This window comes from Corvus cornix, chromosome 4, assembly GCF_000738735.6.
Source record: "Corvus cornix cornix isolate S_Up_H32 chromosome 4, ASM73873v5, whole genome shotgun sequence".
NCBI classification, from domain to species: Eukaryota; Metazoa; Chordata; class Aves; order Passeriformes; family Corvidae; genus Corvus; species Corvus cornix.
The window spans coordinates 57212089-57456291 of NC_046334.1; the positions used below are offsets into that span (position 1 = coordinate 57212089).

Consider the following 244203-nt stretch of genomic DNA (forward strand, 5'->3'; position numbering starts at 1 on the left):
TCATAGCAGTTTCTCACAGTTCATTGTAGCAGTTAAGTAGTTAAAAAGGAAAGCCTTTCCTTAAATACTTTGAAAGTAACGTCGGAGAAACATGCTCACCATGAAATATTTTTGACCTCTCCTGTGTTCTTACTGTTCTTTTTTAGTCTTATGTTCAGAATTTCTCTGAAAAGTTCAGTCACAAAGTCTGCTTTAACAAAAACCATAGAAATAGAAGTATCAGATTTTACTGTAACCAAGAGATCAAGGTTATCAGTAAATAGCCCTGTGGATTTCTAACACAGGCAGACTCAGGAATGTAGAAAGGTGATCTCTCTCTCTCCCTTTCCCTCTGTCTCTTCTGTCTTTGCCTTTTGTTTTTTGGTTTCTGTTTTGGTTTATTTTTTTTGTTTGTTTTGGGGGTGTTTGTTTGTTTGTTTTTTGTTGGTTTTTTTTTGTTTTGTTTTGTTTTGTTTCGGTTTGGTTTTTGGGTTTTTTGTGGGTTTTTTGTTGGCTGGTTTGGTTTTTTATCAGGAGTTTTTTTAAGTATTTATATTCATGCAAAGAGAAGTTAAAGATTTCCTTAGGGCAAGGGGTAAAAAAGTGCTTAATAGGAGATACTTTTCAAAAGCATAGAAGCACCCTGTACATACTGTAGGTGCCCACTGGGCATTTATTCTGCTCAGTTCTTAGGGAAATAAATATGCAACTCCTTCCCACACTACAGTTGTGCATTGGAAAGGCTGGTTGCCACAACAGCAGGAGTAGTCATACTGCCTCACTTGAGGCACAAATTCTCAAGAGTCAAATCCATATTTAATAAAGACAGGCAGCTCCAATGAGAAAAATCAGTACATCTGCTTTAGATTCACATTCCAGATCACCTTAGAGAGAAATATCTTTTACTCTTCTTTCCTTTACTATGAAAAAAAAACCTAAACAGAGTACAGTTATCTCACAAAGTGCATAAGCATAAGAAGCATATACTCTTTCCTCCTCTTAGATCAAGACTGAAGATTTTCAGTAACTGCATATGAATTTCTGGAGATCTTCTCATAGCTCTAGAGATCTGATTTTCAGGAGTAAGCAGTACTTACAGCTGCCACATGAGATGTCCACACAAAGATATCTGTTCCCTCTGGAACCAGAAGCTGCAAAGCCCCTTCAATGGACTTCATCAGTATTACCTTTAGAAACTGCTCCCTTTGCATAAGTTATTAAACATTTTCCATACCAGGGACTGGAACCCACAGGCTAAAGAGCTATTCATATCTCACACTGTCTGTTTTAATGAACATGAAAACATTGTGTGCAAAACTATGAAGTACCACACAGGAGAGACTTGAGAAATCACACTGTTGATATACTGTAGCCCAACTACACTCTTACATGAGAAAGCACACTCAAACTCACTTCCTGTTTACACTTACTTTCTCAAATTACTGGAGATGCTAAATGGGAGTAACCAATATGATCTCTGTTAACTGGAGTTGAATTTTTTGTTTGTTTTTCTTAGAAGTTTATCTAACAAAATACTACATTTTGGCAAATATAACATTTGATACAAAAAGAAATCCCAATCTCTTTATTTAGATGCGTAGCAGCATATACCACAGAGTGTAAGTGTGGTTTTTTGAGTCATGACCACTCAAATAAATAGAAATTATCTGATTTGAATCAAATTATTTCACAGAAAATCTTCACACCGTGTTTAATTACCTGTACAAAATAATTTCATTATATATTCTTTATATAAAGAAATATTACTATAATATATGAAGAAATTAAGACATATTGAAGCAAATTAAATTATGTTTGAACTGAAATTTAGAATAAATTACTATTTAAATTAAAATATAACTGCCTATTAAGTAAAACCTTATTAAATATGAAAAAAACCCACAGAGTGAAAGGATGTTTTCTACTCATTCCAAACTGAACTCACACTGAAAGAAGAAAAGAGAGCTCAGATTTTTATCTGTAGTGTTTATACATTGCTAAGGAAACCACATACAACAAGCTACACGAACATTTCCAAGATCAAGTTTATGATTATACAAATACATATAAATATATTTACAGAGCATTCTAAAATGCTTCTTTTTGCATTAATCTAATCCAGTGGATTGCTTGAATTTACAACAAAAAAATCCATTCATTCTGGAACCACACTAAAAAAATAACATTTCACAGGCCTTTTCTTTCACATTTCTAGTTTAAAAATCTTTTGCTATGTATCTCAATTCTTCAAGTGTTAGTTGACCCTACTGGAGAGGGAAAAGGAGGCACATGGAGAGTTAATCTGTTTTCCATCTGAGCCACAAGTGACTGCATAATTAGTTACACCCATGCTTTCGCTTGTGCATGTGCTTGGAAACAACTGGCTCTCCTATTTCACCAGTGAAAGGCTTCCACATTAATTTATAATGCGAACAAGTATGTGTGAGAGTGAAAGAGTGTGTGAGAGTATGATCAGTCATTTCTCCATGCTAGATTTGTTACACATGCAATAGTGAGTAGATATTTGCTATTTGTTATCCTTTCTTTTAATGTGTATGCTTTACATTAAAACACATTTTAGGTTCTTTGATTCCTTTTGTTTTATGTTGCAGATTGCAATTTTTTAAGTTTAGGTTAGCAACAGGAAAAAAAAGCCATTCAGAAATCTACTCAGGCTGTCATTTTTTGCCAAACATTTTCTTTTGTGATGCTAAGTTGTTCATAACAGCAAGCCAAAGACAGAACCAAGCTTAGTCAACTACTGAAAACAGCAGTTTAATAATATTTTGAAGATGCAATTTCCTAAGTTAGTTGCACAATGGCTTTGAAGCAGTTGCTGTCTTGAAACAGTTTCTTTGAAATAAGTGCAAAATGTCATACCTGGGAAAGTCACAAGCACAAAAGGACCAAGATATTCCAGGGAAGAAGCAAACAATAAATATTCTTTAGGTTCCTGCCATACAATAGTTGTTGATTTTTTTATAGTTATTTCTTACTCTGTAAATGTCAGCTCTTTGGAAAGAACTGCAACTACCACAATAGAGCTAGACCTGTCATGGAGTACCATTATCAATTCTGAATAAACAACAACTGCTAAGCAAACTAAGCATGAACTCCCTCTCCACAGTTATATCAATCAAACTGACAGCACATAGGTATGAGAAATTCTGCCTCTCTGTCTGCAAGGAAAGGGAACAGGTACTAATTTCCAAGGATCCCTATACCTGATTTTTATCAGCAGCAATGGAATATTTAAATGGATATTCTTTGTTACTCAAAAGTTGCAAATTGTCACTGATCCCTGTAACCGACTTTCAGCAACTGATGACAATGCTTTAGAGAGAAAGATGATACAATATGTTTTTAGTTACTACCATGCCACTTTTGCTTTTCTTTTCTTCTTAAAAGCAAATTGCAGTGTGTGGGAACTTCTGTCTTCTCCTTGTTCATTTCCTTTCTAATATCCTTTCATGTATTTCCATAAAACACTTGAAATCACATTCACTTTTTCTCTTTTACTTATTTATATTTTAAATTTATTTATTAAAAGTAAAATATAATTTATTATTACTTGATAATCTGCTCTGGGTTCATATATTAATCATTTTTCCCTGAACCAATTTACTTTCTCTTTTGGCATTCCATGTTCTGATACTACTGTTTCATTAAAAGACTTGGCTCCAACAAAATGTAGAAACTCTTCTCCTTTCCATTTCCCAGTGGGTGACCTTGGTATGATCTGATGTCATCAGTGGGTATTAGACATTACAGTCCTAACCATCCAACTCTTTCACCTTCTCAAGGCTTGAGGCTCTTCACTAAACATCAGAGTATCATCCCTGGACTCAGGCCCCTTAAAGATAAGCATGGTATTTCTGTAATGGAGAAGCTATGGTTGCACTTCTATCTTACGGAGTTCCCACCATAGCACATCTATGTTGTGCCAGTACAGCTGTTTATAGAGAGAGCTATTCACTGAGTCAAAAAAAATGAATTAATCCATGCATCTATCTATTAGTCTATATTTATACAGAGAAAGAGAGATACCCATGCATATACACACACTGATATGATGTAGAGAGGCAGATCCTCCTTAAAAGAGCATTGTTTCCAAGGCAAACATCACTACATCTTAAATCATTTAGGATGTCAATCATAACATTCACACAACCAGTCCTGTGGAGTTTTTGAAGCACAGTGTGGCACACACCTGTTCCAAATTTCAGCTGAAGTTTAGAGTCTCAGAACAATATGTCTGGAAATACGGTTCTATATGTCACCTTATCTGATAAATACTTCTTGGATAAATTAGACCTACTCCCATCCTTATTGAGCCAATATATATTCAAAAATAATTCTACTGGGAAAGGGCTAATCTTGCAAACTTCTACAGGCTTTTGCAGCTGAGAATCCCATTGGAATCAATGGGAGTATTCATAGTAAAATTAAATGCATGCAAAAAGTGCTTTACTACAGAAAAATGGCATTCCAAAGTAGATTTAAACCATTTTGCTTAATTCATGAACCCAGTGCTGTGGTTAAACTGTTTCTGTGATTTTCCTAGTAACTGTGTGGACAGACAAGGCCTCTATTTTGTAACTTTTGATGTGCAGAACTCAGCCTCTGCACAATGGGGAAGCTTTCTGCAAGCATGAGGTCCAGCTGCCCACTACAGTTTTCATGAGCTAGTCATGATATTCTGTTGTATTCGATTACACAGCCCTGGCTCAGCCAAACTCATTTCTGTCAATATTAAACACCCAAAGAGATCCAGAGAAATTTTATGCATTTCAGCAGACAAATCACTGTGCCTCATGGAAGCCTCTTCCTACAAGAAAAGCTGTGATTCCCAAGCAAAACTATTATGGTTAATGCCACTTAGCTATTTCTTAATTTTCTTTTTAAGACTACATTGAAGAGAAAAAAATAATTGCCTTTCAGATATGTTGATTTACTCAAGGAATATTTTACAGGTCTCTCCACTATCGGCACATGCAGAACTATTTTGTCAGCCTGTATATTGACAATTGAAGTCTCACACCAACAGCACTAAGTCACAAATTTGAAATAATGTTCTTTATAATTTTTAACCTTTGAAAAGTATGTTTTCAGAAAGCTTTCTTTTAAGTGAAGTGACAGAAATAAAAAACATTCCAGTGGCAGTTTCATTCCACTTTTAAGGGAAAAACGTTTTAGGAAGCAGCATGCTGTCTGCAGGATGCAGCATGCCAAGGTCAGTCATCTCGGAGCCTGCTCCCGCCCTGGTCTGAGGAGGCCCCAGGAGAACTCTTTGCCACTGGTAGGGCCTACACTGGTAGGAGAGACTGCTCCTGGCTGCTCCTGCATGGATGTGAGGAGCACCTTGGAGAAGTGGCTGGTCAGACTGCACATGTAATAATCTGGAGATTCATAAATCAGCTGTAAATCAAATGCCTCAGGGACAAGTCATGGTGCTGAGAAGAATTTCCTCTGCCACAGGAATAAGATTCAGAGGAAATACTAGATTTCAGGGGTTGGCTTCTTCCTGCAAGGTAGCTTAGCCAGGTTCCACCAGTTTTAATCAAAATGTCCTTAGCAGCAGCAGCAGCGTTATTTCCAGTTGAAGGCAGATGGTTAGTTTGCACATGGATGGCTGCTGAGGCTGAAGTCTAGCACTGGAAGCCTGAAGTCCCTGCGCAGGCACACACACACACACACACACACAAAACATACAGAGGTCCAGAGATTTTACGTAAGCAGTGTTGACCAAGAAATACTTTGCAGGACATAAGGAAATTAACTTAACACTCTTTGCATATCTTTCCAAATAATTGCTTAATTTGCACTACATAGTATACTTAAAAAGGACAAAATACCCCTCATTAAAAGCTGGCCTCAGCTTTGCAGAGATTTTGTCTTCTGCTGTTCCCCACTCATGTCTTCCAGTTATTCCAACGAATTTAAAGTGGTGAAGTTGTATTTAATGTGCAATAATAGTAATGTATATATTTTTCTTATCCATTTGTGTTATGAAAGTTCAAAAAATAATCAAATGGAAGGTCTTCATTTTTGTTGCCATTCTCTATTTCTCTTACAGTTTATACTGGAAAAGAATAGAATACAAAAATCTAAATAAAAAATACTCAAGATAACAAAAATTTTTGCTTCATTAATATTCTGAATTTCTCTTTCCACAGCTGCAACCAGAATTCTTAATCCCAGAGAGCTATTTCAGTACAAAGTGCAGTAATTAGCTCATAAATTATCAGAAACACATCCATGCCCAGTGTTTTAGCCTTTAAAATAACAGGGAAGAAGTGAGGTTTTTAAATACCATTTTTGCAAGCCTGCTGAGAAAGGGTTTTTTGCTTATTTTTAAGGGCAAAATTCCCTTACTCTGTGGCTTGTCTGTTTATGCTATTTTTAAAAGTTCAGGGGAATGGTAATGTGTGGAATAACCTTACTAGAAAAGCTATTTCACTAAAATGCATATTTAAATTTGATCTGTTTACTATCTTTTACTCCCCTTCAATTGAAACCAGACAGTCAACCCGGGTCTGCTGTAATTTGAATTAAAAACAATTTATAATAACTTTTCTATATATTGAAACATAATTTGCATGAGACATGCACATAAAATATGTTAAAAACAAAGCTCTGGCATCGAGAAAACAACTAGAAATTGCAGAATTAGATTAATCTGAAAAAAAATCATTTCACCTCCCTTTTCAATAGGCATTAATAGAGAGTTTAAGTACTTGATAATATATTATTCCTCCCTAGTCCTTCCTCAGCACGCCACACTGTGAGGACCAGAAGAGTGTGTTGTTCTGTCTCTTCTCCCCAGACTGTTCCAGCCCCCAGTCCCACATGGGCAGCTAATTGATTCTCAGGCTTGCTCTCATTTCAGGCTCTTCTTCCAGTGTCATTAAGCTCCTTGCTCTCATCACCTTTCCCATCAGATCTTTTGTCTCAAACAAATAAAAATCCAGGAGCTATCCTGAACTGCTTGACAGTGGAGTGAGACAGAAAGCTCCCAATTCCAGTGTCTGGACTCAGCTGATCATTCCAGATCATTGCTTGAGCCAGTTTTGCAGTTGGACCAGATTTGGCACAGATCTACTTTTTCCATTCATATTTCATTTCCTTTGAGATCTGTTCATTTCAATTTGTTCAAGAAACTGAGTTAAAATGCAGAAGTTTGAAATGTAATAGGAAGGTATAAATTTATGAACTACACTATGTGCACGGTTGCTACTGAAAACTACTATAGTTGTTTTCATTACATCATTTCATTCATTTTATCTTCAGACTGCAAAAGGAAACACAATTCCTATCATTTAAGAAGTCATGCAGAGTATTTAGATTTCTTTCCACACCTCAAGTCTGACTTTGATGCCTAAAATCAGAGAATTACGTTTGTTCCTACATCCATTTCAACAACAACACTTTGGGCACTGAAATATTTTGAGAATTATTTTTCTGGGATTGTTTAGCAAATCATTCCTCATGTACTTTGTAAGAGATTCTCAGTTAAATAAACTATTAAAAAATAGTCTACACAGTAAAAGAACAGTAAACACAGTTCCCAAAAGAGCCAAGCATAATGTAAAATAATAAATAAATATAGCATTATAAACTTAGATATCTAAGACTATTTTGGCTCTTACTGATCTGTGATTTCCTTTTACATCTTTTAGAAATGCTGAAACAGTTTGAATTACTTTTTTTCAAGCTCAGATTGTGAACCCTCCTTAAGAGCATGCTGCAATATTTTCTTAGTTATTTCACAAAGCTATCATCTTCTGAGTTTCATTCTTCAATTCACATATTGCCACATGGCCTTATTTCTTTGTGACGACATTACAATTATTCATGTTTTTAAAATGACTGATTTCTCATAAAATCTTCTGATATTTACCTCCTAAATGGCTTTTCTTAAATTCAACCTATTTAGCAGAAATTACTCTGAAAAATATGTAGACTTAAATAAAGCCTAGTTCACCGTTATTTCCTACGATGTACATTCATAATTGGCCACACAGCATCACTCTGACAGGAAAACTTTAAAAGCCATGTAGTACAGACCAGAGACAGGTAGAGAAGGAAGAGGATATGCTCTTTATTCTTCCAAGCTGCACCACAATATTCATAGCAACCACAGCATGCCTGCTGATTCCACAGCCCTTTCACAAAAGAACATAAGCAGAGGCAATGCAGAAGATGTTATGCATTGAACTGCCCTACTATTTACTAGTTCAAATTAGATGTTTTGATGGTTAAAATTACATAGCATATAGACCTCTTCCACAAGTTAGCATATGACCCTGATTGCTCACTGATTATCATAATACCCCTTTATCCTCAAAGCTATCTCTATTCCAGAAAGCTTCCATCTATTCAAGAACACCTAATTTTACATAATATTTATTATCCCAAGCTTCCATTGACATCACTGCAGAGGTGGAACTTTGTTTTAGCATTTCAAAGTGTGTAAGAGCATAAATTTTTCCCCTACTCCAAGAACCAAGAACCTAGTTCTACATACATATGGGATGATATTAACTATATCTCAGCAAGTAGAAACTGTATTATATGACCATTTTTAAGGTTAAATATATTCAAGTTGTATTTGTAGAGTGCTGAAAACCTATGAAGTCACTTTAATACAGAGATGCATCGTCATTCCAGCAATGCATGAGCCTCAAGGAACGGAAGCATATGCACAGTCTTTAAGTCCATAGGAAGTCCCATTGAATTTCTGAGAAAAAAAGGCTTCTGAAATCCAAGTTGCTATAATGAAGCCTGTCACAGCTAGACACCCTGTAGAAACAGGACCTGGCACAGCCGTTCCTCCCATTCCCATTTATCACACGGCTTTTCATTTCAGGCAGTGTGCATGAAATGGAGCCCAGTGCTCCAGTGACAGGTAAACCTCATGTCCTCTCTCAGTCGTCACAATCTTGTGCAAAAGCCCCAGCACACGCATGTGTTCTACAGTGACTCTCTGACCTTAGCATAGAAATAGAGAGATAAATAGACCCTAGACACAAATACCATTAAAAGAAAAGACGAAAAGGCAATTATCTTATGCTGACGATGAATTAAACTGCTAACTTGCTCTCCTGTGTTAACTGTGGAAAACTATTACCAGTTTTGACTTTTCCCATCTGTTCTACCGAAGCTTGCCGAAAGGCTGATATTCTGACAGCAATCTGAAGCACAGTTTTGCCAACTGTTTCTTTTTGAAAGTCCATGTTCCATATGTTCTTATTATGCTTCTTTTTATTGCTGTGAAAGTACACAACTAACTAGGAAGGAAAAAAGTTTATTTTCCACAATTATATTAATTTTTTTTTTAAAAAGTTTATAGAAGAGATCATTCAAATACTCTTCTCTCTTTTCCATGAGATACATCCTTGTGCTATCATAGTGTATATTCCTGTCACTTATAATGACTGCCTGTTAAACTTAACATACCTTATGTTTGATATATATCACAGACAGTCTCTACAAAAAAATTCAGTTACTTAGAACAGGTATTCAGAAGAACAGGAGCACAGGGTGAGAGTTCATCTTCTCTTTCAAATAAGAGCTCTAAATATGTGTTGACTGTCAAAATTTAAGAAGTATATCTATTGCTTACACAGGGAAAGTATTTCTACCAGTATTCCTAAAAGAGCAGTTGGTCTTTATCACATGAGTATAAAAAGCAAAAAATCTTGAATTCCGACCTCATGATAACCATGCAATCTTATATAATAGAAAGAATGATCATAAAACCTATGCAGCAGTTGACACATTAGTACTGATTTTACATCCTCTGAGTTCTCATTAACATGAGGCAAATCTCTGTCATCTACATCAGAATAAACCTGAAGCAACCGAATAAATCACCAGAGGAAACCACAGGAGTTTCATATCCATTTACAACAGTCTGATTGACTTGAAATCCAAAAGAAGACGGTAATCAAAAATAAAGCTGTTGGAAGAGTGTTACATGATGCTGATGATACCAGGTGCAGGCCAAGCTTTATCACTAAAGGAAAGACCGTGGAATTGGTATGTTACATTTGCTCACCTGATTGGTTAAGAAACAAAGTTTTGCAGCTCACAACTCCTTCTTTAAGTCTGAAATAGGAGTATCAGCCTTCAAAACTGAGAATCACAGAATTATCTTGGTGAGCAGGGACTCTGATTATCATTTAATACAACATCCTTCTTCAAGCAGAACTACAGTCAGTACTTGATCGAGTGGGCCTGGTGTAGCTACCACAAGGCTTGGTGTAGGCAAATCTCAACTATATCCAGAGATGGAGGTCCCATAACTGGTCTGGTAAACATGTTCCAGTCCTTCATCTCTCTGCTAGTGAGAACTTCATAATGTCGCATATACATTGTCCTTGCTACATAATCTGTCCTACCAAGAAGAACCTGGCCCTGTCATCTTCACATCTACCCTTGAAATAGTTGTAAGCAGGAGTTAGATGGGCCCTTATTCTCCTTTCCACCAGAGTAACAAGCCCAGGTCCTTCAGCCTCTCTTTGGAGATGCTCTGCAGGTACCAGAGCATCTTGCTAGCCCAGATGGATCCTCTCCTATTTCTTTATGCATGTTTTGAATGTCAGGGCCTCAAATTGAATGAAATTTTCCTGAGTGACCTTGCCAGCAACAAGTAAAGGGGATAGAGATTTTTTGGACTGGGGCCCATCTCCTCAAAATTCAGCCCAGTGCACAGCACGATTTATTCCCAGCAAGAGCATGTTGTTTGCTCCTTCAGCCTGACGCACCACCTGTAACATCCCAGCTCTATTCTGCAGATCTCGCAGCCAGTCACTTCCCAGTCTGCACAGGGTAATTCTGCACAGTGAAAAATAACTTCCCACTTTTCCATGTTGAACCTTGCAAGATTTCTCCAGGCATAATCCTCAGATTTATTCAAGTGTCTCCAGACTAAGGTGTTGCTACTCTCAGTCAGCTGCTTTCCCACTAATGACGTGCTGAGGGTACACTCTGTGTCACCATTCATAACATTGCTGAAGGTCACTGAACAATATGAGTCCGATATCAAGCCCAGGGTATTACAGTCATTACTGGCTGCACACCAGATCTCAAACCATGGATTATTGCACTTCAGACCTGTTGGTCCAGCTAATATTCTTCTAACAATCCCATTATCCAGACCATACTTCTCAGCTTACAAAGAAAAATGCCGTGGGACATGGTGTCCAAAACCTCATGAAAGTCAAGATCTATCACATTCACCACTGTCCTCTCATGCAAAGAACCAGTCATATCAATACAGAAGGCAATCAGCTTGGTCAAGTATAATATGCCCTGGCAAATCTGTGTTGAGTTTCTTGATAATGCCTTTGCCCTTCACTTGGGACTGAATTCCAATAGCTGCATGACTTTCCCAAGGAATGATTTTTTTGGGGCCTCAGAATTGCTCTAACATAATAATAACATGATCACCTTGACCAATTAGGTTATTGACCTATTCCAGCCAGTAGTCTTATCATTTCTCTGCTTGAAAATACGACCCTTTGCTTCACAGGTACCAATCCGATAAATTTTTCTCTCAGATGGTCTAATTATTTAATGGAATTACTAAATGCAATTATTCTCCTACTATATTTAGCTTGAAGAGTTTTGCTTCAAATTCAGACTTGGAAGAAAGATTTACATGAGTAATAAAGCCTCTTACAGGAGTATCAAGTGGGTCTAATAAAGACATATAATTGTTTTATAAAATTAATGTTATTTATTTTATTATTACAAGTAAAAATATAATACTATTAATATATAAATACAAAGAAGCACTAATTCACAGTTTGAAGCTAAGAGAATTAGTTTCCAGACTGTTAACAAGTCTTTATGCTGTTATAAATAGGCAGTCAAACTCTGTTATCATTATAATTATTGCGTCAATAATATTTCATTTATTTGTAAGAAAATAGCATTTGGAGTTGCAAGCATTACCGTCTTCTTTTATACTAGTAACTGAAAGCTCTCAGAGAAACTACCCGTGTTTATTTCCATTCGAAGCCTATTGTTTTCTGAGGCTTTGGTGCAAGACAGAATGACCACCTTCAAAGCGAGTTACCAGGTTTGCTTAAACTGCTCTAAACCTCTGGCCCCATCTTGCCTCCCTGTTTGGGTGCACTGTTTGGGCTGTGATGGTTCTGGCATTAACCAGTTCAGCTGATTCGTCCAAATGAAAACAGTTTGCTGTTAAGATCAGCTTCCAGTCAGATCAAAAAAAAAAACAAAAAAACCAAAACAAAACAAAAACTAAAAAACAAGCACCTCCTGAAGGCAATGCCAAGGAAAAAGTAGGCAGGTGTGTCCACACTCATCTTGGGAGTAATACAGGCTTAGAAGTCATCTCTAACACGTCTGTCAAGATATTTGTGAAAATATTCTCTTAACAATAAGCTTGAAATTGATCTCACAGATTACTCCGTTTATGCTAATGGAAATCTGCAAAGTTGAAAATGGCTTTCCTGAGGGGAAAGATATAAGCAGTGTCAATAGCCTTCATTTGTACTTCTTTACATTTTCTTAATTTTGATTAATTCAGCGTGGCTGACTTGTTTCTCACTTCCATTTACCCATTCTGACATGTGTTACCCGAACTGCACACAAAACTCACAAAATTGTAGACAGAGGAAATCAGAAGCTCAGAAAACAAGGGTTTCAAGATTAAAATATGTAACACACATATGTAACCTGGAACTGTAGATGAGCTGAAGGGCACTGTCTTAAACCAGCTAATCAATTTCTTTTATGATTGGCAATAATCCTGATTATGATCTGATTAACAGCCAATTTCATGATGAGCACATTATTCGAATTTATAGTCATTTGTTAGTAATGTGGGCTATCAGAAAGCTTTGCTCTTAATTATGCTGATGCTTTAATTGTATAGTTCTACAATGCTGATTGGAATTGTCAGTTTGTGAATGTGATTATTGCACATTAGCACTAAGTGTATAGTAATGTTCTTCTAGTACGATATGAATGTGTTCTCCCTCTTCATTCTACTGTATTTAATTATTGTCAGTATATTCTTTATTAGAAGCAGATGGGCTGTTCAATAAAAGCATCCTTATACTGTGTCCCTGTTGGAACCCTGAGTTCTGAGAATTTCAATCTTTCAGTGCTGACAGACAATGATCTTCAAAAGCACACTGCATTTGACCTGAAGCCTTGGGAAAGGCGTCCCAAATTGTGTGATAACACTGAGATTGTTGCTGTGTAATTAAAAAGAAATTTGTTATGTCACTGGGTGGAATATGTAGAGATGTAGAAAAATTAGGTTTATGGGATTTAGTAACGACGGAGGATTTGGGGTGTGGATTAGTTCTTCTTTTTCCTCCTTCTTCTTCACTAATCTGGTGGTTTTGGTATTGGTTCAAAAAACCCACAATGCAGATCATAAATGAATAGTTACTGGTTTATAAGTAATAATAAATTAGTTGGCATTCCATAATTGGACAGTTTGGACTTTAAAAGGCCTTGGAAGTTAGAACTCAGGGCCATTTTCACCTTGTTAACTCAGAGGCACATTCTGTGCAGCTATATTATAGATAAGAAATAATAAACATTTGAGTCCGAAGATAAACTCCATGTCTCCTGTGTTTCAATCTGAACTCTGAGTAAAAGAACTCACGAAACAGAGGCAAAGAAGAAAAGAAATTAAACGGAGAATATTAATATGTCCCTGCACCTATCGCAGCCATCCAAACTACAACGAGTCAGGATTGCATTGTTGAGGCTCTGCACAAAGCTACTGATTTAAATCCAATGTAACCTAGCTGGTGACGGTGGGGGAATTCTGGATTTGCAAGAATGTTCCAAGAACTGAAGAGCGAACAAGAAATCATGTTATTGATGCACTTACTGGTATATGTTCAGCAGACTAAAAGTTAAACAGTAACTACAGTAAGACCCTCTGCTCCAGTCTAACATTATAATATCAATGTTTTTCTGGAGTCAATTTCATCTGACCTTACTTTCAAAACATGTCTTTAACCTGTGCATTTAAGTTCATTGACTCCTTATCTGTACTGTGCTGAAATGGAAGACTGTTCAGATAGTTCCTGTGACTGCTGGGTGACATTGCTCATACCAGCCACTACAAATACTTGCTAGCACTATCCCTTGCCAGTGCTACAGTGCCGGTTGCATTTTACTTTAAAAAAAGTTTGGTACATAAGGAACCCAAACTAACTACTGAGAGTACTTAATTTATTAACAAATCCCAGGTAGATGTTTCCCTCAAACAGGAAAGACAAGCCATCATGACTGAAGTATAACTAGAAGACTGGCTTTCTCCGTCTCATGTTTGCACCTTCTACATATTAATATAACCGTGTGACAGCTCGACTTGTGAAACCTACAGAAGTGGCCTCTGAGATGCCACAAGGAACCTGCCCACCAGCGCTGTTGAATCATTTCTACTTAAAATCCTGGTCCAAGGCTCAGAATAAAAAGGATGTGAAACAATGCTCTTAATTATGTTAAAGATCCGATAAATCCTGTTAAAGAGAGAAAATAGTTTCCAACTGCTCTTCTTCCAAAGACCTTTCTTGCAGAAAGTCATGGAGAAAACATGATAACACATACTGGTTTTTTGACAGCTTCAGCATTATGGGGTGCTTCACTCTCTGAAAGCACTGGGTTTTATCTCCAGGAGCAGTTTTACCCACTTTCATCAGCCCCAGATGGCAGGTAGCCACATTCCTATGCTAGTACAAATATTTCAGCAGAATTTAATCTTTCCCAAACACATTAAGTTGCTTTTCATAAATAACCGATCAGCTCAGTGTGTGCTTATGCTGTTGGATGCAGAAAGCCATGGGCTGGCCCCACACCCGCACTCCAAATTGTCTGGAAGCAAGCCACCACCTGTCCAAAAGCCATTTAGCTACATTAATGCAGGACTATGCCTGAGCTAATAACCTGCTGAGAGCCTCGGTATCGGTACAATTACGTTTTCACAGCAGCTTGTTTTTCTTTTAGTAAAATATCAGATGACACAGGCTGATGATTTCATTACTTACTTCAGAACCGAAGTAGAGTTTAATATGTATAGGGAGAGTTTATCCCAAACAGAAGCTTAAATAGTGAAAATAAATCTTCTTCAAAGTAGTAATAATGGATTCAGCAGCTATGTGGTAAACAGAATTAAGGATTTCATTCCACAAGTCTTTTATTTGTCTTTAAGCTGACAAACAACATAATTTTGCTGTTCACAATAACAAACCTTAATTGACAGACTTCTTCCTAGTATTTTATTGCAAAAAATTAATGTTTGCATTTAATATCATACTGTCATTATCTTGTTTCCTCCACAGTCAGAAGAGTTGTCTGCTTTCTGCAGGTGCAGAGGACCAGCTAAATACACAGCAGCCCCCCTTATCCTTCCTATCAGCATATACAATGATCACTAGTTATTATGCATAATTACATGGTTGCATGTATTAAATGTTGTTATATTGCATGACAGCATGTTTTAACAGTTAGGAACTTACATCTCAAAACTTAGTTATTTTAGTCACATTTTGAAAAGCCGCATCTTTTTCCCAGAACAAAATACGTTTTTAGCACAAGTTACTTCGCTAATGAACTATATGAAAACATAATTAAATAAGTGCAGACAAAAGCATGGTTTTCTTTTCTTTTTTTTTTCCTGTGTGTTACCATCTGGTTCACTGGTAACCTAGAAACAAGATTTATCAGCAGCTAGCTACCTGAAGGCTTGGGAGGAGCTGAGGAGGGAAAGGAAGGTTAGCACTTGGTATTTGTTTTAACACAGTATGTTATAGGTTCAGCAGAGCTAGTACTTCAAAGCTGTATACAAAAGCAGAAATTCAAAAGAGCATAAACAGAATTGTATTTCACTAAAATTACCAACTCAATATTGATTTTAAAAGGGATTACTATTCTGAGACCCAAGCAGTACAAAACTTGAGATGCAACTTGATTTCTCCATCTATATAAATTGGAAGGTTGCTTCCCACATTTATTTGCTGATACCAGGAAATTCTGAGTTAAGACTGCACTAAAAACAAAATCAAATACTTCAAAATGTGTAAGCATCTAGACAAGACATCCTAAAAATTAAAACTAAGAAAACTGAACCATTGAACTAAGAGGGTTTTTAATCTATTAATTATCCCAGAATTTCATCCATCATTTGAAGTTGAAGGCTCTTCCTTTGTTTTAATCATTGTGTCCCAGGCCATGGATCTCTGATGAGGGAGAGAGCAGTAAGACACTGTCAAGCTTCATTATAGCACAAGCTCTACAACCATCTCCTAATCACATTGGTGTTTATTATACTATACTATTTAGGGATATTAGGGTAAAATAACCCAATTAGAGTTTCCTGCATGGATTCTGAAAAATCCAGCTTATTACAATAGGTACTACCAAGGGACTTTTCAGAACAAGATGAGAGAAACTATAGGAAAGGCAACCACTGAAAATTACAGCTTTGGACAGTATTTCTGTTTAATATAATGAGATACCTTTGCATGTTCTTACATGCTAACATTTCATTTTAAGCTAAGTATTTCCAAATATAGCAACACACATTTAAAACTAAAATAATCTGTCTTGCACACATATATTAGCTATTGATTAAAAGCACATTTGTCCTTTTCTTTTTTCTTTTTTTTAATGTTCCTGGCCTTGGAACAGATTGTACAGGTTCAGATAAGATTATGTTACAATGCAACTGTAAACTGACATCTTAAAAAATGGGAACACTTCCAGGTTACTCACAGTTAATATAACCAAGAGTTCAAATGTTTTCCTTTAAATTGAGAAAAGTATCAAATTATATGCCAGTTATCTACAAATATTTATACAAGATTAACTGTTCCATTTTGTATTTCAGTAAGCAAAAACTACAAAGGACCAACTGCTGAAAATGTCTCTCAGAATACAGAGCAAAGTGGGTTGTAGAAGACCATTTACAAGAGCCTCTAGTGACATGACAAGGGGAAATGGCTTCAAACTGAAAGACGATAGGTTTTGATTAGATATTAGGTAGAACTTCTTTACTGTGAGGATGGTAGGGCCCTGGAACTGATTGTCCAGAGAAGCTGTGGAAGCCCCATCCCTGGAAGTGTTCAAGTTGGAACGTAGCTCTGAGCAACCCGGTCTTGTGAAAGGTGTTCTTGCCCACATCAGGAGGGTTGGAACGAGATGATTTTTAAGGTCCCTTCCAATCCAAACCATTCTATGACTGTATGACTCTAAGAGTTTGTAAACCTTGAAACTGTAGTGAGTTCCCCAAATAGACAAGAATCATCTATTATAAAGTGAATATTAAGGCAAGTTAAAAGTAAAATCAAACCCTGAAAACTAATCTATATTGAGTTCCTTGACATACATATTTACATATATGTATTTTTACATTACATTATATATAATTTACATTATATATATTTTTATAGATGTACAGAAATACAAGAAATCTTGAATTTGCTCATTTAAGTTATTTCAATACAATTATGTTTGGTAGCTGGCATTAGGTATTCATTTAAACTTCATTTAAACTTGGCATACACATGTTAAATACCAGAATTCTGCTCCCAGTTATGTTACCAACTTGCTGCTAAAAGCAAAGAAATCTTTTAGTTGATCCCTTAGATTATCTGTCTCAAATACATTTTAATTTCTTATGGGTTTTCTTTCAAAAATTTTCATGAGTTCTCAGTATAAATGCTCAACAAAAGTGAATTCTTGTTCAATGTATTCACAAACATGTAAAATAAGTGTACTGTTCTTTTACTACAAACTTACTCAGCATGAAGTGGACTGTAAGATTTTCATCTATCTCACCAGAAATCTAAGGAAATAAATTGTGACTGCCATGACCAGTCCTGTAATGAAAAAACAGACCTTGAAGTTCAAGCAGTAAGCCAAACTTATTGAAACTGTGAGAGTCAACTATTAAATACATACATACATAAACACACACACACACACACACATATATATATAGAAAACACAATTACAAAGGATGACTGTTCACACATTTTTTTAAATGGGAGATGAAATCCTGTGGTAATGGCATACTCATTCACCTCAGAAATTTGTTTGCAGGAATGTTTCAAATCTAGAAAATTTCTTTTTAAATAAGTTCTCCTTCTAAACATAAAGACAACCATAAATATCTAAATGAAAGGATCTAAAATGTGGGTTCAGCTGTGTGTTCAAATATTTTGCAAATTTTAAAATGTAGTAATTTGGAATTCATCTTCATGTTGTAATTTTTTAATTACAAAAAATTTTCATCCCATTTCAGAGAGAACTGTGAAGCACCTTTCATTTGCATTTGGGCTTTCACTACCAGCAAAGACATTGCTGGTCAAGGGAAACATATCTCAGTCACTATCAAGAGTGTGTGTTACAGCTAACTCTTTGGAAAAGCTGATATGTAGCTTATTTCAGTTACCTCATCTAATCACTGAAATACTCAGAAAGAACCTTATTAATTGTAGAAAACAGCAACAAAGTTGGTAAAGTTTTCCTAAATATACCAAGTTGTATCAGAATTTTAACTTCTTATAGTTCACAGTAATTTTAACAGTTCAGACTTCAAATCACAAAACACATACTCTGGACATGATGTGAAAGTGTTAGATGTTTTGGAAACACTAATCAGCTAAGAACTGCAAATTTTCTGCGCAACAAGACAATCTTTGCTAGTTAAAGACATTCAGATAGTTTTTCAGATATCGAATCACAGGAAAGTTTTTGATCAAAAATAAGCATGCCCATATATATGAGCTCTAAATAATTTCATATCTAGAAAAGAATCTAGTTTTCTGTATTTTTGCTAATTTCTGTTGTTTCCTCACAATTCTTTTGCTCTTTTTTCCTCACTTAGTTTGAGTGGATGATTCATTGCAAAGGGCATGAGCTATTCATACTTCTGCTGCATGCTAGTATGCATCAACATATTGTAATTTATTTGTCATTTTAAAATAGCCATGTTTTTGCAAGTTGAATTTTTTGGTTTTCAGGGATTTTTTTCTATACAAGTAGATCACAAAAATGTGAGCATTGGACACTGAACATTTCAAAATTGAAACTGTGTTGCCATGACACAGGAAAGAAAAAAAAGGTTTTTGTTTCTATTCTTGGATCTTAAAAGCATAAAAATGCACTGGCTTGAAGAAGCCAAACTTTTTGGAAAAGGAAGTGTTTAGAGAAAGACTGGAAAAAAATTAGGATACAGGGAACATTACAAAAAAAAATTAACTGTTATCTTTCCAGCTTACATTGGCATATGCAGATCAAACAATTGCAATAAATATGAATGAAAGAGTTTGCAGATCTTCATCTATCTACTTCAGTTCTATTACATGTAGGATTGAAAATGTTTGATCACCCATGGATTTCTTTTTAAATGGATTATGCTTAGAATTTCTATGTAGGGATGTGGAAAGTTCAAAAACCATATACAAACCTTTTACAACCAGTTCCACAATTCTTTCTGGACGCTTTTACAGAAAAATAGATAAATTATATATATATATATAAAATAGCTATACAAACACATGTGAAATACATATAACAATAAAAAATAGCATCTCATAGTTCAGTTTAAAAAAGGCATCTCATAGTTTAGTTTGAACCCATTACTTGTTGCCTGCCCATGGTGGCTGACCTGAAAACAGAAAGCCCAAAGTCAAGCCACAGACCTCGCCTTCCCATGGAGCTGCTCTATGAATGCCAGTTCCATTAGGCAGCTGTAGGGTCAGGGGAAAATGTGTGGTTTTGGAAACACAGTATGTCAGTGTTTCCAAAACATTTTCCTGGAATTTTTTTCTGAAGAAATTTTTCTTAAAAAAATGGATTTGTTCCAATTTGAAACTAAGCCAAATTAAAAAGAAAAACATCTACAAATCTGTGAACTGTGAAGCCAGCTATTCAGCCAGTCCTAGTGCTGTGGCAAGCTGCTTTTTCCCAAATATTCTGGTGACACCATGGTCTGATTCCTATTCTTTTTCCTTTGAGTCTTCCTGTTTCATTCAACAAGACTTTCCCTCCTCTCTTGAAGTTTTGTATTAGGGAGTTTTCTACTCCCTTAACCACTCCCTGCTGCCCTTATTCTTTGTTGATGTCACGTATTTTGTAAATTAACCTCAACTTCCCTGGGCAGAAGAGGACTGCAAGATCAGTAGTGAGGATTGCTTTATTTTTATGCCATCTTTTCCCTGCTGAGAAAAGCAGCCCACACCACTTTAACTGAAGTGTCACAGAAGCCCTTACTCACTTGTCATAAAGTTTATTACTATTACACAGGATTTTGTGCTCTCAGCATTTCACAGGGTTTTTTTTTTAATCCCTATGCCTCCCTGAGGAAACACTGAGTCACAATGACAATAGTAATGTGGTGGATGTTTTAGATACGACAGTATATCTGACTTCAGAATTGTCAATAAACCTTCTCAAACTTTGCAAATCCTGCAAAAAATAATAATAAATGCTAATACTGTTATTTTCCAATCTGCTGAAAGTAATTTTTCCTGAAACATTTATATTCATACTTAAGTCCAAGATTTTATCCTGAAATGAAATCACCAGAACAATGCTGCAGCCTGAGATGGGTGTGCAACTATGACAAACTGAAATAGAATAAAGGCAAAGAGATGTTTCTGTCTAGGCAGACAGCCAAGAAAGATTGTGGAATTATTGAGCCTCACTGCCATCTGAATTCACACAGATAGGAATTTTTTTTCTATTTCAAGTATATTACAGGGGTGGTTTTTAGTGACAGGTAGGTACATAATTTTCTTCTATTGCTTTCAAAACTCCAGTTCACTTTTCTGTCTCTATTTCAAGCAAAAAGCTACAGAATACAGAGTGGAGGGCATCTGAAAATAACATTCTCAGGAGCAGACAACGCTGGGCACTGTTAAACATGATATATGCCCTTAGACTGACGAATTTTAGCTTGTGGACAGGCAAGGACATTCCAATGTGAAATTACCAGTTGAAAATGACAGTACATGTGATTTAAGACAGCATTTTATATATTTTATTGTACTTCATAATGCAGTCAACTAAAAACCATCATTCAGCTTTCAGCTAAAAGTCACATTGCCCAAAACACTAGAAATCTGCAACAGATGTTAAGTTTCTGCCCATGTCTTGTTCCGCTGGCTGCAATTCCTGTAGTCAGATGGCTCTCTTTCAACTCCATTCATATGTTCCAGCAGGTCATACTTTGTGAAGCCTCTAACAACTAATTAAAGTTTTATTTCAGATCCCTAATAGCTCAATGAATAATTTAGGGAGAAAAGAAAACATTTTCTGGGAAAGCATTAGCATAAGATTCAGTGAAGCTGTATCACTCCTTCTGGCCATACTCAATTTTAGGAAGATGAAAGAAGAGAAAACACAGTATAACTTGCTGTCATACAGGCAGTTGCAGTGTCAGTTTTGTGTCTTGGAACACTTCTAAATAGCTTTTCTGCTAAAGAAATAATCAATTAGTATTGAGGCACATCTGTAGCACAACAAGATGTTCTGCTTGGAACTGGATCAAAATTACATTTTGCAAATGTTATCTGATTCCTACATTACTTTCATTTGAATCTACAATTAAAAAACTTACAAACTTCAATTCCAAATTCCAATGGATGAGTAATATCAAGTTAGAAAAATTTTGAAATAATAATCTCCAGAGGGAATCTTAGACTTCCAAACTTGCTTACTTTAACTTATGTATCCTTAATATCTCTGGGTTAAAGAAACTTTGTATTGATGTCTGATTGTCAGGAAATTGTTTGGATTTTTTTTTCCTGAGGGCAAAACCTATTTAAGCATTCTAAACTGCACCTGACAGTGGACAATAGAAAAAAAAAAAAAAAAACTGTTATATGAACTGAAAAACCAACAGAGAGAAAAAGCGAATAAGAAACAGACACAGGTAGTTATTAGCTGGAAAAAGTGCACAAAAAATCTGTCTGAAATGGCCTCTAAGTTATTGTAATATAGAAGTCTAAAATTGATAACCACAACAGAAATCTATAAGCAGCTGGTTAAAATTCAAAACTGAATTGTATTAGCCAAGCCATTTTTCAGTCTTCAAAAAAGTCGGAGAGATGCTCTCAACCCAAACCACTCATCTACAGTTGCAGTAGAAAATCTCTGGTCTTCTGTCCTGTTGTACCAGTAATAATAAAGGGGATAGCACTTGATAAGAAGATGAATATCCATACTTAAAGAAACCATCCACGAGTCCCCAGTCATTCCTATGGAGAAAAGTTCTTTTAGACTTGACTGTGCCTGGCAGCACTCTGCTGTGTTTTGGACAGTGCTGGAAGTTAAGACAGCGAGCTCATCTCATTGTGGTGTATTGAACAGGCTGGCCTTGCAGAATTTCTAGTCTCAAGGTAAGTCTCCTGTAAAACTAAATTTGCTGATCTTAGAGGCCTCATATAAAAAAGGACTTTACCTGTCTGCAAGTTATCTACCATATATTTGGGTACATGGAAGGAATAAGTTCATAATGTACTCCAAATTGTATAAACAACTGAAGTTTTTTGTGTTTGAGGGTTTTTTAAACAGATTCCAAAATGTGTTTCTTCTCCTGCTTTGCTTCCAAAATTCTAGTTTCCTGGATCCATTTTCTTCTGGGCAAAGGAACCAGACTATTGGACCTAGCAATTCCTTAGATCACCACATAATCTGGAATGCACAACGTCCTACTGAGGATTATGCAGGAGATATTAATTACACAGGTCTTAAACTAATTTCTGGATACTTTTTTTCTTTATGGACTGAAGATTTCTGCCATTATTTATGATTATTTGGCATTGCTGCTGGAAAGAAATGGGATGTTGGCAGATCCTGTATATAAACAGATGTTTCCAGCACAATGGCACTTGAAATCCTGATTTACTCAAGAGAATAATCAATTCTTAAAGCAGCTTCCTTGCGAATAAAAAGTCCCCAGAGTTTAAGATTCATATGTCACAACCATTTGGAATTTTAATGTGACACAATAAAGAAACTAAAGCAAATTAAGACAAGCATGGTATTCACAACACAGTTTCTATGTATATATTAAGAAATTCCCAAACAACTAATTGAATAAACTTGATGTAGGTGGTCAGTATACTGAGGTTCATTTCAGTAATAACATTGCAAAACATGGTGCAAGGAACAGTTTTTAAATTCTGTATAAAAAGCTGAACTTTGTTAATCCAAACTGAGCCAGATTTTTTTCCAAGAACATTATCAAAATGTGCTTCTTTCAAAACCTTGCTGACCTTAGAAAGTGTTTAGAAAGCTTCTGGATACTGTCCATTTTAAAAGTAATTTTTTCCTTGCAGTTCCTGAAGAATAGTCTGACTTCATATTTCTGCAGGTGCCTTTGATATGAAGATCAGAAAGGCATCAGGAGCAAGGTGTTTGACTGACATAATACAAACATAAATCTAAAGCACACATCCTGTGACTTGATAGATTTGCTTTAAATTTCTTTGTTTAAATAAAACACAAACAACAACAACAACAACAACTGAAATCTTTTAACAAAGTCATCATCAAATTTCCCAGCTTTTATTAGGAAATGAACAAAACCAGGAACACTTGGTAGTTTCTGCTTCAGTAGCAGTTAATTATAACTGCATCTTTGCTGAAGCATTCCAAGCAAGAAGCAATATTCTATAGATATTTTTGGCCCTTACCCTCAGCAGTTTAGAGAATGTTCAGAACTTGCTGAAAATTTCTTAAGTAGGAATCCTAACTTAATTGTTGTTGTAAATAACACAGATATTTCTTTGGCACAAGTAGTGTGAACCAATCCATGTACCTTTGAACTATATGAAGTGTTGTTTGACATACGCAAAATTTAAAATATCAACAATAAAACTGCTTATGTAAAAGACAACTTTCTTATTCATAGTCTTCACATTTTTTTTGTAACCAGTGTACCTGAGAAGCACTCATAATAAGGGCAAATAATAATGATTTCTGCTGGTTGGTTCTTGACTTCCGATTATTACCTCATTTAGGCAGAAGATAGAGGTCAACAAAAACCTACACACAATGTCAGCCATGGAAATTTTTCCACCTTTACCATGACAGCCCAGGCTTTGGATAATGGCTTCTTCTGGTTTGTCTCTCAATAAACAAAAAGCCATTCCATCTGCCTGATGGCTCTAAGCATATACAGCAGCTTCTCAAAGGTCTCTGACTAAAGCCACGATGAAGTCATTTTGTTTAGAAATATTAGTTTATGTGGCAAACAAGACTTGAATGTTTAGATCTTCTGTATGCCAGAAAACTTAAAAGTAGTGTTGGTGTGTACTTAAAGTTCAGTAGGCACTCCCAATAATTCTATCTGCAAACACTAATCTGCTGGGGCCAGTGCCTTCATTCTAATTAGCTTAATTCACTGCAAGATATTTTATTATATTCATTTTTAGTATGTCCCTATCGCTCTATGATTCTGTAATTCTATGGTTTTTACGTTCCCATGAAATACAGTTTCACTTGCAACAGTCCCCTGAGGTAACTAGCTACAGAAAGAGGTAATATGATCATACAATGGTGTGGATTGGAAGGGACATTAAGGATACTGTAGTTCCAACTCACCTGCCAGGGGCAGGGACACCTTCCACTAGATCAGATTGTTCAAAACCCCATCCACCTGGCCTTGAACAGTTCCAGTAATGGGGAATCCACAACTTCTCTGAGCAACCTGTACCAGCATCTCACCACCCCACAGTAAAGAATTTCTTTACAAATTCTAATCTAAACCTATCCTCTGTCTCTTTAGAGCCCTAGTCACAACAGGCCCTAGTAAAAAGCCCTTTTCCAGCCATATTGGAGGCCCCCTTTAAGATACTGGAAGGCTGTCATAAGGCCTCACCAGAGCCTTCTCATCTCCAGGCTCATCTCCAACTCCCTCAGCCTGTCTTCATGGGAAAGGAGCTCCATCCCTCTGATCACCTTCACGGCCCTTCTCTGGACTCACCAACAAAGGTGTTAAATAGTGCCAATCCCAATAGCAAACCCAGAGGAACGCCACTTGTCACTGGGCTCTATTTGGACATTGAGCCATTGACCACAATTCTTTTGGGTGCAAACATCCAGCCAATTCCTTATCCAGAGAGAGGTCCATCCATCAAATCCATGTCTCTCTGGTTTAGAGAGAAGGAGGCCTTTTAGAACAGTGTCAAATGCTTTGCACAAGTCCAGTAGATTACATCAGTCTCTCTTCTCTTATCCAGCAATGCTGTAAGATCATCGTAGAAGGCCACCAAATTTGTCAGGCACAATTTGCCTTCAGTGAAGCCATGTTGACCATCACCAATCACTTCTTTCTTTTCCATGTGCCATGGAAATAAGCCATGATATAAATTGGAGATTTTTTTTTCCATTACTGCAGTCAAGTTCCAAGGACATAATGCACAATAGGTAGTATACAGTGGTCCTTTCTCAAGAAAACACTTTAATTATAGGTTGCTGGCAGAGATCCAAAGGAAAGCTGGCTATCATTACTGGCTGGAGGTTTTCATCTAGTTAAATTCATAAAAGCAATGCAAGGCAGACAAAGCAAAGTAATTACCATTATCAGAAAAAAATATTACAATACTAGAGCCAGTCTTCACTCTCCACAAGAGATGTGCTCTTTTATTAAGACAACAGTCTTGACTTCTGTGTATTCACACAGATAGGCTAGAGCATGCATGAATGCTTAGAAATCTTTTCTTTCTTGGCAAACAATGCTTAGTAGGGCAAACATCATATGTTTGATGTCTCTCATTAACCATAAATTTGAAGAAAGCACCTGCCTTTTAGCACAATGCCTCTGTGAGTATTATCTATATGCACCTAAGTATCTCATCTGCATGATATTGATAAAGGGATCTTCATCTGTTGATTCTTAATGAAGCAACTATTTAATCTGGTACCATAGGAAATAAATTGCATGACTGCTATAACCAAGTCTCCACTATTATTGTGAAATAATAGTAATGCACACACACAAACACATTCAAATAGTGTTATATGCAACAAATATTAGCAAAAAAAAAAAAACCCTTGGGAATTTTAATTTCATGCAAGTAACATAATTCTCCTCCCTACCCAAACAATACACTGCATTAAATCTCCTGTTCCCTGTGATGGTAACTGGTGAGAAAAGAGCTTATTACATGAAAGCTTTCGTGCCACTTAATAAGTGTGCCTCCAGAGCTGTAGAGAGACACTTCACTGGCTGTGGAAGGACTTCCCCCCCACAGTAACTTTATCATCTTGTATAAGCCTTTAAAGGCACCTCTCAGAACATTGTCCTACAGATGGTGACTACTGCACTCCCAGCACAGTCCCACTTGAAATGCCCTGACAGAGGTACTGATGCACAGACAGTCCCTCTCTTCCAAGTAACACAATCCTGCCCAGGTGCAAAATGCCACAGAATTCTCACTGGTAGCAATTATGGTTTACAAAGAAAGGAGATAAAGACTCTTCTACCAGGACTGGGTGGTTTGGACTGCTCTGCGCAATTCTCTTTTGTTTGGCCCTTGCAAACACCATGGAATTGCACTGGTATGTTTTGCTTTCTGAAATAGGGTGTGTTTTACACTGAAATTCAGGACAGAAGAAAAGTTTTAGCTAATAAGAAAAATGGTGGGGCTTATCCCTTACACTTCTCAATTAGGTATTTCATTCAGCCCCTGGAGAGATTTTTCCCAGATTAATTTTGTTGACAAAAAAAAAAAAAAAAAAAAAAAAGGCAAGTGAATTGCAAAATGCTTCCAACACCTCACAAATTTAGCTTTTCACACTGCTGACCTCAGCCACCACTAATTACAATTGCAAATTTTCCAGTATTGTTTTATAACCTCTTAAAGAAACAAGTTTCCTGTCTTTCAGAGAAGAGGCAAAGCAATTTAGTACAAAGAACACAGCACTAGCCAACCATTCCTGACAGGAAATGAAAACTCTGCAACTCCTTTTTAAAAACAAAAATTCAAAGTTTTATTTCATGAAAATTTGGTGAATTTTTCTTGTCTGATTTCTATATTGCTTTATGGCTGTATTATTTCTCTTGATGCTTATTTCAGATTTTTTGGAAACTGATTTTCTGATGTTTACATAGAAGTCTGATAGTTATTTGAAACACCATGTTTCATTCCCTTTTATATCAGTATTTTGTAATTCTTTAGTAGAATACAAAGACGGGCTTGTTTTCATTCTTTTTCAGAATTATGGACCTTGGAGAATCCTTAGCATTACCAGGCATCTTTATTAATTAATTTTCAAGGCAATGTGAATCATTCTTTTCTGTGAGTTCATGAATTATGTATTTTATTGCATACTATGCTCAGTCATGTGATTATTAATATCTCTCACAGGTTCTTAATCATTCAAGGTTGTCTTTTTTCCTACACAGATGAATAATTTCCTCTACTCTATCCAAAGGCTTTGTTCTTCCCTGCAGTAGTTTGAAGTGTTCAATACTCCCTTGGGCCTGAAGACAGAGGCAGCCATGCAGCCAGATGCTCAGCACCTCCTGAGGCTACTAAGGTCCTTTGGGTTCCTGAGGTCCTCCTGTTCTGACTGTCATTGATGCCAGTTGTCAGGGAAATGCTGAGTGCTTCCAAGGAAGTGCACGGCAATTTGCAGAATTGGGCCCAAATACCCAAAGGGTTGGGTGTTTGCGTTACATCTCTTTGACTAAGTACCAGAGATGTCCCTCCTGGCCCTCACAGATACTGGCAGCACCAAGTGCTGTATAAGAAACAGCCAAAGCCAATTACCAGTTTTGAAGCCCACCTTCTTTTTCAGCTGTCAGTTGGGGTGGCAGTGGGAAGCAGAAGTTCCCTTTGCTGTTTGCATATGTTCAGCAATAAGACAAAATCTTCTCTCTCCTGAGGCCCTGGGAACGTCTGGGGCAATTCTGCAGTAGGGACAGAGCCTCCCCACCCTTCTCCAGGACCTGCAATACATTGCTTCTGATCTTACTCTCACCTTGCCCACCCACCACCCAGGCATTTTTTCCATTCACTGCATGCCAAATTACAACCACGAGCTTCATTTATCTTCACGTTACTGAAATCTTTGCTGATCCAGCAAGCTTTGGGGCACAGCCCTAATAGGCCAATGAATGCAAAGGAAAATATCTTTTTAAGACATTGTGTCTAATGCAGTAAAATTTAACTGAGTATGAGTGTATCACCTTTATTAGAATGAAAGACTTCAGACAAGACCCAGGGTATCGGAGGAAAAGTGCCATTTTTTTGCTGTTTGTGTCTCACAATAGCAGTAACAGATCATTTTTCTGGGAATTTTTTAGAAGCAGGAGTCACTAAAAAAAATGATCCCTTTCCACATTTTGAGGCCCCACTTAAAGCCCAGAGTAGCAGCATATTTTGCTTACTGGGAGTATATCCCTATAGATATAAATTATGTTTATATTATGGAACTTAAAGGGAAATTTCTGAGAATTTCAAAGAAACTTCATGCAACCAGGAAAATAAAAACCAGTATGGCAAAGGAATTAATGGCTGATTACCAGAGAGGAGTAGAATGTGAGAGCTCTGGGGTTTTTCCCCGGATTTAAAGATTTTGAAAGTATTCCTTCCTTCAAAAACAATCAATAGTAAGAAAAAAATAATTTCTGGAAAAATTCTATTTTTCACATTTATTAAAAATCATCCATATATGCAATGTTTATTTTGTATCAAATTTTACACCCCACATCACTCCTAACGTCTAGATTTGAGTACAGGTGTCTCACATTATTAATTTGTTAATCCTCATGAAGGGCAGTTTAAGACTCCCACACTTGTTTGACTTCAGCAAAATGACATTTTCTGACAAACAGAAAATATATCAACTAGTTCTATTAATCAGTGCAGTGTAGGACAAATTGAAATGAACACTTTATTTATAAATTTTGCTGAGTATTAAAGGAACTGCAGAAAAATAAAAAAAAATGGAAACTAAAATGGGGCATTCTGCATAGTGGGAAGAAGGGTGAGGTGATCCACATTTCTCCCAGAGAGGGAAGATGATGTCCTTCTGCAAAAAGAAGTTCCAAAGGCATTGCTATACATCCTTAAGCCACAGACTTCTTGTGCTAAATACAGCCTTAATAAACTGACTGATCAAACCAGAGCATATAGCTGGATCATTTTCTGCAGTATGAGTTTTGCCCTGTAACAGTAGCAACGTCTGTGGATACTGGAATATACATAAATTTCATACTGATATTGACATGTTTTCCCAAGCTCTTGAACAAAAATCTGTGCTGGGAACCACAGGACATTTCTAAAAATATCAAAATACTAGCATTTGGAGACCTAATTTCTGCAAGGAGGATAAATCATCCTTCCTAAAAGATTACCAACAAGCATGGATGTTACACAAAAAGTTACAAACTATGTGTGATGTGTGGATGCTGTTGCACTCTGGCAGAAACAGCCAGTACAAGACAGAGTGAAATGATGGCACAGTGTCACAACAGTGTGTCCTGATCCAGCCTCTGGCCTCCTGGGTCACCTCTGTGCCTGGTAATTGTTCTGCAGAAAGCCAAATCTCCACCAAAATTATAGGATCCCCATGTTATTCAGGCTCTATTTGACACAGCAGTGGTGGACTGAGGAACTCAGTATTTTAGCATTCCAGTCCAGCTGGACTGCTGGAATGAAATATTGACTTAGCCAGCTAACAGGCCATTACAGGGAGTGCCCCAGGCTTTTGCCTGTCCAGAATGGGTTTTGATAGCTACAGCTCTGTCTCTCATTTTGTTTCTGTCCATTGCTTGATCAAGGGCCTTTAAAGCTAAGTCTCTGTCTATGTTATCAGTTTATGAAATGGGCGGGTTAGTTAGGAAATTCATTACAGGCACTGCTATTAAGTGGTTTACCTCTGCTTGAGTTTCTGTATTCTGTTTAGTGTGTGCTTCCATTTATTCCATTAAATGTACTCTACAGAGCCCTGTGCGATGGCCACATGGTAAAAATACAGCTCCCATTTACAAAATAAGATGTCATTAAAAAGTAATAAATATAAATCTTTCAAGGGAAAAGGAACTGGTGTCTTCATGATATAGTGCAAGTCTGGTAGCCAAAACACCCCTGCACTCAAGAGACTTACTTTGAAAAAGGCTAATAGGAGAAAAGGTAACCTCACCCCAAAACTGAGCAAAGGGTTCACTTGGAAGAAGTTGGTTTGCTTCTTCCACCTTGACAGCCTCCATTCAAACTCACATTCCAATAGCTCTGAGTGGGATGTCTGCCCAAGTTCTGATGCAATAAACATGTTTTGCTCCTACGTGAACTGATATCGTGCACTTCACTGATTGTTCAAATAACTTCAAGGAGTTTTGCATATTTCTGTTTTAATGAGAAGTGCAGTAATTTTAGAGCTATCTTCCTCTTAATGGAGGCAAACCACTTGTTAATGTCATGTATGGCATCATCTGCAAATAGCATACTGCTGAACTAAAAGGCGGTAATGTGTTAGACCAGTGGCCAAAGAACCAGTCTCCATGGCAACTCTATATTAAGTTTCCCTGCTACAACAGTTGTGAAGACCATTCAATCACAACTCATTTCAGCTGAATTCTTTTATATTTCTAAATGACTCTCATAAATATTTCCACTTCCGACATTTTGTCTTAGTTTTAGGAGAAAAGAAAAACATAGGAAAATGAAAGGCCAAATGAAAGGCTGACTTCGGAAAGGTTAATATGAGCCCATTTTACATCCCGTGTCTAAATAAAATATAAAAATAAAACATAAAAATATGGATAAAGATAAAGATAGATAAAGATAAAAGAAATTAAAAATTAGTGCAGATATGTGTAAAATTTTAGATACAGCACCTATCCACAGAGCCCTGTCAGAGTCCATCAGCTATTCCCATTAAGATTTTATCAGATTGGTTATTCGTCTCTGAACTTTCACCAGGTATCTGGAGGCAAGTTCTTCTTAACTAGCAAAAATACTTTTTTCTCTTATCACTGAGTGTCCATACCCACCTGTGGACAGCAGATTTCTTATCATACAAAAGCAGAGCTCTGTCTCATGTTGCACAGTGCCTAGCAGGGGTCAGCAGCTGTAACAGCAAAGGGAATAGAAAAAGTGGAAAACACCTGGTTCCAACTACCTTCTGCACAATGCCCCTTTCTATTAAGAGCTTCTCCTAAAAGCTTTTCAAGTCCATTTGTAACTGGATATCCAAACACATGGCTTTTTCCCATTCATGGGCTGACCAGAGCTCTTTGCTGGTCAGTTTTAGAAGTAGTTTGACTGATGTGAATAGCCAGTACTTGATTCTTGTCTGAATTACTGCAACAAATAAGCAAAGAAAGAAATTGTGTATTCCTGAGAAACTTCCACCTGATGCAAGTGCAACTGCCCACCAGCTGAGGCACCATGAGAATATCACAGCATGGCTCCAATCTCTGCACTGATTCCCCACTAAAAATAGGCAAGTGCGTGGTGCCATCCCAGTTAATTGGGCTCTGTCACAGGACTGACCTTTAGAATCTGAGATCACCTCTCTGTCCATGACTCTTGCTTTCTGTAGCTGCTTCTTCCCACTGGAAGCACAAGTCAGTGGTTGACAGGCACAAAATTGCCACAATGAGGACAAGATTTTTTCAAATACTAGGTAAGATTTTGGACATAATTTCTAAAGAAAATTAAAGCAGCCACAGGACCTCAACTGCTTGCAGAAATAATAATGCCTGCTACATTTCCCAATTAAAAAAAAATAACTGATCACTGTCTGTGGAAACAGAAATATAGAGAGAGAAAAAAAATTAATCCTGAATATTCCCTAATTGGCTCAAACATACAGGCCTTTGTAAGAGAGCCTACACAGTCATTAATACATGTGTACACTATAATAATCTGCAAAATTTCTGTTGTCATTTCAATCATCTCTGTTTCTCAATGTCAGGATCACATGAGTCCAAAGCTTCAGAGCAACAGCTGAAGTGGAATTTATTTTCCATAACTTATGGAAATAACTTACTTATTTCCTATACTACTAAAAATGCTAAACCAACATACTTTTACATTTTGTGGAGTAGATCTCCCACCCCTTCTTACAGAGGTACACACTGCTAATAATTAACACAACTATTGATGAAATTCTGGGTTACTGTAGCAGATTTATTCCTGAGATCAAAGTCTTATATTAATTTAAAATGGCAATCAAGTTAGAACAAAAGATCCAAAAGTTTTAAATCTATTCTAACTTCTAGTTTGCTTATAAAACATACAGGCAGGAAAAAGTTTGTGGTTTCAGGTTTCCATTAAAATACTTAGCACATATCCATTTGTGCTTATTAAAAAAACCACATACTTTAATCTGACCATCTCTGAAAGACATAGGTGGGATCTTTTTAGCTTCCAGGCCACATTTACTTATTTTAATGAATTGATACTACGAAAAGCAGCAACAATAAAATCCTGAAACCACATCAAGCATCATATGAAATTAAAATTTGAGCTTGTGTCTGCTTATCATTACTAATCTACCAGTCATTATAGGTATTTCTCCTTAATCCTTCTTTCCTGTAATATCTTGAGGTTTGACTGCAATATGGGGGCAAAGTCATTTAAAAACATGAGACACCAAATGAATGTCTACAGGTAAAATGTCTTACAGCAATGAAGTGTCCATTTATTTTAAAAGCAGCAGGGTTTAATGGAACATTACTGAAGCTTTTAATCATTCCTCAAGATATTTCAGGCCTTTTCTCCTGGGAGCCTTATCTGCAGGGATTCCAGAGCTAAACTGCAGGCATACTGCTATTTCAGAAAGGGTTGAGGTAGTTCATGCTTAAATTAAATTGCAGAACCCTCACAGCAATAAACTACAGTTACAAAAAAAAAAAAAAAAAACAAAAACCAGCACTTTACATAAAAGCCTTTGTCTTTAACCACTTTCAGTAGAAGATGGGAGGTTTAATCACAGTAAGTTAAGGCATGGCCAAACCCCAATTCCACTGGAGTTAAAATGGCTTTAGAGGGATCAAAATTTTGCCATGAGCATCAGACCAACACATTGCAGTAAAGCTCTTTACCTCCACATCTCTGTGTTTTATAGACATTCCTCCCAATAAGCAGAATTTATTAACCTAGATCTAGCAGCTCAGTAAGTATGCTGCTGCTTTGCTTTTGAATCAGAATTGAATTATGTTCTCAGAAAACAGTCCCACAAAAGACAGTGTTTGCAAAAGCTTAATTAAACATATCCATGGTCTACTTTGTATTTGAGGTGCAGGTACATAAAATAAGCAAAAGCACCTCCTTTTTTCTACTTAGCCGCTCCTGGGAAGCAGCACCTTTGCTAAGAAAGCAAACTGGGCCTATGCTAGTTAGGTCATCTAAAGTCCAGATGGTTTCCCAGTCACAGGAACACAATTACATGTGCTAATAAATTGCAAATAAAAACTAAAAAATGTCCTTGGCATACTACTTCTTTGCCAGCTAACAATTTCCCAAATAGTTCCTCAGCACAGTTCAAGAGGCAGAGCTTTCCCAGAGCCATTCCCAGGTGGCACCATAGAGCCATTTAAGCTACAGGGATGCAGGCTTTCCCTCTCCCCTTGGCCACTGTATGTAGGGCTCTTTTCAACTATGCTTCATTTGCTAATATGGGTGTGGCCTTTGAGACTACTCAAAAGCAGATTGCCATGACAGGTCATTGCTCTGAACCAGCCCAGTCTTTCTGCCGATTATGCAGTGCCAGGTCTCCTGGGGGACTCTTCTTACTTGCTTTGAGCACAAGACTCTTCAGAAGACCAGGTCCAAGCAGGTCCCCTTTAGCTCTTGTCCAGGGTCCCTGGGCTCCCCAGGACCTCACATTCCCATGGACTCTAACCAGAGGGAAGTCCAGTCTTTCATGAGAATAGCCTGGAGCCAGGTCATTGTGCTTACAGGAGGGCCCACAGCCATACAGATGTACCGTATTCTTCCTTACCATGATTCACTGCTACCCTGTCCCTCTTACCTCTACTATATAATTCCAGAGTTCCTCTTAATTGGCAAACTCAGCCACACCTGGTTTTCTATAAATGAAAACATACAGTAAAAGAGCACTGTAGCACAAATTATTATGTTCAGAGCATTGTACTTTTGCATAAAGCAAGGTCAGTATCTCTACTTGTAGCTAGATTATATAAGATCTTTCATCATTATTTCCACCTTTTTAAAATATTACTACAGATGTCTCTTAGGGGTCAACAGTTAGCACACCACAAGCTGAGTATTCCGTAAGCAGTTTCAAATAAAAGTCCTTTCTCCTGTGATACAGGTGACTAGTTAATCAGTTGAAGTCAGCACATCCAGAATATTTACTAAGCTTAATGAAGAGTGATTTTTAGGAAGTATATTTTAATCACTAGATGGCTCCTAATGTAATTTGCTACAAAGCTGGTAAATATAATTACACAAACAACTATGATGTGAATTAATACATAATAAAATTCACAAATGCTATTTGGATTTGAACATTACAATATATTTCAAACACAGGGAAATTACCTAAACTAAGTAAAACACTGTATTTTTGCAGCTTCATTTTTATATCAATCCCTCTCATCTCCCCCTAAAGCCTTCTATAATTTAAAAATGCACTTTGTGATTAGAACACTGTAAATTACAGGTCTTAGATGGTAAAAACAGATCTTCAAAATGCCCCTGTAATTCTTCAGATCATACGCATTATCATTTTATTTTCTGGATGGGTCCAAAATAAATACCAATTTAAAGATTATTTTTCAAAATCCCAAATTAAGAAAGCAATACATAACATCTTATGCGTATGACTGCATGTATACATATGCATACACATAGATTCATACTCACACAAGATTTTTTAAAGCTATCTAAATACCTGAGCTGACAAAACCGTGAGTAAGCAGGTCCTATAAGATCTTAGGGCACTGAAGATGCAGAGTATTTTCAGCTGCAGGGGAAGTCAGTGGAGGAGGGAATTTGCACATTTCAGAGGAGAATGTGAACACTTCAAAGACTATTGCAGTCGAGAAAAATGAAGATTCACACCCTTTTTTGTTCATAGGGCACTTCAAATATTAGAAAGGAACAGAGAAAACTGAAAATGTTTTTAGATGTTTTGGGGGAGCTTTTAAGACCCTGAGAAATGCTCGGGTTGTGTGTTTAACAGCAGGTTGTAAATAGCACATGGTAAATACCATGATGAATGTGAGCAGTTGCAGTGAGTGTTTTTTGGTAAAGAAACACTTAAGAGCACATCTCATCTAAACTCACTAGAGAGTGAGAGTCAGAAGTTAGGTGGATGTGGGGTTGCCTAATGCAGAAGCGACCCACCAGCTTCCTCAGAGCGCCTGGTGTCCAAGGGGTTGCAGCCGTGTCTGAACTCCATGAGACCTTCTGCCTCCCAGGGGAGTTACTTTTTTGGGCATACCATCAAGATTCCATGGTTAAACAGATTCCAAGGCTAAAGTGGGCTGCATTGAAGCACAGGCCAAGTAAAGACATTGCATTATTTACATGATCAATGTCGACCAATAGAGATTTTATTACATAAAATTTAATGTATAGATCCTCTAGCTTTTTCCAGCATGTGAACAATCCTCTACAATTTACTGAAATTAGGATCTTCATTCTGCTCAAAATCTTCCTTATTTTAACAACCCAGTGTTTATAGAAGAGATTGACAGTAACCTAGACTGAGTAGTCCACTCTATTTTCTACATCGGTATATGCACATAGACATTCACAGTTCAGACAACAATAGGTAACAGATCTAAATGACCTTAATTTTACAGCTTGTGCTGGTCCAGGGACCAATTTAATTTAACTTTATGTGTTCCTCCCACAAGCATTCTTACTTTGAATTCACTATTCCTCTTTTCAGTTTTGTTTAACCACTAAATAAAAATCACCAAAAAACGAATGAGTATTATTCATCCAAAAGACTTTTTCCATACAAAGATAATTTAATTAAATTAGATCTTAATTCAGTTAATTAATATGCAAACTATGCTCAGACAGCCCTAAAAAGTATTTGTTCCATAGTCTGGGCATCCATTTAAAAGCATATCATAAATCATTTCATTCTGCTTGTCTTCTAGCAGTAATAATTACAAAACCAGAGCACATTTTTCTAGCTGCTATTAATACTCTCCAGGAAAAGTAAGAATGATTATCCCCATTTTGCAGGTGGGGAAACCTATTTCCCATTTCACTAATGATCTCCTTTCTCTTTGCACTTCATTAAGTCATTCACAGAAGTATAAAGGGAATCTAAAAGAGTGTCATGATAGTATTTGTAGCAAGTGCAGTTTTTCATCGTTTTGCCCTGGGCTGACAGGCTTCAGTGAAGTGTTGGATCAGCTTTGGGAACTGAAATACTGAGGTTTATTAAGGCACATCTACATGTGACTAAATACTACTCATGTAGAAACCTTCCACTGAGTAAAACCGTAGGGAGAAGTCCTTATTAACTGAGGTCTCGTGAATGACAAGCAATGAAATGTCAGCTATTTAATTCATAAGATTTCAGAAAGTAAATGAATGAGAAAAGCAACTTATTTTATTCTGCAGAATGTTTTAGATAACAGATCAGATAGAGAAAATGAAGTGCTTAGTTGATTGCCCTCTTATTCAACGTAAAAGATCTCTCCTGGATTCAGAACATGCACAGATATGCATCAATTCCAGGAAATATTATCTTCAAATGGTGTCTGAATCACAAGATAAATTCACCAATTGAACTTTCTAATTATTTGATCTCCTTTAAGCAACTGAATTGCTATCAAAGCTGTTGTAACCACAGCTAGTTTCTGTGTTATTACTTTGAATGACAGCTGTAAAAATGTCACAGTGATCTTGAAAACAGGACTAATGTGGAAGCACTGTGGAAGATAAAAACACTGAAACACAGAGACTGTTTTGGATGGGTCTGTTGCAGAAACATTCGTGCCTCTATATTGCTTTTTACAACTGGGGTGTGTGTGTGTGTGTGTGTGATATTAGATTTTACTTCAAGCCTCTCTTACTCTGACGTCCATCAAGATGCAGCTGAAGAGTCAAGTGTTGTGCAGAAAAGGGGTGACTTCAGTTTCAGGGGAGTGTGTTAAGGAATACACTCCAGCCTACAGGAAAGGAGGGCAGCACCTCGACATTACAACTCCTGCCAAACTGCCTTTGGCTCTGCCCAGCTTCCACTCTGCTCCCACATCTGGAATTCTCAAAATCTGTTCCTCAGACCTCTCCAGCAATCCCCCCATTTATCCTACAGGTTTTTAAAACAAGATTGCAGAAAAAAGGTACTTATAATACTCTGGTTTAGAATTACATTCTGTATCATTTTTCCCAGTTTTAGGCATGCTGTGTCAAGACTAGAAGATAAACTATTTGGGGCAGAGACTGTATTTATGGGTTTTTTTGTACAGTATTTTGCACACTTAGGACACTTTATGCCAAACTCATGAAAGGTGTGTTGTTAACATAGACCACTGATATGATACAGTGGTAGAATAACTTCTTATGAAAGAAACATCCACTTGTTGGGGGATTTTTTAATTTCATAAAGATCAAGTTTTGAGAAGTCACATTTCATATTCTAAACATGGAGAAATTTGAAAAAGAAAATTATTTTAAAATGTTTTTATGACACAATATGGAATCCCAGATTTAATTGAATGCATTTTTGACTTTTTTCCCATTCTAAATATTCTGAAATTGTATACAAATGGTTTTGACAATATTTTGCATTCCTGTAGACTTCTCAACTTCTACCAGAAAAAATTATTCTATAGCCAACATTACAAAAGCTCCATAGTGGGGACAGTAAGACTAATTGATTTCATGTTAGTTCATATAGTGACAACTAACTGCTCTCAGAAAACAGAATGTGTTCCATAAAGTCACAATGTAATACAAAGAATGCATTGGCAACAGGAATAAATGCATCTACCTGTGTGTTTAGTTTCTTGCTGTTGTTTCTACAATCATGTGGTGCAGGTACAGTTGCAAATGTATATATTGATGAGCATAATTAGTAAAATGCATCCTAGTTTGTAAAAATCTCAAACAAATACTGACAGTTTAAATCCAGCTGTTACAGCATGAATTACCTTTCTAGAGCACTTCTCTGAAGAGATTTATAATCCATTTTAATTGTAATTGTAAGATTAGCATTTACTGCTTGATTCTATGTATCTGAACTTTAGTTTCATCATCTCTTAAGAATTAGAATGATAAATGTTTTACAAAAAAGAAATAATGCATGTATTGGGCAGCACTTTATTACTCTGCCACTTCACTCAAGAAGAGTTTAATGCTTCTCTAAGCACCACAAGAAAAATTTCCACATATATTCCATACAGGGCCTCATAAATGGAAGTGAGAGAGCCCGCTTGTACCTGCCATCTGTTCTGCAAGTCAAAATCCTCTTAGTGGACGGAGATACTATCTTCTCTCTTAACCCATAAGGATCTCACTGTGTCCAATTAGTCTGTCTGGAATTACTCAGAAGAAACCTCAGTTCCCAAGGTCAGTCCTGCTTGCGATACATCACTGTCACCTCCCCAAGGAAGAAAATTTGGGAGTCACAGAAAAAATTTTTGCATGAGGGAAGTGGGAAGAGTTAAAAAACAGAGAGAAAGAGAGAGAAATTCAGACTGGGAGTAAGATGAGCAAGGGTTAGGTATGGGGGAACCAGTGAGCATAAAAATGGATTGTGACAGACAAAATAGAAGAAAGAAAAATAAAAAAGTAGGAGAAAAATTGTATTTAGAAAGGGAAAAGATAATGCATTTAGTTGTAAAATTACATTAAAAATAAGAAAGAAGAGAAGACATATTTTCTGTCATTTTCCATGTATTCTGTACTCTCTTTAATTCTATTAGTCAAACATGTAGCCAAACTTCTAGTTGCTGAAAAAAAATTACCTTCCAGTCTCAGTTAATTCACATTTTTAATTTTTTATTTTACATTTGGTTAGGAAGCTGGCAAAAAAAAAATAGATTATCACTAATATACTAAAAAATTCTGCTTTGAAACATTTTCCTTCAGATCATAATCAATTTTCTGCAAAATACATTAAAAATACAGATTAAAAAATATATTCATTTCTAGATAGGAAGGAAATAAAAGTAGTTTTATATTTTAATTAGCTCTTAATTTTAGTATATAATACTTATCATTGCTATTCAATACTTAATCCCTGCATTTAGTGATTCAGTAAATTATTTTCAAATCAACTCAAGTCTCTGAGGATTTGCATGCGGACATCACCCTTTTCCCATTTTATTTTTCTTCACCTTTCACCCATTCTGTCTGCAACTCAAAGGTAAACAGAATTAGGCATTTTCATGCCTTCCACAGTTTTCCACAAGACAGTACAAAAATGGTTATGTCCTTTTGCTGCTGCTAAGAACTAAGAGATCCAAAAGAATATTCTGTTGTTTGTTTGGGGTTTTTTTAGTTTGGGAGTTCACATCTCTTTCCAAGGCACTTCATGCTCATATCAGCTGCAAACATTCAGTAGCACAAGATGTATGAAGCCCTTAGGGACTATTTAGAAACTTACTTATTAACTCTGTGATGATTTAAGGGCACATTATAACCAAGGTAACCTAGTTCTAGTTATTTATTCATATAAATCCTAATCATGTTTGAATTGTACTGAGCAAAATGTCTTAATTAAACTTCTGACAGTTAGTTCCATGGGCTAATTTTATGCCACACAATAAATAGCTATTTTCTATCAGGCTTATTTTTATAGTTTTTTTTATTGTCACTGAATATGTTCCTTTCTTTGTTCTGTAACAATGCTATGCTCTGCACAGAAATACTAATCCATACTGTTATATAAATCCAGTAATTTGTGGTCTCTAATTGGGATATTTATGTCACTATGGGCAGCTTCATAAATAAATGCTTCATCATCCTTACAGTATTTTCTGCTAAGCTCCTGGAAGTGTTATGTGTGGAAGTACTTTTATCTTTATTTACAACAGCAGAACCAAGTTTATGCCCTCACCATGTCAATCCATGTCAGGAAGCTGAACATATTTGCAACCATTCTCTGGCAGTGGAGACTTGTAGACCAAAACAGTTTATGCTTCTATTTTTTAACAGAGGTCCCATAAAAGCTGATTTTTAGAAATGGTCCTCTGCCTGTACTTGCTCCCAAGCCAAACCTCAGAGCTGTTTAGGAAGATGCCAGTTAGCCCAAAACAAAAAAAAAGAGAAGACTTGAACGCTACCATGAGTTAAATGATACTTTTTTGGCCCTGGCCTGTCTGAAGTTTGCTCATACACGATTAGGTGAAGAGAATAGCTTCTGATCTTCACCTAAACAGAAGAACATGATTTTATCCAAGACTACCAATGCAAGAAAGGTAAAATGAGAGAACAAAGGATGAAAAGCAGTCTGTTGCTGTTGTTAAGAAAAGGTCTGTCTTTCCCTTGAGACAAGGGGCATGAGCCCTGCAAGAAAAAAAACTGCAGCTGGATATAATTGCTAAAATGGGTGCAATCAAGACAATTGGCTGAGAAACAAGGAGAATGGGAGGATGTTATTCCTTTATCCCTGGTTTAAAAGCATCCCAGTATAGGAGGGCTGAGTGGTTGAAGGGAGAGTAGCTACTTCCTTCAGAAGATCCTTAAGCGCTTTGGCTGGAGTCACATCAAGTTCCTTGCTTTTGCTGAGGTTAACAGAGCAGAGCTGAGTTTCTCCATTCCTCTTTTTTGCTGGAAAGATAAATTTTTCAATTATAAACATCAAAAGCTCTATTATTTGGTGAGCTGGCTAGTGGGAAGCAACGCCAGCCTATACCACAAGGTTTTTAACTCATAATAATTACAGACTTCCTTGGTTTTGTTCAGGTCTTGGCTAAAAGTAAATTCAAGTTAAGGGTACCCCTTTCCTGTTTTCTTAAAAGCAAGGGCAAAATATAGCTTAGGTGAATCAGTAGTTAGACTGAAATCTGGGCCTAGTACCCTAGTCACTGGGCTATTGATGTTGTGTCAATGCATATATATTAAATCATACATATTCTAATCATTTGCTGCCTCTAAAGGAAAAGTCTGAGTCTATTTTGATATGTTACATGGAAAAAATTGATATGTTACAGGTAATACTCAGAATAAAACTGAATCCTCTCTTATTCCTTTGTCATAAAGATCAAACATTACTCTCATAGATTAGATGCCGACCTTATAAATGACAGAAATGATGGGCAGAACCTAACACAACAAAGGGAAAACAATGTCAGTAAGAACTGGAGAAGGAGTTAATTAAGTTAACTTAGCAAGAACATTGAGAACCCTGCTACTAAGCTGTCAATGATCAGTCATGTCATGATCACAGGACACTCTAGGGAGAAAGGCAACCTCAAAGCCATTTGGTCAATAGGAAGTCACCGACTAATTTCAGTCATTTATGGATCACAACTTTAAGTAACTAGGGACTCAAGAACTTGATCCAAGTGTTGGCTGTTTGTATCTCAGTTGAAAATATCCCAAATCTCATTCAATGTGGTGCATTGAAAACATGGAATCCAGACCAAATTCAACTGCACAGGGCCAGATTAATTACAGCTCCAATGAAAAGAAAATAGATCTTTCTATTTTGTACAGGAGCACTGAGTAGTAGGATAGCTATGGACTTCATCTAAAAGATATGTGCTATTAAAAGGTTCAATATAAGCATAAGACATATTCTTTCCTATTCTGCTCTTGAGTTTTATTCTGAATCTCGCATGCAAAAGAAATAAGCAACTTCTCAAAAGCATATGGATAATTTCAATGAACCAATCAATGATCCAAAAAAAAGGCACTCCTGCCTAATGGTATGTGGGCACTACGTAGTCACACAAAGTCACAAAGAATGAAAATACCTTCCAATTACTTTTTCTTTACATTTGAGATATATTTCATTTGGGCTTTCAAAACTAATAAGGCAGTATAGCCTATGCTGCACAAGTGGGACTTGGCAATATGCTATATTGCCATCTGGTTTTGTTTATCATGTATTTTAACTATTAAACATTTATTGAAGACCTTATTGGTTAAGCCATTCCTCAATAATTGCAGTTATTATTTATTAATCATAATACATCTACATAATTAGTTAGGGGCTCCTTCTGGTATCCTTATGCACACTGAGTAATAATTTACTCCATGATCTACCCCAATAAAACAAACCACAAATCTGGCTAGCACTCATCACAAATTTGGGAAGCAAAACTTGTTTTCCTGTGGCATTTTCGCGGTGTGTATTAAGTTAAATGGACGCATGCATGCACATGTGCATGTGTGTCTTCCAGTTATCCAAAGATTTGAGTGGTATTCTGCTTGATAATTTCAGTTTAGAGGTGTGTATGTTGCCAATTTTTCTGATAATAAATTGGCAGGAAAGGCATGTCAAGATCTATCACTGCTAGGGATTTGATCTGTGTTATTAACTCACATTCTAAAAGACAGGTGATGTTTTGTTTCTTAAGATACTTTATCTGATATCTTGTTCAATACCAACCTCTACCTTTGATTATTTTGTAATAACCAAAGTTTAAGATTCACATCATTCTTTTTCAGAGAGAAAGGTAAAATTTTGTATAATTTGAAGATCCGAACATTGGACAACTGTCTATATCTAATCATCGTAAACTGGAGAGCAAAGCCTTCCATTAAGATACATCTTAATTAGTTTCAAGGAAACTTTTATTGAGCCTCTCAATAAAGAAATCAGGTATGTCACCAAAAAACTGTATCAAGCAGTTTGACTTCATATTATCAGAAGCTGAGTAGTCTTCAAAGGTGGTTTGGTCCAGTATATATGAGCCAATGAAAGTAAAGGTAATAATGTATGCATTCAGAAGGAAGGGAGCTTGACATTGCACAAATAATCAAGGCAGAGATTATTCTGAGAAAACAATATGCCACACAAGCAAGAGTTCTTGACAAACAAGATATCCGGTCTCTGCTTGCCATTTGTGAATAAGGAAGACATGTCGCAGTCCTTCCTAATGAGGCTGATCCAGACAAGACATTAAATAACTCATTTTGTTACCTCAGGTTGGCAAAACTGTAAGGGCCACAACATTTCAACATGTTTATTGCATATTGGGTTTGTGTCGTCACATATAGATGAGAACCTCTGGCATTAGAAAAAGGCAAAAGTAAGTTTGTTTTCTACTTACTTTCAGTTCTCAATGACGAAAATGATGCAAAGGGTCTTTTTTTCATAATAAACTGATTTCGTTGGGTTTTGCATTGGCTCTGCAATTCCCATCTCAACAGAGCTTAAAAATTCCACCAAGACAATATTTTAAAGGGATAAATACGTAGTTGAGATAGATTAATTTGATTTGTACACATCATTAATATCTATGTGGCCAGAGAATCAGGAAGAGATGTAAACACAAAATTGAGCCTGGAGGAGGCTTTCAGTACTCTCTAGGAAGAGCAGTAGGTGGAGTTTTGTGTATCTTTGGAATTCTGACCCTTGACCAAGGTTTCTTAGGTGGAAATGAATTTAGCAGAAGCATGCTGGAATTATAATAAGCAGATTTGAATAATAGCTTGCCCTTTAAAATGTCTTTTTGTTTCCAGAGATAAAATTAGTTTTGCCTTAATTTTTTTGTATTTCACTTCATCATTATTCAAAAGGACTGTGTGTGCTGTATTAAGACTACAAGATAGACTTTCCTGTTGTGATTAACACAGATGGCAAAAACAAAAATAAACAATTCTCAAGGGCTGTAAGCACACAAAGGATATTTTAGCTCATTTTCACTAGAGTAGGAAATCTTAATCACAAGCACAAGAAATTTTGCCTCAACAGAGCAGAATACTCCAGTACTCAAGATCAATTTTTGGCAGCTAATTAAAAAATATAGCATAAAACTACTACAGCACAACAGAATAAAAATTACCTCTCTTTGACTCCCAGTCAATTCTGACGCATTTCTATTGTACAAATTTCTTTAAGTTTGTTCTCTTCATTAAGACATCTAATCATGCAAATATTGTAAAGACTTTTGGAATGAAAAACTCTGCAGCAACAGTGTGAACAACTTCATACTCTTTTTCAAGCTCTACCTAAGTTTTCTACACTTTGAGCCTTTTATTTTAGTATCTACTAGCTATAACAAAGAATCTGTCAGTTAAGAACAGCAAATACAAAATTCAACTTTGAAATTCCATTTCAAAATGGTACAAAATGGTATCTCACAATTTAATGACTACACACAAGTTTAGTAGCTGTTGAACATCTCTATGGACAAGATTTATGCAGTATCATCGTCTCAATAATCTCACATGCTTGGCCAATGCACTATAATTTTCAGTCAAGCATGCTGGCTAGCATTATAGGTAATGCAGTTGGAAGTTACTAAATTATATTTTATTTAGTTGAAAAGGGCACAAGAATGGAACTGTTCAATTCCAGTTCCAAGGATTTTTAGTAAGCCACAAAGGATGAGGCTGTTTTTTTAGTGTTTCATGCTCAGTATTTCAATTTTGCAGCACATGCAAGAAGAGTGTCCCATTGCTAAGGTTAACAGTTTGGATTAGATATCCCTAGTCTTGCATCCTGATCATCTCTAGGTTCACAACATAGCAGTACTCTTTGAACTAGACTGATTTTGTTTAACCTCAGATGCTGCAAAGTATCCAATCTGTATCAGATATCAAGATTCCTTCCCAACAGTGCAAAAAAAGTTGTGCATCTCCAGAGTCAAATTTATTTTGTCCTAAAAGAGGTTTCTAAGAGACAAGGCAGTGGTACTGACTCTGTACTCCTGAAGCCTGCAGTGATACCAGCTGACTGCAAATGGAGCTGAAAGTTTAGGATTTTGCTGAGCTTTGAATAGCCTGCATAAGATAAAATAGATTTATCTATGTTAAGTGGCCAAGCCACTAGACAAGGTGGGCTCTCCTAGTGGCTCTCCAGCAGCCTGGCGTGTATGAGCTGTCAGAGAACAAAAGCATGGCCTGCTCTCATGGGCCCAGTGGCGGTGACTTCAGCGTGGACTAGCACCTCAGAGAGGATTCTTCTCTGACCACTTGCACAGCCCGGGCTGCTTTCCCCACTACCAGTGCCCACCAAATCTAGTTCTTGAAGGCAGCTTGTACAGGTGTTCCTGAGCTCCAGTTATGTTAGCAACAGCAGTGCAGAAGGCAGTGTGAGTACTAAAGACACTTAGGGACCTATGTCTTTGTGCTTTATTTCTTCACCTCACAAAAGGAGAGTAGGACTCCCCTTGTTTAATGCATGTTCTGAATATGAAAATGTAAAAAAAAATTACAGATTAGGAAATGCAGTAATTACAGTAATAGCATAATGGTAATAAAGCTCAAAAAATCAATTTATTACAAAAATCCATTTAATCAAAACATTTATTACAACATTTTTATATAGAGACTTTTCAAGAAAACAAGATTTTTTTCCCATTCTTCAGCCTGTTTGTACAAAATTAAATAAAGCTGTCTAAAATATAAATTACAAAAGGAAAATTTACTCTGACAAGGTGTTTATTTCTCATATATATGTGGTATTTGCTACAAATATTTGTTTTAATCATATTTTTTGTCTGAAGTTTTTTTAACAGTATTTAGAGCATTAGAAATGTCATGACCATTTAATTTCTACAGAAGAAGGAAAAAGAGCGATACTGCAGCTAGCTTTGGTTTTGTAGCTAGAATTCAAAACTATGGGATGTTTTGGCATTCTATTACATGAGAAATTGTTGAAATCATGTAATTAAAGACTATTGTAATGCGTCTACACCAGAGAGCAAAGGACACTGAACATGGACATTTCCTGGCTTTCAGTACACAATACAGCAACAGGACAGTTCAACAGGGAGCATAACATTTTTTGCATTTAATGGAGTATCTAAAATTCAAGTCAGCAGTAGCTTCTTCCTAATTGCCTTGTTCCCAGTTGTCATCAGATGTTAAGCTAAAGACAGAATGATGTGTAACAGAAATGTGCTGCTGCAATAAGAAGGAACATGAATTGTCCTTTGCCATAACTCAGTAAGTCAGAGCCAACCATGAAGTACTTGTCTGTGCCATACTCTATCCAGGCCTGTCTCAGCAGAGTAAGAACTGCAGGAACTTTCCAAAACAATGCTGTTTGTTTGTTTGTTTGTTTGAGGTTTTTTTGTTTTCGTTTCAGATGGAAGAGAAGGAGAAAAGTTCAGGCTATTCCTGAAGTGTCATTTCCTGGCTTGTTTCCAACTCAGAGTGGTGCTTTTTACTTGGAGTGGCAGCCAAAGCATCCCAACAGATAGAGGATCAATAAGCTAATGTGACTGCAAATATAAGTTCTAAAATTTTAAAATCCACATTTCTAAACAGCCTTGGGGTAGCCTCATGTTCAAATCAATTGACTCTTTGGCAATTATTTTTAAAACTATGACCCTGTTTATAGGAAAATATAAGTCAATTCAATAGAAGAAAGATCTTCTTTTGAACATTTTTATTCCTGGAAAATGAATGTGAGTTATTCAGGAAAATAAATAGAACTCTGATTCAGAAAGACTAGCAGAAAACAAAGGAATGATTCCTTAATGTATTATTAAAAACTTCATGTAAAGGGTTTGCCTATAATATTTAAAATAAAATTTACCAGTAGGAAAAAATATCTCTTTCAAAAATGGCTGCTTTATGTGCTGAGGGAACAAGAGAGGAACTGCATTTTAGAAGAGAATCTGAGCTGTGATCTGAAAGTCCCAGTCGTATCCTCTCCTTATAGTTGATTAATGCGAAATCTTATCTCTGAATGCACTTTATTTTAGGACAAGCAGTTTATTTATGAAGAGCTCATAGCTCTTCATAAATATTAGTACATGCTCTTCTGTTCTTCTCCTGGATAATGTAAAACTGAATCTGAGCAATTAAAGGTGTTTTCTAGAGCTGTAATAACTTCATTTTAATATCATTGCATTTTCTCTTACCTCAGTTGTTTCTAAGCTTTTACTAATTCAAACTGAATGTTCTTGACATGACATTTCCCCTGATATATACCTGTTTGTTAGAGGCACCTGGTCAATTATTTAATTGACATAAGTTGTATTTTTACTTAATAGGAAAGAACATCTCTGCGCTCTACTGTCATGTTACATCAATTAACACATCTGAGAATTGGGAGTGATTTTCTCAGTTCTGCAAATGTTTTTTCGTATTTCATTCTGCTTTTGAAAAGCATAATAAGTTCTGTAGGAAACACTAAAAAAATAGGAATGTTTGTAATGTTTTGTGAGTGTGGGCACACATGTATGTACAGAAACTTAGTCCAAATTTGAAACACTAATTCTGGGGTGAAGCCTATTAAAATCACTGCTAGTTTATGCATTTTTTCAATCTTTTTGTAACCAGTCCTATGTAATTCATTCTGTTACAAAGTTGTGAGGTCTACGGAAAGAGTCATCTTTTGTTTCTGTGTAGATATGTTGCTGGTATTTTTTATCTCAAGATGTAAAAGGGTTACATCAGAATCTCCCAAACTGTAAATGATCATCCTGCTGTTCAGACTTTGTAATAAATACTGCTGGCTCTCCACTGAGAGTGTAAGCTAAACTGAAGAAGGTCTCCATGGGGCACAGTTGAGAACACTAAGGATATCTGACTCAATAAACAGCTGGTTGATTTAACAAAAGGTTTCATGAGATCAGAATGACAAATTAATTTGGACTAAGTGAAAAGACATGCTTTTAATTTTTTACCTAGAAGAGAATGGCTTGGCTTGGAAGGGACCTTAAACATTACCTAGTTCCAACCCCTCCACCAAGAGCAGGGACACCTTCCACCATACCAGGTTGCTCAAACCTTGAACAATTCCAAGGATGGGGCATCCACAGCTCCTCTAGGCAACTTGTACCAGTGCCTCACCACCCTCACAGTAAAGAATTTCCACCTAATATCTAACCTAAATCTACCCTCTTTTAGTTTAAAAACATTCCCCTTGTTGTACCAATATTTGCCCATGTAAAAGGTTGCTTTCTCTCTTTAATAAGCCCCCCTAACATTCTGAAAGGTGGCAGTGAAATCTCCCTGGAGCCTTTCTTCTCCAGGCTGAACACCCCAGCTCTCTCAGCCTGTCTCCATAGAACAAGAAGATCAGAGACTCTAGCCTTCTGATCATCTTTGTGGCCCTTTACCTTAAAATAAAGCATAGGAACCTTATCTTTTCATTATCTTTACTTTAAATGTACAGAACCCTTACACAGATTTTGCCTTTCAAAACTCTACAAAATTTTACAGGTTTCAGGGAGAAGAGCAGGATTACATTGGAGCCCAAAGTCTCTACCACCACTGAGTATATTGTGTGAACATTTTTCTTTCCATGCAATTTCTTAGAAAACAAATACAGCATTAGGAGGCAGAAGGAAAACAACTCAGTCCCAAAATCTATTGTTCTCTTCTGATAAATTTTGCCTGACAGTTTGGTATAGAAATATGAAAGATGTTGCAATTCCATATGTTTAAATTCAGAAATGGATCTTAAAGCAGAAAAACATTTTTATATTAAAACCAAGCAACATTACCTTTTCACCCTGTCTGCCCTTTTTCCCAGTAAAGGAAAAGGATGTTTCAAGGTAGGTTCAGCTTAAAATAATATTCATTCCTCGCAAATATCAGGAGAAATTTTTTTACAGTTCTGCTCCACTGTGTATATGAGTGTGTTTTTGCACTTGTGGTTTTTATCTAAACACGACTATTGTACACATAATTTTCTTACATCCTATATGAACCACAAATTGAAAAACTGGTCTCAAATAAATCACTAGTGAAAAGTGCTGTGGTATGAAATTCAATAAGGAGCACTTCTTCTTTTCTTAAACCTGCAGGCCAGAGGTAAAAACAAGAAAGAGGGAAAAAAACCCAACCAACTACAAAGTGAATAGCACTCACAGGACTCACAGAGATGAGAATAAATGAAAACAAAATAGCATAGGCTGCATTTTATCAATACGTCTCGGCACATGGAAAGTGACACAGCTATTTACAGCAAGCAGTCCTTTTCTGGTTTCCACCAGGTTTTACGACCAAAAATTATATTGCATAATCAAAAGTGTAGAACTGTCACAAAGCGTGAGTCCAGACCTCAGAAACAAAGTACACTGCTAGTTTACATTTTGGCTAGGCCAAAGGAGGTTTTTTAAGCCTTTTCCATAATTGCAGATAAGAATCAAGCCCTACTTTCTAGAACTTCATACTGTTCCACCTCTACCACCTTTCTGCCATTACATTAGGTTTTCCCAGACCACTGGCATCCAGGGAGAATCTAGAAAAACTCAGAGGCAGCACCATCTCCCTTGTGTGCCCAGTTTGCCACTGTACATGTGGGAGAGTCCTCTCCATCTGTAACCAGTTCTCCAGTCATTTAAGAAACACAATTAAAACAGAGATGGCTGGGCAGAAGAGAAAAAGGGTCTATTTTAAGCTTTCATGTATACTTTTGAATTCACATTAGGCCTACTGGGCACAATCCTCCTCCTTCTGCAGCACTGCTGCACAGCTCTACTTTGCAGGGAAGGAATGTCAAAAGCAGAAAGACTCAAACAGCAATTTCTACAGCAATCTCTCCCTAATATCCCATCACCAAAAAAAGAGAAAGCCTATGGAAGGCTAAGTGATTCTGTTTCAATCAATTATAACCCTCTGAAATGGCAACTCGCAGGCAGCCAGTATAGTAGGTGGTCCTCAGGGAGTAACAGAGGCAAAAGAAAAGGCACCCAAGTGAATGTTTAATTCTTTCTTCATCTTTTCTGATATCCAAATGGACCACAAAGAATCTGGAATCTCAGATGTGTTCAACTTAGAGACAGATAAAATCACTTTTCCACTGCAAAAAAAATAATCAAATAAAATTGTAAACACTCACGGAGCAAAGAACCACTGTTGTTTATTCAGAGGCTTATGGAATAACATCAATATCTTGCTCAGACTTAAGGACCCCCTGCATTCCTCCCTCAGAAACATTAGCAAGAGAAGAAAAGACAATGATTTTTATAGACAAGAGCTAGAATATTCCTGGCAATTACAGTAAAATTACAGTAAAAGTGGGCAAATTTAGTTCAAGTGCACAATGTAATTGTATGTTTGCATTGATGATAAATGACATTATTCTGTTTTTAATGTATAATCAGTTTATATTTAGGTTGTGGGTAGAGAGGAAGTGCAACCTTTTTGTAATGTCCTTTATTGAATACATTCATTGAAAAAGCCCAGCCCAGATTCTGGCAGCCCTCTTAAAGGTCAGTACAATTATTTTTAAAACAATCACTATATTTATTGTTAGCACCGCTGAACTGAGAACCAGATTGGATCTCTCACTGCTCAGTATCTCAGACTGTGCCTCCTCAAAGAAAAAGAGATGATCTTTGCACAAAAAGAAAGGCTGGTGCGTGGGGGAGCCAAGTCTGAACGAAGCCTTGCTCTACAGTCTTGAGGATTAACACCACCTCCTCTACCCTATCAGGCAGGGTAGCAGTCCATTTGAAAGTAGTAATAGCCTGCAGGCTATTGCTATGAACTGCACGTTTCAAATACAGATTTCAAAGCTCTTTACAAAGGATTACCATTATCTGAATTTTACATACAGGAAACAAAAACATTTGGGAAGGAGATACTCTCCGAGGATGAGAACAGGAGAAGAAATGTCACCTCCTTAGTTATCATCCATACATTTTCTGTTAGGCTAGCAACTTGAAAGCTGCTGGAAGCCCACTGAAAAAAAAAAAGTCTTTGAATGTTTTTAGTAAACAGGCAGTTTCCAGCACATTCCAGTGCTGCAGATAGAAAATTATGGGCTGAGTTTAGCAAACTTGTATTAATTTACATAAGTGAATTCAGCTGTTTTACACAAAAGCTAGAGTGCTGATTAGTCGTAAAATTTCTTTATATACAGTTTCTCTATAAAAAAGAAAAATTCTCCCCCAAAACCTACCTGTTCTAAAGAGGAAGATACTGAAATCAGAAAATCATCTTTATAAGAAGTGTCTGGAGTACACATTAGGAGAGAAGGTGTCCTCTACAGAAACTTCAAGGAAATAAACACCTGTTTAGAGATTAACTTTAGGTCTAACCTGAGGAAGGAAGAAAGCTAACTATGAACATAACTTTCTCTAGGAAAAAATCCTGACAAAAAAATCCAGTTTTGTGCTGGTGAGGTAATGCTTTAGGTGATCTCATAAGTATCACCTCTAGCATCTGCACTTCTGAGAATTTCCAAGGAAACCTGTCCTCCAGTAGTTCAAATAGGCCACAGGAGCCAAGAGGAAGCTGAGTGTTTTCTTAATTTTTTTTTTTTTAATGGAGAGAGCAAGATATCTTATTCTTCATTAATTTTTCCCACCTATTTAAATTTTTCTATTTATAGAGAACAGCTTTACACTTTAATGACAAAGCCAAAATTAGGATGCAATACATATTTTTGCACATCCCTTTAGCATCAAAGCATGTGAAGAGTAGTGCTATATGTTTCACTCCCTTTCCTTTTTATATTTTGCCTGCAAATAAAAGGGTGTTTGTGACATTACAGTTGCCATAATGGAAAATGACAGCACAGAGGCGGGAATGTCATTGTATTACCATGGCAATAGACAAATAGTGCTTATTACTGGTAGTTTTAGGGTTTCACGCAAGTATTGGAAGCACTTTTTAGTTCTTTCTTCTTATGTAAACATATTTTAGTGATTTTTGGCTGGCTTCATCCTTGCTGGCTCAGTCAGGTGCAAATTACATGGCAGTTCTGTGGGCCAGGAAGGTCTCCTGCTCCACTGAGAAATAAATCACCTTGTGATGACAGATTTCATTTCCACTGCCACCCCTTCCCTCAGTCATGGCATGGAATGGTATCTTTATTTTCAGTCCAAGGAGCATACATTCATGTATCCCCACTCCTGAGCCATTCAGGTTTCTGAAAGCTTAAATCAGAGGTGAACTTACTCCCTTTACTTACCACATTTGACAGAATTAAAACCAATGCTGTAACTTTTACTAAGTAATATTTGGACTAAGTTTTAATTGACATACTGTCCAAATCAAGACAGATGCTTATTTAACACACTGGCATCTTAAATAAATGCTTGAATTTCTGAATTGCCTATACTTACATTGATCGCACTTAAATGATTTTCTTAAGTGAAATGTAAATTATCCTATAATTACAATTGTAATTGAGGATTTATTATAAGAATTAGAATAATGTAAGAGCATTGGAAAAAAATGATCCTACTGTAAGGCAGTTAAATTAATTACAAGGCCAAACAGTGCTGTGATTTGACTTAGATTCTGTAGCTAATATCCTATTAATATTAATTTCTCTTTAAGAAATGTTCCTGTTTTATTTTCACCAAAGCCAGTAAGGTTAATTGTTGGGCATTTAACACCCCCTAAAGTAAGTTCTAGTTTTAAAGGTTCACTGGAATAAATTAAGCAATTAAGTACCACACAGCCACTCACTCACTTCCCCCACCCTTGTGGGGAGGAGAATCAGAAAGAAAAGGTAAACCTTATGGATTAAGATAAGAGCAATTTAATAATTGAAACAAAATGTTGTTGTTGATGATGGTGATGATATGCCAATAATATTATAATTAGTAAGACTGTAATTATAAAAAGAGGGAGAGAGAGCAACAGACTCCAAGAGAAACAAGTGCTACACAACACAGTTGCCCACCACTCACTGACCCAGTCTGCCCTTGAAAAGCAATCAGCCTCTTCCAGCCAACTCACCCAGTTTATATACTGTGTGTGATGCTCTGTGGTGTGGAATATCCCTCTGGCCAGTTTGGGACATCCTGTCCTGGGTACACTCTGTGCCAGCTTTCTGTGCAGCTCCTCAGTAGCAGAGCATGAGACACTGAAAAACCCTTGACTCAGGGTAAACACTTCTTAGCAACAACCAAAACATCACTGTGTTAGCAACATTATTCTCATAATAAATCCAAAAAATGCAGCACTGTAGCAGCTACTGAGAAAAGGCAGCCCAGGGCAGGCTCTTAAGGTAAATTTTGCCTGCATGTATGAAATCCCAAGGAAAGGAATATCAAGTACAGCATGAGTCGTGATAGAAACATCTAATCATAGAGTTGAAAGAAGTCTCAGACATTTAGAAAGTGTCTATGATCTCAGCCAGAATCAATTATCTTTCACACCTGACCAGTTTGTCCAGCCTGCTCTTAAAGTCTTCTAGTGATAAAGATTCACACCCTTCCATTCTAGTATTTCACAGCTTTGGCAAATTCATTCTAATACCCCACCTGAACCTCTCTTGCTTGAGATTCATCTCGTTTCTGCCACCATGGGGACAGAGCACAGAAAAGGCCTTCCTTGCAGCAGCCTCATACATGTAGAAGTTTGTTACCACATCACTCCATAGTGCTTTCAACAGGCTAAACATCCCCATGTTATTATTGACTCTTCCCTCACGTGTTGCACTCGTATGCACTTTAATGCATCTCGGTCTCGGTAGGGGGGGTGGAGGGGTAGGGGGCTGGGGAGGCAGAGGTGCTGCTGCTGAGTGCCTTCTATAATATGCCAGAAGCTACCCTACTGTCCAATAGAGCCAGTGCCATCAGGCTCTAAGATAGATGTGCTGCCAGCCAAGGCTGAGCACATCAGCAGTGAGGGCAGTGCCTCTAGGATAAGGAGGTGTGGGAAACAACAGCACAGCTGCAGTGGAGAAAGGAGAGAGAACATGTGAGAGCAAGAGCCCTGCAGACACCAAGGTCAGTGCAGAAGGACGGAGGGGAGGAGATGGCCCAGGCGCCCAAGCTGAGATTCCTCTGCAGCCCATGGTGAAGCAGCTGTACCCCTGCAGCACCTGCTACCTGAGGAGGACTTGCTCTGGCAAGCAGGTGGATATATCTGAATGGTGCTGCACTGGGAAATACAGAAAGCCTCTCCCCACCATGGGAAGCCTGTGCTGGAACATGATCCTGGCAGGACCTGTGGACACATGGAGAAAGAATCCCATGCTGGAGCAGGTTTGCTGGCCGGACTTGTGAGCCCATGGGGGATCCACACTGATCCAATAGTAAAGGACAACATTCCATAGAAAGATCCTATACTACTGCGGCTCATAAAGAGCTGCAGCCCATAGGAAGGTCCCACAGTGGAAAAGTTCAAAGAGGACTGTCTCATGTGGATGGGAACCCACGGGGGTTCCAGGGGAAGAAATGGAGGAGGAAGGACCAGCAGAGACAATGTTTGATAAAGTGACTGCAACCCCTGTTCAAATCACTGGGATGAGGCAGAGAAATCCAAAGCAAGGTTAATCCCTGGAAGAATGGAGGGGTGAGAGGAAGGTGTTTTAAGATCTGGTTTTATTTCTCATTATCCTTCTCTGATTTTATTAGTGAGAAATTTGATTAATTTCACCAAGCTGAGTCTGTTCTGCCCTTTACAGTAATTGGTCTACCTGTCTTCCCATGAACCTTTCGTATTTCTGATCCTTGTTCATCTAAGAAGGGGAGTGATAGAGCAGCTTGGAGGGAACCTAATGTCCAGCCAGGGTCAACCCACCACATCCCTCAACAACATCTTACAAACTCTGAATTCATTGTTCTTTCAAATATTTTGCCTCTCTCTTGAAAAACATATGCCCCAAACTGGGTTCAATATGATGCCCTACTAGTTGGCTAGATTAAACTTTTACTAAGATTTTTTTAGTTAATATGAACAATCACTCTTAGAAGATTTTCTGTCTCTTCATCACTAGAGTCTTCCTCTTCTTTTCTTTGGATTTAATGAGTAAATAGCTGTCAGTATTCCAGTGTGATATCTGGTTAACATCTGAAAATACACCAATGATGCAGCATGTTCTCAGTGCAAGCTGTGAGATGAGTGTTAAAACTGAAATTTGCATAATAGGCCTAGAGATCTTGACCTGCATAAAGGGGTAACTATGGGATAACAAAATTAATTATATCAGAAGAGTAGTAAGTTTATCAAGATCAAGTAACAAATTAAAAATCAAGTTCCATATAGAAGAGAACCTGTAGATGGATGTACTCACAGATGATGGGTAACACACTAGTAACTAGTTTTTCATAGTAATGAGGCTAAAAGCCTTGAAACCACCAACTAAAAGTAAATATCCTAACATTCAGTGAAGTAGTGATCAAAATAAGGAATTAGAAATGTTCTCAATATGAACAAAAGTTCAATCACAAGTGAATGAACTACCTTTGTGGCAATGGAGATTGAAACTTCCTATAGGTCCTTGCCATTTACCAAGATGCTGATCCATTTCCCCCCTTCCCACAATAAAGGCCTTAAATAACACACCTGTTCATCATTTGCTTTGGGGTTTTTTTCCCTCCCTGAAATAAATACCTGCTGATTTTGCTTAGTTTTGAGGAAAAAATTATAAAATAAATATTTATTACAAGAACATTATTTCTCTGGTGAGAGACAGAATACTCCATCTCAAAACCCCACTCAGGGCAACTAGTCTGAAAAGAAATTATATATTTAATTCCAATAAGCCACTTAATAAATCTAAATTTCAAATAAAATATTGATTGGCTTCTGTGAAAACAGATTTTGAGATGTTCAGGGGAGTCTTCCTCAAAGAACAACAGTTTTAAGCTCCTTTCAAACTCTCAAGGATGTAACACATTGCATACACTCAAAAGTAATAGCGGTTTTACCTGAGAGTTGAGAGCTTGGTGATTTCTCACAGGTCCTTTGTCCATCATCATTATTGTCTTTCACTCCCACACACTGGGAAACCTTGTGGTCACACAGTCCCTGGCTATTGATGCCAGAGAGGTTTTCCCACCTTCAGCTCTGAGTCCTACCAGGTGCATGTTGCAGCTCTGAGAATTTTCCTTTCTGGGAATATTTTAAAGCAATTGCTTCAATAAGCACTATCTCTCATCAGCTGCTAAAAGGTTTCCACTCTGCCCTCTGCAGCATATTTACCCCTATGGAAAGGGACAACCGGAGTCAGTATTAAGTGCAGCTTTGCCTCCGGACTCCCAAGGGTGGCACATGAGACCATGCAGAGTTTTGGGAATTCACTTTCCAAAGACTGCTGACAAGTTAATGGTAGCCCTAAAAGGGGGAACTTGCACAAATTTTTTACTTCTGAAGTCATGGACATGAGTATTCAGATGTGAAATGTGTGCTGCTCTTCCCTAATAACCAGTGGTCATGCTCAGCTGCAGCAGTTTGATTTCTGCTGGAGGTAGGGATTAATCTCTGAATAAATTAGAACTCTGCGTTTTGACACAATGCCAAGAATGATGGGTCCTATCTCTGGCTTCAATGCAGTGCCTTTGTCTTACAGCTGCTACTTCAGGCACTGAAGCTGCTTTCACTGACTGGTAATTTGTCTAGAGCAAGATACTCCAAGATGTACAAGGACTTAGAATGACCCTTGAAGGATTCCAAGGCAGGAATAGCGAATCCTTCTCCACCTCTCTGTTGGAAGTCACACTCCCTCAGGTCTGAGAATTATGCTCCTTTTGTTTATTAAGAGAGAACAGTTTGTTTGACAGAGAGACCTCACTTACTTCACTGACACCTAACACTATGGATATTTTGTAGATCGTCATTGTGGGGAAGTATCAGAAAAATGGTTAAAAGGGAATTGGCAGCTGGGAGGATACCACAAGACATTAGAAACAGTATTTATTAGTTCTCAGCAGCTCATTTTCTTCAGGGCCAGGAGAGTGAAAAGTCTCTGTAATTACTAACTACAAATGCTTACATTATCCAGGGAATTGCAAATTCCCTTTAATTGTTGATAGCAGTTTAGATACTTGAGGTAGAGGAAGTAAAAGATAGAGGGAATATGATCAGTCATTACAGCCAGCTCTCACTCTCCCATCCTAAGGGAAAACAAGCTGCTGTGAACACAGGGGCAGTACAGGGATAGTTTAGCTAAAAGCTAAAAACTTTCAAAATGTTGAAAATAAAGTAGCATTTGGTACCAATCTCATTTGAAAAATTATAAAATAGCACCACAGGTTCCTACAGAGCAGATTATAATTCATCTGTGTATAAGCAAGTGGTTTGGTCCACTGAATAAGTATGCAAGTTCACCAGGAAAAATTTCATGTTTGCAATGAATTTACCTTTCTTGAAAATCCCCTTAGCATACACAATTTGGTCATATATCTGCCATTTGCTTTCTTCTCCTTGTGAACTCTCAAGCAAACAAAATCCCGGCTCTGAACTAGTAACACATCTTGAATGCCTTAGAAACACAAAACCTCATAACTACTGAAACAAAATGTTCTTCTTCTGGAAGATATCCTATGCTTAGGAAAGACTATTACATTTTACACATACAAAACAAACCAAAAAACCTTTGAGTGTGGAAAAGCTAGGAATTAAAATATTTAAAAAGCAAAAGGGATTCTGGAATTCTGCTTTACAAATGAGTGGAATTTCTAAAGAATACATAAAGTAATAAAATAGTTCAAACACTGATAATCTCTTATTTCTCTGGAATATAAATTACGAGCAGAATTCCCATCTGGTTAAGGTAGCAAACATGGGGGTGGAGAGAAACACTAATTATACATTGGCTCAGTAAACTAATTCATGTGGGACTGCATCACATGAATAGATGAAATAAATATTAGTATTTTAAATGATGGAAGAACTAGTAAACATGTAATCATTTTAAACCAATCTCTGGGATAGGTAGCCTGGATTTGTAAATGCTACAGTAAAAATGAGACTTTAAAAGAGATGAGACCTGACCAAAATGCATATACCTGATGGGTTTTTTCAAACAGCAATTAAACTGACTGTAAAATCATCAGAAAAACAGTGTAAACATCAACTGCCAACAGCAACTCCTAGGAACTTTCTGAAAAAGTGAAGCAGTAAGTATTCTGGGGGGAAAAGGATAGTTTAGTTATATAGAAAGACAAGCCAATAGAATTGAGGTGTTTGATTATGCCAAGATGGAAATAACTTTGACATTAAATAATGACAATAAGAAATTCTGCTCCGCATCTTTAACAGGTATAAATCCTACAGCTCTAGCAAATTTGGGAGTTGATCGTGGCTAGGTAGATCAACGTTAGGGATACAAAGTTCAAAATTTGTTTTTGGAAAAAAGTAGAGTCTGACTTATACCCCTCTTTTCACACTGAACATTATTTTGTTCTTCAGAGAGTTCTCACAATTCCACCAAATTACTTACAAAACCAAATAATATTCAATGAGCTGAAACAGCAACATTTAGAAGAAATTAGCAATTTTAAGCAAACCTGATAGTGGAATCTCAGCTTTTGTGCCCATACACAGAGCTGCTGCTCCTCTCTATTCCTGAGGTCTAAAGAATGTGCTATATATACTGTATATAATTCAAAAGCTGTTAACATTATTTTCACCTAGAAAGACAAACACATGTTTCTGATAAAATTTTTTATAAATGCCCTCTTTTACTAAATTAAATCAGAGCATATTGTCATAAACAGGTACTTTTAGGATAGGCAAGATGCATTACTATGAAAAACTCTTTTTGTGTAATAGCTATGTGTTTAATTTATAGAATTTGACATCTGAGAGTGGTTTTAGTAATTTATTTCAGGGTGTACTTGTGTAAAATGCAAGTGATCCCACCAGGATATGTAGGTTAGCACTGAGAATATCAGCCAGACTTGGTATTCAAAGTGAAGTTTGTTTTCTCCTTCACAACTGTATCTGTGTGACACTGCATAAATAACACACAGGTAGTTTTTGAGAGCCCCACAGAGAGGTTTTGTGATAATCTTCCAAATTTGATTATAGATTCAATGTTTGTGTAATTTATGGTTTAGCTAGAATGGCTTTTAGAAAGACCTCACATCCTGATTTTGAAACTATGGGTAATGGAGAATACATGATTTTTTTATTAGATGATTCCACAGTCAGTTACCTTCACCTTAAGAAAAATAAATCTATATTTAAATAGGGACTGAACTTCAGACTTTGAAATAAGTGGTTCCATTGCTTTGGGCTTCCTTTTGATCTGCTTTATTATTGTTCACTTAGGCAGGATTGAACCAACATGTTGCTGCAAGAGAAATTCATCCTGAGAAATTCTTCCATCTCCCACACAGTCCCTTTTCTCCCCAAGAAAGTATCTCTTGTGCAGGTACTTGCAAAGGACTAGTTTGAACCCCACTGCTATCTCATCCGAGGCAAGGGCAAGGCAGGGGGCAGATTTTGCCCACATAGGACTTAGAGTATCTGCTGTGTCTTACCAGTGGCAAAAAGTACCATGAGTTACCTCTCTCCACCCTCCTAACTGAAGGGACAGCGGCATGTGGCACACAGAGGAGTGACACACCATTGCACCATCAGTACCCACAGGGATTTGGAGAGGAACATTCCTGCATCAAGGGTTGTCTCCGTGTCCAGGCACATTGTGGAGGTAGGGAAAGGAGCATGTGTTATATAGGCTGGTGTGAGATATGAAGGAGAAGGAGGGAGATGGGCTTCCTCCACAGAGCCAACTTCAACAGAGCCAGTGCCATGCGCCTGGTGCTGCTGTCGCCATGTCAGACACTGAAATGTTATGGTTAATTGCTTAAACAATGTTATGAAGGACCTTTTGCCCATGATGGCAAAACTGTATAAAGAAGCTGCAACCACCAAAACTCATCCCTCCCTGAAGATGCCTCCTGAGTAGAGCTTTGGTCTGTGGGAAAAGGGAACCTGAGATAAAGGGGACACTATTGTTAATTATCTCAAGTCTAGGGAGAAATAAACAAGGCTGATGGAGAAGAATGAATGTATCCACAAGCCAAACCCAACAGCTGTCCTGAAAATCAGCTCTGGTTCGGGGGGGGGGGGGGGATAGCCCATAGGCTCATCTGCTGAGACCAGGTTTGCACAGACTCCCCCCCACCAACCACGGGGGAAGGAGGAGAGTTTTGGGTGTGTGGAATTTTGAGTTTGGGTATACCTCTGCTCAGAGGCAGCAAACACCCATCCTCCATTACACAAACTGGCTCAGCTGTAAAACCCCCACCCCCAAAAGGCCACATTCACAGGACATTCATGTGAGGAGCAGCTGAGGGAGTGTCATAAACTATCAAAGACCCCCAAAGCACTCCCCAGACTCATACGTGAAACCTTGAACCAGAACACTGCATGTGATGCAAAGTGATGCAACAGATGCAGAGACTGTCGCAAGAGACTGTGTCAAACTTGCCCCCACTCCAAGGGAGGTACCTCGGTGTTCCCACCTGGTTTAAACATATATTAATGAGACTCTGTGGTTTTTGGGGGACCCTCACCACCAAGAAGATCAGATGGAGAGGATCAATGGGATGCCATTGGGATCCACGGAGTGGTGATATTTTCTACATAATCTATGTCTGTCACTCTCTTTCTCTCCCCCCACGTCTTTTCTCTTTCTTTCTCTTTCTCTCTCTGTCTCTCTCTCTCTCTCATTTACTGTTAAATAAAACCCATACTACTGACTTTGTCATATGGTCTCATTTGCACCTTAATTCAGGCAGAGGCGTCACTCTAAAAATATTAATAAGCAGGTCATAAAACCATGTCAGTCAGCAGAGAGGGCCCAAACTCATTTCCATCACAGCCCTTCTGGGAAGGGAGACTTCCTTTACCAACTCTGCACAGTGTCTATTACAGGTAACAATTGTAGCGCTGTGTCACCCAAAATGAAGGAAAGGTACTGGTGCTGACTTGCAAGTGGAATAAGTTTTTACCATTGTTTTCATGGCTTACTGTGATTGAAATTCCTACTCAGTGTTTTTCCTGGCAATTTCCAATGTGTTTATTTAGGGAAAAACATTTAGATAGCTTAAATGGGTAGGAATCCTCCCACTCTAATACTTTCAATGATTTACTTTCCTAGCTAGATCTTCTTCCCTTTATTGCTCAGGTAAATTTCAAACAGCAGTTTTGGCCTATGTACAGCAGATAATGCATGTTGACTCCACTTCTAACAAATTAATGATGCATCTTTGGTAAGACACCATTTTCTGAATATTCATTTTCTCAGAGGGATTGGATTCTTTCTGCTGACTTCAGCAGCCTTTGTTCAAAACCACCAGCTACCATTATTATCATCTAATAAACATGCAGTCGGGAAGCGAGGGTTTGACCAATTCTAACAGAATTCTGTCAACACCCAACCGACTGAAAGAAACTCACAGAGATGTGTGGGATGACAAAACATTTTAAATGTTATTAATTTGTGACCTTTGAATGTCTGCTGCCAATGAAGGAAAACAGCATGTCTAAATGGGTGGAGGGAGGGAGAGCTTCACAAATGATAACTAACTTAGTGAACTAAATCCTAAACAGTATTATAATTCTGTAATAGATCTGAAACGGAGAAAAAAAAAAGTGTAAAATCTTCTTAATGAGCATTTAAACACAGAGTCCCCAAAGCAGAAACTGAATCGACATGGGCAAGTCTCAGTGAGCCAAATCGTACTGACACCTTGCTGTCTCCTAAATTGAGGTGATGAGCTGTCTGCCCCCAGGAGAACAGCGAACCATGAGCTGATGAAAGTGGGGAGATATACCAGATACAACTATGCCATGTTCTAATCTCTTCTGCTGAGTATCTCAGCTCCATACCCCTTGGATTTGCAGAGGCATCTCTAATTCACAGCCAGTTCAAATGCTGCCCTTAATGCTTCTTTTGCCTTTGATTTTCAGGAGTTTATAGTAGTTCATACAGGTATGATAAGTTATTTACTTAAGTGAAGAGGTATTTAGGTGCTTTGCAACATAGATACAAGCTTTAAAGAATTTTCCAAAGCACTTTCACAGGTAATTGGCAATGTCTGCTATAAAGCATGAAGATTTTCATTATCTTGAGACCTATACATTCATTTAAAAATCTGGACTATATGCTTGCTGAGGTCAGTAAACACCGAGCTCTGTTTGAGGAATTAAGTCTCAAGTGGGCTGTGGGTTTTTTGTAGTTGCAACAATATGAGGGAACTGGATGCAATACTGAAATAGAGATGCTAATGAACCTCCTGGTAATATATTTTTTCGGCCAGCTGGCCAGTTAGACTCATTTCCAGTTGTTCTGCATATTCACTAACTTTTCAAAAATTATACAAACAGGACATATTTTGAAAATAAAGACATCTACTCACCACAGTACCCTTATTCCCAGAAACCTCCTTGCAGCCTAGCACATCATTGGGCTCCAGAGCAATTGTAAGTGGGAACCCCACCCAGGCATAAATAAGTCTGAATCGTCTTCAGAGGATAAGGTTAAAACTCAGTTCATGCCCATTCCCCAGGGACTGGTGCTGCAAAGGCTGTCTCCTAGAATAGAGGAGACAGTGAAATAATTCAGGGAATTGGAACCATTAGTTACTAAACCACTGATCCAAAACCCTATGAAGATTCAGCAGAATGAAAGAATTAATAACTTTATCCTGAAAGCTCATTTTGATCACAGTTGTTTACAAAAGCAAACCTTCAAAGGCAAATATTGGACTATTTTACTTTTTTTTGATCCTTTATAAAAACAATTTGTGATTTTGATTTGTATTTCAAATGCTCAAAAATGCTCATTATGAAAATAAATATAGCTCAGCAGGATCTTCGCACAATATGCTGATTACAATTCTATGGTATTTATTTAAGACTGAGAGAAATGTCCCTGGCATATTGCCAGTATCTTTCAGTAGTGCCTACAGTCAGTACAGAGTCTGCATAACTGCAGAGGTTAAAAAAGCTAAATTTGGGTACATTTACTTGCTGCTTTAATTATTGAGGAGAAGACAGTTGGTCACTTGTGGCTGATAACATTCCTACTGTTAAAAGCCCTTTTACCTCACACAGTAATGAGAGACTTAGCTGTCCATATAAATAATTATCTCTATACAATGCTAGGGTTTTTACATATGCCAAATTTTGCATCAACTTTAATTAAAAACAAGTAACTATAATACCAATACAGAGTGCCTATGCAAAGAAGATAAATTACAAATTATTGATAATTAAATAGTAAATGTAGAGGTACTTGAATATATTTATATTTATTGTTAACAATAATCTGAAATAAAAAGAGATGTATGACAACTCAGACCTATTATTTCATTAAAATTGTGTTCTTATAAGTTCCATCTTTCATTAAATTATTTGTATAAAAGCTTATAAATCGATACGACAATATTTAAGTTTTTTAGCGCTTGATCAGTAAATAATGAATATTTATTTTGGTACCTTCTTGCATTCTTTTTGTTCTGACTGATACAGTACATTTCTTGTGGCAAGTAACTGAAATTTTTCATTATTATTTACAGTTCTCTATTCTATCAGTAATCTGTTAATTGAAGAGTTTATGCATATGCATGGCTAATGTGTTGTGGCAGATCATCACCTCCCTATTTTTTAATTTTTGTTACTCATCTCTGATGTGGAGAGACTTGTAGAGTTTTACTGGGAAAAATAAATAATTTAAATATGTGAAAATCTGGTTTTAATAGTATATACATTTTGACAATATTTTTATTTTTAATAGTCATAAAATAATCTCGGAGTTTACCTGTGTGAGATTTAAGAGGTAATCCAGATTTCAGAATGTCATGCTACAAGTTAAAGTGTAATAATTGATGTGAATCTGATTTTCAGAAATGTCGGGTCCCAAATCATATCAGTTCAGGTTAATAAGAGCAGAAAAGCCATTGCTTTTCAGAAAAAAAAATCAATCTATTATGCAGATGTGCATTTTTAAATAAGCACCCATAAAAACCTCATAAAAGCTCAAGAACAAAAAAGAAATTGAACTAATTCTGTTAGCTAATTTGAAGCATGGACTTTCATTGGTGCTAATAGCAGAAAAAAGATTTTAGCATCAAACAGCACCAGGTCTTTTCTTATTTATTTTAAATAACACCCTTATTAATAGCTGTCATGTTGCGAGTGAAATGAGTGAATGTTTGTATATGCATCTGTGTAACAATGTGCAATAATAAAGATGTAATGCTTCTGTATGTTCTCACACGCACTAAGTAAATCTCATGATCTTTGTTTGAAAGGCAGCATGGTTTCTAACAGCTTTGCTTTTGAATCTGCATAGACACTTTCCTTTTCTTCATTTCTCTCTCTCTCTCCGATGAAGGACATGAGGGCATGTATATTGCTGACAGGAAAACTTTGTTTAATGAAAATAAATCAAGCTAAAGATTCTAGGAGAAGGATACCTCAACACTGAAATTATATGCATTTGCTTTCTGAACTGGAGTGTAGAAAAGACATGGATCAAGAGATTTTTGTGTGGAAAGATTATGTTAGCCCAGGGAACAACAGTCTCATGACACTGCTGAGCCACGGTGTAAAGAGGAAATGTAATTTAAACAAGTGAGAGAATGTGTATATTACTCAATGACTTACTACCATCATTCTCATTTCTTAACCTTTAAAGGGAAACACCTATTTGTTGTAGGACAAAAGAATGGTCGTGGTATAAGAGAATATGACATAACACACAGTAAACTATGGTTTATGTTACAGAAAATTCTTCCCGCGCATGAATATGCACATGTACAAAATCTGTCATTATTAATTTTGGTTTTTTAGTTGAAAATAATGAAAAATCATAACAAAGCCAAAATGTTTCCAAAAACCCAAAAGGTTTTAAATGAATGTTTCACACAAGAGAAGAAATCTTTCTGACTTTGTAAGTGATATTACATGACCACATAAAGGGTAATTGCAGACACCGTTTATTCAGCATTCTATTTTGTCATCATTGTGGGAGTTTTGCTCTGTAATTCTTAGGGTTCATCCCACTTCTAAGCAGCCATCTTCACGGCTCAATTCCACATTGCTGCAGGGAACACTCTATCCCAGGCCAGCAACCTACAAGAAGAGGAACCAGAAAATGTGTCAGTTCAGCTCAACAGCATTCAGCAAAGAGAATTCCTTAAAATTTTCCCATGGCAGCTCAGACCACTTTAAAATTTTTGCATGCTGAATTATCTTATATAGAGAAATCTATTCATGAGTTGTGTGAGCTCTCTTACAGGAAAATCCCATGAGCAGATGTAGCCAAAGGAGGGGTTGCTCACCCCCAAAAAGCAGCCAGGGCCTCCAAACTCCCCACAGTCTGAGCAGAAATGCATACATAGAAGCCAGATGGATCTAAGCATGGTGTCAGAACAGACCAAGCTTTGAAAAGAATCCAAGGGAAAGTTATTACACTATTTTCTTGGAGTATTAGAGATAACATCTTATGGAGAGATGCTGCAGAAAATGGTTTGACTGTCCCTCAGCTTTCTCTTTTCATTTTGTTAGGTTTTATTAACACTATCGCTAGCTCATCTTGTGAGGAATTCAAAGCAAATAGCTGTTATAAAAATAATAAATAGACAAAGGTCATTAACCTGAAACTTTTGACATCAACAGACCTACTTGTACATGTGAGTATTGGGCACCACAGAGTATTAACTAAATAATATTTAAACTATCATCAATATGTCACCTTAAAGCAAGAATCTATGTTACTGAATACTACTTATTTTTCGTCATAAATCTTTTTCTCAATCTCCACATTATCCTATAATGACCTCTTTGAACTTCTTTCAGCACCATCTGGTACCAGAAAAGTAAAAAAGAAATCATATATCGATTCTTTTTCAAATTTTCATGTGCAGCAAATACTTTCCCTTGGTACTGGTATCTGTGTTACAGTCCACAGATAGGACTTGTTCATGTTCAGGTCCTGTTCAAAAAGGAGAAAGCCTATTAGCTGGTGAATTTATGGATGTATTTGAATATTTACTGGTAGCAAACAAACAGCTATTTACTGAAATTTAGGCAATATTTTAAATCACCAATTTAACTACGTACTATTCTAGAATACTAGCCAGAAAACTATACCCATCCTCCTAAAACTAAAAACACTCCTAGTCCTCCTAAGACTGAAAATATCGTGTAAATAATATTTGCCAGTACAGTAACCTACCAATTTTGCCACCTTTCAATTACTGGTTTTACTTGTTTCACAACATGGAAATGCTTGGCTTCCCAGCAGGTTGTATTACTCAGAATAAGAAAAGATCAGAGAACATGACCTGAGCAACTTGCTTGCCTAAAGGTTGATCTTGTTCCCACTGAATGTCTTCACTAACTGCCAGGGACGAAGGATGACTTTATTTGACTTCATTTGACTTTATTGTTCCTTTTAAATCTGGAGAGAGAACTCGGTAATTCCAGATATATCCACCATTCCTAAGTCAGCCTTTTGTTCCAGTGTGCATCACAGCTACCTCATACACCACAGAAATTACTGAAGTTCTCTACTGGAATCAAACACAATCAAGAACAAAGGCTGTTTTCAAAGTGACATGTTTAAAAAATAGCATTTTCAGTGTAATTAATAGAGCTGTGAATTACCATCATTATTTCCTTCCTCAGACCAAATTATACCCTGAAATAAATATATGCTGTTTCCAGTGAATTCCATAAACAACTTACATTTACAAACATGCACACATTATTTAGTGTTTTAGTAAAGCATTCTTGTGCCCTTCTTTATGTCAGAGCCTGATCTTACACCTAAATTCCAAGAGACACAGTTTTGCCAAATTATTGTATCTCTCCAAGACACTTAGTAGAAGACTAACAATAAAAATACCACTTCAGCTTTTCTCCTCATTCTGTTAATCTAGACATTTCAAAATTAACACAGAATGGGAAAATAAAAAAATTTTTAAAAATTTTTAAAAACCTCAAACAGTGGAAAACAGTCAGCTAAAACAGGCAAGCGGAAATTATGTTTAAAGGAAAAAAAGGTTTAAAAGGTTTAAAACCACTATGTCTTCTTTTATTCCTTTCTCTCTTACCTCAGTACTCACCCCCAAGTATAAGTGTGATCTACAGAGATCCGTATTTACGCATTTAAAATGTGGAAGACACAAGTTCTCTCTCTTAGCTGTTGTAACACAGTAGAACCAAGCATCAATATCTCATGACTTTGGGTCGTGTTGTATCCATGAACACAAAAGGACTATGTGCAGGAAGGAAGTACCACTATCTCCCTTGGGAAATCTGAGGGCACAATTTTGTTTTGCAGCTCTGTGGACTCTATCTGAACTGGCAATCCTGGAGTGAGCAGTCCCACTCCCAAAACACCTGCCTGTCTTCAGGGGTATGTTCCTAAAAATTTTCTGGGATCTTGGCTGTGCAGCCTCGTGACGGAGCCAACAAAAATAAGGTATGGTTTTGCAGGGCAGTGTTCTGCTGCATGAGCTGAAGCCAACTGGCCCTGCAGCTGCATAACTGCAATTTCCAGTCAAGGGGAAGGGGCCAAAGACAGGCACAGGAGAGGAACTGCTGCTTTCAGAGCCCATCCCTTTTGATGTGAAACCTATGATAAGATATGAGTTACCAGGGTGTGACATAGTGGCAGTACCCAAAGCTGGGACAGGTCTGGCTCTCCAGCCTTCTGACCTAAGTGCTGGGAGAAGAAACAACAACATATGTAGTTGTGAGAGGGCGAGAGAAGCAGACCAAGTCATCTGCATTTTAGGTACCTTGGTCATTTGCTGAGTGGGAATGTGCTTATGTTTAAATGCTTCCCTGAGCTGCAACCTTAATGAACTTCAAAGAAGAAAGGTAATGCTGGGAAAGGAAGTTGAGAGCAAGATGCAGAAAGAAATTATGATGTTGGCAGAATAAAAAAAAAAAAAAAAAAAAGAAAAAAGCCTTTCTATCCTTGATCTTCCTCCACAGGGGAAAAGAGGGAATAAACAATCCACATTTCCTGATTTATTGCCAGTCATTGACTTGGCTGTTAACATTTACCATTTACAACCTTGTGCTGGGGTGGCTGTTGTGCCCAAACTTTTCAGAGCAGAAAATGGAGAGTAGGACTGACACAAGTATGGTTTCCTCTTTCTTTTTCTCTCCCTTTCCCCAAACACCCAAACACCAGCACGCACATCAAGGACAATTCAACCTGTACTGTTCACAGAATTACCATTCCCACTATATTTTGCTGTTTTAATTATCTGCTTTGTTTTCCTGTCTCTGATTCTCCTCCTCACCAGATCAAGTATATTGTCATGTACTACTTGCAATTGCTGGAACACAAAACACTAGCATACATTTCACAAAATTATATATTTACAGTAAATGTCCCAGCTTTTTAGCATGGGTGACAATGGTGTACTTTAGCTACAATCGAGACCATCAACAGATTGTACTGCAATCTGTCACACATTCTCAGGAGGAAGAAATTGGCAACTCACTACACTGAAGAACAGTAATCAAGCATCTGGAATATTACAGTACAAGTAGATTTTATATGATCTCACTAGTTGAAGCAATTTGTAATAATGACTTTTTAAAAATGAGCTTGCCAACAAGACTCTGCAACAAGCTTAGGCTCCTATTGTCACCAGAATACTTAATGCATGTGACTCTCTGATCAACAGTATGTCTCATCTATTTTACTAACTTTTACTAATGACACTGTCCTAAATTATTTGTACCTGAAATAGATGCATTTTAATGGAAAAAAATAAAAACCAAAACTAACTCTTGGTGTTAATCAAAAGTAATACCCTGTTTTTATGGATGCCTAATGCTTGGGAAGAACTTTAAGAATGCACAGTAAGCAAAACATTTGTGTCATTTTCTGCACCGTTGGCAAGTAAAACTTAATAACTGCTTTCTCTCATGCGAGGAAAATGATATATTGAACAATCTGAAAAAAATAGTAAGGCTGTCAAAAAGTAATCCAAAGGGGGAAAAAAATATCCTCTGGTCTCTATCACTCTGAGCTTGGACCAATACAACAGTTCCATTTGTTCAAAGGAAACCAATAAGACAAGAAGGAAACAAACTCTGAATATGATGTTTAATTCTTGAAAGCACAAGTTATTAGTGTTCTGAAGTGAAACACTCAATATAGGAGCATATGCTGACAGGAATCCCAGTCAATAAAACTGCTAAGAAACTTCTAACATATCTGTCAATCACTCACACACGAAAAAGAAATAACCAACTGTCTTGGTTTTAAAGACAGGTGTCTGCCAAGCAAGGCAGGAGTCTCCCTTGAAATGGAAGAAAAAAAAATTGCAACCCCCTTCCCTCTGAATTACTATAATTTTGAAATTAAGGGGCTTTCAGGCATATGAGGATATATATGAGCAACAGGGATAACAGTTCTTTACTATTATATATCTATATGTGTATAACCCGTCAAACAAACAACAATAACTGTGGCAGTAACAGCAAACAATCACAAACCCAGTCCCAGCCTTCTCGGCTGTCGGGCCCTTTCCCCTCGGGTGCAGTTCCGCTCGCAGCCGGCAGGGGCGCTGGCGGCTCCCGGTGAGCAGGGCAGGTGCGATGGTTCCCCCGCGGCCTGCAGGGGGCGCTCCGGAGCGAGCTCGGGAGCACGCGGCACCGGTGCCCCAGGGATCCCGGGAAGGGATGGAACAAAGGCTTCACAAGCCCTGGGACAGCCGATCCCGGACTCTCGGGAACAGCAGGCTGGAATGGCAGGCTGGAACAGGCAGGGAGGAGCACAAATCCCGGGTGGCAGACGCGATGTATCGAACTCCGGAGCTGCAGTGGGAACCCCCGGAGGTCTGGGCAGGCAGGGCGTGCAGGGCTACAGAGTAGTGAAGGCTCCAAGCAACGGCAAGGCAGGGCGGCTGCAGCCCAACTCCCAGCGGGGTGGGGACTGCGGGCTTGGGAATCCTGGGGTTTCTCCGGTAGAAGGAAGGAAGGCAGCCGAAAAAGCAGAAGTCTTCAGTACTGACAAATTCCTTCCAGCCTCCCTCTCCGTCCAAAAGCCGGGGACTCACAGCTCACAAGCCCAGGTGAAAAAGAGTAGCCAGATGGACCCCTCCCTCTGTGGCCCGGTCTTTTGTTTTTCTTAAGCACCCAGTAATTTGTCCCCCTGGCAACATGTATGGGGAAAATTCTTTAACAGAAAAAGAAAACAGAAGGGAAACTCCTAAAACCCCAACACCAACTTAAAGAGAATTCCATGATTTTCTTTCAAGACAAATGTTTTAAATTCAAAAGTACCCTATAAAACGATTTTAAAATTAGTTATGTGCAATTACATTTTTTCAAACAAACTTAAAATTATTCCTACCTTCTAATTCTGAAAATATGTATCCAAAATGGAGGCTTGAAACTGAAATTTTGGGGCAGTCCTTATGAAGGATATAGTTTATGATCAAGGTAGAGGGTTAAGAAATAAGTCACTTCAAACCAGCAATACTTATTAAATATATAGTAAAATGAATTAAATTTATTTATTAATAACTAGATTAATCAATAAATTGAATTATTTATTGCTAAGATTTAAACCAGAATAGCAAAGCACAGCCTTGCAGAGCCTTAAAGTCATTGTCTGACCCAGTTCTCACAAGCAATTGCACCTGCGCAGGCAGAGGACTGGGAACAGCAGAGGGCATGAGCTAAACAAAGGAATCAGAGCAGTCATTCACTGTTCTTGCTCCTCATCTTCCTTCTTATTCCTCTTTTTGAGATCAAATCAACTTCTTCAGAGAGTCAAGCTAGTCCTAAACATGAAGACCCATGTGGAGCCACATTATGCACAGGAGTAGAGAGCTACTATATCTCTCCTTCCCTCTTTTCCAACAAGTGAACTAAAGTTTCCCATCATTTCTGTTGATCATACCAGGCTGAAGGGAAAGCCTTACTCAGGGATGCTGATTTCCTTGTGTCCTTACTTGGGAGTGGCAAACCTGGCAGCAGACATAAACACACATACTCACTACCGGATTACAGGCCTTTGGTGTATCTCAGGGTCAAGAAAAACACTGTCTATAAAAGAATCTTCACTTGACTGATGACTAACTCATTCACAGCTCAGTGTTGTAGGAACCTAGGAAAGCAGATGTGCCTCTGACCAGGAGCCTGCCTTACACCCAGCACCTACCCTCATACTATATCTCCTGAATTCTGCAGATGCTGTCACATCCATCTCACAGAATCTGTTGATCCCTCTCAAAAAGTCACTGGATCAGTCTCATCAAAAATTAGAGCTACAGGAACACTTCTGAAATCCTCGCTTGCTTTTCTTGGCATTGTCCTAGTGCTGATGAGGGCCTACTAAAGACAGATGCAGCTTAAGAAGCACCATAGTTTTCAAGGAAACCCACCACTGTCTCACTTGAGTTTAGCCTAGCTCGACCCTATTGCACAGCTAAGCTTTGCCAGATCCTCTCTTACTGGCAGATGACCCCAAAAAGGAAGTGGAAACCCTAAAAGCCTTATGAATTATCAGGCTGAAGGAAGAAAGACTTCAGTCATAACATTGCGTGTAAGGGAAGAACAGAGCCTTAAAGGTGATGTGATGTACAGGAATGACACAAAAACTCTTTTGTGTTCACACACACCTAGAGAAGGATCTTTCCAGAATATCTGGAGTTATCTGGAGTACAATCTCCTGTGAAATAGGGTTAAATTTACTTTTAGTTCTTGTTTTGAACAAGGATAACATCCTGGAGCAAAAGTAGCAATGCTTAGACCTTTCAGTTTAAGCCTTGTTTTTGCATATTAACCTTGGCAGACAGCCTGACTAAGCTGCAGGTACCTTCCTTCTGAACTTTCCTCCTTGTGTTTGCTGAGTACCTGCTTACTTGCTGTTCTGTTTAAAAGTGTGTCACAGAGTTGACACTCAGAACACCCACCACTTATTCTGACTTTGAGATCTCACTGCCTGCAGACCTTCAGGGTACTTTGTGGAAGCTGAGGGAGGAGGGAAAGGTGAAGCAACTGCACATGGATTACGTTTGTGGAGACACAGAACAGTTATGCTGATGGAGAAAAGAGGGTCACCACAGCACATCTGTGGAGTCAAACTGTGCCTAAGGGCTTCAAAGTGGCTGGGTATGGCTCCCAATAGGAACACAGACAGTGTGGATGACTTGGCAAATTCCAGGGGAAGTGATGAAAGTGCCTTGGGCATCAGTGCCTGATGTGAACACTACAGAGAATGTTGGCCCCAGGAAGAGGAATGAGGCACTGAACTCCTGGCAGGGAACAATTGCTTTAACATCAAAACATCAAGTACTGCAGTAGCTCATTTCTTTGTTGTTACAGTCTGGAAGGCTCTACATGGGTAATCCCTGCTCTGCTCCCTGGCCAAGGAGGAAGCCCACAACATATGACCTCAGATAGATGCTTCTTCCCTGCTGTAAGGAAACATGGAAAACTATCTGTCAGGTTAGGACATCCACAGAGCCATAGCTAATCCCAATACACATGTAAAAGAGCCTGACAGCTCCCTAAAAGAAAGAACTTCATAGAAAGAGCCTGAATAGCTGCTTGTGGAGCAGAAACTCATAGAATACATTAAGATACCACCTCTCTATGCTAAAGCATGACTGATAGGGGAGTGTCAGTAATGATGTATACAGGCAAATGCGCTGATTTTGTGCTGCTGTTCTGCTTTTGAAGCATGCACAACCATAACCAGCTATTTGCATTTATTCAAAGGGGCCTAAACAAAGACCACAAATATAGAATTGGAAGATCAAACATGGACCAAAAAAAAGAAAAAAAGGGGGGAAATCTTGAGCTGAGAGGTAAAAAAAGTCATATGTAGAGTTATTTCAGTATTGAGAGCAGTACTAGAAGAGTTAGACCCATCCTATTTTGAGAATGGGAGCAGAAAACAGACAAAAAAGCTGCTGAGAGATGATGCAGTATGAGGATCTTCACATACAAGAAGGAATGAGCATCTAGGGTTCTCTCCTTTGAGAGAAGGAGAAGAGGAGGAAAAGTAAAGACAGCTGGAGCTTAAAGAGTGTGAGAAAAGAAAGAGGGGAAAAATTCCTGAGCCAGCTTTCTGATTATAATATTAATTCTGTGCTTCCTATGGTCTTGAACAGATTTTAGTGGGCTGAAACGTTGATTCTGATTTAACAAAGCAAATACTTCCTGATGGGGTTTTCTGATGTCATTAGAAATTGGGTCACCAAAACTTACCATGTACTTTTAAAAACCAAGTCTGCATATACATTTTTATGTATTTTATGATATTTTATAATAGATTAAAATGAATGTTGTTCAATTTTATTTGGAGGAGATCTCATTGCTATTAATGAGTTTCCATTGCTCAGTGTATTGGAACCAACTTAAAATATTTTATCATACTTCAAAAATTACATAAATATTTCCTAAACCATTTCATTAGTGGTTAGAGGAAAAAAAAATTAATTCATTTGAGTTTACAGTTAGTTCCTTAATACTCTTTCAGTAAATGACCTCTAAAATATTTTCCATATACAATTTATTTCTTCACTATCTAAAATTTGACTGCTGTATAGTGTTTGTTATTAATATTCACAAAGAAGGAGGAAGCTACTTTTTTAAGGTAGAAGTTAGTAAAGTGTGAATATGACTCAGCCCTATGAATGTGTTTGTTCTTTGAGTCTTTATGGGGGGACTGGAAAATCTGACAGAATATTGCTTAAGAAATTGACCAAGGAGTTCTAATTTTTGGTCATTTTATCATATATTCCTTCCTTCAAGAGCAAAACCAAAAGCTGAATTGTTAACATTTCTCACATTATTTTACAAAATTATTTTTGAAAAGTGAGCAAAATGTAGATATTATAACAGTTTTTTCCATTATGTGTGAGAGTACAGCAAAGTAGTAATAAAAGCTCTTTATTTACACCACAGCTCAAGAGTCCTGTTTACATAGGACATTTTCATCCCGTTCCATTTTTAACAGTTGCAAATATAATGCTGATTTTGCAGCTGATACAGCAAAGGACAAGCCATGTTCAGTACCATGTCAGCTAGCTGTACTTAAACTCATTGAGAAAACAGCTTCAGTTTGAGGTTATATGATTACTACCAGAACTTGTCCTTTGCTACACTGCCTGAAAAATCCCACCAAGATCTGTTAGCTAACTTGAGCATTAAAAATTGTATTTAAGGATGATAATATTTGCACTCCTTCAAGCTGTGTTTCTTTTACTCAAATAGGACTTACTTCACCAGAATGATTCAGTGAGTTTCAAAACTGAAGCATTTTCTCATATTTTATTAAGAACTTTGGTATAGTAAGATACCATCACAACTCTCTGAGATGTGAACTCGGGTTGTTTTCACTTAAAATAAATTCCTTCACTTAGCTACATTAATTCTCTGTATTAATTAAGAATCAAAAAAATAGAGCTACCTTACTGTTCCGGTTATATTTCATTGCCAATTCCTCCCTCTCTTCTGATTCCCATCCACATCACTGAATGCACAGTGAGGCACCCAGGTCTAAGTCTTAGTGCTCTGCAAGTCCTCCTGGCCTTTCACTTTTGCTCTGCCTTCATCTGTCACCCTAATATATTATCCTGGGGAATCTGAGCCAAAATGTGTTCTCAGACACAGGAAGGTAAACCTGAAGGCACTGTGCTGTGAGAGCTGGCTCACATTTTTGTTGTCCTCAGCTGCCCTGTGTCAGCTGGACACCACCCTGGAAGCAGTCAGGGGCTGGGGTCCTGCAGGGCAGGAACTGCCAGTGACTCGAAGGGACAGTCGATCACGATCAAAGCACCCAGATAACCTAATTAGTAACTCTATGAGTCACAACAGAACTGCTTCAGGATGCCAGAGCAGCAGTGGGATCCATTTAGCTGCTGTAATGCCTAAAACACTTAAATGATGTAATAACTTACCCTCGGTCTTTCTGCTACTAAACTCTGGCTCCTTCCTAAGAATAAAAGAACACAGCAAGTGTCGGCAGCAGTGGCTCCAAAACACTTTAATAACAGACCACTGCCTAAGCAGTTTTAAGGATATTTCTTATATGCTTCTTTTATTCTCTGTTGGAAACACTATAGACACTAAATGCATAGCCAGTGGTTGCATTAATGGTCTGCAGAAAACACAGGCAACCTATACTAAATCCTACTAGAAACATGATAACAAAGTGAAGCTTTCCAAGAAACAAAATATATTAATTAGGAGGTCCCAAAATTCAACTGATAACGAAAACATTCTGCCTTATTTACAGATACTAGAACACAAACAATATGTGTATAAATAGTTGTAGTTCTGTCCTTGTTGTAAAAAGAATCTTTAAAAGTAGAAATTGTAACCTTTCAGTTATCTATATTTCATCTGAAAATGCCTATTCATTTGAATTGGGAAAGAACTGACCTTGGAAAACCTGTAAAATGACATGAAAAGAGTTCAGAAAATATCAAAATGTTTCATCATGGTGCTTGGAAATTTTACAGTTACTTTTCCTGAACTAAAAATAAGTTTAGATAATAACAAAACAAAATGTTTTAAAAAACCCACAATCAAATAGAGAAGAAATATTTGAAGATACTAAATAAAGCATTTCAATTGACTTCAGATTACTATTTTCCTCATTTTTGGTTGTGAAGAGTCTTTGAGATTTTCATATTGCATTCCCTTCTTGAATAAAATACATTTCACACTCCAAAAATTGCACCAAAAAAAATCCTTTCTACTCTAAATGAAAATCAGTACTTTGGGGAAAACCTTGTAGCTCTGTCTCCTTGGGCTGATGAAGGACTACCAAAACACTATAGGAAGCTCCATTGTACTGCAGTGTTCAGAACAGTTCAGCTTTCCCTGGCTCCCATTGTTCTGCCTTCACCCTGTAAAGCTCTCCAGTTTATTTGTTTAAGATTACTTTAGGAAAGCAATTATCAATAATACTATTTTTATGCTTCAAGTATTCTTCAGTCAACAGAGGTTACAATAACTTTTTTTTTTTTTAACACAGATGCTGAGCAAAAGGCCTGACCTTGCTGCTTCACAGCTCTGGAAACAATTGATCTGCTAGTTCTTTCTGAAAGGATGCAGCTTGCTGAAGTAAATGCAATATCACAAGGCTTAGAAGTACAAAGGACTCGTACATACACCATCTGTGTGAGTACTTCAGTGGACCCCAGCCTTCTGATGATTAATGTATTTATCTTGTGAACATGTTAATGAAGATGCTAAGTAAGGATAAGTATTACATGATGCAAAACAACAGGCTCACAGAGATAAAAATACATCCATCAATGCATATGGGAAACTGGAAGCTGGCTTGAATCCACTTTGTGAAGTTAAAACATAATAAAATGTATAATAAACACATCATTTACAGTAATTATTAATCTTAGAAAGATCACTAGAAGTGGGACTGAGGAAGAGTTTTCTTGTATCAGAGAGTCAAGAGCCACTGAAATATTTGTTCATATGGAGTGGTTTTTTCTGGGATGATCTGGAAAGGTTATTTAACAAACATCCTGCTAGTGCAGTGACAATGGCCACAGTGTCTCCTGATCTCTTCCTGTGGAAAATTTTAGCTAAGACTTTTATTACAGAGCTTATGTTTTTAATGGGATGCAGAAATATTTCATGGCCCATGAGATGTATAAAGAGTGTGTGGCACAGATGATACTCTGGAACCTTTAAACTTGGCATGATTGCTGAGAATTACAAATAATTAGATCTGGCGATGCAGGAGACTATTTCCAGACCTATATTCCTGTGCACTTTCTCTTTTGTTCTGTACCTTCTCGTATCTCTTACTTTTGTGGAAGAGGTGACTCCTCATACAGTGCTCAGTTTTAGGGCTAAAGCATTCATCAGTGAAGGAGGTCTTCTTTACTACTATCAGAGCTGCTGCTTCTTTTTTTTCTTCTTCCTGCAGTCCACAGGGACAGATTTCACAGCCGTGGAAATTGAATCAGTAGGAGTTGATTCAGGACATTCGAATTTGATTCTCCAAAATGTTGAACAGGCTAGCCCTTATCCAGCAATTTATATAAATAACTGCTTAACTGCAAACATATTAATAATTACAGACTTCAAAGAAAGCTTTACTTTGCATATGAATATAAACTATGGTTAATTTACTTCCGTGAGAGCTACATAATCCAGTGAGAGTATGCTTTTTGCATGATAAAAGCCTGTAGCACTCATTCAAGTACTAATCTATAAATCTTTAGTTGATCATGGCAAGCCAATCACCAATCTGGCAGATTAATGGAAAGAAAGAAAAATTATTTACTTAAACAATTAAATCTCAGCCTCGGAATTCAAGACCTACTGGATTTCCTATATCTTGAACTCTATTAAATTATGTCTTCTGTTTTTTTCAGATTTTCGGTCTGCCAGAAATGAAAAAAAAAATCCATTCAAAATAGCATGTATATAAATGTAACATGTATATGTATATATACAGGCATAAATATGCTGTATATATAAATATATACACATGTTCTATATACATATATAACATGTATATAAATGTGTGAAGCATATTTACCTGCTACATATGTACCCGTTTCACTTAATTCTTGGCAAAATAGGAAGTTACTGGTACAAATGTATTTTAACAACTCATTTCTGATTATTTTTCATTTTGTAATGTCTTCCCTAAATACAGATGGGAACTGATAGTTTGCTTTCCAGTACAGTATAATTTGGGAAGGTTTTTGTATAGAATATGCAAGTGTAAGGAAAAATATGCTGAAGTCCCAGGTAAGCCTTTGGTGATGTAGGACTTCTTCCAGGGAACACAATCTCTTCCATCCATCGAATGAAAAAAATATGTGCTACCTCTACACAAAGAAAGCTTCTGCTTCATCCTAGAGAGAACACCCTGCCAGAGAGGTTTCATCTCTTTTGACCCCTTAATCCAAATTTGTGTGAACTTCATGCTTTGCAGTTTATTTGAAAGTGAAGGAAATACACTAGAGTGCTGATCGGAAACTAGTGAAATGTGTATATGCATGGCTAGAGCAAATGTTATCAATGTCATGCAGGATATTTGGTTTGGTGTGTTCCCAAAGACTTGTATTATCATGTTAAGTTTCTAGTCTAAACAGTATTATTAGATTCCTTAAAGATGGAAATTGCTTCTTACCTATGAAATAGCTTTGCAAATAATTCATGTCATCCTCAAGAGAACTACTTTTGACAGAAATATGTGGAATTTGTAACTGCAAGTTTCATGTTACAATTGGATCAATTGTAACACAAAATATCTAAGGGAAATATAAGTGTAAGTATATACCATAAAAATTATAACGCTTTTAAAGGGGAAAATCTTCTGCACAAATTTATGTAATCCTTGAGAATAGAGCAATCCACCCTTTCTAAGTGAACTGACAGCAACAACTGTTTCAGAAATCTCCGCTTGCAAATGATTTTTGATGAAGAAAATACGTCTCATAATATAGACACTCAATAGTTTGGTATTAAATGTTTCTTAAAATGTAACAGTAAAAACATCTAATATAATACATTTTTTTTTTTTTAATTTCAAGTCAAATCCTTCAAAAGTCAATACCTTGAAAGTCCTTCACACTAAGCTGATTTCCGAAGAATCCTGAAACAGTCACATTCTTAGTCATGTGTACACAAAGGCCATTATTTCTGCAGACATGAATACATAGCAACAAATTAAAACAACCAACTGTCATGTGTCAGGTGGAAAATTGCTTCCTGGGAATTTTCTTCTAAATAGTATAAAAGCTTTGAACAGAATTACTAACCTCAGAAAACACCACTGTCTTTAATTACATTCTCTCACCTTCTCTGTTAAGCTCCACATAATTTTTTTTCTCTTTCTCCTCCTACTTGTCTTTTACAGAAATTACATATCTCTTCACACCTTTGCCTACTCATTTTTACCACAAACACAGTTTTTAATAAAATTAGTCATTAAGTACTATATTACAGATCCAAAGAAATAATCACCTTTACCACTTCTTAAGACACAGTTGTGTGCTGGTCTCTCATCATTATGCCCACCTTGACCTGATTATTCTTAGACTTTTTCCACTGATAAACTCCATAAGTTAACTAATTTTCAGTAGATTTTAACAATCCTCTTAACAAAAATATGTATCAGAAATTGTTTAGTTCCACCTTCTCTGACTTTAGACAATTAATTCAGATTAGTTTAGACACCGAAGATGAAGCGCTCTGAATAATTCTTTGAGCAATGATTTTCCTAATTGTCTCAGGTCCATGTGGTGAGGGGTTACAGGCACATGCTTGCAGTTGTATAGCAAACCAGGACTTAGTGTTTGGAGCCAAAAAACTTTTTTTGTCTCTGTTTTATGAATCTGAAGTTGTCAGAAAACATTTTTCCTAAATGGCAGAGAGTAAATTAATATCTTCTAACTTTCCCATCCCAGAATCATAGAGAAACATTTAGTAACATCCTTCATTCCCTGAGTTCTGCAGCTACTGTTTTGTAAAATGTATCAGATGATGTCCTCAACATAAAGTTTTTTAATTTTTCTCCACAGCTTCAATGCAGGATCAAGTCAGTCTTTTCAAGGATATTCATGGATTCTTTCAATCTTTTACCTCCACCTTGTAATGTGTGGAACCCCACCCACATAAATACTTACTGAAGTGATGAGACCACTAATTAGATAGCCTGACATACAGTTCACATTCCCATATGAGCCTTGGGCAACATTACAATTACTGTGAACTCAGAGCTGAATCTGGCAGTATTTCAAGGTGGAACACACAAGTTTGTCTGCACTGAATCTCCAGAAACTGAACAATTAATAATAATGATTGTATATATTATCTGTAGCAGAGCAACGTCTTCTTGTTCAGTCATCTGAAAACACCACAGAAGCTAAGAGCCACCCTACTGTATTCTATTATTTCCTGCTTGCCCTCCCTCATTGGAAATTATCAAGGCTTTAGGCCCATGTGGGGAATCCTTCAGAGATCCATACCCTGAGTAACCGTTCCTGCAGCTGAGAATCCCTTGCAGCAAGAAGGGAAATCACTGGGAGCCCAACACTACCCTGCCCTACCCTGCTCAAGCCTATAACATCCCTTTGTCTCTCAAGACCTGCACAAAGTCTCAGTGCCAGCTTCTCCACAGTATCCTCCAACATGGAAATGTTATAAAAAGCCAATATGGAGCATGCAGTCAATTGAAATAAAGTAAGGATGTATCTTCTATTACACCTACTGATACAGTTGAAAAAAAACCCCAAGCTTTAAAAAACACAGATTGATTTTTAATTAAAACTGAGATTCTGTGTTTATTATAAATCTATGCAAACATTATTTCCTGTAACCTGATAAAGGGTTTGCCTTTATGAGCATGGATCTCACATCAATTTGCTCCTAACATTCAACATTTGGAAAATTTGAGTCATTCATCTTTCAATATTTGAACTGTCCACTGTTGATTTTTTTTAATTTGTCTGCACTTGCACATATATGATATCTATAAATATAAAAGTCATACTTCATGTAGTTCACATTTTCTACTACGGAATTCTAAGCAAATAACCTTAATTACTTTCTGGGCATGTCTTAAACTAGCATAGTGATTTTTCCAAAAACTTCTCACAATATTAGACAATGACCAGCTAACAGGAATAACTGGGAGCAGCTTTAATTTGAAGAGCAATTTTTCTAATGTACTTGTTTTTAAAAGATTTCAGTTAATTAAGGCAGGTAGTTGTTTTTAACACATTTCAGTTAATTAAGGCAGAGGACGATAGCTGTGAAGTTGTGATTATGAAATGTGAGATGTTCTGCACTATCAAATTAAAAATAAAATACAATTTCTATGTTTTATGTAATATTTCAAAGAATAAGGTAACTATTTTTTTTTTACTGATATAAACCTGAAAATCTAATATTGCAATTGTGGAAGATTGAGCTTCTGCTAAAGTAAAAAAAAAAAAAAACATGTTTGTGATCTGAATGTAAAATCTGTGGAACGAGAGTTACCCTAAAATAGTAATTGAAACTTGCCAAGGAAAGTCACCTAAACCAAAATAAGTTTTATGAAAGCTAGAAAATATACTTATTTTATGGAGAACACAAATTATTGCAAGGAATGAACATGGAAGCGGACAAGCAGACACTTCAAATGAGTCTTCAAGGGCTGTACTAAAGCTATTCCATCAAAACAATACAAACATAATCACCATCCAATACTTGGAAGAATACATAACACAGTAAAGGCAAAGAGAAGAAAATCCCTTAGCTCAAAGATTGCTTCACAGGCACAAGGCACAGAACTGCAGCAGAAAATACAAAGATCCTTGTTCCAAAACATGTGTTTGTTCTCGATCGCTGTCTTGGCAGTGTGGTGCCAAAAGCAGTTATGGCACTTTCGAAAAAAAAGTCTTGTGCTTTAAAATATATATTGATATCACTTAGGGTTATAAAAATATAGTCCAGGTTAACAAAAAATGTGAACTTAAGCTGAGAGAAAATAAATTGAAAAATATGTAATTTGCAGCACTACTGCAGGAGCAAGTATCTATTAGTATATATTTAAATGAACATGCCTACTGAAGGAAAAGGAGGCTTAAAACAACTGTGGAAGAGTTTGAGGTGACTTTCTAGGTGGATATTTTTCTCATCAGATTATAGAATATAGGTAATGGAGACCAGACTTTCACCTTATTCCAAGGGAAAGGATGAGTATTGGAAGAGATTCATCACTTTGGGAATCAAAGAACAAATAATGCCCTGTTTATGTTGAATATAAAATATGCAAATCTGGGATATTTTCTGGTAATTCAGAGAGGATTTTTGAGAGAAGACTAAGGTTAATTTTTCCTAATGTAAGAAATACACTTCATATAAGCCTGTAGCCACCCTTCAAAAAATACCATGTACACCTGTGTATGTTCAATTCACCTCTTAGGTGACTCTTACACTGCTATTCCCATTACATTCCATAGTCAACATGCTGAAATTTCAAGAGATGCACACGTGTGTGCATGCATGTATGTTTCATCATACTGATGTTATTAAGATCCTTACAAGAAGTATTTTCATGCATGAAAGTGAAAGAAAAGCATAGCCAAATGATCTGAACATCTCTAAAAAGAACAGAAATAGTTGGCCTAAACTTATAAATATGTAAATGTTAGGGTCAAAACTTACAGAGCAAAAAAGCACAAGACTGAAACTATCATCTATATTCACCATTTGTAGGTTTAAGTCTCTTTACATCCTGCCTAAAGTCTCAGTTCGCTGATGAACATTTTTCCATACAGTACACCTGAATGGGAGCATTCCTTGAATAGTTCCAGCTAATCAAGCAATCCAGATTTCTCTAAATGACAACCAAACCTTCAGGATTATTTACATTTCCATCTGCACAATTTATCATCTCTGATTTCATATTTGCTTCCTCACATCATTGTTGAAATGCTGAAAAAACATTCTGATAAAAATCTGAGCAGTACCTCCCTAGGAAACCCACCATGTGATGATGATTCACCATTGGTAAGCACCTGGTATCTGTCAGGCCTCTTTGAAATTATCTGTTTCCTTTAAGTCACATTAAAGATGATAAATCATATTCTTATTTTTCAATTGTTTTATCAGATAGCACTTGTCACATTATTTCACTTGGTTTTGTTTTCAGGATAACTGGAACATCTTTTATCCTTTTGAATTACTGGTAAAAATGGGGTTGGTTTTCAACTCTGTGGAACTTCCCTGGTATTCAAATGCTTAATAAGTTTAACACTAGCAGACCAGATATCTTAGCCAGCTCTTTTCGAACTCTATAATCCAGTTATTGACATCAGCAGTGGTATCAGCTCTTTTTCTATGAGCAGGCTAGAAAGTTCTTCTTTGTTCATGTGAAACTCCTGTACATCAGCCTTTCCAAACAGGGGATAGGAACAGTTGTTGTACATTTCCTGAGACATTATCTTCATTTTAGCTCTCTCCAACTTCATAATGGCCATCCCATTAGTAGAATCTCCTTTGTTCCCAATGTAATTTTAAAAACCCTAAATTTCTATTAGCCTTTTTACTGGCAGACATGGCTTTTCTGCAATTCCTATTTTAGTAAGGATTTTCTATGCTCTAGATTGAAGCTCATTTTTCTCTCCTCTTTGCTTTTCTTGGATTTCACAGACTGTTTCTCTATTTCCATTATCTTCATTGCATCGCTGATAAAGGGTAAGCTTCTAAGAAAGTTAGTTTCTTACCTGATTGTCTCTTACCTATCCCCTTAAAAAAAAAAAAAAAAAAAAAAAAGTTCAACTCTCAGTCTCTCTCCAGATAAAAAGAAGCTGAACAACTGGCCAAAAAAAGCTGACTGGAAAGCAGCAAGCCGGGTGCTTCCTCGCTCCCCTGCCGCAGCTGAAGAAAAAGTCGCTATCTCTGTGTGACCTTGAACAAGCTGCAAACTGCTTTGAAAAAGTTTTGCTCTGTTTTTTCCTTCCCCCTCTCAGGCTCAGTTTAAAGGCATAGAAAGGCACAAAAATTAATTTCTGGGCATAGGGCAGCGATATGGGATACACATCATAAAGTCATCCCAAGACACTGATACAGAATCATAACTTTGAAGGTTTTCTGATAATTCTCTAGATTTAATCAAAATCCTTACTTTCTAAGAATTCTCTCTTTAAAGAAGCCAAATTATTAAACTTCCAGTACAGTTGAATTTATCCACCATAATAACCTTCAAAAGATTGTTGTTCTGTGGTGAATTCATGCTACTGCGTTTAATTTTAAAACCTCCAACAGTACTTAGAGTTTCTTGCTCCACATATTCTCTTAAATTTGCTTTAACAATTAACTATAGTTTTTCCCCTACACACTTTATAGTCAGATGTTTTCTATTTGTATTAAATGGTCTTTAATAGATTCCCTTTTGTGCCTGTATTTGTTAGTGCTTACATGGAGTTCTCTATACTGTGCTAAGGTACAACAGTGGCTTATGTGAATTGAGGCAGTAATTCAAGTGGAAAGCAGAAGAAAAGAGGTTGTGTGCTGAACCCACTAGAAATTCTCAAAAGTGTCTATTACTGAATGTTCTGTTGTGATACCACAGCTTTCAGACATGGGCGACTAACATTCAGCATCGGAATAAAGAATGTAAAATAATTCACACAGCAACGAGATTATTTTCTTGGAGGCACTGATCAGTAACAGAGGGGTTTTATTTTTTCAGGTGCCTAAATATGGTTTATATTTATTTAAAAAAATAATATATTAAAAATTGTAAGCAGGCATTATTGAGACATTCACTTCAAGACTCTAAAATTTGACATAGACTTGTAAATATTTCATGTTGTTTTCCAAGGGAAAATTAAAATTCATCACATTGATGGACTGAAAATCCCACATCATCCCACATGTTGTCCCACATCCTTCTCAAAAGCATTGACTTTGGCAGGTTTTGACCTCAGCTCTAATGATTTTTGTTCCTTAATGGAGGGAGAATTTACTTTCATGGAGTGCTGAAGAAATTTTAAGTGGAAAAGTATCTGTACTGAGAAAAGAGGTAAACATGGTTTTGGTTGGGTAATGCCCCTTCCTTACATCTGTGGGGTGGAGGTAGTTGTTCCATATTTTAAAATACATTTTCAGTACAGTTGAGGAAGCTTTATCACAGCTTGCATCCATCCAATGGTTGTTATTAATTTTAAATACTACTTTAGTAGCAAAATTTGTGCAGAATAGTAACTCACAAGAACTATGTTCCTTCTTAGCCAGAGAAAAGCAAGAAAAAAATTGTGGCGTCACTTCACAGACTGTAAAATTAATTAAAAACAAGTATAAGGAGACTCAGACACCCTATTTAAAGATCTTCAACAAAAACAGAATATACTGATGTTCATTACAATTTTACTTCTCATTCCTATTTTTAAGGCATCTTTCTGAGAGCTCATACCAAGGTAAGAGCTTGTTCATCCTTTGCAGGAGAGTACAGACTATTTATTCTTTCTTCACCTTTTGGCCTGTGCCAAAAATTATAATCTCATGGAACTTCAATTATTATTTTTCTTTTAATAAAAGTTGACATTGTGCACAGTTTTCTTCTTCCTTGTTTAATAAAAACTGAATGACCTAATAGAAGGTATGGTGAAGGCCCCATGCATACTTGTTTTCACCTGCTTGAGTCCAGCTATCAATTAGATCTCAAAGAAACAGCACGACTTTGGCAAGTGTAACACACAATTAAACTGTATGATCTTGTTTAATGCTTCTCTGCTCTTGCAGACTCATATTTTATTTCAATTAGTTATTTAGATTTATAAATAAATGGCATGTCTTCTCCTCTCACACCAGGCGATCAGATAAACAAAATTTAATCTTAATTGTGCTGTGCTTTCCTCTGTCTGCAAACTCTTTTAAACATTCCCATTCCAAATTCTATTGCTATGAGGATGTGGGTAACAAGAAAAATTGGTTTTGTTGTCATATTTTTTAGACATTTTTTCAGCATTTGATTATAGGTCCTTGCAAGTATAAGAAAGATTGCAGCTATTGAAAAAAAGGATGACTTCATGCTGAGAATCACCAAAAATTATAAACGTCTGTACTTCACATTTTAAAAATTATTATACAAATTCTACTTATGTCACTTGATGTCAAAGAAGGGTGAAATCCATGTTGTGGTTTAGTAAAATATGGTTAAAATGTCAATTAACTGCGAGATACAAACTCATAAAAAAACAGACTTCTATGGTTCCCCTGTTCATGGAACTACTTATTTAAGCACACAGTCAACTAACATTTACACAGATTTTGAATTATTATTGCTCTTGATACAGAATTTGCTTGCTTGCTTGCCTGCCTTATCTCAGAAACAACAAAACAGAGATATACTTATCCCAGGAAAACTCATCCAGAAACAATTCAACTTTTTTTATGTGTTACAGAGGCCAAGGCTGTAAACTCAGCAGCCCTAATTTGCTCCTGGAGAATAATCTCAGTGCCTCAGGATTGCATTTTGAAGCACCCCAGTTCCAGAAGAGCTTTAGATGGGCACAACAGCGTGTGAATGGCAGGATGTGATCAGGTTTAAGCCCAGCACCCAAGTTACCCAGGGGTATGATCAAAAGCCATCCAATGTACCTGGAAAAGCCAATGCTGACCTTTGGAGTTTAACAAGATTTATAGAGCCCTAAGTATGTTCCAAGTAACTATGAAACGATTTTCCTTGTCAGCCAGATTTACAATATTCATAACATTGAGATTTTTACACTAGCCTAGAGCTTCCCAGCCACATTTTTCCAGAATAATCCAGAGCTGACAATGGCCAAAACGCAAAAAAAAGCAAAGTCCATTACTATGTTTGTTGCTAAATACATATATTAAAGTTACAATGGTGATGCATATTTGTCAAAACGATCCACTATTTATTTTTATTCTGTATTTATAATGAAGCAGAAGGAGATGTTACATCCCATATGATGTTAAGGATGCAGTAAAATTTACCATCTGTTGACAAAGATGTGAAGGAGCATTTGCTAAAATTAATTATTGCAGTTAAAGCTGAACATCTTATGTCCAAGATCCCCACAGTAAATAGCTGAGAAGCTCACTGGAATAATCTAGGGTTATTCTAAGGACTAGGATACTCTTCTAATGTCAGACATGGGTAAGCTAAAGGGTGAATCAGGGATTGCAGGCTGCCAATAACCCCTGTGGCACAGAAGGGCTCCCATGCCCATCTCTACAACAGCTCCCATTTTCAGGAACGTGTGAGCAGGGGTTTGCAGTATGGACTGTCCCCCAAAGCATTGTGAATGGACTTGTGATGAGAACAATCGGAGGGAAAGTGATCTGAATGAGGGGTTGGAGTCACTTTAGCCCATGGTAAATCCTCACCAGACAATTTTAAAAAGAACTGGAGAACAGTAATGCTGTTCTGGAATTCATGTAGTATTTATCAAAAGTCATGCTTCGCGGATTCAGTGAGTCCCTTAATTACATTAGGAAAAAATCCCTTCCTTTTCTCAGCAACACAGAGCTGAGAGATGCATTCAGAAGGAGAGCTTTTTTTTAGGACTTAGGATATTGGTCAACAGAGAAGTTTACCTAGAGAGGTCAACAGGACAGGTCAATCAGCTTTCTTTGCTGATGTACAGCCCACTTTCTTACCAAGTATGAATGATGTATTCAGCACACAGGATTATATCTCTACCACTAGATTTGGAAAGTGTAAACTTCTGCTGCTGTTTGCAACAGATCAGCCAGGACAACCAACATGCCACTGTTCAGTCTCCCGACGTTTGGAATGATTTTCACTAACTGAAGTATTTGGATTATAGGGGAGATAAGTATGTGACATAACAGCCTTTGACACACTGAAAGCCACACTAGTTGATTAAATGGAATTCTTTGGCAAGCAGATCTGCTGAAAACTCTGACTTGCATATTTCCTACTTAAAGGAACAGACACAGACTTGACCCAGCTGGGATGGATTCCTGGGCTCAGATGAAGGATGAGTGTTCTTGGAACAAATTTCACAGACCACTAGATCATAACAGCAGATATTCAAGAGAAAATCTAATTCAACAGAGAAGCTTTATTCTGTACAGTAGGCATATTAAGAAGAATTCATCTGCCTAAAAATAGGTAAAAATTTTAGATGCTATAGAAGTTGGATTTATCCACAATTGACTGGCTGGTAGACTCATCATGTTCTGTAGTTGCAGCCAGAAGCAATAGAGAATTTAAAATAAAAAATGTGTTTGGACACATGAATATCAATAGTTATCTAAAGTCCTTTTAATAGTCATAAACTGTTTAAGCTTTTAAATCTTCCTGGGTTTTGTCAGGAAAGAGATGGGATTTTCCGTATGCTAGAAATAGAAAAGGTGTAAACATCCTCAACATCAGTTTTTATTTCCCTTAGTTTGGAGCTTCATATTGAAAATCAAAAGGCTAAATTCAGAAGATGAAATCCATGCATAGAAAAACTACAATGGGCTGCCTAAATTAAGTCAATTACCTGGGGAATAGGCCTGGTTTAAAATATTGAGATAAATCAATCAGACATCAAAGGACATGGAATTCAGCTGGACTGATACAGTCAAAACAAGAAATCAAACATTTTTGGGGGGTTCTTGGCATGGATTTATTTCTGTTCATCGAGCCAAAATTGCCATGAAAATGTGGTGATGCCATACTAATAGGCTGAATTAGATCAAAAGACAGCAATGCCTTTCTTTTCAAGGATATAATGTGTCCCTACAAGTAATCATTCTCCCCTGTTCCTGAAAGCTGAGAGCACTGAGTTAGTCACAAGGCAACAAAAGGAATCCTCTAGCAGTAAGTTATGATCCCTCTGTTTTTCTGATCAGCTACTCTAACAAATTGCCCTGAGAAATACAACTACTACATATGACAGAGCAAAAGCACAGTAGGATAAACACTGAGTGCGAGAGAACTGGAAGGTTTACTTAACATTGGTCATAATCAGTAACAAAACTGAAGCCCAGCTTGCAGGTCCTGTCATGCTGCTGCAGGAGACATAGAGTATAACAGTGTAGGGGGTCAATAAAGAAGGAAGACATAAGGAAGCCCATTTATCTGTGTCTGTATCTGTATCTGTATCTGTATCTGTACCTGTACCTGCATCTGTATCTTGTTTCTTCCCTTCCACTTACAGGGAAGAGCACAGGTAAGTAAGTCAAGCCTGACAAGTCATCAAGCAGACCATTAGCCACTTTTCCACAGCTTTGTCTGCTGTTTGTGAGCAGGTAGGGAAAGGGCACTTTATTTCCCCTTGTGCTTCCATTCCTCATATCTCTCCCTCTCAGATTTGCTGCATAGCAAAGGAGGTTTTCTACCTCTCTGGAGCTCTCAAAGGAGACTTCCTTCCTTCTTTGGTATATTTGAATTCTGGAGGAGAGAATTGTCCCTACTTTTAATTTTCTTTCTCCACTTTCTGCTCTCTGCCTTTAATGTTTCTTCCATCAAGATCCGTGGGCTTTTTGGGGTTTCCTTGAGGTTGCTGTAGTGCTTCCAGCCCAAAGACCAAGAAATATCTTTGTAATCTGTGCCTCATACTTGCATAAATAACCTGCCAATGCAAACAGGGTGATCCTGTTGATTCAAATGGTCCATATTAGCATATCATATATAATACAAATAGACCTAGCATAAAATCATTTGTCCTAGCCACTATATACATTAGCATATTAGCATTCTTTTTTTCTTTTTTTTTAATTTTCTGAAAACAAAGTATTTGTCAAAGCAAAAATAACATTCATCAAAATTGTGATTATGGAAAATAGTTTCGCACCTGATACGATCAACTTTTCTATTAAAATATTAATTAGGAAATGACAGCAGTAAAATTTCAGGTATGTTTTTAATACTTAATTTATACATTTCACATCCCCTAAATCATAGTTTACTTTGTAAATATTTGCTAATCTAACAAAACATGTACTACCAGCCTGGTCATAACTCATGCAGATAGCAAAGAGGACTTCGTGCCATTTTATGATATGACTTCTCCATTTAATTAACTCCTTTAAACTATTAATATCAGACTTTTTTCCCCTAGCTCTTGTGTTTTTGCTTGTGTAGCTAAAAAGCTCTGTGTACCATTTAGCCAGCACAGGTTGGCTTCCTCCCTCTCTCATAGCAACAAAATCCTGGCTACCTCTGAAGTGGGTATGTTAAATGGGAGGGATTTCACATCATCTTGTCTCTCTAGCTCACATGCACAAAATGTCACAGTTCTGCTCAGAAGGTGTTTTTCAGCAACCATTTTGTGTGTGATATTAATTAATTTGCTATTGATGACCACATCTATGCAGTAACAAAAATATATCAATAACATAACTAGTCTGTTTCACGATGTATGTTATAAAAAGACATTCTTTTCCTAATTTTTAAATTTTCAGCCATGCTTAAAGAGCATGAACATTTACAAATCTACTTGCTATTCTTGTTTAACTAAGAAATCCACATTCTTCTCCAGATGCTTCACTTAGAAAAATCCTTGTGGCTAGCAATCTCTTGCACCAATACATTAAGCATTTATCTTGAACATTGTAGCCAATTTTTTCTGACAGAATTTATACTTTTTGCTAACACAGGGTTCAATCCTGGTCCAGTCCTGTAACCCTGATTCAAATGACTTCATGGGAATAATAACACTAATTTCAGCAAATCTATTTGCATTTGTGTTGTTTAATATCCTGTCAGCTTGCCAAATCAGACCATCAGCAAAGATAGACAAATGTATTCAGCCATAGGCAACTTTCATGTCCCTGTTTCTAAATAAACGAGCTTCTCCTGCAGTATAAACAGCACTTACTTTTCTCAAAACTTTAAAGGAATGAACATGGTCAAGATTAATCTCTTTATTATGACATCTGCTATTTTTTCATTATCCATTACTAAATTTTCTTGCATGCCCTACAATTAGAGAATGCTGTGTTGCTTAGTTCAGCAGTAAAAAGGATTGTTTCTACAAGACACAAATGAAATATCTCCGGACCAGTTTAATGATCTTCTGAGCTCCTTTGACTTCTAATGAAGCACCATTACTTAGCAATCATAGAGCATTTGCTAGCCCTCAGTAGCTCTTACTCCATGAGACTATTTATGACAGCAGAACTGAGAGTGAATATAAGCATCTGCAGAGTGACAGCTTTGACAAGAGGTTCTGTGAAGAGTATTGCTAACACAACACGTTACTATACAGAGCAAAGCCAGGCAATGTGGTGCACTGCTGACCAAGCTGCAATGTTAATAATAAAAGAATAATTGAAGTTAGGGTGATTTTTGACCTAATGGTAAAAGGAGAAACTAAGTACATTACCAGTTTGGTGTAGTAATAATGCCTAAATCCATTTACCCCCATTTACACTCATCTACATTACTGCAGTGATTTTTCTCTCCTTTTATCTAAGTCAAAATTCTGCTTTGATAGTGGAAGGGAAATATGAGAAACAGAAGGTCTATGGCAGCTGAAGACAAAAGGAAAGATCAGGACCTTCAGTGTGACTGCAGTGTGCATTGCCTGCATTTTCCTTTCCATCTCCTTGGACAAATAAGAGTGCTTCTAGTCTAGGTTACCATAGTTTCTGGTTTCCTTAGTAACCCTTTTGAGAGCATTCATGTGTTTGTGTCAGTAGGCAAAAGTGTGAGAGGGTCTAAAATGGAGTAACAACCTCTCAAATTTGGAGTGAAAAAATTCCATATTTTCTCCTCAACCAACAAAAGAAAACAAAACTTAAACCAAGTAAAGTCTCACTGGAAATCAAGAAAAATAACTATGACCGGGTATGATTTAAATAATGATGTGATGAAAGGATGAGTTTTTTCTCAAGTCAGAAGGATCTCCAGGGTAAACCTGGAATTTGAACAGACGAAATGCAGTTACTGTTCTTGGGATAGGAATTTGGAGTTATGAATTGTCACTTGCAAGGGTGCTTCCTTTCTAGAGTTTTGTTGCACGGTAGTTACAAAGAAAGCAGTTTCCCATTTGAGGCATAATGTTAGCAAACCAAAACAAGGCCAGTAAGACTTATGTGTTAGTATCTTTGTGTAAGTATAATGGAAATGCTGTAATAAGAATATAACCAGTAATATTTAGTACAGCATTTCCTTCATGCACCCTTCATGCAAGAGACACTAAATAGCAAAATAATGTGCTTTATGAGCTAATGGCTTGATCTTGCTTTTTTTCTTAATCTGAAATGTTTGATATGGTACTCAAATACTTGAGATTTTAGATTTGTATTTAAAAATAGAAATTTATTTATGTTTAAAGAAGACTACTTTTTACTAGTAACCCTCAGTGATCTTTATTATTGTACATCTGTCCAGAAACTTTTCAGTAGATTTGTTCTATTACTCTTGCTCTTGAAGAGCCCTTCTGTGTTTGGAAGCTGTGCAGATACTGAAGTAAGGCAGGTCTTAGCTAAGCAGGATAAATAATGGATAATGAATACAAGAAAACAGATTTTTACTGTGAGGGTGGTTGAACAGTGGAACAGGTTTCCCAGAGAGGCTGCAGGTTTTCCATCCTTGGAGATATTCAAAACCAAACTGGCCTCAGAGGGGGGCAACCTGCTCTGAGGAAGTGAGTTGCATCAGATCTCCCGAAGTCCTTTCCAATTTCTGCTCTTCTGTGACTCCAAGATTCTGTGAAGTGTGCAATGACTGGAAAACTACCTAAATGCATATTACAGAGAGATCTAGAAAAGTCTGTGGTTCATGTAAGGAAGCACATGTTGTTTCACAAATTCAATACTTTTCTAAGATAATTTACAGTATTTGAGAGCTTAAAGTATAAGTGACTTTGAGGATATAGAAAAAGAAAAAGAAAAAGAAAAAGAAAAAGAAAAAGAAAATAGAAAACGAGAAAAAAAGAAAAGAAAAAGAAAAAGAAAAAGAAAAAGAAAAAGAAAAAGAAAAAGAAAAAAAAAAAGAAAAAGAAAAAGAGAAAACGAGAAAAAAAAAGAAAAAGAAAAAGAAAAAGAAAAAGACAAAAAGAATAAGAAAAAGAAAAAGAAAAAGAAAAAGAAAAAGAAAAAGAAAAAGAAAAAGAAAAAGAAAAAGAAAAAGAAAAAAAGAAAAAAGAAAAAGAAAAAGAAAAAGAAAAAGAAAAAGAAAAAGAAAAAGAAAAAGAAAAAGAAAAAGAAAAAAGAAAAAGAGAAGACGAGAAAAAAAGAAAAAGAAAAAGAGAAAACAAGAAAAAAAAGAAAAAGAGAAAACGAAAAAGAAAAAGAAAAAGAAAAAGAAAGAAAAAGAAAAAGAAAAAGAAAAAGAAAAAGAAAAAGAAAAAAAAAAAAAAGAAAAAGAAAAAGAGAAAAAGAAAAAGAAAAAGAAAAAAAAAGAAAAAGAAAAAGAAAAAGAAAAAGAGAAAAAGAAAAGAAAAGAAAAAGAAAAAGAAAAGAAAAAGAAAAAGAAAAAGAAAAAGAAAGAAAAAGAAAAAGAAAAAGAAAAAGAAAAAGAAAAAGAAAAAGAAAAAGAAAAAGAAAAAGAAAAAGAAAGAGGGAGAGAAAGGAAGAAAGGAAGAAAGGAAGAAAGGAAGAGAGGAAGGAAGGGAGGGAGGAAGGAAGGAAGGATGGAAGGAAGGGATGGAGGGAGGGAGTAACTATGGCACTGCTATTAAGTAGGTCGAATGTCCCAAAAACAAGTTTGGTAATTATAGGATTTTGCATCATATGGATTTGGGAAATTTAGCAAAATTTGAAGCTAGAGTTGGAAGGATTTCATTTGTACATGAAAGAAAGGTACAGCTCTTGTCACATACAAATGGGAGAAAGATAGAAACCAAGTACATAGATGAAAGTGATATGGAAAAAGGAATGCTGTTAGAAAGAGAAGAGCATAAACATTTATCTTTTTTTTGTTCATATTTTCCATTCTTGTCCCTAAACTGTCATTCCCTTGTGCCATCGATGGCTTGCTGTGTTTTTGAAGGCAGTTATGGCAATGCTGCTGATAATGCTTTTCTAATTTTTTGCTTCTGTGCCAATGTTTTTTAACTTATAGTAACAGATTGCAAAATACATGTGTTGATATTTGTCTTACTGATTTTCTAAAACAAAAATAAAAAGAATTACATAGGTCAGCAGTGAATGGTTTCGTTTTTTTCTATGAGTTTCTTTAGTTTGAAAGGAAACTGAAGTTCTCATATATTGTATGTGAAAGAAGCATCACTAACAGCCTTGTGCTATATACAATACGTTACATATACATCTTTAATCAGATAACCAGTTTCAGTGGGTGGCTCCTAATGAGCTAATTGCTACACTTCAGAGGTGATTTATTGATTAGCTTTCCATTAATTATCAGTAGGAGCTCTGCCCTTTGGTAGACATTGGCCAGTTTATTTTCTATGTTGGCCAGTTTATTGTCCTTAAACTATCTCTGATCCAACCTTTGTTCAGTGTTTCATTTCCTTGGATCTAGCAGAATATTTACTTCAGCACAAAGAGGAGAATCAGAACAGTAATGTTTTGTGCCTGTTTTGTACCTATTATTCCCATCACGAAACAGTCAGGACCTTTTCCTTCAGATAAATACCACTAAAAACACACAGAATTACAGAGCACCAAACCTTGGTAAAATCAGTGGGAATCTTTGTATTTAATTTCATAAACTTCAGATTCTGAATAGCTCTGGCTTTATATTAGAGTCAAAAACATCTCTCTCTTCTAAGAGGCTGAAGGGACTCCCTAGTGACTTCTAATGCTGTTTTTGAAAATTAGAAAATGGTCAAGAGGAGACTGCATAATAACAAAGAAGCAATTGAAAATACCATTGCCACACTTTACTACTTAGTTGCTGACCACAAAATTTAAGATTCAGCTCAACTGAAAAAAAAACCCAAACCCCAAAGCAAAAAATCTACAGGGAGTACTGTAGCTTGTATGTGTCCAGATTTCTGGTAGAATTTCCCTCCTCACACTTAAAAAAGTATGGACTGTAGGGAATACTTATAATTTGGGCATCATTCTTGGTTTGCAGACTGAAAATGCTCATGTATTAAGTAGAATTCTTTCAAGATAAAATAGTAGTACAACACATTAGTGCTACAATTAAGACTAATATTTTTAGGAAGATACATATCATTGCATATTAATAAATTTTCTTCTTGGTGAAGTGGGTGCCTTCCAGATGTTGATGTTTAATATTCAATAAGAAGAAGCAAACAACTGTTACTCTTTTCTTTCATCTACTCATTCCTTCTTTTACTACTTCATTTAAGCCATATGAAAAAAAAAATTATGAGCATTCTTATTATAGACAAAAAAATGACTGAAGTTCAATTCACTTGTTAGCAACTAGCTGTCAAAAATAAGTCTCTTCTAACCCAGCAGCATGCATAAATATGATAGTAAGAAGTCATGAATTGGATCACATACTCATTACAATGCTATATATTGTACTTATCACAAGCACAAAATCATGTATTAAGTACCCAGTGCAGTATGTTATTAAAACACCTTTCTTATATAGTAAGGTTATAGTTGAAGCTTTTTTCTTAAAATTCATTTCCATAAAATCTGCAATCAGATGTCTCAGAGGATTAGCAGATCGATGCCTATACTTGCAGTTTCAGGTATGTGGTCCGAATGTCAAAATGTTGTAGTTATCACATTGTTTCCAACTGATAGTGTTTAATAGCTCACATAATCCAGGTCACACTTCACTTTCTTGCAGCAAGTGATGTGTACCCCCACTCCAATAAAAAGAGACATTAATGGGCACACTGGGTGACAACCTCAACATAAGGCTGGAGTGACAGAGGCTTAAATGATTTCTGAATGTACAGGGTGCTACCCTAAAACAGAGCTTGGGTAAAATGATATAGGAGACTTATCATTAACGCTGCCTGGTATTGAAACTTAACCACAAAGATATTACACTGCAATGAAAAAGAGATTAGGAGATAGAGGGTTTTTATATGTGATTGCTACTTTTAACAGTTATTCTTGAGTGCTAGGTACTAGTACAGGGATAATCTTCAAGTATGGAATTAAAACAGCAAGGCTGTATGATACTGCTTTCAGCAGAGGCTGTCTGGAAAGATTGTTGGAGAACCAGTCAAAAAGGTGTCTCATTCTGATTAGACTACTTTTTTCTAGTAACTTTGTACTTTGTTCAGGTTCAGAGGCAAAGAAAGAAATTAATGTTCCTTATTTTGACCCCCAGTAACCCACTGGCTTTGTGTACTTTTCTTTTAGAATGAGAAGCACTGAATTTCTAAGGTACTATTAAATAGATGCATTGTCAGTAATGCTATGAAAACCCCTACTCTTATACAGTTAATTAGTCTTGTTACATTAATTGAAAACCATTCAGAACTCAGCAGTGAATGGAGGGCGCTCTGGGAAAGCAGCCAAGCGGGGTTTCAGAAGGTGACACACAATGGACGTGCCTCTCCACAGCCCGCAGCAGGCAGGGGACAGAGCCTGCACCGGGCACTGAATCCGGCTGCGCTCCTATTCCAAAGTGCTGCTGAGGAGCCACGTATTTATTTCAAGTAATCACATTTAGCAGTGGTTATAATAATGAAAAAGGTGGAAAGGGAAAGCCTTTTAAAGACTTTCAGCAATTAAGAAGCAAGGAAGGTATCTTCTTGACCATACTGAGTCATTGATACTGACTAATTGCTCTTCAGGAAATTGCTGTGCCATCTTGCACATTTGCAATCCTCAGAACACAGTTTTGTCTGTTTGGGTTTTGGGGTTTTTTTCTGTTATTCCTGGTTTTGTTCTTTGATAAACAGAATGTTAATAATGATAAATCATAAATAAAAAAGGTAGATCAAATACTCTGTTTACCCGTAGAAATGGAACTCTGCAGTGCCTTATGATGGATTTCTCTTACTGAAAGGCAAAAACATAGAAAAACAGAAAATTAGGAATTATATGTACACTTGTTCTAGTTTCTGGAAAACTGAATTACAGTGCAATTGTCTTCAGGAAAATAAATGTTTTTGTAGTGGGTTACCCTTGGCCGTAGACCAAACTTCCACCCAGCAGCTCTGACACTCCCCTTTCAACAGGCCAGGGAGTGAAAATAAGACAGAAATATTCCTGTTCTAGCAGAAAGGAAGATTGCTTAATAGTTGCATCGTGGGTAAAAAGGACTTGACTTGGGAAAAATTAATTTATTTTAATACCAATTAAAATAGATTTGGGTAGAGAAACAAAGACAAAAATTGAAACAACCACCCCATCTTTCTTAAACATGTTTCTCTAGAGGCTCCCTATTCGTGGCTAAGGGACTCAGCTGTGCTCTGCTATGAGCCTGTTGGAGATGGATGGGGTGGGCTGTGTCCTCCTCACCGAGGCACTTCATCAAGCAAACCCAACAGAGCATTTGGTTCAGAAACAAGGCTAAATTTAATTATGAAAGAACAGTGTTCTTCATAAGGAAAGGCTCTTGTGTGACCTTTGGAGGAAATAACAAAATGTTCTTGGTCTGTTCAGCCTGGAGGAGGAGACTGAGGGGAGACCTCATTAGAGTTACAACTTCCTTGTGAGGGGAAGAGGAGGGGCAGGCACTGATCTCATTGCTCTGGTAACAGGACCCAAGGGGTTGGCATGGAGCTGAGTCAGGGGAGGTTTAAGTAGGCAATTCTTCACCCAGAGGGCAGTTGGGCATGGAAAAGGCTCCCCAGGAAAGTGGTCACAGCACAAAACCTGACAAGACTTCAAAAATGTTTGGACAATGCACATGGTGTGATCCTTAGAGCTGTCCTGTGCAGGGCTGAGTTTGATGATCCTTGTGGGTCCCTTCCAACACAGGATAGACCATGATTCTATGATTTATAAAGATTTGTATGAAATTTTTTATATTCTTGTGATATAAACTGATCCGAATTAAATCCAATTGTAGATTGAAAGTGAGCAGTAGGATTTGATTTTCTGACAAATAAATGGCTCTTCAAAACGGCAGATCATTTGCTTTCTGGAGTGTGTTGACAAACTGATGGAAAAGATTCAATTCTTTCAGGAAATAATGTTGTGAAACAGAGAAAGGTGTTGATAGTCTTATAGAAAAGATATACACCTGAAGGCTCTCTTCTTTCTATCATACTGTGGTTGGACCAGTAAAGGTATCTTTATTAAAAATACTGCCTTTTAAAATCACTGCAGAGTTCATTCCCATGTCCTGAATACCATCAGGTTTGTAAGATATTTTAATCAGGACTGTCATTAAATGCTGTAATTCATAGCTGTAGTATTTTTTTTTCTGTTTTCCTCTCCTTTTTCCTCCCATATGTATATTGTAAATTACCCTCATTCCAGATACTTTATTAGAGCCATCCTTATTCAGCCATGTGCATTGTCTTTGACTTTTTCCTACTGTGACATTTTTTTCTTTTTTAACTACAGATCATTTTGTGACCTGAGCTTTTTTTTCAATAATATAAAAATAAAACAGGATCAGGGCATGCATTTTTCAAAAATTGATGCTTGAATTATTAAATACATCTCTATTCCCATATGCAGTGACAGTCAAGTAGAAAATGGAAGCTGTCTATAATTTAATCATAGTACATACAATAATAATTAGTTGTCATTAGGACCCTGATTTTCATTGTGATGTACAAATAGAGAAATGCTGAAGTCACAAAAGTGAGGTGTTGTGTGACTTGCAGTGCAGGACTGGGTAATTTTTTGTGGAAAGCTGCACTTTCTAATTATTTCTAATGTTTATTTCTGGTGATGTTATGTCATTCTAAACTTTTAATTGCACACAGTGAATACATGACACTAACAGGTCTTACAACTTAAAGAATCCATAGCTTACAAATAATTTATTTTTAATGCAAATCATAATAGTGGGCATATTCTAGGAAAGGAATCAGAGACCATGTTCTTTCTAAGTGATTCCTGTTTAAATTGTGCGTTCATGCTACTATTTTGAAATTAAATGCCACAGTCTCAGCTTTCTAATGATAGAAATTTGTTGATTATTACAGATCTTTAAACAGCGCTCAGGCACATATTGAAACAGATTGATAATGCCAACTGGGTACAAAGTGGGAATGTTAAATTCTGCTGCCAGTTTCAGATGCTTTGAAACACTTCAGGAGTAGAGTTCTGGTGGCTCCAGCATGAAGACTGTGCTAAGCACTGTACACATATATAACAAAAGGTGCCTATCTCTGCCAGCTTACATCCAGCGCAGAAAAAGAGTCATGTTGACCAGATCAATACTCAAGTGACACAGGGCAAAGATCATAAATACAATGATATGAAGATATGAAAAATTCAAAGTCCAATTATTATGGCTGTGCAACTGGCAGGAAAGATGTCTGTAGTCTGTTGAAGGACAAGTGAAAGTCTGCTTGTGGCAGTGTGTGGATACAGCCTGGAAAATGCTGGAAATAGATTTCAAACATATATAGCTTGTACTGAACATGTGGTGCTACTAATGACTACATTTTGTGTACATGTTTTGCATGTTAACAAATTAATTAACCAATTTTAAAGGCACATGGTAAAAATGATAGCCTATAGGGTTTTGTTTAAGGAACTGATTAGACATCTGTGAAGGAGAGGTGCAAGCTCGATTCGAGCTGCTGGACAACAGACACTCTGATGATGGTGATGATTAAGCACTCAATGCTTTTCAGTGGCTGTACAGCCCTAATTAAGAAACCCAGGAGGTGACCCAGGAGCTGCTTCAGTCTGTCTTTGTGGCTGGGCAATGTCGAGCAAATCTGGTTCCTATGAAAGTTAGGATTCAAGGCAGACATTGGGACAGTGAGAAGTACCTTCTGTAAGAGTCCGTGAGCCCCGTAGCACCTGGCAGGTCAGGGTACTCAGCCACCCACCACCAAACACATGGAATCTCCATAAGAAAAACCTTAATGTTCTATATTGCACGCTTGGGGCATTGGAGCCTTTATTTTTCATGGTTTTCACAATCAACAGAGTGCCCAAACCCGCACATTGCAAAAGGCCACTAGTTCCCAAAGAATTTAAGAGGTACTGCTTTTCAGGCTAGCAGAGTTTATCCTCTCAGTTGAAGAACTCTATTCAAGACTATCTGAAAAAACTATGAAAAAACCCTGTCAGATTCAAGACCCCACTGCTGGTGTACAAATCACATGACACTGCTTGCACAGGAGCTTAATTGCTGACAATCTCACAGCCATTTTGTCACAAATCCCAAACTTTCAGTACAAAAGGATTTTGTACGGCCTTAGCTCATGAAATGAGACTTGCAGCTTTCATGTAATGGAAATAATGATTCCAGGGTGTCACAGTTGCAAGCATATTCTTGAATGCATGACTTGGCCACACCTTGTGGGTTTAGAAACCAAAACATAGACCAGTTATCCACAGACCTGCCTACCCTAGTGCCAATGTCATGCACCTGACCACCATTTTCTCTCCCTTACTAGATAAAACTTTTGTGTGAGTTCTTCATAGCACCTTGATCCAGCCCTAAAATAAGGAATTCCTTACTGGTCAGACTAAACCCACCAAGTCCAGTGTCTAGAAGGAACCAGCACATTCCACTCATGTCTGCTACAAGATAGGATTTTGTCCAAAGTAAAGCAGAGATATGATTCCATGCCTACTCCTTTTTTATTTAACAGATTTCCACAGTATTCATCTACTAAATTATAGATTTAAGCCATGCTACCACAAATTTTTTTTAAAGTTACAATTTTTTGAATTTCTTTCTTTCTTCTTTTATACTTGTAAGGGCCATTTAATGTTTTTGGTAACACAGAACTTTTGAACTACCTTTAGTAACAGCATCAATAAAAACTTGAGCTCTGCACCACCCCAGGCTTTCTCTGAAAATGAAGGAATATTTACCAGTCAAAATACAAATTTGCAAGCATTTCATGTCTGAAAAAATCAAAAATTTCAGGTTATGGTATCAAGAAAAAGCCCCTTCTCTTTAATGTAAAAATTTGGTTTTACACCTGTCATACAGGACAAAATATAGCCTGATTCTGTGTTCCACCACCATATAGTACCAGTTTCCGAGCACAGCAAAAGCGGTTCTATGCAAATTCCAGCTGCTAATGGCACTCATTTTTATGTTCAAAAGTGCTTTACTGCTTTATGTAGATATTTAATTTCTACTTGTAGTTACTTAAAGTGTATTTAGACATCAGATGGCACTTGTCTAAATTTTAGACGGTATACTTAGTCTATGCACCTATAAAGGTTCTTAAGAATAAGGTATGGCCAACTACTCACAGAAAATGTTACTTCATGCTAATCAACACAATATGAAAACACATAACTCATTGCTTAAATTCCTAGCCTGCCTATATCCAGTCCTTACAGATTACATCTTCTGGAATAGAATTACGTCTTTCTTATTACCTACTTCTACGAGCATATGGGGTGTTCTAGAAGCAGGTTAAGGGAAGCATGCCTTCCAGTGCTAGGGATAGGACTCTTGCGCATAACCTGTGCATGCAAACACTTTTAGGCCAGGCACAAAAATAAATCCATAAGCAAAGACTACTCTGCACATGAAGAGGTAACTTTTTCCATAGTCACTGGAAACTGAACACACTGTGTGATAAGTTCAGCAGAACAACCCTCCAGTGAGTCCCAGAGAGTGGCAGCAACAGAGGAGAACATCTGTGAATTCAATATGCTAAACCACAAGAAAGCACTTACACAATATTTAAGGGCACCTCATCTCACTGTTCACTGTGGGAAAGGAATCATCCCTTTCATACCCTGGTCTGAAACCAGGAGTGTTACAAATTCATGAAAGGGTTGAATCCCTAGTTCAGTAATCCAGATCATCTTGATTCAGCTTAGGTGTTCCCTTTGTGGAGCATTTTCACGGAAACTCCCACCCTGTCCAGATGCTGCTGAATCACATCTTTTCAGACCCAGCCTGCATAACCTTGCAGACCTAGTTCAGTAGCAATTCTATGCTTTATTTCTAAAAAGCTTAGGCCAGGTGGAAAAGTCTGGCTGTTGTTTTGTTCATAGAAAAAGAGGATAGAAGAGAAGTTGTCACTTCTACATTCCGTAATAAACACCTCACTTTTTGGCTTCCAGTTGTCTGTAGTAAGACTTTGCACACTTTGAATAATCAATGACCTCTCAGAGAACTTTTGTTACTCTGTAGGCACTGAACCAGAAAAACTTTTATAGTCATTCCAAGTTCATGCTTATGTTAAAGAGTGCCCTTACACCCTTCTGGAGCACAGTGTTTTCTCCAAAACTGTATTCAGAGCAGGGAAGAGTACTTGGAAATCTAGTATGAACATCTAATACCTTATAATCTGTATTTTCTACAAACTAACAATCAACACAAACATATGGCAATTCAAAGTCAAAATGTCGATCGATATTTTGGAATACTGATTAATCCTTTTCTTCAGTGATGTGGAATCCACTAGTGCAAAACAACAGCTTTGACACCTCATAGAACACACATCCTGCCTAAAAGGAAATAGGCGGAGCAAAAAGGACATATGGTAGAAGCTGAGAAAGCTAAAAGAAAATTCAGGGGAAAAAAATCAGGTTCTAAAGCTGGTTGATTGTACTTTATCTTTAGCAGCCCAACTTGAAATCAACCAAGTGGTTTTGATTTTTGGGAAGCCCCAAACTCACTTTCCAAAGAGTAGCTCTGTAGGACAAGGCATATTGGGACTTCCTTGTCCATTCAAATTCCTTGAAAAATATCAACCAAAGTTGGTTTGAGTTTTCCTAGCTCTTCAACTATGACAAGTTGTCAGTTGCTCTTCTGAAGGGATACATTGTGGGATGATTTGAGATTGACTTTTCTTAAAAGCCAAATCAGGGTCCAGCAATGAATTATATAAAACTGTTAATCTAGAGCTTGTATAACTAGCATGTAACTATTAACTTTTGTAACATGTAGAACAGTTACATCATCCTATTTTGCACCCGCCTTTTTCTATTTTATGCAATTACAGACAGTGGCATGAAAAGACCATCAAACAGGTACAGGACAAGTAATAATAAAAGGTTTTATAACCATGATTCTGGGAAGAGTATGTTCCTCACAAAGAAGTTACGCAACTCATCCTTAGAAGTGACAATAAAATCTTTATTCCTCTCCTTTCTCACCCTTTCCCATCCACACACAGAGGCACAAATTCTTATGCTATCTGTTGTAAAAATTTACTTAATTACATTTTCAGATTTGGAGCCTGTTTGTCATTCACCTAGTATAGTCACAATTCTGTATCTGTGTGAGGCTTTTGACAGCTTCATATACATGTATAAATATATGTAAATTCCTTCTTTATCCTACCCTTTTCTTAGATAACATAAAAAACAGTTTTAAAATCTTTTAGGTCAGGTCTGGGAAGATTCACTGCCAAGTCATGCTGTTCCAAACATACTGTCTTGTAAAAGAGCATAACTGGAAACATGCAGATTATTATTTTAGACTACTAGGATTCCAGTCTCTCCCAAAACTTTTAAAGCATTTGCAATAAACCTCCCAGCTAGAGAGTAATCAGTCATATAATCAAAACAAGCATTTTTAGAGATAATCCTTTTAATCTATTTTGAAGCCTTGCATTTCACAACAGAGAGCACAGGATGATCTAGTAAGGCAGAACATAAACAGCCAAACTGTGCTGCGGAATTTGTAGGGATTTCTTGGGTCAGAGCAGGCAGACTTCTAACTGTCACACACTGTCCTCCTCTGTAATAATGAACCATGGTTTCTCTCCTTCACAAAGCACTTCAGATTTGCAGGCTAAGTGGTTTTTTTCTTTCCCTCCCCACCACCTCTGCCCCAAGAGGAAATAAAAGTCAAAAAATTAAAAGGGGGTTTCTAGATCAGAAAAATGACAAAACCAAAACTTACAGCATAATGTCAGACATTTCCATGGAGCTTATTACAATAGCAGGTACAACTTAACAAAATCCAAAAAAGGATTAGATATCGAGGGATAGTGTTTCTGACATATATCAGTTAAAGATACTCCAAAGCATTTAGCTGAAAGATCTAGGCAAAAAACCTAAACTTTTGCTTTAAATCACTTCCTGTGCATAAGACGTTAGGATGGCATTTAATGTATGGGAAAAAATTTTACTGTAGCTGCTTGTTGGAGTTTTTGGAACTGTGGTTTTCAGCCTATGCTACCTGTCACAGGCTATTGGCAAAGTCTGGCTGGGGGTTTGATCCACTGTGTCAATTCCAGTATATATATTGTTGTTTATTACATTGATAAAATACTATCCTTTCATGAACTAAGAAGACAAAAGTGCTACCTAGTGCTACAAATTGACAAAGCTGGAAAAAGCTGAAACAGTATTTCATAGTTACACTATTAGATTATGTGTGGTACTGGTGAATTCCTCTGAGGTGGCTCATAAATTTGAGACAAAGACTTTGCCTCCTATAAAGTCTGAAAGTTGTAGGTTCCGCCTTCTGTAAATATTAATAATGGCTGCAGAACGAGTACCACAAGCAAAGGGCACTGAGCCACTCGGAGCCAGCCCAACCCTCATGACAACAGAGACTATTGCTTCTTCTTGAAGCTTCATATAAGATTGTAAATGTAAGGAATATTTCTGTACATTCCCCAACAACAGGTGGATTAAAGACTGCCATTACTCCTACATTGCTGTTTGTATTTTGATTTAAATATTTTTTGCAGCAGTTGGGAAAGATTTTGTGTGCTTTAGAGTACTTGCAGTGACTGCCCCAACCCAAAGTACATGCCCATCTTCTCTAATCACACTCTAAAACACACCCTTCAAACATAAACTGCTTCAAAGGAGAATCATTGAATCTCTTTCACAAATTAAAAATAAATAAATAAATACACACTGCAACTTTTCAATCACTGTAAAAGACAGCACCCAAAATTCTGCTAACAACCTGACAGTCCAAGCAGGTGCCCAGCAGAGATCCCATGTGCCTTGCTTCCCTGAGTAATGAGGACACAGGCTCAAGAATGGAGCACAAACCTGCCAGGAAGAACCCAGGAGCCTTTCCACTTTTTTGCTGCTCTCACTTTAAAATATCTCACAAGCATCCACTGTCTCAAAAGGCAGCTTGAAAGAGACAGAAATTGCCATGTGCGCGCTCTCCTCTTCAATCCAGGGCAGATCAATGACTGTTTATTTATCCTGAGCAAAGCAAGTGATGAGTTTTTTCAAATTCTAGGAGAAAAATTTCCCATCACTGAACCTGGCAGGGTAAGTCACACAGTGCTGGGAGTGGGCACAGGACTAGAGCAGGTTAGAAACTGGCTGCCTTGGTCACCAAGGGAGTACAATTACTTAATGACAGCAATTTACCCGTTTTACAGCTTGCAGTGCCAAGGAAATATCACTTGTGACAGTGGAAACAAATCAAGCCTGAACTGGTTGAAAAATCAGCACAGAAAATCAAAGCTACTTCTTCTAACACTGAAAATCATGGAATTTATTTCAGTGTTTGATTAATGTTTTAGATGCCCAGTCCTAGATTTGCTGGAAAGTTTGGGACACCAGTCCTTTCAAATAACCAGAAGTTATGGATTAAAATGTCTTTGCTTCTTGCAGTTATTAACTTGATGCTAGATTTTTTTCTAATGATTATTCCCTGTGTGCTACTCGTCTTCCAACTGTGAGAGTTATTTATTTGTGCTGTTTTCCTAAGCAACCCTGCTAATTCCCTACTGAAAGATCAGGCATAAGCATGGGTCTATCGAAGTCTTTCAGTGCACAAGGAGAGGACATTAAGAAAGAGAAGGGTTATTGAAACCACTCAAGGCTAGATTAATATCTTTACCTTTCAACATCAAATGAGTGCTTTTCAATTTTGTATAATCATCTGTCATAATAGGAATTCATGAACAGAAAAAAAAATACTCTTTTATATTTAAAATCACTTAAGGAGAAAAGATAGGAAGGGATTTGGTTTAACAGGTAACGAACTCACAACAATCTTCTGGAATAACGTCATTGGTGCACAGGAGGGGAAATCCCAGCTACATGTATTTTTCCCTGTTTGTGTACAGCTTTGCTGATTTGTCCAGGTCGAAGGAAACAAATAAAAATCAAAATTTGAAACAATCAGTAATTAAATGTGGCAGTTGATTTTTGACTAAAAAAATAATTAGCCAAAAAACTAATACTAAAGGGTTTTTACAGTCGGATAACTTTCAGACCAAAAAACATTAGAAATCTATCACTGCTTTCTGACCTACTTTCCATGGTCATGGCTAATTCGATCTTCTTGCCTTTCATATCTCTCTGTCTCTGCCAACAGACAGATGAGCAGTGGAAGAACAGAAGAGGCAGGTTGGGTTAGGAGGGCAGATCAAGACAAATCATTACAAGCAAGAGACTGGAAGATTTCAGAGACCTACTCCCAAAATAAGCAGACAATTATTCTTATTAGGATTAAGCCAAAAGACGTTATTACCACAAATATAGTATTTATCATAAATCACCAAAAAGTGTTCATGTAAGTGATCTATGCCAGGATAATGTCACACCTGAAATGATCATACCACTTATAGTTGCAAATCTAAATGCTACAAGAAGTTAAGCAAGGAAACTGAATAAATAATAGATCTGTTGAAAAAAAAATGAAACATCAGACATTAGAGGGGAAATCGAGTACTTCAGACATTTGCTACAAGAATTATTGTTATTTTTGTTTAAGAACTGTACATTTGTTTTGAAACAATTATAGAATGTGAAACCATCTTATAAACCCAGAAATCATACATTCTGTTTCAATTAATCTACTTCACTTGACCTGAACAACATAAAAGAATGCTTTTCAAGCTAATTGAATTTTGCTCTTTTTCCCCTAAGAAACTTTTCATATGTCCCAATTTCTATCCTGAGTCCTCCTACATTAATTTTACTCTGATTTTCTAAGTAGATTAGGTTTAGGTAACAGTACTGTCAATTGATATCTGTACTCTAGGTCTTCTAATAGCTTTTCATCCCATGACTACATTAAAGTGCAAATTTAAAGATATGAATTTCTACAAATGTGTCTGCTAATTGAGAGCTGTTTGAAGAAGGCAGACTAAATTGCATGACCCTATTTAAAGCAAGACAGTGTAACTCCAGCAGTTTCCTGTTTTACAAGCAGTGTATACAAGGACTAAGACAGCCTCTGAATGAGCTGCTACGTGCCCAGCCAAACATGGAAGTGATTTAGGAATTAGAAGAAAAAGAGGGGGAGAGGACTGGAGTAATAGCACATCAGCATGTTCTGTGAGATGAGAGAGAGAGAATTAAGACACTGAGAGGCTAAAAGGTTGTTTCTACTGGTACCGTCCCTGTGCCTTTTCTCCCCCTTAAATTTTTCAGTATAGCCCCCAAAATGAAGTAGTCATTATTTTCACACTCCTAATTAAATGTTAATAAACTGGTGGTAAAAGCTGCATGAAAGGAGTATGTAAAATTCAGATTTTAGGGAGGTTCAAAGAGAGATACCTGACACCAGTAAAAAGGCCTTGATTCTGAGGACCTGCATTTTCTGACCCTAGCCCAACTGTAAAACAGGCCACCAGCTGCATTGATCCGTGTCTACAGTTCCTAAAGGCAACTATCATGCCTCTTCATGCTTGCTTCTAATAAACACATTGCCTATAGGATTAACTGCCTTTTTGAGATGAACGGTTTATTCATCATTGAAAATTGTACGTGGACTGAGATATAAAAGTGGCAGGAGTGCCAAGTCTCTCAAAGAACATGCAGATGTCTTCCCAGTCCCATGTTGTGTATACAGTGCTGTAATCCTGTTTCAAAGAATGTGCTGATTTTTTTTCAGCCTTAAAGATCTAACTGGATTTTGTAGTTTTCAGTTATGAGCACAGAAACCTACAGGACAAGTTTCAGCCAACAGTCCCAAGATCTACCCTGTTATGCTGTTGTCTAGTAGAGCTGTGTACTCCTCACTAGCATGAAATAACAGCATCTGTATTTTCATTTTTATAATTTCACAGAGTTTAATTTTTATTTGTTTGTTACTGCCCACAAATTTCCCTTTCAGAAAACCATTAATATCGGAAATAAAAAATGTTTCCAAAATTCCATGCTCTCATTTGCTAAATTCCTTTTAAAATCCCCTAGAAAAACAAAACAAAACCAAAACAAATAAGCAAACAAAATCACTTCAAAAAACACAAATAAGAAAGATTACGAATTTCACCAAAAGATTTTTTTTCATTTGGAAAATACCATGATGATGATGAATTTTCAGCCAATTACAGATGACAAGAAAGAAGGTAGAAATACAGAGGTTGTCCAGCTCCATGGTTAAGGCTGTATGGACTGCTATACCTTCAGCTAGATTAAATATGCTTGGCTTCACAATTTCACAATCACAAATTTGAAAATAAAAATTCTTCATAAAATGACAGAACTAGATATACAATTTTTTCTATTTTATCTATAACTTTCAAATACAGATGCTTTATTCTGCAGTGTTCAGGCCACACAGCGAACAGGAAAGGGGCAGGCAATTTCACTGCAACTTTCAGTTTCAGAACTGCTAATGAATTGTGTTTCCTTCAATTCAAGAGCTGGAGCCATTGTTTGTGCATAACACTGCTATCGATTTTCTCTGTAATAGATATTTTGTCAGAAAATATAGTTAAAATATCTGGAAATACTTTTGGAAACATTAAAATAATTACCAGGAAGTGACTACTTTACTATAAATGTCTTAATGTTTTTTTAAAATTATTTCTTTCCACCGTAGAAGATTAATATACTTTAAAAGATGGTAAAATACCAATCATTTAGACACGGAAACTTCCTAAGGCTTCTAGTAAATCTAATGTAACGTTTGTGGGCTTTTTTTTTTTTAACTTTGTAGCTAAACTTTAGCAATAAATGTGAGGCAAATGTATGTATTGACAAAATATTACATAGCCTAGTGACTATAATTTTATCTGTGTTGAGTAACCAGCTAATACTAAAAGGGGGTTAGCTACTGTGAGTACAGGTGCTCATACGTATTTGCAAAATAGCAGCCTGTAACATGGTGCTTTTAGAAAAACAGGTTCAGCTAGGGAAGAATATGAAACACATATAAAAGAAAGAAAGTTCACCTTTGAGAAAGGAGTCTTTCATAGTGATTTTTAAAAAGGTTTTTTTTTGGCTGTTATTCAGAAACAATGATTATTTTATAGTTTTCTGCTTCCATCCTTTTTTCCAAACCCTTGAAGCCATACTTTTGTAAGAAATGGAAAAAAATTACTCCCCTCAGGATAACAGGAAGAAATTTCTTATGTGATAAAAGTACATAGTTCAAGCTCAGAAATACATGACAGACATTTATTAATTTATTTATAATATTTTACCTTCTACCTTATATGGACGAAAAATACTGTCAGAGGACCTTTTTAAACAACAGAAATTGTTCACATACTGTGATACTGCTTCAGTGGTCTTCTAAAAAGTGTTTCAGAACTTCTGTTATAGTTAAAAATGACATATACTTTTTATAAGACTGTAATAAAATATTTAGTACAAAATTCTATAGTTCTCTACTGAAAGGAATTATGAATCTTCAAAGGTCAACTATAAATATCTTTTCTCATGCCTTTGTGACTGAAAAGAGCTTCCTAGTAATGAGTATAATCTTTGTCTAGATTTTTTTTCAAGGAAATCACAAATTGGTAATTTCTACTTGTTAAATTCTTTTCTCTCTCTTGTTTACAGGTACTCTGCAAGGTCCATCCTTTCATAGCAAAGGAGAAAAACTTGTTTGAAAGGAGCAGCTGGCATCATTGCAAAGTGAACTAAGTCTATCTTCAGGGTAGACTTCAGGGAAAAAAAATCAGTTATGTTTCAGTGTGAAGCAAAGTGAAACAATTGTGGATTAATATACAAAAACACAGGAAAACCAGATTAACAGGTAGGATTGCAGTTTTCATTGTTTCCTTCGATGGATCTCACCCATAGCTGTTCCCAACATCAGAACAGATGTTAAATAAGTCCTAAAGTACAAAATAAGCCCTACTGATATACCTTTCACAATTACAATTAAGTCACATTTTTACATTAAATCTATAATATGAACAGATAGTAAAGACATTGCAGGGTTCTCATGCAAGTGCATGTTGTCTGCCATTTTAAGAGATCTCATGGAGTCTCTTTCTTTATGTAGTGCTATCCTTAGTGCAATCAACCAAACAAGACACTGAAATACGGAGCTGCATAAATCAGTAAAATCCATGTTAATAGGAGAATTCCTAACATCTAGGGGTTGGAGTTGTTTGGGGTTTTTTGATTATCATCCCTTTCTTAATATGGAGTGTAAAAATTTTATTTATATAATGAAAACTAGCAGAGAGGGAAATATATTGACCTTTGTGGAACAAAAAGTGTACTGCAATGAAACTACCGAGTAATCTCACTAGCTATCTCATTCTATATCTTGGCTTTCCTGAAAACCAAAAATTCTTTGAGGGATATATGTATAAATTTCTTTAAGCTTTTTCTACATATTTCAGATAAATAGATATGTATCCCATGTCCTTACCTAAGATAGCTATTACCAGAATAAACTAAACTAGGCTTTTCTTGATTATTCAAAAAGAGCACTCTTGAAGATGTTCATAACCAAAAAAAAAGGATGTATGCAGGTAAAAGTGACAGAACTAGGAGCTTCAATATTATTTAAGCTGACACATTCAAAACATTTTATTTAGTCTGTGTGTGAAGACATGGAAGAACATAATTTTTTATTCCTCAACTACTCAGCCTTTAGATCCCCAGGAAACCAGGGTCTATCTCATGGCATTAGGTCAGACTTCTCTGAGAATAGGAATCACCCTTCAGGTGAGTATGACATGCACACTTATTCAACAGCAACCAAATGAGGAAAGATTTCAGTGTCTTCTCTTCAGTCTGACTCAAAACTACATAGAAGAGTAGGACTTTTGGGGCTCTTTTTCCCCAAAAGTAGTAGCACAGGTAATCAGTTGACCCAAAATTCTTGCTTGTAAAGGTCTACCAGGAATAAGTAATACTCAAAGGCTGATATCATATATCAGCTTCAATAACCTGCCCAAAGAAAAACATGAACATAGAGCCAGAAGCAAGATAATACACCTCAAAATAACACAAAATGCAAGCATTGCAAGGGCTAAGTAACAACTGACCACCCCATTATGCCAGACACAGAAAGGAAACTCAGCTACAAATGGACCATCCACAACCAGAGCCAAAACTCTGCATGTGTAAAAAACAACCAGAGAAGTGCAAAATACTGCTTAAGTTTTAAATACAAGCAACAAACTAGAGTAACTGTTCCTCTTTTTCCTAGATGCCTTTGAGGCACTGAATGCACTCAGCTCTGTTACAGAAATCTGAGGATTATTTCATGTCAAGGAACTGGAAGGAACTGAAAAGAGTAGTAATTTTAAAAGAGTGCTAAATGCTGACGTTTCCAGTGCTCAAATCAATGCAGCTATAATTCATTCTGTCTGAACTGTTGCAATTATGAACATAACACAATGATTTATGTCGTTATTCCCCAATTAGTTTAATTCAGTATAAACCCACACAACTGCTGAGGGGGTTGAGCCTGTCTTCCCCCTTCCCTGTTCCTGTCCCCTCTCTGGTACTAGCAAAGCACTCAGGAAACACACATGGTGCACCAAACATAGATCTCATGTCCATGAAAATTACAGTTGCGTGTTTAGTTTTTAACCAGATCATTGTCAGATCCAGTTCGCCTTGCACCTCCAGGAATATTCAGGTCTACTCAAGGGAAAGGGCAAGAATGAACAACTAAAACTCTGCTAACTGCTGTTGGACCCCCAGATAATGGGGAAAACCTAAAAATGGAGCAAAGAGGCTGTTGCCTACTGTAGCCTTGCATAGGAGCAGTGACTGATTCCTCAGTTACCTCTCGCAGTTTATTTTTCTGCCTGTCATTTCATATAGTTTTCTGTTATTTAAGCAAAGTTCAGCTGCAGTAAAAATAATTATTTGAGCCTCATTAACTAATGAGAATAATTGCCTATTGTCATCTTTATTACATCCCTCCTTTTTCTTCTTTTTTTGAAGAATTTACTTCTTACAGTACTTCTTTCCCATAAGTTGAATAGGGTGAGTTTATTTCCATAGTGTCTGCTAACATAGGATGTTGGTTTAACAATTATGGATTAAATCCCTGTACAAATTAAATCAAAAGCATCTCTCTTATTGAATTGCTGCTTCAATTAACCCGTTGCCTTCAAATGCAGGAACTCTGCTAGAAGAATTCCAAGCCTCTAATGCTTTCTGTCTTGGAACCAGCATCCTTACTTGTGCTGTAACTTCCCCAAGTCCATACAGACTTTACAGTTTCTCTGACCTGCTGTGAAGGAGTTGTATTTTCCACCCCACAAACACACAGATCTCCCCTAGCTGCCCTTAGACTAATTTAAAGACACATGGAGAATTTGGCAGAGACTATTGCAGTGCAGTGAATGGAACAACTGTAGTTAGTAAGGGCTTCATGAACAAGCCCATATTACAGTGTCACAACACAAATATATAACTAATTAACTAAATAATGAAGGGGAAACATAAGAACAGTTTCTAATGCCTGGGGAATTATAGAGCTTATAGCTGAAACAGCAGCTTTAAATAAATATTTCTTTGTTTTTGTTAATACTGGTTGCTTTATTTTAATACACATTTATATTAAAATCAATTAGAATGTATGTGGGATTTTGTGGCTATAATTTGTATTTTCTGCTTTATATGTCACTCATTCATTAGTTTCCTAAATAACAGAGAACACACTTAGTCAGTTGGCATTTTCCACTGTTTTAATTGCCTGCTGTGATATAATTATTGTGACATTTTGGGATGGTTTTAACATCCTGAATTAAATATTCTGACATCCCACAGAGCACTTCATGAAAACAGTCAAACTGTATTCAAGTCATTAGGAGTCTACAGTTGTCCTTTAATATCAAAATTATTTTTGACACAAAAAGTGCAGATAAAATTAAAGTGCTTAACAACTTATATCTTATGTCAGTTTTCATCTTTAAAATTTTAAAATGTTATTAGCATATAATGAGCAACTGTGGAGCTCAAAATATCACATTAATTTGCATTTTATTTTCCTTTTTTTTAAAGTAGCTATCAAAGAATGGTACATAAGAAATCCTACCTACAAAGCTTAATTTTTGGTGAATTTTCAGAGCAAACTATCACACAATTATTTTAAAGAATAAAATAAATCACTTATTCTCATTCTTCTTTCACAATAGCTGTGAAATACTGTACATCTTTAAAAATTATTTTACTTGCCACAAAATAGTTCATGACTGAACATAGAATGCTTTGACTTTCAGATTAGGCTTATTTCTGCAAACATTAATTATTTAATGGGTTAAACAATGAGAATGACATATGTAAAATAAAACATTGTGAATTAGTTTCTAACAATGAGCAAGAATCTCTAAGAATAAGGTAAATTTACATAACGAACAGCCATTACCCTGTCTTGCTTTTTTCATCCCTGTTTTGCAAATAGTTTAGAAGCTTCCTGGTATGTGTTAGGAGAGCACAGAAGAGGTTTCAGGAACCACAGAGCCAATAAGGTCAGCTCAACACAGCACTCCAGTCCAGCCCCTGTGTCTCTACCATCACTGCTACAAAAGTGTGTAATCTTGTCAGGGACAGAAAGGGAGGTCAGGAGACTCAGGGAGGTGGGTACTGCACACTGGTAATCTCCAGTTTGCACCCAGTCCCCAACCTCTCATATGCTGCCTTCTGCACAGAACTGTATTAAATTGCACTATAATCACACTGGAAAACCACACATGACCTGCCACTTAACTTCCACGTGTGAGAGAATGGCTCCAAAGACACAAATTGCACGAGTGAGTGTTTTAATATATACGTAATGTTTCATTTATACTTAGCACTGATACCCCAAAAACTCAAACAAAATCCTCAATTCATATTCCCACCCTTTAAGGACTAAGTAATTATTTCTTTTTATCTTAACTGCAAATTTAGCTAGTCTATGACATTAATCATTTAAATTTCAAAAGATTGCCTGTATTTTCCTGATACAGTTTTAAAGAAATGCATCTCTGTAACACTGAAGTAATATTCCACAAGTTTTAAATGTAATTATGCATGTTTATACAAAAAATATATTAGGCTATACAGTGAACAAAGTCCATGCAAGATGAGTGGCAAGACTTCATAGTTTGTGTGGATAGACAGTAATCGGTAGAGAACCAGAACAGAAAGAAGAAGTGAGGAAGCAACTGTAAACAGCACTATACTATGTTGGCATCAATTTGATAGCAAGAATACAGGAAGTGAAGTTCTTTCTGTTTCTTAGGCAGAATACAGAAAAAAATCTTCTAGATCAAGTCAATTATCTGATATAAATGATGAAGATGGCAGTATTACTGAGCACAGTGTGCGCAAAATTAATGTCCGTTGTAACTTTAGTGAGAACCTGGAGAGAGAGATAATGGAGATACAACCAGGGGACAAATTTACAGCAAGGATGTTACTTTTATGTATACAATTACCTGTCTCTTCTGAGTTACAGCTTTACTTATATGAGTACTTATTTACTTTGTATCTTTCTGATGATTCATACTGACTTGAGCGTGCCCTAGTGTACTTACTACAATAAAATTTACTGAAACAATCACAATTATATGATCAAAATCTTCAATAACCCAGCTGGCATTTAATACTGACACTCTGTCCACACATCAGGCTTCTATGCAGACTTGAGATTCTTTTTCTGTTCAAATCATATATTCATTTTTTATACATCTTTAAAACCATTTCAATGAGTTAATTACAATTCCAAACAGCAGATGTGGGGTTTAAAAGCCATAGGGTTTGCACCAGCAGGATATCTGAGCAAATATCCTGTTAACCTAAGTGAAACATGCAAAGATGTGGAACCAAGAAATTAGAGATGAAAAATAACATGACTAAAATTAAGCCCACAAAACCTTTGTTTGCATTTATAGCCAAGAGCAGATCACCACCAATCTTATTTTAGTCTATTATTTAACCACTTTTCAATATGTTATATACCTTGGAATTCAATGAGACCAAGTTCAAGGTCCTGCACCTGAGTCAGGGCAATCCCAAGAACAAATACAGGCTGGTAGGAGAATGGATTGAGAGCAGCCCTGAGGAGAAAGACTTGGGGATGTTGACTGATGAGAAGCTCAACATGACCCAGCAATGCATACTCACAGCCCAGAAAGCCAACCACATCCTGGGCTGCATCAAAAGCAATGTGGCCAGCAGAGCAAAAGAGCTGTTAAATGCCAGATGCAAGATTTCAAAAAGATTTTCTGAAAGTCTTATGGGATTTTTTTCTATTATAGGAATATCGACTAAATATTTTTGTGTTTATATGTTGAAAGATGCTAAAAGACTGTCTCCTCACTTTGCTAGAAAATAAGCACCCATTTAACAAAAAAAACTTATTGCTCTAGTCATTGAATTCATTAATTGTTCTGAGATAGTATGGAGTTACTGTCACTTTTTTACTTATATAGTTCTTTCAGGCATATCAAAGTCCTGAGTAAAATAATGCTCATGTTTCAACACCATCAGCAAGGTATTATGCTATTAATAAATTGGATCATTATCCTTACTGAAGGAATATTATACTAGATTAGCATTTTTGTTCAATCAAAGAATACTGTTCTCAAGCATGTTTCCCACTCATTGCCGCCTACTGTGCTCCACTTCACAGCATGGAACTGGTTTAGAGTCCAAAATCTGAATTATTTTCAGATAAAACTAAGCTAGAAGCTATGGAAGCATGGGTAATAGTGTCCACTCCTCCCAGACATCGAGGCCAGGGGACAGATTACTCCAGGCCCAAGGAAAACCTCAAAAAAATATAAATAACAGGAACATAATACACAAGCACCAGTGCATAAATCTACACATTCAATGAGAAAGCCTCTTGCTGATATGAACATAGCCTTTCTGTTCAGAGAAGTGCTACAGGAGTTTTGATGTTTAAAGGTACAAATCATTTAAACCCAAGACTTTTAAGAGAAATTATAAGCACTATGGTGAATGAAACAGATGGCAGGAAGTTTCTCTCTTCTTATTAGGTATATAATAATATAGTGGAACATCAAGTCCTTCCTTGCCAATGGTTGACCTTCTAACTCTATGGGTTTCCCAAAATATTCAGTGATCCTTGAGACTTAAGCTTCTAGGTTATCTATGAAAAATCCTTGACAATGCATCTTCACCTCCTAAATAAAAAATTCAACAGGGTGATTCAGACTCCACTCTTGGTTCCATCTGCAGGGATTTAAACCTCTCTCCCTCAGGAAATATCTACAACCATGAACCTCTGGGTGATATTGGGGAGAATGTGCCCTCTATCTGTACTACTGACACTGTGACATCATGCAGACAGGAATTTGTCATAAATTGGATCAGAAATGGAGACCCCAAATTTAACTTTTTGATTGGGGCATTTCTGTTAAAGGCAGGAATACTCAATAACACTCCGCAGGTTGTTGTAGTTACCATTACAGAAAGTGATTCCTAGCACTGATTTAAAAAAAAATACTTTACAACTGCATTTTCGCAGGGGTCTAATCCTGTGGTAAGTATTAGGTATGCTCTGAGAATACCTCCCAGATGAAGCTGCTCAGAGGATTTGGTAGAGAAATGGTTCCCAGATTGTTGCCAGACTAAGGTAGAACATAGGAAAACTCCAAGCAGGACACACAAAATAACAAGTGTCTAGACGCATGGACACATTAAAACGAAAAGAAATAAAGGAAGTCAAGTGCAACTAGAATGAAACAGCTACTGAATAAGGTCTTTTTGGATCATACTTTAGGCTTCATGATCATAAGCCCCTTATTTGAGCTACTATCCAATTCCTCTGATTTTGAGATCTAGTAGTACTCTCCCTACAAAAGGAATAGCAGTATATTAGACAAACAGAGAGGGAAATGCTCTGCAGAAACTAGAGGAGATGAACAGAAGGAGGCATATATACTGCAAGCTGCATAACACAACAGGCTTTACCAAGGTGGCTTGAGCACTGGAAGCCAGTCAGTGAACTCACCCTGAGTGCCAGGCAGCTGTGCTTACAGACCATTTCCAGCCCCTGAGCACAGTCCTTTCGGACTGGGTCAGATAGCACTGTGCTCTCTGTGGTCAACAGGCATAGCATGAAACCAGTGCAGGAAAGAACTTTTGGTATGCACTTAAGTTCATAATTAGGAAAGTGGGTAAGTGGATGCCTGAAGCTAATCACCTGCTTAAGTGCTTTCCTGAATTAGAGCCATACACTGGTATGACTGATAACTATATCTTTTCATAGACTCCATTTTATAATTCTACACAGAAGCAGGGAAAGAAAGTATTCGGGTTAAAGGAAGGGAAATCAAGCTGAATAAATTCTATTCATGCTAGTTTTGTTAGCTTTTTTCAATGCTGTCACACCAGTTTGAACTTTATTTAGAAATCTGTTTGATTTTTGTAATTTGATATTGATATGTTTCTAAGCAATAGCCTATTTATACAAAAACATTTCATTTCCCTTTTGCTTTTTGTTTTACCTCATATTATAACAACTTTTATCATTTCTTACCTCTATTGCTAAACAGATACAGTTGTTAGGTTTGCAGTAATTCCAACCATAATTGTTCAGTGTATATGTTTCCTGTCCCTCACCCCAGTGAGAAGCTTTCTGAGTAAATATTTACAAGGACATAATTTCAGTGCAGTTTAATTAAAATGTTAATTTTTAAAGAACTGGAAATACATACAGTTGATATTATTAAAGCAAATTTTAAAAATCACAATAAATAAGAAAACATGAGCTAAAATTAGTATAATCCTATTGTTCATGGTAAACAACTGGACATTTATTCTTGAAAATGGTCATTCAGCATGGAATGTCTTTTGTTCACTGAATTCATACAAAACCACTTCCACACCTTTGTTGTGGTGTGGACATTTCTCCAAAATGTCATAAAAAGTGGAAACAATATTGTTAGCTGTTCTGGAAAACTCCCAGCTTTCCATAAATGTCGTTTATTCTGCTCACACCAGAATTGAGACAGATGTAGTTACAACAGTTACAGCATCAGCAAGGGCACCTATTAATCCATAGTTTGATCTTTGCTCTTTAAAAATTGTTGTTCAGGTTGTTAAGGACTCACTGCATTTCATTTCAGGGGTAGGGAACTATCCCTGTGCCTGTTACATTTCAAGCTTGGTATTACACTTTGCTCCAGAACAAAAAGATACCATACATAGCCTCAGTCTTGCATACTTTAAACCAAGCTTTACTAAACATTCACCTTGGAAAAAGTGACAAAAATGGTTAAAGGATGACAAAAGAAACAATTATTTTGCAGATGCAGAGCTGAGAACAAAACAAGAACATAAAGATCTTTATTCTTTACCTACAGTTAGGTAAATTAGGATGGAATTATTAGAAGTGCGAACACTTGTCCACATAAGGCTTTAAGTTATACAAAAAAAGAACCCAAATTCAGCCAGAAGCTTGACATTAGCTCACTTTCCCCTTTTCTTAAAGTCACCCAAAGATATGATAGATTTATAATCCCTAAAAAGAAGTTCTTTGGGACAAATAATGAAGTAGAACAAACTATGCCTGTAACTAGAGCAAATTCAGAAATATCGAGACATGTTTAAAAAATGGTCTGAGAACAAATCTGTCCCCTACCTTCTAAACCCCTAGAGGCTACAACCTTCCTTGAAGTTAATTTTTCTTGCTCAGAAATTCCCCGAACTAAATACAGTCTGTACAAATGCCTCAACAAAGACAAATTTTTTCTATTCCCTCTGAGGCTTGACTACTTGAGTATTAATGCTACTGTAACTTAACCCTAACTCTTTTACAAATTTGTTTTGTAATAGAAATTCACTATGTCCTCTTCCTCAGGCTCTTTCTCACCCTCCTAAAAAGGCAAGAATTTTTCTCATCAAGTAGTAAAGAAATCACTTATTGTAGTAATCCTATTATTTCACACTGACACCTTCTCCCAGGTGAATATGGTTAACTGGTCCCAGGGGAATTTCCCCCCTCTCTCTATGGACTTCACCTGAGCAGAGTGCAACGCCCAGAGCAGTAGAGACATGTAGCTGTTCTCTTTGTGCCCGGTCATAGATTTATTAACAAAGCATAACACAGAGTAAACTATGTACAAAAAGTTCAATTGACTATCATAATAAGCCTGGTTATAGTGCTTTTATTGGGTAATCAGGTTAGATAAAAATAGCCTTTGTGTTCTATTTTCTAATCTGAAATGCGTCTCTTTTAAAAGAAAGGGGGAAAAAAGGAAACAGATACTGATTATAGCTGTGCTGGTTTCATCTGGGGTAATTTTTTTTTCCAGTGGCTGGCATGGGGCTATGTTTTGGATTTGTGCTGAACACAGGGTTGATAATGTAAAGATGTTTTTGTTATTGCTGAGCAAGATTTACACAGTGCCAAGGCCTTTCCTGCTTTTTGTACTGCCACGCTGGCAAGGAAGTTGGCTGTACATGGGAAGCTGGGAGGAGACATAGCCAGGACAGGTGACCCAAACTGACCAAAGGGACATTCCAGACCATATGGTATCATGCTCTGTATATAAAGTCAGGGGGAAAAGTGGGGGACACTTGGAGTGATGGTGTTTGTCTTCCCAAGTCACCATTATGCATGATGGGGCCCTGCTCTGCTGGGGATGGCTGAACACCTGCTTGCCCATGGGGAACAGTGAATTAATTTCTTGTTTTTCTTGTGCTATTAAACGGTCTTTATCTCAACCCATGCGCTTTCCATCTTTTACCCTTCCAATTCTCTCCCCAGTCCCACTGGTGGGGGAGTAAGTGGCTATGTGGGCCTTGGTTGCTGGCTGGGGTGAAACCACCACAGGCTCTAATTTAGGGAATAGTGAGCTTGCATTTTGCATTTCTCAGCTCTTGTACTCGGTAATTTTTTGAATATATTTTACTTTGCTCTGATTCTTTCGAAGATGGCACATTACAGGGGTTTTTTATTCTGTTTTGGGTTTGCTTTATTGTTTTGTTGCTTTTTGCATCTTTTTAATAATAAATCTGATGATACTGCCTAAAAGCCCACAGTATGTGCTGAAGATAGGAGCATTAGTTATGTTAGAGGCAAGCGAGCAGATCTTCAAACAACCTTTCCATAAACTCCAGGATCCCCACTCCTCCTTAGCAAAAGATGCAAGAGGACTATCAGATCACTTAATATGTTTGAGGAAAGATGATTTCTACATCATCATTTCTTAAGCAAGCTATATCAAAATTAAAAGAAATCTCTCTAAAATGAAACTTCAAGAAGCTTATGGAGCTTAGAGGTTTGTATACCTTAAAACAAGAGGATTTCCTTACAACCTCTTTCTCTAGCTACTCTAGCCTGTCACTTATACAAAGAAGCTGTATTTCTTCTCAATAAGCAGTAGGAAAGACTCTCATAGTGACCCTTTCTTTGCATATTTTTGCCGCACTGGTAAGACGTCACTCATCCATGTCTCTAATTTTTGTCATATTTATAAGAAGGAATGTGAAGGAAGAAAAATGTGTTAGAATATATTTCAATATTCCTTTCTCTTGGCTTTAATTTTCATAGTGAGCTTTGCTTGCATGACAAGGAATTGCTACTGGGTTTTGCATGTGTACATAGGGATATTTATGTGTGTGTGTGTATATACATATGTGGTTTTGTTTCTGAGAGAGAAAAATCTGTTGCAGGTGATCTGGATTCTGCATGGAATTGAATTGTTTCTTCACCTTTAAGGTGTTTTTGTTGTTTTCAATATTACAAACTGGCATTTTAAGGAAGCATACTGGCTCAGAAAGATTTGTTATACCTGCATTTCTCTTCTCCATAGCACGTTATTGCTTGGCTGAATACCTCTGTAACTAAGAGGAAATGTCTTTCCAGATGATCTAAAGGGTGACCATTTTCCCATCTCTACAATCTCCACCACTGTTTAAGTTTTGATCTTTAGATAAACCTACTACCTCATTTTCTTTGCTCTAGTCAGAGCAGAGATGTGCTTCCCAGAGTAAATTCTAGCAGTAGATGGTATAGCTGATTCCTGTGTTGGATAGAACAGCTGAACATCATATACTGTAGGAAGGGTCACTGTGAAGTGTAAAAGAGAAAAGCAAAATCAAATAGCTAGTAGCTGTCTAGGTGCATGGCCTGTTTGGTGACCAGCTGTGTATCCATGGAAGGTCTTATCATGAGGGCCAATCTGAATTCAAGTTTCTCCTTCATTTGTTTCTCCAGCTTGCTTTTGTTTCATGCCTTCCCCTTGGCTTTTGTCCTCTACTGTGTGTATGTTTATCATCTCATCCTAGGTATGGTTCTTGTATTATCTATTGTATAAGTAACAGCGGCATTACTTAATTAGCAAACTCCAAGGTTTCACTTCTAGTGAAACAAAATGCATCCCAAATAATATATGCCGTAAAGAGTGGTGATAGAAATTGTGTAATAATATTAAACGCTTAATGATGAACTCTCTTCGTATCAAGACATCCTTGGATGACATTGATTTGTCACATGCTGTGTAAGACTGTTTATGACAACTTTGATCAGAAGTACTCAAATTTAAGAAACAATCAGGCCACAGATGGCAGTTAATCTAGTCTTTGACTGAATTAATTGGTTTCATAATTGGGTACACATGGAGCTCTTTAAACATTAATCACAGTCCTCTTAGATATCTTTAACAAGAGAAAGTATGGCAGTTCTAACCAAATGCTTTGTGAAGCTGAAAATAACCAGAGAGTGTGTGTCCTAGGAAAAAAACCCAAACCTCAGAATGCTGTGATTGTATTTAGTTCTGCAGAGATAAGAAACAGCAAGATGAGAATTAGCACGTTTTGTTGAATTTAAGAAACATTTTGTAACTGCACGGAGGGAGGAAACTTGTTACTGTTATCCCTTCACTGAGCACAGAATTCAAGATCAAAATTGCTTTGGATTTTAAAAGCTTATGCAATTCCTACAATGATTTTTTTGCTAAATCTATTCTAGTTTCATAGACCTGTAGATACAATAATAAAGGACTAGAGACCACTTAAACCATCAGCAACAAATGCTGTTGGCTTAAGACATTCCGAGCACTTCCTTTGATCCTCCAGTCTGATGGAGTAGTTGAATATCACTAGAATCTATATTAAGGAAGCAACACCTGTTTGATAAATGCTGAGGAAAAGCTGATTGTGAGAACGCATAAAAGGCTAAGAATATGAGAAATAAACTAAATAGGGAGGGCTTATTACAAGGGTATGAAAAGTACTCACTATGAAACCTTGTCAGCCAAATCTGATGAAGTGATGGTACAGCCTCATTTTGTAAAAATGTTTGTGTAACATTTAAGTGGTTAATTTTTTATTTTTAATAGTAAAACACTACAGTTAGGATAGAGTTTCTACCTTAAAGAACAAAACATCATCAGCTGTAACACTTGCATTACAAATTCTGTTTAAAACCAGAAGATAGGAGCTTCTTGGCTTTCCTTTGAAAGAAACTGCAAACATTATAGTGCAGAAAAGGTTGAAAACATACCTTGATTCAACCCTAAGCAGAAAGGCAAGAAAAAATGCAAAAGGGAATGCAATAGACTAGAGAGAATGGATGGAAAAGGAATAGATCTGAATCACTGTGGCACTGGGCCCATACCTGAAGGAGAGGGATCCCAGCATTGCTCTGACGTGCTGCACACCAGCTTCTCAGCCAACTTGTCCTGCACTGTGGGGAGGTATTGCCATGGAATATAGATATCTAGCTGTGCAAACATCCTTCATGGCAAACAGTGGGAAATTAAACGCTTAAATTTTAAACAAGAGGAGGAAAAGGACGAAACCCTCAAAATGTTTGTTTTTTTAGGGGAAGTTGCCTTGTGTAAGATAGAAAAGGAAAGGACTACTTCTCTTTGTATCTCAACCCATGAATACTTGAAATTAAAAAGGCTTTTTCAAGTATGGTCAAATTATGGGAAAGGACAACAGCAATATCATGCTTTTTCTCATGATGATCTGCAGTAGATCATCTCTGCTGTTTATTTTTCTCAGCAGGAATCCAATGAGGAACTGTTCAGTTTGCCATATTCAGCCTACTGTGACTTCATTTTTTTTTAGCTGAGGGGAATACTTAATGTAGTCCTTAAAAGGAATACTTAATATGAGTCTATACTAGTTCTGTTACTTTCTTTGAACTAGCCTAATACAAAAACAGTCTTTAAAAATCAATGTGAAAATGGTAAATGTAAGAAAATAATAAAGTTTAAAATAAACTACTTGAGAAATAACATGAACAACGACAAAAAAAAAAAACATTCCAAGTTTGATTTTAAAATCTCAGTATGAAAAAAGGGAAAATAAGAGAACATCTTGGTTATGTTGAATTTACTGCCTTTACAAAATACAAATGTTATTTTCAGTACTTTTGCAGCACTACTGAGATTGATTATAACCATGTGAAAAGATACTTATTGAGAACCAGCAGACAAAAACCCAAATATTTCAAGAATGCAGTTATGTGAAGAAATCTAAAGTCACAGCAAACTAAACCCCACAACACTGATCTAGCTACTGAAAGAGTTGCATTTTCGTAATAACCAGGTCCTTTTTTTTCAACTTATTTTGGGTCTGAGAAATCATATTACTCTCTCTCTGTTTTGCTGAAAGGATAGTGAATTTCATACACAATATTCCTTCTCTTCTTTTTCTTCTACTTTTTTTCAATTCAGGAAGTTTAGCTTGAAAATGAAGTTATGGAATTGGTAGAAAAACAGGGAAAGGGGAGATCGGTGGGGGATTCAGAACATAACCTAAACCACATGCAATTCTGCTAAAAGAAAGGTTATACATAAAATTGATAAGATGAAGCCTAAAGATGTAATAAAAATAGTTATTCTAAATCAATCCATGAATATTTCTACTTCAAGAGGCAAAAATTCTGCAAGTGATGTTACAGAAAATAAACTGCTTTACCCAAGTGACTACCACCCATAGTGGGTTCTGCTTAGGTTGGTTATAAATTGCAGCCTATTCTGGAAACTGCAACTGGAAAGACGTGCAAAGGACTCCAAAACATGGCTTTCTGCAGTAAACCCAAAAACCTGTTACAGGAATACACCTTCCTCCTCACCAATTCACACACACATCCACTCCTGCGGAGATGCTAGAGACCTAGGAGGCGATACCCTATGCTCTGCTTCCTGGCTAATGGCTCTCTTGGAGAAGCCAGCTTGAGAACTGGGTGTTGCTTATGTGATACTGTCCCTTTCCATTTAGATTGCAATCCTTCAGGAAGAAGGAACAACCTCCTGTGATGCTCCACACATGCTGTATCTTGTCACATGCTCTGTTGATACAACTTTCATACAGGGAAACCTACTCAAGGGGACATTTCATACAGAGGGGTAGGTTTGGGGGAAAAAACTTCTCCCTTAGCTTAAATAATAATTAAGCTGTAGTCTGCAACAGAAGTAGCAGTCATTGTCTTACTTAGCTCTAGCAAGTTCTTAGCTACTGTAATTTTAAAAGTTATTCAAAAAGACATAAACAGTTCTATGTCTTTTCAATTATAACACAAGTTTGGATTACCAGTGCATTCTCTGATGGCTGGCTCAGTATTTCATGTCCATCTCTAATATTAAGCTGCAATTAGTGATCTATTCTCTCTGGATTTAATAGCAGTATATTTTCAGCTGCCGAGATGCTCTACTGATGGCATACTTAAATTACATGGCCACATGGGAAACTTTAGAGAGAGTGAGTGACATTACTCGGCTGTGTGGAACATAGGATAACAGTTTAAATGAAAGGAAAAACAGCCATATTTGATAGATAGTGCTATAGAGACATCATTTAGGAGTATATATCGGATTTTACCTTCCCTCCAAATTTAATTTTAATAGTCGAATAATGACATATTAAAACAGAAGTCTAATCTATAGTAATTTGTTACTTTTTGGCATTTCAAGCTGACTGCTTTCACTAACACACCTATTTCTGCCAGACTACTACTGAAACAAGATATACCATCTTCATAAGAACACTTTGAGAATGATAAATGTTTTGAATTAGTACTGAACAAAAGTTTCTGTTCTACTTGGTTTTTATAACACATCATTGAGTCTTTCATATGGCTGCATATTAATATTTTATTTCACCTTATAAGCCTGTGTTGTTTAAAGTCCCATTTTTTTCTACCTTACTGAAACAGCTCTGCTTTGAGGAACAATTTGATAAAGTAACATGATTTTACTACGATCAAGTGTGCTCGGCTCACCATAAAAGTTGTGTGATCGTTCTTCTAGCTCTAAGGATTTGTCTAAATACAATGCAGCCTTCATACATGTGTGCTCTTGTGTAGCAGAACATGCATGTGATGAGACCGTGGCCCTTCGGCCCTTTGGCCTCAGATCCTTAGTCTCTAAAGAGTAACAGTAAACAAAGACCTGAAAATAACCCATGAAAATTTCATTGTATATTCTCAAATGGTATAAGCTGAGAGCTCTATTCATGTTTTAGTTACCCACATAAAACCAAGTGCATCTATTTTATAAACATTTACTGTAGAGTTTCATTATAATGCTTGCTTGCTACAAACAAGGCTAGTTTGATATATGGAAGTGACATCTCTATTTAACTATAGTAGCTGATATAAGTAGACAGGACATGAAGAATATTGGTATTCTTGAAAGCCTGCCTGCTTTTCACTAAGCTAATTAGATGATGTGATAAGAGCGCATCCACTCAGATACAAACTTTATTTCACCTAGTTAGATGCTCACAGATTTAACAGCACTACTGCTAGAACACCAGAATCATATTTCCATTTTTTAACTTCCTATACAAAGGACAAAGATGTTTGTAAAAAATGGTCATCTGTCTGAAATAATCATGTTTCATGTACTTAGAATTAGGTCAATAGCAGGAGCAGAAATGCGGGCAGTGGAATCAACTAATGCCAATGAGAATCACAAAAGCAGACCCTGTAATTAGGAGACCAGCAGTATTTTTAATTGTATATTCTACTGAAATACACAGTCACCAAACACTAATTATATAGCCCAAGATATACCCGATATGTGTGATGTGATTTTGGGGCCTTTCCTGTGCAAGGCCAGGAGCTGTACTCAATGATCCATATGGATCCCTTCCAACTCACAATATTCTACATACCCTGAAATTTCAAGTGTAAACAGATCATTTCTTTCTTCATCTGTAAGATACTTGATATTAAATTATAGTCTCTCCACCCATCACCATTTCTAAACTATTTTGAATTTTATATGAGCACAGAGATAGAAAAGTTCTAAACCTGGAATGCTTACAAATTTTACTTCTTCCTGGTGATCCAAAACCAATGAGGAGACCTGAAATTGCCTGACTTTTCTGCTCTGTTAAAAAGCTCATTCTTTCACTTGTGTATGAAATGGAAATTTTCCAATTGTTCCTATTAGAGTTTGATCTTTCATTTTCCCTTAATGTCCCTTCATTTTCATTTAGAACTGATGAAAATGCAAAGAAATGTTTGGGGTTTAACTTTCAAGGCTCACAGGGCCCCTAACCCAGATATCAGCAACATCTGGATTATGAACATATTTTTGTGTATCTTTGCACTGATTGAGGTTGTTATGAAAATTCAAAATCTAAACTACTAGCTTAGTAGTAGTTTTACCTGGGCTGTGCTGCTTGCCACCACAGTCAGGGAAGTGATAGCTAATGGGCTGGCCCCTCTCTCACAGCATTCTTGCTGCACTCCTCTACTGCTGCTGGTCCAGCTGCCTCTGCTGAAGGAAAAAGAATAGGCTGTACATCAAACTTGGAATAGTGGACATATCTGCTGTCTGTGTTTGTAAGTGCAAACTAGTATTCCCACTACTTACTAAATAACCCTTACTCAATTTATCAGATTCTGTATCTAAATGACCACGTCAGTGTTTATGATGAAATATCCTCTAGTGTCATTATTTCCACCCTTCTATTTTCTGTTGCAGTGTATCTTTCAAGTATCAATTATTATCTGCAATATTCATTAATAAAGCTATCACACAATTCACCATTTAACCCCTTCTGTTTTACCAAGACACTGACAATTTCAAGGTTTACAAATTGCATTCATGAGAGAGAGGAGCTCACCACTGAAGGATGTATTCACCTGCAGATTGCATCTGCAGAAGGCTTGATACAAGGTTTTGACTGTTCGACTGTTTTAATTACACTTCATCATTGCCCTCAGTTTCCATAAAGCAGTACTCATGTGACAAAGAGCCATGCAAAGCTGTCTGTACAGGAGTGAATTTCACCTTTGGGGATTAATTACAAAGAGGTTTTGGTGATGAACAATTTTGCAATGTTTCAATAAGATAGTTAAATCTCCCCAATGTGTTAAAAAAATTAATTCAAAATGTCAGATTTTGATGGGGTTGTGGTATCAAACTGTAAGCATCTGTGACTATTTTAACTTCTCTTTACCCCCAAATAAATAGGAAATTAAACATACAGGAAGAACAGCAGTAATAATTCCTGTCGCTTCAGAAAAATTGTACTGGACTTTGTCTCCAGAGCCATTTCTAAGTAACTGGCACTCTGATCCCGTAAAAATTAGCTAGGAGAGGCAGCTAAAATTAACTAAATTGAAATTATCCCTCACTGCTCCAGCTTCTGCCCTCAATCAGCCTTGGAATTTTGATCCAACCCTTGTCCAGAAAACTGGAAATGTTTCTATAAAATGAAGTACAAATACACATAAGAAGTAATCTCTTGGATGGAAACTCATTTTCATAGAGAAGAAAAACCAGTACCGTTAATGTAAAAATAACATCCCTGAAGGTTTGATGAAGCAGGATCCTTGGCTTACCTGGTTCAGTTTTGTTCGGAAAAATAAAACATCTCCAAGGGAGGGAGTGGTGGAAAACTAGTCTCTACAGCATATCTGATTGCTAGGCAGTATTTTCAGAAGGACTAAGAGTTCAAAACCTAGGCAACTATAAAAATTCAGTTGGAAATGCTTTTGTTCTCCTTTTCTCCTCCTTCTGTCTAAAATCTGCCCACCAAGCTTTTTAGTTTTGTTACGTTTTTCTTTCATGCCTGGAGAAGTCTCTCAAACAGGAGAGACCTTGAAACTGTAACAAATATTATGTTAATTTTGCAAAATGAGAGGGGGGGTGTAGTTGCTTCCCTACTCTTTATTTAATCATAGAAACCTCAAAATAAAACTCCTCAGATGGGGGACATTTGAGTGCCTGTGAAACTGATTCATGTCACACAAGCTCAGGGATTCAGTTAAACACCATTCATGCATTAAGCTCAATTAGCTGTTTTACAGAAGTGACAAAGTTTATTTTTATGAAATTGTTTTACAAAAAAAAAAGTGATCTGCCATCTGTTCCCCAAGTTTTGTTTGTTCCAGTGGAAGCAGAACTGATCTTCAGGGCTGTCCTCTACAAGCAATTCCTGAATGTTTTCTTCACCCATAAATAAAGAACATATTTATGAAGTTCAGAAGGAAATATCCACTAGGTAAGGTTTGCATTAGAAACCAATGCATGACAGATATTTTTTAACCAGTCTTACAGCAAAAAAGAATTTTTTACAGGAGGGGTACTATTAGTTTGAAACTGATGCATTATCCAAATAAAGTTACATTTTAGTTTGTGTGGATTTTCTCTTCTCTGAGTTACCTTGGGTTTTGCCATTTCTTTGAGGCAAGACTGAAAATTTTTGTTCCTGTTTGGAAGGCCAGTATGAGACCCAAGGTACTTGCAACAGATCTGAGGCGAAGAAGGAGACTGATAAGTTGCTGCTTATTTATTGCTGGCTGCCATGATGAAAAGTTAGAGGAAGCAACAGGCTGCCTTTTCACCTGCACTTCCAGTCTTGCCATTCTGAAATGCTCCACTGAAAGGTGGTAAGGGCTCCACTCCCACACAGCGTTTCTTCTGACAGTCTACACAGATAGGTAGAGGGATGAATGTGTGGGGAGCTACTTCCCCTTCATTGTTCAAACTTGAAGCTCTTGTGCAGTTTTGACACAGTATTGCTGCTTTTAACTCTGCTCTGTCTAGAACAAGAAGAAAATTTGGTATAGATTGAGTGATTTGGTTCTTTCCAGCCTTGTTCCTTCAACCCATATAGGGGAGTACGGGGAGAAGCAATGGTGCCTTGTCTTTTCTATGGCCTTATTAAATCCTGTTTTCTATCACAACCTTCAAATAAACACAGAAAATGTAATTTCTTGCTGAAGTAACACTGCTTACGTAGACTGCTATGAGAAGGGGAGCCAGGGGGAAGAGGAGTCACTCAAAAATGCACCAGGATCTGAGAAAATTGCAAGATCTTGATTTTTCTGTCTGGGGAATTAAAGACTGCTAGTTGCTCTCTTGCAAGGCATGGATAGCGATTGTCACATTAGACTCGTGCGGAGGGATACGTGTCTTGTGCTGGGGGCACAACACGAGGGTGACTGTGCAGAGCAGCACAACCGCCCATCCAAGTGGTTGTCAAGTGCTCCAAGTAATCCAATCTGACGTGTGTGTGTTAACTTTCTTGCAATTACCTTAATTCGACTTCAGTTTGTAGCTTGATAGTAAGCCTTCTCAGGTGTGCTCCCAGATACTGAACTAAACTGATTTGGCTCCTAGTTTCCACGCTAGTCTTTTCCAAAGGGGTGGTGGGAGATAATGCTGAGTGACGCCAGTCCCCAGCAAACCTCCCTGCCCGGCTGTACACCCCCATAAAAACTGGACTGAAAGCAAAGCCGCTGAAAACAGCCTGGTGAACTGGGCAGTAGTTCAGAGAACTTTGAAAATCTCCCTAGGGAGTGAATGTGGCGAGCTGGTTCGGAAGGCACACCGCTGTGTGACAGCCGCGTCCGTGCGGTGGTGGCAGGGGTGGAGAGGGAGGGGGCTGGCGGCAGCCAGGGGATAGGTGTGGGCGAGGGGCTGGAAGAGGTGGCGGGGGCACCTGAGCCAGGAGCCCCGCTCCAAGCAGCGCCCAGGGCAGACCGTGGGATGAAGGCGAGACCCGCGCCGGTTTTTGAGGTGCTCTGAGCGCGGCGCTGTGAGGCACCGCGGCTGCTAGCAGCGCCGGCCGCGCTGCCCACCCGGGGAGAAACCTCGGGGGCGGCGCCGCTCCCCTCCCGCACGAACTACAGCTCCCGGCGTGCCTTGCTGCCGCCTGCCCTGGCCGGGCCGGAGCAGGTGGCGCGCTGCCCTGCGGGAGCTGTAGGCCGGGGGACATCGATGGGCAGCGGGGCAGTGGCGGGCAGGGAAGGGTTGTCGGTGCTCGGCCCGGCCCGCGGTCTGTGGGGGAGAACTGGGGCTCGGGCAGGGCGGGCGGCGGGGCGGGGGCGCTGCAGGGAGCGGGGACGCGCGTCAGCCACCCCGCCAGGCGGCGCGCGCGCTCCCCGCGCCGGATGCTGCGGGGGGAAGGGGGGGCGCGAGCGCGCGCTCGACGAGGCAAAGGAGGGTGGGGGGGAGGGAGAGGAGCCGGGGGAGCGCGCGCTCGTATGTAAATGAGCGGGCGTGAGGTCAGAGGCAGATGGAAAAGGGAACAGAAGGAATGGCCGCCGCGGCTCCCGCTCCTCCTGCCGCCGCCTCCCAGTGCCGGAGCCCCCGCTGCACGGCGGAGCGCAGGGGAGTCCGCCGAGAACTCGACTCCTGGCGGCACCGGCTCATGCACTGTGTGGGTAAGAGAGGGGGCGGCGGCGTGTCCCGGCTGCAGCGGGGGCACCGAGGGGCGGGGGACGGGGCGGCGAGCGTGGTCTGAGAGGGGAACGGGCAGCCGGGCGGGCGAGGCTCTCCGAGCCCGGGTCTGTCGGGTGGGCGGAGAGGGGAGCGGGGATGGAGGAGCACCTCCAGCGGCTTTCTTGGAGGGCGGGAGCGGAGACGGGGTATGTAGGGGAGAGCGAAGGTCCTAAGCCGCCTCCGGGCAGCAGAGGGTGGGTGTTACAGCTTCGCCTGGGGCCGCTGGGTCCCTCCCGACACCGCCGACCGAGACCGTTTCTCGGCTCGGGTCCTTTTGTCTCGGCTCCTCGTCGTTCGCGCGGTGAGCGCCGGTGGCTGCCCCCCTCCTCTCCTCTCCTCCTCCATCGCCAGTGCCTGGGGGGCGGAGGGGGGAAGGGAGCCCGCCTCTGTGTGTGTGTCTGTGTGTGCGTGCGCCTTTAAGAGGGAGCCGCTCCTGCACTGACGGTTGGGATTTGAAGTTTTCCCTCCCCCTGGAAGTTGTCATGGCGACGGCAGCTCTCCCCCCCCGCCCCCGGGGCTGCCCCGGTGGCTCTCCTGCCGGGAGGTTCCCCGGGTCACGTGACTCCCCGCGCGTGTCCGGCTGGCGGGGGCGCGCGGGCACCGGCGGCGTTCCCGCCTGGAGGAGCCCCGGGACCGGGGCTGCTCCCACTGCGCTCTGCCCGGGCAAATGCAGCCTCCCCTCCCGGCCCCTGTCCCTGTACGCGCTGGCATTCGGCACGTGTGCCGCCTCGGGGCGGCGGGCGCTTCGGTTGGGTTTTTTGTTTGTTTGTTTATTTGTTTGGGGAGGTGGGGTGTGAGCACTGATGCCAGGAACTGCTTGTTTGTATTGTTTCAGCAGACATTTCCCTTCTTGGGGAAATAGAATCCTTGATCTTCAAGTAGCGTGTTAGAGTCAGTGCCGATCCTTCCTGATGGCTGAGCGGGGAAGCACATCTAGTGTGGCTGGGAGGGTGAGCAGCACTTCATTCAGTGTTTCTGCGTGCACTTGAGACAAGAGCAAAGTAAGAAGTGAATACCTAACAAGCTGGTATACCTGTATTTGCAGGCAATTAGCACTGTCCGAGTTCGTGGATTTTTTACAATTTTCAGTAACCTGGTGACTGCTTCATACGCACAAGCTTCTTGATCTTGCTGTGTTGCCCCAATAACACCTGTAAACACCTGTTATAACACCTGTGTATATGTTAACATGCCTGTGTATGCTTGCACTGTCTTTTTAGCTCTCCAAGTGATAGTATTGTTTAGAAAACAGTGTTTGTGTATTTCTGTACACTACTGCCCTATATAATGCTTCTAATAGAAATGCAGTTTAATTAGAATATATAGGAGAGCCAGTTTATTGATATAGATGCTGTGATAAGGTGTTAAATCTGAGAATGGATATCTCTCACAAGTGTCACTTTCTGTGGTTGCCTTTTATCTAATGGCATTTCACTTAAAAATTTAAACTAAAATCCTAAAAGTCTGAAGGGACATTCGGGTGGTCATTGCATACTGCCAGATGTGTTTGGGAAACTGCACAGCACAACCCACACTGAGAAGGAGTGTAAAGAAATACCAAAGGTTGAGCCCTCTGCTGGGCAGATCTCCTGGGTTAAGGGAACTTCTTCAGAGTTGCCTTTTGGGTTGCTATCGGAGAGTGAAATATTATAGTTCATGACTTAAACATTTTCATGAAGGACTTTTGCCTGTTATAGCAAAACTGTATTACAAAAGCTGCAGAGAAGGCTACTCCACCGTGAATGGGGCTCTGACTGAGACCCTGGACTGCTCTCTGATCCTGTCACTGAGAATTGCGAAGTGCAAAACTGTCACATAATTACTTACATTTTACACTGATTGCACTGTGGTGGTGCTTCACATTCAGCTTTCTCTTATTTGGAATAAAAGTTTAGGGTATGATTTCTTTGTATGTTCATGATGTAAAATTCAGTTACTAGAAAGGAGCCCTGAAATTGTTGGCAACTGCTAAGGAGAAGGGACATAGGTTATGGTTTAATAGTTAGTCAAGAGCTATCTCGGTTAAGAACTGTTACCTGGCATGCCTGTTGAGCAGCCCTTATCAGAGAGAGAGTGTAAACAAAGTGTCAAGAAAGTGAGTAGTCAGGATAATGGAGGCACAGTACGCTTAACAGGTTTGGGCTGGGGATTTTTTTGTGTGTGGGTTTTTTTTCCCTTTACTCCTTTGAAATTCTGTTGCATTAAGTTCTGTAAAATAATCTCCTACAATAGCTCAAAATAACTTCTAAAGTAAAAATGGTTCATTGTTCTCACTTGCCAAAGTATTCCTAAGGATTTGAAGAGTCTAACAAGGTTAGTATTAACTGGAAGGTCTGAACAATGGCTGGGTTGATTGCTGAAATGGCAACATGGTGGAGGAAGGAGTGGTGAGTATGACGGATTTGGCACTCTTCTCAAGAATCATGTGCTTGTAGTAAAGGAAGAAAAACAGTATGGTAAGGCGGTAGTCCCCCAGTTCTTGAACTAGCATACTGTAAATCCTAACAAACAAAAAACCTGCCACCACCAACAGATTGCTCTACCCTTAAAATTCTTCAAAATGAAAAAAAAATATTGAAAGGTGATATGGTTCTGTGGACTACTATCTTTCGTGAGGCATTATATTCAGAGAACAGAGTAAGAAAGCACAGACTCCTTTAACAATGTTTCTGCTAAACTTTTTGGATGAGCAACTTTATTTTGATGTTTTGTGTCATTTACTGTATCAATACTAAATTTGGTATTGGCATTTCTGTAGTATAATTAATTGAGCACTTTGAAATAATTTCTCTGTCAAGGATTCCTCATCTACTTTCTTTATAGAAGTGGTAAACTGAACAAGAGATAACACCTCCAAGACAGTGACAGGCTCAGGGTGGACAGTGTTCATATTTACAACAGTGAGACTGAAATAATATTCCCTGGAGGGCTAATGATGGTTAGGGGCCTGTGCTCAAAGGGCTGAGTTGCCAGATTGTTCATTGGTCAAAACCTGGTTGTAGACTTAACTCTAAAACCCATGCATACATGTAAAAGCTTGGGTTTTGCCAGCCTAATATGTTAACTTGTGATCTGTGGAATATGATTTAAAGTCTTGTGTTAAAATACTCAAACACTAAGAGAATTTGAAAAGAAAAACAGTGAGAAACTTTCACTGACATTACTGAAAGTTTATTTGGTATCTAAACATCCTTGAAGGTACAAAAGACTCCACATGGTAAATGAATGGAATATATTAACAGAAATTTGAAATAGGTGTTCAGTACGAAATGTCTGTTCAGGTGGAAATCTTCGTGTGTGTTGTGTTGAGCACTAACATTCCTAAAATGCTTAGGCTTGTGCTTATTGGATGCTCCTAACTCTTGCATGACTCAATCAGAGTTCAAAACTAGATGCTCTTAAAAGGCATCTGGAGGTCTCAATTCTGTTGGTGTCCTTACAGCTGTGTAGTACATGCTAACAAATACTGCGCATAGCAGTGCTCACTGGTATGTTTTGTCCTAGGTACAGTCTTTGTGACATAATTAACACAAAATACCCTAATTCTAAATTGTGTATTTATAGAAAAGTGACAGAAAGCTCAGAGTTGAAGTACCTGACTTAGCCAATAACCGAGTTCTGTGGTGGTTTAAATTGCAAGGTATTTTATAGAGGTGAATATCAGAAGGGTTAAAAATTGCTCTCTGGTGCTCTTTGATTAAAACTCTGTAATGTGAATTGATTAATTCTATTCCATCAGATTGAGAGGCTTTGACACTATGGAGCTATAAGTCTAGCTTTGTGATCAGCCTTAAGAAACAGGATTTTTGCAGGTTTCTTCAAGCAGTAATTGATCCCACTGCCCGATTTCATTTGAACTTCATAGATAGAGTGTTGGCAAGTACTTTGAGTTCCCATTACTTTCATGAATAGGCACTGAGTAGAAACCAAGTAGTTGCTGGGATGCAAGAAAGCTTCAAGCACAAGGTCAGGCTTTTTGCTATGTTATCACAGTAACCTGTGGGTGAGGTTTGGAGCAGTAACATGAGGCTTTTTAATGGAAAGTGCCAGGTAGCTCCAACCATGGATGTTGGAATCTTGCTAGGACCCTGCCGTGTGTTGTGAAAATGTAACAGTGTCTAAGTAAAACTTTCATTTTCAGTGAAAGATTAAAATATTATTGCTACTTTTTCAAAAAGAAATACATTGCTATTTGGGGGAAGGGCAGAAGTTTTACTGTTCCTCTGCTGCAGCTCAAGGGCACACATTTGACAGGAAATAGCCTTGGTATTGCTTTCTTATGAAAACTGAAATTTGATCAAAGTGAAAATCCATTTTTGTATGCTTGTGAAATCTAGCATACAAATACTCTTTTACTCTTGTTACATTTTTTCAGACTTTTTTCCTTCAAAACTAGGGTACGGTAGTGTATCTAATTCTGTTTTGTTAGATCTAGACTTTCAAATTTTTTTTTTTTAAAGTATTTGAACTTCTGCTCCAGCTTACTATTTTTGAACAAGCTGTCTCAAAACTGCATTTTTCTAGAAGAGGAATTCCACCCCAAACAAAAGATTTATAGCTGCTTCATTTGTTGGCATCCCCACACTTGTACCACTCCTGCATTAAATACCTCGTATCTTTATTCCCACAATATGCAGCAGTGTTCTCACTTTCCATGTGGCTGTAAGTACTTTGCAGCAGGGTTAGTGTCACCTTTTTTTGTAATACTGCCATGATTGTCAGTGATTTTCTATGGTTACCATAGTAGTAGTGGGAAAACCAGTTATTTTACTACACATCTGTAATGTTCTTGTGTATCTACTAGTGATTGCTATGGTTGCTCAGTGCTATGTTACCTGTCAGGCCACTAACAGACTTCATGCAGTAATGACTTCATTATGATACCTGCTTTGAACTCTTGCTTCCTTGGCACTTCAGTGTCTTTAAACAGCCAACAAGTCTGCTGTGGCCATAGTGCCATCATCCAATACAATGGGCAGTAGTACTGGTGTAAGGTGTTCCTGTGGATCTGTTGCGCTTTGAGCTGTGATGTGAAACCCTTGGAGTGATTCCAGTGTGAAGCAGATCAAGGAAGTAGTCTCAGTGTTACTGCAAATGTTGGAAGAAGAACAGGAGTGAAATCTAGATCAGAATCACAGCACAGGTTCACAGGCAGTTTTTGATGTAATGAGGGAAGATGGTATCGTGTGAGGGAAGAGCTCAAACTGGTATTACAGAGTCAAGTGTGCAGTGGGCATTAGCACTGAGCACTTACTGTGAACCGCAGTTTAAGAATGCAATAAAGTGCCATTTTGCATTGTGAAGTCCCATGGAACTGTTACCAGAATGGAGTAATTGCAATTCTGACTGCATGTTCATGCCTCTTGGATGCTTGCATCAGCATTCACTGGACTCCTGTCTGATCTGCTTTAACTCAGTGTCTGGTCAACTGGCCGTTACGCAGTTGGGGATTTGCAAAAGAAAAAAAAGAATTGATGGGTGCTGCTGCTAGTACAAGGATAGGAATGGGCTTTTGCAACAGAAGCAGCATGGATGATAGCAGAAAGGAACCACTGGATTGGTTTAGCTGACAGGAATGGAACACAGTCCTAAACATACCATCCCAATTTCCCCTGAACAAAACAGGTTAACAAAAGAGCAAAAATGGTCAGTGTGTGTATATAGGTCATTGGAAGTTGCTGTGGTGTATGTACTGCATTAACTCTTTAGAGTGAAATAAGAGAAAACACGTGGGGTTTGTGTTGGATATCTTTGTTTCAGATACGTAGTGTTAAATTGGTTTCTTTTCCATATCTTCTCACAATCCATTTCAACTCATCAGCTTTTCTCTCAGAAAGAAGTAATTGCCCACTGCTGTCATGTGTTTTTGAAGGGCTATCTTATGATTGACTCTTGAGAGAAATTTATGTGGTGAGAACAGTACAAGAAAAGTTAGATTAATGACACCCAGAGACTTAGTTGAAAAGGCAGAGTGAGGAAGTCCTGTGTATTTAGCAGTAGATGCAGTACTAGTTCACTGATCCGTTGTGAACCTGCAATTGTAAGGATCTATGGAGCATAATTTTTATGAAAGACAAAACTGTACCTGCTACATAGACTAATCCATGGATTGTGTGGGATACAAGCAGTGCTTGCTTTGAGTTTTTTGCAGTTGGAACAGAAATGTATTGCTGGGCATGCCAGTAGATATGCATATCTTCAGTAGTGTTGATAAAACCTGTGATTGTTTTTGGTGCTCCCTACGTCTAGATGTATGTGGAATAAGTTCAATTTTTAAGTGTTCCAGGAACTACTGTAATCTTTGTCAGTGTTTCTAGGCATAGCTTGGACTTTCCTAATGTATGTTCTTATAAGGTAGCTGTTTACTTTTTATGTGGCTGATAGAGAGCTGAGAAATTTAAACTCTGATAGTCTTTCTACATTATATGCACTGAGAATTTCCTAAGCTGGGACTTGTGTAAACCAAAACCATGGAGTGCAAATAAAGTCACTGCAACTCCCTCTCATTTCTTCCCTTGATTTGGCATTTAGTAACTGTGCTCTAATGCTTGAGGTTGGTAACTTTCAGGGGATTTTTTTGTTGTTGTTGATGCATAACACGGTATTATTGTTTTTCTTTCTAAACTCACTGTGCCTACCTTCATGATTTATGTTGACTGGTATGAGCATTCATTTATTAAACAGTTCAACAAACTAGACTGTAAAACTAATCTAACTTAACACTAACCTAGAAAACAGGAGGGGAGACGTGGCAGGAGGAAGAAGAGGAAAGAGAAGGTCAGATCTAGTTGAACTTGGATCAGTTTTCTAATCAGGTTTACAATGTATCTGTTTTTTCTCCTGAGTCAAGTGTAAGTAGCTTTACTGGGGAGGACAAGGCTTCTGATTTTTAGCAACTGTTTATTTTAGCAACATCTTTGGGGGTTTGAAGTGAGCTGGAAACTAAGTTGGCTGAAGAATGTCATAACCAATGAGACTGTTGATGAGAGAGAATACAGTACCACTAACAATACGATCTTTCCACTTGTTCTCCCTTTATAGTAGAACTTGTCTGGTGTAACAGTGAACTGCCCTTCTGTTTTAAGTTAGTCTTGGAGGCTTACTGTAAGTTTTTTTGTTGTTGTTGCTCTGGGTTGGTTTTCTGTTAGTTGAGTCTCCTGAACTGTCTTGCTATGTAAGGGAAATAACAATAGGAATGTGTTATGCTGATCAATTTGTCCAATCAGTGTATGCTGTTGAGGAGCTGTATTCCAGCGACTAGCAGATAGCTAGGGCTTGTACTGCCTACAGCTAAAATGGGAAAAATTAGTACCACTTTTCCTTTTCCACCCTTGCTTTTTTTATTTTTCAGCTATATTATATGGGTGCTTTGAGTAGACAGTTACAATGGATCCCTTTTTCTTGAATATGACTCAAGTATCAGGGCTTCAAACAAAGTTGTTATTCTAACCTTTAGAGTTCAGTGTGTTTATGTAGAGTGTAGAGGTCAGGCGGAGCTTTATAGACTTCACTAACTTAAAATTCTTTGTCCCAGTTAGAACCACTGTCTTTTATATTATTCTTGAACCTTGCTCTCTTGAATGTGCTTGGTGGGAACTTTGATAAGATAGGTTGGAACATTAATAGAGGTTGGAACAAAACTGGATTGGTGTGATTCTCATGTATAGTATCAAACTTCTGAAAAGATGACATTCTAAATTCAGCTACCATACTTTAGGGAAAAAACCACAGAACACAAAACCAAACAAAACCGAAATCAGACACAGCCTTGTTTGGGGGTATAAACTTATGTGGTACATCTCTTCTTTTTCCACTGCTAATCTACCACTTTATCCTTCCATTCACTAAAGGCATAAAGGAGCCAGGAAGAAGGGAGGGGAGAGTAGGGAAGATGGATGGTAGTGGCTCATCTGTTTGAGTGTGTAAGGGCGCAGGAGATGTATTGCAAAGAGCAGAGAACTCTGAATCTGCAGAAATGCACTGAGCTGTGGAGGCTGAATTCCTTTTTATGGGGCATGGTCAGCAGCATGTCACTCTGCAGATCAAAGAGCCACGTGTCAGGTGGGTGGTTTTTTTGTTTCCACTTCTGGCATGGTCCAGGTTCCTGTGTAGTATCTTGAGAAGCTGGATTAACCCCTTCTTAGATAAACGTCCTATTCTTGGCAAAATTCTTCTAGCATCTCAGCTACTGCTCTTGTGTTTCGTTCTCAGCATCCATCCAGGCTTGTATTTCCATAACAGCATGTATTGCAAGAGTGTGAGTTGGGTAAATGTCACTAGATGTGATTGGTTTTTTATTTTATTTTTAAGTTTGTTGGTAAATGAGAGCTCACTGAATTTGTGACCTCTTTAACTATGTTCCTCCCTTTCAGTTTCTAACTTAGTAGAGTCCTGACATCCAGTTATGAGATATCCTAGCTTTTGTGGCACCTGGGGTTTGATTACTCATGTTCAAAGTGCTGTTCAGTGGGAAAAATTACTGGTTTTCAGTGTGTTTTATTGTAAAATGTTGCTAGTTTATTTTAAAAATGCTTCATTTTCAGATTTTAAGTATTTATCTTCTCCTTCCACAGTTCCCAGCTTCTTCAAATCATCTTAATTAAAGGCTAGTTAGTTTCACACGTGAATAATAGTTCTCATTGTCATAATTCGACTTTCATGGAATTTTCTAGAATATTTAGCTTTATAAGCTAACTTTAGTGCATTTCTAGTCTGCTGATGCACTAATAAGTCAGAGGGCAGTGTGATTAATCTAGGGTTGAATATGTTCCTGCTTTTCATAACTGTTGTCAAAAAGCTTTGTATATCTTATTTAAAAGTTTTATTTTCCATTCTAAAAGCACTACACCATTTAGTAATGCCAGGTAGAAATACTAGGGGTGTAAAACTGGTGGACATCTTTTGATTAACAATGAATTAGTATTGCCATATATAATGTAGATTATAGAAGACTGCTTTAAAGGAGCCCTGCTTGTGATTGCAGCTGGCAGTTTGGCTCACAGAACAGAGTGTGCCACAGCAAGGTCCAGCTAAATGTGAAGATCTGACTTCACCTAAGTGTAGCTATTAAGCCCCCTAATCTGAAAATGGGGGAGGATTATCAAATGGCTACTGTTTTGTGACCTTACTTCAGATGTAGGTCATTCTGGTGTTAGTCACTGATGAGGGGGAAAAAAAATAGAATCTGTTTGAGTTTTACTGCTGACTTAAACTGTTCTGTGTATGAGCTTGAGTCCTAGCTGTGACAAACTGTTTCAAAAAATTTCAAAAATTATTCAAAATAATGCAGTGATTGTGGAGTTACCTGTGATTCTGGTATATGCTCCTTCAAATTTTTTATTCTTCCTGGACTGTCTCTATCTTTCTCTCCATCCTTCAACTTTCATGAGTAGTATTTAACTGACTAAAAACAAAATTGAAAGTGATACAGTACAATGGCTGTTGGGGAAATACGGTTTATAAACTCATTTTTGCCATTTTGAAAGGTGTCCCTACCCACAGCAGGGGGCTGGAACTAGATAAGCTTTAAGGTCCCAAGTCTTAAAGCCATTCTATGATCCCTATTTACTTGAGAATTTTGCCACCTGTTGTGTGTTCCGCTCTGTTGTGGCTTTTCATGTCAGAGATCTTCCCATGATATTAAGAGAGTTTTAAAGCTTTCCTAAATGAAGTCCTGCCACACCTCTTTCTGTTGATGGCTAAATCTGAGGAATTGTTCAATTATAGTTGTCCTGTGGTCTGTCAGGAAGTGAGATCCTTTGGTCAAAGTAATTTCAACTGTGCAGCTCTTATTGGATTCTTTACAATGTAAAATGTAGCAAGGTAAAACTTTCTTGTAAGGAAATTGTCTTCTTGAGGCTGGACCATCTTCTTCAGCATTGCTTGTTCTTGTCTTCCTTCTTTTTTGTCAGTTCTCTGCCTGTTTTACATGCACAACTCCCCACAGGCTTGACAAAGTTTTGTCTTGAGATGCCAATTTGTGTTCAAATTGGTTAAACTGTGACAGCACATCTGTCCTAACTCTAACTGATGTATATGCCATAAGCACTTAATACCAGTCTGCTATAATGGTGTCCAAAAACGTGCACTCCTATTTCATGTCACCATTCCCTCGCAGCTGTCTAAGGACCTCAGAAGAATGTGAGGTAGCTCTTGATTTTTGGGCTTTCTCTTTTTTCTTATGTGCCTTACTGCAGTTTGCTTTAATCCCTTACTGCTTTTTAAACAGCAACAACAAACCCTTCCTTAAACCGATACTGGCCTTGCTTTTGAAATGCCAGATGTTATACCTTCTCAGAAAGAATTTCTTCAACAAGACCATCAGACTGGTTAGGATATATTGGAAAGTACCTTTGTTTCCCATCTGCATCCTTGTCAAAGTCTACTGACTCCTGAACAAATGGGTTTTAGCCTAGTGAAATAGGATTTAATAAGAAATGGTCCATTTGGAACCTGTGGTGTTGGTTCTTATCTTGAAATGTTGAAAGTGCCCAGAGGGCTCTGAGTTTAGTGCTGATGTGAAAAACTGCACTTCAGCACCGACCCTAGATCAACTTTTATACATACCCCTCAGAAGAAATGGTGGATGAGTCCTGGATACTTAGTACCTTGGTATGTCACTTGTACAGAACAGAGTGTTTTCTTAAAGCTAGAGCTTCTCTGCAAAACATAAAGAGTTTCTTTACTGGAGAATTCACATCAGAGATAAACTGCTTAGTAAATCCTAAAATACCAGAGTTTCTGAGGAAGGATTTGTCTGTAAAGCAGTCATGTCTAAATTACTGTTGTCATCTCTGGCAAGCACTCTTTGTCCCACAAACCTTCAAAGGATGAACTGAAAATTTAATACATCATGGATTTCTCATTTAGGTAGTCAATGCTTTCTGCAGTTACACTGTAGGAGAAAAAGCTGTGAGAGAAGCACTCTGTAGTGTGACCTGAGGAAACTTGCATGATGAGTTTAGGTTATTGAAGTCTGTGATATTACTTGCTGCATGTGTCTGTTAATTGGTGACTTTAGGAATACTTGTCCAGTGGTTCAGGAAGGGGTTTTGCTGGCCCATACCTGGCTTTATAAGGCCTTTACTCCAGGTTATTACATACAGTAGTAGTTTGATGGCTGCTACTTGATGTAACTTGAAGTAATTTCCTGCTCTTTCATATTGTCTGAGGAGATCCTGACATCTTTTTGGACTGAGGAATCACATCACTTGCCTTGTCTGCCTCATTTAGCCACCAGCATCATAAACTACAGAGCCAAAACAGCCTCTTCTGCGGTTGTCTGTGGGAGTACTTAACTTGGTAGTGATTTGGATGGTGTATTTGAAGAGCTTTTAACTCTCCTTTGCTCTGTGTGGTGCTGCACTTCTCCACCTGCCCTTAACTGACCTGATTAAGTGGCATTCAGGCCAGTTGCAAACTGGATACTCGACAGCTTCATGTGTTCTGCATCTCAAGTGGCAACCAGGCATTTTATCCTCTTTCGTTCTCAACCTTTCTGATAAGTAATAAATGCTGTTTTGCTCTTTGTGTGAGAGATATGAGTGATCTTGACCTATGAGACTGATTTGAGAAATTTGGTACCAGATAAGTAACTTTATACGAAGTTTTCCAGAATGCTGAAACTGAGATTTATGTGGTTCCTGCAGAAGTTTCCCTCTTGCTGGAAATACAGACTGTAATCACACCTTTCATTTAAGAAATACTATAAATGTATTCTTGACCTTGCAATTCACTTGGCTTCTCTAAGTGGTTGCAGTTGTCTTTCCAAATTGTTTCATTAAGAGGGAAAAGTACTCTACTTATAGATCAGCTCAAAGTACTGAAGTTTCCTATTTTGTCTTGCGTGAGACTTACGGGAAGCAATGGGTTTTGACTCTCTTGGGTCAAACAAACTCACTAAACTGTGAATGGAATAATGAACTCTGCTAAAGATTCTACCTTTTCTATTTATCTTATAATTTATGGTTCTTATGGAGAAAAAGAAGTGAACCCCAAAACAACTGATTCAAATACTTTTTTTTTTTAGCTGCTTGATCTTAGTGCAGAATTTGTGCTGAATTGTTTAAGGGGTAAAACAGGGGCATCAACTTTTTTCTTTTTTTGCATTGTATTAAGTGAAGAGGTATCTCTTTGCTTTTAAAGCAGACTAACAAATTTAGAAGTGAGAATCACTGTCTGTGGAAATAATGAATGTTTGCTTTTGCTGAGGAAGAGACAGTGCTGGAATACAGAAGGAACAGAGTGTTTCTGAGTCAGGGGAGGTACTGTTTAAACCCATCTGCCTTGTGTAAGAGCTTTTGTCTGTTCCCCACATGATTCAGGTATTCAGAATCTTGCCCCTAGGTACTTAAAAAATGTATCTGGTTTTCCTTTGTGGTGTTCTACTCCCTGCTCCCCAACTGAGGTTGGACAGTTGTTAGTGATGTGAGCTTTGTAGAGTCAAATCAGAAATTCAACTGTTAGAAAAATCTTCCAGTAAATTCTCAGATCTAGTCTATGGTTGAATTTGAGTGCTATATGAATTATGTTCCACTGCAGATAGGTTCAAGTCCTGCACTTTGAAGCTTACCATTTTTACTTTATCTTGTGCCATTTAATGATTGGGAGGAAGTTTATCAAAAGTGTTTACAGATGCATTCTAATTGCTTTAAAAAAAACTAGACAAAAAGAAACCCAAACACACCTGCTTAATCTTTGAATTGTGTCAAATATTAGATGCAAATCCCAGAGACTGACTTTTTCCTATTCTCTTCTTATGTGACACCTTTTATCTGATGAGAGTGCCTAATGTGAAGCTAAAATTTGAGTTGAAAGTATTTGTTTCTATATTTCTGCTTTTCTAATCTCCATGGGGAAATGAAGGGATTCAGCCTTCTTAATCAAAACTTAAACAATTGGAAACTTTTGTCTGTTCATTTCAGTATATTCTGCACGTTCAACAGATGTTGACTTAAACGATGCAGATTCCAGGTTGGTTGTCCATGGCCTGTAAGCTGGGATACCCCGCCTACCTGCCTTGAGCAATGTCATCTTTTCTTTTATTCACTGAGCATGTTTGAGAACTGGTTTGAAATCACTGTTTAGCTGACTTCTTTCAATCTAACTGGAGCATCTGAGCCACTAGCGATTTTAACCTTGAGTACCAGAAAATATCTTTTAGAGGAAATAGGCATAGTTAAAAATTTTTATTTGAAGTGAAGTTTTTAAATAGATAAAAGTCTATTTCTTGTTAACATGTTGCTAGCTCTAAATTTTGTCTAATTTGCAAAGCCACATTCTGGCTGGATTAAAAAATGATGGCTGTTAGAGGAGCTTTTGGGGGATTTTGTCGATTTGTTTTTTTAAAACTAGGTATTTGTAAAAATAAGCTGTAAATTAAAAGGTGAAAATACATGGTGTAGATATTATAAAATGCAGAAAAAGTAATTAACTACTGTTAAAAAGGTATGTTCCACTCATTTCATGCTAACATTTTGGTATTTCTAGGATTATTGAAATGTTCTTTAATAATCTGGTTTCAGCATTTGTGTTAATGATATGTTTGAAAATAAATATTTTGAAGAATGCAACACTGAGATTTATAGAGTTGATAGTTCACTTAATATTTTATAGTTTGGTATCTTGATACAAGATGCCTTCTGGAGCTTCAGCAGGTGAGAAAAGCATCAATTGATTTCAGTGGAGTCTAGTTGTAGGATTTCAGTCAACTTCAAACTTTTTAAATAATAAAAATCAATAGTTTCTCAATCACAAATAGTTTCTGAATAGGAGGAAGATGGATCTGCTGGGACAGAAGAATGACTTTTCTCCAGTTCATAATTTCAAAGCTGTTTGTGGGGAATAGGTTTTTTGAGTGACACAGAAATTATGATTGAAAAGAAACCTGAAAATTCCTTTGAAACTGATTCTCTTCTGAAATTCCTCTTCCTTGTAAAACTTAGTGTCAGGCATCAGTTTCATGGAATGCTCTGAAGGCTTGTAACTTCTTTCGCTTGCAGTAGACACATGGTGTAATACAGAATCCTAAACTTCAGTTTCTCAAAAGCCCATCAGGCTAGGAATGGGTTTTTTTGTTTGGTTTTTTTTTTTGTTTTTTGGTTTTTTTTGGCTCAGTGAACTGGTGTTTTCTGGTAACTGTTTTTTTCCTAACAGTTTTTCTTAGCAGAAAGCCCAATGTTCTTTGATTCTGATAATCCAGGAAGTGTGCAAGACCTGTTTATTTGTTAGTTGACTCCTAGATTTTCTCCCAGATGCTGGTTCGCTGTGTGATACTGCATAATAGTAAAACAATGTTGTGACCTATTCATTGTTAAAGACTCACTGTGGACTTGACTTTTCTGTGGTTTAGTGAACATCTGACTAGGCCTTCATGTAGAAAAGAATTTGTCTAACGATTGTAAACTTGTTAGGTAAAATAGCCAAACTTTTTAACCCTCTTGTAAATCTTAAAATGATGATTAAGAAACAATCACATGCTTTAGGCACATGGTTTTCTGAAAGTGACGGTTGTTTCTGTGTCTTACTCTTGGGCATTATTTTCCTCATGTTGTAAAACACTTAAACTGATACCAAATGAGGACGTCATGAGCATTTTTCCAAGCTGGATGTCATCTTATTTTACTGTGACTTCCTCCCTCTGAATTTCCTTCTCTAAGGATACAAGATATAAACTGGTCAAATTATTGCCAGCACTGTTCTGAGTAACAGTTGGTATCTATCTAGCTCTGATGTAGAGACTTGGAAAAAGAAAGGCAGCAGGGTAAGCGTCAGAGTCTGAAGAACACCAATATTCATACCAATTCCATATTTAAATGTCCCAGTGCAGCAGCTGGGATTAGATTACTGTTCAAACAGAGTTTTTAGCGAGAACAGAAATGAAGTTTTAGCAACTGTCACTGGGGTAGCATTTTTTTCTCTCCCTATCCACAGAGCAGTATAGTCACTTCTGAAGTGTCTTCCTTATGCCTTTTAAATCCTGAATAACACAAGTCTCTCAGAATATCTGGCTACTACATTAGAAATTAAATCTACTTTTAATTTTGGCAATGTCTGGAAGGTACAGTAAGAGGTGTCATGTTGAGCTCGCCGGTTTACAAGTCTGCAAAGACACATTGGCATAGAAGATTACTTTGGAGAATGGAGATGCTTCCCTTTCTATTGAACCTCATTTTTCTTGCTGTAATTTATAAATACCTGAACTCAGAGTTGATGCTCATTGCAGTCTTTTTTTAACCTACAAAACTTCCCCCTCCCACCCCCATTGGCTGCCACCCTTTTCTTTAAAACTGTGAACAACTGGGGGGGGAGGCATGACATTTCCTCTTTTTGTTCTGCCTCTGAAGTATGGCCAATATCAGTCTCCCTCTTTGTATTTCGCTTAATGTTTGTAACTGCTTAATGTTATAGCTAGTTCTTTTGATGTACATAATATTTTTCTAAAACTGTATTTCATCACTGTCTTCATCCCTGCAGTAAAGCACAGCATAGAGAGCTGAAACCAAGGTTTTTTATCCTAAGTGAAAAGTAAGCAGTTAAAACTGAAATTGTTCTGTAGTCTCACTTCAAGCTTTGGTCACCCTGTCTTGTTGGCAGCAGCAGTGTCCTCAGCTGCATTAGTTCTTGGAGTCAAGATTTGCAGAGAAGGAAGAGCATCATTTTAGCTATGGTTTGGAATTTGTATTGGAGTCTAAATAGAGGATTTCCTCCCTTTCATTTTGGAATCTCTGGTATGTTGGTTCCTGTTTGCTCAGGGAACTGAATCAATATGGTAAAGAAAATGAGTGTTTTAAGTGAAATGTTTAGAACTTTCTATTATAAGAGAACTTTTTTAGTGCTGTAAGCAAGAAATGGCTTCAATCTAGACAACATATTCAACAGAAGCCCCCTCCCTGCTCCATTCCTATGCAAAAGCTGTCCTAAATTAAGTCTCAAGAGTTTTTCCGCAAGAAAAATGGGTTGCTTTTTACCTGATAATCTGGCCAACACTTTATCAAATAAAGTATTTTAAGAATAGATATTCTATAGTGACATTACAAACAGGAAAAATAAAACGTTTGAATAAAGATATAATAACTTTTGCTTTTGTTGTCATACTTTGTGTCTTGAGTATTCTGTCTAGGAAGTTACTTCATTGTTTTTTGTATAAGTGGCAAAAAGGTGATTGGGTGCTAGATTACTGGTTTGTGTGTTTGTATTTTTGGGGATTTTTTTTTTCCTTTTTTTTTTTTTTTTTTTTTTTTTTTAGCTCAGTGCTTCAGTTGTTTCATACCAAAGTCAGTCCTTTCCAGATTGTAGTAGTGGATTTAAAAGCAAGTATATAAGTAGAACCAAACCAAAACAAGCTACCATCAACAGCAAAAAACCCATGACTTTGAGATTTATGTCAATATATAAACAAGACTAAAATTATTAATCCATCTATGGTTGGGGGGGCAGTGGACAAAGAGGACAGCTGCTGACCTGTGGAAGGAAGGGAGAGGCAAAAGAAACGACCACAGATGTTAATGCTTAATTTAAGTTTCTCTGTTAAACATACTGCTCCACCTCTATAAAATATTAAAATAACTGTCTTCTCTACAGAATATTCTCCTTTAACAAGTTGTAAGGGAGTTGCTGCTTATATCCTAATGGTGGGAGAAAGGTAACTAGGTATAATTAAAAGATGGATGTAATTATTTTATGTTTTTCCAAAATTCTGAATTAGTGCTACAGAAAGATCATAAAATATTTTCTAAATAATTGAGAGTGGTCTGATACATCAAAGGAAGTTGGTGATGGCTGAGTAATAAACACATGTTCTTAAGGGGTTTGAGTTTCTGATGTAATTAATTTTATTTTCCTGTCAGTTGGATGCAAAAAAAAATGCAGAAGTTTGGAGCAGATAACCATTTTTCAGGTAAACCAGTTCTCTTCTGTAGTGGCAAATAATGGTGGACAACAGAGTGCAAGCTGCACCTGGAAAATACAGGTGTGTACTTCAGAAGGCTGTAAGTTAACATGATTAGAAACTAAAAGATGACTGAACACGAGCTCCAAGTAACTGTCCTGTGAAAGGGATAACTTGTAAGAAAGGCAGATGACTTCTTCCTTTTTAAGTAAGCCGAAACAAAGTACTGCTTCCTACTCTTGCACCTGTATTAATGATAAGTAATATTTATTAATAAATATTGAAGCACTATTGAGAGAGAATGAAGAAAAGCAGAAGTTTTTCTTTCAGGGAAACTGCAACAGGTGCTTTGTCTACCTGGGGTACTTTTTAAAAAACCAAAAATTAAAGGGCTGTTCTAGTACTTGATGAAACTAATGAAGCTGAATTCTGTCTGTGGTATGATTGTTTTAATCCAAGGTAGCTGTCTTAGTAATGCAAGCCACAAAACTTCCCCCAGATATACTCCTGTACTGGGCCAAGCTAAATAATGCGGTCATGAAAATGTACAGAATAGGGAGAAGGATAAATGAAGTTTTTTATTTAGATATAGTACTTTTTTGAATTACATGCTGTTTTCAAAAGGAATTGCTTTTCAGGTGAGTGAAACAGGGCAAAGTAACAAGGATAGTGGGGTGAAATCTAAGCCATTTTTCTCATGGTAATGTCAGTTAATGTCAGTGAATTTCAGCTCAGAACTGTGTGTTTGTGTGTTATACCTTGGCATGAAGCTACTGCTACTTAAATAAAAGTGTGTGGGGTGTAGGGGGCAGGTAATGGGGAACGTTGGCCTGTAGGCTGGGGCATAAGCCAGTGTGCAGGATCTGTCTTTTGGTCCTTACTTGTCCAGAATTTCTTTCCAATGTGATTTTAGATTCTGAGACTCCTCATACAAGTTATGTAATAGTCCTCATAGATTAAGAAATACCAACTCAAAATATAGGTTGTATGACTTCAGAATGGAAACAGAATTTATATTACAACTAGATAAGTGTTCAGAGGCAGATGCAGAAACGGGAATTGAACTCTTGAGTTGTTATCAACAACTGGGTTAAGTAATAGTAGCTATTACCACATCAAAAAATAAAAAAAGGTAGTTTAATTTTAATGCTGTGTCTGGCAGTACAGTGCCGAATCTCATTAAATGTAATCTTATTCTTTGGATTTTCCTAATTACATTTTAAAGACCATTTATTAAATTTTGCAGCCTTTTAAGAATTGAAATCAGCAGTTCTGAACCTACTTTCACATTAGTTTTGAACATTAATGGGCTAAACTCCACACTGCTTAAAATGTGCGATTTTTTTTTTTTCAACTTTTGTTTTTTCTGTTGAGAATATTAGATTCAAAAAACAAGGATACATGAATCTTCCTCGCTGATGCTTGTTGCTTAACAGGATCTTAAATAGGAGTAGGGATGAGGCCTGATTTTATGTAAGAAGCTAAATAACAAGTGTTTTGGACTTCAGTAAAACAACTTGAACATAATTCAGATGTGACTCTTGGTGTATAGTAAGCCACAAAGTGAAGGGTGATAGAAGTTAACTTTTAGGAACACAGAAGTTGTGAAGATTTTAACATACATTTCTGCTAACTTTCCTAGGTGGGTTAGCACAATTGTGTTTTACAGAGCCTCAAGGTTCTTTTTTTCCTGCAAAGAGTCCAGAGGCCATAGTGCTTAAAGCCAAAAGTCTCATTTCATTGTAGTAAAAATATACATGCATGCCTTGTCCTTCGAAGCAGTGTGCCAACAGTCTTACCCTGTGCCTAACTGATGATATGCTGGAAAAAAAGGGAGGAAGCAGAACTTAATTGGCATGCACCCAGAGTCTTCCAAATTCCTTAACCCATAGAGGAACTTAGAGAGGATAACAGGACCTCATCTAAAGGGTAACCTTTCACATTAAGACGAAAAATAGACCAGTAACTATGAATCAGATGAGCAATCTTGATAAGCATCTCCCTCTTTCATTTAAATTTTTTTCTATCCCTGTAAGGAGCATTCATCTACTGTTTCTTCTATGCATCCAGAGGTACAAATAAAACAGTCTCTATGGCTTGGAAAAATAGCAAACCAAAAGTGAATTTATTTAGAAGCATTTTCACTTTTATCTTTGAGCAGATGAACTGATAAAAAGCTTGTACTTTCCTAAACTGGAAACAGCTGCAGCAGATCAGAGGAGGGGAGAGCAAGTGTAAGCATAAGGTTTTTTTAAAGGTGGCTTATTTTGGGGTTATTGGTATGATGACAGTTTGTATTACAGTGTTTTTACTAGGATTTTCCTTTAACGTTGTTGGAGCTTTGTCCTTATTTCAAACACAGTGTCTAACAGCATGGTACCTGGTTACATGGATTCCCAATTATCCTGTTACAAGTGCCTGCATATGCCCCTTGCATCAGTTGTAATTATTATAGTTTGTAGGAGTCTTGTGAGGTACTGCTTGGGATTTACTATTGTTGTGTTCTAGCACTGAGTAAACAACAAATCAAAAGTGCTTTGTGTAAATTTTTTAACTAAAAATGATTAAATTTTAGTAAAATATCCCAAATACAGTAGGCTTAAAAAAAAAAAAAAAGCCTTGTAGCTAAAGGCCTAGAATTGGATTACTTCTTAAACATAAACAAGAAAAGGGGAAAAGAAAAAAGATTAGTAAAGGAACAAAGAGTCAAAGGGGAAAGGAAATGCATCACTTTTATGAAATGGACTTTCAATTGAAAAGAACATACAAATACAGGAGTTAATATGGCCATATACAAGAATAGGGGAATCAAGAAATTAATATGATGCGGAGTGTACCAAACCTATCAAAAACTTTTTAATACAGCCTGTGCATATATTGCTGTTCCCTTTCCCAACAGGAGAGTAAATACTGCTTCCATCTTCAGACCCACCAAGTGTTTCATTTGAAAGCAGTAGTCAGATGTCAGCTTCCATTTATTACATGATATTTATTCTTTTTTTGGCTGTTCTTCTAACACATAGTCTGAGTCATTCATATTTTTGGAAAACATACTTGCAGTCTCCCCTCACTTAGAGGATGTAGGGAGGGAAGGAGGAGATGGGCAGTTTGAGAAGGTGATGAGTTCAACTCCGAGGCTAAAGTAATTATTTTCTCTCAGAAACATTATGGAGATAAAAGCTTTTGGAAAAACAATACCCAATGTATATCTGTACCTGTCTGACCTCAATTTATATTGTATAACTGTTCAATTACTATATCTTTCCAAAATTAACCTAGACCAACTTTGCATTAAAATTTCTGTAAATCTTCACCTCATAATTTTCTCTAGGCTTAGTGCAACATAGGCTATCCATTGCTTCCAGGGTGACAGGGACCATGTGGCTATTTACGAGATTCTGAATAGAAGAGGCTTTTATAATGGACAGCCATGCTGCTGCTGGTGAGGAGTAGGATGAAGAAAGGGTATATCTGGTCATGAGTCCTTGTACATTCCTGGAGTACCTCTAAGTGTGTATAAGGCATGACGTGTTGGAAGCTTCCATGGACTGTATCCATTTAATTATTACACTTTTTATTCATGACAAAGAATTTTACAGCCTGCACTGTTCATATGTAGCAGCTCTCTAATGTGTAGATTGGCTTTAAGATGTCTCAGACACTAAGTAGTTTACAGTGATAAAACATTACGGAAAACTTTGATTTAAGTTTTGTGAGCAGCTGAAAGGTACCTTCTCTTTAAGAAGATTTAAATAAAAAGTTGTGAAGACAGTCTAAAGACTTCCTTTGGACCCAATAATCCTGGTTTAAATCTGAGTAAACTTGTAGAGACTCTTAAAATAACATAGGAATTCACAAAGTATAATTTTAATTGTGCAGTAATTGCTCTTCACCTTGCAATTTCTTTGACTTATAAAACAGTAGCATAACTCAATAAAAACCTTGCCATAGACCCTTGGCCCGTATAAGACTTTCTGGTTTAGACAAGACAGTACAGCATCCTACTTCTAGTTCCACTGCGCTCCCCCCATCTTGAGGGAGGGATGTAAAGCCCACAGAAAATTACTCAGCTACTTAAGTTCCTCACTTTCCTTGGGATCTTGCATTCCATCTCATGGCTGCTGTGGCCAAGACCACTGTTAACTGTCACATCACTGATTAACTCTTTCTTAATGATAAGTAGCAACTAGATAGTGACTCCTCTATTGAGCTTGTCCACCACCTCAGGCAGGTCTGTCCTCCAGACACCACAGAATCTCCTGGGTTGCTTGTGCACTGGCATGTTGCATTTCTAGCATGTGTCTTGGTGATTGTGCAGCCTTTTTTCTCTTCCTTCTTTTTTTCTCTTCCTGGTGGTGGTGGTTTTTTGGGTTGGGGTTGTTTTTTTTTTTGAAAACTTCATCTACTAACCCTTGATTGGCAGTCTGTATAGTCTGTAACAGATGTTCACTATGATGTTCACCTGGTTGAATCCTGACTTGTAGATTTTCAACTGTCCTGTAGCCCATTCCACACTAAGGCTCCATTTGTTTAAGTTAAAAATCTAAGCACTGTCCTTGACTTTCTCACTTCCGCTTTCTTAAAAGCCAGTATCCATCCAGTGCAGTTGTGCAGTTGTGTGAACTCTCACCAGTAAGATTGCTACGTGCTCTGGTTTATAATCCCTGGTGCTTGCTTCCTGTGCTGAATGCATTCATATACAGCTGCTTAAGGTGTGTCCCTGCTTATGCCACTTGTTCGGGGGGACTGTAAGGTCCTTGTGTGCATTTACCCTCTCTGCCATTCTCTTCCTTTCTAGGCTTCAGTCTCCACTTTCCTGACAAAGCTAGTTTGAAGAGCTCATTGTGAGGCAAGCCCATTGGCAGAGATGATTTGCATTACCAAATAGATCCTGTCTTTCTCAAGCACTCTGTTTCTCAAAGGATCTTAATGTTGTGAGAGCTGATGTCCTGCCTGCAGCCATGTAGTCAGATGTTGATCCCACAGGATGTTTGTTTGCCCTAGGAAAGCCTTCGCCCTGGATCAGCACCTGGGCTCTGTTATTTGTTACATTGACACATGGTGTCGTTCACCATTGCCGCTGTGCTCCTGTAGTTAGCTCTGGTCTGCTGAAGATCACTTTTGGCAGCATCGTTGTGGCCAGGTAGGTGCACAGTAGATGATATTTACAATGGCCAGATGAGCCGTAAGAGTTCCACTGCAACATTCTGGGTTTGGGGCAGAGGCAAACAGCTGAACTTTTAAGACAGCCAGTCTAGCTGCTGGAGAGAAGCCCCATGGGAGTCTGCAGTTACTGTCACCTGTTGCTTCCTTTTGGTGGCCTTGTCTGTGACCCATGGGTCAGGCTTATATGCCAAACCTGATAGATCTTGTTTCTGGGCTGTATGCCTTTTTGGTACCCGAATAGCTACCGATGGAAAAAGAGAGCCCCCTTCCTGTTGCTGGAGGTCACGGCTTCAGCCTCCCTGCTCATGGGAGTTCCTGTCCCATCCCAGCCCTGAGTGCCAAAAGCAGTAGAGTTGGTGGGGAAAGGCGGGAGGGAGGGAGAGTTAATATGGGAAAAAAACCCTGTTCACAACTTTATTCAGAAATGCCAAATCTGGAAACTTGTAACTGTGTTAAGAGACTAGCTGAATCACAAATTTCTACTTATGAAGACAGTTAGAGGAACCCATCTTTGATTTTAAAGGGTGTCAGGTAATAAAGAAAGCTGATTCTTTCTACATGAAGATAGATAAATTTATTAGAGAAATAAGGAGTTTGACAGATCAGGGTATTGCAAGTTATTAGAGCCAAGTGTTGCTTTGCAGTTTGGAGCTAGAAAGTGTCAGATCTTGAGTAACAGTTTCAAAAGGCAGTTTGGAATCAAAGAGGCAATCAACCACCAAGAGACAGAAAATTCTGTAAAATTATTTTAAAGCAGAGTTTTTCTATTAGTGAATCATAAAAAATATAAGCAAAGTGTATTTCTGACTGGTTTCTGTAGACACTTCAGGTTCTGGAGAGTTCCAAAGCTGCTACTACTGTTTGCTTAAGCATACTGACTCAAGAAGAAAAGCAAAGGTTTATTGAAGTGCTTGTGTCTAGATGGTTACATTTTAGGAATCAGTGCCAGCATTCATTCGTCAGTACTAGTAACTAAGATACATCTTCATGTTTAGGTTAAACTAAATTGTATCAATTCTGCTGAGAGGCAGCAAAAGTACTTTGTGGAGCCTGGAAGTAACACAAGTGCTTTCTGGGAAAATTTTAGCATAAGGTCTGAAAAAAGATTCTCTTGATGTTCATAGGTTGTACAAGTAAGTGTTCTTTTAAAAGAAAGTATCCAGTATCCAAAGGTGAGGAAGCAAATGATCGTGCAGGCTAAGTCTGTTGGCTCTTTGGAGCCGTTCTGTAAGACTTGGAAGAGAAACAACTCTTTGGATGGGTAGGATGGAGCTAAGTTTGGTGAATTAGCAAAGAAGCAGGCTGGTGTGTCCTTTCCTCAGGGTAAGGAAAAAAAAACCAACAAAAAAACCCAACAACCCCCAGTGTTGTAAATTGTAAATTCATGTTGTAAATTGTGTAAATTGCCGTCTTTAATACAAGCTGTATGGAAGTCTGTTTGGAGATTGCATTGTTCCTTAACAAACTGCTGCTTCACAGAGCTGGGGTTTCTGTGCTCATGGTTTTGCATAGGCAGGAGCAGGTAGTAGGGCAGGCAGATACGGACAAAAGTAAAGGCAGAAACAAGTAACACCCTCCACGGGGTGGAAAGGGTGGTAGATGTCCAAAGACCAAGGAGGTTTTGGGTGCTGGCTAGGACAGTAAATAATCTTCCTGTTGTTTGATTGACAAAGTCTTGCGAAGTAGGAGTTGATGTTTGCTCTTCTGAAATAAGCGGAGTTGTCTCCAAGAGCTGCTTCATTCATTTCTTTACCCAGTGACAGTAACTTGCCAGAACCTAACCAGCTGCTGACCTAAAATGGCTCACAGTCTGTAACATTAATGGTCATAGCAATACACATGGTGTGTTCTGTATTTCCGGTCTGTTGTGTTTGGAGAATTGCTGTCTTAACTTCAGGCTTCATCTCTTGCTTTTTTTGTCTGTAACCCTTTGAAGCCAGAAGAACAGGGAATTTGTGCAATGCTAATATGATGTGAATTTACATTACATTGAATCTAAGAGTCACTGGATGATGCTTTAAGGTAAATTTTAGTGTGTGCCTGGGCCTTGGGCTTTTTGCTTTCTAGTTCTTGTAGACTGTTTAAAAGATATGTGTATATCTATTTGTGAGAGGACAGTGCTTTTGTCATTTAATTTGTGTCGTCTCATAATACTATATTTATTACAAACAAAAGTGGAAGATAAAATCCGTATAGCTCAAGATATAAAGGTATAAATCCATTTATAGTTAAAATAGCAGATTTGTCGAGATTATAATTGATTCGCAATATAGTCCATATACTAAAATTACTTTGCAATGCAAATTATAAAAAAACTGACCTGTCAAACTAAACAGCTCCTACGTGTTAAGATAGCTTCCCTTGTCTGCTTTAAATATGGTACATATTTATTCTTCCTTATACTAGTACACATACAATCTAAACCAAAAAGTAGATACAGTCTTTGGTGAGAGAACAGGATGTTGTGTTGTCTTAAAAGACATCACATGATGAGCAAATTTTGTGATTCTGAATGTTCTTTGTTGATGGCAGTTGTTTCCTGAAGATTTTGGTATCTTTTTTGTGGTGTGATGATAAAATAGTCTTGCAAAGTTCTGGTCTAGCAAAATAGCTACAGACAGGCCTTTAGTATAAAGAATGAGAACCTTCAAATGCTGCTTTGAATTATCCTCTTATTTTCAAGTAAGCTTATTATTTGAAAGGAGAAAGGGGGGAACTTGGAAGCTGTTTCTATATTGAACAAAACTTCTGTTATATTGGTGCTGTAAATTCTTACCATATTTCATCAGTTGTCATGCATTTTTTTGTGGGTTTGGGGTTTTTTTAAAATTTATTTATTTATTTATTTATTTTTCAATCCTTTTATTTGCTCTGTGTCTCATCTGCCTTATTGAAATATGTGATTTTTACCAAATACCTAAACAGACTAGCTGGTAAATCTGTAAAATAATTGGATTTATCTAATCCTTAGTTTTAAAACGTTTCTGTATGGATACAGAGGACTAGAGAGCACTGTCATGGTATCAGAAGCAAAAGAAGCTTGCTTTTTTCTATTCGTAGAAATATTAGCCTGCTCAGATTATGTTGTTTCAGGAGATCTTAAATGAGAAGTTTCTGATCTTGAAGTTTTCATTTATTTTTATTTTTTCCTCTCTCTGTACATGACTTTGTTTCTCCTGCTAAGAGAGGAACTCGTTCACTTACATAGATCAATGAGGCTAATCCTTCCACCTTTAAGATTCTGTGGTAGTTATTTTAAGTCTAATGAGGTTGTTGGGGCATGGCTTAATAGGCTGATTGTGGGCAGATGGCAGTTGCCTTGTCTTATTTTTATCTTCTAATGCTGCTGAGTAGTCCTATAGTGGAATGAGTAAATATTTGTTTGATAAATGTAACAATTTTTGAAATTGTCCTGAGAATTTGAGGATACTGGTTGCCAGTTCTCTGGAATTTGCTTTCTTTCAAGAAACTTTTGATTTACTGTTTTAAATGTTTCTTTTGTCTCCAGGTTTTGAAAGTATTTTAGAAGGGCTTTATGGACCAAGGCTACGAAGAGACCTCAGTTTATTTGAAGGTAAATGAGCCAGCTTTTAGTGCAATGACCTTAACTTACCGGTTTTTCTTCTAGCTAAAGGTAGTTTCAAGTATGTATTGAATTTGAAAAAAGGAAATCTTCCAATGCTTTTCTTTCCAATGGTCATTTACTCATTTTCTTGTCAATACTGTGCATAAGCAAAACACTAGGTAAAATGATACCTAGGTTTTGTTGCTATACAGGGGAATTTGGATTAGCTAAGCTTTTCTGTGAAGCTCTCATGAGAAATACTTACTCTTCCGGAATAGTGCATCTCCTACTTTCTTTTTGAGCATCTTTTCGAAAGGGAAGATAAGCTGCTCAGCTTCCTATTGACATTAGTTGGTAGAAGGAAGGTAGTGGATGCTAGTTTGGTCTTGTAGTGGTCAAGAAAGTTTATGCTTTTTATATATTCATATTTTTTACATCTTTATTATATATAAACCAAGCTTTTTATTTTTATTATACTTTATATATGTATAAAGTCATAGCTGTATTTAAGTGCGTGTGTCAGTGTGTGTGTGTGTGTGTGTGTATATCTATATACACACCTTTTCCATTAACCTTATAAGACCTAACATTAGTCCAAATGGGTTTGGTTTTGCTGGAATAGCTGTCAATAACAGCTAAGTCCTTAGTTAAGTGTGGAATGATATATCTGTCTTTGCCAACATGAGGGCTGTTGCTTTGAAGTCTTGCAAGAAGTGTTTTCCCAAGTTCTTTTTATGTCTTAAGAAAATGTTCTTTCTGTTATTGAACCTTCAAAATGTTCTGTCCCATGTCTTTACAATTCATTGTCTGATAGTGTAATTTGGAAAGTGTATCACTTATTTAGTGCTAGTACGTGGGGTAGAGTGGCATGTACTGTATGTTTTAGTTTAGGATATTTTTGGAGTGATTGCTTTAACTTGGTTATGGTTTTGTCCTCTTTATATTGTGCAAGTTCCTTGGCTTATATCATATGCATAAGACAGTATTTTCATGGGGAAGGGGGGGAACTTGAAATGCTGATGTTTTCAGAATATTTTTTCATGTCTCAAGCTAGGCATGCCACTAATAAGACATAAAAACATTTAATAAATATGTACAGTTGGATTAGAGCTTGTTTTCATGAGTAGTACTCCCATCTGCTGTGATAAGCACATTTGAAAAGGAAACAGGATATTATTATAAGTTTACAGTACCTCTTTTTTTTTTTTTTTTCCCCAGGTTATAATTCCAATAGGTTGTATGTATTGGGCTTTACACTGATTAGTGGTTAAAGCTTTATTTTTTTTTTGTATCAAAGAGTTGACATTTTCTTTTTTCTTTATTTTTTTTCTTTTGTTTTTGGGTAAGGAGGCAGAAAGTACTGAGCTAATGAGGGGGTGGCCAAAGTCTAAGTGCTACAGTTAAGGGAGCGTGATATGCTACACAGTAAAGTTTATATTGCTTGTTTAGAGTTCATGTGTGCAGGTATTTGGCCTATCTTATGGGTAAAGTTTTAACTTTAACTTTTAACTTATTTGCCTTATGTTGTTGAAGATTTCTTACCTATTTAAAATCTGATATTTCCATTGCTTGCACATCTTTGCTATTTGATGTCCTTGTGACTTTGTCTTGCAAATTAAATTCGTGTTTATCTAAAATGTAAAGTTTCAGAGCTATTTTTTTTTTTTCAAATTCTGAAAATTTTTGTCAGTAATGTGCAATTAAAGCCTATTTCCATGTTTGACGCATCTATAAAATTGATTTTAGTTCTGGAGCCAACCATGGAAGAGAGACATGGCGTGGTAGGTTGGGATGCCCACCTTACCTTACTATTTTTGGTTCATTTTTATAGATATAGTGTCTGTAACTTCAATAATGCCATGTGAAATTGTTTATACTGGCACAGTGTAGGTCAGCTTTATTATTAATATAGTATACAGGGCTATTTCTGACTTGAAATCTGAATTTGGTTGTAAAGATTAGTACAGAACTCTCAAGTAAAATCTGTACAAATCTTTCCACTGTCATAAGTGCCACTTTTCACTTTACAGATAATGAAACTAAGATACAAAATAAATCATTTTCCTTAGTTAAAAGATAGCTGGTAGAATTAGAACTCATGTTCTTAGACTCTAAGCAATGTGCCTGAATTACTGCATCTTTTAAGCTGTTCATTTTCTTCATCATAACCACTAAACTTATACTGTCAACATGCAATATTATTGCTCATTAGCAGCAAGAGTATGTTTTCTCAAACATACCTCAAGAAATTATGTGGCTTTCTTGTGCAGAAATGTGTGAGAATTGGCTGAAATATATGCTGCTTAGCTACAATAGCATTTTTTCTCTTGCGTTCGTGGTTTTATCTATTGTGACATGAAAAAAAAAAATCAATAATGTGCATTAAATGTAACATGATTGATATATTTCCTCCTTAGTCCTGTCTTGAAATAGTATTTGGTCTGTAGATTAAATTATTGTATTGTATTCTCTTAAAGTTACTTGAGTGAATAATAACTTGTAATGACAGTTTAAATTTAAATGGTAAAAGGTACACTTCAGCTTTGCTAGACCATTATACTTTCCAAAAAAAATACCCTGTAAACCTTTGTTTTGTATCTTGAAATTCTTGTATGTGTAGGATTTATTTTGGACTTGCTTAAATGGTTCTTCTCACCATTATTCAGCACCAGTTTGTTTTCCTGACTGCTTGGATTCTGCAGCTTCTGATTGCAAAGGTGTCAAGTTCTGTATCTTGGCATCTGACCTTGGTTCATGCTCTGAACTGAGGCTTCTTATGTCAATGAATCTTTAGGGCTTTCTAATCCTTGCCTTAGCTCAAAATGACTATAAGTAGATTCACATATAAATTGTTTTTCTTTACATTCTACTTGTGGATAGTTAGCTAAACTGTTAAAAAGCTTTTCCTCCAATCAGGTGGTATGTGTGTACTTTCTTTTTGGGGGAATTATGTCCTGGGGTTTTATTCTCTTAACCACTGAGGACAAGCTGTCTTGTTGGAGAAAAGCAGCTCTCATTATTAATTTTTTTTCCAGGAAAAGATCCTCTTTATACAGGATGAAAGGTTTTATTTTTCCTTATGTTGTTTTGAAGTATTTATAGTAGTGAAAAATTATATTAGAAACACAAATCTAATAGAACTGGAGTTTTTATGAAATTAAAAATAGGAAGTACTTGGTAAACACCTCAGCTGTTTTAATGTACTTATTAGGAAGCGGTAGTGCTGTATAAAAAGAAAGGGGGTGATATGTTCAAAATTGTCATAAATAGCTGGAAAATCTTTTGGGATTATTATTATAATAATCAGAAAATTATTATTATTATTATCAGAAAATACTGGAAAGTAAGGCTTGAATTTTTTAAGCTATTTTGTATTTAGATATACTAGATAATTATTTAGTATTGTAAGATGGAAACATGGAATCCGTTCAGTACTACAGATTAATTTACTTAATTCAGCATTACTTCTTGGGAAAAGTGGTTTGGGGAAACAAAGATTTGAATCTCTTAAATGAATAAAAATTCTTTTTTGTCCAAGTTCACCATTTTATTCTTAAAAGATGGAAACAAATTTAACAGCTTTGTGCTAAATTGTTTTGGTGTCAATATAATAATAATCTGTACTGTGTTTAATATTAAAATGCTGTTTTCACAGTCTTAGCAACTTTTTCTCATGGGCTGGCAAGCATTATAGGTTGTCTGCAAATCTTTCATCATCTGACCCCCAAGCAAGATAAAATGGGGAGGGAAGATTCATCCTAAATTCAATGCAGCCGATGCAAGTTTGTTCTGCTTAAAGTGCTGTCTGTGCCTCTGACTTTTCTGAGAGTATGGCTGCCTATCTGTAGTTAAAAATTTAATAGTGGTCTCAGGATGTTTCCTGTGGTGGTGACCTGAGACTGTTGGCTGTCCAGCATTTGATATATCTTGTATGTGTCTGCTATCTGATGTCAGTTTTGCTTAGCGCACTGGCAGACTTAATATGTTGTACATGATTTGTACTACTTTGAATAAAGGGTTTAGTGTTATGTAGAGCTGATGTTTCTCAAGGTTTGCTTTTTTGGCAATACACAAGGATTGCTCTCTAGTTTGACTTTTACCAGTGGAAATTCAAGATTCCAAGGCAGAAGAATTTCTCTGAAAGCATAAACCTGTCTTAGAGTTAGGTGTAGAATCCCAAGGTTCATAAATAATTTTTCATGGTTGCAAGGAAAACAATGAACTTGTTATGAAGAAATAGTGTTGTCTTTATGCTGTGGACATCTTAAAGGAATAGCTCTAACAGGCTGGGACAGCTAGATTAATTCAGCAAAAATGACTCATTATCTCTTGTTACTGTCCAGCCAAGAAAAATACTATGTCTGTTCATGATCATCAGCTGTCCAACCTGTAAAAACTACTGTTTTGCATCCCTGAAAGCATATAACACATTAATACAGAATTCTGTTCTAAATTAGTATTTTAGATCTGAGTAAACTAGGTTCAAGTAATTATCTGGAATTACTTACATTTTGTTTGTGCTCAACTGAAAAAACTTTATTTTTCAGAGTCATTTTATTCTGATTTTGCCTTTTTAATAATATCTTTGAGAAGAAGTAAAAGCTCAGCAGTTGTGGGAGAAGTGTGGAGGACAGTGGGCAGTGGGAAACAACCCTGCAGACAGCAAGGTCAGAGAAGGAAGAGGGGAGAGGTGCTCCAGTCACTGGAGCAGATTCCCCTGCAGCTCATGGAGAGGACCATGGTGAAGCATGTAGAACCTGCAACCCATGGAGGACCATGTCAGAACAGATATCCACACTGCAGCCCATGGAGGACCCACTGGAGCAGGTGGAGATGCCCTGAAGGAAGCTACAGCCCATGGAGATCCCATACTGGAGCAGGCCTCTGTCAGGAACTGCAGCATATAGAGAGGAGCCCATGCAGGAGCAGGTTTTCTGGCAGGAGCTGTGGCTCTTGTGGAGTGGTCCCTTCCTGAAGGACTGTGCCCTGTGGAAAAGACACGTACTAGAGCTGTTCATTAAGAGCTGTAGTTGTGGGAAGAACACTGGAGCAGTTTGTGAAGGCCTGTAGCCCATGGGAAGGACCCCAAGCTGGAACCAGGGGAAAAAGAGGAGGAAGTAGCAGAGAGGAACTCTTACGAGCTGAGGGCAGCCTGTTTCCCATCCTCCTTGCACTGTTTGGGGTGGGGGAGGAGGTAGAAAGTCAGGAATGAAGGAGTGAAGCTGAAGCCTGGGAAGAAGGGGCGGTAAGGTGGTTTAGTGTTTTCCCTTTCTTATTATGCAAATCTGTTTTTATTGGCTGTAAATGAAATTTATTTTCCCCAAGTTGAATCTGACTTCCCTGTGACAGTAATTGGTAAGTGATCTCCCTGTTTTTATCTTGACCCACAAGTTTCTCCTTCTTATTTTCTCCCCTGCCATCTTATTTCCTCACCCCTGCCCTATTGAGGAAGGGGAATGAGGGCATCCCTGGGTTGGGGGGTGGGTTGGCAGCCAGCCAAGATCTGGCTACCATCATGTGCTATTAAAAGCAGGTAATCTCAAGAACCGCCCTAAACAGAACTGTGATTGTAATTTAGTGGTACAGAGACAAGGAGGAAACATACCTAGTAATTAATAATGCGGGGTGAAAAAGTTGTTTAGGTTGTAAGCACATGAACTGGAAATGAACAGGGTGGAGAAGACCTTGGTGTTGTAGTTAATCGTGTTTGCATTCACCTGCCAAAACACTGCAGCTGCTGCATAACTAGGACACTGTAGGAACAGTACTGCCTGCAGTGTAAGGAAGTCTGGTGTAAAGGTAAAAGACATAATCGTGAGGTCTTGGTCCCCATGTTCAGGAAACAGGTGTTCAAGTGAGACTTGTGCAGAAGAGATGGAGCTGAATCTCACGAGGAAAACCAGGTGGACTAGATTAGCCACAAAATGAAGTTTAAAGGGGGTAATGCTAGTCTCTGTAAATGCATCAAGGTGCTAAATACCTAAGCAGTTTCTGTTCATAGATACAAGAATAATATTGCCAGAAAAGTAAACTGGAATAAGTTGCCATGTGCAATTTTAAACAAAAAATTAGAAGCTTAGTTTTAACTATTAGCACCGTTGGTTTGGGAAAAGTGTTAAAGTAAATGGTGTTCATGAAGAGAAGGGTATTGGTTGAAAACTCTTAATTTTTGAAATGAGGCTTAGTAAGTTGTCTAAAGAAAGTAGATGATGTGTCTCCATTCAGTAGAAGACTGGAATTTATATAGGCAATATAAGTCTAAGTCCTGCATTCCGTCTAGACCAAAGTACATTTTCTGATAAAACATATAAAGCACTTTTCTAGATAAATAAAGTGCTACAAGTGAGTGTAAGGCTTGGATTTACCTATAGGAATGATATCAAATCAGTTACAATACTGTAAGTACAACGTGTGTAGCTCACATGATGAGGAGTCCATATTCTAATTCTTAGCTTAGTTTACTACAAGTTTGCACACCTCAGTTAAAAAGAATGATGTCTAAAATTCATAGCTTTCTTTGCAGTATTCAGGTGCCTCCACTAATTATGACAGATAATCAGTTTAATTACTACATTACATTGAGTTTACCTTTCCTTTTAAGAAAGGCACTCTCTGCTATTTGTAAGATGAGCTGTACAAGCCAGACAAGAATTTGATAGTATCTGAAGAATTGAATACAACTGAATGCATTGTGCCAATAAATACATATATTATTGATGGAATTTATTTAGGAGAATTTTAGGATGTGTATTTTGTTCTCAAAATCCATTTTTGCTTGTTTAAAACATCTAGCTTTCTTTTCTTCCTTTAAGACTGTGAGCCAGAAGAGCTAACTGACTGGTCTATGGATGAGAAATGTTCCTTTTGTAATTTACACAAAGAAACAGCCAGTGTAAGTATGAGCATTATATTAAGCATTACTTCCCAACACTCATTTTTTGGTATGAAAGTAAGAATCAGAGAATTAAATTTTGCAAATAAGTTAATTTTGCATTTTGACTCAAGGTAGTTTGATTTTAGTAGTTCTATTCCATTCAATAATTTAATGGTATATTTTACTACCAGCAGACTAACTTCTGAAAGATGTTATGATCTTCATATGTTTTCTAGGATCGTGCATCAGTTTTCGGTTCTTCACAGTCAACGCCTACAGAGGAACTGTCATCTCAGGGCCAGTCCAACACTGATAAGATTGAATGCCAAGCAGAAAACTATCTAAATGCACTCTTTCGAAAGAAAGGTAATAAAAGTCTTTTGTATTATGAAATATGACAAAAAAACCTAGAAGAATCAAATTATTCAGGGTTAATTTTGATTAAGTATTTTTTTATTTATCTACTGAAATAGATGTTTCTGCTGTTTCTCTTTTCTATTCCTTTGGTTTTCCTTAATCTTTTTCTTACTTGAATCACCAAATGAAGTACTACTCTTCCTACTTGCCATTCCTCTTTGTCCTGATGCATTATGTGTCACTCCTTTGAATCCCTGTTCATAAATTGTATCGGATTTTTCTTTTTACCATGAGCTGCTACTTTGTTTTCATCCCAACCTCAGGTGTCATTCTCTAGAATTTTAAGCGTTTAAACGTTTTCTGTTCCTAAATTCTCACTTCTGGCTTTCTACAGGAAAAACATTTTAGGTGAGAAAATGTGTTTTGCAGAATGCAAAATAGAATTTGGGATCTTCTTGCACAAAAGCTGCTCCTTCAAATACATCCAAGTTAGAGGTTAAAACTTCTTGTCAAAATACAGTATTTAGTAGCTCATTAATTCTTTGACTGTTCTTGTTCTTTGACACTCATCAAGATACAGCAGTACATGAGTGAGTGACAAGTCAGCTTAGTTCATGAAAGTTACTTGGTTACTCACTGTCAACAGCAGCAGAAATACTCATTTTCTTCCCTAAATTCATGTGAATGAAGAAATGTGAATGAAGTTACTGTGAATGCAGGAACTACAATTTTCACTGATTTTTTTCTTGGGTTTAGTAGGTGTATGTGGATGTCAGAATAGCTGAGTATGGCTAGGGTGACAGCTCTCTCTTGCTTTTAACAAAGAGTTAGTCAGACACATTCTCTTCCTTCACATAGGTGAGAGAAAAAAGCAAAGTTTGTTTTCTCCCTTTTACATTGCTGTAGCAGGAGAGATTATTATGCCCTTGAACCTGGGGTGTGTAGAATCTTTTTCTGTACAGACTTTGTGTCTGCTCTGTCTACATTTTGCTTTTTTTCATTTTAAAGAACTTGAAATAGAATGCAACAGCATTTTGAGTCCATCCTTTGGACTCTTGGCTTTCATTCAAACCAGCTATTTTCCATTTGAAATACAATGGCCAATGAAGTTGGCACTTCATTACTTCTTAAAGTCTTACTATGTTCTCATCACAGGCCCAGTTGCATGGCATCTCCCTAGGCAGGTATTTTAATTCCTTCAAATTTCTACTTTGTCAGATCTCTTCTTGGTCTTGATGTGTACAATGTTTTTCAATGTTTGCCTGCTTTATGCTCCTGCTGCAGATGATCTCTTTCGATACTCCTTGAGAGGAACTTCTGTCATGGGAGAAGTGAAACTTGGCATGACTTCACCTTAGTAGAGTGAATGACTTTTAAGTGAAGTTTTTCACAAAGAACATTTGGCTTTTAGCACCTTCTTTAGGTTTGATCTGCAAGATCAATAATGCTAGGTTAAAGAGGTTTTGTCTATTGAAAAGCAAAACTTCCAGGGTTTTTTGTGATTCTCTGAAGTACTTCTGTATTCTTGGGTAAGAATTTACTAAGAGTATTGCTTCAGTTCAGGTTTTAGCAGAGTCTTTATAAAGCTGTTCAAATTACAGGAAGTGAAAAGGAAAAAAAATGTAAAGGGCATGTGAAACCAATTTATGAGGTATTCAAGAAACTGATTTGGATTTTAGGAGGAAGATGAAGAGTTTTACAAAGAAAATCTAAAGTCTGCTTTCTGATTTTTGCAGGTTTTTCAGTGCAAGTATAAACTTACGAAGAAAGGAACCAAAAAAATTTTCAGTTATTGTTTAGCTAAGGAGTAGTTCTTATACCTGGTCCTAAACCAGATGTGCTGTCATTGTCAGAAAAATGTCGAATTCTTGGCTGGCTCTTTAAAACAGAGTAACACTTGTTTGGATTGCAAACTCCTCAAGATGAACTACTCTCTTACTATTGTAGCTAATTTAGGCCTCTATGGACAACATCTAAGACTAGTGAGCAAATTAGAGAGTTCATTTGTCGGTCCCATTATTTTATTTTATTATTTTATTTACTCTGGCTTTTTTAATTTGCAGACTAGTTTGAGGGGATTTGGTTGTGAGTTTGGAGGTTTTTTTAATGTCAGGAAACTAGTTCAGAAGATCTCGAAACATGCAGCCATGATATATTGTTGTCTGGAGCATACAGCCTTCAAACATTAATGTATGACAATTTGTCTGTAGAATCTGGGATAGAAGATGGTAGAACTCCTGCCAAAATGGGTAAACCCTTGTGATGCTGTAAATAACAAAGACTTCCTGTTAGGAACCCAACTTCATTCTGTGTTAGTGAAAGATGAGTTTGGTAGTCAGTTGTCTGTGGGAAAGGCCTGTGCTCAGCAGACATGTCAGCAAATCCAAAGTCCTTCTTGTCATAAGACATTGATTGTTGCCACTAAACAATGTAGCTGAAACCCAGATGCTTTCTTCTCAAGTATGGCATCTCTCCTTACCGTTTTGGTGGTGTAAGCAGAGTAGACTTGGTGCTTTTCCACTTACATAATGCTGAAGTTCAACTGTTCTGTTTTGTTAAGGGAAAAACACAGTGTGCTTTAAAAAATACGTATTAAGTCTTTTTTTACTATGATTATTATAGAATGTGACGTGATCATTGTTATATAGCAGAACCACAGTTGTTTAAATGCTTGGTCAGACATTTTGTTCACAGACTATTAATTTTCTCTATTTCTAGTAATCCACATTGTGTGTTCTTAGAAGTTCATTTTTCCATGCAATATTAGTGTGATGTCTTTAAACAAAACAAAAAAACCCCTAGTTGTGAATCAGGTTCTGTCTTCAGGATGTGATCCACCAAGAGAAGACTGACGCATGAGAAGCTCTTGTAGAAGTTAAGGAACTGAGGCACAAAATTACAGGAAAAATGTTTGAGATTACTTGAATCTTTCCAGTTTCTCTGGGCTGCTCTGACAAGTATCTTCAGTACCATGTTTGCTATCCCAAAGTAATTTTCCTGTAAGCTTTTTAAAGCTCTTTACTATTTCTAGACGTCTCTGTCATGTAGTAAAATATTTCCATTCATAAATATGGCTTTCTTACATCATACCATATACCTGAATTTAACTCTGAGTTCACCAGTTCTTTTTGTAGTTTTCTTTCAGTTGCAGAGCTGTCATAAGCTAGTTGTGCTTCTTGGACAATGTATATTTCATTTAGGAAACCTGTGACAATGTAATCATGCACACATTATTTTAGACTAAAAAAAGTGTTACTTTCTGAGGTGTAGTTTTGAGTTGTGCACACTTCATCCACAACCTGAAGTTTCTTTTTATTAATAATTTTAAGAAATCTAATTCGTCCTTTCAAAATCTGGAAGGTTTTCTGTAATCACTGAGAGCTCTGACACAGTTTGTGCAGTAAACTGCTATGACAGCTTTTCTATAAAGAATGTTTAGTGGGGTTTCAGCTGCTTTCTTAAGGAGGTAAAGCATACTTTTTGTGTTGACCTGCCAGTGTTACTGTCTTCACTGACTCTGAATTTCTTGATCATTTCAACTACATTTACGAGGATTCTTAGAAATATGACTGGATATAGAGTAGTGAAAATTGCAACCTGAGTAGAGGAAGAAAAGAGGTAGAATGTTTATGACAACAAAAGAGTGAACCTTTTTCCTTCTGTTTGTTGATCAGTCAAGTTAACTGAACTAGTCATGATACATAGCTCAGAATAAATAGTTGTATTCCGTTTTTGATGTGCTGGTAATCTGACAGTGACCCGAGTGGTCTTACAAGTAGAACTAAGAGCATCTCTGGGACAGTTTGGTGGCTATTGAGGCGGGGTTGTTACAAGAAAATGTGGCCTTTTTGTCAAAAGGGGAGAGATGGAGTGAGCTTATGAAACACACTGAGAAGCAATCGGGTGTTCTTAGTCCTGCTGCTCACACAAGAGGATTGTAGGGTGCAAAGGGGATTGTGATTCCCTGCTGCTTTCCACTGCCTTTTGGTATTGTGTCAGAAGAGAAATTAAGTCATTAGGTTGGCTTTTTAATGAAAAAGTACTCGTTTTCAATAAATGGGATACTGTTACGGAATACTATTTTGGGAGCTTTAACTTCTTATTCATTGTCCTGCCAAATCCATGTATAACTCTGAACTGTCCATCAAATCTGTCACCATAGACTTTGCAGTCTAGTGATCCCACCTAATGTGCAGAATAGTTAATAGTACAGATTTGAATAGTTGCAAACTGGTGCAGCACATAAACTGAGGAAGTATTAATCCTAAATGTGAGCTTTGAATTAAATCATTGCCGTTAGTCATGATTACATGATGTTTATTACTCTCTTCTCTTGCCTTCAAACTGTTACCTTGACAATCACAAGCAGAAAAAATCAAATTATATCATACAAATTCAGCCTTCTTTTATCCTAATAACATCAGGTCTGCAGTGATCTGAGAGAAACTAGAGGAACATTAGGGCTAACTTTTATTCTAAATCTTTAGAGACTGTTCTACTGGGTTTGAAGTAGTATGCATATACATACGTGATCCTTGGACTAAATACAGCTGCTTCATATTTTATATCAACTGTGAAAAATAGGAGTTTAAACAGATGTAGGCATGTAAATTTAAAACTTTGTAAGTAGCTATAGTCGCAACACCTAATAAAGCATCTTAGAAAAAAAACCCTATTCAGGTCATACCAAGTATATCTGGTGCCATCTGCTGATAATAATTAAGAAATATTTGGTAGTGATACTAAGTTCAGATATCTAACACCTTTATTGCCCTAAAATATGTTTCATTGCATTTAAAGATTTTATATGACTAATTACAAATGTCACATGTGTAGTGGAAAATTACAACTATGAATCACAGGATGGGTGAAGTTCTTCTCCATGTTCAGGTGGAATAAACTGCGCAATGAGATGCTGGGGAGCAGCACCACAGAAAGGGACCTGCAGGTCCTGGTCAATGGAAAGTTGAACATGAGCCAGGAGGGCCAGCCTTGTCCTGGGGGGGCATCAGGCACAGCATTGCCAGCTGGGCAAGGGAGGGGATTGTCCTGCTCTGTTCTGCAGTGGGGCAGCCTCACCTCGAGTGCTGGGGACAGCTTTGGGCACCACAATAAAAGAAAGATGTTAAACTATTAGAGAGCATCCAAAGGAGGGCAACAAAGATGGTGAAGGGCTTTAAAGGGGAAGCCATACAAGGAGTGGCTGAAGTCACTTGCCTTTTTCAGGAGAAGAGGAGACTGAGGGGAGACCTCAGTACAGTCTACAACTTTCTTGTAAGGGGAAGTGGAGGGGCAGGCTCTGATCTCTTCTCTGTGGTAACCAGTGACAAGACCTGAGGTCAGCCTCAGTCCCAAAGCTGTGCCAGGGGAAGTTTAGGCTGGATATTAGGAAAATGTTCTTCTGTTGGGCACTGGAACAGGCTCCCCAGGGAAGTCACAGTACCAGCACAGCACCACGCCTGACAGAGTTCAAGAAGCATTTGGACAATAATCTGGCTCATGGTGTGACTCTTGGAGCTGTCCTGTGCAGGGCCAGGAGCTGGACTTTGATGATCCTTGTTGGGTCCCTTCCAACTCAGGATACTTTATGATTTTAAGGCAGGGTCAAAGTCTTTACAATGGTGCATAGCAGGATAATGACAGATTGCAAACAAGTTGAAATGAGAGGTTCTTTTTAATGTGAGGAAAAATGAGGACAAGCACCCAGAGGTTGTAGAGTCTCCCATCCATGGAAGTATTCCTTACCTAACTAGGTAAAATCCAGAGAAACCCAATTTGACCTCATAGATGACTACTTTGAACAAGCAGTTTTACTACAGACCTCCCAAGGTACTTCCACCATGACTTGCCAGTTAATGATTCACATTACAGAACAGTCAATGTGATAGCAACACTATTTGCATTTATGGCAGGTAAGTTTAGATTACCTGAGTCTAACCCTGTAGATTGAATATGCATTTAGCAGCAAGAGCACCTCAGAGGCACCCTGGGAGCACATCTTTCAGTGTATATGCTCTGAGATACACACACATCACCCCCTCCTATTACCTTTTTAGATTAAATCAACTTAAAATCTGTAAACTGACAATAGCTGTAGCAGTTGAATATATGAGAAATTCTGCTGCATTTATTCTTCATAGGGAGTATTTGGAAGTTATTACAAAAAAATTAAACTAATACTAAAGAAAATATTATAAGAACAAAAAGATAAATCCTTTATTATTCTAACTAGGTCAAAAGGTGACTTTGCTCCTAATGGAGAAGCTGACTTCTCCTCCAAGTGTCTAAAAGAAATATATGCTTGGCCGTTACCAATGTGAAGAGTCTAAAGTGGAATAGAAAGGCAGTAGAAACTTGGCAGTTCTGAATTAGTTTTGTCTTGCAGTTTTATAAAAATTGATGCAGGGATGGAGATTAATAAGGAGAAATCTGTTCCAGGCTGTTGTGCTTTCCAGCTAATGGTAGGTCCCCTATATTCTCTGGTCTTTTGCTTCTTAAAGGTACAGATCACACCAGAAAGTAAAATAACTCTCCCATTTGCACTGATAATCACCTGTTATCCAGAAGTAGTCAAAGAAGCTTTTCTTGTGTGCATGCAAGAGACTAATTGCTCTATATAAGCAGGGTCATTCCAGACCACATATTCAGTCTTGATAATGCTTTGTGTAATTCATTTTGTATGAGTTTCTGATTACAGGCAGTCAAATTTTTGGTTTTTTAAGCTTAACTGTTGATCAGTAAATTTCATTGTCTAGAACTACCATTTCCCTGTCATGCAAACACTTTTGTTCCTAGATAATTCAGTTATTTAATTTCGTCTCTTAACTTCCCGTGTTCTTTTCTCGTATTTTGCATATACATTAGTACTTTACACCTATTGCCTTACTGCTCCAATATCTGTTGTTGAATTTATTTTCTTTACTTCTAAGTGTGTCTCTAGGATAGTAACTTCCAGTTGAACATTTATTGGGTTCATTATTTAGGAATCAGGAAATAGCAATATAAACAGAGCATACCTATGCCTGGAGGTTACATGGTGGGGAAAGATCTTTCTCTGTGTAGGTATTATCCATCATTTAGAATTTTATCTCATACTTAGAATTTTACCTTTTATCTTTGAGAAACACCTGTCAATTTTAGATATTTTGATAGAGATCTAGTTGAAAGATTGGTGGAAGATAGAGCTTTAACCATAAGCAGATTTGTTCTGTCATGCCTTGGGTAAGTTCTCTTCAAGCCAAGATGTCTTGCAAATGTTGGAGCTTCACTGTACCTCATCAAGCACTGCTGAGAGGCTGACCAAAAGGTCTTGACAGGAAGCATCTGGGCAATCAGTCAGCTGCCCTGTTGTGCTATAGAGATCAGACCTCATAGGTGCAGGTTTGTAATTCCTTGCAATGTTCTGTTGGTGAAAATTAATTCTCCAAATGGTATATGTTTTAAATGAACCTGAAACAGTCAAGCAGACGATTTTCTGCACATTCATCCTAAACTTGAGCAGCATTTCTTGATCAGTGCCGGCAGTCACTCTCTGGATAGTAGATGGATAAAGCTTCATTGGCATAAAATGCTTGAGCAAATATGCTGTGTGATCCTCCAAACTTCGTATTCGGAAATGTACACTTTGCATGCAAACATCTACCTAACCCAGGCCTTTCAGTTTCTTCACTTCCATGAAAACAAAACTCAGTTTATAATCTGTTTTATCTGTTTCAGATTAACTTTATTATCCCAGTAACTACCGAACCATGTCCTTTGGTATTTCCTCCAGGGAATCAGGGCTTACCTAAAAGCTAGTTCTTCTTTACCACTTTCACACTTGCTTTAAATCCCTGTCCCTTCTTGATTGAAAACTATTTCACTCATTACCTAGGAACTCAAACATGGGCAGTGGTTAAAATATTGAAAAGGATATTTGTGATAGGAGAGGTGTAAAGTTGAAGGAAAGAAGGAAGAGTGGGATAGTGAAGTAAGTGCTACTGTTACTGCCTATTTAAGGGAAAACACAGTATTCTGAGTATGGTCAATTGTGCTTGTCTTGTGGTGTGTTGCAGTCATCAATGCAACAGCGCAGTTTACTGTGAGTTTCTTAATTACATTGTTATTTATGCTAAGTTACACTTACATTTTGTTTTTTCTGTTGCTTCTATTAGGTTTCTTTTTGGTGATTCACAATTGTAGTTTGTTTTGCTTGTTAATAAGTTTAGCTTTTTTCTAGCTGATAAATAACATTAAAATAAAGCCATATGTATCATGTTTGGTCCTTTTTTGTTTGTTTCTAAAATGAAATACTTCTGTCCATTGAAATGTTACATGCACAAGCAAATAATAGGATACACTCAGTTTAGAATAGGAAATAAAGCTTTTCTCCCAAGTGTTTTCATTGCTAGCACTTTGAAAATGTCCTGAAAATCCTGTAAGATTTTACAGTAAAAGTTTAAAACTTTGTTTGTATTCAATTGCTTGTATGGGACATTTCAAGTAGCATCATATTGGTTTTGACATTTCAATCCTGAACCTGCAATGGGGATTATAGTCTGAGAGTGGAACACATCTCTTTTTTCTTTTTTTCCTTTTTAAGATCAATTCCTCAGAAGTCCAATTGTTATATGTTCTGAAGAGGACTAATCTATAGAACTACACTTTAAAACTATTCTTATGGCTGTTCTCTGAAAGTAACTTCTTTCTGTATTAATCCGTGTCTTATTTTACTTTTTTGGTTTGTATTCAAAATTCTTTATTTTCAGAACTGAAAATGAACAGTCTGTAAATGAAAAGTCAACTTACTTGCCAACAATACAGAATCTGACTCCCATAAGTAATGCATACACTTGCATGCTATGATAGACGAGTAACGTAAAAATTAACAGTCTGTGCTAAACATGTTCTTCCAAGTGACCTCCAGTTAGGAATGCTCATTAAAGAAACTTGTTAGACATCCGAATTAATATGTTCATTACAGATGTACTTATTTAACTCATTTGTGTGCTTATAGGAAATACTTATAATAAGAAAAGTAATTATGTTTGGTTCTTAATGTATCTGTTGCCTGTGTTTTTTATTTCCAGATCTTCCTCAGAACTGTGATCCTAACATTCCCCTAGTTGCTCAGGAATTAATGAAAAAAATGATCCGTCAGTTTGCGATTGAGTACATTTCAAAAAGTAGCAAAATTCAAGAGAACAGAAATGGTTCATCATTTGAACCAAGTCTGATGTGTAAAAGTATCCAAATGAACCAAACGGAAAACTCCCTTCAGGAAGAACAGGATAGCCCTCTAGACCTCACTGTGAATCGAACTCAAGAACAGAATACTCAGCAAGGTAAATTTCTGTATCTGATAATCTGTGTTTTGCTGTCATTTATTTACTTCATGGCATCTTATTCCCTTAAAAAACAAATGTCCATGTCAAATAGAAACATTTTTCGTATTGTGTATTAGAAGATAAGTATTCTAATTTCTGAGTGCCTGTGTTAAATAAGTGGCACTGAAATTTCTCAGCTTTGGAATACTGAATCTAAGCCCTCTCACCTGTGCTGTCACAGGTCACAGTGGTTCAAAATTCTGTTGCAGAAATGGCTGTCAAGAAGCCTGAGAAAAGAGAAAAAGAGACTAGGATTTTAGAGAGCAAATGTCTCTCAGTCTGTGTCAGCTCTTGAACACTTCGATTCTTTAAATACAGGCTGGTAGGAATGATTGGAAAAGAAGATTAATGTGGGAGGAAACTTCCATACTTCATACCTTAATCATTATAGATCAGTGCCGCTTTCTTAACAGAGTAAACTTAGAAAAATAAAGTCTGTCTCACTATCTTTTATGAAAAGGAAATAATTGCTTTGCCTCAAGGAATATTGCTATCCAAAACTGATAACACTATAATCACAAGAGCATTTTGGACTTTGAACTAGATTTGGATTAGCAGCAGTTTTTGGGAAGGGTTGTGGCTGTCATGTGCAGCTGAAAGCAGTGGCAAAAGCAGCTTTTGTCTTTTACAGATACCAGGGTCCGTGTTAATCCTGTAATACTGCAGACCAAAGGGAAAAGTTGACATGTATGTCATGTACCATACTAAAAAAGTTGAAAGTAGCCAGAACTAAGTTTTTTTGGTTTTGTTCAGGGTTTTTGTTTGTTTGTTTATCTTAATATACATTGTCAGAATGAGAGCAGATTCGGTATGTGTGTACCTAATGATGCAGTTTTTAATTGGATATCCTTGGGGACAGGGAGCTCTGATGGATTTCTCATGCTAAATATATCTATTCTAAGTTAAATTTCATGCATCCTTTCTCTTTGACAGCAAAAGCATTAAGAAATACTGGAATTCCTGCTTTTATTCTGTATGGTCACTGGAAATTAGTTCATACCAGGCTTTAGTAAACACTTTGTATTTAAATCCTGAGAAAACACACATTGTACTTGGATGTAATTTTGCTATGGATCAGTTACAGATTTTAGAGGTTTATAATTGGTCAGGTTGAAGCACATTTCTTTGGCAAGGGCAATAAAAATTTCTTTCATGATATCAGCACTATAGCTTGTTGCTTACTTCAACAGCTGATTATAAATAACTAGTCTTATATGTTCATGAGGGAGCAAAGTCACCAAAGGCAGGTTCTGGTCATTGCTGAGCCGCAAAAAAATCTTTGAGAAATAAAAGGGAAGGCAGAAGGTGGGCAGGGACAGGAAGAATGTTATGCTGCCACCCTTATCTGAAAATCCATTCATCTTTTGTCTAAGAAAAATCTAAAATATAAAGAAATTGACTTATTTAAATCATCTTTTCATATCATTGGATTTTTTCTTACAGTAAGGCTAAAGAACAAGTTTAGAATTGTGCACCTTCAGTGAAACACCTAAGTCTAAAATAGTTGCTCAGCACACACAGTATACAAGTTACACATTAAACTATGTAAGACACTGCAGAGTCTCAGAACTTAGACTGTCATGTTTGCTGGAGTGCTTTTTAGATGTTAAAGGTAGTAGTCTTGCTGTGAAATTAAGAGATGCCGAAATGAGAAGAAATAGTGAAATAATAAGACTGTAGTTGGAGAAAGGTAGCTTGAACATCTTACCTACTAGGGAAATTGTATTGTGCTTTCTGTTTTCCATGAATGTGTTAATTTTGAGCTATTTCAGCTTTTCACTGTAGTGATGGCAACACAAGCAAGTAAGTTCAAGATGAAAAATGTCAGGTTGCTCTTTTTATTTGCGTTGTGTTCTATGTGCAAAGATTCATGAAAAAGTTATTTCAGTTAGCTTTTGTCAGGGACTATGTATTATTATTATTGCACCTGTACTTTTCCTGAAGAAATCTTGGTTATAATGAAGTGTCATATGCTTACAGTAGGGAATTATGAAGGTTTTTTTAATTGGATCATTTTTTGAAATGTATAATTCTCTGTCTAACATAGTATACTTCTTTGGTCTGGAGGCTCGTAAAAGCTGTACCATGGTTTCATTCTCATGTTTTCGAATGTCATGCAACTCTCTTTAGTATTTGCTATTTGTAGTTCCTGTTACAATTTCCAAATGAAGTGGCAGTAATAGAGGAGGAAGTTCAAATTTGTACATTGCTTTGATGGATCCTCAAAGTTGAAATCTTTTAATTTAAATCCTATTAAGCAGATAATGATCTAAGTATAAATTCTTTAGGTTCACTTTCTGCTTAGGGAGCTGCTTTGTATTTACAGTAGTAGTCTTAGAAATGAATGATCTAAATAGTAAAACAGACAGTCTTGGTCCTGTGTGGCAGTGATTCTTGGGCTTGAGAGGAAGGAGTAAACTTTGTTTTCCAGATCACTAGAAGCAATTGTTTTTGCACTGAGCAGATCCAAGCTAAGTGCTAGCTCAGCACTGAAAAGATACTCTGCCACTGAAGTTCCTCCATTAAGGAAAGCTTCTTACTTTAGTCCAGTATCTGGAGGCCATCTCTGAAGCCAAAAAATCCTGAGGTCTGACGCTTCCAGACCTGATACATCTGATTTTTGGGCTTACATGGCAAGGTTTTAGTAGCTGCGGAGGGCTGTAGGGTGGCATCTGTGAGAAACTGTTGTGGCTTCCCTGTGCGAGGCACAGCCGGCTCTGCCACAGACCCACACCAGGCTGAGGTGGAGCACACGAGTTGGGTTCGTGGTGCTGCTGTGAAAGCATGTTTAAGAAAGTGCAAAAATGCTGGACAGGCAGAGGAGTGAGAAACAGCACAGTGAACTAGGTGAGGGAGAGGGGAGGATAGAGGTGCTCCAGACTCCAGGGCGTTTCCGTGGAGCACATGGAGAGGACCCTGGTGGAGCATGTGTTCCCACTGCAGCTTATGGAGCAGATACTCATTCACATTGCAGCCTGTGGAAGATCCCTCAGAGGAGCATCTGGGTGTTTCCTGAAGGATATGTGGCCTGTCAAGAAGGAGCTGGAGAGAAGAATTGTACTGACTTTCTTTCCTATGCCATCTGGGGATGGGGGAAAATAGAGGAGGGCCTGGGAAAAGATAGGGGTGGGGAAGCACTTTAATTTTTATCTTTTTCTCCTTATCCAAATCTGTTGTAAATTGCAATAAATGAATTTTCCCCAAGTCTGTTTTGCCTGTAATAGTATTTGGCAAGTAATTTCCCTGTATTTATCTTGCTGATCTTCATCTTATTTCTTCCTGCCCCCCCCACTGGGGACGGGGAGTGGTAGAGGGGCTGAGTTGGGGGTCTAGCTACTGGCCAAGGTCAACCCTCTGCACCTCTGGTACTGAAGCATTTAGTACTATGAGTGTGTAAGCACTGGCATCCAGGTGTGTCCAGCTGACACCGACTGGTAGTGGAGTCCCAGAGCATGCTCTACTTTCCTCTGCATTTCTGTGGAAGTGTGGTAATTTAGCAAGGTGCTTTAATTCCTGTGTACTTTGCTGGTAATCAGGCAATCATTTCACTGTCAGTCAGTTAGCAGCAGCTGTCTCCAAAAATACCTGTATCCTGCTCCTTTTTCTAATCCATGTAACTCTTAAGACTGTCCAGGACTTGAAAAGGAATACTCTGTATAGTGAAACAAAACCTCTTTTCCATGTACTGCAACTAACAAAAGTGGGGTGTTACTGTGTGCTTTTACAATATTGCTTTTCCTCCAGACTAAGTTAATGAAAAAGCAGCATCCTTGCAAAATGAAACGGTGAGTAAGGAACGGTCTTGGAATATCCTGCAGCAACTTATTTCCTTGCGCAGTCATGGTGCTGAGCTCTTTCAGGAATGTTCCTAGCAGCAGCTAACTTTGATGCAGAGGCTTCTTTCCCTTGGTAGATATGGGAGAATTGATAGCCCTCAAGCTTCTAAGCAAAGTGACTCTAAGAGTCAGAAGTAGAAGCAGTACAAATATATAATTTGCTGGTTTAGCTGCACAAGCTGCACAAGCTGTTTATGGATCTTCTGGAACCAATGATAGTGTGTAAGCACAGTGAAAATACGCAAGCAAATTTTCCTAATTCCCGTGTTTCATTGAGCCATCATAGACTGGAAGACATCAAAAACATAGCTGGCAGTATATTGAAAGAATTCCAAACTTTACTGAAAATAAACTTCTTTTCCTTAAGATCCTGTTTTTACTACATGTATTGGTGAAAATACTATGCATTTTGAAGATATGCATGCTATGTTCTCAAAGGTAAATTATATGAGCTGTAAATATGTTCAAGAAACAGTTTCATACTTTTGAATGAGAAAGTCACCCTAAAAAGCTACATTTTTGAGGGGAGTAGGTGTTTTTCTTCCCTGGCTGCCATGGTGGGTCACAGCCAAGCCCCTTGTCAGATGCTTGCTTGCTTACTTCTCTCTCATGATGGCACAGGGGAGAAAATGAGAAGAACAGAAAGGAGACCTTATGAGTTGAGATAAGGCCATGGTTGTTGCGTACCACCACTTGCCATCATGGGCTGAACAGACTTTGCTTGGAACAAATAATGCAAATTATTGCTTATTAATATAAATATTTCATTATTAATTCAGGTAGTGAAAACAAAAAGACTCATTAAAACCCTGCCTTTCTTCCCTCCTTTCCCAGGCTCAGATTCACTCCAGGTTCCCTGGTGACCACCACCACCACCCCTGTAGTGCAAGGAAATTGGGTGTGAGCTGTCCACAGTCTGTACCTAATGGTTTCTCTCTGCCATTGGGCTTACCTCTGCCATTTTCTCATTCTTTTTGTTCCCATTTTCTCTGTCCATCTGGCACTTTTTCCCCTCTCTTAAATACAGTTTTCCAGAGTCTCTACCCAAGTGGCTGTGTCCTGCAGTGGGGCTGTGGGAGCCAGCCATCTGTGTCCGGCACAGGGCAGTCCCTGGCCAGTCCTCACACATACTGCCAGGACTGTGCCATGATCGCCCAATATATGGCCATATACTTTTCATCTGGCATTTTTTCATGTTACAAAATAGCACTTCAAGTCGAAAGGGGCTACTCAAAGTGGTAGTTAAGAATTAATAAAAGGCTTTGATGTTCTTACTGACAGTTTCCTGAAAACTGTTTCTGGGTTCAGCAGCACAGAAAATAGCAAAAGGCAGGTCACCATCCGGAAAAGTACTGAAGACAAGACTGTTGTTTTCTTGCTACAAAACCCCTTATCCTGTGGATGGATAAGGTAAAGGGGGAGTTATTTACTAAATCTCACTATATTAGGAGTTGGTAGGGCTTGCTGAAAATTCTCAGAGGAAGAAACAGGTAATGGGCAGGTTTTGTTCAACAGTTTTTAAACATCTGGAACTGCTGTGATGGGAGGTCATGGGTCACTGGGTTCACAAAGGACCTTAGACAAGTTCAGAGCTAGCAAAACCAAGGCCAGAAACTAAGGCTAGAGTACGCAGGGATAAATCTCTGAGATCCCTAAGCCAGTGATAGCAGGTACTAGGAGAGCAAAGAGCTGCAGGTAGCAGCCAGGCTGATGTGCTCTTCCACACTAGGAGTGGAGGGCTTCCCCTGCCTGGAGGCTGAGGACTGAGTAGAGTAGGTTATCAGATCTAGTAAGATGGTTCATAATAGCTAATGAGAGGTTTCCTGAAACCCAGAAAAAACTCAGAAGTTTAGAAATCAGTGTAGAAATACCAATTGTAGGAATTCAAGGCTGACCTGGTCTCTGCTTCTTTCTCTTCCCCTGCCTGTTTCCATAACATCATTAGTCTGGAGGAGTTTCAAGTGATTGTGGTCCTGATTATTTTGAAGACGAACTTTGATCACACTTAGTTTAGTCTTGGTACTGCTGCACCTGATGATCTTGTACTGAGAAGCAAAGGCCAGAGGTTCAGCCATTTCTTTGAAGATCAGAATAATTTAATTTGCATAGAAATAGCTCCATTAGAAGACAATGAGTAGCAACCCTGAAAAACATCTAATATGTTTTTCTATATTATCCAGTGTTATATACTATTGTTTATGAAGATGCACTTCTTAGTAGGCATGGCTTCACCTGAAGAGTGGAAGTAATTTCATATCTTTTATTAAAACCACCTTACAGAGTGTTTTTTCTGTTCCTGATGTAATTCAGTTCCTGTCCGGAATTCTTGCTGTAATACCTGTTTTGGCTGATTTGTAAGAAATAATAGAAAGTTCTGGCTCAGCTTAGAGAAGACTACTTCTACCTTGCAAGTAGCGAGCTTCCAGGATTCATAGTCCACCTGTAGGATGCTTCTTTGCGAAGTTTTTGGTCCTGTACCTAATGTACCAAAGTGAACATCTCGACTGTACTGTGTATATATACATACATTCATTTCATAAGGTGGGGTTTCACTATGTCTTAGAGCTTTACAGCAAATACTCTCATTTTCCTATCAGTTCGAGGTGGATTTTTGTGAGGGTTAGGGGTTTGTTTTGTTTTGTTTTTGTTTGGTTTGGTTTTTTTTTTTGGTTGGTTGGTTTGCTTTTTTTTTTTTTTAATTCAAGTGAAATTCCTAAATAAAAGTCTGTAGTGCAGTGACTTTATCTGGTATTTTTTATGCATATCAAATTGCTTGCATGATTCTTTTTACTGAGTATCACCTTCCCATAAAGCATTGTCTTCAGGGAGGTGTCATGTACTTAATGAATTTGCGTTTGCTGTGTTGGGAGAACCAACTGTCTTGAACCTCAAATTACTTCAGTGCCGCTTACCCTTGAGAGGCCCAAAATGTATCTATTTTTTTGTTTCAGGAACCTGAATTTTCGTTACTGTGGTCTTTTTTAGTCATTTTTCGACTGATTACTAGCCTTGTGTTGTCATAGCCAATTCTGAAAGGTTGGGAATGAAAATTATTTTCATTATGGAATCTTACATTTGGATTTTGCTTGTGTGTTGGGGCTTTTTCTTTTCCTAAAAGTCCAGCTAGCTTTGTCTTTTTTTTTTTTTTTTTTAATTGTTGGAGAGACAATTAGCTCTTTATTGCTTGATAAGTTGTCAGCTTTGAAGTAGTTTTTTCTCCAGTGATGCCTTCTAAAATTTTTGTCATAATGCCTAAGAGTATCGACTGAAGATAGAGAAACAGTTGTGAAAGGGACACAAAAGCACTTAAGAAAGGGAGATGTACTTTGTCTGACTGACAGAATGCAACAGATGAAATGTCTATTGCACAGAACTCGGGGGCTTTGGGTTGAGCTTGGGTATTCCTGAGTAGGCCAAAAAGTACATGTGGAATGTTTCTGTAGTGTTTTTGATTGGCTTTTTCTTCTGTAATATCAATGCATCAGGAAGGTTGATTAGCATTACTCCTTCTTTTAACTTTCGTAAGAAAGACTTTAAAAGGAATGTATTCAGTGAAAAGGAACCACTTTTTTGACAAGTGGCATATATATATATTTGTCCCCTAATGCTGAGTTACGATGTTACTTTTTCTCTCTTTAACCTCCTTCAAATAGTACAAAATAGTTGTGGAAGAACAGTCAAAAAGCAGTCCAAAACAAATATCTGGATTTGATTATTACACAGAACTCTATTTCTTTGCATTATTGGTATAAAGGAGGGCTACCAAAACAATTTTCTTATTTGACTATTGGCGTTTGGATCCTTCAACCAGTGCTTCATTGTCTGCATCTGAGGCTGTGGGAAAATATATGCAATTGATTGATGTTTTAGAAATAATAGGCAGTAACATGAAAATGACACTGTAAATGCAATAAGGGGTAGTATAAGGGTAATTATAGAGTTGAATGTTGAGCTACATGTTGAAACTCAAAATTGAATTCGCAGAGCTCAGGCATACAAAACAGCCCAAGTTTGAAACAGAAAACCAAGGAAGAAAGGTATGAAATTAATTATATTTAGGGTATTTAATTAAAATTTAAATGTCTTTTTTTTTTTTTTTTTAATAAGAAAAAAATTTTAAAAGGAGTATTTTCACTGCTAATGTTTTTAAATACTAATTTTTAAAAAGTGTCTTGTTCTGTTTCAATACTCATAGACTTTAACAGCCAAGTATAAATCTTGAATTTAGTGTTTACCAGTGATTTAACAGAGTGGACTTCCACCCCAGTTTAGGTCTTTCATTTTTCTAATTTCATTATTGCATGTATGTGGAGGCAGCTGGAGAAATACCTATAGTTAAGTGTTTGAACTCTATATTGGGCTCAAGCTCTTTTCCCAGTTACAGGGAAGTTACTGGTTACTGGGAAGTTACCCAGTTACTGGTACCTGCTCATCCAGTAACCTGGTCTGGTGTCATTGCTGACCCTGCTCTGAGCAGGAGGTTGGTCTGGAGGCCTCCTGAGATTCTTATTAACTTGCATTATCCTGTAAGCCTAGGATTTAGTTATGTCAAGTTCAACTTCAGCATCAGATGTTTACAGTATGTAAATATGAATAATAATTATACATTATTTTATTTATTATTATTATATTATAATAATAATATCAAGTGCAGTCTTTTGGTTGCCTTGAAAGTAAACAGTGCAATATAGATACATATGTGATTTTTAGGAAAGCAGTCATGTTTGTTTAATACGGGTTCTTTTAAATTTTATTATTTCTGAATGGCTTACTTTTTTTTTTCCCCCTCAATTTTAAAAAAGTTTGGTTACAAATCAAATATACAAAATAATTTGCTGATGGCTGATACTGTTAATGGAATAAGGTGTCAGAAATTTTACAAGATAAAGTAGCTATTTGAAAATTGTGCCATAGGTGAAAAACCATTTGCTGACAAAATCTCTGAGATCTTCCTTAAAACCACTGTTATCATCACTACTCGTTCTTTGCAGGGGATGGAGTGCTAGATCTCTCTACAAAGAAAAGCGCAAGGTTGGAAGAACCAAAATATGATCCATTGTGTTCTGAAAACTCAGTGTCTGGGTAAGCAACGTTTAGGACTCTTTGGCTTATCAAAAAGACAATCCAGGTTTCTCTTCTCTTCTCTGGCCAGGTTTTATGTTCATAACATACCTGTATATACTGGCACACACATGTGGTTCCTATTTTGCTTTCAAAAGAATTTTTGTCACTCATAAGTGTGTGTCTATGTATATATCATATGTTTCATTTGTCTTTTTCCTTTTTTTTCTGTTTAAAGAAAAGTTATCAGAACAATCACCAAACTTTAGTTCATGTTACTAAAAATTACATGAAAATTGATTACATAACACATTAAAAGTAAGAGACTAGTAGAAGAAAATGCAAATAATTCTTTTAGAATTTATTTAGGAAACTTCAATTTTGGACAAAAATGACCATGTTAATAATTAGATGTAAAATCTTCTTTAACTAACATGAACAAGTTAAATTACTATTATCTATAATATTCCTTAATAGAGAGAGAGCAAGTGTGTGAGAGAGAGCTCTTAATCATCATACTTATACTTGCATCATGGTTCTGACTATGGTGTGTGGTGGCAAATGGTTAAATTTCTTTATTCAGCAAGGAAAATGTTATTGCATCTGCTGAAAGCTACCACAGAATTAGTGAATTGCATTGTTTTGTTGGATTTTATGATCTTGGCATCCTCCCATCCACTAGCCATAGCAGGACCCTTTTTGTCACCTGTACGTCTTACAAATAACTTATTACAAATAGGACTACAGTAGCAGCATTTGTTGAATGATACAAAAGTGCATTTTATTAATTTGCTGATATGAAAAAGTTTGAAAATGAATGGCTTTGTAATTAGTGAGCTGTAAATAGTGAGTAGAAGTTTTTAAAATTGTGTCTTATTTTGCGAAAAATGGACTTGATTGTTAACTACAGCACTTTATCTTCTTGTTGTAGAAAGCCTAGTTTTGTGTAAGTCTGGGATGTTTGTGTGTAGTTATGTACTTTTTGCTGCAAATTTTTCTATAAGGGGGTTGACTCTTTTATTACTTGTTTAGCGGTAACGTCACGTTTCTACTAACAAAAACTCCTTCAGGATTTGGGTATTTAATGGAACGTTAATTGTATAATTAAAATTATAACAGTGTTGCTCTGCAAGCATGTGAACAAGGGAATATAGCAAGCACATGAGACTATTACCAAATACTGAGCTAGGATATAAAGTTCTTGGAAGGGCTGCTGTAGAAGCCACGGTATGATTTTTGACACACTGTCCTACCAGAACTGTAACATTTTGCTAGGATAATCATTTAACTACCACATCTCAAAGGCTAAAAAGTATCAGAAGCAGTGATGTTACCGAAGCAAGGAGTATAATAAAGGAGTGGACCCTTCCCTTCCATAGCTGTGTGAGAGTCTCTCATACATCAGTTTACCATCGTTTCATTCCATCCATCCAGGAGACTACACAGAAACAGAGAGGACTATGTGGAAAGAAGTGCTGAGTTTGCAGATGGTTTGCTCTCAAAAGCTTTGAAAGACATTCAGTCTGGAGCACTGGACATAAATAAAGCAGGCATACTTTATGGCATACCTCAAAAAACTTTACTTCTCCACTTAGAAGCCTTACCAGCAGGAAAGCCTGCACCTTTTAAAAATAAAACTCGAGATTTCAATGATAGTTATTCATTTAAAGACAGTAAAGAAACTTGTGCAGTCCTACAAAAAGTAGCCTTGTGGGCAAGAGCTCAAGCAGAGCGCACAGAAAAAAGTAAACTCAGTCTACTTGAAACCTCAGAATTAAAATTCCCAACAGCTTCCAGTTACCTCCACCAGTTAACTCTACAGAGAATGGTCACTCAGTTTAAAGAAAAAAGTGAAAATCTACAGTATGAAACTTCAAGTCCTACTGTACAATTAAAAATTCCTCAGCTAAGAATAAGTTCTGTGTCCAAACCACAGTCTGATACTGCTGGTCTTCTGGATGTTATGTACCACGTTTCTAAAACGTCCTCAGTCTTAGAAGGATCAGCTCTTCAAAAATTGAAAAATATCCTCCCTAAACAGAACAAAATTGAATGTTCTGGACCTGTAACTCACTCAAGTGTTGACTCCTACTTTCTGCATGGGGACCTCTCTCCTTTGTGTCTTAATGCTAAGAATGGGACAGTAGATGGAACCTCAGAAAATACAGAAGATAGTTTGGATCGTAAAGATAATAAGCAACCAAGGAAAAAACGTGGCCGCTATCGGCAGTATGACCACGAAATAATGGAAGAAGCAATTGCAATGGTAATGAGTGGGAAAATGAGTGTTTCCAAAGCACAAGGAATTTATGGGGTACCTCACAGCACTTTAGAATATAAAGTAAAAGAAAGATCTGGAACATTGAAGACTCCACCGAAGAAGAAACTCCGATTACCAGATACTGGCTTATTTAATATGACAGATTCAGGGACTGGCAGCTGCAAAAATAGTAGCAAGCCTGTGTAGAATAATTGTTAGAGAATTGTTTTGTGTGTGTGTATGTATGTCTGTATACACACACTATGTGAGAAATACATATGCTCACTCTGACAGAAGACATGAAATTATACAGTTCAAAAACCACATACATGCCTTTTGAAAAATAGTTTTATTCAGGGTTTTCACTGTGGACAGAATTACAGAGTTGCTCACTTAATTCTGATAGTGTGTATTTAATATAATCCTTGTATAAATAGGTGAAAAGATTCAGGTTTTATTTAGTAGTCACTAGCATAAAGATGTTTTGGGAAAACAAGTATTTGTCATGTGAAGCATAATTTTTAATTGGTGAAGAACCACTTTACCCATTCAATTATCCATCTTATTATGGAAGTACACAACCAAGGGTTAGCAGATTTCTGTAGTTCACAGAATACTTGCAATAAATTGTAAGTAACTCAGATTTTACACAGCAAGGGATTAAAAAAAAAAAAAAAAAGCTAGTTCCTTAAAAGGAAGTGGATTTGTGAAGTATTAGTAGGTTATAGTACATTCTGTGAAAGAAAAAACGTTCATTATTTAAATATCCAATACAAGTAAGAAAAGCATTTCATTACAAAAATGTGTGTTTAGCAGGCATAAACTGCATTTTTTTATCATTTTAAGAAAATTTTGTTGTTGGTTTAGAAAGAAATTGGTGTTTACAAAGTGTACACTTATGAAATCTGAGAAATTACTGTAGTTATAGAATTATTAAATATGAAATAAGATGGAATACTAAGAGCATAAAATAATTTAAACTTTAACATAATTTTCCTTTTTAGTTTAACAATTAAGGTAACTTGTAAGGTTTAAAAAGAAAGTTGGAATGCAACAGAGCATGTTCATAATGTGCACAGAATGAGCTTGAGAATGGTTTGGGTTTGTTTGTTTTTTTGTTTAAATGTGCTGGTTAGTTGATGTTATGACTACTTAAAATTTATTTAAGGATTGTGTCACACTCCTATTGAAAAACCTCACTGTAACTGTAATGTATTTGCTGCTGTGACATTTCAAAACATTTTCAGTTTATCAAAATGAATACCAAGTTACATTATCATCTTGCTAATAACCAAATTTGCAGTTCAGGGTCTTGATAGAAATACAAATATGAAACAGTGAAGCTGTTTTGAACTTTCAATAATATAAATTCTTTATAAATTTGGTAGTTAGAAGTTAGGCAGTTCATTTTAAACACATAACTTTTAACAGAATTTAAGGGAGACCAATTACCTTCATATTGCAGTTTTTACATGAATTTCAAAGTATCCACATTGGACTTTTTATCACACTTAATTTTTTTATGTAATATCAAAAGTATATGTCTACATATGAATGGGGGCTTGCTTCATACATTCACTACTGAACATCAATGCCCTTTTCTTCTCAACATGTATTTTTTTCTGTATGTATCTAATTTGGCATAGAAAAATACTTTCTCCAATTTTTATACACGCGGTGCACATGCACACATTTTTTTCCCCCACTTAAATTTGCATGTGTATGGGTTAACTATAGAAATTAAATGGGACATTAGATATGTATGGGCCACATCAGGTAATTTTATTTATAGATAAACTTGCCATTAAATTCAGTGGAGAGCATGCTGCAATACTGATGGCAAAATCTAGCCCATATCTATTAACACTACTAAAAAATGACAACTTCCACTTTAGAACAGAATAATCCTTTGAAACTGCACAACCAGTATCTCAGTTCTTTGGTCTCTCAGATCTATACTGAATCTTCTTCAGTCATTAAGGTTTACTTGCATATTACAGAATGAATCTCTCAGGCACATGGTGATTCTTGGGGTGTCCTGTGCAGGGCCAGGAGTTGGACCCAGTGATCCTGGTGGGTCCCTTCCAACTCAGCATATTCTGTGATTCTATGATTTTAAGCAGAACTGTACCTGATAAGGAGTTTGCAGAACAGCAGATGTCAGGGTCATCGTTCATTTTAAAAGAATTAAGCCATATTTTTTGAGGGCCAGGATTAATTTGTGAGTATATCCCCACTGAAAAATGCAGCTGAAAAAACCTTAAAAGTTTCAACGTCTGTCTTTATACAGTTTTACTTGCAAAAATCTGGGGCTTGAATACATTGCCTAATATTTGTACCATACTGATGTTTTCTACTCCTCAGACACTGTTAAAAGTTTGAGTCAGAACTTTATATTGAAGGCAAGTGACAGTAGTCTTTTTATATCATTTAAAAGATGACCTGACCAAAAATTTAACAGGATTCATAAAATCAGGGATCATTTTACTATTGACTTAACAATACTCAGTAGTTTTGTATGTAATATTATAATTAATTTTCAACATTTTAGTACTTGTATTTATTTTTTGGTCAGAAATAGCAATTAAAATATTTTTTGATAGTTTATAGATGATATTCAACCTGTAAGTGTTTAAAGAACAGAATTATTTGTTTCTAATTATTAGGCTAACCTTTAATTACACAACTAAGGAAAGGCAGGGAAACGTGTAAATTCTCCTTCCCCAACCCCTATGTATTTCATTAATGTCATTTAAATTATACATTTTGAACTGTTTTATAAATTCAGTTACCAGTCACTACTTAGTAATTGACAATTTGTGAAAATTCCTGTTTCAGCAGAATTTTAAATGAAGGCGAAAGCAAGCCCTACATGCTTTCTACTTATTTGAATGTTTCTCAAGTATTTTATATTAAAAAACAGTGCCTCTGTTTTTAGAACTACTGCTCAGTAAAGCTGTTTAAACCATTTCTGGTAGCTAATGACAATTTTATATTAAATTGTATATTAACTTTAGTGAGACTGATTTTTTTAGTTGTTTACAGTACAAATACTTGTATTTGTTTTTTAATTGCAGTATTTCCATTGTCGCAGTAATTTAGTAAAACTCTGTGGCTGCCTTGATTTTTGACAGATTTTTGTTAACAACTGATTTTTAGGCAATTAGTTATATTTATGCATAAATCAATTGCACTATAATTCATGAATTATTTATTACAATATTTTCTAATGAATTCCATGTATTTGTCTTGTGTTGTAAATGTACTGTAATTCTGTTTCTTCTTTGTGTTGTTATATTCCTAAATCTGATTGTATGAATTTAATTGTTTAGTTAACGTGTTTCTACGTTGTAATTTGTAGTAAAGCACTTCAATGCTTTTGCACATAAATTTACAACACTGATGTGTGATTGATTTGCTCATTCAGTAAAAAAAAAGAAAGAAACAAAAACCTGTACACTGACTTATTTGACTTATTCCTGAGGCACAAGTTGATTAGCAGTGGCGTAAGACCAAGAACTGTACAAATTAAGCTCATAATGACTAATTTACTATGAGAATTTTATCAGAAATAGTAGCTTTAAGGAAGGATGGTTTCTTTTCTCAGAATTGATTAATTACTCATTAATGAGAAGAAAATCAGAAAATTAATTTTCTAACACCCCCTTTAGTTTGCAGCTAAAAATTATAAATAGTATATACCTTTTTTTGAGGTACTTATTTACTTAATGAAGTCAGAAAACAAACATTTCTATAAGACAGATTTATATTTCTATAGTAATTCCATGCTGTTTGTATGAGTACTTGAAACTTTGTTCTGTTCCAGTTCTGTTCCTGTTCCCAGTCTGTAAAGATCTTGCTAGATTGATCTAGCTTCTCTCTAACTGAGATGACAGAGTATCGATAGACCTCTAGGGAAGGGCCTCTTTTGGGAGTCCTCTGGTAGAGTTCTTCCCTGATAGTTTTTGTGGAGGAGGCAAAGTTTTACTTCTTTATATGTAAATTAATACACTGAAAGTCTGGTAATTAACCTTATCACATTGCTGCTTTTGTGCCATTTTTGGACTCTAGTCAATCCCCACTCCATTTTATTAACTACCCCTATCTGCCAGAAGGGAAATAATATCATTCCATGCTTAACCTTTCTCTTGAGCAATACTGTGCACAAAAGGTACCAGGGGAGCAGTGCATATTGATCCTCTCACCTCTCAACCCCTCAGCTTCCTGCCCACTCTCTCCAGCCGTCTTTCTGTGTGTGGTTTGGAGGAAGTGTGCTATTTGTCAAAGTGATAGGTCTTCCTTCTATGAAATTATTGTTTAAGCCTTTTATCCTGAGGATAGCCTAAACTACAATGTGACAACACAAATTTCAAGAGATACAGGAAGGTATTACAGGAAACTGAAGTATAATTCCATAGCTGTATTGAAAAGCTACTAAAAATTAGTTTGTTTAAATACATTGACATCTCTATAGAGAGACACTTCAAGGAAAATGTGTTGCTTTAATGCTTGAATTTGTTTGTGTAGTAAGCTCTGCTTCCAAATGGTGACTGAGTAAGGGCTCGATGTGTTTTTACAAACTTGGAAGATCATTTGGACTGTGGTACTATTGCAATAGAATAGATGAAGTTAAGTTGTCCATCAGCTTTAGAAACTAACTCACGTTAAGGGAAAGCAGATTATAGGCGTCACACAAGGGTAGATAATCAGGAAAGAAATTGTTTTAGAAGAATATCCATTGTGTCTGTGATAATCAGAATATTGCTTTATACAACAAGTCGATCTCCACATAGCAAATTCAAAATAATTTTGAGGCCTGTGGATGTTTTGGTTGCTCACTTTGAGAAGGTTGTAAGGCTCCAGAAGTTTCTTCCACCAGTGAATAGACTTTAAATAGCAGTTAAGGATAAAGGTCATCCACAATTAAAGCTCTCCAGTGAAACTATAGACACATCTTGCAAGTCTAGACAGATAGAAAGGTACCTGTTTAGAAATAAAAAAAGACTGCATAAAGCTGTGTCTTTAGCAAATTAGTACTTAACAAATTTACTCTGGTTTACAAACAAAATATTGAAGATGAAGGCCTAGTGGCGTTTGTTTTTTTTAAAATGGCTTTTCAAAACATTAATTAAAATCATGGTGGCGGGGAGGGCAATTACCTTTTATCCTTAATTGTATTATTAGAATAAGTTTTCTTTTTTACAAGTGTAGTGATACATTTCGACACCTTGTGACTCCTGAATTTGTTGTTGCAACAGTCAGGCTTTTCTCAGTGTAGTGGCATTTCAAAACCAGTCAAATCCTGACACTGACGTTCCCTTGAATAATGTGGGTTTTGCTTTAGATTGCAAGTACAAAGAGGTTGGTTTTTTTTCTTTTTAAGACTTATTAAACATAATCTCAACTTCAACTAATACCATCAGAATTATCTTACACCTTTATGAGTTAGTATTATCCAGACACCTGTTTTGAATATATACCGTTTCATACTGAATATTACAGGAGAAGGAAAAAAACCATGAAGAATTATTATGTAGACTTGGCTGGTTTTAAGCTCTAAACTTTAAAATCTATGTAGGACAATAAAAATACAAACTTGCGTGTAATAACTTCCAGTAACAAACTTGAAGCTAAAAGTTATTATTGATGCTAATAATTTTGGGTATGACTTAATTAATGCATATGTAACTGTATTTAAATACAGCACATTAAATTTTAAATAAGTTCGTTCATTGATCAATACAGTTGTAAAACAAATCAAAATGAAAATTTTTCGAAGTATAGGCTATATACAAAAAAATTACAGGGGATAATAGTAGGAAAAAAAAGTTAGTGTCATGTTCAGAGTTTGGTGATATGTTTAAACAATACATACTTTTCTAAAACAGAATTCTTCTAACATTTTTTGCTCATGCAATTGGTTTCAGTAAAACATTTGAACTAGGTGTTAACTATCTGTTGATAGTTGCTATCCAGTGTAAGGATTTTGTATTTAATTGAAGAAATACCTGTATTAATTTCTACTGTGGAAAATTTTCAACTTTTCAGTATAAATGATTGATTAGGTAAGTAGTGACATTAGTTTTAATAATTTATAAGAAATTGATTAAATAGTTAAAGTAGTATTTTATAAGGTTTTTTCTTTTTTAGTTAATACATTTGAGAACAACTGCTCAGAAGTCTTTAAATGTAGGCCTACCCTGTATTTGACATTAAAACTTTTATCTTGGAAATTACTTATTCCAGTGGTGATTATCTCTCTCTGTTTAATTAAGGATTCTGTGTGTGCACACACATGTGTGTTTAATATATTGCAATAAAAAGCTCATGATGCACCACTACAATTTTTTTAAAAACTGAAAGGGAAAATTTTACCTGCAAAGAGCGCTAGGCTATTTTTTCTATTTTCTGTTAGCTTGTTAAGTGTTCTTTAAAAATAAATATAGAAATAAGAATGTCTTTAGAAATACCTTTAAGTGTATCCTGAAGAGTGCTCAATACACTTGAGTATTTAAATATCTAAGAGTGGGATTCAGGAGAGATGGACCCATTCTTTCCTCTGCCATAACCTTGAACCTTAGTCACATACCTTCTCTGTGCCTCAGTTAGTGAAATGGGAGTAATACCAAGCTCACCTGGTCTTGGTGATGTTTTCCTTCATTGATGGTTAAGATAGTTTGAAATATCAAAAAGTTAACGTTGTAATTACAGTTAGGATCAAGAAGCTATATTTCAAATTATTCTTTTTGCCTCTAACTTCTTCATGATTATTTTTCTTAATGGTAGTTTAGTGCTATCACTGATAAGATGCACATCATTGCCAGTGACACTTGCAAGTATGATTGAATAGTGCAATTAGAATGGAACTGTTTTGTAAACTTCAGGGTTTTAGGCTTGAGTTTAACCATTATAACAAACATTAGATGTGGTGTTTTACTGTAATTTATATTTTGTTTTGATTTGTTTTCATTTTCAGTTCAAGCTCAACAGCTGATGCAAATTCAGAGGAAACAGCTAATTTGGAAAAAGGAAAATCAACATTAAACAAAGTTTTGGAGTCTTTTTGTTCATATCACTGGCAACAGACTTTGGCTATGTTAAAATTCCTAATACAGGATGAAAATGTTCCTATAGTTTGCAGTTGCAAGCAAACACATTTGGTCCACTCTGAAACTCCCAGTTCCCTTACTGAAGAGGATGTTCACGTTCCATTTTGCAGTTGCAATGGACACATGCTGGCACAAAGGTGCAGTTTACAAAATCAAAGGCCAAACACTTGTTTACCACCTCTGTCTGTTTGTATTAAAGATTTCCATTCTTTGCCATGCCAAGCTGTAGCAATTGGATGTATTAAGACAATGGTGAACAAAGCATGTAGTTGTCCTAAGTATTGTGCTGACCAATTGCAAAATTATAACAGTCATTCTGTGAAAGCAGCAGCATGTACATATTCAGCTAAGGACTGTGACCTCTTAAGCAGCGTTAAAAATTCAAACAGATCCCGCAGCCCATCGCCACCTCCACTATCACCTGTACACAGCAAAGAATTTGAATTGTCAGAAGGAATGCTTATGGATTTTCCAACTTTAGACAACAACAAGCTTGAAATATCTGTCAACCAGCCTCCATCCCTTTTGCCAGCTGAAGGAAGCAAAGGGGAATTTGAGTATGAAGGTAAAACATGCAAAGGAAAAGAGATTGAATATTCAGATGGAACATCGATATCAGCAGACCAAGAAAGCAATGATGGTTATATGAACTCTGAGAAAGGTGAACATTCTGCCATTTTTCAAGATTTAATGGACCGCATTAATGAAAAGTTGAAATCAATAGACACTACAGATCTAGCAACAAATCTTGTAAAACTTTCTAGCAGTGACAGGGCACCAGAAAATGATGTCAAATTAGGAGACTTCATAACTTCTCTTTTGCATAATGCTAAGGCAAGTGATTACAGCTTTATGGAATTACTTCGCCAACATGATAAACAAGTGGAAAATAAAATTATCCAGACAAGATTTCGCAAGCGTCAGGAAACTTTATTTGCAACGTATAATTCTCCTGATTCACCAGTCATTCGACGACAGTCTTTGCAAATCAAGAGGGAGCTTGCAAGCCTTGATGAAACTCTTGTAAGAAAAAAGTCTGTTTCTGAGAGAAATGCAAAGAAATCTACAAAAAAAAAAGATAAAATGCATCCAAATAAAATACATAGTTTTACTGTGATAGAAGATGAGACTTTGCAACATCTTGAAAGTAATCCATGTGTGAATTGCCAAACCAAACCAATGTGCTTTCCAGTACACCAAACAGAGTCTTTCAAACTACCTCTTGCTAATTTTCAGACCAGCTCCAGCTTTCTAGTTCTTTCAGAAAACAGTGCTATTGCAGCCAGCCAGGCGAAACTCCCAAATACACAAGGAGATTGTGCAACCTTAAAAGAGACTGGTCAGATTTCTCTGAAGGATGAGAGTAGTGAAATCTTGGGCAGAACTAAACGTAACATTGTGCCTCCTGGGTGGTACTCTGTGTATGTGACAAACAATATTATGTTTAGAAAGTCATCCAGTGCAAAAAAGTCTTTGAAGAGTTTGGAAAAAATGAAAATGAATAAAAATGTTCATGCTGAAAGATGCAGTGACATAAATATAAGCAAAATTGTGAGAGACACAAATCTGCAAGTTGTTGTGGAGCGTTTAGAAGATACAATAAACTTAGCCAGAAAGACTAGCAACTCATTGTTGGATAGTTACAAAATAAGCCAAAAATTAAAAGCTAACACTTATGAACAGGTTATGAACCCAGCTACTAGAAGGGGCTTACCTTTCACTCTGAGTGAAATGGAATGCATGGGACAAAGCTTCCTTCCACATTCACATGTGCCAAGCAGCAGTAAAATCAAAGCAATTTGTGTCACAACAAACACACAAGAAACAGTTATAGATCAAGAAATTAATGACGGCCTTTTGAAATCTCTGACCTTTAATTCAGCTGGTTCAGCTTCCAGTAATGGGGACTTGCATGTAACATCTGAAACTGGGGAGATCTCATCTCCCTTAAACTACTCTAGTCCTATTAAGCTTATGTTTGTCTCAGAAGTTAATAGTCATGAAGGAGTCAAATACGCTTTGACATCTGCAGCTGCATCTTCTAAGGGAAGCACAGATCTTTGTTTGTTTCAGGGGCACACAAATGCTTTGTTAGACAAACAGGCCACAGGTGACCTTTCTCATGCAGTCTGTGTGAAGGGTTGTGATCACAGTGAAAAGGGTGTGAAGGAGGAGTCAAGCTGTGTTTATGCAGAAGCAATTACAAGCTCTTGTCCAGTTGGTCAGGTTAACATAAATGACTCAAAAAAAAATGAAGAAGTTGTGGAGAAATCAAACAGTAGCGGTGAATCAGTTTTCAAAAGAAAACCTGGTAGACCAAAGAAAATAGGTCCTCAAGTAGTTAAGCAGGTTAAGAGACCTATTGGACGGCCTCCTAAACCAAAAGTAGACTTGAGTGGAAGCACGAAACCTAGACCTGAACTTAGCTGTGGTGGTAAAAGCATCAAGTCTGATGCAGCAATAATGGAAGACGTTAACAGCAACAAAAATATTACTGTGACAGTTGTTTTTGGAAGGTCAAGAAGAACTAAGAGACACGTTTCTGAAGGTAATCTAAATCTCATCAGCATTCTGCCCACACAACACATTGATTCTAATTTTGCCAATGATCCCAGCAAAGCAAGGCACAATGCAGAAAGTGGAAATGCTTTGACTGAAATGGTAAAAGCCTTTCAGAATCCTTCTGTTGAAAAGGAGGTCTCTGGTTATGACTATGTCAGGCCTATCAAGAGTAATCTGACATCACCACATCCTTGCAGCAATGTTATACGACAGATGAAGAAACCATTAACCACTGTTCGAAAACCTGGCAGGCCAGCAAAAGTAAAAATTTCCGGCATATCAGTGACTGTCAGTAGACTTTCACCTCAGGAAAGAAAAGTGAGCATCAGCAATGGTTTGCCTCCTTTACAACAGCAGAATGTGTTAGAAAAAAACATAGCACAGGAAAGAAAAAATCAACTGTGCAATAATATGGGTCAAGTAAAGAACGTGCAGAAAGATTCTAGAGAGGATGGATCACACAATGCTACTACAACAGTGTCAAGAAAACGTGGAATTCCATCGAGACATTCTGCTAGAGACAGAAAACCTTCACTGCATTTTTTGCGTTCATTAGCATCTTCTAGTGCATTTACTTGTAGAAGTGCCTTACTACATAAATCTTACAAACTCCATTTGAAAAAAACTAAAGAGCGCAAGGAGAAACTTACACAGTCAAATCAGAGCACAGCATCCAAAGATACCTCAGAACCGAGAAATTCAGGAAATGCTAAAAAGGATCTTAAGGATGGTGAATTCGGGCCCATTAATGAAGTATCATTGGATCCCATTTTTTCATCAAATCCCTCTCTCAGGTGGTGGCCTACTTCCACTTCAAGTGACACCTTGTTGGAAGAACTGAACAATAGATTTGAACAGATGACTAATACCTGGTTGAGAGTGGGGGGAAGTGAGTTTGACAAATGCATATGTGATAAAAGGGATCCCATTGAACAAGACTGTAATACTGAAATGTCAGACACTTTAGACTCCTGTCTTGTAGAACTTGAAACATCACCTATAAAAATGCTTTTCCAGAAAAAGTGTAATATGAATGAACTCTGCACCTGGTTTATGCAAACTACAGAAACACAGTCTCTCTCTCTTGTGAGAAAGGCAAATGCTCGCAATCCCTTAGAAGCAGTTAGTACTAGAGAGATAAAGATGGAAACTAAACAATCTGATCCTAGTACTTGCCCTTTCAGAAAGCACTTTAAAAAGTTTGCACTATCCTCCCCTTCAAAACCAGCAGGGAAATTGCAAATATTACATAACATGGTGAGGTCTCCAGTCTTAAGCATGAAAAGTAATTTCACTTTAGCCAGATTAAAAAGAAATGAGTTTAAGAAGTTGCAGCATGACAGGTGGGGACAAACAAAAAAGCTCTATAATCAGGCTCCTGGAGGCTGGAAATCAAAAAAGAAAAATCTGCAGTTATTTTGCCAAAGCCAATTGTTAAAAAGTACAAGTGGGGAAACCCATGATAAAACACCCAAGATCCAGGAGAAAAATACCGTAGAAATCCAGCCCACTCAGGCTTTGGTAGAGTCTCAGAATAGCCTCTTGCCAACTGAAAATGAAGCCAGAGATGCATTTGTTCAACAGATGATGGGATCTTCTGACTTTAACCCACATCCTGGTTTAGCAAATATACTTAAGTCACATTCAGAGACAAATGGAACAATTTGTTGCCAGCAAAATGTTAGAAAAGAGCAAAGCCAAGATAAACTGTTTCAAAATACTTGGAAAGCCAAAACCTTTAAAGACTGTAGGATATTTCTGAGAAAAATCAACCATATTGAGCAGCACAATTCATTTAAGTTAAATAATGTCATTTATTCTCCTGAAGCTGTTGACAGTAAAAGCACTCAGGCCTATATGGAAGAAAAAAGACATCCTCTTTTAAGGTCCCATTCTACTAAGCAAAATACATTAAAGAAACAAGGAAATGAAATGGAAACATCTAAAGGATCTAATTCTTCTAAAGTGACTGAAAGGCTGGATGACCAGTTTCACAGCAGAAAATTAAGTAGGGGTGTAAACCAGGACGATAATCCTGCTGGTAGTTCTGAAGGTCTTAGCAGAATAAACAAAAGAAAAAGTCCACAATGGGAGACCACTGATACAAATTTAAGAAAAAGGCTTAAGAGACAATCATGCAGTAGTGGACAAATGGCACCTTATTACCCAAAGTACCAAGTAGGTAAGTTCGTATTCCCCCCTTCATCTTAAAATTGAAATCCTAAAGAATTGGAGAAGTCAAACAACTAAGCACTTTTTTTTTTTTTTTTGCATGTTACTCATTTTAATTTCAGAAAAGTCATGAAATCAAACATTGCATAACATCAGAATAATTCAGAAAGTGCAATTTTAAAACGCGTACAATGTTTTGCACCATTCTTTCAGCTCTGATAAGCTAACTAATGTAGTTCAGACAGACAAGAAGTCAAGTTCTGGCATTCTGAAGTCAGTCACGACTGGCTATTGACTTCAAAAGGAACAGAACTTCACTTCATTGTGTAATTTCTCATATTGTGAGGAAGGGTAAATTATAAAATGAAGCATAAATTCAGTGCATTAGCACATAGCTGGTTTAAAAAAAATTCATTGAATGATTTCTGTTACAAATCTGTAATAGTTTTGTAATTTTACAGTAAAAGATAGTATTTTGTACGTCTGAAAATTATTCAGTCAGAGACACATTTTAGTATCCATTCCATGCCAAATGAATTCTGCTGACTCCAAGGGATTTGCACATTGGATCCTTACAGAACAATTTAAAATGCAAAATTATTTTTGACAAGTACAATATACAGTTACTATGCTAAATACTTTGGCTTGGAATCTTTTTAGGCTAGTCTTAAATCATTTTTTGAAGATAGGTATTTATAAATACATTGTGTTACAACTGTGATCTTAGAAAGGCCATTATATTACTTAGAAGGAGGGCACACTTGTGAAATTATTTCTTCTGCTGGGTGAAGAGATCTCCTTAAATAGAAGTCTCAACTCATTACAACAAAATTACTAAGGTGTGAAATCCTCACCAAGTAAAGCACAACTTCTGCAATGTGATATAAATGACTGCCTTTGTAAAAGCAATATTTTATTAGCTAATCTGATATATTGCCCAAAAAAACCCCAACCCCTTATTCAAAATATCAGAGCAAAATCTTAGGTCCTCCTTTGTATTCTATATTGTAGAAAAAGATCTCTGATAATAAACAGAAAGGTTAATTTAAGTTGTAATATAAACAATATAATGGCTCTTTTATGCTTTATTTCCTTTGTACTTCATGTGATATGTAGAATTCTTCATATTAAGCTCATTCAGTGTAACCCTGCTTTTTCCAAAGCACAGCATTTTTTTATCTATAGACTACTCTTCTGTATTTTAATTCATTGATCTGGGGCCAAGCTCAACATAAATAACTTGTTTCTAAGAAGTTCAAACTTTGACACAAAATTGCTGTAAAAAAAAGAACTAGAAAAGGAAAGGATAACATATATCCATTTCTATATTGCAAATGAAGAAAGAGCTCTCTCATACTTGTAATTCATTGAGAAAATGTTACATCCCAATTATATTTATCTGTAAATGTTTTGCTTCTATGACAATGCCAGACCTATTACTGTGATATGGTCTCATGTTAGTTTTAATTGGGACTCAATTTTATCTACCTGATAACTTTCGTCCTTTAGTTTTGGATCTTCAGGAAATCTGATAACTATTTTGATATTTTGCATTACTTCATTTACAGTTTTTGTTATTTTCCCTTTTACCCATGGTTTCTCATATCAGTCATTGTCTTTAGAAAGGCTATGATAGGAAGTTCACTGATAAAGGAAATGTTAAAAGACAAAGAATGATGATTCTGTAGTTTTCTCCACACTTGTAACCCCAGCTCTTTCTTAGGGTTACTGTTGCAGTATTAGGGGATTGTCTGATATTGGAAGGATGTCTTGTTTTGCTGTGTTGATTCAACATTGTGTACTCTCTGCACCAGCCAAGGAAATCATACAAACATTTTTTGTCTAGTATAGCTACTCCCTAAAAAGAAGCAACATGATTTCTAGCTGTGCATGCATGTGACTTCAAACACAATTCCTGCATCTGGAAGTTTAATGCACATGAAAACATCATGTTTTGTTTATTTGTTCTTTGGATTGTATTTTTGTTTAAGTGGTATCATAAACTATATCATTGTTCTGTTGTCATGCTTGAAATGTTGCTGTAGACACATTTATGGTCAGTATTTGAAGTTTTCTTCAACTTTTGTGGATCTTGGGGACTTACCAAATGTACTTGAAAAAGAGATGTTGGGATGTTATTTTATTGCGAAATATTGTGGCAGGTGGCAGAATGTTGTTACCAGATTTTTATGTATACTTGGTTTTCATTAGCATGTGCAAGCAGGAATAAACAATTGAGTTCTTACAGCTCAAGGTAGTGTCCAGCAACCAGAACCAGTCATGCACTCACTGCAGCAACAGAAAAGAGTTAATTGCTTTTTCACATTGCCTGTTGTATTCAAGATAAGGTGGCTGATAGATACATGGGTATCTATCATCCATTTGATGTTGGTTGCTACTTGACTTCTGAACTGTTGCTTCAACAATGCATTTGATGTGTTGAGGGGCAGTTCCCTTACACTGTATATCTATCTTCTGGCAGTTTTAATTTCTTTAGCAACACTGAAACACTATTATTCTCTGTTGTGCAAAGAAAATTACATAAGCATGTTTTTAGGAAAGCATTTGTTTTCAATGTGGTTCACTTGTAACACTGAAGGTCCCATTCACATGCTTTGGACTTGGGCAAAAGGTTTCAAGACAGCCAAGCTGAAATATGAGAAACTCTTAATCTAGCAATAAAACTGGGACATACAAAATACTCTGTTTTAGGATCTTACAACGTACTGAAAAATTTAAAAATCTGTTTTGGGTGGTATGGACTTAATACAGATGGAAAAGAGATTGTGAACCTTCTACAGTAGCAGGCAGTTCTGACATCACAGACCTGTGCACTTGCCCTTCATATCAGGGTGGGAGTTTGCATACAAAAGATTTTAAAAATCAATTCCTATCACTTAAAGTTAGGATATTTTCATCTAATATTAACTTTTAAATTTTCTCATGTACATTTTGGCTTTTCTTCAAGTAGTCTGGAGTTTTAGAACAGATCTATTGGATTTGTCAGCAGAATATGACTTTTCAATTTTAATTTTTTGTCAAGTCTGAATGTGGTTTTTAAATTCTGCCTTAATGAAATCAAGTTAGTACTTGAAATGAGAATTTGCTAAATTTTGTGGTCCTTTCAAAGTTGGCTGCAAGAGTTAAGAATCTTAACTATGAAAACTTTGATGTTGTCAGTCTAATTGGTTTCTTTGTTGTGCAGATAAAATAACATCTGTATTAATATTACAGACAAAACCTGTCTTAAACTTAACTCCCATTGCCATAAGTTTTCTAAAAATTGGAAGGGAAAATTTTGTGAACTGTTGTTTACACGTCTGTATTAGTATGGCTTTAATATTCCAGTATTGTTGCTTATTTGTCTCATGGTAGTGCAATCCAGTAATGTTAAGGCTACAAATGGGAATCACTTCCCTACTATTGTGAATGATCTAGTGGCAAACAAGATTGTTTTTAGCAGGTTGTTCAGCTTTCTCTTTCATGAAGGACCACATTCTACACCCCTAAATGAGCGACAAATCTAAAATACTAGGTTAGGAAAAGTGCAGAGGGGACAGAGTGTAACAGTTGTTAAATCTGTTGATTTTAAGAAGGCTCTTTTCACAAAGGCTTTTCATCAGAGGGTTGCTTGGCTCTAAAATAAGTTACACCTTATTTGATGATGATTGATTTGATTTGATGGTGATGCAGAGTAAGCAGATCGAAATTTTCATAACTGTAGTTGCCAGACAAGAAGTTCCTTTTTCATAGGCAGACATAAACCAAAGTAAGACCACTAACAGGAATGTAGGAAGAATATGAAATGAATGACTGTTCTCGGTAAGTGGGCCATTTTTAATGCAGAACTATAAAAGCAGAAAGGTACACTTGATATATAGTTGGCTATACATGTGTAATAAATCCTTACTCATTTAATGATCTTAATGGTCTCTGCCTCATTCCCCATGATGCCACAACAGCAGCTGCCATACCACAGTCTAATGCTCCATTTTGTTTTACACTCTGGAATTCTACTTGTCAAATTACATACTCTTCCCTTTTCTTTTTCTCTAGTGACCTAGTGTGGGCTGTGTAGGTTTTGGGTGCTGTTTAGTTTTACACTTTGGTTATTTACATATTGCCTTAGGGTATGCTGTTCCTCATGTTCTTGTGAGGGTTCTGAGCTAGGGATTTTTACTTTTGCTTCTTTGAATAATGGACTTTTGTCAAAGAGCTTGGCTCTGAGGTCTTCAATTTCCTTTACCTGCTAGGAAATGTAGTTTTCTGTAGTTTAGTGCCATGATTGTTAAGCCTTTGTGTAGGATTTATATACCCCGTTTTGTACCTAAACTGGGGTGCTTTTTTCATCATTTTATTCAGTATTGTTTTGCTATCTGTTTTTAATTTTACCTCTTCAAAAACTGAGAAACTCATAGTCATGTTTTCCTATTTGTCCTCAGTCCTGAGGAAACGGCCAGATTTTTCAGCTTTCTTTAGGGAACTGGTAATATTAAATAAATATAGACAATCTTCTGTCTTTCTTTGTAACCCATTCTCTAGAAGAGAAAGTTGCAGTTTTCCAAGGCCTGCACAGTGCTTTTGAAAATATGACAAGTACATATCCTTTTTAAAATCCTCTCTTCTGTTGAGAGTTTATGGCCTCAAAGCAGAGCTTTGGTTGCTGTTAGATAGAAGAGGAGGGAGTTCAATCAACAGAGCCTGTGAAGATGTAACTTGTAAATTAAGCATTTATGTAATCTGACCATGACAGAGCAGATTCATTTTGCTGAGACAATTCCACATTTTGGTGTTGAAAATAGTCCTGTTCCAGAAAGATGCTTTCATTCATAGAGGCCTGTGTACTGTGCCTTAGTTTGCATTTCTCTGTCATTTATATGCTAAAGCTAGTGCTGCTATTTTCTTTCACCAGATCTTTGTAAAATGTCTTATACTGGAATCTTCAGTTAATTACATTCGAAAAGTGCAGATTCTGTTCTGGAATCGAGGGGGGAAATTAAAATGATGTGAGATGATTGGGTTGTTGTTTGCATGTATTCTTAGGTAGATTTTCCTTTTCTAATTCATCTTTCACTTATCAAAGGATAGTTTTACTCTGACCCCTGATGATTTGAAATCTTCAGATTTTCAAGTGAAATATAATGCCACATTTATTCACTGTTCATCCTTTTGCTTGTGGTGTCCTTTAATTTTGTTATAATTGCACAGTTGTGCCTTAAAGATACTGCTTTAACAACCTTTGGGACTAATAGAAATGTTTTTGTTATTTGATAACGGGATATTAATTTAATAAAATAGTAATTTTGCCATACAGCATTTCCTTATCAAAAGCCTACTTCTCTCCAGTGTTTCCTGTGGTCAACATGAAAAAGAAAGGCTCTCTAAAATGTTCTTGAATCTTGGGTGTCCCTGAGAATGCTGAGTGTTTCTGAAAGCTGTTGACAACCTTCAGGTTCTAACTAAGACAGATATTTTTACTGTGATCAGCAACTAATTAGGTGGATGTATCTAGCAGGAAATTGCTGTATAGGGGAAGCCAGATATTTTATGAGCCGCATTTTGCATTTCTGTGCGCAGCCCGCTGCAGCACTACAGCCTCACAGCATGGCAGGTTTGCCCTTGGTGGCAGCTGGGGCAGTGTGTGCTTCCTGTGTTCACTGTCATGTGAAACACAATGGTATTCTTGGCGGTGGGATCTAGATAAAGAAAGTTTATGGAGGCCTCATTAGCAATTTTTACTTCATAGTTAAAGATTTTATTAGGTATTTTGAAAGAAGTCAGAGGAAAATGTTGAGAAATCAAAATTACAGGTCTTACCAAATGCAATTATATAGAAATGTGTGATTTACTGACCTGTACCTGAATATATTTGTATAGGGATATGTGCTGCCTATGAACTGTGAACCTTTTTAAGGTATGATTTTAAGAGAAAATCACTTCTTTGAAAAACTGCAAATAGAACCTAGATTGAAATGCCAACTGGGAAGTTATTTCGGATTTTTTACTTTGTTGCTCACAAGGATTTTTTTAGTAGTGCTTTATAAAATTTTAGCTAGAAAGTAGATCTTATTTCACTGCTAGTCAAATAAAAGATTGAAATTATTGTAACTGAGCAATAATTAGTATGTACTTCACACTCCTAACCAGGTTAGGACTTAATGTTTTGATTGGTTATAGTGTACCTTGATAAAATAATGCTGTTCTTGAGACACATCTCTCTCCATCTTCTCCTTTCAATGCATGAGGTATCATCTTGAATTGCTACAGTTTTCATATCTCCTCCATCTGTTATTTCATTTTTCCCCATTTTTGGATTGCCAGCTTTCAGCAGGCTGACTTTTTTTCTCATCTAAATGCTCACTTTATCTTTCATTCTTAATGTGTGATTTTTCTTGAACTTTTTTTATTAATTACTCATTTAATAAGTCAGATGATCTGTGTTTTCCCTGCAGTTTTGTACCTTTTTGTAGAACGGTGTATACACTTTTTCGAGGAGGGTGATGAGCCCAATCGGGATGTCAAGTCATTGCACATCAGCTTAGCTCCTGTAGTGAAAATTACACCTTTGCCATTGGCTGTCTCTTCCTGTGTTGGCTGTCCTGCTACTTTTTGCATATCATGACACTTGTAGTTTTGCAGCAGTACAACATTGGCTTGTGCTTCATCTGTGCTCCAGAACAGCTGCCTGTGCCTTTGCCACAGAAGTGCCTGTCCTGCCCTGGTACAGCAGCAGGGTCCTGCTGAGCTGTTGTTCATTTCACAGCCTTGCTGTTACTCATTTTGTTTATTCAGACCCATGTCTGAACCATGGTTCAGACCAGGCCATTACACTCTGGTTATTCCACATTTCTGTGCATCCTGTCTTCCTACTTTGCTCTTCTTTAGTACCAAACTTTAATTGAGTCTCAGATCATGTATCACCTTTCCTTTTATCCCAAGCTGTGTGTTTGTGAATGCCAAAGGATACTCTGCAGAAGACAAGTGCAGCCCAGTTTTATTCCTGTTTTGATTTTTACTGCATGTTTCTCACTGTATTCTTTGGCTGGTCCATTCTGTCTGGTCCATACACCTGCCAAGATATTTGTAATACCATGAGCAAGATGTCAGTCAGCTTTTGTCATGGATTTCTTCAAACCCAGGTTTGGAAAGTCTTTCATGAAAAGCCATACCAACCTTTTAATCCATATTTTTTGTATTGAAGACCCACTAATTTTTTTTTTTTCCCTACAGTTTAAAGATGTCTTTTCCAAGGTCAAGATATTTAAACAGATTTTGTCTTCCTAGCTCCATGCTTTTGGGCCAACAGCTCTAGATGCTTTATAACTTTAGACAAGTTGCAGTTTCTGCTGCCATATTCATGGCAAATTGCACATTCTGTTCTTGTGGGACAGTCAAGCAATTTTTGCTTCTTTGCATTTTTTCATAACTGAAAGGGGACCATTTTCTGATGCTGATTCCTCTCATGTTCTGGACATCAGTAAAGGCTGCTTAGATTATTCTTCAATTTCTTTGGAGTACAAATAATGGTGTCTCTTGCTGTGTCAAGAGGATGTGAACCTTTAGTGAGGAACTTCATGATTTATGGAGGGAAGGTTCTCTTTTCTGTATTTTTTTCTTTGGTTTCATCAATCTGACAGATTTTACTATTTGATTTATCCTTTCAACAGCAGAAACTCACCTGACTTATGTCTGCTTTCAGCTTTATTGGTTCCTTACCACAAATTAGATTCAGGCAGGAGTTTCACAAACTTCTTTCAGTGGCTGTGCCAGCTCACCTACTCTCCATCCTCCACTTACTGCCACATGCTCCTTTCTGTCTCCACTTCTGGGCTTCCGTAAGAGGAATCTGCTTCTGTCTTTTATCATGGTTTATCTGTAAGTGGGGCAGGTATCTTAACTTGGCTGCAGCTCTTTCTTCAGTTAAGATCAACTTTAGACCTACTTTTCTTACTTCATGCATACCAGTAGAAATGGCCTTAAAATTAACTTAGGACTTAAAATACTTTCAAAGCATAAGTCTGAATTTCTGCTTGGTTTGGAATGTTTTATATCAGTTATCAAGCAATCAGTGAGTAATGTGACTACAGTCACGTTTTTCCGAGCAGGTCTTATGTAGGTATGCTTATTCTTTGTTTGCATTTTGTAGCTCAGGGTAGAATATTTCTAAATTGTGTTTCTGCTAGGAATTACAATAATGAGGCTTTCACATTTCATATTAAAATACATACATACATGAAAATTAAGATGTTTAGGGAAGTCAGTCTTTTCAGATGGATCTTATCACAGGTTTCTGTTACCTGAGGTGTGGATTTCACAAATACTCAGAGATTATACTTCATATTTTACTGACACAGGCCTGTCCTCAAAGTTGTCTTATTTCAAACTATTGAAATCTTGGTCCAAACAATGGATTATTTCCCTGTGCATGAAATGGAAGCATAGCTGAAAAATGCTTGTCTAGAAGCTCTTAGAATGACTTACAATATTTTTCTTTAAAAATAAATTCTTATTCTCAGTTGGATTGTGCTCTCTTACCTATGTGTAAAGTCTTTCATTTTGAATGCAGGGCAAATTTTAGGGAAAAAGAAAAAGTGCTTAGAGTTAGGTTTCAGTGTTTATATTGGGGCACTTAGCATAATTTTCAAAACATTCAATAACAATAATTTATTTTTAAAATTTAAGAAGTTTATTTACAATGCAAGTAAATATTTAAGAGCTATATTTAAGGTATCAATTCTTACAATAGTGGTGGTTGTTGTTACCTGTCTTTCTAGTTTAAAGTTCTGGAGATGTGTGTTTGAAAACATTCTCTTGTGTATCATATTTGTTGCTGACATTTCCTATTTATCAGTTTACTACTCACAGCTGGTTTTAAATTACATTTAAGTAGTAGAAATCTCAGAAAAGGAAATTACTTATTTGCAAATTGCTGTTTGACCTTCCTTAATTCAGAAGTCTGGTGGGTTATAAACCACCCAGGGACTGTCTCATCATATTTCTGAGATGATCTCTCTTCATAACGTAATTGCATTTATGATGTCAAAAAACTATTATGGATTAAAGATTTGAGCTCAAATGACAGGACTTCCATAACTGCATTCATCACAGCACTGAGCTGGAGGCATTGTGCTTCCTCAGAACAACCTGAACCAGCAGCACACATTGTTCTGAACCTCCAACCTTTGCTTTATTGTGTCTCATGCAAAACCATTTTTAATTACGATTAGGTAGAAAAAAAATAGCAAAAACTTTTCTTCTGTTATAGTATGTTTCTAAGTCAAATCCAGCAGTGCTCATCTGCACAACGGGTGTTTAGGGTGTTTTTAATTTATTTATTTGCATGCTGCTAACTTCTAGTAATAACTAGAAATTAGTTTCCTTTCAGGGAACTTATGATCAGAGGAAGGCTTTTTTCATGGTGGTGCCTAGAAGCTAAGAATTCATTATGTTCATCATCAAATTAATCATGCCTCCTTTCAACTGTTGGAATCATAGCTGCTTTTTGTTTCCAAGATCTTTTAAGACAGTATGCTATGAACAATTCGAGATCATAGGATTATTTCTTTTCTTTAACAGGTTATGTACTGTCATCACTGGTAAATTATGCCCTAAAATTTTATGACTACTTCATGCCCACTTCAGTGACAGCTTACATTAATATTCTACTTCCTTGTTCTTGAAGAGCCCTGTGCCTTCTGTCGACTGCTAAATAGTCTATAACACCACAAAACATGGTGATTCTTGTCCAAAAGATCACCGTTCTACATAACTTTCTCAGTCAGGCTGCTTTAAATAATTATAACTTAAAAAGGGGGAAGGAATGTTGTTGCTATTTAAACTTTTCAACATGTATTCAAGTCTGCCCTGTATTTTGGGGAGCCATCAGAATGGAGCTCTGTATTTCCATGGCTGTGCAATCCTGATTAATTTATGTTTTTAAAAAAGTTTTGGTTCCCAAATTCTGCAGTGAAATTGCAATTTAAACTTTTTATGTTGCCTATGATCTGTTGTCTGTAATTTTCCGAGGCTGACTGGTTTTGGGGAGAAAGTCATGTTCTTTCTCTAACTGCACTCTGTAACCATTGCCATCCATTCCACTTGCCAAATGTTTACCTGAAGATGTAACCATCTGCTGTTTGGTGTTACTGTTGTGCTGTGGTCTTTGAAGATGAAGTACTAATGATTACTACTGCATATAATTTTGTTTCTGTGCATGTTAAACTTAAAGCTTGAACAGTGGGATATCTCAGTATATAGATTCAGAAAATAGCTACCAGTAAGTAATGCTCTTTCACTGTCAGGCCAAGAATGCTCACAAATTCCTAGTTGCCTCTTCGAACTATCTTTCTCATATATTTTGTATATATTTCATTCCTGTTTCCTTTCTTTCTATTCTTTTTTTTTTTTTTCCTCAAATCAGTAAAACAATTCTAACTTAGTCTGAAGAGCAAAATAAACTTTCCACCATAATTTCAGTCTGGCATTATGGCTGGTTCTGACTTCTCACCCTGTCCTTTGTCTCTATTCAGTTCACCTCCTTTCTTGGTATTTTGTACTGTTTTATTTGTCTTAGCACTCCAGCTGTGTTAAACTCAGCTCTTATATCTAACTTTTAAGACTCCCTGAATATTGTTTATCTCCCCAGCTTGCTTTGATTGATTTCCAGGGCATTTCTTCTCTCTCAGATTCCCAAATGGGATTCCATCCACACAGCTGAAGTATGTTATTTCATAGTACAATGAGAATCCATTTGGTAAATGGAAAAGAGACATTAAACATTTTCTTTGTAGATTTGGGTCTTTTTGGGTTTTGGCATTGTGGAAAAAATAAGTTTAAATTTTAGAGACAATCAGTCAGACTGTGCATGCTTGGTTTACTGTCTTTTCAATATCTGTTACATTACCAAATCAATCTGTGTTGGAAATCATACTGAGGCTACTGTAGTCATTGTAGATTTTAACCTAGTACATTCCATTAGTTCTTTTTTTTGAGAAATGGAGTAGAGTCTGTACAAAGAACTTTTTTAAATTCTGCTAATGTTTTACTATTTGTACTCAGTGGTTTTGAAACCTTTCTGTAAAAGCCTCGAGTCAGTGCTGTGTGTCATGGGTGCTCCTACACTTTCCAAGCTACCAGTTTGCACATCAGTGCTGGTGGTGTTTAACAAGTGCAGTTTGCAGAATTTCTGTCAGACAGGAGGGTAAGAACCAGTTTGACCTTGCTCTCACATAGTGGGTAAGGAGATGTTTTTATCTGTAAGTATTGCAAAAGAGTTAGAGAAAAATAACCCTACAGTGATACTTTCATAGCTGTTTTACAGCATACGAACACAAAGCGTTGAAGGCAATCTCTGATGGGAAATGCTGAGGACTGACCTAACAGATAAGAGACATTTTTACACATTCCTGCTTTTTATTTTTCCTACTTTTTTTCAACATGTTGTGACAGATTAACTCAGCAAATATATAGTACTTGAGCTAGCCAGATTCTTTGAAACTTTATCATTTTCATACAACAACAGCAGGTGTCAAATTTCCTGCTTTTCCACAAGAATGTGGCTCCATACTGCATGGAAAATAAGCAGTTCAAAGAATATTATTTTCCTTTTGTGCTTGACAGCCTCAAGTTTTCTGGTGTTGATCTCCCGTCCTGCTATTAAAAATCAGTATTTCTATTAGTATAATGATGGTTTGGGTAAAACTAAAGAAAGAAATGTGACATTTCAAAAAAAAAAAAACTCAGTTGTATTTGGGCAGTTTTAACAGGAAGTGTGGAAAAGAACAGGGGGTTTTTTAGCACTTAGGAGCATGGGGAGGCCACTCATTGCTTGCTTTAGTAGAAGGTTGAATTCAAACCTTTCTATTTATTCCTACTTATTTAATGATAGAATGAAAATTTTGTGGGGAAAGATGATCCTTTTAGGCCCCAGCAGGCCTGGAAACTTAACTACACACAGGGTTCTCTGCTTAGCCAGGGAGAGCACAGGGGACCTGAGAGTCCGTCGATGTTACTCTGATCTGGCTGCTAAGATTGGTTAGAGTAACACTGGGGTGATTTGTTAGAAAAACACAGGCGATTCATCCTTTCTCCAGTGCTATTGAAAGATGGTAAATTCAGAGGTGATTCAGTAATCGCAATATGGGAACCGGGGGTTGCAACACACACAAAACCATCCTGGAGTCCTCACTGCCAGTGTTTCAGACCCATTGGTTTGGCGTGCAGCAGTTTCCAAAGAAAGCCCAGAGCACGTGAGGGCATTCCCAGCTGGCACTGACCCAGCAGTGTGTCCTGTCACCATGCACAGCACGGTGTGCCCATGTCCTCAGTGCCACGCCTGCCATCCCTCTGTGCTTCACGTGGCTCTGCAGAGGAGTCAGAACTCTCTGAGACTGAACAGGTCCCTTGCACAGAGCCACGGCAGAGCACCTGCTGAAGGGCTGCTGAACTTGCCTCCCCGAGGCTTTTTTAGATTGCTCTTGTTTCAGATCAAAAAGTATTGTCACATTTCCATATCCCTTTTTTTCCTCTTTACTTTTTAAGAAGAGACAAGAATTATATGGATAAGTTATTATACATGGGGAAATATTAAATCTTTTCAATTAAGCAAAAAATATGTTACCAGCACTTGAAGACCATTTAGAGAAAAGAGCTAGGAGAGGGTAGTGTAATTAAAGATGAAGAAAAAATACTGAATTTTCAAGAAATCTCACTAATTTGTCATACAAATTATGAAAAAAATGAATATGGTTTTCATCTTTTTCACTGGGATTTTAGCACTGTTTTCCTGTCTTCAAATTCCCTAGTGAAAACAGAGCTATTGGATATGCCATGGCTGGAGTTTATGTTCCATGTCACAGAAGCACCTGTAGCTGACTTCCACAAATCACATGCACAGAAGCTGATTAACTGAGTCAGTCCCAAGTGAATAAAAACAAAACAAATGGTAATTGCTGGAATGGCAAACACATGGCTTCAGAATTGGAAATTCTAACCTTTTTAGAGACCATTATCTAAGATCAGTATATGCCTGTTGTCTAGGAAATTAAAGGGAACTCCATCTTCTTACTGGTGTGAGTGTTGGTAGTGGAGAGCTCCAAGGGGCTGTAAATTGGGGACACTGTTCCAAGCTCTCCTGAAATAGGCTTCATGGCTTCTGGGTGCATCGGGCTCTAATCTGAATTCCTGACAGGAGGTTTGCTGTGTGTAACATCTTCTTTTGCTAGGAATGTTTAATGCACTGTGGAGCTTGTGCAAATAGAGTGGAGTAAAATTTAGAGTAGAATCTATTGATGGATTTGACAGGAGAAATTCAACTGCTTCTGTTTAATTTTATCCCTTTAATTACATTCTTCAATTTAAAAATATTTAAATGCATCATTTTTTTACCTTGTTAAATCAACAACGAAAAAATAAAACACTACAAGTAAAGGAATGAAAGGCAAGATGAAAGATTAGGTTCTTCTTGGTTAACAAATATATTAATGCAGATCTCTAACCATATTATTTTCCACTTTATTTTTATCAAGGTAAAATTTTCTAAAATACATGAACTTTTTGTGTTGATGTTACCAATACCGAGGAACTGGGGGGAAAAAAATTAACATTTTTCTAGTCCTGTTTTTATGCATTCATTTAAAAAGCAAAGTCTTGCGTTTCCTGGAGTCCTTTTCTGAGAGGTAAATAGATCACCACATGACAATTATCAGCACATAGTTCAGTTCTTGTTTTGCAAATTCAGTCCAGCCTATTGCACCTTGTACAGAAACCTGTACAGACCTAAAAGATGAAGAGTAGGGCAGTCCCTGACAGAGCTGAGTACTTGGAAAGTGCTGTTTGGTACTACAATAGCACTCAGCATTTTCTTCTGTAGTCCAAGCAAGTGGGAAGGAATGATGGTCACAATTGCACCAAATCCTAGGATACACTGTTGCCACCAACAGTGTTGTTTGGAAAAGGGCCCTTACCAGCTTGGTCCAATTCCTACTTGATATTCAGAAGGAACATGCTAGGTCATATGAGGAGCCCCAACCTTTGGCTTTTGCTGTCTGGCACTTGCCCAGCGTTCAGCAGCGTTTATCTGTCTACTGCTTTAAAGACAGTAGAAGTGCTGGGTTTTAAAGCACTTTGCAGGTATATACTACTTCGTAGTTTGCAATTTCTTGATTTCCAAGGCATATATGTTCCTTTCAGATAGCAACCACCACCCAAAACAAAACAAACAAACAAACAAAAAAAAACCAACCAAAACCAAAAAACCACCCCAACCCTTAAAAAAAACCAACCCAAAAAAACCAAACCAAAACATTCCTGCCCTATCCTTCATTTGGCTTTTGGGTAGTTGTTAGAAGTTATGTTTTGCTACCTGGCCATGCCTGAAAAGCACAAAATCAGTAGGTGTGAGGAAAGCTGCTTACTGCAGAAGTCAGCCTTAACACCATCTCCCATATGCACTTAAGCCCGTGGTCATAAGAAAAGCCTTTAACTTTCTGAGGGCAAAGACCCAAGTGTGAAGAAGTTGTAAACTCAAGAGAGTAACCTTGCTGACTGAAGTCCTGTCCATCACCTACACCTACACTCTGTTTCCTGCAGGAAGGAAAAGATCAGAGCAACCAGAGGAAAAGGGTACAAGGCAAAATGAGACCAAAGATAGAGGCTGAATAATGACACAAGGAAATGCAGGGCATGGGAGCAGTGCACCAGTCTGCAGGGTTGGGAACTAGGGTTAGTAAACGAGAAATGTCTGTTTCACTGCCATGCCAGAAAGGCACACAGCCTTCGGGGGAGCTTATATTAAAATGTAAAAGAATTAAAACTGTTTCTGATATCTGTGAAAAGCAACAGTGAATTATAATTTTAGCTGTTGCCTAAGCTCTTTCCCTTTTGCTGTGACAGGAAATGTCTTAATCAAAGTCAGTCATTGATATCTGAGTGACACAAGCCAGTGTTTTAGGGTACAGTCCTACACTGACTGTCCTCAGCTACTCTGCGCACCCATGTGAGCACTACACTGCAGCACATTCAAGCCTTCAAAATGTGCACCTGAGCTCTGTGATGAACCAGTTTTCCTGAAATGCAGCAAAAGCCTTTTTTGCTGCTTAAATACCCCTTTGATAGGAAACTGTTCAGATAACTTTTAGCATGGTGATTACCTCCTACCCTTAATTACATTACTGAGAATATTATTTTTAGTATCTCAGAAATATTTTCAACTTGTATCATTCTTGAAGTTCTCAAAAGCTTTATAAAGGATGGTGAGAAACAATGTATCATACACAGGGGGACAAATCACTGCAGGAGGGCGACAGTAAAATAAAAGGGGATGAAGAGGTTTGAAATGAGGATTGAAATTGTCTTCTGAGTGTGTTTTATATCTTAAAGCACTTCTGAGTGCTTTATATATTAAGGAAGACATTTTTGATGATGAGGATGGTGAAACATTGAAAAAGGTTGTCTGGAGCGGTGGTGGATGTCCTGTCCCTGGAAACATTCAGGATCAGGCTGGACGGGGCTCTGGGCAGCCTGATCTAGTTGAAGATGTCCCTGCTCATTGCAGGGGGATTGGAGTAGATGACCTTTAAAGGTGTTTTCCAACCCAAACCATTTGATGATTCAATCCACATATCTGTCCTAGTTTGCTTAGTTGCTCCCACAAAGGACTGGGTTTCTTTCCTTTCTTGTATTACTTTTTTCCCTAGATTTAAAACAAAATACTCTCTATGTGTGAGTCCTTCCATGGCTGCACTAAATTAATATTGTCAGCAATAAAAACAAGCCCCAAACTCTTGCCCAGTTCCTGCTCTGTGCCTTTAGTCAGCTGGAGATGATTTAAACTAGGCCAGCTGTTACTGCACCTCCTGCAAAGGAATAGCACGAGCAGGAGCCTGACCAGGGACGGGCACTGCCAATGGACAGGGCCTCAGCCATCCCCACACAGACAAGCCCAATCTCCTTTACAACACAGCACAGTGGGGTTCCAATCTCAGTGTTTCTGGAACATAATGCACTAAAACAACAACAACAAAACCCAGCAGAATACAAGATCTGCCACCACCTCATCTTGCCTCTTACCAGCTTATTTCCAGGGCAAGAGGAAAGTGTACTAAACTTTTTCTTATTTTTTTCCCTCTCCTACCCCCACTTCTTTTCTCACAGCACGCTACAAGTGAAAGTCTCGGAGCCGCAGAATTCAATAGACATGAACACAGAAAATGAACATTTGAAGTCCATAAAGATGTGCCTTAATCAGCCCACTGAGTGGAATCTGAGTTTTTCAGCAGCATCTCTCGCCAGCTGTAAAGTTTTTAACCAAAATCTCAAAACTGATGAGAACAAATAGATTGCAGCTGTTCTTGCACTATTATTTTGTACATTGTTCCTGATTTTTTTTTCTGCTAAATAATAAGCATTTATTACATTGATCTTGAAGTGATCTTGTGTGATTTGGCTTTATATACTACTAGCATTATTCAGTTTGATGTACTTTTTCTTTTCTAAATATGAAGTTTCACATCTGACCATCATGAAATTCTTGCAGTACAAATTTATATCAGAATCGGATGTTCCCCTTTAATAGTATTGTGATTTTTCTATGTTCTTTAAATTCAACTACTGTTTCCCAATTTTATTTTTGTGCACGAAAGTTAATATATTATGTAATTTGTGGCATAGGTCACCATGTAAAGATTTATGGTAATAATTCAAACAAATCTGTAACAGGTGGAGACTGACTACCTCGAAGCAAAGCAGTACAAAGGTAAATTATCTGAGGAGATCTCCTTCACCAATGGATTGAAATGTATGGAAGCACCAGCTTGTTTCTGCAGTATGCTTTCATCTTCACTTATCTTGAGAACTTCTGTGTGACAGTGTTTAATGACCCTAATATCTAAAAGAAAGACCAAGCCTGCTGGAGAATCTCGTGAAAGATTGTCATTCAACAAATCTGTATCTGCACTTTTTGAGGTTTCTGCTAAATGGTCTTTCTTCCCCATTTGTTTTTATGAATTTATGCCTGCCACCAATTAAAATGGATGTAAATGCTCTTCTATTTCATTTTTTTCTGTGTACTTTGGAAATTCAATGTAAAATCAAAATTTTATCTCTACTCAAAGAAGTAGTAAATGGTTGTAGCTGACTACATTGTAGACATTCCATGCTGAAATGATCTTAGCAAGGTTCATGTACTTTATTCATCAAAACTTTATTATTAATAGAGCTATAACAAAAGTGTTAGAATAAAACTATATAATATACTTCTCTTTTCTGGAGTCATACATTCAGTAGCTAGGGTAGAGGTTTCTTAATTCATGATGAGTTGTCTGTCCTTTACTTGACAAGAACTAGTTTTCCAGAAGGAAATTTCCTTGGAAGTCACTGTATTTTATAAAAGAAAGGTTTTAAAGATTCACCTTAAAAAAGTGAGGATGCAATTCCTCTTTACAGAGGTTTGTTGGTTTGCAGGTGCAATCCAGTAACTGAAATAAAGAGATTGTTATGAATTCTGGTGTCACAAGATCCCAAGAGGGTATTGAGTCACTGAAGCTTTGGACATGATTAAAAGTGCAAAATGTGATTAAAAGAATAAACATTCATCATGTTTAGTGCTGCTTAGAAGGTGTTTATGTCTTTCAACTGTTTAATGCACATGGATTCTGTGGGACAAGAAAGCCAAAAGGAGAATTAAATTTCCCAGGGGAGTGGCACTGAAGTTTACACAGGGTAAATCAGGCATAAAAGGACATTGGGAAGCTCCATAGTTGTACACCCTGCTCAAAAGGCAGTCAGCTGTGAGTACTCACACCTAGTCCTGTCTTTGAAAACTCCTAGGACAGAACCTGCACAGGCAACCTGTTCCACTGCCTTTTTCACCTTCTGTTCTGGTCTGAGTTTCATTTTATAGGTTTTTTAGCCTCTCATCATATCCAGCAAAGAGCCCAATTCTATCTCTTTACTGGACTCCTTGCAGGTAACTCAGAGGCTCAGCAAGCAAGTCCAGCTCCCTCAGCCTCTCCCCACAGGACTCCAGCCCCACACCAGCCCTGGGGGCCTTCAGTTAGACAAAGGATTTTCTATTAACACACACCAGTGAAGACACATCCACAGCAGAGGCATCCACAGACTGGGAGGTGACTTGAGGGAAACCCCATCTTTTCAGTCCAGCCTTCCCAAGAGATGCCAGAGACAGAACCTGCATGTGTGGCAAGGCACAACAGAACAGCAAGAAGCCAAAACTAAAGATTATTCAGTAAGGCATGCCCAGAGGCCTTTATAGGTATTTGTTGCTCCTGCTTTGCCTCAAAACTCATTTTAGGAAAAAGTATGAGTGAACTAGCACCAGTTGTTCAAAGTGTAGTAGTGCTTAAAGAACAAACCACTCCAGAGAGGGAGGTTGAGAGAGAACTTGTAACTTAAATAAAAAAACCCAACACTAAAGCCGCAGGGAAGCTCTGACTTACAACTGAGAAAAACAACTATAGACTTTGCCCATTCCAACTATGTTCAGGCAGCATTCAAGGGGACAGAGAGCATCTCTGATCTAAAGTGGCTGCATGTACACAAATTCACATAACCCAATTTGGGAATTTGAAATGTTACCAAAAGAGGGAGATCAGGACCTCAAAATTGTGTTTAAAATTACAAAAATAATTCATCACAGTTACAGAAGCTTCTGAATAGAGCACATAGCAGCAGCAAAGTGTCTCGGCATTTTGCAGTTTGACAAGTTTCCAACAAAAACTCCAAAGGATGAAAAGCAACACAATCCCTGTTTCCTATACACAAGCTTGGAAACAGCATAATAGTTTGGGCATTACACTTTAGGAATACTTCTTTTCATTTGTGTCCCTAAGTTGTTTCTGAGAATTATCAAAAATCATTTATAGCATATTTACCTATTTTAAATGCAAGTTCCTTAGAAAGCTGCATTTGGCATCAAGAGTTGAGATGTGCATGCCGAGGAATCGAGTGAGTTTGCTCTGACTGCTTTGAAATGACCCCACCACGACACGGACACGACTGCCCAGGTGTTTCCATCTTGAGTGAACCTGCTCAGCCACCAGTGACTACTACTGTCCTGTGAAACTCCTGACCATTCCTACATGTTTTGAACTTCAGAGCTACAAAGAAATAACAAATGGATACTACTTTAAGAAGACTGACCTTAGAGGATTTAAGTCTTTGCCCCTTCTGTACTTAAATACTCCTTTCCTTCACTAGATCTTATTTTGTACCACAAATATTTTTATGCTTTTCTAAAAGCACATCACTGATTCTATATAACAATTGGTGTCTGCACCAACAGACTTTCAGTATGGTTTGTATAATCAGTTACTCAGTTTTACATTGTTTGACATTGTTTAATAAATTGGACATACACCTGCAGGAAGCAGAATTCCCAATTAAGATCAACTCTATTTAACATGAACAGTAAATACATACATCTGCTGACCATGTTTTACTGCTATAAAACCTTATAAAAATGAAGAAAGTGGGTGCCATAAAAGTAGGTACATTCAAAATTGCTGCCATCACAAGCAACCACTCTCCGCTAATGTTAAATATCAAAACAGCTTTAACTATGGAATACTTAGCATCAACAGCCATTTTTATTTGCAGGGAAGATGCATTCTTCTCTATAAAGTAAAAGAAAAAAAAAAAATCCAAGTTTTGCTCGGGTAATATTTTAATCTGTTTTTATTGTGTGAATGAAGGATTTCATATCAGGAAATTAATTAAAAAGCATCTGTTTTTAAAAAACTAGTACAGAAATATAGAATAATACATGATGATTCATATAAAAGGAGCTAAATATGACTAGCAAGGAAAAAAATCTTATTTCTAAGTCTGATGTTAACTACCACTGTTGACAAAGGCAGTTTCTTCTTTTGTCTTCACTCATCTGTTGCCTCATTCAACAGTCTTGAAAGATTCATTCGAGTTTTCTCCAGTGCCAAAGTTTTTGCTCGTCTTTGAGGCCTCGAACTTGACACTGGGACTGGTTCTGGAATTTGATCACAACTGAAACATAGAATATTTAAGAGTAAAGTAAAAAAGACTAAGCAAACTGAAGAGCTTTTATAGGAACGAACTTAAAACATGGTCTGAAAGAGCAAAAATACTTCTTACCAATTATAAACTTGTTCTTTTTTGAGAATATATTAGTGCTTTCCAAGTGATATAGCAGTATCAGTAAAGATAACCAAGTGACAAGCAGTTGCAAAATAAGCAAAATTCCCCCAAAATTAGGTGGAATCAAAGCAAACACACTAAACAGGCAAATGGGAGAGACTGACCCTGGTCACAATAAAGTCCACAACACATTAAATGGATTACTTGCTTAAGAAAGAGTTGAGCACAGCTGAAAATGACAAAGATAATGTTGTTTTAATACTTATATCTGGCAAGATCATAAGGGAAGAAATCTATTGTCTATATTCACTTCTCAGTCATTTCTAGACACTTGTCCAACTACATGTTGGACAACAAGCAACAAAACTGTGAAGGGGGAAAAATAATTGAAATTTTAAAAATTGACACTTCCACAGAACAGATTAAAAAGGGCAAAAAAAACTAACTGGAAGAAGAGCAATAATGTAAACCAAAAATCTTAACTTTTTTCAGCTACAGTACCTGCTGACTCAACACACAAAAGATAAGTTAAAAAAATGTTACAGGCTCCTTGACAGAACTTGTCACTTTTTCAAAAGCACCAGTTTAAAGAAATTTTTTTTTCTTAAATATTTATCTGCATTTTAGGAACAGAGGATATCAAAACATACAGGTTTGGGAAAGAAAAACATTTCAATTAAACTTCCTTGCTAGAACAGACATCATGGTTTTGACGGTGGGGAGAAAAGGATTTACCTTTCAGGACCACGTTTTACACTTGCACCAGTTTTTCTTCTGGTCACAGACCTCACTTCGGCTGCTGCTTTCCGCTGTCCTAAGTATAAACAAAAATCTCTTTTTGTATCTTGATACCATTTATTTTCTCTAACTAGTTTTTTATCTATCTTTCTTCAGTCTTTGATATTGTAATGAAACATAGAAATATGCAGTCAGCACAGATAGAATGGGGTCGCGAAAAACCAAAACCAAAAACCCCACAATTTTCCACTTCTCCCAGAAACACCTGTATGTTACTGTAAATGGCTGTGGCTGTGTTATCTGCAATCCTGTAGTCAGTCCTTTTTTCTTTTTTGAAATCTGTGTTATTGGGAGAGGTTAACAGCACAAAAATTTCCACAGAACAAACTACTTTAAACAAATAAAATTGTAGAAACTACAACAGAGTATGTATGGCTTTCCCATCTATACATTCACAAAAAGTTAGTATTATTTTATGGAATAATGGAATTATTTTATTAAAAACAATTAAACTAATATTGTAGCCACTGTACCTTTGCCAGCTTTGCTTCTTGTAGATCTTAATTTTGCAGTTTCTTTAACTTCATTAACTGGAGTATGAAGAGCATCTCTATTATTTTCTGTTAAACAGAATAACACGTGCAGAAGTCATAAATTAAAAGTTGATTATCTTAAGTACCAATATTTTAAATTTTGGCTGTTACATTAAAGAGCCACACAATTGGACCCCACTTTTTCTTTAAACCAGAAACTAGTTAATAACGCTAACAGGAAGTTTAAAATGTCACTCAGCTGTAACTCTGCCCCAACAAAGGTCAATCATACATAAACTATTCCTACATAAACTATTCCTGGCAAGTGTTTAGCCCATTCCACTGTGTTGGAAGCTGAGCGAGTGGGGCAGAAGATCAGCTTGTCTGAACAGGGAGCTCCTTGTGGAGCTCAAGAGGAAAAAGGAACTGCAAGATCTCTGAGAGCAAGGTCAGGCTTTGCAGGAAGATGACAGAGCTGTGGTTCATACATGCAGGGAGAAGGCACAAAAGGCCAAAGTTCAATTACAGGTGAACCTCGTCGCTATTCTGTGCGATACTAAAGAAGGACTTTTGAAAGTACAGTAAAAATAGGAGGAGGTCCAAACAAAACACTGGACAAACATTTGCTGAAGATGGTCAGTCACCTGACTAACAGGACTAGAGAAAAAGCAGAGCCATTCAGCACTTTATTTGCCTGATTCTTTAATATTACTGATGGACCTCAGGCTGCCCAGTCCACTGAATCAGAGGACCATTAGCATGAGAACAGTGATTTTCCATTTGAGGACACTGAAATTGTAAGGGACCAGCTCTAAGAGGTGAATGTCCACAAGCTGAGCAGGATCCAGCAGTGGCATCCTGGCTTGTACCAGAGACTGTGTGGCCAGCAGGACCAGGGCACTGACCAATCCTCTGTACTAAGCATTAATAAGGCCACACCTCAAATCCCATGCTCAGTTTTGGGCCCCCCACTGCAAGAACAATATTGAGGTGCTGGAGTGAGTCCAGAAAACAGTGACAGAGCTGGCAAAGGGTCAGGAGCACAAGTGTTATGAGGAGCAGCTGAGGGAGCTGGGGTTGTCTCCCAAGTCCTATTGCTTCTTATTTTCATAACATCTAAACAATTCACTGAATTGTACACCCGCTCTACTACACCTCTCCTGAATTACCTTCTTCATTGTGAACAGTATTTTCAGACAATGTGATGTCACTTTCCTGTGTCTTTTCAGAGAGACCTGTTTCCTCAGTTCTTCCAGAGTGGTTTTTGCCCAAATTAGGATCCTTGGTCAATTTCATTTGGATCTTCTCAATAGCTCTTTGACATGGTTTATCTTCCACTTTCTGGAGAACAGACATTTAATGTTAAATGCTACTTAAATTTACAACTATTTCTTTTATCTATTACATTTGCCTACTAATAGGATTAGTTGAAATTACTGTACAAAGGATACACTGTGTCACATGAAAGTGACCAGTCAAACTGAAAGGAGAAACACTTCCTCCGTCAATACTAGGCAATAAAATCCCAACTTTTTTTCGTAATTTTTTTTAAAAGGAAACCTGAAAAAAAGTAAAGCAACTGGACATGGAGTACTGTCCAGCTACCTCTGGATGATATGCCCGTAATGGATTCCGCATTCTTTTCAACATTTCTATATACCATTGTGTTCATGTGCCGCACTTCCTAATTTTAATTTTTTCCACATTAATAAAAGCACCAAAGTAAAACTCTTGTAATCCCTTCCCACTTCATCTTAAATAAAGCATCCTTTTCATGTTGCCTAATGATCTTCCCATTATATGATAAGTTTAGGTGTATAATTTCAGCTGTTAATAATTAACTAAAGATAAACTGCAAAACTGCAAGACTTAATCCTGAACTAAAAAAAAAAAATAACTACACCACAGTTATCAAAAAAACTTACTGTACTGCAATGTATCAAGTTGGGCACACTGTTTCACGCTGGTTACACTGTCTGTGGTTTATCCAGTGATATCAGCTCAGATATTTGTAAATTACCCAAAAATTGATTTTCAAAGACTGGTTAGAAGAGAAATTTCAGTCATATCGTCATAGTAAACAAAAGGCCCTTCATTTTTAAGCATATCAGAATATTAGATTAAAAAAGCAAGAACCATGCTATTTATGTACTACCTCTTGAATCTCATTGAGCAACACCAGAAGATTCTCTGTAGAAGAACTACTGAGTTCTAGTGAATTTAAAGCTTTTGCATAAATACGGACATCTGGTGCAGTTGGATCTGCCAGGATTTCATTGCAAATTTTCATGGCTAAAGTATCATGCACTGTTAACTCCTGCAAAGGAAAGAAACTGGATATCAGTAATTTTGCTGGGAACTATTTACAAGAGACAGCAGTGAGAACAATCTGATTTAAACAGTTGGCTAATTTTACACAGCATTTTCCTAAAATGCATGGTTTTCAGTACATTCACCAACTGATTTTTATAAATACATTCACAATATAAACAATTAGCCATGTGCAAGTTCCTACTAGCATTTTTTAATTGTAAGAAGGAGGGGAAATTTGGGGGGTGAGGGAAGAAAAGGGGAGGAAACTGTCAAACTAAAAGACTTAATTACCTGAACAGGCGCTCATTTAATTCAACTGCTGACACTGGGAATCCCAGAGAGGCCCAGACAGGTAGCACTAAGCAAAGGGGGAGTAGTTCTTTATTTGACACAAGTACTATTTTCCTACAGTTTAACATATTGTACCTGATAGTCCTGAGACTTCTTGGAATGACATTTCAGTCCACTTGGTCTGGTCAGGTCCACTAACAATTCAGAAACATTACTGATATCTACTTCAGCCAAAGGTGATGTTGCAGGAGCATTTAACAGTGTTTGCAGAGTTGGAAGATAAGCTTCTTCAAAGCATTCCTGGTTAGATCTGTTTCAGTGAAGTCAAATATTAGTAGCATAATGAGACAAAATTAAGTTTTCTCTTCCATGATTAAAGTTCACTGACCCATTACATCAATCAAAGTAAAGTGGGAGCAGCCAAACTTGGTAGCAACAGCCAGCAAGATCAAGATAACAAAACTGTTTCATAGAACCAATTGAAATTTTAGCACATGGTATTTCAAGCTGTATTAAGTAACACTTCCTTCCTCTGAAGAATTTGAACATTCATCCTTACTACTGCAAACCCAACTGATATATACAGACATATTCTCTCTTGAAGGACAAAAGAAAACATTTACATAAATACATGTCTCTAATTTGTTTTCATAGATTAATCTTGTTTTCTGCTCATTCCTCCTTTCTGCTAGCATTTTTCTTTGGGGGTACTTTTCATTGTGTAAGAAAGCAAGGAAACCTGGCAAAAAAAGTATGCAGTGGTTAACAAGATTTTTGGAAGAAATACTCGTGCTTTTTTCTTAGAAGAGTTCATAACTCCTGCCAAACAAGCCTAAAAATCATGTTTCACTTGGTTCTGCAGCAAGTTGTCTAAAAGTGTGGTTCCACAAGACTTGTCAAAACAATTTAACAAGTAAGATGTCAAAAAGTACAAGGTACAGTTGAAGTGAAGCCTTTATACTCTTGCTGATATTTATATTACCTTCCTATTTGAACCCAAATAACTACAGGAGAAAACTAAGAAAGCAAATGATTTTTTAAAAATTCAGATTATTTGCTACTGGATTACAGAGCCAAAGCATCTGACAAAAAACCTTTTGAGCACTACAACTGGCTACAAAAGAACCAAAGCAAGAACTCTCCCTTTCAGCAGCTTTAAGGCTTTATATTGGTTCAAGCATTACTGAAGTATCATTCAGATTATTTCCTGTAAATGAAAAAAACCCCCAGTTCTAATAGCATATAGGCACAAGGCAGAAGTTTCTCCTCTTAGGCTGCCTGAGACTTTAATACTCTATAGAAGACATTCCATGAATAAGGATTGTTCAGTGGTTACAGGACCTATTCTAGCATGTCATACCACCTTCTGACATGACAGATTAATTAGAAAAGTCAGGATCAACATTTTTTCCTCAGAGTTCAAATATTTAATTTCAAAAAGTAAGCCTCTTGATTATATCTGTGACCAGATGGAAAGATTAACAGAGCAGCACCCAGAAAACAAATGGAACTTTAAAATTCAGTGAGAGATCAGTATGAAATTTAGGTAGGAGCCTCAGCCAAATCTCATTTATTACCCAAATTCTCCTTTACTGAATGGCAACTTTGCAGACAAGTTCTGCATTACACATGGTATTAAATAATTTGCTTCTAATAATACAGTATTGATAACTGAAGAAAGTAAATTACTCAACTTAAAATGGACCATTTGTGATCCAGGATGCAGATAATGTTTTGAGACAGAAAAGAAATGAGATTTCCTAACTAAACAGAGATTCTCAGTGAGCCAGACTAAGACTTAGGATTTTTTCCTCCACAGATTTTTCTGATTTTTGCTTAACACATACACCATGTTATTTTTTCAAGAAAAAGATCATCTATGGGGTGCCACAAGAAATTGCCTCATTTGCAAATGACTTGGAAACATACAGGATTACTCAGGTGGGCAATCACTAGAACTCATAAAAAACCAGAATGAAATTCACAGCATCAGAAGATGACATTGACAAGTAAGAGATTATCAATGTTAAAAGCTTATATTCATTACTCATTATCAGAGAAACAGGAAACATATGAAATCAGTTTCTGTTACTTTCATAAGAATTTAAGTAGGGAAAATCTCATTCTATAAGAAACTGGGTATTTTTCTTTGGTTTTTTTCTGACAACAGCAAAAATACATTGCTATGGGGTTTTTTGCTGCCTTCACAAGACAATTCCCCTTTGTACTACAACTCTTAAATGTGGAAACACATGGGCCACAAAAATTTAATTCAATTTGCTTTCAAAAATAGAGAAGGTAACATAATGCACCTAAATTAAAACTTAACTATAAAAAAAGCAGATAAATACTCAGTTCATTCTAACTTGATAAAATCACTAGCAGCTACTGAAAAGTAAGCTAAACATTTTTTTCTTACAGCAGGTAGAAGGAGATGAGAATCACTATTTAAGCTCTTATTCCCTTATGTAAGCGCTCTACCTCCTTGTCCACCACCAAAATAAATACACTGTGAATTTAAATTGGAGTATTCCTTGGTTCAAAAACAAAACAAAAATAAACCCCAAACCACAACCCAGCAGCTTGCTGCTCTGATAACTGGTGGGCACTGATTATTTTCTTTTGAAGCATTCCTGCTAGCTACTTTTTAGTGACACTTCAAAGCCTACCTGTAGTGCTCAACAGCATAAATAAGTAAAGCACATATTTTAAAATTAATTTTATTCTATATCTTTGAAAATAGTTTCCATTATAGGCTTCAGAAGGAAAAAATACTATGGAAAGCCACAGGGGTAAAGGGAATTAATGGCAAGTCTTCTGAACGGTCACAAGGTTGAGATTATGTAATTTCAAAAGCAATAGGAGTCTGAATTAGAAGTCTAATTTGCATTTGTGCCACTTCTACTTGTGCAAGACCAAAAAAAGGTTCCTAAAGCTGCTAGAACAATGTATATTGTCACACAATGAATTACAAAGACCATTACCTATTTGCATAAGCAAATAAAGGGAAGAAAACTCCCAGACAGTGTCGTAGCCGAGTATCATCTTCAGTCACGGGATTATACCACAACAAAACAAGACGAGAAAGGAGCTTGGTACTGATCAGCCTCCCAGAGAACATCAGTTTGGCAATGCCTTCTGCAGCTTCTGTCCTAAGTTCTGAATCCTGAAGAAAGAACTCATCATATACACAATACACCAACCATAATGTTTTACACTAATACTTTACTGTAATAGCCTATATTCTATCTTACCAAACAATTCTCTGCATTCACATATTTACACCTGCACAGAATGCAAAGCAGCTCAAGAGTAATGTTAGTCTGTACCACTGACAAACTTTTAGTCGTTTTCTAGGACAGGTATTTTAATATTAGACCATTAATTTCAATTCACATCACATAATATTCCCAGGCAACCCAATGGGATGATAAGCCATCTGCAAAAACAATTTTAAAACAAAACAAAACTAAGGCAAATTTTATAAAATTCCTTACCTCACTGTCTAAGAAACCAGAAAGAAGCTTCAGAAGGTTGTGAACTGTGGCAGTCTCCTCTTCCTCCTCTATTGTTTCACTTTCGTCCTCACCATTTTCAGTTCTAATGTGTGCACTCTCACTTTGAGAGTCCTTGCCTCTTCCAGTCTTAAAAGGCTCAATTCCAAACAGCATTAGCTGATCAAAGATTGCCTTTAAAGCACTGAGCTTTATCTTTATGTTGTCTACTTGTAAAACCTAGGTTTAATAAGGAAAATAAATACATCATCTTTCAGTAGACCTCCAATCTTGAAATTAGCATAGTAAGATTTTTCCTTTAATAAGATTGATTATTTTGGGAAACCTTTTATAATACTTGCAACCAATTTTCAAACTTTAGGAAGGTGTTATACAAATTTAAACCTGAACTTATAATACCATCTGGGAAATAATTTATCAAGTCATTTATGCAATTTGCACTATATAAAATCAAATTAATTTCACTCACGGAGTGAGCATCCATGTGTGATATGTAATTTTGTTGTTCAACCTGTAAACAGACACTGGACAAACAAAGTCTGTTTGCCTGTGGTAGCTCCAGAATGTTAGGCATTACAGAAATATAGCTTAATAAAAGTACAGCTTAATTAAAATCAACAGTATGTAAAAAGACAACAGGGACCAAGAGAGTAATAAAAGTCAAAGTTACATAGGTTACTATATGTATTATAGTTCAAATTACATGCAAGTAAAACCATACATCGTGAATTAGCCCAGAGATTCTACATCTGTTTAGTCCAACACCCTGCCTCTGATAGCAGCCTACACAGACATTGAGGGGTTTAGTACCTGCAGAAATAATTACTTAACTCAAAAATTTAAGTTACTAAAGTAACTGAAATCCTCCCTAAACAAACTTCTTTTAATGTGACATACTCAAAGGCAAATTAAAAACAATAGCAAATGCTAACTTAGTAGGAGAACTTTGGGTTCCTAAAATGACTGACAGCTCTATCTTGTCTGAGCCAAGCATATCAGCTCAACACCTGCTGTCATTTCTCAAACGTCTGCCTGAACATACTCTTAAAAAAGCACAATGGCCACTCACACTTCCCTCAAATCCAGGGTCAAAAATGTTAACACATGCCATGTTTGATATAATTAGCTTGGTATCAGAACATTCACCACAAGGATGGGATTGTGGGTATTATTGCATCCAACATGCTCCATATCCATGGATGTTTGGCCGTGCTATTGTTTGTTGGTTTGAATATTGCTTTATCCTCTACTTAACAACTCTTCCTTAATCCAGAAACAAATTAATTATTCAGAACTTAAATCAGACACCCAAGATCACAGGCAAGTATATGGAACAGAAATGTGAAAGCCATCACAGACACGTTTTTAGTTTGGTTTCCCAAGGAAGGCTTAGAGAATCTTACATCTTCTCTTTTCTGTATTGAGTAACAAATGCATGACAGATTTCACCCAGATTTGGAAGAGAATAGGAATTCCTTACAGATAAGGAATTCCTAGAAAATTTCAAGGCAACAGGTGACCTTACAAAGGAAAAACATGCTACTACCAAGATAAATTGAATCTTATTAGACATCAGAAAAATCTACATAAAACCACACTCTCCAGATCTTCAGGAAATCAGGAATCACTGGTTCTTCAAGAACATTACTATGTATGATAACTTGTTATAGATACAAGACTAGATTTATTTACTAAGTCACAAAGACCATCATTTCATTTCTGATCAGACATTTTACCTCTAACAGCAATGGAAGCTGTTGTTGGGCAAATTCTTTGTTCTGAAGGGTGCAACAACCCAAACACAAAACTGCCATATTTCTCACAGCTGGGTGGACATTAGTTACACCTGGAAGTATCTGAAAACAATAATATTAAACGACATAGATTAGATACATAAATTGAAAATAAAACTCTGACTACTAAAATATGCTTACCCTGAAATTAAAAATAATTTAGTTTGATACAGGATTGGAAAGTGGCAACTACCAAATACTCTGTTTATCTAGATACAAACCAACGCCGATTGAGTATGTTGTTTGAAATCAGCAATAAAATAATGGCAAAAGTCACATGAGTATTTTGCTTTGTGTTTGTTTTTAACAAATATTTGTTTTCAAGCAAAATGAAGTTGATCACTCTGGGAAATGAAAAATCCAACACAAAGCAACAAGCCTACACATTTCTTCATAGAAGACATTAACATTCTTGCAGAGAAACAATACCCAGCTCCAAGTTACAAAATATAGATGCCACTTCGATGTACTTGAAACAGTTTTGAGAAGACGATGGTAAAAATCCACAAAAAAGAAAAGCCAGGCTAGATACAGTACGAGCAATACAATGGCATTACTTTATATTTTTACATTTACTAAGGAGTTCAAGATAAAAAAAACAAACAACTAAGTATCCCAAGTCAGTTAACACATGAAAATCCAGCAGGAACATCAATTCAAAAGCAGGATCTTGGAGAATGAAAAGTGGAATAAACAAATGTGAAAATTAAAGACCAAATGAAAAGGTTCCTGGAATACACAACACTAATTAGGATTTCTAAGAATATTTCTATACATCTGAAAGAATGTTAGTGTGGTTCCACTATATTTAAGCAATTTTCTTTGCAGGCTGAATTCTAAGAATGCCCTCTCTTGAGGTCCTCCAGTCCATCATCTCCTTATCAAAAGATCAAATCCAAATTACATACACAGAATAAGTAGATACTTCCTAAGAATTCTTGTCAAGGTCCCAAGAATTTGCAGCTGAGTGACACCAGAGCTACCAGGTTGTTCCTATGTACCTAATCACTCCATATTTATTTTTCTTGAACTTGCTCAGTCTTCCTTGATATATCCAAGTGTTCACACATCCTGTGACAAGGAATTCCATAGATTACAGATTAGGTGAAGGAGCAACTCATTTCATTTGTTCTAATCTTGCTAGTGCATAGGTTTGTGAGGTGATCAACCAATCCTCACTCACTTTCTCCCATGTTTTATGACTTCTGCCCTCTCTCAGGCCCTTACCCTTAAGTCCTCTCCAGGTTACGAAGAGAGAACCCATTTAGACATTCTTCAATAGCAGCCATTTCATACTTTTCCTTCCTGCCCTTCTCTTGACTACTTCCAATATAAACTTCAAATACAAACTTTCTAAATAGATGGGATAAGAATTGCACAGAATATTCTGACACAGATGCACCATTCATATGATGGCATGTTACTTTTTTCCTTTCTTTTTCCATACATTCACTAACAGTTAAAAGTCTGTGATATTTAGGAGAAAAATCCATACTTTTCTCAATGGAAACTAGGAAGTGTATCTTGTAGACTACAAGAGTCCAATAATACCACTGCCTTATTCTTCAATACAAAAATATTTTGCTCTTTGAAGATCCTAAAAAAATGGAGGCAGGGTGAGGGGAATCTTTCCTTGTACATGGAAGGAAAGAAAGGTCCATGTGAGTTCCAGTCTCTCCTAGTTAAAAAGCTTTTGACTAGAAACAACCAACAAAAATTAAAGCCAAAACAAAACAAGTAACACCCTTAAAAGTTCTCTATTAGAGCTCTCAGAACATTGGCTGATAGAAAATCCAATTAATTAAGGGCAGTAAGCAGACATCTAAGCACCCCACTTGGCACAGTATAATTCAGCCCTGTCACACATCTGTCAAATATTCATCATCTGCCTCTTGTATTTCAGTATCTCTCTGACACAACCAGTTATGGCATAGGAGCTCAGAACAGCATTATGTGTATTCACCCTTAAAACACTAGGTTCTGGCAAAGCTTAAAAGCACCAAACACAGCAAAGTCATTCTGAAACAAACACAAACCCTCCTGCCAGCATCCAAGGGTCAGCTTTGATGTATCCATTTTCACTATAACGTAAACATTATTTTGTATTCCTACATACCAGAGATTGAATGATTTCATAAATGATTGGACTGATTCCTTTAGAAAGTGACATGATCTTCAGAACCTCATAGCACATGATCAGACACTTCAACAGTGTTTCAGGATCATTCTTCAAGTTGTTCAGGGAAAAGAGAAAAACATTATCAGTACAAATGGTGGCTATGATAAGATGAATGGGGCCATTAATCATAATCTGTCCCTACCCAAATAAACATTTCCTGTCCACCACACATTTTTTGTGCAAGAATATTAATCATCAACTGTCTATAAGCTATGATCAAAATAAATTCCTTTTCATGTTTTCTGTTAAGAGTAAAAAGAGTAAGATCAAGATCCTTTTAGAATTATTTAGTTATTCAAAGACAAAACAACAGTTTAACTGCAATTCCTTTTTTGCTAGAACATACTATCAGCTTCTATACTTGCAGAAGAACACTACCACAAATTTTGGCTTCAATTTTTAAAATGTATTTGAGACAAGGCCAAGCTACACTTTCTTTTAAAACTATGAAGACATTTTAAAACATAACCAGCACTTAAGAATACAGGAAGGGAAGATACCTTCTCCACAGGCATTTCTTTAATTTCAGCTTGCTCTGCTGCTTTTATTAGATCATTTTTTGTGCGTTCCAACTCAGTTATTTCCTCTTTTAATACTGCTGCTCTATTAAAATCCTGAAGAGTAACGCATTCCTCCAAAGCGTTTTTTGCTTCAATAAGTTTCATTTTTATTTTAGCCAGCTGAAACACAAATTAAAAAGAAAATTATTATAATAGTCTCTGTAGTATTAGCCAATGATACACTATTGACACTAGCCAATATTAACCTACTATATAAAACTCGAGATCATTAAGCTTAAAAAAATATTTTTCTTATTAACCAAAATCTGCTCACCTTAAGCTTCTGCTTTCTTATTTCAGCAGCATCAACAGGCTGGTCGACTGCAACAATTGGCTCACGAACTTCAGATGTAATTTCTGCAATCTATTGTTACAAACAGTATATTAGTGCCATTAATTTCAGTTCAGATACATACTAAGCATTTAGCTTTCCCAAATTTAAAATATTATAATTCTGAAAAAGTCTAGCACATCCATGCTGTTTCTCTTAGCAGCTCATTCCCTGTAAATAACCCTCAACTTGACAACACATAATGTGACTATGAGCACATTTCAATCCCATTTTCTCCCATTCAGCTGGGTAAGCAAGGAAGAAGACCTTAAGTACTGTCCTGGGTTGCAGTGTATTCTATTACCATCCTCATGAGCTGTTGAAACCAGGTGGGGCAGTGTCTCCTTGCCTCCTCCTCCGGACTATCTTCTGTTAATGAGCCCATCAACGCCTGGCCCCATGATTCATCATCCCACTGTGAGATGCTCCACCCAGAGGGAGGAACCAAGCATTCCATCCTGGATATAATCTGAGATTCCAAACACCACAGACAACCTTTCCACTGGATTTCCAGAGGACAAGAGCTATACAGCCACCACTGGACCTTCTGAGGAAGAGCAGACCCTTCTACAGGATCACCACTTCAACAGAACCACATCCACCACTTCAGGAGGACTGCAGCCACCATTTTATCGGACTGCTACCCTCACCCTGACTAACAGCGTGTCTGGTTGTATCCTGACTCTGTCAGTTTAAACCAGTGCTTTCTGCCTTTATGGTTTTTTTTAAATTTCCCTATTAAATTGTTATTCTGACTTGGTGCCTCCCACTGGTTTGTTTTCAAACTAATACAGGTACCTATCTGAGCTAACAGGAGGGAAGAAAAATATGAAACCTGGAAATCTACATCATCTTTACTTTGAATGTTTTTGTCAAAACACTTTGCATCTACTATGAAAAAGTATTCTGAAACAGACTTCTGAAGTGTAACTTTCCTAGTTTGAGGATTGCATTTACACCACCAGTCATATCTGTAAACATAAAGGTCTCTAGAAAACCACAAAATGCAGCTGTGCTAAAAACCAAAATAATAACAACATCCCCCCCCCCCCGCAAAAATACCCCCAAGGGGGAAGGAGACAATATTTAAATACTGATATTTCCTTTACAATGCTTCATAAAGGCCATTTGATTTATGGGGAAGACAGACCAGAAATCAAGCTTTACAATTACTTACAACTTGAATCCTTCTGTCCTCATCCGTAATGATACTGAGCAATCTTTCAACAAGCAAAGGTATAAGTGCTGGTGAGGTTGAAGGTAAAATGAGAATCTTTTGTAAAATAACCAACAGATGCTTTCTGCATTAGAGAAAAAAAAACCCAAACAATGTTTGCTTATTCAAGAAAATGGAAGACATAAGAGTTACTACCCTATGAACTTCAAGATGAAGACTTTATAACACAGTATGAGAGAAACTTTTCTCCATAGCTACGTTAACTGCCAAATGTATCTTCTTACTTAGCAATGTTTGTCTTTTACTGATTTAACCTGGTTTTTCTTGATTAGAAAATGCTGAATTTTTTAATCAGGTGTCAATACTGTCCAAAGAAAAATCATACCAGCAGAGAACAGTATCAATACTGCAGAATGCTTTCATGGAAATTATCTGACTCAAAACTAAAAAAAAAAAAAAAAAAAAAAAAAAAAAAAAAAAAAAAAAATTAGAACTTAAACTATCCTGCCAGTCTTATGCACATTTACACATTCCACTGAGAGTTTGAATTTACTGCTATGTTTATACTATCATAACTGCAAGTTTTCACAAAATGCCTGGTATGATGGTATGACTTTCCAAATTCATTCGCTCATCTTACTTCACACCAAAAGGCTGTTCAAATTCTAAAAATGACTCAGTTATAACACAGTCCAGTTTAGGCTGGTATCTAAGATATTTTTAGCCTTTTAGGCCTTAGCAGACTATAGCTTAGAAACACAAGAAACAAACAGGCTACTTACTATATCTGTTGTGAAGCAATCCATTTTTCTCCTTTTATTTTTTACATACTATGCTTCAAATAAACAGTCTTGTAATTTCATAATTTCAATGATACTTTATGAAAACAACTATGAATTTATGAAAAACTATGAATTTGTTCTCCCCTAACAATGTTGAATCTGCATTAGAACTTACTTTTCCATAAAAGTAAGCAGACAATATTTGGCACAATTTTGGGACCACTTCCATTAAGGAGACTGCTTTCCATTTCAGCTAGCATTAGAACTGTAGTTTGTCTGTTTGATCAGGTTCTTTCCCAGCAGAGGTTCTATGCCTGTCCTTAGGCATGAATGTCATAAGCTCAGTACCACAAATTTGCTATTTAAGTTTACCTTCCTCCCTCTTCCATGGTATCCATGCAGCCTATGATTAGAATCAGTTGTTGGCCTATAAATTCTTTTGTCATCAGGTTTACAAAACAATTAAAGTCCTTTTTTTGTTCTTCACCAAGAACTGGCATATTTTGAAGATAACTGAATCCAAACAGAACAGATATAATTACATTCAGATTCACTGTTGGACAGTAACAAATAAGTAAATAAATAAACACACTCCAAACACTCCTCCCCCACCCACAATAAAAAATCCCACCACTTTCTTGTCCTGTATAAACAAGTGGTTATGCTAGGTACAAACCTTAAAAATTAATGATTATGTTATTTTAATAGATCAGTCTTTTCAGAAAGTTATTTATACCAAATAATGTACAGTTTCAAAATAATGCACTTCATTTTAAAAATCCATTTTGTGAATGTAATACAATAAGAAACATAAAATGTCAAGTAATGCTTGTACATGTGATTTCAGTTCTGTAAAAATGCATAAAGGTAACTTAGGAACAAATGTATAGATGTACCATTTTTCTTACTATTTTCTGCATATTTAGGTACAATGTATTTTTTACAAGTTCAGAATTGTTATATTGTTTACATGACAAAATACAAGAAAATCATGAAAGTATACAGTGAATTCTTAACCTGATCAAATATGTCATCATATTTGAATAACAATCTGTCATCAGATAAACTCATGAAAAGGGTAATCAGTTTGTTCCATTTCTTTATTTTTCTACACTCAATTGTTCTTTTATCAAAATTTTATCTATCAGTGAAAGTTACACATATTCAGAAAATCTGGAGTGAAACATATAATGTACAAAATTCAGTACTGAATAAAATGTTGCAAAATATAATTCATATATTGACATGAGCGGTGAAAAAGATGCTTTTTTCTACCATAGCTTTATAGATAGTTGTCAGCAACAGCTTGTTATTTTTAGCAAATTTTTTAAATTTCTTCAAATTTGGGACAAAAAATCTTTGCATTTAAGTAGTATTTAAGAACATCTGAAATGAAAATTAAGTGTTTCTGGTCATTTAATAATAATTTTGCCTGCACCCGGTAACAGTGAGTATCTAAATGCAGCTCACAATCCTGCTTTTTTTCTGAAGGACCAATGACTTGCATGTTCTTGCTCCTCCTAACCAACACCCTCACAGTGCACTGCACAACTGTACACTGTACACCAGAGGATTGTAAAAGTGCAAATCCTACCTGAAACAACTGGGGCCACAGCTCAACAATGAAGAGTTTGACAGCTGATACCATAAACAATTACTAGCAAACCTGATGAATTTTAGCCTCACCCTGAACGGTAATGTAACTGAAGGCACTTCGAGTAAGATTGGATGGAAAGAGAACAAATGTTCTCTTGAAAAACAAATTTTTTGAAAAACTAATATTTTGTGAACTGTTAAATTAATTATGAATGAATGAATAAATTTATACCCACCAGATTAGATATACATTTCAAAGCTAAGGAAGCACAGATGCTTCATTTATTAAATGTTTATGAAACGTTAACACATTCCACACTGAAAAGTAGCAATGACTTCTCTAATTACTACCAGTATACGACACCCAGTACAGTGAGAAAAGAATATGCATATTTTTAATTAGAAACAGCCATCAATACAATGCATTTTTCAGCAGATCTGATTTATAAGCATTTCAGGAAGATTTACTCTTTTACAGGCACAGCATCTTAGTTAAGATTTCCCAGCATTATCCATGCTCACAAACAAAATTTATGTTAAGACTAAAGAATCCCACAAAGACAAAAAAAAAAAAATTACCATTTCTTTGCTTTGGTGAAAATACTGCCTTAACAAAACATTCATTACCACCCTCCTGCGCCCTCCAGTTAAACAACTGTTCTGTAACTCGTTTTGCACCTCTGTCACTGCCTTCAAACATAAGCTTTTGGGAAGCATGCCTGCCTGAGCCGGCAAAAGAGGAAGAAAGTTTCAGTTCAAAAATGCTTCCCTTAGAGACAGCAGCCAAATTTTATTTTATTTTCACAAATGACAACAATAGAAGAAGTGTCGGTTTCTGCAAGCTCTAAAAATCTCTCAAAAATCTTTTTTTAAAAAAGTGAAGAAAAGCTAAAATCACTGTTCAAGCACAACTTTGAGTTTGGAGGATTCCTGAACATTTGAATAAAACAATTATATTCTACTTTAGTGGTAAGAGATTTATTTTTAAATGCAATGTACCTCAATAAATAATCTGCGTATATAGCTGGTTCTGGCAACACCTCTTCTAGTAAAACTTCACCTTCTTCACCTTTTGATTTTAGATATTCACAAAGACATCTCCAAAATAACACATTCTCAGCTGTTAAATCCTCCAGTGGAATCAGTTTTCTAAACAAAAATAAACAAACCAATATGAAGAGATGAATAAAAGAGTCTGAAACAATAAATACGCAGAAGTATTAGAAAATAAGAAATAAAGATTATTTCCTCAAATGCAAATAAAACCCGGTCAAAGGTATTCCCCACAGAAACACTTATAGACTGAGAAAAATAACTTTCTCTCTCTTGAGGAAACAGAGCTCCCCAAGCCATTCATGACATTGCCCTTCTCAGTTTTTTAATTAAGGCCGTTCACACCAGTTTGCAGAAACATTCTGCCCAACCTTTCAGATCTTCTAGAGCAACCACCCAGGTACTTTATGAAACATTGTTATTGCTGCACAAGTCTGAAAAACTGAATACCATTAATCAGCAGAAATGAAACAACTGTATTAAAATATTTTTCAGCTTCTGTCTATGAATTGTTTCTCCCATTCTTAATACAAGATCTTCACACAATAATAGAGTAGCAATCACTATGTCAAATGCAAAACGTAATATGACTGCTTCTCAGCAACTCTGTAAGCTCATTATCCATCTGCCATCATAGGTAGATCATCCATCATGGGACCCCCAATTCTTTTTAGACTCATAGTATTTTTCATGCCAAGTATGGCAATTAATCTTTGTTTTCAGAAGCAGAACATTAAGTTGAGCATTAATTCTACCTCAAAACAGAAAAGACAGTATCACTGCAGTGGTACTTTTTACTCCCTTGAATCCCATTTTACTTTTAACCTATCAACAACAATTTTGGTTTTGGTTTGGACTGCTCATATACAAAACAAACAAAAAACCCAGCCAAAAAACACCTGAGCAACATGTAGATGAAAACTGATCATTAATTTGACAGCTTCTCATTAATCTGACAGGTCTTTATTTAAATGTAAATTTAACAAACAGAAATCACAGACTTCAAAAATCTAGCCATTTATCATTCTGATACTGCATCATGCAAGCTGTACTCAGAAACTTCATACAAAAACAATGCTAGTTTTTTCCATAAATTAAATGAATGTAAGCTTCATTACAAACTGAATGATTTAACTTACTTTTCAAAATTTCATTAGTCTAACAGATCTACTTCTTAAAAAAATTCTCAGATAGCCCAGTTCTTCAGAATGGAAGCTTCATTTTGCTCAGGATTAAAATCAGACCAATCAGAACTGAATGATTTTGAACAGTGGTAGGAGACTAATCTCAGATGATAAAATTAAATGACAAATTGTCACTGTCAAAAAAAGCAAAATAAAAGCAATAGCAAAATCTTACTCTGTATTATGGGGGGAAATACACAGTACCGTATGAAGTGCCTTGCCTTCCAGTTAGTAGCATGACAGATGTTTTGAAATCAGTAGATGCTACATGCATTGCACTCCAAAGCCAGAGATGTGGGCCTGGCTGGCTTTAAAAAGCATCAATAATAGAGAAGTAACTTTCTTACAGCATCTGGAAATGTGCCAGTATCTTAACAGGTTAAAAGGACTTTAGTTTTATGTTCTCATACAGAATACTCATCTTTTGGAAATGAAAAATGCTCTGCATACCTGCTGTCAAGGTTTTTACAGTTCTGAACAATGTCATGAAGTGGAGATAATGAAAACATAGCATTTAGTACTGGGATGGCCACTTCTGGGCAGTTTTCTACATCCAGTTTATGAAGCAATTCTAAAACATCCCCTTCACTGAACTGTAACCAGGCTTGAAGTAGCTTCTTCTTCATTACCTCCTTAATGGCATCTAATAATACAGGAATTCAAACAGTTTAAACCAAAGTTTAAAAAATATCAAATTTTAAACATACTTTCACAAAACATTTAACTACAGAAGTCTTTTTGCAAAAAAAGTTATTATACAGTTAAACTTAACATTACCTAAAAAAAAGAAAAACCCAGTTGAACAAGAACTACCTGCCCCATTTTTGAGGCAATATAATTTTTCCCCTCACAGGGAATTAAAAAAAACCTATATCCAAAAAACTTTTACATCTAAGGACAGCACCTCAACCCAGAAAACCTGCAAACCACAAACTCCTGTACAACAAAGAAATATTCAGAATTAGAATCACAGAATAGATAAGATTGGGAGGGACCACAGTGGATCATCTGGTCCAACTTCCCTGCTCAAGCAGAGCACGTGGTGCAGGATTGCTTCCAGACACTTCTTGAGTATCTCCAGTGAGGGAGACTCCACAATCTCTCTGGGCAACCTGTTCCAGTGTTTGGACATTCTTCCTCATGTTCAGGTGGAACTTTCTGTGCATCAGTTGCTGCCCACTGCTTCTTGTCCTGTTGCTTGGCACCACTGAGCAGAGCCTGGCTCCATCCTCCTGACACCCTCCCTTCAGATACTGACAGACATTGATGAAGTTCCCTCTGTTTTCTCTTCTCGAGGCTGAACAGGCCCAGCTGCCTCAGCCTTTCCTCGTAAGAGAAATGCTCCAGTCCCAAATGTTCTGGGTAAGCATTGTTATATACTTGCTGTATTTCAGGAACTGGCCACTTTTGGAGGCAGGACAATACGTCTGAATTGACGTATAGAATTCTCACACTAATTCAATTATAAGAATGGATTATGAAGTTTACATATGACACTTTAACTCCCTCCTCACCACAAGAAACAGTTCCTGGATCAACAGAGTACTATTTAATCAAGGAAAAAAGTATTTATGGGAACATCCAGAATATATACATCATTAATGCATTCACCCAGACTTAAGCAGGAAAGTTGAATGGCTAATAGTCTGGTGGAAGTAAAAACATAATAATTAGGGAGCTAGGAATAATAAAAGAAGTATGCTCTTAGGATCTTTCAGACAACAATATCCAGAATAAAGGAAACAAAGTCCACACACATTGACAACATTCATCTTTCCTCTTATATGTAACTCATGATAATAAATGCAACACTTAAATATTGTTAAGAGTTCAAAAAGAACTGTAAAAAGGCCTTGAAAAAGCTAAATTAATGTCCTAAGAATAAGAAACCTCTCTAAGAAAGTGAAAAGCATAAATTAGTAGAATACAGTAGAGTAAGAGCTGAACTCACCCTGAAAAGCAGAACTAAGCAGAATCTGGATTATGTATTCTAGATCTGATTTAATTATAAGCCCTTGTTCTGAAGCCAATATGGAAAAACATCCAAAATTTTAATGTAGGTACCTTGAATGAGCAGGTTCCTCCTCAAGCTCAGGAGTTACACAGATAAGCAAATTCAATAAAGATATATATATATTCAGGGTTATAGGATTTGCAATATTTGCAATATAGAATAGCCAATTTGGAATATAAGCCTGTTTTACCCAGCAGAGAACATATGATATCAGACAAACTACATACACTGGCAGATGTCTTCCCCTGTGATTCTAGGTGTCAAGAAAAAGAGAAGTCCTCAACAGCTGGGATGGAGAATCATCCTAAGGAAGAGAGAGACACTAAGAGAGAAAGTATCTGTCCTGGATCAAAAAAGGCACTTCTTTATGTTGAATGCCTCAATGTCACTGAAAAACATAGACAGGCTGTATTTTCTCTTTAAGGGAATACAACAAATCCTTGTTCCTGACAAGTGAAGGATCACATGAAATATTAGTGAAAGTAGCTTCCTCCCCAGTTTGGAAAGATTACTAAGAGAAATGCATTCACCCTAAAGAAGTATCTCTCAAGACCAAGCATTATTGGGGGAGTGATGGCAGCCAGCAGACAAGCAGCAACTAGTTAGATCAAAGAGCAAACTAGTATATCAGTAAGAAACAGTAATTCAGAACATGAGTTTTTCAGTGCTGGACTTCAAAAACAGAACATGGCAAACTTCAGTAGGCAACTACAGAACAATTCAGGATAGGTGGGGCAAAGTGACTAAAACTTCTTATACAGAAGAAGGTGGTCTTTTAAAGTGTAGTTCTACACAGCGTAAGAAAGGACTCATCTGATTGTCTCTTCCTTTCCTGTCAAGAACAGAATATGATCCCCAGCTAGCCAAAAATAAAGGTAGAGCAATAAAAACATATGCAGACATGACACACCTTAAAGAGCTCTAGTTCCCAATGAACACAGTACTTAGTCTTGTTTTCTAAGTGAATATCCACATAGATCAGAATTCTCAGAATTCCCAAGTAGCACATCACTCAGCAAGGGAAATTCTCAGAGTAAAATTCAACTTCGTGCAGACTTTCCAAACAAAGTAGGGGGGGGTTACACATCAGCACTCAGTAAAACTAGTAGCTTCTATTGTGAAATTCATGTCTATAATTGCTGCTTTGGGGGAAAAAAAAACCAAAACAGTGTTCTGCGTAGGCAGGCTAAAACTGTCTCACTCAGATGCATGTGACCTTTTGATCTTTTGGCAATACCACCACACACAATTATGGGTACATTCTGAATGGCTCTTTCTATAGAGTCATACAGTACAAAACACATCAAAAAGAATAAGGCTGCTTCATGGTGAAATGCATAAGGGTCAAAGATTCAGTAAAAGAAAATTCAAGCTAGTTAAACAAAAAAAAACATCTGAGATGATTTCTCTCTGAAAGCACATAGGAAATATTTTCAAACAGGTATTAATGTTCACATTCAAATTCTTTCATACATTTACTGGTCACAAAAATATCTGTAATGAACTATTTCCGAATACACCAAATTAATTAGGTTTTTCTACTTCTGTGTTTAATTACATTATCGGTTTTTAATTTTAATAGCATTTGGTCCTATTTTAAAGCTCACTGGCTTTCAGGTTTTTTGAAAGTGCAATTCTTTTCTATTTTTTTCACTATAAGGGGCCTGGAAAACCAAAGCAGCAAGCAGACTTCATGAGTTTAAACACCTCCTGGTACCTCATTACTCCCTTCGAGCCCCTTATTGCCATCACGGCTGCACACACATCACCCCAACACACTAGAAAGTATTCTCTCTCAAACATTTCTATTAAGATGTTAAGAAACATATGATCTCTTACCAGATCTGTCATTAAGTCCTTGTTGCAACAATTTAACTCTCTGTGCTATGGTCAGAGCTCTTATGTGAACTTTTTCTGCCAAAACCTTAAAAATAATTAAGGCATTAAAATACATTTCCACAAATTATAACAAACGAATTCATTACCTGCCTATGGTTTTACACTTTGAGTTTTAACCATCCACAGAAATCCTGTACCAATAGAAACCTGTAACGCCTATACCAACAGCACTGTACCAACACATTAACAAGCAGATCCTCAGGCACGGAAGAAAATGTAAAGTAAAATAAACAAAATTAACACATAGCTTAGAAGCTCATTAGCTCTGCTTGAATGTAACACCTGGACACGAAAACTACCCTCTCTCTTTAAAGTGCCCAGAGTAATGAATACCTGCAATAAATTACAGAAGTAGGTACTTTTCTTAGAAAGCCTACTAACACAGAGATTCAGTTTAAAAAAAAAAATCATCTAAGATAAAAAAAGCAGAAGATAATTCTGTGTGAAAAAATTGAACATTTTGTTTCAAGATCTTGCCTAAGATGCCTGCATAAGAAACAGACATGTTAGCATAGTTTCTTACCTCTACACGTAAACATAAGTAAGGGTTGATACTTCTTAAAATTGCAATACCAAAACCATGCAATTTTTTACTACTGCTGTGGTCCTAACATCTACTATGTAAAAACAGAGAAGCAAATTTGCTTCAATTAACATCACAAAATGCATAGATAAAAACCAGTAGACTGCATATGTAATTTATGCTGTTACTGCCTGATCTTCAACAGACAAATTCTACCACAAAAGTAATTTCTATCAAGCAAGTTCTACAGTCAAGTTCAACAGTTTTAACTAGAAAACTTGTATGAAATCATTCCCCCTCAAAATTTTGGTAAATGAAAATAAATTATTTAACTGTTCTTAATGTTAAGTGAAATATAATAAAAGATTTAAAGCCTTTTTCCTAAGTCAGCCTTTGAAATTAATGTTAGGTGATCCAATTTACCTCATATGCCAGCTTTCTGACAGCCTCCTTTACATCCATTGTGCGGCCTACAATTATTGGCAAAGTCCTTTCTGATGGAGCAATACATGAGAGCACTGCACGTCTCACATCTGAGTTTGAATCATTTTCAAGCAATGTGCTGTAAACTGAAAATAAAAGTCATAATAATGCTTTCATAAGAGTTTGAAACATAGAAAAACAGAAAATACTTGAAAAAAAATTCAGCAGCTGTTACCAAAACCCCTCTCCTGCCCCTGCAGAGCTGATCATTTACGAAACTGTTCAAGGTCACAACCTTGATTTTATGGTAACTACATGCTGAGCTATGCTGTCAAAAGAAATAATGTCCCAATCATAAGTAGGATCTTCAGTTAATAACTCCAAAAATTGCTAGTCTGGATGCCATCCATAGCCACTTTGTCATATACCGGGGGAAAAAAATATTTCCAAATATTGGCTCTTTAAGACCTCTATTCACTAGTTGTACTTCTTCATTACCTTCGGAAGTAGATCCTCAAATTGTCCTATAAATGGAAAACTGCAATCTCCATTAAGCCTAACAAAATTCTTACAGTAAATCCCTCACATAATGCTTTTTTATTATATTCTTGAACCTTATTCAAAATTAAAAGCAACCATAAAATTAGTTTAATTAGAGTGTACATGAATTCATCTTGCTCTGTGAGACAACAATTAACTATGAAATTTATGTACTCCTAAATAAGTAACCTATAAAAAACACTTAGAAAATAAAATTTCAAAGAAGGCACCTTAACAACAGAAAACCCCAACTAACTAATTCTTCAGAAAAGTCAATTATGTAAAGATTAATCAGGGTACAATTTATATACCAGCTGTGCTGGTACAAACCTACATTTTGTCTACCTTGAGGCAAAGGAAGTAGAAGCTTAGTCAAGAATCATACCATACACAAAGAAACCCACAAACATCATCAAGATACCTGTGTTGCAGAGATACTAATCTCTTCTAGAAAAGTGATCCTAATTCAAGACAACAAAAGTTTTTTCTCTACCATCTCTACTCTTCTAAGAGTTTTTGTACAGTACCAAAGGCTCCTTAGAGAGCAAGAATTGAACACACGTATTATACACCTCCACTCTAGTTTACAAGACATTTTCACAATCCTACTCGTACATTCAGTTCACAGAGCAGCCTGAGCCCAGTATGATTGTCTAGCAGATCTCTCCTAACAGTTCTGTCTTTTCCCCTTGAACACACACAACACTTGCACCTTCCATCTCCTTTGGCAAAGAATTTCAATTTATGAATTATTACACGAATACTCTCTAAAATCCATTTACTCAATGCTAAAAAAAAAAAAAAAAAGAAGCAAGCTTTAAAATGCTTTAAGGTAAGGTAAATTAACAAATGTTCTTAGACAAAAGAGAGAGACCAATATTACTTACCATTAACAACAGGGCAGTTTTCATCCTTAGGATTTTGAAGTCTTGACAGGGCCAAGACAGCTTGAATTCTCACACTTGGAAATTTATCTTTAAGTCTAATCAGCATAGCTTCATTAATTTTATCAAATAAGTCATCATCAATCTCGGCATTCTCTGGCATATTTCCCAAAATCTTATTAACAAGCTGACAGGTTCGAAACCTAACTGCATGGCTGTTTGCATCGTGAGACTTAGGGAAAGAAGAAAAAGGTATTCTCAATAATCACACTTTTCTCATTTCCAACATAAGGCTATTAATACACACATCTAAGTGACTACTATTCTACAGAGTAAACGAAATATGCACGTCTGTGTTCCAAAAGCCTTTCCAATTTAATTTTAAGATTAAAAAGCCACAACTGAAAAGCAATTACAGCCCATTGCCTGGATCAGTGACTTCAGAAAATCAGCAGTGCCTTCACAAAGGAAGCAGCATGGTGACCACTGCATGCAGCCTGCAGTGCATTAGCCAACTTACTGCTCTGCCTCCATGAAACATTAGAAGAAAAAAAGACATTAGCAATTATGATTAGTTATCTTAGGCCTGATCAATAATATTTCCATGGCAAATCAATAGTTTAGGAAAGTGTAATTCTATTTGTGTGTTCATGCTATTGGAACTGCTTATCTTTCTACGTAACACTTGCAATAAGCAGAAAGGAATAATAATACATATGCCAACCACAGTTGTACAGAAGATATTTTAATATTTTTGTTGTCAACAGAAGAGTATAAATTAATTTCCACCACGCTTTCACAATTTCATGCTTTTAAGTGTACCTATAGCAAAGCCTACAGTGACGTATCTGACAGCCAAACAGGAGAATATTCACATTTTCTCAAAGGCCCAAATTTTGAAATCCAGTTGTTGGATTATTTTGGGGGATGTGATGGATCTTTCTGTGTTGGGGGAATGGGGATGGTGTTACTAGTCAAGCACTAGCTTTGTTTTGCTTTCACTTTTTAAGCTCTAATTTGTAAATACTGTCTCAAGTACCAGCAAGTTTTCCCCACTGCAAAAAGTTTCCGTTTGTTATGTTAGACATTTAAGAATAAATGCTAACTGTACCTCAAGCAGAAATTTAAACACATAATTCAGAAGTAAATTATCTTCTTCTCCCTCCTCACTACCATCTTCTTTCTCCGTCTGATAGAATGAAGTAACAAATCTAGCTGCAAAACTGATCACTTGTTCCACTGCTGGTTCCCGTCTGTAGATTATCATAGCATACTTGAGGAAATGAATGAATTTTTCATTAAAGCCTTCTTTATCATCCAACTGGAAAAAAAATAAATCAAACCACAACAAAAGATTACCCAGTTCATCTTTCAAAGCTGTACCACAGAAAAATAAAAGAAGTGGGCTTGTAATTGGCAGCTTCCAATTAAATTTAAAATCTTAAAGGGCTACAACCAGCAGTCGGGGCACACCCGCTGTCGTGCTCTCCTCAGTGAGTATCTTGCTGCTACTCCACAGCGGGCACCTTACGAGCACGGGGCTCCACCCGGCTGACAGATTTCAGGACGACAGTCAACATCCCCATCCATTACATCCTGTGTCACACCTACATCTCGGGTATCCAAACACCTTCCCGCGGCATCATCAATATCTGAGGGCAGCTCTCCCGCCGCGTTCGCAGGAGACAACTGTGCGGAACAGTTCAGCCGCTTGGTTTTGCAGCATTTGGGCGGGTTCTTTGGGGAGGGTTGGGGGTTCTTTTTGTTTAAGTCGCGGGGTCTCCTTAAGCACACTGGTGTTCGTTTTAGGGGAACACTGCGGAGGCGGCCCCTGCCCCCCAGGGGACCACCGGAGCACCCGCTGGGGCCTTCAGCTCCCCCCGCGCCGGGCCGCCCAAGGGCAGCCGTACCTGAGCATAAGTGCTCTTCAAAGCTACCACGAGCTTCGCGTGGTTCTGGTGAGGCTTCTGGGCCAGCTGAAAGGCTTCCCGGACCTGCAGCAGCTTCTTTTTGGCTCCCATGGCCGAGGAGCAGTTCCGGGACCGACCCCTCACAGCCCCGCGCGCGCACCGGCAACGGCCGCAGCGTCCGCGCGCGCAGCTTCAAACCAAGCGCGCGGGCCACTCCCGATCTCGCGAGAAAGCCGGGTGGGCGCGCGCTCGTGCCCGCGCGCTGGAGGCGGGGCAGGGGCCGGGGCGGGGCGGGGCGATGGCGGGCGGCCAATGGCGGCCGTTGGCCGCGAGCGCGCGCGGAGTGTCGCCATCTTCCCACAATCGCAGAATGAATCGGGTTGGGGAAGAGCTCTGGGATCATTGAATCCAGGCTGTGACCAAACAGCGCCATGCCAACTAGACCATGGCACTGAGTGCCACGTCCAGTCATTTCTTGAATACTTCAAAGGATGGTGACTTTACCATCTCCTTGGACAGTCTACTCACCCTTTCTGTAAAGACTCACCCTGTCTAATTACCCTGTGAAAAAATTCCTCCTAATGTCCAACCTTAAGGTGGCGCATTTTGATACTATGTTCCCTGGTCCTATACCTGGTTGCCTGTGAGCAGATGCCGACTCCCATCTGGGTACAGCCTCCTTTCAGGTAGTTGTAAAGAGTGATAAGGTCCCCCTGAACCTCCTCCAGGCTAAACACCCCCAACTCCTTCAGCTGCTCCTCATGGGATTTGTGCTCTAAACCCTTCAGGGCGGGCTGTGAGGGAGAGGGATCGGCTGGGGCCGTGCGGGGCTGCGATTGCCCTCCGGCTGTCCCACGGCGGGAGCGGCTGCTCCGAAGCCCATACCACGTACCAGCCCTGCTGCGGCTCAGGAGAGGCGGGCGAGGGTTTCCAGAATTCCCTTGGACAAAGTAGTTAAGTACGCCTGACAGCCCCCGCCAGCCGCTCTCCCAAAGTCCTCTCCGGACGTGAGTACCAGGCAAAGTCAGTTCAGTCGGCTTTCCTAAACCGAAGCACGTGCGGCAGCAACCCGAGAAAGCTCAGCCGCCTTCTAAATAATAAAAGCTCTTCGAAACACCCGCTCCTCTGTATCCGCTGCGAGGGGGGCTGAGAAGGCGGACAGTGCGGATGCAATACCTATTTGTGCTCCTTCCAGACTGAATCTCTTACTAGTGGAAATTTCCCCCAAGTTTGCAAGCGTTTGTTGTGAACCTAATGCTTTCCCAGAAATCCTTTAACTTGAGAATAGTAATAAGCCCCGTATCTCATTAAAAACAGGAAAGATAACTATGCTCAAACCCCAGAGCTGCGTTACTGGTTACGGAACGTGCAGCGAGCATTTAGTGACGCATTTAACGAGGAACAAAACCGGGGGTGATTCGGTGAGGGGAAACATTCTGAGCATATATCAAGTACAGAGTTATAGACAGCATTCAAAGAAGTGAACACAAGCCGTGGACAGCAGAAACTTAAGGTGTTTGACGTCCATATGTGTTTGGGCTTAAAGGAAAAAAAAGTGCCTGATGGACGTCAAGAGATGACAGCTATTCAGTAAGGACAGGTGACAAACCATCAAAAGACCACTGGTCAAACAGGCAGGACCTGTCTTGAAGAAGGGTTATTTTTGTATAAGGAGAAAAAAAAAAAAAAAAAAAAGAAAGAAAGAAAAACACTAGGGGTCAGTCTTGTTCTAGATCTGAATCTTCCTAGTGTTCCATTTAAGAAGCAGATTTTTATCAACCAAATAATTGGAATTATTTTCTCCTTACAATGGTGTCAAGGATTATGGGATATATATGAGCTGTGTGTGAAGAATGGAGGACAGCAGCAGAAGACAAAGTATTTTTTTTTAGATAAAAATAATTTAACTATGTGGCAGAGGGCTTTTTTTTTTCCCTGACGTATTATACTACCATGCATTTGTGTATGTTTAGAAAAGATACCTCCTTTTTAAAGGTGATTTTTATATTTTTTATTAACTTCTAAAACATATGGATCAGACCTAATCACAAAACCACTATAATCAACAGCAAATTCTCAGTAAGTTGAGCTTTTTTTTTTAAGGTTATATTTTGGGGGGAAATACAATGTGTAACAATCTTTCTATTTAATGTATTTTTACTGGATAATTACCTTTGTGTAGATTTTTTTCTGCAATAGAACCCCTGTCTGTTCACGGCCGAGAAGATGCAAACAGGAAGACAAGCAAACCTTGTGATTCTTGTGGCGTTAAAAACACAGGACATTTATTTTAAGTGAAATAATAATGCAAACTGAATTATTTTTGATTCACATGTTTAGCAGCCTGTTTGTGCCTACCTGCATCTCAGGTCTAAAGAAGAGGACCTTCCCTGGGGAATACCTTATAGTCCGTTACGGTGGATGTCATCCAGGATGTGAGATTTATTTCTTCCAGACTGCTTTAAATATTTCTTCTAGGCTTTGTGTTTACAGGTAGGAATAGAAAATTCATAGTACAAATGATATTTCATGTGTAGGTAAATAACATGCTGAAGTAGGATCACAAATCCTGGCCATGTTTCTGTGATACTAGATACCTTGTTCAACTGATAGAAGTGTTGCTATTGTAGTTTTTACACCTTACCTTTCAGGGCCTTGACTGCACTAATCAGCCTTAACAAGCCCTGACCTGCCTCACCTGAGGCCTGAAGCCACAGCCTTTGCCTGT

The 244203-nt window shown here is 37.2% G+C and overlaps 2 protein-coding genes across 10 annotated transcripts; one reads left to right on the forward strand and one right to left on the reverse strand.

The window, feature by feature from the left end:
* The first annotated feature begins 129629 nt into the window (after positions 1-129629).
* LCORL (ligand dependent nuclear receptor corepressor like) lies at positions 129630-214490 on the forward strand. 8 transcript variants are annotated; one of them, XM_039551705.1, is made up of 9 exons: positions 129784-129837; positions 130734-130896; positions 155458-155523; positions 162327-162406; positions 162625-162754; positions 171814-172068; positions 180938-181028; positions 190244-195120; positions 211263-211365. In XM_039551705.1, exons 4-9 carry the CDS (start codon positions 162359-162361, stop codon positions 211274-211276), a joined length of 5415 nt encoding a protein of 1804 aa, XP_039407639.1. In that variant the 5' UTR covers positions 129784-129837; positions 130734-130896; positions 155458-155523; positions 162327-162358; the 3' UTR covers positions 211277-211365. The 8 variants fall into 8 exon arrangements, with proteins under 8 accessions (XP_039407637.1, XP_039407642.1, XP_039407643.1 ...); XM_039551703.1 differs by lacking the exon at positions 130734-130896 and having other exon boundaries at positions 129630-129837; XM_039551708.1 differs by lacking the exons at positions 130734-130896; positions 211263-211365 and adding an exon at positions 182442-183273 and having other exon boundaries at positions 129630-129837; positions 190244-190357.
* Positions 214491-214784: 294 nt separating this feature from the next.
* Positions 214785-241681, reverse strand: NCAPG (non-SMC condensin I complex subunit G). 2 transcript variants are annotated; one of them, XM_039551712.1, is made up of 21 exons: positions 241476-241681; positions 240677-240886; positions 239569-239797; positions 238142-238287; positions 237136-237220; positions 233733-233925; positions 232045-232194; positions 229822-229962; positions 228668-228791; positions 227434-227523; positions 227100-227279; positions 226537-226647; positions 224364-224483; positions 222610-222846; positions 222097-222278; positions 219248-219422; positions 218664-218825; positions 217678-217849; positions 216509-216595; positions 215973-216051; positions 214785-215126 (listed from the first exon to the last, which is right to left on the reverse strand). In XM_039551712.1, the coding sequence occupies exons 1-21, from the start codon at positions 241584-241586 to the stop codon at positions 215000-215002; spliced, it is 3111 nt and encodes a 1036-aa protein (XP_039407646.1). In that variant the 5' UTR covers positions 241587-241681; the 3' UTR covers positions 214785-214999. The 2 variants fall into 2 exon arrangements, with proteins under 2 accessions (XP_039407646.1, XP_039407647.1); XM_039551713.1 differs by lacking the exon at positions 229822-229962.
* Positions 241682-244203: the final 2522 nt, after the last annotated feature.

What these genes read in the sequence shown, in the direction of transcription:
- NCAPG (XM_039551712.1), bottom strand. Translation starts at nt 241,586, where the DNA reads ATGGGAGCCAAAAAGAAGCTGCTGCAGGTCCGGGAAGCCTTTCAGCTG. An exon ending in AGCTTCCATTGCTGTTAGAG is followed by an intron (nt 222,847 to 224,363) that starts GTAAAATGTCTG and finishes TATTAAACCTAG; the next exon opens with GTTTTACAAGTAGACAACAT. An exon ending in TGCTCAATGAGATTCAAGAG is followed by an intron (nt 217,850 to 218,663) that starts GTAGTACATAAA and finishes TCTGTTCTCCAG; the next exon opens with AAAGTGGAAGATAAACCATG.
- LCORL (XM_039551703.1), top strand. Translation starts at nt 129,690, where the DNA reads ATGGAAAAGGGAACAGAAGGAATGGCCGCCGCGGCTCCCGCTCCTCCT. An exon ending in AGACCTCAGTTTATTTGAAG is followed by an intron (nt 155,524 to 162,326) that starts GTAAATGAGCCA and finishes TCTTCCTTTAAG; the next exon opens with ACTGTGAGCCAGAAGAGCTA. An exon ending in TACACAAAGAAACAGCCAGT is followed by an intron (nt 162,407 to 162,624) that starts GTAAGTATGAGC and finishes TATGTTTTCTAG; the next exon opens with GATCGTGCATCAGTTTTCGG.